This window comes from Telopea speciosissima, chromosome 3 (genome assembly GCF_018873765.1).
Source record: "Telopea speciosissima isolate NSW1024214 ecotype Mountain lineage chromosome 3, Tspe_v1, whole genome shotgun sequence".
Taxonomy (NCBI): Eukaryota; Viridiplantae; Streptophyta; class Magnoliopsida; order Proteales; family Proteaceae; genus Telopea; species Telopea speciosissima.
In genome coordinates this window covers 4167446-4427625 of record NC_057918.1, presented here as the reverse complement: position 1 = coordinate 4427625, position 260180 = coordinate 4167446, and the positions used below count along the sequence as shown (strand labels likewise).

Here is a 260180-nt window from a genome sequence, read left to right as displayed (position 1 = left end):
AGTGGCAGGCCCATGTGCCTGGCACAGCCTGCACTGTGGCATAGAGAACATTCTCTTTTAAAGTTAAACCTAAGTCATGTATAGCTTGAATAATCTTTTGGGGGAGGGTTCTTTATGTGCCATTGTGGGGGAGGATCTCCCATACCACACCAATGGTGATGTAAGAAACAACATCATTCATATGGGGCCCATATGGTCAAAAGAGGAGAGAGAAAATAATAAATTAAACTGATGCAAGAGGTTGCAATTTTTCCCTAATTCTTTTATATTCATTCACGGTAGGGGTGATTTTTTATTTTTTATTATTATTATTTTTTTTGAGTGTGGCAAAATCGAACCAAAACCATTTACTGAAATCAAACCAAACGGTTTACATCGAAACCATAAAACCGTTTAATAAATGGTTCAATTTTGGGTTAAAAAATGAGCCCGTTTAATTAGATGGTCCGGTTTTAAATTGTTAGAACTAATTAAAACTGGTTAAATTTTGATTTATATATTATCTTCCTGAATCTTCAACATCTCCACGTCCCCATCACCACATGAGTGTATGGCCACCTGAACAAAAATTAAATAAAAATGAATTGGACTCTACTAATGAGTGTTTTATTAACAATTTTTATAGTAAAAATAGATACTTCATGTATATCAAGTGTTATCAAGTGGTTGATAAAAAACAAGCATTTTTCTTCTGTTAAGTACATTTCTTATGAGTAGTGGATACATAAAAACATACATTGTTAGCATGATATTTGTTTATAACAACTTATTGTCCTAAGCTCTTCATCATTCATCACACTATTTTTTCAGTTTCCTCTCTCAACCTTGATGTATTGTAAGAATAAGAGAAAATAAGCTTAATGATGAAACTTAAAATGACAAAATTGAGGAAAAATTATTGTGGTAGATTTTTTTTTTTTCTTCTTTCATTCTAATTTTCTGTCATTCTTTCTATAATTTATTCTTGTATGGAATTCATGGGTTGCAAAAGTGTTTGTTTGCAATAATTTACCTAGGTAGCATTATGTTTTTTCCATTTGCTTTGATTTTCCTGTTTTCATTTCTGTCTTCCTTCTGACCTTATGTATGTCTGTACAGGGTAACCATGCAAATCTTTATACTATACTCGCTGGTCGTCTTGGATATGCCCTCTGGCAGGGAAATCTGGTCCATATCAGGGAATTTGCCATTAATCCTTCACAGATAACTGATCTAGTGCCTAAAACACTGGATCTTCAAGTCAATTTGGTCCGTCTTTAAAGAGACAACCGACTGGTTCGATCACGTAATGATTTATTTGGACATTGGAACTTGGCAACTAGTCGTCTTCTTGCGGAAAACAATTCAACAAATTTCATATGAAGATCAGGTCTTCAATGCAATCTATCATAGAAAGTTTACTACCGGACCAACTATCTAGACTTAAATGAGCAGAGGAGGGATGGTATGGAAGCAAAGGGTAGGGTAGGGGAAATAGGGGGTTAATTGGCGTGGGCATGGTGCCATGGAGCATGGTGGGTGGTGACATGGCAGAGTGACTAGGGTAGGGTTACTGGGAAGGGAAGGGAAGCAGGGACTAAAGCCACCAAACACAAGCAAATTTTTTTTCTGCAATCCTGGGCCATTCTCCATGTGAGTTGCAGTCTCAAGATTTTGTCTGTGATTCAGAGGCTGAGACACAAAAGTGGTAGCAGAGAGAGAATGCAGAGGGGTCGGTGGAGGGGAATAATTTAATTCACTTCTCCTTTTTCACAAATACCTCATCGGCTTAGTATTTTCAAATATACCGTAATCCGTCCTATTTTAAGATTCTAATATTGTATATGTTCATTCAACAGAAATTGAAAACTATGTTATGTTGTAATTAGCAAGAGTACGGTAGCTGTGATTGCAGGCAATATTGTCAATTTGCAAATGAAGAATCCGAGCTAGTGGCAAATGGGTAAGTGTGATTATGGGCAAGTATGCAAATTTGCTCACAGCGAGACTGAAATTCGACCTCGACCATCAGGCTTGGGGGTCTTCGATGTATCTTGTATTAAATGTAGTTCTATTATCATAACTTGTAACTTTACTTCGAAAAAAACAAACCCCTTACATATACTACAGAACGTGAGTACATCACTTTCACTTACTTTAATGTTAGTAATACATGTTTTTTCATTTAACCACACATGGTAACTTGTTATCTTTATAAGTTGGATGTATTAAAAATATGATATCTTCTTTTAATTACCTTTTGTTTTATTATAAAAAATTATTAAGATTGGAATATATCAGGTTTTTAAAAACAATTTGAAAGTGTTTGTATTCATTTTTTTAATATAAATATAAAATGACATTATTATCCTCATTAAAAAACCTATATATCATATTAAAAGGATAAAAAAAAAAAAAAAAATTATAAATTATTAGGTCCTTTAAGGGATGTCAATAAGAAAATCCATTTTCAGTTTTACTTTAATCCTTCTTCGTTCTCTAATAGAATCCGATTTCTCACATTTCAACTCTACATTCTCTAGAGTTGGTCTACATTCAAATCCAATATGCTACCTGCTACCTACTACCTAGTTGGGTTTTCCCCTCCTCCAAGATATCCCAAATGTAATATGTATAGAAGAATAGTCGATGAAAGTGGAACAAATAAACAAATGGTAAAAGGAATGGCTCGTAGGTAGGGCAATAGCAGAAAGTGTTGGAAGTTGGAGGAAAATTATCTCTTCCAGTTTCCTGTCCGGCCCAATTTCTCAGTTTCTCTAATAGGGGGTGGTGGACCTTACCTAGGAAGAGTGTTTGGGTAGGGGTAGGGTGGTCATTCTAGCCACCCTGCTAGAGGAGGACCTGGGAACTGACCGGCAGGGAACTAAAATGATAAAGATCCAAAGTTGGAAGGATAGGTTTTCAAAGGAAGATGATCCCACTCGCCTCCAATTCAATATTTTTGAATCTCCACCACACGCTCCTTTCTTCTCATTGTTTCGAAAATTAGAATTGGATCAGAGTTGGTTGTGACTGATTCCGATTTTTGACAGTTTTTATTCAACCAATTCTATGATTTTTCTCATGGAATCGTTGGATTTTCATTTTTGAGAGACATACTTTAGGGTTCTAAAGTCGAATTTGATTGGAATCGGCATTGGCACCAACTAATTTTGATCACTAATTCCAATTTTCATAAGCCTATCCTCTTCCTCTTTACTAGATCATAATTAATAACCTTCTTTCCTTATTTTAAATCATCAAGGCTTTGTTTGATTACAAGGGAAATGGAAAATGACAAACGAAGGAAAGTAAAAAAAAAAATTTGCATTTCCTACAAAATATATTTAACTTCACAAGAAAATATTTGTATTTCTTTTAAAATCAAACACCAATAATAACTTTTCTAGTAAAATACTAAAATATATTTAAATTTTCCCTTCCCCTCAATGTAGGGGGTGTTTACACAAAAAAAAAAATATATATAAAATATATTCCACCTCTTTATAAAATATAAAATGTATTTCTCTTACAACCAAACAGAGCCATAAGTTTCTCACTTCTCACCCTCATTTTCCTTCCCGAAGAAATATTTTAAGAAGTGTGTGTGTGTTTGAGAAGCAAGTAAATAAAAGAAAACAAAAACATAATAAGATAAAGGATAAAGAAAAATGTTCACTGTTGGGGTGGCGTACCCTCCTAGCGCCCCTGTGTTTGTATATTTTCTCTAAGGTAGTGATTTGATTGATTCCATTTTAAAAGAATTTATATGAGAAAAGGTTCCCTGAGTCTTTGATAGCCATCCAAAAAAGCTAATTATCACAAATGTAAATAATAAAATGATTATAAAAAGATGAATTAGAATCTAATAATGAGTGTTTAATAACAAATTTTTAGTTAAAAATAGATACTTCATGTATAACAAATGGTTAATAAAAAGACATACATTTTTCTTCCGGTAAATGCAGTTGTCATGAGCAGTGTATACATAAAAGCATACACTATTAAGCATGATATTTGTATATAACAACTTATTGTCTTAAACTATTCATCATTCATCACACTATTTTTTTTGGTTTCTCTATCTCAACTTGATGTATTGTAAGAATAAGAAAAAAATAAGCATAATGATGAAACTTAAAATGAGACATCAGAGTAAATCAAAATGAAAAATTATTGTTTGCAGCCTTTTCTTAAGGCCCTCTCCCTATAATGACCTCTCTCTTGCTTCCTTAAGCAGCGAAAAAAATGTAGTAAGTTTCTCTGAACTCGACTCTCCTATTTCTTTTGAAATCCACATATAATTTCTTTGGTTGCAACCTGAATACTAAGGAAATCATCCGGAATCAGTCCGATCAAAACATTAAGTACCTTCATTTAACCGTTATATTTTACAATTCTAATACTATATGTGTTCAACCTACAGAAATTGAAGGCAAAAAATATGCCCCGGGGTACATGTGACTACAGCGAAAACTATAAATTTGCACATGGCGAATCTGAGCTGCATGCAAGCCCTTTACAAGACCCGAATTTGCAAGCAGTGGCAAATGGATGTGTGATTATGGTGGTGCATGCAAATTTGCACACGACGACCATGAGCTTCAACCATCGGGGTCGGGGTCTTAGATATATCTTTTTTCTTTCCAAAATTAGTAGAATCTTCTATTCTATAAATGTAATATTTTTATGAATCAACTGTTACTTATCAGAGGTACGTAACGTGGATTTTGATTCGTGATTTCGATTTTTGAAACTGTGGATTTTCTCGGGGTTTTAAATCTTGGAATCGTTAATAATTGCGCAATAATGAATCGCTGATTACCGATTCAAATTGATCGGAATCGATCAGAAGTGGCCGGAAAATTGATAGAAATCGGTGTTAATAGTCCAGATCCATCAGTGCCAAATTCTAATACAAGTTGGTCAATTCAATTCCAAAATTTCAAACCATGTCCGTTTCTAATAAATTTTTGGCCGGAATCTGAATCCAAATCAAAGTAAAAATCGAAATCCGAAAGCCGATTCCGGGCGTTGAAGGTTAAAGTACCAAGTGATGTCAATTTGTGTGGGCTGCACGCATAGATGTCTTGTATCAGGATAAAAAATTTCAATGGGTCCCACCTAAGCAAAGCAATGACGTCGATGCACAGTTTTTCGTCCAAATCAAAGATCCAACGGCTAAAAAACATTATTCAAGCTTGAAAAGGAAAGATGAGAAGAGAGATTAGGGCAAGAAGAGAAGAGGGTTTTAGCGGGAGAAAAACCAAAATTTATAAAAGAGAATTGGGTATCGATAACACACACTCTCGCGCGCGCGCCACATCTCAATTCTCAAGCAAAGAACGACGAGTACTTCTTTCCCTCTCAACTCCACACGTGTCCTTCTCCTTAACCCCTCCCTCGCTCTTCTAATTTTTGGCAATTTCCGTTTTTCTCTCTCTGGCTTCTATCTTATTCGTATTTCTCTTTTTCTGGTTTTTCCATCTCCGTTCTCTCCCTCGCTTCACTCTCTCTCTGTCTCGTCTTCTTTCTCGTCTTCTTTCTCCTATTGTATTCTTATTTCTTGCTTTGTCTTTGTTAGCTTCTGCAATAGACAAGAAGATTTGTGTTGATTGTTATTTGTTTGGATTCGATCGATTGCTTTTAAGATTTCCTTCTCTGAATCGGACAAGTGTGAACTTCGGAGCGCGTGAATTTCGCGCTTACTCTTTTCACCTCTTCTTATCTGTCAATTCTTTGCTTGCTGTGTTCCATTCGTGCGGCTAGGGTTTTGGTGTTCTTCGTCGTCAATATTAGTGCCAATTGATTTCGATTATCGATTGTTTCTCGCGGCGTTTAAAAAAAAAATAAAATTTGCCAGGTTTCTCTTTTATTTTTCTTACTTCTGTTATTTCCTTTTTATCTCTTTACCAATCTATTTTTGGGTTGGATTAGTTGGAAGTTAGAACCCTAGTCCTTATCAGGTTGGAACTTACAAGCTATTTTATTGAAATAAAAATCAGTAAATTGCTTCTTTTCTATTTAATGGTTAAAAAATAATTCTCATTTTCTTTCCTTCCTGTTCTTCGATTGTAGCTGCTATTGTGTCCTCGAAACAAGAAGCTCAGTGAATTTTTTGGTGCTTTATTTTTGTTTGCCATCCAAAATCGAGAGTTTTCTTGTCGGATCATCTAGTCTAGGGTTCATTATTCAGATTTCGTCCTTCCTCAATTTCGTTGTTCCCCTTTATCCTCTTTCATCTTCCTTTCGGTGTTTGGCGTTTCCATCTGGAGTTCGATTGATCTTTTCTTGATTCTTTTGTTTCTAGAGGAGAAGGAAATTCAAACATACTGCTTATAGGATGACAACTTTGAATTTTTCTCATCGCCCCATCTTTCCTGCTAATCCGTCTGAAGATCATTTGGTTTCCTCCATTAGAATTGCCAACGGCTACGTTGTGGAGGGAATCCCCGACAAGAACGGAGATGGTTTTGGCAAGCCGCGGCGTTTCAACTGGGAAATTGAGGATTCCTATGATTGTAGAAGAGACAGAGCCGATAGGGGAGGTCCTCGCGAGCCAATCTCCAATGATATACTTGACATCCTTCCATCGGATCCCTTCGGGATGGATATAAGTGCTACTTTTACAGCCATCACAGGTTGGATCGAGGACATGGAAGCAGATTCTGAGAACTACGTAAGAGATGACACTGTTGGTAAGAAAGGAGATTATCAGTTTGTTGCGGGGTTGAATTTTTTCTGGAACAGGGCCATGAGGTTTCAGACGGAGCCAGTGTCGACTGGAATTGGTGAAAGATCAAACCCAGTTGGTTGGGTTGATGGATGGGTCGAGGAGAAAGATTTTGCAGATGGTTCATGTGACGGTGGCTTCGTATCAGTATGCAATATGGAGGAGTTCTTGAGTTTTGGTGACGATGATTCTTGTGCTGCTATTCGTCCACCCCATCACTCTCATGAAGCTGCTGAAAACTGTCCGTCTGGAGAAGGAGAAGCTCCACATGATGCTTTGCTCTTTGCCCTTCGTTATCTTGGTGTGCAGGATCTCCTTTGTGCTGAAAAGGTGTGCAGAACTATGCGCTCTGCAGTGCAAAACGATCCCCTCCTGTGGACGAATATTCACATAGACCAGCCTTTGAATGAACGTATTACAGACGATGCTCTTATACGGCTAACTAGCCGAGCTCAAGGCAATTTGCAATCTTTGAGTCTAGTGGAGTGTTCAAGGATCGCAGACGATGGTGTGAAACGTGTCCTTCAAACTAATCCGAGATTAAAGAAGGTAAGTACTTCAAGCATTTTTTTGGTACTCACAGGATTCTTTTAAAGTTGGGTATTGATCTTTCTAGATTGTCTTATCTTTCCACATTGTGACAGTTCGTGTCATCATGGATTTTTGGATGCAAATAATGCATGATAGTATCTAGTAGTTGTTCTTTGTGAAATGCTATGCATGAAATGCAACCAAGAAGACTTCAGATTCAATACATTACAAGATTGCAATATGCCTATGGATTGAAAAATGAAGTCCAAAGCTTAATTTGTCAGACCGTTCAGATATGCAAAGTGAAATATATTTATAGAATTTGTAGGCTTTGACAGGGTAGACCCAACTAGATATTAGAAAGCAACTGTGCCCAAGTGTGTTCTCGATAAGAAGCTGAGTAACTATCCAATACTGCAAGGAATTTTTTTGATCCATTGAAATTGTGTCACTCTCTTGTAGCAACTAGCAACTAGACACAAATTTTCAGCCATCCACCTGCTTGATTATGCATGGTACCAGTGCAATATTGGGTTAATTTCTGAAGATCTTAGACAAAAACAAAAATTCTAATGGTTTCTTCTTGACATTTACTTTAACGACTACTTCATGATTTAATCCAGTTTAGTCTTGTTCTACTTATGGGCTCTTCATGTGGATGCTCATGTTTTAGTACTTCTGGGATGTTTTACACTCGTTTCTGGAATTTGCAAAATTAATTGCTTGAACCTTATAATAGTTTCTTCCCTCCCCCTCCCAAAAAAAAAGAAGCCCCCAAATCATTCTTTTCCTAATTAGTAAAAATGTTTTTCAATGCAATATCCTCACTATTATTCTCTTTCCCTATGCAGCTAAGCGTGCCAGGATGTACAAGACTCAGTGTTGCAGGAATTGTGAATAACTTAAAAGCTTTCAAGTCTTCCAGTGCACCTGGAATAAAGCAACTAAGAATTGGTGGGCTCTATGGCGTAACAAATGAGCACTATGAAGAGTTGAAGCTCATAGTGGGTTTAGAAAATTGTCAACAGCCAAAAGCTTATAAAGCACGGTTTTATCACAATGCACACTTGTCTCTCTCTTGTGATGATGATCGTGCTATTGATATTGAGATGTGCCCAGGATGCCAGAATTTGAGGCTAGTCTACGATTGCCCTTCAGAGAGCTGCCAAGCGAAGCAGGGTGCTTCTGACTTATGCAGGGCATGCACACTCTGCATTGCACGGTGCGTCCAATGTGGGCGGTGTATCAATGACAGTGAGTATGTGGAGACATTCTGTCTGGACTTGCTTTGTTCAAGCTGCTGGAAGCAACTGCTGAATTGCCCGGAGAGGCAAGAGGAAAAAGGTGTTCCCTCAAAGCACACCATTTTCCACCAGGAGACAAGGTACCATTTTCGCCTCTATGGCTAGAGGGTTATATCATAGTGTCTCTTTTGGCTGAGGATGTTTCGTGAGAAATTGTCATTGGCAGTCCAGATATGTGACTAAAGATAACATACATGACAAGATGATTCCTTGCCCATCTGGTTGACTTGTGAGTGGGCAGGAATGTTGGTTTAATCTTTTCAATGGACCTTGGCTTGGAAGGGTTGCCATGGTATCAACATTGGGAAAGTTTATTGAAAGAAAAGAAAAGATGTTGAAAAATACTTGTCTGATAAGAATGAAATTTACCCAGGGGGAAAAAACAAAAAAAAAACACAAAAACAAGAAATAGAAAAAAAAAACAAAAAAACAAAAATGAAACAAAGGAGAAAAAGAGAGGTGCTGAGAGGGGAGGCTTTTGAGCTTGTCTGTACTGGATGAACCTGGTCATCATCTCTGTCAGCAATTTTTAAATCTCCTGCTCAGGGTTTTCCTCCTTTAAAGCTAGTAGGATGAGAATGTGATTTATATGCTTGCCTGTTTAAGTTGGGAATGTTGCTGTGATGCTGTCAAAGTGGGCAGACATCCTCCTGTCGCCAAGGTAATGAAGTTGAAGTTCCACTTGAAGTCTGCCTGTTTAAGTTGGGATTGTTGCTGTGATGCTGTCAAAGTTGGCAGTCATCGTCCTGTCGCCAAGGTAATGAAGTTGAAGTTCCACTTGAAGTCCCAATAAAGTGGTAGGAGCCCAGAGAATGAGTGTGTGATATACATCCGTCTCTCAACAGTTGTGGGTGTTGCTTTCTATCTACCTGTTGGAGTCAAATGGGGTAGTATCATCCGAGTGAAGAGCCCAGAAAAGTGTGAAGATTGGCTGAATGAAGTTGTAAGGTGGCTTTGTGACCCGAGCGTTGCCTGCAGGGAAAATGCAGTTCGTGGTGCTGCTGGATCTAATACTTGGATGAACAGAAATTTAGGATTGAATTATAATGTTTGCAGTACATTTCATGTTGTAAGGTAATTTCTGAAGACCTTAGTATCATTTTGATTGACTGGCTCAGGGTCAAGATTAGAGGTGGTTATAATTTTTATATGTAATGTATGTATCTTCATTCATGTCATCTGTGGCTCGTTCTCCATCCCTTTCTGTTAGTGGATGCGGCTGCACAAACATGTAAAACCCAGCTTCCCTGGGATAAATAAATTGTCTCCTGTACTCTTGTTTCTTATAATCCCTTCTGTGGTCTAGAGATTTATGATTTAGTGGAGAGTGGGATATGCTTTACAGTCCCTTTCATGATCTCTTATCTCATCTGCCTAATCCACCTTATGGTGCAAGGTTTAAAAATTCAGAATTGGTTACAGGATTGGTCTTCCATGAATATCTTAGAACCAATGCTTGATGCAGACCTTCGGGGTAGCAAACTAAACATTAAAGGGCATCTCTTGAGGAGATCATATTAACATAATTCTATTTGACTCATCAATTGGAGTCGATAGGTTAATACTCTGAAAATCAGTGATTATACCATGTAAAATTTGAATTTAAACTCACTATTTTCTTATGCTTCTCTGATTTGCATCATTTATATTATACAATCTAAGCAGTGTCCATCCAAATAAAGAAAGAGAAGAACAAAAAGACTGAGTTTCCCTCCACCCACAGTGAATGAGATTGGAAGAGGACGTGAATGGGTATCGGAAGGGTATTTTGAAACATACAAAAGCCCTAGGAGAGGTTTGTGAACCCTAGGATGGTGGGTGAACCGTTCATAAACCTATATACATCATAAAAAACATAGAAGAGCTCCCAAGGTTGAGTTGATTAGCCCCTTCCAATCAAAGAACATATTTTGACAATTAGTACAAACTTCTACTTCTCACATATTTTTTGATGAATTCTACTTCCCCTTTTACATGAATCAAATGTTTCATTTTATTTGGAACCTTTGATCCAATAACGTTCCATTAGCTAGGTACATATTTGATAAATATTGAATATCCAAAAAAGGAAAATATTCTAGCTAGCTATATGGGGAGCATGAATTGTACGAGAATCTTTCATTTCTTTTTTTATCTGAATACATAAGAAAGATTGAGCACTATCACTTCACACACTTGGGCTGTGTTTGATATGCATTCTAGGTTGATTTTGCATTTTTAGGTGATAAAAATCATCCGAAAATGCAAAATCAACTTGAAAGACACTGCCTTGATATACTCATTCATCCCATCCCATTTGAATTACTCAAATAATTGTATGCCCATAGATCAATCCACCACTCAAATGATTAAAAAATAGATTTTTCATTACCGCTGTTAACATTTTACACAACTTATCCATTTAACCTGTTGGGTAAAAGGATTATTAATAAAAATGCTAATTTTTTAGTCATCATGTGGAAAATGGCATGTCAAACAAAATATTCGAATCTTTTTTTCATTCTTAATCTGATTTTTCTTATCTTTTTAATTTTTGGTTTGACCAAGTTTTTCTCTCGACGATGAAAATAGTCTCTTAATCTATGGGGTGTTTGGATGAGACTTCTGAAACAGTATCGAGTATTTCAAACTTTCTACAATATAGTGCATGTTGGATGTTTATACTGGAGGAGTATTAAGTCATGTCCTTGATGGTGACCATAATAAACCTAGCAAACTTTTCTTACTTATAATCGATATATTATGAACGAATAAGCTCTCTAGCTTTTTCATAAAAAATATATATAAAAAAATCTCTCTAGCCTTTACTACCAATCAAAAAAACCAAAAGGGTGGTGGGGTGGGAGAGGAATCAAATGGATTTTCAATTAAAAAATTAGACAACAAAAAATAATATTTCTTTAACCATGACATCTAGCTATAAAAAGGGCTAATTATTCTAATATTCTAAAAGCAAAGATTTGTCAGATCTTGTAAGGCGTGGTTTTGTGAAAGGTAAAGACCATGCATGTAGCAGGAAAATTTTTTCAAGTTACATTGATTTTACATAGCTTTCATCCAAAAGATTAGCTGAGTTTTCTCCTATAATGAACCATCGGCCTTTAAATGAAATACAATCAACTAGAATCCATAAAGCATTCAAGAGCCTGTTCATAGTTACTCTAATAACCTCAATTAAGAAGATAAAGTCTAGCACTAGAGGGAACTGCATAAATCTTATTAATCTTTTCTATTTTACTAAATGTATATATAAGAGGATATTCAAAGAATTGTTATTACAACACGTGGTGGTGGGGGTGGTGATGGTGGTGGTGGTGGTGGTGGTGGTGGTGAGGGGGGTATGAGCAAAGTCTAAAATGCGAAAAAATATCAAAGTATATCAAATCTTGAGGCACCCAAATACACACAAACTGAACTTTGTTTGTTCACACGTCAGGCGCCGAAACTTTCATGCGAAGGCCAAACATATTGACATTCGATATCATTACCTTCGGGAAATATCAACTCCTATAAATGCAGCCATGATCTTATATGCGATACCACCAGACGCACCTTGGTACTTCCATAGAGAGATAGAGAGATAGAGAGAGAGAGAGAGAGAGAGAGAGAGAGAGCGCTAAATGAAATTATGCTTATATAAAAAGGGGAGAACAATAGGGTAACAGGTGGTGGGATTGAAAGCGGGTTGGGACTACAGCAGCGTAAACTACTTATTAGACTTCTTGCGGAGCTCTGAAAACCATTTGAAACTCATTTTCTTCGACTTTTTCTTGCCGGAGTCGTCTTTGCCCTTCTTACCATCGTCATCTCCGGTGGCTGGTGGTGGAGGGTCAGGATGGTTATCCCATTGATCAGCCCATGAAAGCCCACCATCCATCTTTCTTTTTCTTTGTCTCTCTCCGTCTTTGTCTCTCTCTTTTTATCTCTTTCTCCTCCAAAACATGTTGGGATAGGGGCGGCCAGAGTTTTTAGGCATCACAAAAAACTTGTCTTAACAGTTATCCTAACAGAATTGTCTTAATTGGGCTGGCTAATGTTATTCTTAGCTTTATCTTTGTTCTCTTTTTCTGTTCTTCTCAATTGACCTGGTCTTCACTCTCAATCACATTGACTGTTTTTGGTTAGAGAAAGATTTTTCCTGATTCTGGGCAACCATTGGTAAGGGTATCAATAGCTTTGGTTCAAGATACAACATGTAGAAACCAAAACCAAATAGGAACCTGTTTTCCGATCAGAATCGAATCGAATTGCTTTGGGTTCAGTTCATATTCAGTTTTGACCCGATTTGTATTCAGTTTCGATCCTATTTTAGGTGTTTTGAGCAAACTTTTTACATTTTCACCAACATAAAACCCCCTTAATTATTTAGGGTCATAATCTACCAATTTTTTTTTCAAACATTAAAAAGGAATGAAATTTATCATTCACATTGATTGAAACATTTAAACGAATAGATTTTTTTCTGTTCATTCTTCAGTTTTAAAAATGGGTAATTTGGTTCAGTTCAAACTAACAGTTTCAGTCCTGAATTCAAATCGAAACAAGAAAATATTCCAGATTTTGAATCCAAATTGAACCGATTGTTTCAGTTCAGTTTAGTTCAATTTTAAATGGTTTGATTTCAATTCTAAATTGACACCCTTAACCATTGGGCTGCGTTTCTGATGGCTTTTTTTTTTTTTTAAAAGCTTATTGGCACAATAATAGAACACATACATTTGGTAATGTGTGTTCTGTTTACTTATAGAGTGGACATTTGGAACACACAATTTGAGAAATAATTGAAACAAAAATGAAACTGTTTCTCTGTTTCAGAAACTATTGGAAAGAAATTTTTTTTTCTCACCCCATGTCAAGTTTTTTGCCCTGCAGAAATGCGCCCAAAGAATAGAAACAAACGAAATTAGTTCTGATTCACTCTAGAAGAACAGAAACATTGTCAGACAGGCCAACCTGTTCTATATGCTCTGTTGTCATACAGGCCAACTTGTTCATTGATGAGGCCCCCCCCTCCCTCCTCTTTGGTGCTTTATCTTTTGAGTAATCTGGGAATCAAGGAATGATCCCCCCCCCCCTCTCTTCAGGTGTGTAAAATAATCTACAATGAGGAGACTTTCATTCGGATCAAACCCTTGCGTCTAAAACTCACTCACTTGTTGCAGTTGCGGTATCAAAAGCTATCTTAAGATTCTTAACTGAAGCAGATTCAGTCAGTGAAGAGTCGGTGGAGTGTGATGCTTTACACTCAAAACTGTAGCACAGAAACCATTGGTAATTTTTAGGAATTTTGTACCATTCCTGCAACCCTCTTTTTCATTTCCTCATTTTACTCAGTAAAATGTAAAATAGCAAAAAAATCGATGAAACTTATAGCAAGATCCCCAAGTTTATAGAATAAAAAACTATAAAAATTACAAATTTTGAGAAAATATTTGCTTCATCTTCTCGATCCCATGTCCGATTTCTTATACATTAACCTTGAATCATCGTCCTGGATGAAAGTTCCAACCCAAGCATTAGCTTTGAAAACTAATCAACACCAGTGTCCACAGCCATCAAAGATTCGAAATCTTAGGTTTTGTTTCACAGAAATTCAAGTATAACCAGCAGTATGGCAGTCCGGATTAGATGTTTAAATGACAAGGGGGCGGAGGCAATCCAATGCGAACAGTGTGATTACCCAGACTGCCTACATGGCTTCACATGGCAAAAAGTAGCCCTCCACAAGTGTTTCCTTGCTTTAAACTCTCATTCCATTAGCTTTTTGACAAACCATTAAGCAATCTGCCCTGAGAACCTAACCAATTCGCGAATGCGGCGACTAGGATGAGGCAATTCAGAGCATGTTAGAGTTGGGGTGGGGGAAGTGGCATCATTTAGATCAGCAATGAGTCAATCAACTAAGTATTCTTTCAGTTGATAAAAATAAATAAATTAGTAATTTCAAATTACAGAAGGTAAAGAAATGTCTAAACAGATTAAGCAAATTGGATTTTGCATGGGTTAGCTATTCAATGGGTAGGAGTTCAACATAACCAAACCCATTGCTGCTGTTTTTTATTGACCAGAGAAAAAAACAAAGGATTTAGCCAGGAGACACATGAGAACAATCTTTCACCGACAGAAAACTCCACCGCCATCCAGCAAGCAAAGTTCTAAGTTTAAGAAGGCCTGATCGAATTGGAGAGCAGACAGACCCTTCCCAAACTTGTTCACGATTGAATTTGATTATCCACTAAAATTTCATCCCAGAATGAATGGCAACAACTCCACCCACAAGATTTTCATATTCGACCTTCTGAAACCCGGCATCTACAATCATTGAAGCAAACTTCTCCTGCATTTGCAGAAATCATTAAAAAAATAAAATAAAAGCAGAGCAAAGATTAATGTATGATGAAACAATGAAGTATGAAGATACAGGCATTTAAATATAAGAATTCAAACAAGCACTCTACATCACTGCTTAAATAAACCTACGACAACAACAACAATAACAGAAACAACAACTCAGCCCTTATCCCAATTAAATGGGGTCGGCTCAACTTCACTAAAAATAAGTACTCTGGGGAACCTTTGACAATTGCTAGATAAACAGTAACAGGGCATTGGATGGCTGGCAGTCAAAATTAGATCTTGTCAACCTACATGAGCCCACCATCTACAGCCACAACGTAGTGTGGCCAATAAATCCAGGTTCCCATGCATGAGGGGACCTACCGGTTTCTCAGTTAAAGTCAAATCTTTCATATTCTGTTGTCTTCATTTTGCAAGTTCCAGTAAGATGATCTTTGACTGTAATAAAGCATATAAAGCTTCATTTAGAGCTTAATTCAATCATACTTATGGTTGTACACATACACACACACACACACACACACACACACACACACATGTTGGTTGAATGCACCTTTCTTAACTACTTTTAATTGTTTGGGTCGCCAAAACTACTCCATTGTAGGAAGTAACAGACATAAATATAGGGTAAAGTGGTTATTTTAAAAGACGAAAGAAAGGAAATAAGAAAAAGCATAAACAGGAGACACAGAGAGAGAGATTACTAATACAAGCTGGAATCAAAATGGCAGTGTATTGAGAATTTTGAATTTCACCTGGGAGGGAAACCGACGAATGCTCTCAACTAAGTATTGGTAAGATTCCCGATCACCCGCAACGAACTCTCCCACAGCCGGAATGATTGAGAATGAGTAGTAATCATAACTGTGAGAAGTAGAGCAATACCAAGATTAGCTGGAGTAGATGACAAAATAGGGCAAAACATTAACTTCATAAATCACTAATACAATGCAGCTCAGTTGCATGTGGCAGCAATGTTTTATTTCTACATGAATAAATTCAAGGTGATAGGTATTTCAAGCATTTCAGAAGATTCAAAGACCAAAGTTCCATCTGGGTAGGCATAAAAATGATGTAAAGTGAAAAAACCAATAGCATTCCAGATAGTATCAACTTTTTAGATGGCAGATTTCCTTTGACATATATTTCTACAAAAATCTAAGGAATCCACATAAATCTATTCCACAGGAGAATGGACAATAAATTAAGATATCAGAACATTCTCAGAATGCCTTGGTGAAAGTCCAAAGGTCAGGTGAGAGACTCCAATTATTGCAAAGGCAAGCAATGAGTGAGGTGCTCCAAGATACATTCGACATGGTCATTCAGAACATTTAATGTATATGATATATTGTAGACCAACACCTCAACCTTTTAGATGGTCATAGGTGATTGTACAAGGGACTGCATAGGAAACAACACCATCGACTTACCAGATTAGCCTCAGTAACCTATAACCTGTTTTTGGGTCCACAAACACTGGGTTAGCCACCTCCAGTAAAGAGTTGAAGATACTTACAACTGTTTGAAAACAGGAGTTTCCACATGGCTCAGCTCAAGACAAAGGAATCTTCCTCCTCGTTTTAGTACCCTGAGAGAGAACAACTGGCAATACATTAAGAATAGAGAGATGAGCAAAGATAATTTGTTCTCTCAAAGATGTAAAGGAAATAAATTTGATGCATCAAGCCCCACAGATGTTAATGGCTACTGAGAGCTATTCAGCTAATCTAGCCACCCTCATTATTCAAGGTACAATATCCATATCCTTACTCAAGAAGATATTTTTCTAAGTCTTGTAATGTTTTCAACAAGTTGTCCCATGAATATCTAAAAGAAAACCGGGTCCATCCAGTCCAATATTTCATTCACCATATAATACAGACTGCACATTTCCGTTAGTGATGGTGCATCTTGCAGCAGGACCCATCCATTTCAGGACTTACAACATTACCAGCGGGAGCTTAGATAAAAGTGATCCCGTATATATACCTATAGGCTTCGGCAAGAACTTTCTCCATGTGTGTAACATTCCTAATACCAAATGCAATTGTGTAACCATCCATTGAGCCGTCTTGAAAAGTCAAGGCTTCTGCATCCCCTTCAACCCATTTAAGGGAGCAGTCTTCAACCAGCCCTATATTATCAGTAGATGAATTTCAGTTATGTTAGTAGATCAATTCCAGTCCTAGGACAGAACAGCGCATGGATGATGCAAAATACTGATGAAAAAGTTTTAAACAGTTCCTTGTACCTTACCTCTCTGTATGGCACGGTTTTTGCCAACATTTAGCATGTTTGGGTTGATGTCACATACATATATCTTAGTTTCATCCTGTAGTTGTAAGTCATTTTCAGAGTTATCTTGTGTTGCTCTACGACTAATGCTATTGATGGTTTCAATAATCCTAAAAGCAACATCTCCTGCAAAATTGAAGTTTTAAATTGAAGATTGCAAAGAAATAATTAAAAAAACCTAGGATAAAAAAATAAAACACGTACTGTAAAGACAACAAAAAATGGTATGTCCAGGAAAGATGAAGATCTAAGTGATAGCCTAGGTTAAAATGACATTCAAATGAGGGAAGAAGCAAGATCCTCTCAAGTAGGACAATTTTATTAGGTAACCAGGAGTTTAGAGCATCAAGTCCTTAGATTTTCAAAACCCATTCCTTCATCTAATTTCTGCATCTATGTATGTTATCATACAAAGTCATGATATAAATTATAATGTATCCTTACAACCATTCAGTTCCACCCCCCCCCCCCCAAAAAAATAAAAAAAAATAAAATTATCCCCATTTGTTTTTTCTTAGCTTTTTAGTTCATAATTTCTTCACCCTGAATAAATAATTGACCTAACATCATTTAGTAGCATCCAAGAGGACTTTATTTCTACTTTTTCTCAACAAACCAGTCATGCCATGATGATTCAATCTTAGAGCATCAAGTAATGCATACAGAAACCATGGAAATCCAAAATGAGATGATTTCATTCCAGATCTAAATGAAGCTTTGTGAGTTTTCTTTTGTACATCAATAAATTGCGCCAAGCATTTCCACAAGAATTTCTATCAAAGACAGCAATTGATAAGGTGCTAAAGAATTAACTGGTTTGGCCAGCCTCTACTCAGCAATATGGTTTTTCACGTAAGAAATGACGAGAGCCACAATCCTTGTAAATGGCAAAGCCAAAGTCGGTTGTCGAAGGGAAGGGGATGAATGAACCTACTCAAGCTATCCATCTTCAACTGTCAAGCATATGGTTTTAATCTAGCGGACCTCACTCCTAGACACCATAGTGACCATACACTGTACTTCAACAGCACAATAAACCTTGACACTTATTCAGGGGTTATTCAAGATTTCACCTTTTCCTTTCATCATGGAGAAATATATCTTTTTCCTCTTTATTTTGTTGTCTCTCCAGCCCTTACCCAAGCCCCCTAATTTATCCACCAAACATGGTGAACAAATCTCTTACATGTAAAATGATGCATGAAGTAAGCTAACCTGTCCCACCGGCCACATCAAGATGCTTCATTCCAGGAAATGGGTTCAGTTTAGAGACCAACCTGAAATCATTAAAGGAAGAAACATGAAGATACAAGGGGAAACTGTGGGAAATTGCATAACAAAAACACTATTCAGGTATGTCATAGAAGACCTAACCTGTCTTTCCATAATCTATGTAGTCCAGCACTCATCAAATCATTCATAACATCGTAGCTTGAAGCAACACTACTGAATACATTACCGACCATTCTACCTTTTTCTTCTTCAGAAACTTCTTTAAATCCTGTAAATTGTAACTTGGGTTAGATTTATTTTTTCCCCCTCCCCTTTTCTCTTTGTTCCTGAGTTAAATAGTGCATGTATCTTGTGTCAGTCACCATAAAATTTTAAAATTTAAGCAGGCACAGTCCAATAACATATAGAACTCAAGCACACACAAATGAAATTAGTCACTTGCAGTCTTAATGCTCAAAACAGTCAACTAGAAGTCTGAAATATTATTTCCAAGGTAGAAAGGACAACGATAAAAGATTCTGTCCGAAACAATACAGGATGTCTGACACAGCACCTACAGTGAAAATTACATAGGTCATGTGAAAAACAGAAGCAGACATGACCAAAAAATAAAGGGTATCCAGATAAACTATGATCGACACATGTTTCGGGACACTAAACATGCAAACGTCTCTTAACATCCCGGTAGAGCCATACCACATGTGCATTTGGCTTTTTTTAATGGCTCCTAGAGACTACTCCGTACTCCTATGTTCCCAACTTGGTAGGTGAAAATGAAGAAGATAAAAGGAAAGGAGAAAAATAACATCAACAGGGTCAAAATCGGGCATTGGCTGGTGACCAGAGGCCCTGGCACAAGGAACAGGATATCACTTGGCAATTTGGTGGTTCTAAGGAAAAGCAAGAAACATCTCTTTTTCCTATTCGTCAGACTCCCTTCTTGACACAAGGGACAATTATAAAAGGAACATATATAACAGCTTCATAATTAAGAATAACAAACCCTCATATCTATCAAGTACTTTTCTCCCTAGTTGTGTGCATTTTCTCTCAACCACGCAACTGAACACTCACTACATGGATCCAATCAAACAAAGTAGGTAAAAACTGAGAAGTGACAGAGAAGAATGGGAAATGAGATGAGAAGTGAAAAATAAAAAATGACAAATGAACAACGGAAAAATAAAAGAAAAGTGAAAGAGGAAAGAAGCACAGCCAAGCAAGTCAGGAGAATTTCAACTAAATAGGGTCAGCTACATGGATCCTTGCCTTCCAATAGGCTCTATCCGAGGTCATACATGGCATGAGACCTAGACTATGCATATCCTTTCTCACAACTTCTCCTATGGTCATTTTAGGGCTGCTCCCCGATCTTTTAGCTCCTTTTTCGGAATCATATCACTCCTCCTTGCTGGGGCATCCTTAGGCTTCCGTTGAACATGACCAAATCACCTTAGCCGACTCTCTCGGAGCAACTCCCATGTCAGCTCTGATACAATCATTTATTACTTTATCCTTCCTTGCTTTTCCACACATCCATCTTAACATCCTCACAAGATTGTGTAACTAACTCCAAAACATTGCGAATTTGGTTATAGTATTTTGCTTTACTTTGCAATCCAATCGTTTGATTTGAAAAATAAAACAAATATTACATCTGAGAAGTATAATTATCAAATAAGATAAGAGTTTTAAGTAGGTTACAAATTCATGATTACAAACATTCCTTTTTTTCTTTTCAAAACTGAATTTACTTCCCTTCCCTACCCTTTACCTGCATCTAGATGGACCCAAGGGAGAAGGGAAATGAGAGACTATACAGAGCTCCCGTTACCCCCTCCCCCTCAGAAAATATGTAATTGTAATGAAAACCAAAGACATAGAAATGGAATAAAAAGGTCCAAAAGACAAAGTAATGGACATTTTCAGAATTCGATTCCACAACGATAAATCGCTGAATTAAGAGTTTCCATCAAATACAATCAATAGAATCGAAGATTGGTGAAAGTAATTCATATTCATAAGGATCCTAAAAATAAATATCAGAGAGAGAAATAGAGGGCGGGGGGTTTACCGAAGCTGGTGGCATGAGAGTGCAAAAAAGAAGTTCGAGAGAGCATGAATGAGAGCTTCCTTCCTAAATTCCTGGTCGTCGTTCTCAAAGCCATGGCTGTTCGTCGCCGCTGCTACTTGTCTTCTCCTCCGTCAATCGGCTCGATTGTGAGAGCGCGAGGGTGATGGATTTACGATGAAAATATGAAGTTACATGGCATGTCCGTCAAAGATCAGGGAGTAACAACGGGTATTTTACTTAGGTTACAATTTTTCTTTGTCCGCACTCCGTAGAGATTTTCTCGCGGTTTGGAAAATTATACGAGTTTGTATAGGGAGAAAATACCGTATTACCCCCATAAAATAAAAAATCGTTCTCATTAAACCCCACGCATCGGTGCAGACGCTACACGATCAACCGGCCATCTGTTGCCCAAGTGGTAAACAGAAAAGATTTGGGTTTTAGAATGCTTTATAAACCCCTAATCTATTCGGAACTCAATACAAGTTATTTAATTCTGAAACTTGGTAGCTAATCTTTATCACATTCACACTAAATTCCTGTTTTCAGATTTGAGTTTATTCGTTTACCAATAAATTAAAAAAAGGGATTTGAGTTTATTCATCAATAATATTTATGGATCTGAATCACCTTGTTTTCTAACTTTCTTAGTTCCACCCCTAAATTCACCAGCGATTTTTGCGAGACTTCCCCTCATAACCTCAACCAGTGTTTCAAGTCAATCAGTTTAGTCTTCATTTATAATCTCAGTTTAAATAGAAACAATTTTTTTTGGTAATCTTACATAATTTATAAAAGGATGCTTGTTATAAACAGACACGTGAATTAAGAAGTCATGTCCTTATTGTTTTGCCCTCTTATCTTATTTTTAAAAATCAATTAATGTTGATTTTTAAAATGATATAATGATAAATCAGTTTTAATTTATTTTAAAAATTTTTTGTTTTCGTTATTAAAATAACTTTTGAGAATAACACAAGATAAAAAAAAAAAAAGAAAAAAAAAGTCACAGAGCGAGTGGGAAAGTAGGATAAAGGCAACGTTAAAACTCAACGGTTAAATCTCAACCGTTGAATTTTTAACCTGCAACCGGCTCTCCCATGTCTTCTTCTCCAGGTATCGATTTGCATCCCAAACCCATCGATCTGCATCCCAAAACCCATCTACAAGAAACCTGCAACTCAAAAACCCAAATTATAATTGAGTTTAAGAAATTAACCCATCTACAACATTAACCGCGACAGCCTAACCCAAATTAACTCATCGATCTACATCCCAAAACCCATCTACAAGAAACTTGCAACTCAAAAACCCAAATTAACACCTCAGAGCAGAAACACAAAGCAAAAAACCGAAAACCAGATCTGCAACCTAGATCTACAGATGGGAAGCAGCGGAGAACGGAAACTTCTTAATTTGTTCGTTTGAAATCTGCAACCTAGATCTACACGGGTAATGTTTACCCTTTTTTTTTTTTTTAGGTTCTCTCATTTTCTTCTTCGTCTCCCTAGCACACCCAAACCCCCTACAACGTTGCCCCTCTCCTTCTTCTCTTTGGCAAAGAACAGCCCTAGCAAAATCGAATCCAACGGAGAAATCCAAAAAAAGAAATCGAACAAAGACCAGAAAAAGCCCCAATTATAATTTTATTTTTTTAATCTTCTTGAAATTTACATTTCCATGTTCTTCCAGTTGCTTAGGAAACCAGAAAAAAAAGAAAGAAAAAAATCGGAGTTACAGAGAATGAGAGAATGAAGAAAAAGATGGGGTTTTAATTGTTTAGGGTTTCCTCTTCCACCTGTGCTGGTTGTCTTCACAGAAGCTTCAGGTTCAAGGAGATATCAAACAAAGACGACGACGGCTTTCTCCATGAAAGATCCACTCTAACACTGAACCAATTAGGGTTCTATGTCGCCTGAAGCACTCCCCTGCAAAGAAGAAGAATAGGAAAAAGAGGAAACTTGTTGTCACGATTAGCAGGTTACAAGCTTTTTTTATTCAACGGCTACGATTAAAAGGTTTAAAAATAAATGGCTCAGATTAGGCTGTCGCGATTAACGTTGAGTTTAAGAAATAGATCCTTAGCGCCGCGACTACGCACTCAATAAATAAATTATCCTCTAATAAATATAAACTTCATTATTATATTAGGTCTCATGAAAGGTGGTGACAGCTCAATGCAATCATACTTCTTTATTATATAGTCTCTATCCTTTAGAACTTTACGTTTTATTCCAGATCCTTGGTTGTGTTTAAGAATAACATTTGCATTTCAACCAAAAAAAAAGAATAGCATTTGCATCACCCAGGCTTGAGAACATTGATAGGGATATATGCTCATATAAAAGAATATCATATCCTTACAAATCATAACCCAGAGGAACTATAAATACACAATGCCTCTAGGCAGATTGACACATAAATTATTGAATTAACTTGTCATCCTCGTACTGTAGGCCGATCACCTGTAAAACTCTGTGTGGCCAGCAATGTCCCTGCATATCAGCTTTGCCTCGGCAGCCAATTTTATGCTCTTACTAATAACCAACCCTGTCTGCTTGTGCTTGGGAGCTGGCCGGTAGGCCTTCGCATCCTCCTCTTTCCCAAGCAGAAAAGCTTCTCTTGCAGGTATAACATTCTCCCACCAAAATTCCCACAGAATCCCATGAATCAGCTCAAAATATTCATGATCTCGGCAAACACGGAAGATTGTACTCCCATTTGGAGTCCAGCAATACAAATCAACCCATTCCCTATCCATGATCTCCATCTGACCCTGCACCTGAGGTATGTAATAGAAAGGCACAGTTGACCATGGCAGAGCAAGTTCAGGCATCCCTTTGTTATATGGGCACTTCACCTCCAGGACCCCACCCCCAGGACAACATCCTAGAAGCCCATCTGGAGAGGCACCAAGCCATTTGAACTGCTCCTCTGAATGCACTGCAAACCCAAGGGAACTAACCTCACGACCTGTGATGCTTTTGTACTGCTCTATTGCGGCAGACTCATTGAACACACCCCACTCCATGGCAGCTTTTCCAGCAGCAGTAATGGATCCAGCATCCAATGTGAATACCTTTTCATGCCAAAGCTCAGCACGACGGTTGCCCTTCCAAAATCCCAGAGCTGTGCTGAAGGTGCTAGTTGTCAGCTTATCCCTGCGGAGTGCAAACCACTCTTCCGAGCGCTGTGGGGCATTAAAGGGAGTTAGGTGGGTGGCCACAACCACTGGTGCGGAAGGACGAAGGGTGAGTTGGGTCGATGGAGATGTCAACAGTGAGCTAGTGGTAGAGCAGGATCGGGCAATGCCACTAACACACTCTCTTCTGACCGGCAGAGCTGTCACTGCCTTGAGGCGGAGGATGTGGAATTGGGAGACACAAGCATGGCTCATTGCAGACAAAATCAAGCAGTAGATGGTGGTTATCCTCACTTGCAGGATCTGACCACGATCATGTACCGCCTACATAAGTAGAAGAATCGGGACATATGAGTTGAAAAGAAGTTTATAATACACCATTTTAGACTGACTTCAAATATACACCACTTTATATTGACTTCACAGTCTTTAACAACCTTTCACACTTGGGCCTTCCAGGTTTGTATGGTGTTCCAGTCACTGGTATAGCTGATCAATGTAAGGAAGTTTATAACAGTTTCTAGAATATGACAAAGAGTGTGTTCATAAAAAGATAACATGAAGGAAAGATGTTAGCTTCAATTCTTGCTTGTTAGAGTATGTCATCTCTCTGGCAAAGCAACAATGGATTGTAGAGTCAGATTCAAGCCAAAGAAATGAATCAATAACTTCTCCAAAGCATTCTTCAAGCTTTCTTTTATTTCTTTCCCTTTTCCCCCTTTCTTTAATTTCTTATTCTTTTTTTTTTTTTCCATGATGAATGTCAAAGTGCCTAATCTTTTCCTGGAGGTCATATCCCTATCATAGCAAGAGACCAGATGGTTATGATCATTGGGTTAATTGATTAACCAGAAGATCTTGTGAACATGGCTAATAGAATAATGGTCCAAAACCCCATGCATTAATGCTATTTGTTCTCTAAAGTATCAAGAATGTAAATTTCTGCTTAGAACACAAAATTTCACATGCATGCACCATCTCCCACAGACACCAGTACACCACATACACAAACACATGCATTTAGTTAGTCAAAATAGACTTTACTGTTTTTTGTTTTCTGCTGAGATGTCAAAATAGACTTGTCATTAGAATAGAACTGAGGCCAATGTTAACAGTGTCTTTTGGTTCAGAAAATTCTACTCACAAACAGGAGTAGAACCAGTTAGGCATGGGGAACTCAAATTTTAGGGAAAAGGTTAAAAATGAATGACTAAAAAATAATGTTTAATAACGAAAGAGAGGGCGGGCCTCGGCGCAATGGTAAGGTTGCTCCATTGTGACCTAGTAGTTGCGGGTCTCGAGTCGGTAAACAACCTCTCTATGAAGCGAGGGTAAAGCTGCATACATTATGACCCTCCCCAGACCCCGCAGTGGTGGGAGCCTCATGCACTGGGTACACCTTTTTTTTTTTTTAATGAAAGAGAGGATACCCAATTAGTCAGGGATAACTTCTCTGGAGTTCTTTGTCGGCGATTGGTTTCAGGTTTCAAGGGTTTCTTGGCTGGATTCTAGTGAAGCGAAATAATTTCCAGAGATCTGGGAAAGTCTTGTAGACAATTGCAATTCAGAAAAGAACCTAGCAAAGTGAGTAATTTGATTCTTGAAATAAATCAACTTGGTTCGACATTAAAAGAAGAAAAAAAAGCCAGGGACAGAGGGTGTCAAAGTAAGAAATGCCATTATATCATGCAGCAATTATGGCGGAAGCAGAAATATATATTTATTCAGCAGCCAGACACCAAAATGAGAAGCAACAACTGAAGGATTCTCAAAGGCCCCTAAACTGCAAAAAAAGAAAAAAAAGCACAGTAGCATATGGTCCTTTAACAGGTTGTACATGGCTCTAATTTTTATATATTGTCCTGGATGTAGATGAAAACTGGAACATCAAAATTGAGGCCAACAGCCAAAGTTCTGAGACAATACAGAATAGATACCCATTGTTGGATATTAATAAATGCAGGACAAAAAGGAGTAAATCCACTAAAAATAGACTTATCCAGGAGAAAGATGCCATAGTAAATTTCTATGACACGAATTAGTTAAATCACCCCTCAGCAGTTTCCCTGTTGATGAATAAATTGCCAGAAGAACTATATGTCCTCCTTGGCCAAAGCACATACATCTTCAGAATAAAAATGGGGGACGGATGACCCGAAGGGCACAGAATACTCCACAAAGAACAACCTCCTCCCGTGAGGATGCTTTTTTTCCCTGATCAAATTGGCAATTGTACTGAAAACACTATTTCAAGCCTAGCATAATATTATCTTTTCCAAAAAATAAAAATGGGAACTGATTCTTCAAAGAGGGGAGTTGTAGAGAACAAACAAACCAAAAAAAAAACCATCTTGCACAGGCCCAAAGCCCTCACAAATCTAGAGCAATGGAAAAGAAAAATAATAAGGGTGGGGTCAATATAGAAATAAATTTTGAACTGAAGAAAATAGTAAAAGCAGACTGAATCTAAACTTTGAGAAGCACGAAGAGATGGAGAGGCTTTTTTATTTGTACCTGAACCAGGCTTTAACAGGCTGCGGGTGGTGGTTGTGGCGTTACAATTCACTTCAATGTTGCGAAAGAATTAGTAAGAAATAGAAGAAAAAACAACATTTGGCAATTTGTGGGAAGTAGATAAAGCCTAGAGGTTGCTGAATGTAACCACTGGTGGTTCACCGTCGAGCCGAAGAAACCGTATTGGGTCTCATCTTCTGCTTTCATTTCTTACCATTTCTCACCACTACTGCGGTTTTCAAGGGTAGGAAGCTTGAAACACATAGGGAGAGAGAGGGAACGTTCTGTACTTTATAACTATTAAGTCATGACTTCTAACAAACACAAGGTGTGCGTATTCTGACCAGAGTCCAGAATCCAGGGGCCGAGAGAGGGAGAGAGCCGTGGGGTAGTGAGCCTGCCCTCATAAATCGCTATTTCTTATCTGTCATTCTGCCCAGCTTTTTATTATGATTTGTCCAAAATACCCCCACTGAAATGGAGAAATGTCACAGGTCACTCCGTAGGAGAAACTCCGAGTCAGGAAGAACGATCCCGATCGGAATCGGATACCGTGGAGAAACTCGAATTGGGGGTTGAATCGGTCCAGTAGATTTCAATCTGGAACAGAATCAGCCGGAATTGGTCCTAGAGCGATCAAAATTCAAGAGTGATCCATTCTGTAGGCAGTGCACACGAGAGATCCAAGACTTCATAGAAAATGTGAATTCTCTACAACGCCCCCATAAATTGCAAAATTCTTTATTAGATAGTAATGCATTGGTTCTAGCAAGATTCACCCTTAAAAACTAGAGTGGGGATCGTTAATGGATTTGGGTTTGTATGGTTTGCTTCACCAGTTAACCCCCTCGATGGTGCAGTTCTTGATTTGGGTATGAACTTTGGTAGAGTAAGAGATAGGGTGGAGACAAAGGCCATGGAATTACTCCAAGGCCTTAAGGAGCAAGGATGTTAGGGTGTAAATCCTTAGAAGTTTCGATAGACTCTCCGAAGTTAATTCAGTTCTTCTCCAAGTCAAAGGCGAGCAATTAAAGGCATTCTGTGAGAGATTGGGAGATCAACCCCTACCAAGGCCTAGCGAGAGAGAGGGAGAGACGTAGTTGTTAATGTTCTGCTTCTACAAGACAAACAAGAGACAAAAGTGGTCGAAGAGAACCGCCTGGCAGACACAAGAGGAAGATTTACAATAATGGTCGGTGGTTCGGGAGGATTTCCCAGTTCGGGCTTTCTAAAATAATGTTATTTTTCTCTCTAAAGATGAGGATTGAGGAGGTGAAAGGGACCCTTTTTGGGAAAAAAATTGTTGGAACACGTGACCCTTCTGGAATCTAGAGTTCTATTTGATGTTGTCTAATAAGTAACACCGTTTCTGAGGCAGGGAAGTAGGGAACCTCCGCGCAGTCGGTTGAACGTAAAAGGAGGAGATGAACTTTGCTTGCTCTCCCAGTCGTCTTGTTATATATTGAAGTTTGTGGTAAGCTTTGTGGGAGACGAAAGTGAAGTCATGGAGAACGGTTACCATGAAATCCCTGAAAATGCCCCTGAGCGTATGTCTTGTTTTCCTCCTGTATTTCCTTTTTGTTTCGTGGGTTTGCTTTCATTTTCTGCTCACACTTCTGTTTTTGTTGTTTATTCATTTGCAGATTGCCCAGGTACTCAATCAGAATCCGCAGGAAAATCAGATGCATGCCAAGGATGCCCCAATCAAGAAGCTTGTGCAACTGCTCCAAAAGGGCCCGACCCAGGTTTCCTTTCTTTTTCTTCTTCTGTCATTCGAATTTTATTTGGTCATAATGTTTGAGGCTGTTAAAAAATTTCCCCCCCTTTTCTGTTATTGCTCTTATGATTATGAGAGAGCTTTCTTTTGTGGGTGCCATATTCCCACAAATTCTTTTTTTGGGGGTTGTTTTAGTGACAGCAATCAGAACATTAAACATGAAATCTGCGAAATTTGCTGAATGGATGTCTTTGTGTAAAAGTAGGATTCTCTTTTGTGGAATTGTTTCTCTTTCTAATAATTTTAAATTCAAGAAGTATAATTGTCGGTACTATACGGATTCGTGAAGCAATTTGGGAAACTCTCCCATAACTATTTAACTCACTGGTCATGCTTATCTTCTTAGAGAGTATCAAGAACGCATACTGATAAGAGATGAACCGAAAGGAAGAAAAGTAAGGAAGGTCTAAAGCATTTTTTGATTAACCTGAAGTGAAAGTGACTTTGACACGAGTTAGGATTAAGAAACCTCGAACATTTTTTTTAGTTTTTAGTTTTTAGTTTTTTTTTTTTTAGAGAGAGAGAGACCAAACAAGCTTTATTATTATGGGGATTTCCATTGAGGAGCATCAAACAAGCACTTGAGCACGACTCGCGAAAGCGATTGTGCGTTCCATTTTATTTGCTACCAATTGAATAGGGTTATCTGGCCAGCCAATCTTTGGGAGTGTTTTGGAGCCCACGGATTGTAGGCCTTGAGGACAGGACCTACAATATAAGGGGGTATAAGACATCAGGCATCCATTAACATGGACACCTACTGTATGTGAGAATAATATCAGGATGGACTTGCCCCTTTGGTGCAGCTCTGCCTGTCATATATGCCACTTGGCTGGTCAGATAGGGCTAAAATTTTAGTTGCAGGGGGGCTTGCCCTGCCTACTTGTGTGTCAAGTTTGACTGTTTGAGCCTGTCCATTTTTTCCCCCAAATGTAAAAACAAAGCTAAGAGAAAATGGTGAAAAACACATCTTGAACAATTCAAGACAGTCGAAAATAGAAGGGAAAATGGGCAATACAAGGTGGGCTGGCTGTACGACTGAATAAGGGCCCCAACTTGAGCAACTGACTAATACATAGTGTCCTCTATCCATTCAATGGTTCAGATATATCCAGTTGCATGCTATATAGCTGCATTCTGGGTGCAGGAACTGCACTTCTCATCTACTCTGCTGGACCTACATCCTTTGTCCATGTTATTATCGATAATTGTTTGTGCAGGCATGCATCACACTACCAAAAAATGGTTTTTCTTAGATGTTCATACTGATATTTGCAGTCAAAATAAATTTACCAATTGGGCAATGTGAAACCATCTCTAGCCTTGATAACATATTCTAGTACAACATCAATTTCAAGGCTGAGTTGTTGTTGTATGGATGGTTGGTGGATCTTAATTTCAAGGTGGTGGTTGCCCTGTTCCTTTATGTACTTAATGTAAGCTGAATGACCAGCATCGTAGGTTTTTTGTTTCGTCTTGTTAGGGCTTGGAGTTGGACCAAGTCACTGAGAGATTAAATTTACTGAATGTTGATGAAGTGGGTTAGGGGGAGGGGGCTGCTTGTGCTTTCTCAGTGTTACAATGAAATCAGATCTTTGCAGCTCAGATTTTAAACAGTACATCCAATTTCAATATTTTACAATCTCCCAACCATTCCATGTAGGTGACATACAAATCCTTGAAACCCTAAACCAATTGCAATTTTCTTCATAAAGTGTGCTATAAGCCTTAAACAGAGAGAAAACCACCATGGGGTAGGCAACCCTCCTAGAAAAATCATATCTACCCAATTTTTTCCGCCAATTGAATATATAACTAAGTTGATTACTATCTATAATATTGCAATCAATCCTTATAGAGTTCAACTGAAATGTTAACCCTTCTGTAGTATTCCAAAGAAAATCCCATCGCCTTAGGCTTTTTTATGCTGCCTTTTAAAAAAAAAAAAAATCTGACTCACTTCACTATCAAGCTTTGTTCAGGAATCAATTGAAAATACCAAAGAAACCTCAATGAAGTCTTTTGGGTCAACCCTTGGGCAAGGTCAATTGGAGAACTGTACCTTGCCGAACTGGGATCAATTACTGCTACCGCTATCCCATAAAGCTTAGTTAAAAGTATGTAATAAATGTCCTGCACCACTTCCAGTTCACACATGCTTTTAAATGTATCCTTAATCTTCATGGACTTTTTTCCTTTAATAGGTTTAAATCGATCAGTCAAATAGCGGAATAATTTTCATTTGAAGTTAGGTATTTTTAGATATGCTTGAGTGCAAAATTACAATCCCTTATGAAATGGAAGCACAAACAATTGAAAAAAATAATAACTAATGAGGTTTATGAGTAGTGTTCTTTTAGTCAAAGTCTTTCTATTCTGTTTATCTTATAAATTGTGTTTCATTTAGTGCACAACAGCACGTGCCTGTTGTAGAACTTTTTATTTGCTTCCTAATTATGGTTTAAATCGTGGGGATGATGTTGTTTGTATTTCAATAAAGCAGGCACCTCCAAGTCGGAGAATTTGATGCCTGATAAAGACCATTGCTTTGTGGTCCTAGCATCCCAAAGATGCTTGGTCTAGAAGGGCAGGACATTCACCAGAGCAACCTTGGATGGTCTCCTATTTATCTGGAGTCCAACCTTGGGGTCATGTCAATCGGGTTCATGCTCCCCCACCCAGATGAAGCTGTTATATGGAAGGGGGCCCCGCAAGAATGGGTTAATTAAGCAATTTTTGAAGGATGTCTACTGGGGGGAACTTGACTATCTAGTGGTGGATGCCCCTCCTGGGATCTCTGAGGAGCATATCTCAATTGTCCAACTTCTTCAGGTGACGGGCATTGATGGTGCGATCATTGTCACAACTCCACAGGAGGTCTCACTGATTGATGTGCGAAAGGAAGTGAGCTTTTGTAAGAAAGTTGGGGTACCCGTGCTTGGGGTGGTTGAGAACATGAGTGGGTTGCAACAGCCATTGACAGATTTCAGGTTTATGAAGGTTACTGAGATTGGGGAGGAGACAGATGTGACAGAGTGGGCATTACAATACATGAGAGAGAAGGCACCAGAAATGCTAGATTTGGTGGTTAGAGGAGAGGTGTTTGACAGTAGCAAGGGTGGTGCGGCAAAGATGTGCATGGAGATGGATGTACCCTTCCTTGGGATGGTGCCCATGGACCCCCAGTTGTGCAAAGCAGCTGAGGAAGGGCGGTCGTGCTTTGCTGATAAAAAATGTGTGGCCAGTGCACCTGCTCTGAAGAGAATCATACAAAATCTGGTGGCAACCTGGGCAGTTGAAACCTCTGTGGATGATAGTGCATAGGCAAGATCATAGACAAAATGATATTTTGTTTTTTTATTTATAATTTTCCTTTCTTCTACTTTCCATCCTTCCCCTTCCCCCCTCCTTCCTTTATCCTCATTTGGTTGAATATATGGATGGCTGTGTATGAATGTTCTTCCATCTGTCATCTTAGGTCCATAATGTGTGAGGCCTTGGCCCAGAAGTGATTTCAAGCCCCTGTTTAATAAATGGAGGTAGTGAGGCTTGACCTGTCCCAGCCCTTGTGCACCCCTACATGCCATGGATGAGGAGGCATCAATTTTTGTGAGTAGTTGATACTTAATACTTCATTTTATGGGGAGACTCTCAGTTCAGTGCATTCCATCTCAAGTCTTTCATTTGTTTCTCAATTCATTACTGTGTTCAGTGCATTCCATCTCAATTCTTTCATTTGTTTCTCAATTCATTCCTGTCTGCATTGCATTGAACATATGAATTTCATATCAACCTGGAATTGTGGGTTGAAGTTGAACAATGGTAGATCATGTCTTTTTTCTGGTGATACACGAGTTGCAGACAGATGCAGGGGACAATATTTTATGACACTTCTAGATATCTCACAGCCCGGATCTACTGTTAGATCTTGAAGGACCTCAACTAAAAGATTGCCCAATCCAGAGGGGGGTGTCTGGTTCTCTAGAAAGAAATCAAGTTACAAAAAATTAGCATTAATCATCTGTCTACTGCCTATTGTCTATAATTCTATATGAAGGAGGGAGAGCAGGCAATACAAGCAAGCAAAAGAATAGTGGACGAAGCTCCATCTTCCTCACCAGAGAAAACAGCTATACTTTTAACTTTTTTTTATGAGAAAGGGGTGACTATTACAAGGGTCAATGAAATACGAAATGCAAATAATTCAAGAATTTTCTTTGTTTTTCCATCTAGTGAATTGGATACTTCAGCCACTTATAAATCATTTGTCAAGGGATACTTTTTGGTCTTGCTGTTATAATAGTTTTATGGTAAAATGTAGTATACACTGACGAGATGTAATGGAATTTCTATGTTAGCACCTTATTGACTGTTCTGTTGGGTGAAAAACATCTTATCCCTTTGTTGCCACTTGCCACTATCAGTACTGTATCACCCGCAATCCACTGCCATACCGATATCGCTCTCTCCCTCCTTGGTCCCCATCACCATTGCTTCCCCTTTTTCCCCCTTCTCAGAATCTCTCCAGCCACCACTTCTCTCTCCTTGCTGGCCACCGCGACCCACTGGCACTCCCTGCCATCAGGACTCGTACAGCTCATGTTCGATCTGTTTCGTGATCATCAGCCACCTGCCATAACCAGGAAATCCATCAAGGCAGGCAAGAGCTGTAAGAACTGTGAAGGGTACATATCTCTTCTGGTTCAGCCAAGGTTTGCCCCTACAAAGGATTGAGGAACATTGGCGGTATCATTGAGAATTGCTTATACAGTAGGAAGCATGCACAAGATGAAATTGGGAAGAAGAATGAGAATCTTCTGCTATTGCAACAATGTTTTACTAATGAAAATAGCCCGTTCTTGAGGGAATGGGGTATCTGGAACGTGAGGTATTTGTTAGGAAGAAATGCTAATAAACCAGGGGAAATTTGGCAATCAATGAGGTAGTAGCATACAAGATTCAATTATACACCACTAGAGTATAAATCGCTCTCCCTAGTTTCATTTTCTTTTTGGGGTAAATTCCATTACGTTCCTATACATGATCTATCCTTTTGAAAGCGCAAGGACTTCTTTAGTCAACCTAACCATTGCATGGAAATGTCCGACATTGAATTAGCCATGGTATCAAGCTTACCCTTAGTATGATTTTTTTAAGAGTAAAATGTTTCTCAGCCTAAGGCATTTTCTATGCCATCACACATACGATTTTTTTCTGGGTAAAGTACATGTCACCTCCTGGTTTTCAAACGAAACTCATAACACCCCCTGGTTTTTTGAAAAAACTCAAATCATCCCCTCTGCAGTAACAGTGTTAATCTGTTGTTAGTTATTGATGTGAAAGGACTATTTTACCCTTGTACTAAAACATTATAATTAAATTTACAATACTATCCTTCCTTCATCTTCAACATTGGTCAAGGGTAGTTTCAAGATTTAAATTTATTTAACTGCCTGACATCATCACTTAACAACATAAAACTAACAGTAGGGACTAATTTGTCATATTGGGGTCTAAACCAAGGGGTGATTTGAATTTTTTTCAAAAATTAGGGGATGATCTGAGTTGCGTTTGAAAACCAAGGGTGATGTGTAATTTATCCTTTTTTTATTAACTTTTTTCTCTCTTAAAAAAATATATATCACATTGTGAGAAAAAGGTGTAGAAAATGTAACAGGTTCAAAAAATCCATTTTTTTGTGTCCAGTATTTTCCTAGTTGAAACAATATATAGAAACCCGAAAAACATTAATTCTCTCATAATTATAGTTTACCCCTAATAGACAAAACATAAAAAGAGTTTCCCTCCACCCACGGCGAATGGAATGTGTGGGATGAGCAGGAGAGTACATTGCAAGGATATTTTGAAAAAATACTAAAACCCAATAATAATTCTGGGATTAAAGGGTCAGATCTCGTGGCTGAAGAGATTCTCTATCCGCAGTGGATGACATACTCAATCCTTTATCCGTATAGTAGATGTTTGTAGACGTTCAGGGTTGTATACATTTTCTTCTCTAGACGAACCGTGTAGACTCCATATAATAGGTTATTCAATATAATGAAACACGGATTGCAAAACCTATTTTATTTTGACCCAAATCGTAAAAATAAGTTAATAGGTTATCCGATAGATGCGTCTTGCGTGTGGTAGGTTTATCCATTTTGTTCGTCAGATCAGAAGTTTCGAAGCATATCAGGTGACATTGTGCCACGTGTTCATGGAAATTGTTCACTTTACATGATCTTTAGTCCAGGTTAATGGATTGTTTAGTTGACAGATTGGAGCCACACCTGGGATTTCAATCATGGCTGATTCATCTCTTGAGTATATGAGATCTTGATTCACGAAGAGAAAGGTGGAGGACCTAACGTCCTTAAATAAAGGAGCCGCAGTTCAATTTCAACTATCGTTTACTCTTTCTTCTTCTTCTTGAGGAAAGAAAAGAAATCTAGTCTTTCCCTTTACTGCTTTCGCTCACCGTCACGCTTCCTCTCTCAATATCTCACCGTGTATGCTTCAGAATAAGAATCCTCGGAAAATTTCAACCCCTCTTTTTTGGCAAATAATTAATATCTCTCTCAAAGAGGAAATTTCATTGAACGATTGCCCCAATCTCAGAACCAGCGAGACGGGTTTTCCTTGCCTACGGTTCCCACTGCTTCTTCACTGTCTGTGTGAGAGATTGTTCTGTTTTTCTCTTTCCATCGTTGGTGGAGTTAATCTTTGAATCCTAAATATGAGGGATTCCCCTTTCTTTTCGCTGACAAAACCCATATCTACAACAAAACCCGTATCTACATTTCCTTCCGCTGTCATCCTTTTTCGAACTACAGTGGTTTCTTTGCTCCTGCTCCCTCTATTGTTTCATTACTTAGCGACTTTAATCTCCAAATCCAAGGAATGAGTTTCCTTTCTTCACCCCCTTCCCTATTCTAAGTTTCAAACCCAATTGCTATCTTCTTCTGTAACTTTCTGGAACAGCTTCTCTTGTTTTCTATCTCTTTATATTGGCCCATGTACCTGCCTGAGAATCCTCGTCCTATTGACTTCTATAAGGAGGAGGGGAGAGAGATGATGATTGAAGTTGTTGGCAATGGTGGCTTGCAGCCCCAGCAACAACAGCAGCAACAGCAGCAGCAAATGATTCTTGCCGAGAGCAGCGGAGAAGACCACGAGGTGAAGGCGCCCAAAAAACGAGCCGAGACCTGGGTCCAGGAGGAGACCCGAAGTCTCATCAGTTTCCGGCGAGAAATGGACAGTCTTTTCAATACTTCCAAGTCCAACAAGCATCTCTGGGAGCAGATTTCGTCTAAAATGAGGGAGAAGGGTTTCGATCGATCCCCAACCATGTGCACCGATAAATGGAGGAACTTGTTGAAAGAGTTCAAGAAGGCAAAGCACCAAGATAGAGGTAGTGGTTCAGCCAAGATGTCGTACTACAAGGAACTGGAGGAATTGCTCAGGGAGAGAAGTAAAAATGCATCTTACAAGAGTCCTACACCTTCTAAGGTCGATTCATACATTCAATTCCCAGATAAAGGTATATATTAATTTTAATTTCTTGTTTCCTAGTTTGTTATGCTGGTTTTATTCTTTTTGAATGCCATTTGCTCATTTTATCTTCCTGAGGAGGTTGGGATGTGCACAATTTTGAAGTGTCATCGACAAGCCTGTGTGAATTTACAGTTATGACTTATGATGTTCATCGGTGTCTTTAATAGTTTATCTATGGAATTCATGGCAGTAACTAGGGAAGTTTCAAGAACATATATAGTGGCCTCAGTAGGACTCTGCTACTGCACTTGTTTTTCTGCAGTCGTGGCCATTAAATAGTCATTAAAAATGCTTTCATTAAATTTACACCTTTTTCACTAATTGTTGGGCGTTGGCTCTTGTAGGACTTGACACCCAACCCCCCACCACACACACACACACAAAAAAATCACTGCACCTTGAGAAAACGATTACAATGTGAGTCACTATTTTTCTCTTCCTTATGAGAAGTTCTACCATTAGCCTTTTAGAGCTAGAAATAGCCCCATCATCTGTAGAAGCACATTCATAGATGTCCCTCCTTTGTGCATAACTTTTCCTTTTAATCATTCAAAGAAACCAGTGCAGTTTTATCCATTTTTGTTTCCAGCAGTATGTCACAAAGAAACATCTTCGTATTGTTCTCCCTTATAATTGATACTGTTAATTTTATGCTTTGAGTTCCACATATATTTTTTATTAGAAGTTTTGAATGTATGCCCTAGACTATTGGATCAAATTTTCGTCTTTTGTCATTCATTTTTCTTCTCTGATCAGTTAATTCTTATCTGCATATTTCTATAAAACTTTCTTCAATTGGGTCGCCAATTAGAGCACCTTTGACAGTCTAAGTGCTTTGATTTCAGATTGGAGGATTTTGATTTTGCATTGCTAGCTAAGCCTTTGTTTGACGTAAAAACCCTTATTCTAGGTTCTGCTCCATCTTGACGCCATATCCCTTTTCTAATTGGGCCCATTAGAAGTGCTAGTACATTTGACAGTTAACCCACATCAGATGTAGCTGCAGAAAAGGAGAATAACTCGATATAAAGCATTTTGAACCTCACTTTATTTCTTATGTTCTATGAGATAGGTTATCACTTTGTTTCTGCTCCTATATGCATGCTTGTGGATGATGTTTCGTCCATGGAACCTTGTGATTTCAAAGGGACTAGCCTGGTTTAACAAGTAGAGACTCGAAATCAGATCATGAAACTAGGAAAAGATAAGAAAAGGGCACATTATATATCAAAGAAGCTGCTACCAAGGTGGTATAGAGCCATACGGCCAAAAGTGATTGTAGTTCTGCTTCCCTTTGTTGGCCAAATCATAAAATGCCGCTTAACGTCTTCCTCAGCCAACCTCCATCACATATATGTTGTTACTGTATGGCCTTTCAGAATGGCTTCTGAAGCATTGGTTAATAACTAAACAGCTATTGTAAGAAAGGATCAAAATTGAATAATAGAATTTTAAGGCCATGCTTGTCATCGGTTATGGGAGAACATTCCCTGTTCAACAGCTGGGATAGCTGTCAGTGAGAGACCCAGGGCTGAGATAGCCCATTCCCCACCCCCTTCTTCTATCCTCTTCTCCCTTCTTCTTATCCTTTATGTTCTCCATTCATATGTAATAGAAAAACAACAATAAAAAAAGAAGAAGAGTTTTAGTTATTTAATGTGTTCCTTATCGTGTTGATCCTGGTTGCAATCGATCTCTCACTGGTTTCTCCTTGGTTCGAGGTCGACTTTTGCATTACCCTCTTTATAGGAAGAGAAAATCTCCAAAGTCCACATGCCAAATCTTGTACTATCCAAGGACATTGGTTGAATTTCCTTTAGCAAAGGTACTCTTGGTGCATGCTGATGAATGCGTAGACCGTTTGCCAAGGAAAGCAACTCCACTCTAAGGCCTTGTTTGTTTGAAGTTAGTAAAATTAGAACAAAGCAAAACGGAAAATATCACAAGCATTACCAAAAATGATTGTGCAACTAAATAACATACTAAATGTGGAAACTAAAGTATACCTGCCATCAGAAAATTTTCAGTGATTTTTTGAATGAAAGTGAAGTAAATTTAGTATGCTGTTGAGTTAGTTGCACAATTATACTTGATCACATGGCCCCTAGAGAGTTAATCTGGCAAGTACTAGAGAAGAGAAGTGTTTCAAGTAAATATGTGGACATAATTAAAGATATATGATGGTGTGGTGACTAGTTTAAGAACTGTGGGGGGAATAGGCAGACATTGGGAAGGCAGTTTCCCCTTCCTACTAGATTGTCAATAGTAAGAATATAGTCCCTTTGCTGCTGTCCAGAGGAAAACTGTCTTTTAATGGATACCCCATTAAAAGGAGATCCAGGGTGAAGCTTGGAGTACTTGGTTGTTGGTCCTTCTAATTCTTAGAACATAGATTTCACAGAGAAAACCCCTGAGGTAGTTAGGTTCAAGACCCTTATGTGATGATTTGAAAGTTGTATAAAAGGCCTTCTCTAGTTTAAACTCCTACTACAACTATAACTCGGTCACAATTTACATGGCTGGCAAACACAAATCTAGCTGCCACCTAGGTCAATTATTCCTTTAAGGACTAAAATACCCTTAAATATATAACAAAGGTCCCTAAATGAAGGGAAATAAAACCAACTCTGAGAAATATAAAATAAGAAACAAATTAGTGGAGATGTAAAACTAATCTAGCCATACCATGTTACAAACCGTCACCAGGCTATGCAAACTAATGTTTGAATGTTGGACTCCTCAGGTGGAACCTACACTGGAAAAAGAGGTGTCCTTGGTTGTTTGCTGTTGATTCGTCATTGGAGATGCTCTCCTATTGGATAGTTACCATGCTTATTACAGAAAGCTCACGTTCTAGGAAAATTAAATTAAGAACATCTTTTTATACTTTGTGGAATACTTGGTGAAAATTCCTCTGTACTGTTTGAAACTTGAGACAGTGACACATCTTCTCTCTGAGCCTGCTCACTCTAGCTTCTGTTTCTGCAGGCGCAACTAACACTTATATATGAAATTTCAACCTGTTATATGTCCAATACTTTCTATTGCAGTTGCAGAACTATTAAAGGTTTCCTACTTTATGGATAATTATTGTGCATATGAAAATCAATTCTCTGATATATTTGTAAAAGTGCTGACTAGGTAGGTGTGACCTTATTTCTCTGGTGATGCATGATATGCTAGTCAATATAACCCTTCAGCTTTCAACCACTTGTGGTCAAATGGTAGAATGAAGAGCAACTAAGCCTGAAATCATGTGTAAAGGCTTAACTGTTATTGGGTGTGGCTTCGTAACAGAGGAGATCATCTCCATACTAGAGGCTATGTTTGATCATTTTTTTGGTGTCTGATGGAATCCCTAAATTGATTCCTGACTAAGTTTATGACTTTGCCTTGACATGTCAAGGTTCTCATACATTTTACTGTGGAAGGTGTTTCTAGTTGCATTGGTCTATCCAGTGTAAACAAGGTTTAGACTTACTAATGTAGCATTTCACTTTTGACTTGCCATGTTCTCATCAATGCTATGCCACCTCCAACATTTTGTAACCATCTTAACCTTTCTCATGGCGCAAACTATGTTTCTTTGAGTACAAACATGAACAAATCTAAATGTCAATACCCTATGTTGGTACTTGGCATTATACGGAATCATGGACATTGCTACCAAGTTGATCTTATGTGCCAAATGTTGAAATCTAGCTTCATGGAATCTGCTTATTCTTGATAGGGGCATTCGTAGCTGGTAGCTGTTGGCTTTATCTGGCACTTGGTTGAGGCTACAGTTTATGACATGCACCATAAAATATTTGCAAGGCAATGTAGTTCAAACATCAATTGGCATTTTTGGAACACTCCTGAATGATTTGGCTCACATTCACTCTTTATCTCTCATTCTTTGCTTGGTTATGTACTCGTCATTTTACATATTATATTAGTATTGCTCTCTCTCTCTCTCTCTCATAAGCATTCAGATGCATTCAGATCAATATGTTTTTGCAGCAAAATAAAATATGTTAGTATCACTAGGTTTTCTCCTGTATCCTGACATCTGGTTCTTTGTTTTTTCTTAGGTCTTGAGGATGCCAATATTCCATTTGTATCTGTTGAAGGTACGTATTGTTTGCTGAGTCCCAACAAAAAGTTTACTCTTCAATTCAAGATTCTGTTTTACATGACATAGCTTTGCATTTGACTGTGGCAGCTGAGGGTAGTAATTCGATTGGAGATGGGGTCAATTTTATTGCTTGCTCTATTTTACATAAATACATTAAACTTGGTGAAATTTGTAGCTATTGTGAGGTTATTCACCAGGTAAGTTGAAATTTACTCAGCATAGGGTTCAATAGTTCTCAATGTGGAGAAGAAGCAGAATTCACAATTAGACAAGAGTGAGGGTTAAAGAAATTGGATGCTACAGTTAGGTTGGAAGGATTCTACTACCAGTATGGGGATGCACTTGATTATTACTATCTAAATTTGCCTGATAGAATTACTTATGAGGGAGGACGGGAGAGAGCGGGGTGGAGGATGCCCAATGGAATCATTTTCAAATCCCAGAACAATCATTTATTCCTTGAAGTAACGTATCTGTTATCTGATGATCATGTTGTAAAAAACAAAGTAATAGTGGTAGAAGATGAAGTAAAAGTTTAACAATCTTAGCACCCTGCTAAAGTTCAGCAGTAACTGAACACTCAATTTCACACAGATCCACTGTATGAAGAGAGGAAGGTGAGCTGCAACTCAACTCCCAAAATTTTATTAAACTTTTGCGCTACATCAACACCTGGCTCTGCTATTCTTGCTTCTCAACTACTACTGAAAACCTAGACCAATTCCAAGTATTACAACTGTAAAAAAGAAAGGAACTAACTTACCCCATTTAGACTTAAACTCAAATTAGGACTCAGAACCTTGACTCCCAAATAAAATACTTAAAAACAAAAACTTACTAAAGATGGTATAGTCAATACTTACTCTAAATAGTATGTTTGAACTTTCTCAAAAAATATAATTGTTAAAATAGCAAAGAAAACGAATCTAGTAGAAAGCAAATGTCTTATATGGCCTAGCTATGTGCTACATGGAAGATGATTGGATAGATAAGATATGGTCTGGATTGGCCACATGTCAAACTTCAGATCGATACTTAAATCATATACCCTCTTGTATTTGTGTTTTCCTCTAGCAGTTTCTGCCATCCCATTAAAAAAAAGCACAAACTCTTAGAGCTTTTTGTGAGATTTTTAGAAATTATTCGGCCATGTCACCAGCTCAGTTTGGGCTGATATTTGACATGTGGTTAGGGTTCCTTTGGCCGTCTGCCCACAAAAATTGGGCCCCTTCTGAACTGCCGCATGACAACATTCTGGAAGGTATCTGATGCAGTAGCACTCAACTGGTTGGACCAGCATGATCGAGACCCAAACCCAGACGGAACAGGTCCAACCCAGGTTTTTGGTCCAATAAGGGCTGGAAGTAGTTTAATATTTGTGTCTGTATTTTCTTATGTTTGCATTGACTGGTAGGATACGTAGGAATAGGTAGTTTAGTTTTACAGTTGGATTAGGAGATATAGTTTGATTGCAAGTTAGCTTCTTTAGTTTCAGTTTTACATTTCAGAAAAGACTCTTTTGATTTCTGCACAGATTTGAAAATAGAATTTTGTTGGTTCCTCTATGTGAGTGTTTGAATGTGTGATTCTCTCTTTTCCCTGCAACTCTGATCCTATCTCAGAACCACCCCCCACCCACCAATTTGGTATCCGAGCCGAAATGCATCCTTCTCCTTCCTTCTTCTTTCCCTTTTTTATTCACGTTACTGTTCTGCCGTAACGAACAGTTTACCCATCCCCCTTTGCTATCAAACCCTTCCACCCCATCCCTCCCTTTGATTCCCATAGCAACCCCCTCCCGTCGACTCGCACAACAACCCATCCCTCTTGACTCCCACAACAACCCTCCCTCCCAACTCCTGCAGTAACACCCCATCCTTTTGATTCCCATAGTAAACCCCCTCCCTTCGATTCCCAGAGATAACCCTATCCACTGTCCTCCCTTTTCCCCTGCAACCTTGATCGAATCTCCCCCCCCCCCCCCCCGGTTCTAGAGTTCCGCCTGCAAAAAAAAAAAGAGAAGAGTGCAAGAGACATTGAACCAAAAAAAGAAAGATCTCATACCTAGTTTCAAAAGACTGCACCGCTGGTTCGAACTCGACCTCCATCCACCACCGCAGGTTCTCCAAAGGCTTGCCAGAGGTAAATGACAACTCCAATATGTCTTCCACCACTCCCCCATGATGAGTCCCTTTTTTCAACTCCAATTTTCCAATATTGCCCCCCTTTAAACGTCTCATTTTCTTTAACCCTTGTTTGCCTTTTAAGTTTTATTTTCTCAGATTTCCAGTAGTGCCCTTCCCCCCATCTTTATTCCTTTAAATCTTATTTCCTGTCCCAAGAAACCCCTCCCATCATACGTGGTACTCCCCTTGCTGGATTTGTTTTTTGTTGTTAGCTTGCTTTCTATTTTTTACAGTTTTGCCATCCACTTGACTATTGGAATTGTGTATAATCTGAGTGGGCCCATTGTGAACCTGAATAGGTTTCCGAACCCCGGGATTGCCACCAACTTAAAGGTTCTATCCGCATCTTAATCATGGTGGCTAATAGTGAGATTCTCCAACAGCTTAACTCCTATAAAGGTGAAATCAATACAAAAATTGACACCCTCAATGAATGTGTCGATACCCTCACCGCAGCTGTCAGTTTCCTCCATACTATGATGACATCCATGCAAGCTTCTATTGACCGACTGGTGGCTTGTGATGAACGAAACAGTCCCATGCAATCTGGGAATTCTTCCAACTCCATCTCATAGGGTCTGTCTCATGTTACACCACCGCCACCACCACCATCACCACCACCATATGGAATTGGTTGGTATAATGATCCTATTTATGGAGCTGAAAGATGTATGAAGCTGGACATTCTCGATTTTTATGGGGTTAACAACCCAAAGTAGTATCTTGACTGGGTTCACAGTTTGGAGATCTTTTTCAGATGCTACGGGTTGACTGAAGCTAGAAAGATCTTATTTGTAGAGGCTAAAAGCTGAACGGCACAGCTTGAGTCAGGTGGATGAAGCACCAACAACAGAATTAGACTCGAGGCATTGGATTATTTACTACTTGGGCTGAGATGAGTGAAGCCATGAATCGAAGATTCTTACCTACCAACTACAAGCCACACATGCATCTCAGGTTTGCACAATTGAGACAGGAAAGCATGACAGTTGCATATGTATCAAGGTGGGAAGGTGATCATGGCGTTTTAGAGTGTCAAAAATCAAGGCGACACCGACAGACCTCCTATGAAGCCACAGATTGAGCTACAAAGGAGTATAAACACTTTTTTGCTCAGTGTCCTAATCGTCTAGTTCCTTTCACTGATAAGGAAGAATTTATGGCTTCTACTTTGGAAGAGACATAGAGGAACAACCTAGTACTTCTGGAGTTGGAGCACGATCCTGAACCTAGTGAAGCCAATAACAACGATAATGATGGAGAGCCGCAACATTGTTACTTTCTTCGTCCACTTTTGGCTACACTCAAGGTTTCTGATGAGGATAATTGGTATCGAAATTGTATTTTCCAGACCAGAGTGAGATGCAACAATAGTTTGTGTACGTCATCGACGGTGGTAGTTGCACCAATGCCGTCTCTGAAGACACTGTTTGCAAACTAGGTTTATAGACAGCCGCATCCTAACCCCTACAAAGTTGTGTAGGTGAGTGAAAAACATTAATCTTAAGATCAACAATCAATGTTTGCTCATGTAATCTACAATAGCCTGTGTACCGTGGTTATCGATGGTGGTAGTTGCACCAATGTCGTTTCTAAAGACGCTGTTTGCAAACTACGTTTAAAGACAGAGCCACATCCTAACCCCTACAAAGTTGTGTGGGTGAAAAACACTAATCTTAAGATCAACGATCGATGTTTGTTCACATACTCTATTGGTAGGTTGATCAACAAAGTGCAATGTGATAGTGTTGAGATGTGTTACCCGATATTATAAGGGTATTTTGGGTTTTTTATTTATGCTTTATTTATGTACTTTTGAACAAGGGTAGGATTGTAATTTGGGCTGTGACACTGTTCACGTGAACAGTGTCGTGAACAGTGTTTCCCTTTATAATCTCTTTTATTATTATTATTATAAATAGAGAGTTTGACTGATCTCATTGATCATTCAAGCCATTCACGAAATTCCTGTTTTGTTAACATGGCATCAGAGCCAAATACACTCTGATCTAGGTTTTCAAAACCCACCTCCCTCCCTTCGATTTTTTTCTCCTTCCCTCCATCGAGCTTCTTCCCTTCTTCTTTCTTCCTTTCTTTTGGTTCTTCTTCTCCCATTAGGGTAGCACTACTGAGGTGATCGTAATGATCTAGTTGTTGCCCCAATATACCTCCTTTTTTATGCCTCTTTTTTGGATCGAGTGGAGCTGAAGCACTGTCTGCGATTTGAAGATTCTTGTTTTTTTTGGAGATCAGGCCTCTACATCTGTTTCGGCTGCATCTTCTATTGTGGGATCTTTATTTGATATTGTTCTCAGCCCCTATTCACTTCATCGATTGGTTGAAGACCCTGACCCCTTATCGATCTCTCTTCTCGGGTTTTTTCAAAACCCCGACATTAATCGATCTTGGGGTTGGGCTGCTGGTTCTGCTGCATCTGATTGGCACCCTTGCTGCCTTCATTCGACATCATTCCCAGCCTACATATCTGAGATTTTTTGCTCCAATACAGCCCTTTTCTATTGGGGGTCAATTCCATAATTTTTTTGGATATTTTTTGGCTGTTTGCTGCTTCATTGAAGATTGGTTACCTGCTGCAATGACTGGTTCAGATTCTTCTTCAGCCTCTTCTGGCATTGATGGCCAGCCCCGGACTGATTTTCTTCCCCTTGCTGCCCCAATCAAACTTGATGGCTCTAACTACCGAAGTGGTCTCGGTCTACCTATTTGACAAGAGTGGCCGTGGCCTCACCGGCCATCTTCTTGGGACAACAACTAAACCAGTGGAAGAGGGTTCTCAGCTCAACAAGTGGTTATCGAATGATGCGATGGTGATGTCCTACTTGATCCATTCTATGCAAGGGGATATCTCAGACAATTTTCTTCTACTGGACACTGCCCATACTATCTGGAATGGTGCCAAAGAGGCTTATGGTCGCACGGGGAATGATGCACAGGTCTATGAGATTAGAAAGAAGGCTAATGCCACTACCCAACAGGAGCTCTCTGTCTCCAAATACTATGCTGCCCTCAAGAACATGTGGCAGCAATTGGATCATTACTCCAACTATCAGCCCTCTATCGCTCATCGATCCGGCTGCCTATCGCAAACACGTTGACAAAATACGTGTCTATGATTTTTTGGCTAGACTAAATATGGAGTTTGATCCTATTCGGGTGCAAGTACGTGGGCAGTCCCCTTTTCCATCCCTAGAACAGGCCTTTGCCTTGGTTCATAATAAGGAATCTCGTCGGGCTGCTATGTTGCATTCCTCTACTGTTGATCGCTCCGCCTTGCAAGTTGCTTCTAGTACTCCTTCTCTTACCACTATTGATGGTGGTACTGCTGTCCCTAAAGGTCCTGTCAAGTTTGAACACTGCAACAGGCTCTATCATAGTAAGGCTCAATACTGGAAGCTCCATGGGAAGCCTGCTGATTTTGAGGAAAAGAAAGCCCATGGGAAGTTTAAGCCCAAGGCTCATATGGCTGATTCTCCTACTCCTGCTGCTGCTGCCCCTTCATCTGACATTGGGCTTACTCAGGATGAGCTCCTAGCTTTCGTCGCATGCTACGAGCCTCTTCCGCCCCTCCACTACGGCATCTACACCGCTGCCCCTCCTGGTTCTAATTTTGCCTCGTACTCCAGTAGTAGTAGTCTGTGCATCGGCTGTATCCAGTCCTTGGATTATAGATTCGGTGCCACTGACCACATGACCGGCTCCTCCCATGTATTTCATCTTTATTCTCCATCTTCGCAAAGACAGTGTTCGAGTAGCTAATGGTTCCCTTTCTCCTATTAATGGGAAGGGTTCCATACGCTGCTCCCCTACCCTTTCATTAAAATCTGTTTTGCATGTTCCGTCCTTTTCTACCAACCTTCTCTCTATTAGTAGTCTCACTAGAGATCTGAACTGCAAACTGACTTTTTTCCCTTCTCATTGTGTCATACAGGATCTGGAGACGGGGCGTATGATTGGGGGTGGTAAGATGTAGGGTGGTCTCTACTTACTTGACCCGGGTCAGCCTTCTGCTTTGCATTCGGCTTCCTCTACAGCTCATCATTTACAGTCCACCTCATCCCCTGACCTTCATCTCTGGCACTGCCGACTTGGTCATCCATCCCTTAGTACTTTGTCTCTTTTGTTTCCGAGCTTGATTAAGCATTGTAATAGGAATGAGTTTTTATGTGAGGCTTGTGTTTTGGCCAAACAGACTGCTCAGCTTATTCTTCATTAAATAAAAGAAGTGAGTTTCCTTTTGCTTTGGTTCATTCTGATGTGTGGGGCCCTGCCCGTTGTACTTCCCTTTCTGGTCATCGATGGTTTGTCTCGTTTATTGATTGTTATACTCGTGCCACTTGGGTGTACATGATGAGCCATAAAAGTGAGGTCTTCCGCTGTTTTCAGTTATTTCATCGTATGGTTCAGACCCAATTCAATGCCACCTTGCGCATTTTACGCAGTGATAATGGCAGAGAGTACATGGAGGGTCAGTTCCAACTTTATTTGGCTGCACATGGTATTGTCCATCAGACCAGCTGTGTTGACACACCTGCCCAGAATGGGGTTGCTGAAAGGAAAAATAGACATCTCCTTGAGGTCGCCCGGGCCATTATGTTTGCACGGCAGGTTCCTTCTCACTACTGGGGTGATGCCATTCTTACCGCTGCTTATCTCATCAACCATGTGCCTACCCGTGTCCTTGATGGTCGTTCCCCCGTTGATCTCCTCCAGGGTTCCTCCTCCTTTGTGGTTCCCCCCAAAGTTTTTGGTTGTGTTGGCTATGCCCGCAATCATCATCCTCATGGGAAATTTGATCCACGGAGCATTCGGTGTATTTTTCTCCTATAGTGGCTCCTATTCAGGGGGAGCGTAGACCAGTCAGTCAAATCCCTGTTGATAAGGTATATACCCGGGAGCGCACAGGACAAGTTGAGACTACCACCACCACCATACCACCTCCACAATCGTCTGCACTTGATCCAGATCCAGACCCTACTACATCATCTGGTAAGGATCCTTCCCTTGACTTACCTATCGTTGTTCGTAAAGGCGTTAGGTCATGCACCCAACACCCCATCTCCAATGTTGTTTCCTATGATGCTTTATCTCCTTCCTATCGTGCATTTGTTTCTTCTCTTTCCTCTGTTTCTATTCCTCAGAAATAACAGAAGGCGATTGTAGATCCAAAGTGGAAAGCAGCCATGATGGAAGAAATGACGGCCTTACTTAAAAATGAGACATGGGAGCTAGTTGTTCTTCCTTCGGGTAAGAAACCAGTCAGGTGCAAATGGGTATTTGTTGTCAAGCGAGAAGCCGGATGGAACAGTGGATAGATATAAAGCCAGGCTTGTGGCGGAGGCTTCACTCGGACTTATGGGATCGACTACCAGGAGACATTTGCCCCTGTTGCAAAGTTGAACACTGTCCGGGTCTTACTATCTTGTGCTGTCAACTTTGGCTGGGACCTACAGCAGTTGGATGTAAAAAATGCATTTCTTTATGGGGAGTTGGAAGAGGAGGTTTATATGGATGTTCCTCCGGGTTTTTCCTCTGACAAGACCCATGGGAAAGTTTGTAGGCTCAAAAGGGCACTCTATGGGTTGAAGCAATCTCCACGGGCATGGTTTGGTAGGTTTCATAAAGCCATGGTCTCCTGTGGATACAAACAAAGTCATGCTGATCACACTCTGTTCATCAAGCGAAAGGGAGAAAAGGTCACTCTTCTCATAGTTTATGTTGATGACATAGTTGTGATCGTAATGATACTGATGAAGTTTCTCACCGAAGGCTTTCTTGGGACGGGAATTTGACATAAAAGATCTAGGACAGCTAAGATATTTTCTTGGGATTGAAGTTGCCCGTTCTCCAAAAGGCATCTTTCTCTCCTAGAGAAAGTATGTTCTAGATTTACTATCAGAGACTGGTTTGCTTGGTTGTCATCCTTGTGACACTCCCTTGGAAGGTACTACCCGTCTGCAAGAGAAGGATGGTGAACCTGTTGATAAGGGCAGATATCAACGATTGGTGGGCAAGCTAATTTATCTCTCCCACACCAGACCAGATATTGCCATTGCTGTGAGTCTTGTGAGCCAGTTCATGCATGATCCTTATTCCACTCACATGGCTGCTGTTCTTCGTATTCTCCATTACTTGAAGTCAGCTCCAGGAAAGGGGATCCTTTTGTCTCCTCATGACCATCTTCGCATTGAGGCTTACACAGATGCTGACTGGGGTAGTAACCCTGACAGGAAATTTACCTCCGGCTATTGTACTTTTGTTGGAGGAAATCTAGTCACATGGCGGAGTAAAAAGCAAAATGTTGTGGCAAGATCTAGTGCTGAAGCTGAATTCCGTGCTATGGCCCAAGGCATATGTGAGTTACTGTGGCTTCAGAGTTTACTCCTTGATATTCGTGGTTCTGTTCATCTTCCAATGATGTTGTACTGTGACAACAAAGCAGCAATTAGCATTGCCCACAATCCAGTGCAGCATGACCGTACCAAACATGTGGAGATTGACAGACACTTCATCAAGGAGAAGTTAGAGAGTGGGCAGATTTGTATTCCTTTTGTGAAGTCTGGAGATCAACTGGCTGATGTCTTCACCAAAGGGTTGAGTGGGAAGTTGTTTTATCCTAGTCTAGTCAAGTTGGGCATGTGTGATATCTATGCCCCAACTTGAGGGGGAGTGTTGAGATGTGTTACCCGATATTATAAGGGTATTTTGGGTTTTTTATTTATGCTTTATTTATGTACTTTTGAACAAGGGTAGGATTGTAATTTGGGCTGTGATACTGTTCACGTGAACAGTGTCGTGAACAGTGTTTCCCTTTGTAATCTCTTTTATTATTATTATTATAAATAGAGAGTTTGACTGATCTCATTGATCATTCAAGCCATTCACGAAATTCCTGTTTTGTTAACAGATAGCCTACCCTTAAAGGTGTGTCACATCCTCTTGGGGTGTCCGTGGTTGTTTGATAAGAAGGCTCAACATTGTGGTTATGCGAACGTGTACTCCTTCAAACTAGAGGTGTCAACGGGCCGGGCTTGCCCTAAACCCTAGCCCAACCTTAGGGCTCTTAAGGTATCAGCCCAAGCCCAGCCTAACCTTGCCAGGGCCCAACACACCCTCAACCCAGCCCAACCCTGCCATGGTTTATAGCCAACCCGGCTCGGCCCTGATTGACTCTGATAAGCCCGGGCTGGCCCTGATTGACCCTAATTGACCCTAAATAGATGGGCTGGGTTGTAATATATAATAGGCGGGCCTTGTAATATATAATATAAACAGGGCTGGGCTCAGCCCGAGGCCTCAACCTAGGCCCGGCCCTGCTAGGGCCAGGGAAATGGTAAACCCAGCCCGACCCTGTGTTAACCCCAGGCTCGGCCCTGTCCGGCCTCAAGGCGGACTCAGGCTGGCCGGGGTTTTTTGACACCCCTACTTTAAACACGATGGACTTGAAATGAAGTTCCTCTCAGCTAAGGACCTTCCAGCAATCAAGCTTCAGCGGACAACAAGATCATTTCTCCTCCAGCGTGTTAAGTCAGATGGTCTCCTCGGTCCTTATCCAAAAAAGAACGGAGTCATGTTCTTTGCAAAGGAGGATAATCGATGCCGCAGCATTCAACTGGTTGGACCAGCATGACTGGGTTTGGAAATCCAAACCTAGATGGAACTGGCCCAACCTGGGTTTTTGGTCCAATAGGGGCTGGAAGTAGTTTAATTTTTATGTCTTTATTTTCTTATGGTTGCATTGAGTATGATATGTAGGAATCAGCTAGTTTAGTTTTAGAGTTGGATTAAGAGATATAGGTTGATTACAAGTTAGTTTCTTTAGTTTCGGTTTTACATTTAAATCAGGACTTTTTTTATTTCTGCCTACTTATTCATTGTAATACAACGATGGAAGCACAGATTTGAAAACAGAATTTTGTTGGTTGCTCTATGTGAGTCTATGATTCTCTCTTTCCCCTCCAACTCTGAGATCCCATCTCAGACTTCCTCCTCTTTCCTAACCAGCCCTTCACCAGCATCCTTGGACCTTGGGTGGATTCTCCCAGAACCACTGCCCTTTGTAAAAACAGTGAATTAACACACACTGTGTGCATATTATTGTGGTACACTGCACTTAAACAAGCACTTGTATTTGTTTAAAAAATACCATCTCTTGGAGTTGAACATGCTCAACTATCTACTCTCCAATTCATATACTGTTTCCTATATTTTCTAAATTGTTAACAAGAGCTTTAATTGCTTGACACAAAGCTAGTGGAAGATCAACACTCAATCTTGAAAGGCGTTTGGATCATGATGGACACCCTCTTGCCATCACGCCAGCTGATGCAGTTGCAGCCAATGGAGTTCCCCCATGGAATTGGAGAGAGACCCCTGGAAATGGTAAAAAGTTTTGCTAAGTTTAATGCAAGAAAAATTGGGATTTCTTCTTCTTGGTATGTTTAAAAAGGAATTACAGGTTGTAACTGGGCTATATTGTTCTTTGATGAATTATCTGTACTCTGATCTATGCCTCTGAGAAAATTGTTCCCAGTTGATGCATGGAGTCTCCGGCAGGGGATTCCTTCACCACAGACATTTCCGGAGAGTGGGATCTAGAAATATTCTGTGATAAGCGTACAGAAACTCATTAATGACTCAGAGCATATTCATGAGGCTCTACAGGGGACTGCATGAGTTGCCTCTTAATAGGCTAGTTGATACTGGCCTTGGCAATTTAAAACTCAAGTTTCTTGACTGGTAAAAAATGACTGTAAGTCCCAGAGAATTTCGTTTTACTTGGTGACTTTGGTCATGGGACTTTTATAAGTGAAATACAGAATGAGTCGTTCAGAGGCAGTCAAAATATATATACATATATTTTCCTTTTTCATTATTTAGGTATCCTAGATTTTACTCATGAATTGTCGGGTTAAACTTGTGTAGAGAGAATTTTCATGTCTGGACCCCCTAAACCTGTCAATTGATTCAGGAGTTATCAACCTTCGAAAAAACTCCTAGTGGTTTAAAACAGACATGCCTGATGTTGCTTTTTGGCAGGTGGGGAGAGCCACTCTTCCTATGTTGGGAGGGTAATATCAGTAAAGTGGGGGGAATACACTAGGAGGATTGGCATCGATGGTACTGCAGATGCAATAAAGGAGGCAATCAAGTCTGCGTTTGGCTTAAGAACCAAACGGGCATTTTGGTTAGAGGATGAAGACGAAGTTGTTCGGAGCCTTGACAGGGACATGCCATTGGGGATTTACACTCTTCACCTCGACGAGGGTAGGCTTAAATATTAATCTGATTTGAAATTTTGCTTGATCGAAATTCTGGATATCTTCTATAAGTACTAAGTCAATTCCTATTGTTTCAGGATTGATGATAAAAGTGTGTCTCTACGATGAATCTGACCGCATACCCGTCCGTACTGAAGACAAGACACTTTACACCGAAGATGATTTACGTGATTTCCTTAGCCGTCGTGGTTGGATAGGTCTAAGAGAGTTCAACTGCTTTAGAAGCATCGACACTTTAGATGATCTCCGTCCTGGTGCAGTCTACCAGGGTGTTGTGAGATTGCTTGGGGACTGAGGGAGTGTTGCATTGGCATCCTGATGAGCGATGGAATTTCCAGATTAAAGCTTCTGTCCTGTATACATTTTTTTCTTTTTTTTATCCCTTCTGTGCACACTTGCACCTCATGTAGTAATCCTGCCTACTCACACTCTTCAAGTGAACTCGAGGCAAAAGATGAGGCAAACCTCACCAGCATGTGTATAGCAATTTGATGAAATGGTAGGACGAAAGAAAAAAACACATTTTTTGGAGCATTCATATTGATCTTTTAAATTAGTTTTGTTTGGTTTGATTGGTGCATATCCTTGCTGCTTGAAATGGAAAACAAATTGCGTTCCCTCTACCCCCCCCCCCCCAACTCTTGGGGCTTAATCTAAGGGCACTGTAAGGAAACTGATTGTGAACCCCACGAATGACCTTGCTAGGTTTTTTCCCTCATGTGATGGTTGAGTGACCTAGATAGGTCCCTTGTGGGTAACGACTCCCCAATCACTAGTTACTCTTGGCAAATTCCATGTATTGGCATAAATACTCCTCTCCTCTAGATGCCTTTTTACCCTTCTGTGTGTATTGGCATAAATAACTCCTCTAGAGGTCCCTTGTGGGTGACCCTTGGGCCTTGGTAAATTTGAGTGTCAAATGGCCTCCACTTTGTGGTAAGTCTTTGAAAGTTTACTTGTCTGGCTGCTTTGTGATGTCTAGATGTTATTGTCTCTTGTTAATTGTTATAGTGCAATGGGGAGCATTCATTCATTCTATAGTGTAGTGCAGGGGATGCATTCATGTTTGAAAGTTTATTTGGTCTGGCTGCTTCTGTGTTGGTGTTCTGGATGTTATTGTGTCTGCTATAGTGCTTCCCATTCGGCTCAAAATGATGGAAGTCACTGTGCATGCAAAGGACTGTCACGAACCCGGATCACTTACCATGAACGAGTACGGTTTTGTGACACATGTTCCTTTTGATTCTATAAATACCTCTCTAAGCACTCTTAATGGCGGCACAAGGGGCAGCCATTTGTGGAAGAGGAAAAGGACATGTGAAACTGCAATTTGTCACGTACCCGCACAGGTAGGTGATGTGCAACAAAGTTTGCCTGACTATGGCGTCTACAACATTGTATTGGGGCTGCCTTAATCTGTTAATCTTCTTCAAAGCCTTAATGTAACAGACAAAACACTCACACAAAGTATAAACAACAAAGATGGCTAAAAATTTGGGAGCAAAAAGCTCACAGGCTTTTCATTTCCTTCCTTGATACCATACTATTCTGAAAGTCCACAAAAAAGAGTTTCTTCTACTCGGGATAAACTCTCTTCATCCCGATATGTGAATAATGGATTCACACAGAATTCACTAAGACATCACCAAAACAGATTGTTCCAGGCGAAGAATGCTACTACTCGTCCCATTCATCATACTTGTATGAGACAAGTGTATCAACCTTGTGTATCTGCATAAACAATAATGCAGTACAAAAAATTAGCTGGAATTAAGGTTATGGTTATCAATGAAATCCACAACTAAGGAGAGGGCATTAGTTGCAGCACCAGAGAAACCCTTTTTACCTTGGTATCAAAGGAATGCAATTTCACCATTTGTGGGTTGGTGATCAGTTTAGGGTCACTCTCAATCCAGGTAAATGGGACTGCAACATCTTTATTGGTGTAAGCTAAAACGTCAAAAACACCTGCAAATAAATGCAAGGGAAATAAATCAGATCAATTCAATTGGGAAATTACACCAATAAAAAAAAGAAGATGAAATGATCATATTACAGGGTTCATCGAGGCATGGTAAGTAAGTAATGCAGGATGCGATCTGTCTCATGATGGCTTGAATCTCTCTCATAATTTCTTTGTCACTTTTTTCCATGGAAACCCTGTAATTCAAATCAAATAAATAAATCTCATACACCCCTGATTTTCACTGACAGAGATTAAGGATAGAGAGAGAAAATTAGAGAACTCTTTAATTTTGTAGATTTTAGAAAGAAAATGGACTAACCCTTTCTCAACCACCTCCTTGTCAGTCTCTATACTGAAATTCCATCTCTCAAGTACTTCATAAGTAGCCTTTGTCATTATCACCAGAACAACTCTCTGTAACTTCCCTGCTTCTAGCCATTCTTTTACCCCACCCGTACCCAAACCACCCCAGACAGGGAAAAAAGAGAGAACAAAATCAAAGAACGAAATGGTAGCTTTCAGAATCCAGACATTAGAGAAACAAGATCTATATTTCCTTCTTCAATTTCAGAAAGTATACCATTAGCATGTAAAACAATCAGAGAAAGAGAGAATCTTTAACCTGATAGCTGGGCGGTTAGGTTAGAGAGGAAGGATTTGACACCCTCGTCTTGAGTAAGCAACATTGAGAGCCCATATTTCTTGACCTTGACAAAACTTTCTTCTGGATAGACTCCGCGGTTGTATAGAATACTGCGAATGGTTTCCACTTTCCAATCGGATTGGGATCCATAGGATCAATGAATTTGCAAAACCAAAACTTCAAAGAGAAGATTCTTGATTTTACTTACCTGTTTGCAGCATAACCTGTTAGATGAAGTCAAGCAGAGGTTTACAGAGATCAGTCAAGTCAAGGTTTCTCAAAACGAGGGAAACCAGAAAAGGGGGGAAAATGGGATGAGAAAGATACCAAAGAATTCGCTGACTATAGCGGCGGAACCCCTGAGAGTGATGATATCTTTGGCGATGGTTCTTGAAGCCATAGTTATCTTTCTTGTTGGATTCAAGATAATGGGCTGTGTTCAATCAGAGAAGAAAATGGATTGTGGTTTCTGTTATCACAGCAAAGGAGAGACAGGGAAGACCAAATGTTAGAGAAATCAAAGATACCCAAGTAGATGACAAGAAATGAGAAGGGAAGAGATGGGTTAGGATTTGAGGGAGGGAGAGAGAAAAGAGAGAGATTACAAGAGCGGGATAACGGCTAGTTTCTTGTTCAACGGTAGGGTTTTGAAATTTCCATCAACGGCTATCGATTGACGGAAATGAGGAGGGCCGTCGGCTCCACCGCCATCTCTTAATTTTGTGCTCAGTCCGATTACCAAATCACCCTCATGGAATTCCTAGAATACCACCACTATTAGTCCGAGGTGTGATCACTCCACGTGGCATAATAGGGATGGGCCACTTTGATAAACTTCTCACAGTGGGCCATGCGAATGTGTTTTCCCCATATACATGGTACATGTATATAGTATCGTGATACCTATATGAATATGGGCTGGGCCTGATAGCTCAACCCTGATCAGGTTTTTGCCTGACCTTGGGCTGGAACTTTTCAACCTGAACCCAGCCCATGGTCTGGAAATCCCAGCCCAGGGTTATGACAAGTATATATGAAGTGGTTCAAAAATGTGTCAAGCTCCAAAGTTTCATGAAATTGTCACTTTGGATTCACATTTCAGGTACTTACTTCCCTATTAATGTAGGTGTAAAGGGACTATCTAATCAAGATTTAAGGTTTTAATTGATTCTCAGTTCCAAAGTTTTCTTTCACCTAGGGTGAAGAGAGAAAATCTTCATCATGGCGGATATATACAACACACACCACCACTCACACACCCGATGTGGGTGATCTGAAATGCTCTTCGCTAGTTCAATCAGAGATGGAATAGATGAAGAGACTCTTCACTATGGATGAAGTTAAACTGGTCCCCTTTCTTAATGGTAATTCTTAGAACCCAAAACATGATACACAAGACAGGATGTGGGTGGGAGTGGTGGGTGTAGGTGTAGGGGAGGGGGATTCTTGTGTTGTGGCTGTTCCGAATCAGGGTTTAAAAATCTGGAATCGGGATAGGGTTGATTCAGATCTGAATCAGTCAGGATCGATGAGTAATCGGTCAGAATTGACCCAAAAATTCCCAAACCTTAAATTTTGTATAAGGATTGGTCGAGCTGGATTGGCCAATCAAAATTGGCCTCAGCTGATTTCGATCAAAATAGATCAATTCGATCCCGATTTTGAAATCATTGGTCCAAATTGGATAATATTCATGGTCATGAGTCGTGTGCTCATGATTCATCACTTGTTACAAGTTGCTTTATGAGTCAACACTTAAGGGGTTTTCTTTCCTCCAAGAAAGTGGGAGAGAAGTTCATGTGAGGACTTTAACTAATTATGAAATTTAGATATTATTTCTATGAAAGTGATTTTTTTTTTTTTTGGTAAATTATGAAAGTGGATGACATTAAGGAATGAAAAGGAAGACCCAAAAAACTCCGGAACCACCTCTCATTCTATAAATAAATTCTAATGTTAGTATTGGTGGTCTGGTGCACTTGAGGATTGAAGATGACTTGTCATGGGAATGTCCTATCAAGAACATATGTAAGGTGTCGACACAATGTGCTCATCAATATCCTCATTCTTTTACTAACTAAAAGAGTCATTGCCTAGTATTGATCTTTGTTTTCTTTCATTGTTGATCACTGACCTCTACTAACTTCTCTAGTTTATTCACATTATTTTTCTTTTCCCCTCCTAAATTAAATGGGATTGACTTGTCTGTTCGAATGTGTACTAACTTCTCTAGTTTATTCACATCATTTTTCTTTTCCCCTCCTAAATTAAATGGGATTGACTTGTCTGTTCGAATGTGTAGCATATGTTAATGCCTCTCTATGTCCATCTCTCTCTTCTTACAATAGAAAAATATATCATTTTACAGAAGGAAGGAGAGAGATAGACACTTACGCAGTGTTCTTCTCTCTTAAATTTTAGGGAGAATGTTCTCTGTGCCGCAGCGCAGGTTGTGCCCAGGCACATGGGCCTGCCACTTAGGAGGACAGGGTGGTCATTGTGCTCACCCCCATGTGCCTGGACGCAACCTACGCTGCGGCATAGAGAACAACACCCCTAAACTTTATTAGTGATGTTCAACTTTTAATAAATACTTTAGAACCCCAAGAATTTCAATCTTTGGTATAACCAAAGAAAGAAAAATACACACAAAATGAGAGAGAGAGAGAGAGATGTTTCAGTAAAACATGTACCCTTCCTAAGATATCCTTCAACTGTTTAATTTATATTTTTTCCTATGTAAATATTTAATTAATAAATTTTAAAACAGGGGTGAAATGACACATACCATATGGCTGATGTGATAATAATTTTTTTTTTCCTACTTTCACAAGGTCTTCCTATTGACTTCTCAACTTTTGATAGTGGTGGCATTAAATAAAATATACAGCTAGAGAGTTGAGAGCACGCTTTAAAGAAAAACCAAATTGTATTCATAAAAGTCCTTTCCTAATCCACATCCTAGTATAGATGAAGATAAATAAATCTCAAGCTCCCTTACATTTCAAGTCTCATGAGTTGATTTGAAGTTTTTCAAGTGATAAAATAAAGCATTGAAAATTTTAGGATTGATTTTTTTTTTTGTCAAAAAATTTTAGGATTGATGGACATGGTGTACAGAGTACTGAGAGAATGTATGGAGATACATGGGAGGACAAATGCTGAATCTACAATATGATTATGGGAAAGAGAACATCACCCAGTTGTGCAACACATGCCGCCACTGCACCCTAACATTAGGGCTCCAAGCAAGGGCAGAGATTAGGCCGATCTACAACAATTTGAGAGATTCAGGGATGAGAGAGCCTAGGGTTTTGATTGCAAAATGAAGAGAATTGTTTTTTCTGTTTTTGTTAGAGGTGAAATTATAATATTAAAACAATTAAAGAGTATTTGAGGAAATGGAAAGTAATTGAAAACACAAATTACACAACAATTCTAAGGGACAAGGATTTAAATAACAGAAATTATCCATTTTAATGCTTAGTTTTCTTCATGTGGAACTGTTGTGGCTTCCTCATCATGCACAAGTAACAGAGCCATTCTTTGCCATATCATATGCACATACTAGTTTCTTTCTCTAAAAGACCATTTGTATTAAAATAAACAAAAAGAGAAAATGTACGAAGGAATACGATTGGAAAATTCCAGACCCACAAAAACAGTAAACTAAAAGGTGTTCCCCACCTTCGGCATTGTCATCAGTGGGAAGGCACTTGACCGAAACAAAAAAGAATGTCACCTAGGGAACTGAAATCTTGGTCCGCTAAGAACATCAATCACCAACTAGTTTTTCACATGAACTAGGAGGTTCACCATGGAAGAGGACACCCCGTGCCGTACTGCATCTTTAGTTAGAAAATCAGCAATAGCATGGCTTCTCTGAAATAATAGGAGATCTTTCATTCAATAGAAGATAAACAAGATTGAATGAAAATCTAATCTTGCATCGCAAATCAAGAGAAGAGATCCTTTTGGCATAAATTGAAATCCTCACCACCATAGAATTGTATTCTATCCAAAAATTTTGGATCCTTAACTCCCATGCTCTAAGCAATCTATTATATGCACATACATAAACACACAAAGACAAGAAATATAATAGAAAGTGGAAATTTTATTTTTCATTCAAATACTATCATAGTAAACTAATCATCACAAGTGGATAAAAGCTTGGACACACCCCAAAAGTGGAGGAAAACACACACTACGTAATATACAATCAAATTATTCAATAATACATCCCACTTCCATTCCAACTCCCACATCATCAGTGGAGATGAAGTGGAGTGCTTTAGTCTTACAATTTACAAACAAGAATGGGAGATAGAAGATCTCATTCATCTACAATAGAAGTGCTCACACCCATAAACTAACAATCTGTTAGCAAGTAAACGTTAAGTGATGATGTGGCCTTAAACAGGACATATAATGACTATTTTATCCTTAGATACCCACTAACCTAAGGAGTGGGTGAAGAGATTCCTCCTTCTTCCATCTTCCTTCCCAAATTTTTTCAAACAGACCCACAAGATAAGCCTCCGTAGATGTCTCTAAAGCTTTAATTTCTCCTCTTCTTTTCTGAAAAATAAAAAATCTGTGGAAGAGATTGTACAAGGGAAGAGAAAAAAAAAAAAGGAACAAATCAAAGAATGCTGTTAAAACTTGAGTAGATTCCATATATCAGAGTCCATGAGAGCTCAAGTCCGCTGGAGAAAGTAAAACTCTAAGGACGAGAGGAAGAAGACGATTGGCTTTCTGGTTCCATCGGCACCTCTCATCAAAACTTAAGTTGTGTTCTGTTTTGAAACCCTACCCGACTGGTCGGTTTTGGTCTATTGTGGCCAGTCGGCTGTGGTTTGATATGAGAACAAACCAGATTCTCCTCTGATTTGAATTACTTTGAAAATCGTCCATTGGATCGGGATAAGACCACATGTCACGCTCACCGAACTGGGCAGGACTCTTTTTGGCAGTGGAGGATCTGAATTCAAATGGTCAATGTTTTACTTTTCCTTTTTTTTATTTATGAAAATACCAATTTATTGACTAAGGAACCAAGTTCCAATAAAGTCAGCATACAATAAGTGGGAAATAGAGGGAGGGTGGAAGACCAGAAAAAAGCTCCTTGATTGTTAGCAACCATTGATGCAAAGGAATCCGCCACCGCATTAGCTTCTCTAAGGACACGAGAGAATCTGATGTCTTCGAAGAATTGCAACAGATTGAAGCAATCATTCAAAATGGGGACGATTCTCCACGGAACAGCATGTGAGGATCTGTTCAACAAGCGAACAATCAAGAGGTTGTCGCTCTCAATGATGACATTCTTGAAGTTGAGAGATATGGCGATCATCATTGCCAACTTTGTCGCTAGGGCTTCAGCTACAAGAGCATAATTCCATCCAATCCCAGAAGCAAATCCAATCAAGAATGATGAATCCGAGTTGCGACACCCACCTCCGATTCCAGCCAATCCTGGATTCCCTAAGCTGGCGCCATCCACGTTAAACTTTAGATAAGTAGGACTTGGAGGAACCCATCGGACCAATTTGCAAGATCCGTGGGTAGTAAAGTGAAATTGTTTGACCACCTCAGTGGCCACCGTAATAGAACGAAGTCTGATGTTCCATAGGATACTGCAGCAATAAGCCGTAAGAAGAATGTTATCTCTGCTGTAGTTATTTTGCCTTCTGATAAGATTTGTGATGAGTGAAGTGATGGAATGTTGATCCTATATGTGAATAAGTCCTGCTTATTGCCAAATTCGCCTAGTCCAAGTACAAGAAGAAAATAGATGTTCAATAGATTGTGAATAGCTGTGGCAAAGATTGACCCACTACCATTTAGTACACACAAATAGAAATCTTAAAAACTTAGTACACACAAGCTCGAAATTTTAAGGTCAATAAAGTGAAGTGTGGAACACATTAAACACAATAGGTTGAACATGGACCATAGGTGCAGTGGAACTAGACTCTTTTTATCTAAAATCCTTCAGATGCATGGAGATGGAATGAATGGATAAGCTCTCCACCTCCATCTCCATGGACCAGATTCCATAAAGGTGAACTGCACAATACAATTCATATCTATTCTCTACTATGCCAATATCCTACAAAAAAAAAAAACCCATTTGTATTCCCACTTGTTTCTTTTCTTCAAAAGGGTTTAGTTGATGAGTGGGGAACTTGCCAACCCCACCACACATGGTTCTAAGTATCGGTATCATATCATCTATATCGGGCAATACGTATCGATTTTGCTAGTCACCGATATCGATATCGTGTCGATACTATCGATAGTAAAATATAAACAAGGGGTAAAATAATTTTTAAAAAAAACTCATTTTTTAAACAATTTCAGGGTTAATTTTATCTGATACAACCGATCCAGGCCGATATTATATCAATTTTACATATTGCCAATACTCGTTCCGATACCGTGCACTAAAACCCTGCCACCACATCCCATGCTTCTTTCAAATTTTAAAGCTGATCAAGTGTATGGCTATTGCACACACATATATTACATATATTCTCTGTACTACTAAGATCTGTACTCACCAACTCCCACAGTCTATTTTACTCCAAAATGGAACAGAGCAACAACAACACACTTCCATCTCAAAAATGGTGGAAAATGCTTCCTTTCACTGTGCAGTGTGCACACTGCACACGCCTCCCATACCATTTGTCCTCTCTTTGTCCATTCTTATTTCTTAACTTTCTTTCCTTCTTTTTTTTTTGTTTTTTGGATAGAAAACTTTCTTTCCTCCTTTGTGTGCTTTACTTTAGTGTCAATGACAAAGTTGAAGCCCCCCCCCCCCCCTTCTGATAAAGTTGCAATGTGCTTCCTCTCACTGTTCTGCTTGCGTCATCATATATTTCAAGGAGTGACGATTCCAATGATATTGTTTCTTAGGTCATCTTTAATAAAAGCGCAACACACGCCGGAGTGAGTGTAGCTTCTAATGTGCGTCTTTTTATATAATAAGATATGGGGTTCATACTGAGAACCTCTCTTATTTTGAATTTCTGATCCATATGGGTCTTATGTGAATGATATCGTTTTATGCACTACTATTAATGTGGCATATAGATTTTTTTCTACATTGGTATCGTCGGGAATTTTTTTCTAAAAATATATATTTTTAAATCTTGATGGTCCTCACATTTGAGTATTTTTCACTTTTTTGTCACCAACCGGCGATGTGAGGTTTTTTTTTAATATTTGGATTTATTATTTTCTTTTCAGTAAATGGCAGTTCTTTTGATAATACATTTCTTCTCACTCTCTCTTTTCTCTGACACACTCTCTCCTCCCTAAATATGTGAGTTCCACATATAAAAGAATCGTGAAGCACTCCATCTCGTGCATCCATTGACTTGATGTGAGAAATGTCAATACACACGGATGCGTGTAAATACCTACTCCTTTGATTTATTACTCATAGGCTTTGCACAAATTAAAAATGCTGAATACTTTCAAGTGGACAATCTTAACCATGTTGTGTAAAAACTTAACTTAATTAATGACTACCCGAGTGAACCTATAAAATGTAGTATGGGATTATAGTTTCTATTGCTTGGCAATAACTGCCCTAACTGTTTATTTTTTTTTTAGTAAAGAGGTAGAAAATAAAAATATCATTTGTAATGAAAACTCTACAACAAAACAAACAGGGCCTTAAAGAAAAGAAGTCTTTGTTCAAAATATTTGCCTATTGAGTCTGAGTGGAGTAGCCTTAGGGTCTTGATCCTCTCATACCTTATCAAAAGATTTAAGAATTAAAGTTCCATCACTTTTCCGTTTTTGTTACCATAAAAAAAAAATATATGAATTTCCTTGATAGAACAAATGAAATTTCGAAAATGGTTTTTTGTGTCTTGTTTATGGATATATAATGACAACATTCCTTTCTAATTAAGTCATGAATGAGGACATTCTTTAGATAGAATTGATATATTTGATTGGTGTCATCCACAAAAACGATCGTCTAATGGAGGGGTTTTAATGAACAGAAAGAGTGTGAGGTGTATAGTTTCCTGTTCTTGCGTGAATGAGGGAAGACTTATAGTTGTTTTTAACCGGAGTTATTTTTGCCCACTCTCAATAGTTGGATGAAACTTTAGAACAAATTAAGGACATTTCAGGCATTCGTATAAAGTGAATACCTATGAGACTTTCTCATGTCATCTCTCAGTCAAGTGAAAGGAGAGTGGAGAACTTTTCAGAATTCAGATTAAAAAAAAATGGTATAAACTGTTGAGATTCTGGGCAAGAGGATTGGAGTCATTGGTAGAATACAAAGACAAGGGTCCCCTTCTCTTTTTTGGGGGTTATATATATATATAAGTGAATCCATAGAGATAAACAGAAGACAGACATGGTATGCAGAAAGCAAAGATCCCCCTCCTCATCCTTATCATTACATTATTGAGAGCCAGGTGCTTCACTCCATTGAGCTCTCCATACTTTTTGCAAGCTCGTCGCAGGTTTGCTTTGCTTACCACCTCATCAATAATCAGACCTCATCAAGTGGTGAGTTTGCTGACACATATTTGTTGATTCTATGAAAAGAAAAAAAAAAATGTTAAAAATTATTTCATCTGTTGCTCACTCTGTAATTTCTTCTACTATTTTTTCTTTTCACATTTTACCCACATTGCAATACATTTCTTGAATGTTTTTCACAGGTGTTGGGCATTGGTAATTCCAGTTTGTCTAGTTTTCAATATTGAGCTTCATGGAGATGTCGATAAATGTTGTTGTAAGTGTAGCTGGTTTCCTACTGTTACTTGCATGGATTCTGGTAGAACTTTTTATACAGAGACATAGATATGTTGATGGCGATCAGTTAAAACATGGAAGAACAGAGAAGAGAATAACAGTTTTCACCACGATTGTACTTCTGTCCAACATTTTAATCTCTATTTTCCATCTCGGTTATTGCCTTTATAATGTTTGGAAGCTGAAAAGAATCCCAACCCAGTCTGTTTTCTCAGCAACAACCTGGGTTTTGGTAACTACATTTGCATTCTACTCAAACAATAGGAATATTTCTGGAGAGAAGAGGTGGCCTTCAGTCCTTGTCTTCTGGTGGATCTTCTCCTGTATTCTCAGTACTTTCCATGCCTTCATCTGCCTCCTGACCCATTTGAAATCCAGAACACTGCCTGATTTTCTCCCTGAGCCTAATGTTGCTGATCTTGCTTCCTTCCCACTTTCAGTACTCGTCTGTGTCAATGCTTTCTGTTTCAGTTATAATAGAAGAGACACAGAAATGGAGAACCCACTTCTTCACAAAGAAAAAAATGAGGTCCCAGCAGATTTTGATGCTTTCAGCAATGCAGGGATTTGCAGCAAACTCACTTTCAGCTGGCTAAACCCACTATTCCAAAGGGGTCGGAGTCAAAAACTTGAACTGCCCCATATTCCTGCAGTTCCTGAATCTGAAACAGCAGAGAAATCTTCCTCCTTGTTACAAGAATGTCTTTGGAAACATAAAGCTGGAACTTCTTTGCACATAGCTATAGCCCATGCCTTCTGGAGACCTCTACTTATAAATGCTCTTTTTGCAGGTATGATCACTTGATAAGGTTTTTGCATCCATTGCACTTCCTAAAGATGGTTTTAGGGATTGATACAGTGTTTTTTCCAGGTGTAAACACGATTGCTTCTTATATGGGTCCCTTCCTCATCACGAACTTCGTTAATTTTTTATCGCAAAAATGTGATGATTCTGGTCATGGGTATGGACTATGTCTTGCATTAATTTTCTTCTTTGCAAAGACAGTAGAATCTCTGTTACAAAGACAATGGTACTTCGGTGCTAACCGGATCGGTATTCAAGTCCGAGCAGCTCTTGTGGTATTAATCTACAGGAAATCTCTTTTAATCAAGCGTGTTGGGCAAAGCAATGGCAAAGTTGTAAACCTCATCAATGTGGATGCTGAGAGGATTGGGGACTTCTTCTGGTACATTCATGGGATCTGGTTGCTCCCTGTCCAGGTCTTTCTAGCACTAGTCATTCTCTATAGGAACCTGGGCATGGTTCCGGCCATTGCAGGACTCCTCACCACAATTTTGGTGATGGTTAGCAACACCCCATTAGCTAATTTGCAAGAAAAGCTCCATTCCAACATCATGGAAGCAAAGGACTCGAGAATCAAATTTACCTCAGAGATTTTGAAAAGCATGAAGGTATTGAAGATGCATTTTTGGGAAACCTCCTATTTGAGAAAGCTCATGAAACTTAGAGAAAGTGAGAGAAGTTGGTTGAAGCGATATCTGTATATATGCTCGGTTGTTGCCTTTCTCTTCTGGGCTTCACCAACCTTAGTCTCAGTCAGCACCTTTGGTGCTTGCATGCTGGTGGAAGCTCCATTAACATCAGGTACTGTCCTCTCAGCTCTAGCCACTTTTCGAATTCTGCAAGAACCCATCTACAATCTCCCAGAGCTAATCTCAATGATTGCTCAAACAAAGGTCTCAATTGATCGGATCCAAAATTTCATCAGAGAAGAAGATCAAAAGACGCTGGAATGCTGTTCTACTCCAAAAGAAAGTGATGCTGCAATCGAGATTGAGACAGGGGAGTACACTTGGGAAACTGGTGACACAGTTTCGACAAAGCCAACAATCAAAATTTCCCAGAGGATGAAAATCATGAAAGGTGATAAGGTTGCTGTTTGTGGTTCTGTAGGTTCAGGGAAATCAAGCCTATTGTCTAGTATACTAGGAGAGATTCCAAGGATTACAGGGGAGGGAATCCAGGTGCACGGATCAATGGCTTATGTCCCACAAAGTGCTTGGATTCAGACAGGTACCATTAGAGAGAATGTGTTGTTTGGTAAGGAAATGGAGAGAAGTTTCTATGAGAATGTTGTAGAAGGATGTGCCTTAAATAGAGATATTAAAATGTGGAGTGATGGAGATCTGTGTATGGTAGGAGAAAGGGGAGTGAATCTGAGTGGAGGGCAGAAGCAAAGGATTCAGCTGGCCAGGGCCCTCTACAGTGATTCTGACATTTATTTACTAGATGATCCTTTCAGCGCTGTAGATGCACATACAGGAGCACATCTGTTCAAGGTAATACCATTTCAGCTTACTTAAATCTTTATCAAGCCCTAATTGGGAGGACGCAAATATATCATACAGTATTACTTCTTGTTAGTATCTCAGGATATGAAGTTTTCTAAAAGTCTGTAAGCCTTGTGCAGGAATGTCTAATGCGAATCCTGTCTCGGAAGACTGTCATTTATATTACCCATCAATTGGAATTCTTGCATGCTTCAGACCTTGTTCTTGTAAGTTATTAGCATTGGTATTATATCCTCTTTCTCCTTTGTGAAGCACATCTAGATTTAAGATAATTTTAATCTATTATGCCACATTGAATTGATGTGGCTTAAATATACTTTCATGTGTGTTTAAGTGAAGCATGGATGGCATTCCACCGACACTAGTGCCACGATTCTTTGGGAACCAAATGTCCCTGGATAAGACTAGTATTTGGATTGCTGCTTGAGGTTTCCATTTTAAGCATGTTAATATGGGCTATTGAAGTATAGAAATCCAAGGAAACCCTTTAGTCCAAAGGTCCATAACCATCTGATACAGCAGACCTTCATTATTGTTTTATAGGAGGTGTTGGTTATCATTAAAAATCTCAAGTCCCTGTTTTTTTGGCAATACTAGTTTGTAGTGGTAAAGGTCTTTTGTCTACTTGTTTTTAGAACCACCGTGAATGTGAAGACAGTGAAACTATATCTAGACAACACCTATGGCATTTCCCTCCTTTTTTTTTAATTTCTTTTTTGAAACTTAACCATGGTCGTACTAGTTACTGCCACTGAACTAGTATTGCTTTTTGATACACCATTATGCCCTTAAGAGGTTTCACTTTATTTCTAAATATTAAAGTACTTATTGAGTTATTTTCTTTAGAAGTTTTTATCTATTCTGTTGGTTTATATTCTGTATAGGTAATGAAAGATGGAAAGATTGTTCAGTCAGGGAAATATGAAGACCTGATTGCAGATCCTGATGGTGAGCTTGTGAAACAAATGGCTGCCCATAGCAGATCAGTAAGCCAAGTTACCTCACCCCAAGCACAGAGCTTCTTAACTTGCAAATCCCATGATAGGAATCAAATGGAAGTCATAGAGGAAACAAGGGATGAGTCCAACAGCAACAGAAAACTTTCAAATGAAGTTTCTGATGTAGAAACAGAATCTGGGCGAGTGAAATGGAATGTTTACCTAACTTTTGTGACTTGTGCATATAAAGGAGCTCTTGTTCCTGTCATAATTTTTTGCCAAGTTTTATTCCAGGGATTACAAATTGGAAGCAATTACTGGATAGCTTGGGCGACTGAAGCCAGGGTGAGTAACAAGAAATTGATAGGGGTGTACATTTTGATGTCTGGTGGCAGTTCTCTGTTCATCTTGGGTAGGGCAGTTTTGCTATCAACTATTGCCATTGAAACTTCTCAGAAGCTCTTTCTTGGCATGGTTAACTCCATCTTCCGAGCACCAATTTCCTTCTTTGACATCACCCCTTCCAGCCGAATCCTCAATAGGGTGAGTTTCTCAAGTTCTATAATTTTTTGTGCGTCGTTTTGATGATGGACAGTCTGGGTAGTTATCTATTTTCCTGGAAATAATTGCTTTTTTTCTTAATGATTATTGTTACAGTCATCCACAGATCAAAGCACCATCGATACAGATATTCCCTACAGACTTGCAGGACTTGTGTTTGCACTTATTCAGCTGTTGAGTATCATCATCCTTATGTCTCAGGTTGCTTGGCAGATATTCTTTCTCTTCCTTGCCGTCCTTGCCATCTCCATATGGTATCAGGTAAGAGAATTAATCAGTTACAGTCATTCAATAAGGTAGCATGTTGGTCCATGTCACATTCACATATAAGGAATTATAATTTCAATATCTCCTGAACCACTAAATTAGAGCAAATCATCATGCAATTAAAACATGGCATAAATTTAAAGAAATCAAATGGAAAGATCATCGCACCAGATGAACAAGTATTTTTTAACAGGTTGATTTCTGTTTAGAAATCTCTAAAAGAGAGACTAAGCTCCGAATATTCCAATTTACTGCAGGCTTATTACATCGCCACTGCCAGAGAACTAGCCAGGATGGTTGCAACCAGGAAAGCTCCAATCCTCCATCATTTCTCTGAGTCAATTGCTGGGGCAGAAACAATCCGCTGCTTCAAGCAGGAAGATCGCTTCCTTGCCAAGATTCTCAACTTGATTGATGACTACTCCCGCATTGTTTTCCACAATGCTGCAACAATGGAATGGCTCTGTATTCGAATCAACTTCCTATTCAATCTTGTATTCTTTCTTCTTCTACTAATCTTAGTCAGCCTGCCAAGGACAGCCATTGACCCCAGTAAGCTCCTTTCTGTCAATCTGTCCTCTATCAAACTTTCAGCTAGTAAGAGAAAAAGTAATCCACATGGATTGTCTACAAGAGATATTTATGGGTGCAAATCCCATAGGGCTTATTTTTGCCCAATGACAGATCTCCTCTGAGGAGTAATTTATAAAGGGAATCCCTAACAACGTGCATCGATACTGTTTTTCTCGTAGACAACCCCTGTTATTGCCCAACAGAGCTGTCCATTAGGATTCCTCTTTCCAAATCTAGAAATTATGATACTTGATGTAATGTGTACTTAGATAATTAATTGGACTCTTGGAATGTAATTCCAGGCTTGGCAGGACTTGCAGCTACTTATGGTTTGAACCTAAATGTCATACAAGCTTGGGTGATATGGAATCTGTGTAATGTTGAGAACAAGATGATCTCAGTCGAGAGAATTCTTCAATTCGCTAACATACCAAGTGAAGCTCCACTTATAATTGAAGAATGTAGACCAGGACCTGAATGGCCAATCATTGGCACTATCAAGCTAGAAAACCTCAATGTCCGATACAACCCCATGCACCCCATGGTTCTCAAAGGAGTTAATTGCATTTTCCCTGGTCAGGCAAAGATTGGAGTGGTGGGCAGAACAGGCAGCGGCAAGTCTACTCTCATTCAAGCTCTTTTCAGGATGGTGGAGCCCTCAAAAGGGAGAATTCTGATTGATGAAGTAAATATCTGTGAGATAGGTTTGCAGGATTTGAGATCTAGATTAAGTATAATTCCACAAGACCCAATACTTTTTCAAGGAACTATTAGAGCAAATCTTGATCCCCTAGAAGAGCATTCGGAATCAGAAATATGGGAGGTAATAAACTCTCAACTTTGCTTCTTTGAAAGTATTGGCCGTAGTCATATTGTCACTGAAACCATTTGAGGTGCCAGGCTCTGCGTAGGTGTCACCTTACTGAGACAGTGGGGCAAGACCAAAGGCTTCTTGATGCAAAAGGTATGGATTTAACTAAGAAAATAATAAAAGATTACATCAGTAGTATAACTTCTACAATGTAGATTAACATGATATTGTCTGAACTATTATTTTATATGCTGTTTTGTATGAAATGTGGAATTGGTTCAGTTGAAGAAGATGGAGGAAACTGGAGTCTAGGACAGAGGCAGCTGTTTTGCCTGGCAAGGGTTTTGTTGAAGAAAAGAAGGATTCTGGTGCTGGATGAGGCTACAGCATCAGTGGACACTGCCACAGATAATGTGATTCAGAAGACAATAAGAGAAGAAACAAGCAATTGCACTGTCATCACTGTGGCCCATCGAATTCCAACTGTGGTTGACAATGACCTTGTTCTTGTGCTTGATGATGGTATGCCCAACTAAACTACCCCATCACACCCCCCCCCCCCCCCAAAAAAAAAAATGATTGATACAAATTCTCTATTTCTTCAATCATCATCTTCATCACGGAGCCATAACCCCACTATTCAGAATCAGTGACAAAAAACTCTTTGCCTTCTACGACATCAATTATTGAATTTATTCTTTCCTTAGTTTACCTATTCTTCCTCAGTCCATGTGCCTTTTGGCCTTCGCCTTTTTGTTTTACAGCCCTCAACCTGCAACAATACTCCTCACCAATGCAGAATTGGTCCTTAAAATTTCCCAAATGTTTTCTGCAAACCCTGCATGACACACAACCTCCTGATTGTTCTGGCATGGTTAAAATGTTTAATTTCATGGACAAATACATTGATTTGCCCAATTCCTTATGAATCAACCAAGTACTGTATTCTGATTAGTAGGTTCAAGAGTTCATCAACCAATGCAAACATAATACTGTTAACTATACTCACTGTCCATAGTGTTTGGATTAATGCAGGCAAAGTTGTAGAATATGACTCCCCAGCTCAGTTGCTTAGAGATAACACTTCAGCATTTTCAAAGTTGGTGACACATTTAAAGAGATCGTCGAAAAGTGATCACTAGAGATCACGCATGACGCTCATTCATGTTGACTCCACATAAAACACAAGCAGAAAGGTGCTGATTTATGTGTGTCCCATCAAAGAGAAAAGGAATTTGGCAAATCAATGGCAGAAGCAACAACTGACAACAACAACAAAGCACCTGCCCATAGCAATGTTAAAAGACCACCTGCAAATAAGGTAGTGATGCCTCTTGACAAGGAGAAAGCTTTGTGCAGGATTATGAAGTAAATAAAAAGGATAATACAGGTTTATCATCAATATCACAGAAGACAGAGAAGTTGCTTCCTAACCTCCAATAGTTTACATGATATACACTAGGATAACATATTATGATGTATTTATACATTAATTTTCGTCACCAAATCCTTGTCCCACATCCCAGCATTTCATAATGGCAATAAATTTGCTAATGTAATATAGAATGTAAATAGTAATTCCCAATATAGAATTGAAAGTAGTGATTCCTCTAACTTCCTAAACCATTTTTTGTTAGCTTTTAGTTCCTTACTCCAGTTGTTCTTTTTTCTAAGATTTGTCAGTTGGGACTTGACATACAAACACATCCTCTGCCATATTTGTGCACATGATGCTGATGTAGGTCTGGGAATTAATCCATATTCAGTAACATTCTCCACACCAAAAGTTCGCTCGGATGATCCATTCAATCGTAATGTTTTTAGGTGCTGTAGAAGGACAGATACAATTAGGGGAACGGCTAAGAATAGATCAAAGACTTGGTTCACCAAGTCTGAGAAGTCTGGAATGAGTTGATATGGAATGAGTCAGCTGATCCATTTTCTGATCTAACCACTTTGTTCAAACTAAAAGATATACTTTTACCATATATTTAGTGGGCATTTAGGTTCATCATTTCATTGAGCTCAAAAACAGCTAATATTAAGCAATTCAAAAGCCTGAGTCACTAAGTCCTGGGGTTATATGATGAGCTGGGCTGAGTTTTGACATTAGTACTTGGAACCGCCCATGCTCAGTTGAATTTAACCTTCAGGGGCATAGTTTTCCCCAAATGTTGCTCTAGGGAATGTACCATAATTAGTCCGAGGATATGTATCAACAGAACATTAATACGTTTAGAGGCAGGGTCCCATCCAAACAAGGATTTTAAACTTGGAATACTCATGACCTAGCGACACTTTTTTTTGGTAAGAACCTAATGAATCTCTTTTCTAGTCATAATGAGGAAACATAGTTATGACCTAACTCCTCCCAGTTAAGCAAATTCAGCAGCTAAACCAGGGGTGTCCAGCCGTCCAATTCAGTTGGGAGTAGAGAAAATTTTGTTAACGGATAGCATGATCTCAGGGGCTCTGTCAGGGACATGGATCAAGGTATCGATTTCGTATTGTTTGTATCAGTCAATCCACATTGATATCGCCAGTACCCAATACCGATATGGATTGGGAGTATTAGTCAAAAAGTGAAGCATTTTTTGAATGTACGACCCAATCCATGTCGTATCGGTGCTGTGGATAACAAGACCTATAACCTTGGTTGGGGATGAATTTCCTGATGCTATGCTCTGTGTATTTCTCATCTCCTCTTCAACAAAGTTGTCAAGCACTCCTGCTGCTCTGTTCTCTTTAGTGACTTTGATGCAAATTTAAGTTTGAATCTGTCAATGGCAGTGATTGAGGAATGCAAATTTATCACCAAGTGATCTGACAAATGAATGAGATGCTTCTGAGCAGTGTACTAGTGCATCTATAGAGCCATTTTGTGATCTATAGAGTAATTTAGACAAGCATTTACATGCAAACTCTTGTGTTTGAATGCAAATATCAAGTTGAGCTTCAAAACAATACAGCTGCAACTATTATTTCTATGTTAGAAAGAAAGCATACCTCACATCAGGGTTGGTGTAGATGTTCTCACCTAAATGAAAGACCAAACCCAAAAACAATATTAGACGAATTTGTCTCATGAAACTAACTTAGATATTGAGTTCTAGTATGTTCTGGAACCTTGAGCCATACCAATACCGATATAATGATTATATGATTGGAACAGATTGACCTATGCGGTATGGATTAAAAAAATATATTGTTTTGATCTGGAATCGGCCCAATACAGCCCGATACAGCCGAAATGTATCCTTGTTTGCTTGGAGAAGGATTTATTGTTTTGTATATTTTTCTCTGCGAGATCAAATCTGAAAATCTACTGTTGGGTTCGTCAACATTCAAACAATGGTTGAGGACAAACCCATCGTTTGAATGTTGACAAACTCATCTGGAGATTTCCAGATTGGATCTCGCAGAGAGAAAATACAAAACAAGAACCCCTTCTCCAAGTAAACAACGACCTCCTAGGTTTCTTTTTCTTTGTTATTTTTTACACAAAGACTTCCATTTCCTCACGTTATCGAACAGTCTGTTTCCAAGTTTTTAACTTCAACCCCAGAGTCCATTCTCCATTCCCACGAATTAAAAAAAAGGAAGCAAAACCAAAATCAAAAAGTGATCTTTCATCTTAGTAGGAATTAGAAAGACAAAATTTTATTGTTGAACAAAGATTTGGAATTTGAAGTAAGAGAACTTCACACGATGTGGCAAGGTGGAACCACTTATCTATATTTACATCTGTAGTTACACAACCAGTCACCCACACAGATACAGCAAAATAAAACAAAACAAAATGTTTATTTTCACAGGAAAAAGCTTGGTAGTGACGAAAATTTAGAAACAAATCATCTTCCAAGTTCAGAGTTTAGGTATCCTTTCTCTTTAGTTCTCTTTGGGGTCAGAGAAGTAGCTGTTAACGACAGGCATGATCTGAGGAGACCTGTTTCGGACGTGTTTGCGAAGTGCATTCTCTCTGTACTTCTCACCCTCTTCATAGTTCTCACGCACCCCTGATTTTCTTTCCCTTTTGCTTACCCTGTTCATCCATTTTCAGTAAACTTGAAGTTCAAATGAAAGCAAGAAGCACAGATTAATAAGCCATTCAAGGAAGGGAAGGGACAGAAGGTGTGACACCTACATAACATCAGGGTTTTGGCGAAGGTTTCGCACAAGCTGCATTGCCCCAACTGAGATTACCAGACCTAGTGCCCCCAACATTGGATAAACCTGCAACTCATTAACAACACTCATTCAGAGAACTAAAACATAGATTTCATACCATTAAGAAGACAAAATTTTCAATTTATTTTTCTGAACAAACCTCTGGCCTTGACCATCTGTTGTAAGCAGACGACATTTTCGATAAAGTTGGAAACTGCTTGAGTAGGAAATGATAGAAGATAAACCCAGTACAAAAACGACTTTCTCTGCTAATCTCAACCAAATACAAACGACTTCTTTCTCTTTTCTTCCTCCTGCTTATATATATCTCTCTCTTTGAAACCACAAAACATAGTAAATCCCAGAGAATCGGGCGCCAACATAATCACAACCACCTGATAATATCCTATAAATTTGGGTTTTTTTACCCCTTAGAAAATTAATCCTCTCTTTGCCTCTCAATTTGGAATTCTAAGTTACTGATTCAAGAAAAAAAGGAAGTTTTCTTTTCAATTTTTTTCCCTCTCTAGATAATGAAAAGCGCAGAAGGAACTGAGATTTCGAATCTTTTGGACATAACTGATCCGAAATTTGGGTGTAGTTGGTTAGAGATAACTGAAAACGAATTGCTTTCTCTGTTTTCTAGTCACTGTAGCGTAGAACAGAGTCTTTTGAGGGGTTTGTTTTGCAGGAGGTGGTGGTCTGTGTCCGGTCGAACCATCAGGATTGCTGAATCCGTCCCCAATTAGTAACGGGCCGATTCCAGTTCCTTAACGGTCCTGGGCACTCAAAATAAGTTTAAATTCTTAACTATACAAATAGCTTTCAAAATATAGATATAAACTTTTAGTCATATTTTTACCAAAAAAACAATTTTGTTTAGTCATATAAAAAATTAAGAATTTCTTAAGTATATAAACACTCAAATAAGTCCAAATTTTTACACCTCAAAAGCATGTAACATACAAAAAAAAAAAATTCAAATTCCAAATTATTTAGATAAGAATCTTACATATCTGTGTCAACATTCCAAACACCACAATACTTCCAAACTACAAAATCCAAATGGCCAAAAAAGATATCTAATCATACTGATGAACTTGAATCTCATTATCTCAATTATCATAAGTAATAACAATTATTAACATAACTCTTAGTTTTTTATTTGTAATTACAATATAAACTTTGGAAAAAAGAACATTAACTAGTCGTGTGATTCCTTATACCTGAACATAAGAGCTCACAAAAAGACCGTTGAGCCCCCAATGATATCGAAAACCTCATCCAAACCAATGTTTCTATGTGCACTTCATTGACCCCGCATTGATGAAGGAGCTACACAATCGGTTAGTGTTCTCTTGCCCATGATCTTTGTATAAGTTATAACTATTAAATAGAAAAAAAGATTCCTACAAGGTTGTAGGGTGCCTACGCCCTGACATAGAGGGGTCGAAATGATGGCCCCATCTCCATGAAATGTGAAAATCCCACTTTGTTGATGCCCCAACTTGTGCTAGTATAGAAGCTACGCAGCCTGGCGACGACCCCAACCCTATTGAATATGTTGTAAAATATATTTAAGTTGGAATTTCAAAATACCTTTCTCTTTTCAATTTGGCATTTGGTGTTTCATTCTACAAATTTATTTATTTTAAAATTGTCTTTTATTTAAGCTCGCTTTGTGTGTGGGAACTTTAGTCCCACATTGGAAGTGAGAACAGAATAGAAATGGGAAGTACAATGGTAGGGTTCTTTGAAGAGAAATATCTCTCCTCCTGCATGCCGAGTGTTGGTTTGTGTTGCTTTTTCACACAAGCAAGACGGAGTTTTGATGTATAAAGTATTATTATTTAACTCCAAACCATACTTAAATCTTGGATAAGGTATCTTGAGGAGAGTATGTTGCTTTTCACACAAGCGGGCAAGACGGAGCTTATTTGAGTGGGTGGTAGCGGTGCGACGCTAAAATTCGTTAAACTCATCACTAAACGCGACAACTTAAGCTCAATCGTTTATTTTTTGACCTTTTAATCTTATCCATTAAATAAAAAAAACCATAAACCTGCATCTTTCTTCTTTTTCCATTCTTCTTCTCCATTCACAGGTATTTTCTTCGTTTTTCTCCGGCTATTCATCGTCTCCGGAAGTGCAGGTTTCTCCGGCTTCTTCTTTGTCTCCGTTCACAAGTTTCTCGGTTTCCATTTGGAAGATCCGGATGTCGGTTTCCGTTTATTTTGGAACGAAACCCAAAATTATTGGATTTTGATTTTGTTGAAGTTTGGTTTAAAATTAATCTGTTTCGTTTCAATTGTTCCTTTACCCTTCCACTGTAAACCTAGACTGATGATTTTGGAAGATCCGGATCTGAGTTACCCTGTAAAAATTAATGGAATTGAAGACCCTTGAATCTCTGGGATCTTGGAACCGAACAGAAACGTAAAAAACTCCATCTTCCCTTTCATAAAAAAAAAATAAAACTTCATCTTCCCACCCCACCCCACAATACACAGGGAGGGCGGAGGTGGGAGGAGAACCCAGTGACTTCTTCTTCTTCAGTTTTTTTAAAAAATAAAAAATCTCAACGGAGATAATCGAGGAAAAAAGAGGGTTTTGAGAAAAAAAAAACCCTCTTCTTCTCCGTTCACAGTGGCCCCAGCGTTCTTCTCACCTCTGCCCTCTCTGTATTATCGGTGGGAAGATGGAGGGGTTTTTTTTTTTTTTAAATGATTCTATCTGGGTTTGCAGAAAATAGGTTTGCAGGGAAGTGAGAGCTGAGGAAGAAGAACGTGAGATGAGTTTGGGGTTGCAAGGGTGGTTTTTTTTTTTTTTTTTTAATGATTACAATAGGTTTGCAGGGGGAGAGAGAGAGAGACGAAGAGAGAACTGTGAGATGGGAGGTTCGCAGGGGAAGAGAGAGGAAGGAGGAAGAAGACGTGAGACAACCGGTAGTCGGTTGAAAATTGAACGGTTCAGATCAACTGGATAAATCTCAATGGCTGAGATTCAGCCGTTGAGTTTAGTGTTGCGTTTAAGAAACTTTATACGTCGCACTGCGACTTTTTTCCCATATTATTTTTTGCTCCAAGCTATACTTGAATCTAGGTTTCTCCTTGATCGACGTGGATAAGTCTTTACCGGCATCACTGACGCCAGTGAGTGGTGGTTAAGTGTCCCACAGGACACTACATGTCAATGGGTCTCAGAGACCAAACTGACACGCCTTGCTCTTTGGTGCATCCAGTGCTGATCAATGCTAACGTCGGTGACACCTCACTACTGTTGGTCAGTGTGCATCTAGTGCTAGTAACGGCTATCTATTTCTATTTGTGTTTTTTCTGAAGAGACACCTTTTTTGGGATTTCCTTGAACAAGCACATTGTTAGGACTTCTCTCCCCTGTAAATAGTAGATGTTTTGGAACTTCTTATCATATTGTAAGCCTCCTACCTCTTTCTCTCTCTCTTCGATTTTTACTCTATTTACTGTTTTTTGAGTGTCTCCTCTTCCTTGTTCTTTTCGTTGAGTGAGCATGTCCTGAAAGTACCCCAATGTGACCTAATAAATGAGAGTAATAATTACTAGAGAGCATAAAGGGCTATTTCATTTTGGAGATTGATTCATAAGAACCTTTTTGCATCATACAGGGTGAATACAATTGTAAAGATAGTGTTCGGTGGCACGATTCAACCCCACCATCACTTGAAGACCCATTTAAAACAAGTTTTAGTGACAAAGTTGGTGTTCAAGTTTAAGTGTTTTTCTAGTGAAATACTATCATTATTAGTGAGTTTTAGGATTTAAGATTATACTTCGTTCTACTAATCTCTCAAATTACATTTTTGTTGTTCTATTTTACTATAAAATATCAATTAATCCTAAATAAGTAAATATGTATCTTAAATAGGTCTTAGCGGTTTCGGTTACAGTCGATTTCTTATTGAATTCTTACTAATCTTTTGCTTCTAGATTTATTGGGAAACCTATGTCAGAATCGTCTCATCCAATTTAATGAATCCGTTTAAATATAAAAAAACCATAGAAGGATTTTTTTTCTATTTTAAATTATTTTTAAAAAGATCTTAAAAAATGTGGTGTCGTGGTGTAGTTGGTTATCACGTCAGTCTAACACACTGAAGGTCTCCGGTTCAAGTCCGGGCGACGCCATCTTCCCTTTTACTTTTGGTTTGATATTTTTCATCTTTTTCCCTTTATAATTTTTAAAAATTCTGTTGCTTATGAATTAAAAACTTATAAAAATCACAAAACTGTGTCACCCTGTCACTTGATATGGATTTTTCTACCCAAAAATATAAAAAAACAAAAACGATAATTGTAACACTGAAAACAACAGGATGGTTCATTACCAACAGGTGAACATATATCTCAAAGTCAATCACATTTCGATTTTGTTTCCATAAAACCTCCTCCTCCCCCATTTAATTGGGATAAGGTTATGGTTGTTGTTGTTTGAAAAACCCCTTTTTCCCTTGTAAATGACAAAAATTGGACAGATGGTTGGTTTTCACATGTATGTTCACCTATTGGCATGGTTTGAGGTATCGGATCAGATTGGACGATTTTGGTCGGATCGGATTAGTATCGACCGAGATCGATCCGATCCAACTGTACGAACAAGGGTAAAAATGTAAAAAAAAAATAGTTTTTTATAAGAACACACGGACAAAAGTGTCATATTTGTCTGAATTTGGGCAATCATGATCCGATCCGATCCAACTGAGACCAAGATCACGAACCATGCCTGTTGGTACGTGTAGAGGAACGAAACTCTGAAAACAATGGGGTTTTTGATGTTTTAACTACTCCTTAAATTTTGGCTTTTCTTTTTAAGAGAAAAAGATTGCTACATAGCCTTTGTCTTGATTCCGTTATACCTTTTTCACATGATAAAAATAGGATCCACATTGACATTCCTCTTTTCCATTCTAACCATGTGGGCCCCATATAGGTCCATATTAGGGGTGAAACAGGGCCGGATTTTTAAAAACCCTAGCCCAACCCTGAGTCTTCTTAGCTTAACCCAAACCCAACCTAGCCCTAAGTCAGGCTGAGATATCTCAGCTCAAATCCAACCCTGTCATGCTTAGCCCATTCCAGCCCGGACTTGATTGACCCTAATTGGGCAGGACTAGGCCGGGTTGGCCGTGATTGACCCTGATTTTTGCTAGGGCCTAGTTGACCATGACTTGACCTGCTCTTTTGCCATTTACATAGTCCTATGCATTACAAAAATTAGACACATGTGATTGGATATTGATTTGTTTCATACTCAATTGACTATTTGACTTTTCTTTTGATTAAAAAACTTGGTCCAATCTTAAAATTGTAAATATCTTTGTTCAACAGATAAATTAGGTTTTTTTGGGTAAACTAATAGATAATTAGATACTAAAAAAATTACAAAATGTAAACAATAAATTGTAAAGCATAATCTAACACAAGGCAAGGCCGAGCCGGGCTTAGCCCGAGGCCTCAACCTTGGCCCAGCCTAACCTGACCCAGGGCTTGAAAATTTCAACTCTAACCCGCCCTTAGGGTTGAAAAATCCAGTCCAAACCCTGTTCGGGCTCAAGATAGGCTCAGGCCGACATAACCCAACTTATACCCTTAATCCATATGGATGATATCATTTTTCAACCCTTCCTTGGTTGTATCTACATTCCTTGTTCACTATCCTTGTAGAAACCTTCTTTCTTCTTTTAAATAGGAAAATCATCATGAACCGAGGAATTTTTTTTTTTTTAAATGAGGCTTGTAGTTTGCACATAAAAAACCTAATTACTATCTAAGTAGGCGGACCGATCTATTGGATAAATGAGGAATCCCCTGGATATGCCACCTATTTAATATTGTAATTTTCCATCTCTAATTTAAATGGATCCAAATACTTCAAAGAAAATTGTATTTCAAACAAGTTCAAACCATCTGTAGATAATGACATGAACAACATATACCTAAAACAAGAGGAGACAAATTGGCGTTAACTAACGCTATATCACAATCACTGTAGTCAATGATAGATTATTGAGTATTGGATTATACTGAAGGATTTGTCTTCTTTTTCGGTTTAATGGATGTGGCTGGAATAAAAACAAGGGGAGGGGAGTTGAAATTAGGGGCAACAATAGATATGTATAAACTAATAAAAAATCAGAATAGGATAGGTTCCAAGTTTACAACATCCGCCCTCTCATATAATGAGATGTGGGATCCATATTGACATGTACACTTTTCCTTATTCTAACCCATGTGGATCACATGTTGATGATACTATTCTCTGTGCTGTCACTGGGGTAACTGCCAATCCCCCCTCTCCCCCCACCCCTCAAAAAAAAACAAAAGAGACCGATATTTAGGGGAACCCTAGGATGGTGGGTGAACCATCCCTTATGGGTGGAGGAAAACTTTATCTTAAAATTTGAATGAACTTATGTTTTAGAGCTTTTTCTTATGGTAGGTAGCATTATAGGTGGCATGTCAAGGACAATTGTTTTCTTGTTTTTGTAAGAGTTGTTCAAGTCTTGGTTTTCATAATTGATTGTTTTTTACTTCCCCCCCCCAAAAGGCTATTCTTGCTATAGATTGGAGAGGTTGAGCATGTCGAACAAATTTACACGAAGACAGCGAATGGTGAATTTAGATGAATTTTCCCATTTTTTTTCTTTTCTCACAAATCAATTTGTTCTCAAGTTCATAGTTTGAATTGGCTTAAGCTTGATTCATGACTTTGATTTTTGTAGGTTAATGAATGATTTAGTGATTTGACCTAATTCAACATTAATGAGTTGCAGTTTTAACATTGATTCATTAAGTTTTGAGTAACATTTCGCCTTCTCTCATGTAAAATGAGTTGGGTTTGATGTCTTTTATCATCAATGAAAGAGGTAAAATCTTCTAACGTGAATAAAGTCTCAAGAGTATGTAATCTTTCAAGAGAGTAGAAGATGTTCGAATGTTTCCCAAGAGAGTATAGTAGTCTAATAAAATGGAAGAGGTGGAGCCTCAATTCTAAGTGGTGGAGTCTTTCAAGAGTGTATAGTCTCCAAGAGAGAGAAACTTTCCATGGATGGAAAATGAGTCTTATAAGAAAAGAGATTTCTACCATGAGAAGTAATGATGATCTGAGTGAAAGTCTAAGTGGTACAACATAAATGCAATATGTGTACAAGGATTAAATGAGAAGCCAATGTAAAAAAATTAAGATGATATAAAAAGGTGCACCGAGGGTTTAGATTAGGGTATCAAATCGCAAAGATTGTCCTAATAGAATGAGTCTAAGATTTTTTTGTTACAACCATTTCCTTATTGATCTTTTCCTCTAATAGATTCGATTCCAACCATATCCTTTATTGTTTTGATTCTAAATCTTTTAGAAAACTGTCCCATCCTATTGTATTTCTTTTAATACTCGTTCCCAAAATTAAATCTTAGACCTATCCCAAAACAAACGGCGGTAGCAGGTTTAAGTTAACCAGCCGTTTAAACGGTTTTAACACATTGGAATTTGGAAAGGGTTCCTTCAAGCCTCCAATGCTATTTAGGCAAAACCCCCGGAATCGTCTAGAAGAACTTATCGAATGGTCGGTGTGTCACTTGTCAAGCGTCTATTGCCTTAGTTTTTTTTTTCTTCCAAAACTTAACAAAACCATTTTTCCGTCTTATTTTGATTTTTTAAAAATTTCTGGATGGGTGGACTGGTCTGTCTGCTGGAGGGCTCATCCATCCCTTGAAAAGTCCGAAAATTTTCAGAATTGGAATGACTCACCTCGATTTCATCGGTGACGTAGCCACCCACGCATGTGTACGGATTTGGCCCCTGCAAGTGGCAGGAGCTGGAGCGTAAACGATAGTAAAAACGGATTCGATTCCTGTACTGCACATGTGAAATAACCACCCCACCCCTATAGGTGGTTTCTATGGGGGTGGACGCTGCAACTCCGGCCACTGCAGGACAGGAGCCAAACACCTACACGTGCTACACCCACCAGCTTTTCTCTCCAAGACCGCTTATCTCACGAAAACCACTAGTTTTTCTATCTACACCTTTGCTTCCCTTTCTTCACTCTATTGTAACACTCTTCCACCATTTCTTCTTCCTCAAACTACTTCTTTCTACTCCCAACTTCGTCTGCAATATTCTCTGTAACTCTCTTGTTCTTTCTGTAGATCTCTTCCCTTCCTTATCTGATGATCATGGGTAAATCAATCTCTCAAGTCTCAATTGCTTGTTTTTTTTTTTGTTTTTGTTTCATAGATCGATTTTGTATAAATGCTTTTATCATCCTCTTCTAATCTAATTATCTTTTTCTCCTCTCGATTTATTTTTCAGTTTCTGGCAAGATCAAGATCGGAATCAATGGTACTTAGTCTATCACTGTGTGTATCATTTGCTCTCTTTCGTTTCCGTTAACTGCACTTGTTCGATCCTTATTATTATATCTTTTTACTTCTTATGTTTGCAGGATTTGGAAGGATCGGTCGTTTGGTTGCCAGAGTCGCTCTTCAGAGGGACGATATTGAGCTCGTAGCTGTTAACGATCCCTTCGTCACGACTGATTACATGGTAATTAACCCTATCCATATCTTGTTGAATAGTTTCATCTGATCTTATCTGCCGATATTGTTAAAAGTGATCTGAAATACAATCCGTCGGGTTTTTTTTATGGGCCTTACTTGGATAAATCCATGATCGTTATGACTTCTCATGTCACTGTGTCTTTTTTCTAGACTTTATGTTCTTAATTGGTGTTCATAACTATCATCTGAAGTCTGAACTCAACTGATCTGCTCTGCTATGCCTTTGGAGCGAAGTGCCCGATCTGATTAGCAATCCATCCCTGATTCGATTGAAATGCATGATTCCTGTTACCCATCCAATCTAAAGTCGTCTTCCATTACGATGTAAATGAGTGTCGGTCGTTTGATCGGTTGGAGAGTTTAGCGTATACGGTGTTCGACTCCGATAGATTTGGTTTCTCTTACCATAGATTTGTTTCTGTGCTTTATGCAGACCTACATGTTCAAATATGATAGTGTCCACGGCCAATGGAACCATCACGACATCAAGGTCAAGGACTCGAAGACCCTTCTCTTTGGTGAGAAGCCAGTGACGGTTTTCGGTGTCAGGTATTATTTATCATTTGCTTATTCGTTGGTTCTTCCTTCTTTTCACGCTTCAAATAAGGTTTTTTTTTTTTTTTGGGGGGGGGGGGAGTTTACGAGTTCTTATGTGTGTGTGGTTATCGTGAAATTTGCAGGAACCCTGAGGAGATCCCCTGGGGTGAGAGTGGTGCTGAGTTTGTCGTTGAGTCAACCGGAGTGTTCACCGACAAGGACAAGGCTGCTGCCCACTTGAAGGTATGCTGGGATCCTTCTTGTTTTTCTCCCCTCCCCGGCTGATGGTGATCTTGATGGAATTGAAATCAGTACATTAACTCTCACTTGTTTGAATCAATTCGAATAAATTCTGGTGTACTAATTCTTTAATACTGTTGGCTGAACGTGTCCATTAACATGATCCTTATTTGAGAAACCTTAGGCATTTCTATCCTATAATATTTGAATGAAATGCGAGTATTCATCTGCGATAGCATTTCTGTTTGTTGATTAATGTAGTGTGGTAGAACAATTTAACAAGGTTATATTGTTTGATGCAGGGTGGTGCCAAAAAGGTCATCATTTCTGCTCCAAGCAAGGATGCCCCCATGTTTGTTGTGGGAGTCAATGAGAATGAATACAAGTCTGATATCGATATTGTCTCCAATGCTGGCTGCACCACAAACTGTCTTGCTCCCCTTGCCAAGGTTTTGGCTCTATATTATGTTGCCGTCTTTTCACATATTCTTTTATCTTGTGCCATGACTGAGGTATGTTGTTAGCTTAGCTGATGACCTTCTTGACAGGTTATCAATGACCGATTTGGCATTGTTGAGGGTCTCATGACCGTTGTCCACTCTATCACAGGTTTGTTTCGCATCTATCTGGAATTCTATTCGTTTTGCAATTTGAAGAGTAATGTGCTGTGAATTGTTTTGGACTTCAATTCTGACCTAATACAAATGCACTTGATTCAGCCACTCAGAAGACTGTTGATGGGCCATCAAGTAAGGACTGGAGAAGAGGAAGAGCTGCTTCCTTCAACATCATCCCTAGCAGCACTGGAGCTGCCAAGGTATTTAATGCCTCTGTAGTAGTTGTTAGATTTGTATGGAACTATACACTCTTGGTCATTTTCCAGTTGCTAGGTGCCCAGTTTCTTGTGTGGCTTGTATATTTCTTAAACATTTAGATGGCATTTTGAAGCTTGCATGAATTGATCTGTGATCATGAATACTGAATGGTATTTTAGGAGATCTCTTCTCCTAAATGAACCAATAGTACTCTAAACAAAGAAACAAGATTGTTGTAGGCTGTTGGAAAGGTTCTGCCACAATTGAACGGGAAATTGACTGGAATGGCCTTCCGTGTTCCCATTGTTGATGTCTCGGTGGTGGATCTCACAGTGAGGCTCGAGAAGGGTGCAAGCTATGAGAAGATCAAAGCTGCCATCAAGTACGTGCTGAATGTCCTTGATTTAATTTTGCTCTTCTCTTACCATTGAATTAACTGATTAAATTTCGATTGTAAAATGTTCTAACCTTTTTTGTTCTTCTAATTACTTATTTCATCCCATGGTGGCTCAGGGAGGAGTCGGAGGGTAAACTGAAGGGAATCTTAGGATACACCGAAGATGATGTTGTTTCCACTGACTTTATTGGTGATAGCAGGTGATGAGGATATTTTTATTTTAAAAAAAAAAATGGGGAAGAGATTACTAGATTAATTTAAATTGAGATTCATTTTTTCGATTGAAAATGTTTAAAATCTCTTTTCAGGTCGAGCATCTTTGATGCCAAGGCTGGGATTGCTCTGAACGACAACTTCGTGAAGCTGGTCTCTTGGTACGACAATGAGTGGGGTTACAGGTATAAAATTTTAGTTCTCAATAGTTTGTTTAATGGGAAAATGTTCTTTGAGTGGGAAAATATGGTGGCACCCTCTCCGTATCTCCTCGTAACATGAAATAATCACCCTTTCCATGTTTAATATATTGAATTTCTTTTTATGAATGTAAAACCTTAATTGATTTAAATGAACAACGATGTTTTTGGTGGTGATTGTGGTTTTTTCTCTTGATGCAGCTCTCGCGTGGTAGACTTGATCATCCACATGGCCCAGCGTCCCTAACCGTGGTTTGAAGAGAATATCTCTCCACCTACATGCCCAGTGTTGGTTTGGGTTGTTTTTCACACAAGCGAATGAGTGGATTTTTATCTGCTCCAATTACCTCTTAAATGGTTGACACTTGACATATTTAAATTCAATAATAAAAAATAATGATCATTCAAAATCTAACCATGGTTTTCAAACCCAATCCTAATCCTAACCATGGTTTTCAAATCCAACTCTCATCTCTCTCCTCCTCCAACTCTAACCTATTCTCTCCCTCTCTTTGCTATAACTCTCGGAGACGAGGAATGTGATTCTAGATGGGATCCCCCTCTTGAGGAACTCAATCGATGTGGGTTTTCAGGCAGTGAATTGCAACTACCAATCCTCCCAGCAATGCTACAAATCAAATGGAGAAAACCTGCAATAAGAGGGATTGATGGATAGGAACTTGGGTCTGGTGGAAGAAGGAATGTCAGGTCTTGTTTCAAATTAATAGCTCATGATAGAGGAGATAGTTGGGGTTAGGGACCTAGGATCCGAGTCGCCCTAGGGAGAAGACCCAATCCACTGCGGCAGCGATCAATCTCTCTTTTGATCCTCGTAATCCATTTACGCAGCAGGGGTTGAAGTTTTGGAGCTCAGGTTTGGATCCATTGCCTTTATTGAGATGTGTTGGCAGTACAAGATAGGTTTGGAAGCGATGAACTTGTGTTCTGTTCAACTTGTGGACAATTGATGAATAAAGATTTTACGTGTTCTAAGGGGTTTCTCCATTTAGATTTTTCTCTGTTTTCTTTCTCTTTTCTTCTTGTTTTCCAAACTATTTTCCACTTCTTTATAACTTTTAGAACATTTATCTGGAGACATTGAATAAACATTGGTGACCACATCGCTTAGATATATAAAATGAAATCAGATGAGTAGGCCATGATGTTGTATGTAGCTCTTTCTTCTTCTTAGTTTCTCGCATACTTTTTGCTTCAATGTTTTTTGCCATTAGAACCTCGAGTTGACGAAGCAAAAGAAGCAGAGACCTTTGGTCAAACGAAGAAGCGCAAAATGGGGGCTAGCAATTGGCTGACCTTCTTCTTCATTGTTCTTCGTCGAGGGTTTCAGATGGGTAAGGGTGGAGGTGGGAGGAGAGAAGGGGGCGGTGTTGTAGGTGGAGTTGCATAGAGAGAGGAGAGAGAATGGATAATTAACTCAGGTCTAGTTAGGATTGAATAGGTAAATCTCATAACTCAAATCTGATCATTGGATTTAAATATGTCATGTGTGAACCATTTAAAGGGTAAATGGAACGTGTGTCAGTAATGGAACAAATAAAAATCTGTAAAGAAAAGAGTTTTGATATATAAAATATTATTATTTTGTTCTAAATCATACTTGAATCTAGGGTAAGGTTCCTTAAAGAGAAGTATATTGTTTTTCACACAAGCGAGCAAGACGGAGCTTTGATGTATAAATATTATTTTTTCCTCCAAGCTACACTTGAATCTAGGTTTCTACTTGATCGACGTGGATAAGGATTTACCAGTATCAGTGACGCCAGTGAGTGGTGGTTAAGCATCGTACAGAGCACATTACATGTCAATGTGTCTCAGAGATCAAACTGACATGCCTTGCTCTTGGGTGCATCCAGTGCTAATCAATGCCTAATATCGGTGTGACACCTCACCGGTGTCGGTCAGTGTGCATCTAGTGTCGGTGACGGCCATCTGTTTGTGTTTTTTCCTGAAGGGACACCTTTTTTGACATTTCCTTGAATAAGCACATTGTTAAGACTTCTCTCCCCTATAAATAATAGATGTTTTGGGAATTCCTATCATATTTTAAGCCTCCTACCCCCCCCCCTCTCTCTCTCTCTCTCATTTTTGCTCTATGTACTGCTTGTTGAGTGTCTCCTCTTCCTTGTTCTTTTCGTTGAGCTAGCAAGTCCTGAAAATACCCCAATGTGATCGAATAAATGAATGCAACAATTACTAGAGGGCCAAAAGGGCTATTTCATCTTGGGGATTGATTCACAAGTCTTTTTGCACCATAGAGAATGAATTCAATTGGAAAGATAGTGTCTGGTGGCACAATTCAGCCGCACCATCACTTGGAGGAAATACGTTTGAAACAAATTGTAGTGACAAGGTTGGTGGTCTAGTGAAGTACTACCATCATTAGTGAGTTTAGGATTTAAGATTACACCTCGTTATACTAGTCTCTTAAATCACATTTTTGTTGTTCTATTCTACAACAAAATATCAATTAATCCTAAATAATTAAATATACATCTTAAATAGGTCTCAGCGGTTTTGGTTACGGTCAATTTTTTATTGATCTTTTTTTTTTTAACAGGAACTTATATATCTTATTGATCTTTTGTTTCTAGACTTATAGGGAAACCTATCTCAGAATCGTCTCATCCCAATCACCTTTAGAACCATCCTATTTAGTAGTAGAACAGATCGATTTCAGCTTTTAACGGTTCGATTTCAAGACCATTCGCAATTCTGAACTCAAATTGAATACCTTGAATGCGTAAAAGAAACCATAGATGGATTTTTTTAATTTTAAATTATTAAAAAATAGATTTTAAACAGTCTAACACACTGAAGGTCTCCGATTCAAGTCCGGGCGACGCCATCTTTTTCCCTTTTTACTTTTAAGAAATTATGTTGCTTATGAATTAAAAACTTATCAAAATCACAAAAGCGTGTAAATTCTCCAAGTCAATCACATTTAGATTTTATTTCCATAAAATCCCCTCCTCCCCTTGTAAATGGCAAGAGTAGGACAAGTGGTTGGCTCTCACATGTACGTTCACTTGTTGCCTATTGGTACGTATAGAGGAACTAAACTCTGAAAACAATGAGGTTTTTAATGTTTTAACTGCTCCTTAAATTTTGGCTTTTCTTTTTAAAGGAAAAAGATTGCTACACAGCCTTTGTCTAGATTCTGTTATACCTTTTTCACATGATAAAAATATGATCCACACTGAAATTTCTCTTTTCCATTATGACCATGTGGGCCCCATATAGGTCCATAATAGGGGTGAAACAGGGCCGGGTCTTTAAAAACCCTAGCCCAACCCTGAGTCCTCTTAGCTCAACCCAAACCCAACCTAGCCCTAAGTTAGGTTGAGATATCTCAATTCAGGTCCAACCCTGTCGGGCCCAGCCCAGTCTAGCCCGGACTTGATTGACCCTGATCGGGAGGGGCTAGGTCAGGTTGGCCCTGATTGACCTTGCTTTTTGCTACGACCTAGTTGACCCTGACTTGTCCTGCTTTTTTGCCATTTACATCGTCCTATGCATTAAAAAAATTGGACACATGTGATTGGATATTATTTTGTTTCATACTCAATTGACTAATTGACTTTTCTTTTGATTAAAAAACTTTGTCCAATCTTAAAATTGTAAATATCTTCATTCAATAGATAAATTAACTTTTTTTGGGGGTGGTAAACCAATAGATAATTAGATACTAAAAAAAGTACAAAATATAAACAATACATTGTAAAGCATAACCTAACACAAGGCAGGGCCAAGTTGGGCTTTGCCCGAGGCCTCAACCTTAGCCTAGCTTAACCTTGACCCAAGTCTTGAAAATTTCAATCCTAACCCGCCCTTAGGATTGAAAAATCTAACCCAAATCCTGTTCGGGCTCAAGACAGGCTTAGGTTGACAGAGCCAAACATATACCCCTAATCCATATGGATTTTATCATTTTTCAACCCCTCATTGGTTGTAGTATCTACATTCCTTGTTCACTATCCTAGTAGAAACCTTCTTTCTTCTTTTAAATAGGAAAATCTTCATGAACTGAGGAAATTTTTTTTTTTTTTTAAATGAGACTTGTAGATTGCACAACTAAAAAGCCTAATTACTAAGTAGGTGGACCGATGTATTGGATAAATGAGGAATCCCCTGGATCTGCCACCTATTTAATATTGTAGCTTTCCATCTCTAATTTAAATGGTTCCAAATACTTCAAGCAAAATTGTATTTCAAACAAGTTCAAACCATTTGTATGATGCACAATGATGTCAAGTCGAACGAGAAATGCATCGATGAGTAGATAATGACATGAACAACATTTACCTAAAACAAGCGGAAACAAATTGGCATTGACATATGACAATCACTGTAGTCAATGATGGATTATATTGAAGAACTTGTCTTCATTTTTGGTTTAATGGATGTGGCTGACAACAATAGATATGTATAAACTAATAAAAAATCAGGATAGGATAGGTTTCAAGTTTCCAACATACACCCTCTCACATAATGAGATGTGGGACTCATACTAATAAGCACATTTTCTCTTATTCTAAAGAATTCATGTGGATCGCCTGTTGATGATACTATTCTCTGCATTGCCACTGGTGTAACTGCCAATTCCCCTCTCTCTCCCCCACCCCCCCCCCCCGCCTCCGGCAAAAAAAAAAAACTGACATCTAGGGGAACCCTACGATGGTGGGTAAGGGTGGAGGAAAACTTTATCCTAAAATCTAAATAAATTTATGTTTTAGAGCTTTTTCTTATGGTAGGTAGCATTATAGGTGGCATGTCAAGGACGGTTGTTCTCTTTTTTTTGTTATAATTTAGAGTGGTTCAAGTCTTGGTTTTCATAATTGATTGTTTTATACTACCCCCCCCCCCCCCCCCCAAAAGGCTATTCTTGCCATGGATTGGAGAGGTTGAGCATGTTGAACAAATTTACACGAAGACAGGGAATGGTGAATTGAGATGGATTTTCCCACTTTTTTTTTTCTTTCTCACAAATCAATTTGTTCATAGTTCATAGTTTGAATTGGCTTAAGCTTGATTCATGATTTTGATTCTTGTATGTTAATGAATGATTTAGTGATTTGACCTGATTCAACATTAATGTGTTGCAGTTTTTACATTGATTCATTAAATTTTGAGTAACATTTTGCCTTCTCTCATGTAAAATGTGTTGGGTTTGATGTCTTTTATCATAAGTGAAAGAGGTAACGTTTTCTAAGGTGGGTGAAGTTTCCAATAGTGTGTTATCTTTCAAGAGAGTAGAAGAGGTTAGAGTCTTTCTCAAGAGAGTATAATATTCCAATAAAATGGAAGAGGTGGAGCCTTAATTCTAAGTGGTGGAGTCTTTCAAGTGGTTGGAGTCTTTAAGAAAATGGAGCCTCTAAGAGAGAGAGGTCTTCCATGGATGAAAAATGAGTCTTATAAAAGAGAAGTTTCTACCATGAGAACTAGTGATGATCTAAGTGAGAGTCCAAGGGGTATAACATGAGCGCAATATGTGTATAAGAACTAAGTGAGAAACCAATGTAAAGCGAATAAGATGATAGAGAAGGGTGTACCAGGGTTTTGGGTTTGGGTATCAAATCGTATAGTTTGTAAATGATAGGATTAGTCTAAGAATTTTTTTTTCCAACCATTTCCTAATTGATCCTTCCCTCTAATAGATTCGATTCCAATCATTTTTGAGTAATTTACACATACCACCCCTAAGGTTTACAAATTTTACCCCTCAGTTTTGGATAATCCTGCGTGCCCCTGAGGTTTACAAACTTTAACAAATACATTCATTCCGTCAGTTCATAACTAACAGTGTCAAAATCAAGGGATAAAATGACAAAAATACCCCTTCAAGAAAAAAAAGAAAACCTGCAACTTATCTTTCCCAAACCGTTTAGGGTTTGAAAAGGGAGAAGATGAGTTGCTGGTGGAATAAGTGAGATGGTCATGAGTGCAAAGAGATTTCTCTGACCGAAGAAAGAACTAGAGGGTTGTGCCCTTGACAATTGGGTTTCAAAACTGTTGTATTATTATTTTATAGATGCACTTTGGGTCAAAGCACTTTTTCAAGTGTGTGTCAAAGTTTCAAAATTGTGTTTTGTTTCATTCCCTCCTTTTTTTTGTTTCCCTCCTCTATTTTGTTTGAAATTGGTTGTACTCTCTTGTGTGCAAGAGGCTAGAATTGAGCTCAAGAATAGTCCCACATTGGTTGTGGGAGAGTTACTTGAGGGGTATATATATAGGATTGTTTCCTTAAGGTGTGAGCCTTTTGGAGAGGAAGACACCCTACTCTCTAGTGTGTGGGGGGTCCTTGGGGTGCTTTTGAATCGCGCGCGCGCGTCGAGCCGAGCCGGGCCGGGCCGTGGCCGAGGTCGAGGTCGAGGTCGGGGTGTGGGTGTGGGTGTGGACAAAACCTTATAGGAGTTTTAATGTTTTGTTTAAAACTCGATTTGGTTCATCTATACGGTTGAACCACACTTGTCTATTCGTACATATATATGAATAGTTACACCCCCTCCCTGTACGTGGAGGTATACATACGGTCACATTCCCTGTATATAGAAAACAGAGACGTATTGTCCCTGCAACAGTCCGTTCCAGAGACAGATACTGTATTTTCGTTTAAGTAATAAGAGGGTTGTATAGCCGTTTGATATCCCTGGTACTCGTATTAGGTTCTGCAACCTATACGTTTAGGAGTTGTATTTATCTTGGAGGGTAAGGTGCAAGGTCAACCCCGTTGAAGAAGAGGGGGCATCTAAATCCTTAAGGAAAGTATCTTACAGATACGACTCAACTCGATTGTCCGTGCTTCTTCCTTTCTGGTTCGTTTCACTCTGCAACTGGTGTGTGATAACAGGTATTTCTCTATTTCTGTATATCTGCTTTGTCTTACAGTATATGCCTAATATAACAATCTTAAGGATTTAGATCTTATTTGGCTTATTTTTTGTGTAAGACTATGGCTGGGAATAATACTGTGGATACTACTGCTACTGTGGACCTTCCCCCTACTGCTGCCGCTGCCCAAAATACTGCTGCTACCATACAACCAAGTATGGAGAAACTGAGAATAGTCTCAGAGTTTGATAAGATAGCACAGTTCACCGGGCAGAATTTTAAACGGTGGAAGCAGATGATGCTATTTGCATTAACGCAAATAGGGGTGGCGTTTGCATTGATCGATCCCAAGCCTCCGGATAGTGAGGATATTGATCTCGATATGAAGAGGCTTGCTTGGATCGAAGCGATTTTCAATGCAAGAACAGAATTAATGCTCTATCGAATGAATTGTATAATGTTTACAATTCCTTTGATCATGCCTACATGATTTGGAATGCTTTGGTCAACAAATATACTCTGGAAGATGCTGGCTTAAAGAAGTATGTGGTGTCAAATTTTCAACTTCCGGATGATCAAGGTGAAACCATCTCTTCTCAAGTAGACAGATTCCAGGTTATGGTTGGGAATTTGGCTAAAGAGAACATGATTTTACCGATCTGCTTTGTCACGAGTTCTTTAATTGATAAACTACCGACTCTTGGAAGGATTTCAAAACTACAATGAAACACAAGAGGAAGGACTGGTCTTTTGATCGGTGGTAGTTCGCATCAAAATAGAGGAACGGAACCGCATTAAAGACAAAGGTGAAAAGCCCATTGGATACATTCGATCCAATGCCCATCCGTGGAAACAGAGAAGAAACCAAATCTTAAGAGGAAAGGCAATCCTGTTCGAAAAGTTCAAACTCAAAGAGGAAGAAAGGAAATTGCTTCATGTGCGGCAAGCGGGTCACTTCAAGAAAGACTGCAGGAACAAGAAGAAGGTTTTGCCGGATAAGGCAAAAGTCAATCTTCTTGAAGAGGAAGTCTTTGCGGCAATGATAATCAAGTATTTTTGGTTGAAAAACCAAATGACTGGATAATAGACACAAGTGCTACGAGGCACATCCGTGGGGACCGAAACTCTTTTTGAGTTATTCTATTTTAGATGATAAGGTCTATATGGGCAACTCTCGTCAACCAAGGTTATCGGCAAAGGGAAAATTACTTTGAAGCTCTCTTCAGGAAAGACACTTGTTTTGGACAATGTGCTGCATGTGCCAGAAATAAGACGCAATCTTATTTCAGGGCCACTTCTCAACAAGGCAGGAATGAAGTTACTTTTTGAGTCTGACAAGCTTGTAGTTCTGAAAAATGATGTATTTGTGGGCAAGGGGTATCTTAGCGATGGTTTATTTGTACTAAGTGTTTCTGAGATAATAAAAGAAAAGCCTAGTGCTTCTTCTGCTTACTTTATTGATTATTATGATTTATGGCATGGTAGATTAGGTCACTGCAATGCATTCTATATTTCTTATATGCATAAGAAAGGCTTAATAGACAATCATATTAAGCAACCATTGATAAAGTGCCCCACATGTGTGAAGGCAAAAGTCACTAAAAGACCACATAGGTCAATGGAACGACAAAGTGGCCTTCTTGATTTGGTGCATAGTGATCTTTGTGACTATAAGTCACTTGAATCTAGAGGAGGTAAAAAATATGTTGTTACATTCATAGATGACTACTCTAGATTTACCATGGTTTACCTTCTTAAGTCCAAGGATGAAGCAAGTAATGCTTTTATATCCTATAAGGCAGAGGTGGAAAATCAATTAGGGAGGAAAGTGAAAAGGCTTAGAACTGATAGAGGTACTAAATACTCTAATCTTTCTCAGTTTTGTGAGGACCATGGTATTATTCATGAGACCACCGCCCCTTATCAACCTGAGTCTAATGGGGTGGCAGAAAGGAAGAATCGAACATTGAAGGAAATGATGAATTCAATGCTCATAAGCTCAGGGTTACCCCTAGACATGTGGGGGGGTGCCATGTTATCGGCATGTTATATTTTAAATAGAGTTCCGCACAAGAAAACTGGATTGTTACCCTTTGAATTATGGTATGGAAGAAAACCTACCATAAAGCATTTAAGGGTATGGGGTTGTCTAGCCAAAGTGGCTATACCAGAACCAAAGAAAAGGAAACTAGGACCAAAGACATGTGATTGTGTTTTTGTTGGATATGCAGCTCACAGTACTGCATATCGATTTATGGTTATTAAAACCATAGATGATGTGTTTGACGAAAATGATATCATTGAGTCAAGGGATGCAGAATTCTTTGAGAATGTATTTCCTCTTAAGTCTAACCTATTAGAAAGGAAGGTTGATAGTAGTGTATCATCTTTTGGCCAAGAAGTGTCAAAGAATATTGAACCTATATCTAGTGATTCAAGTCAATTACGGAAGAGTAAAAGGCAAAAGAAAGCTACTTTTTCGGATGGTGATTGGGTTGTCTATCTTTTAGACAATGATCCTTTATCGTATAAAGAAGCGGTGACATCTTTAGATGCCGTGTTTTGGAAAGAGGCCATCAAAAGTGAACTAGATTCCATTTTAGCCAATCACACATGGATATTAGTTGACTTACCTAAAGGTTCCAAAGTGTTGGACACTAAGTGGATATTTCGAAAGAAATTGAAACCAAATGGATCACTAGATAAGTTTAAAGCCCGGTTAGTAGTAAAAGGCTTTAGACAAAAGAAGAATATAGATTACTTTGACACATTTGCTCCAGTAGCAAGAATAACTACTATACGAGTAATGATGGCTGTTGCATCTATGTATAATTTGGTTATACACCAAATGGACGTGAAAACAGCGTTTCTAAATGGCGACTTGGTAGAAGAAATATACATTAAGCAACCTGAAGGTTATGGTGTGCCTGGACAAGACCACAAGGTATGTAAGTTGGTTAGATCACTTTATGGACTCAAACAAGCTCCAAAACAGTGGCATGAAAAACTTGATTCGGTACTTGTATCGAATGGTTTTCTCATAAATGATGCTGATAGGTGCTTGTATAGTAAGTTCAATAAAGGCAAAGGTGTGTTCATCGTACTTTATGTAGATGACATGTTGATAATGGGAACGAGTTTAGACATTGTAAAGCAAACTAAAGGTTTCTTAATGTCTAAGTTTGATACAAAGGACATGGGGAGGCTGATGTAATTCTTGGAATTAAGATCATCGAAAAGAAAAAGAGATTATATTATCCCAATCCCATTATGTTGAAACCATACTAAAGAAGTATGGTTATAATGATTTATCATCGGTTAAAACACCTTTGGACATTAATTGTTTTTACAAAAGAATTTGGGGGAACTGTCTCCCAAAAGAAATACTCACAAATCATTGGTTCAGTTACATATCTAATGAACTGCACTGGACTGGATATCGCTTTAGCGTTGGGAAATTGAGTCAATACACTCATAATCCAAGTATAGAGCATTTGGCATGCTATGACAAGATTATTGCGATATTTAAAGGGAACGATAGCCTATGGCCTTCACTACAGTGGAAGACCAGCCGTGTTAGAGGGCTATTGTGATGCTAATTAGATTTCAGATACCAAGGAAACATTAGCAACTAGTGGATATGTTTTCACACTAGGCGGTGGAGCGATTTCGTGGAAATCGGTAAAGCAATCCTGTGGTACAGGATCCACCATGGAAGTGAGTTTATAGCTTTGGAAAAGGCGGAACGGCGAGTGGCTCGAACTTTGATGGCGATATTCCATTGTGGCCAAAACCATTGCCTTCGATATCACTTCATTGTGATAATCAAGCGGCAATAGCTAAAGCTAAGAATAAAATGTACAATGGAAAGAAGCGCCACATCCGCCTAAGACATAATTTTGTACGGCAGTATATTAATGAAGGAACAATAGCTATTGATTTTGTGAAATCTGAAAGCAACTTACGATGTTTTCACAAAACCGTTGCCTACAAAAATAATTCATGATTCATCTAAGGGAATGAGCTTAAGGCCGTGACATAGGTCATGTGATGGACACCCAACCTATGTGAAGAGGTAAATTCCTGAATTAGGTTCAAAGGGTACAAACGAAGTCACTGGATGACCTGTCTAGTACTACTGCATTTTTTGCTCATTCTAGGTAGATAGGAAAAGTAGTACCACCACAAAGGAAGGAGGATGAGTCTTATAGACTCTTAATCTAGTCGGATCTCATGTAATGTGGGGGTGTGTTAACTGTGGTGCACACTATGGATCGACCTAAATAGATGTAGGAGGTGAGGCCGCCACCGATGAGAATTTTATAGGCGAATTCTCTAAACATCTATGAGACCAGGATAGGGGACAAGGCCGCTTAAAAAATGTCCATCTTTATAAAAGGGATAACACAAACGGTCGACTAGTAGGATGTGGTCAGTGAACTAGTCGGCTACACCGATGAGGAAAGGTTCAAGAAGTCGACTTCACTGTACTGCGTGGGGTAGTTCATCAGACCTAGTGTAGGTTCAAGTCCTGAAGACACCTGTAACGATGTGTCCTACTATGTCTAATATACTTATCACTCGATATGTATCACTATTTTGAAACTTGTGGGGGAATTGTTGTATTATTATTTTATAGATGCACTTTGGGTCAAAGCACTTGTTTCAAAAAGCACTTTTTCAAGTGTGTGTCAAAGTTTCAAAATTGTGTTTTGTTTCATTCCCTCCTTTTTTTTGTTTCCCTCCTCTATTTTGTTTGAAATTGGTTGTACTCTCTTGTGTGCAAGAGGCTAGAATTGAGCTCAAGAATAGTCCCACATTGGTTGTGGGAGAGTTACTTGAGGGGTATATATATAGGATTGTTTCCTTAAGGTGTGAGCCTTTTGGAGAGGAAGACACCCTACTCTCTAGTGTGTGGGGGGTCCTTGGGGTGCTTTTGAATCGCGCGCGCGCGTCGAGCCGGGCCGGGCCGTGGGTCGAGGTCGGGGTCGGGGTGTGGGTGTGGACAAAACCTTATAGGAGTTTTAATGTTTTGTTTAAAACTCGATTTGGTTCATCTATACGGTTGAACCACACTTGTCTATTCGTACATATATATGAATAGTTACACCCCCTCCGTGTACGTGGAGGTATACATACGGTCACATTCCCTGTATATAGAAAACAGAGACGTATTGTCCCTGCAACAGTCCGTTCCAGAGACAGATACTGTATTTTCGTTTAAGTAATAAGAGGGTTGTATAGCCGTTTGATATCCCTGGTACTCGTATTAGGTTCTGCAACCTATACGTTTAGGAGTTGTATTTATCTTGGAGGGTAAGGTGCAAGGTCAACCCCGTTGCAGAAGAGGGGGCATCTAAATCCTTAAGACTCAACTCGATTGTCCGTGCTTCTTCCTTTCTGGTTCGTTTCACTCTGCAACTGGTGTGTGATAACAGGTATTTCTCTATTTCTGTATATCTGCTTTGTCTTACAGTATATGCCTAATATAACAAAAACCCTTTCAACCGTTCGTTTAGGGTTTGAAATTGGAGAAAAATCCCAATTCCTCCCCTTTGCGCACCTGCAACCATGGAAGCTCAAACCCGGCTTCAACTCCATCATCAAATTCAAACCATCACCACTCGCCGTCTCAATCTCCCTTGCATTACTAAACCTTCTCCGTTTCCCTCTCCAACTCGGTCTTGCTCTTTCCAAAATCGAATTAAGTTAACAGGTTTGTTAGCGAGATTGAGATTACCTGAATCTGTCTCCGGTGGCATCATCCAAGCGAACAATAGAATCAAGATTGCTAAAAGAAGAAGGAACTGAAGTAGTAGTAGAGGAAGATAGGGAGATGAAAGCAGAGGAATTGATGGAGCTGGGATTTGATGATAATTTGATGATGAGGAAGGGAGAGACGAAAAGCTGTGTGGGGAGAAGAAGGGAATAGTTGCTGAAAGAAACATCAACACAGGTCTATGCTTTCTGGAAAGGGAGCATATTTCCCTCTTAGCCGGTGCCCTCTACAATTAAGGGAAATGAAATTCATTCTTGTGAGATGATTCATAATAAGGAATAAAATGGAATAGAGGAGGAAGGTGAACTGGTGAAGGCAAAAAGAAAGGGGAGAGAGAACGGGTGGGATTAATAAATTCATGAGTCTCAATCTTCCGTTCTTCATGAATGAGATGTTACAAATACTCTCCCCATCGAACTCAACTGTATCTGATGAAGCGACAATAGTAAAGTTAGAGTTGCAGCAAACTCCGTTCACGGACTGAGAGGGACCTCTGCTTCAGCTTTCAATCAATTCGTACAAGAGTTTGATGAAATACACTAACAGGTCTAGCAATCTGGCTGAAGCGTATTGTTCCTTCTTCTCTACTTTTTCTTTTTTTTAAACTATTGTTAATCTGTTTTGGTCAGTAACTGTAACCCTCAGAAACTGAGTCGAAAGTCCTATGAATCTGATCCTCTGAGTTTGAATTTTGGTGGGCTGTTCTTACCTAGGAACTGATTTTAACTAACCGGTTTGGGTTCCAATCGATCTCTTTACTGTGAGATCAAACACAAAGTTTGGATCTGATTTCTGTTCTACTGCCATATCTGAGTTGCAGGGTTTTTCCTTTGATCTTCGACCGCTATTTGGAGTGATGCTTAGTTGGAATCAACAAGTCCTTGAGCTGTTGGTCTCCTTGGAAGTTTCAGGTCAATGAGAGGCCCTACTAGTGGAGCTAAGGTCATTATTCTTCCCTGGTGTTCCCTACAAGGATACCTGCAACTCATCTTCCCCAAATTTGGGGAAGATGGGTTGAAGTTTTTTGTTTTTGTTTTCTTGAAGGGGGTATTTGTGTCATTTTATCCCTTGATTTTAACAATCATGAACTGACAAAATGGGTGTATTTGTTAAAATTTGTAAACCTCAGGAGATACGCAGAATTATCCAAAACTGGAGGATAAAATTATATTTTCGTCAAACCTCAGGGATGATATGTGTAAATTACCCTTTCTTTTATTTTTTGATTAGATCTTTTAGAAAATTGTCTCATCCTATTATATATCTTTGGGCAAATTTCACGGACATCCCCTGTAACTATTTGAAATGATAAGTACACCCTAAATTTTGTCAAAATGGTAACCTTCCCCTTGACGTTAAGCAAGATTACCCCTAAAGATAAAATGACAATTTTACCCTCTTAGTAATTTAAATAAAAATTACTAAGATTCCATCATCTTCCCAAATCGAACTTCCTCATCATCGGCCACCACTATCTCTCCGACTGCCATTGATTTCAGATTTCTACAATTATTATTCCAACGTTGATTGTTGAGAAGATCGATTAGAGCTTAAAAGACTATTTTTCTTCCAAGTTCAATTCTCTCGGTGGAATCCACGGTTGATTTCACGGTGCTTCAGACTCCATCGCTCCCTTCTTCTCTGTGACGGTGAATAGGACTGGAGATTTAAAATGGTGAGAGCCTGACGGTGAATAGGACTGGGGATTTTGGAGCGGTTGCGATGGTTCAGAGCGTCGAAAGAAGAAGACTGGGATTTGTTAAGGTTTCAGTTCAAATCGATTTTGAATCTAACCATTTCAGGTTTTATGTCTGAAAATCAAACAATTTTGGGTTGCAGAACGACGATGGAACAGGTCTTTGAGTTGTAGAGAGGGACTTGGGTTGCAAGTCGATGATGGATTTGAGTTGGAAAAGAGAGGAGAGGAAGAAAACGATGAAATGAAGGAAAAAAGTTGGAATTTTTTCAGATTTCTTTGGGCTCTGGAGAAGCTGAGAAAGATAAAGCTACATCACTACTACTTTTTTCATTTCCCCCCACCCTTTTTTATGTCATTGTGATGTGTTGGTGGGTTCCTCCGTTACAATGATTTTGACTCAAAACCCGTGAACATTTTATGAGTTCTAGATAACTTGGGGTTGGATATTTTTAAGCTTGGGATTTTCCTCAAGGTGGTGTGTGGTTGCGCCTTATGAGACCGATTAATGAATCTTTTCCATTGGATTCACTCTGTTTCTTTAGTGATTTTTTCTTTCGCCTTCGATAAGGGTTTTGTCAAATTTTTTTTAATGGAATCAGCCATGAGTAGTTTTGCCCGTAATAAACTTAAAAGCATGATATAATTAGGAAATTTTCTTTGATCTCTATGAATGCTGCGAGAAAGTTTGCTCCGACCACCGGTGTTGTTGGTTTGTATTTGGGATATGGGGGATTTAACCTTAAGGATATAATAGGAAGTTCACCCTATGATAAGGGTAATTTTGTCATTTAAAAGAGTTAACAGCCACTTAACTGCACAGACCTAACGGAGTGGACTAAGTTGAAATAAAAATATGAAATAAGGGTAGTTTGTGCCATTTTGATAAAATTTAGGATGTATTTGTCTTTTCAAATAATTATAGGGAGTGTCCGTGAAATTTCGTGAAATTTGCCCTATTTCTTTTAATACTCGATCCCTAAATCTTAGACCCATCCCATTTAGTAACGGAGTGATCAATCCTGGTCCCAATTTGATACCCTGGTAGTCTGGTACCACTGTAATATCAAACAAAACCATAAAACATCGTTTCGCAAAACAAACGGCGGTTGCCGGTTTAAGTTAACCAGCCGTTTAAACGGTTTTAATCATTGGAAAGGGTTGCTTCAATGCTTTTTAGGCAAAACCCCAGGAATCGTCTAGAAAAACTTATCGGAAAGTGTAACTTGTCAAGCACTCAAGCGTCCATTGCCGTAGTTTTTTTTTTTAATTCTAAAACCAACAAAACCATTTTTCCGTCTTATTTTGATTTTTAAAAAATTTCTAGATGGGTGGACCGGTCTTTCTGCTGGAGGGCTCATCCATCCATTGAAAAGTCCGAAAAGTTTCAAAATTGGAGGTACTCACCTCGATTTCAACGGTGATGTAGCCACTCATGTGTACACCTACACGGGCTACACCCACCAGCTTTTCTATCCAAGACCGCTTCTCTCTCGAAAACCACTAGTTTTTCTAAAGAAATCCGCCAAAACCCTAGTTTTCTATCTACACCTTTACTTTCCTTTATTCACTCTATATAACACTCTTCCACCATTTCTTGTGTCTCAGTCTACTTCTTTCTACTCCCAACTTCGTCTGTAATTCTCTCTATAATTCTTCTTTCTGTAGATCTGTTCGCTTCCTTATCTGATCATCATGGGTAAATCAATCTCTCAAGTCTCAATTATTTGTTTTTTTTTTTTTTGTTTTTCTTTCATAGATCGACTTTGTATAAATGCTTTTATCATCCGCTTCTAATCTAATTATCTTTTTCTTCTCTCGATTTATTTTTCAGTTTCTGGCAAGATCAAGATCGGAATCAATGGTACTTAGTCTATCACTTTGTGTATCATTTGCTCTCTTTCGTTTCCGTTAACTGTACTTGTTCGATCCTTATTATTATGTCTTTTTACCTCTTATGTTTCCAGGATTTGGAAGGATCGGTCGTTTGGTTGCCAGAGTCGCTCTTCAGAGGGACGATATTGAGCTCGTAGCTGTTAACGATCCCTTCATCACGACTGATTACATGGTAACCCTATCCATATCTTGCTGAATAGGTTCATCTGATCTGCCGATATTGTTAAAAGTGATCTGAAATACAAGCCGTCGGGTTTTTTTATGTGCCTTACTTGGATAAATCCATGATCGTTAGCACTTCTCAAGTCACTCTGTCTTTTTTTCTGAACTTTATGTTCTTGGTGTTCATAACTATCATCTGAACTGAACTGATCTGCTCTGCTATGCCTTTGGAGCGAAGTGCCCGATCTGATTAGCAATCCATCCCTGATTCGATTGAAATGCATGAATCCTGTTATCTATCTAATCTAAAGTCGTCTTCCATTACGATGTAAATGAGTGTCGGTCGTTAGATCGGTTGGAGAGTTTAGCGTATACGGTGTTCGACTCCGATAGATTTGGTTTCTCTTACCATAGATTTGTTGCTGTGCTTTCTGCAGACCTACATGTTCAAATATGATAGTGTCCACGGCCAATGGAAGCATCACGACATCAAGGTCAAGGACTCGAAGACCCTTCTCTTTGGTGAGAAGCCAGTGACGGTTTTCGGTGTCAGGTATTATTTATCATTTGCTTATTCGTTGGTTCTTCCTTCTTTTCACGCTTCAAATGAGAGTTTTTTTTTTTGGGGGGGGGGGGTTGGTTTACCATTTTACGAGTTCTTATGTGTGTCTGGTTATCGTGAAATTTGCAGGAACCCTGAGGAGATCCCCTGGGGTGAGAGTGGTGCTGAGTTTGTCGTTGAGTCAACCGGAGTGTTCACCGACAAGGACAAGGCTGCTGCCCACTTGAAGGTATGCTGGGATCCTTCTTGTTTTTCTCCCCTCCTGATGGTGATCTTAATGGAATTGAAATCAGTACATTAACTCTCACTTGTTTGAATCAATTCGAATAAATTCTGGTGTACTAATTCTTTAATGTTGTTGGCTGAACGTGTCTATTAACATGATCCTTATTTTTTTTTTGAACAACAACATGATCCTTATTTGAGGAACCTTAGGCATTTCTATCCTATAATAAATTTGAATGGAATGCGAGTATTCATCTGCGATAGCATTTCTGTTTGTTGATTAATGTAGTGTGGTAGAACAATTTAACAAGGTTATATTGTTTGATGCAGGGTGGTGCCAAAAAGGTCATCATTTCTGCTCCAAGCAAGGATGCCCCCATGTTTGTTGTGGGAGTCAATGAGAACGAATACAAGTCTGACATCGATATTGTCTCCAATGCTAGCTGCACCACAAACTGTCTTGCTCCCCTTGCCAAGGTTTTGGCTCTATATGATGTTGCCCTCTTTTCATATATTCTTTTATCTTGTGCCATGACTGAAGTATGTTGTTAGCTTAGCTGATGACCTTCTTGACAGGTTATCAATGACCGATTTGGCATTGTTGAGGGTCTCATGACCACTGTCCACTCTATCACAGGTTTGTTTGGCATCTATCTGAATTCTATTCGTTTTGCAATTTGAAGAGTAATGTGTTGTGAATTATTATTGACTTCAAGTCTGATTTAATACGAATGTTCTTGATTCAGCCACTCAGAAGACTGTTGATGGGCCATCAAGTAAGGACTGGAGAGGAGGAAGAGCTGCTTCCTTCAACATCATCCCTAGCAGCACTGGAGCTGCCAAGGTATTTAATGCCTCTGTAGTAGTTGTTAGATTTGTATGTAGGAGACATTGCATATGGAACTATACACTCTTGGTCGTTTGCCAGTTGCTAGATGCCCAGTTTCTGGTTTGGCTTCTATATTTTTAGCGGTATATTTCTTAAACAGTTAGATGGCATTTTGAAGCTTGCATGAATTGATCTGTGCTTATATGAATACTGAATAGTATTTTAGGAGATCTCTTCTCCTGAATGAGCAAATAGTATTCTAAACAAAGAAACAAGATTTATTGAATTGCTTATTGAATATGAACGGGTGTGAGTAACTAAATCTGAATGCTCTGTTGCTGTAGGCTGTTGGAAAGGTTCTGCCACAATTGAACGGGAAATTGACTGGAATGGCCTTCCGTGTTCCCACTGTTGATGTCTCAGTGGTGGATCTCACAGTGAGGCTTGAGAAGGGTGCAAGCTATGAGAAGATCAAAGCTGCCATCAAGTACGTGCTGAATGTCCATGATTTAATTTTGCTCCTCTCTTCCCATTCAATTGACTGATTAAATTTCGATTGTGAAATTTTCTAACCTTTTTTGTTCTTCTAATTACTTATTTCCCATGGTGGCTCAGGGAGGAGTCGGAGGGTAAATTGAAGGGAATCTTGGGATACACCGAAGATGATGTTGTTTCCACTGACTTTATTGGTGATAGCAGGTGATGAGAATATTTTTATTTTGAAAAAAAAAATGGGGAAGAGATTACTAGATTAATTTAAATTGAGATTCATTTTTTCGGTTTAAAATGTTTAAATCTCTTTCCAGGTCGAGCATCTTTGATGCCAAGGCTGGGATTGCCCTGAACGACAACTTCGTGAAGCTGGTCGCTTGGTACGACAACGAGTGGGGTTACAGGTATAAAATTTTATTTCTCAATAGTTAATGTTTAATGGGAAAAAGGTTCTTTGAGTGGGAAAATATGGCGGCACCCTCTCCGTATCTCCTCTTTACATGAAATAATCACCCTTTCCATGTTTAATATATTGAATTTCTATTTTTGAGTGTAAAACCTTTATTGATTTAAATGAACAACGATGTTTTTGGTGGTGATTGTGGTTTTTTCTCTTGATGCAGTTCACGCGTGGTAGACTTGATCGTCCACATGGCCCAAACCAAATGAATTGCAGCGCAGCTTGATGACCCAAATATATTGTGCTGAAGTGAATCCAAGAAAGTCTGGGCTGCAGTGTTTTTGGGGGATGTCTATTATGGTAAAAATAGGTAGATGATGAATTGGAATAAATCAGGACAGGGTTTTGGACTTTTGGGGGAGGGGGGGGGCTTTACATGAAATTTTACTTTGAGTAATGCGAGTGTTTTATTGGAATGTGTGTCTGTCATGGCATTAGGTTAGGTAGCTGCTACTGATGAACTGGAATATGAGACTAATGCGGTTAATATCTCTGTTTTATTATATCTTTTCTGAGTTTGAAATGAGAGGGGGGAGGGGTTTTTCTGACAAAAAAAACAATTGTGGGACAAGGTCGGGCGCCCCGAGATGGGCAGGGTGGTGGGATGTGGCGGCAGGGCGCTGTGAAGTGAGGATCCCGCACTATATTTACCAAAATTCCCAAATTCGTAGTCTGGATTTCTGGTTGAAGAGATGCTCTTCATACAACGACAAACAACATTGGCCGACACTCTTAATCTCGTCAAAGCTCAAATCATCTAATAATGTCGACACTCCCAACTCATCAGAGGAGCAGGTACCATGGTTGAGTTTGTTTTTATTCTTAAAATCTTAACCTATAAAAACTAAAAATGAAGTATATAAACTTCCACCCACCCAAATCCTAATTCGATTGTTCTCCAATCTCCAGTTGTTGGAAGAAATAAAAAGAATTCAGAAAACAATCCTCATTATTTTGGGCCCCATCGTTTAAAATATATATACTAATAGAGTATTATGTTAGTTTGTTATATATTTTAGGATGCGGATCCTCTCGAGTCTGGGGTTGAGCGTGGCTGCCACATGGATTTTATACCAATCCAATGGTTCTTATGGTTTTTATTTATTAATTTTTCTTTTAATCTTAGTACATTTAAAATATTATTTAGAGGCAATACTATTCTTCCCCCCAGAAAAAAGAGAATGGTTTTAAAAACAAGCAGGTATCATGTAAACCCGAAAAAGGGAATAATTTTCTTCATGCCACGGTGGAGGAATTCCTTTAACGATGGTCTTCATGGCTGTAAGATAAGAGGTGCCAGAGAATAGTCATAGGCAAGGGTAGTTCAAGGCGAGGAGGGGATAATTTTCTTCATGCCACGGTGGAGGAATTCCTTCAACGATGGTCTTCATGGCTGTAAGGTAAGAGGTGCCAGAGAATAGTCATAGGCAAGGGTAGTTGTTGTTGAAAAATCCAACACCTACCCACAAAGGCACAACACTCGTGGTGGAAATAGCGCGGGCGTGTCGGGGTCTTTGATGCAGGTCTAAATGGAATTGAAAATGGCCTGTCTAACTTCAGACTGAGACGAAATAGTCTATTCTAATGGACGAAACGGTCCATTTTACCTTTAGACCGAGATAAAACGGCTTGTTTCGACTGACGAAACGGTCTGTTCTGATCGACGAAACGGCTTGTTTCGATTGACGAAACGGCCTGTTCTAAAATAGCTTGTTCAACGAGGTCGAAAATGGCCTGTTTTGATTTCTAATCAGGATGTGAAGGGGATCCTTTCGTGCCTGAGTAGTTCTAAGGTCTTTTGAGTAAAAGCAAATCACGATGTACAAGGCAAAGGAGAAGATTGAAAAGCAAATTGTTGCTTGACAATTACATAGCCATTGAAGACACATACACTTGCCGTCTGCGGACTGTTGAACATGTACAACTTGGTGTTAAACTACGCTAACCACACCAAATCTCTTGTTCCCAGTAGCGTATTCGTTGAAGTTCCCACATCTTGCTTAGCGATGATCTATCGAAGCTTGGAAACTTGATTTTGATGATGGTTGTCTTCTGAAACACAGGCCAAAAGACATGGTTGCTGGAGTTATTCTCCATGCAAGGCCTACATGAATGCCCCTTGAAACACAAGTCAATGAGGCATTGGTGGCTGGAACCCAACTCCAGCAAAAATTACAGAAGGGATGAATGATTACATCCTGAAAGATAAAGATTGGAAATGATAAAAATAAAGATAAAATGCAGATTGTGTTGGATTGATCCGTTGAGTGATGTCCCTCCTTTTGCTTGGCTTTGTCTTTTATAGAAGATAGACTTGGTAACTCCTATAACCAACCATTCCACTTGCTTTCTTGATTGGGGTCACTTTCACTCCAAAAATGATTATCTCTTGTGCCATGTGGCCATGTAGGGTTTGTAACCTCCCACCATCTATGGTCATGGCGGGTCCCACCTTTCTAATTGGTTAAATCAAATTTTAAACTTGTAACTCCTTGGCAGCGTGCAATGCACGGCCTTATGGCACACATAACCGAATCCCAATTTATGAAATTTGAGTGCAAACAATGCCCCTCACAATCCCGTTTGAACGAGGCCACACGAGTTCGAATGGGAGTGGATATATTTTTATCGATCTCCAATTTGGCATGAATAACCGAATCCCAAGTTGAAATTGGGGTGCAAACAGTAGTTCAAGGCGAGGAAGGGGAGAGAGGGGGGGGGGGGATGAAGTAATAATGAACCTAGATTATTGGTTGTTTCCTCTACGAGGGTGAAGGAAAACTTTCTCCTGTTGTAGTGTACCTTGACGAAAAAGATGTCTATTACTATTTTACACAGTAGCATTACCAACCGTTTCCATACAATATGAATGATTTACCTTTCAATATCAGTGTAGAAAATGCCGAATACAAAGAAGGATGGAAGTGAGCTCGTCTTCCCAGGCTCCTAAAAGGTATGTTAATGGAAGATCAGTTATCGAGGAATTCTTTTATCAAACTCTGCTTCTGTTTGAAATCTAAGCCTTTTGAGTTAGCCATGGTCAACAATATTTGTCTGTTTTTTGTATTTAGTTGTTAAGGGTGTCACCACAAATTGTGACATTTCTGAAAGGCACAAGACAAATCTAATATTGATTTTTTCTAAGGGAGAGTTGTGTGTGGGGAGCATGGCCCCTGTGCATGGACAGGGCCAATGGGAATATACGTAGACGCATCAATAAGGCAGGCATTTCTGCCTTTCATTGGGGTGGGACCAGTCATTTCAACCACCTGTGTGTCTGGCCGCTGAGTGCACACTCATCCATAGTTCTTTTCGCCTTTTTTTTTCTTCTATTAAACTATTTATTCCTGCTCAAAGTTGGAAGTTGGGAAAGAACTCAGGAATTACTGCTTTCTCGGTGTATGAAGTTGAAAGAGACACCCTTTGATTTTGCACTTTCCTACTGTAAACGAGAAAATTAATTAGAGAACAAATTTCACAATTCAGCATTTCAGACATCATAGAACATATTTGAGCCTGGGGATAACAATGAGTGAGAGGGATTAAAGCAGCATAAGAGGGTTGATCACACTAACGTATCACCTTGGGTCTTCTTGGTAAGGCAAGAAAAGGAATGATACAAGATTTCTCTCTTCTCTCTCTATTAAGCAGGGTACGCATCAGCAGTAAGGAGATTGTTCCAATCACCTTGCAGCTGTTAAAGGATTTCCACCGTTTGCAACAAGCTTTGTTATCACTGTGGTAGCAGCAGGAAGGGACTCAGAGAGTAAATTAGTTGAGTTTGTTGGAGAGGCATCCCAACTTTCACAATGTTACAGACTGCTACCCTTACGCATGCTTAAGTGTTCTCCAGATGCTTGCCACTGGGTCTAATACCAACCCCATGGTAATACTCTACTTTAGAGGATGGGGAAATTGTAACATTGTCTAGAAACTTTTGTTCTCTCTTGTTCATTGTTATTCCAACAATAAAATTTCAAAGGTCCACTAGAAGCCTGAATTCAAAATGATAAATATTAGAGTTACCTGATCAATCTCAAATAAAATTTCGGGTACTCTTGCCACTAACGAAATTCTAATCTGTAAACATTATCCATCCAAAAGTTCCACAGGGAAATCAATACAAGGATGAAACATGCAAAATAGTAAGCAAGAAAGCTCCCATGGAGTAAGCAAAGCAAAGCATGAAGACGAATCTCAACAATGCTGTGGAGTCATGGTTCGATCAGCTTGGTCATCCTGCAACCAAAGGATGGAAAGAGAACTTCATCAAACTGAAATGACATACAAGTGGGCGGATAAACATTCGGATATAAAATGGATATACAGCTATGCAGTCCCATTTTAGGACTCTTCTTACTGTAGTCAGTAACCATAAACGAACTTCAAAGAATGCTATGGAAAAAATAAACTTGCTCAGGATTAAATTCATACTCTTCTCTTTTCCATCACGGCGTGGGTATATGTTCCCCAATTATGACTTCTAAAACTTAGAATTGTTCAAGATGGTCTGTCCCCTCCACCACCCCAAAATCCCCCCCCCCCCCCTCACAAAAAGAAAAAGGAGGAATTTAACAATAGGGTGAGGGCCTAAGTACAAATGAGTTCCTATTGATACATACCGTAGCCAACTAATCAGCAATACCATCAGCAGACCTCAAATCTCCAAGAAAAGAAAAAATCACTTGTAGAGCACACGGTGCTAATGTTTAATTAGGAATTGTGGTGGTCTAATCCTTATCTCAAAAATTTTAAACTCGTTTCACTACTACACCCTCTTCTCAAATGTCAGAGGCCCTTTAAGGTGCAGAAAGAAAAGAAATTTGCCAATCAAGGAGATGGCACAAAACAGAAGATCTCAAATCAGAAACTACTAATTGTTTCCTTCTTAAAGAAGTAATGCATTTATGTGCTCATACAAATCAACAAGATATCATATTTAAAACAAATCAAATTCTCCAAATTTCCATCTCGACTCTTGAGTAGATCTATTGTTGGTCTTGCGCACAATTGCAATCACAAATGCTACTAATGCCAACCTCTTCTATATGTAAGCAATATTTATGAAACATAGTGTGCAATTCTAACCTCCCTTGGATCTACAGCTTTAATCTATAATTAATTAGTATATGTTAAAGAAACTAGAAAGCATAGAAATGGATTTGTCATACCTCCTCATACAGGAGAGGGGGAGGGGAGAATGATGGGTAAATACCTCACAAAAAAAAAACAAAAAAAACCAAACAAATAAATGAAAACAACAATCAATGAATAACAAAAGATGACCTGCATAAAACTCCCACCATATTTATGGTGTAGAGGCATTTTCATTAAGCCAGGTTTACTGGGCCACCATTATATGGTCTTTTTATCATATGACCGATTTTTTTTTAAAGAGAAAAGGGGGGGGGGGGGGGGGGCTAACCTTAAAATAAGGAATTAGGGCTAAAATTAGGGAAATAGAGCCAGAGCTAGCGCAGAACAGATTAGGGAGAATTTTAATGACTCAACAACCAGCATGAAAATCTGATTTAACCATCTTTAGGAACAGTCCAATCAGTCCCAAAAATATGGCTGAAATCCACCACTGTTCATTCGGCCTTTCAACGGCTGCAGCCAGAACAGAGAAAGTATATAACAGGGGTTAAGAAAAAAAAAAATATATATATATATATATATATATGTATCATAGTTATCAAGGCGGGAAGGAGACCATGGCGTTTTAGAGGGGAAAAAAGCAAGGCGACACCGCCATGGGGGCAAGGCGCCCAAGGCGTCCAAGGTGACCAAGGAGTCTGGGCGCCATGGCAACGCCTTGATAACTATGATATATATGTATATATTCCACTGTGATGATTATGATTGAACTCAACAAGAAACAGTAGCAGAGGTTGTAGGCTAAGTTCCAGAACAAGGAGAGCTCTGTAACAGCAGTTACGAACTAACCAATAGGTCCAAAAATAGCCTAGAAAACAGAGCATTACAGGCAAGGGAAGAGGAGATGTCACCTATCAACCTGATCTGTTCATGGCTGTAATAGAAGTAGAATATAAGGAAACGGCAACAGCAGCAAAAACACAAATTAACCCCAAGAGGGTAGTTAAGTCGGCAAGGACCAACATCTCACAATAAAGAGGTCATGAGTTCAACTCCCCTTGAGGCCTAACTATTCCCCGGCCCCCACCCCCAAAAAACAAACATAAATGAACCAGGCTGTTGACTCTCAGAATTTACCCACAGAACACCACTTAAGGTGGTTATCCGGCAACTATGAATTCTCATTCATTCAACTCATAAAATACTGCATTACAATGCTGATATAAATCCATATTTATAGACTGAACACCCCTATCCTTTTCATCTTAGCAATGACTAGATCCTAGAGAACTTCCTAAATTACTGGACTTGACAATCACAGTTTCTGAAAATAGAAAGTTTCTAGAACCAGATTCAATAGTTCTTTAACAAAAATAGAACTCCTCAAATTAGAAACACAATATAGACTCACAATCTAGACTAAATCCTCTGCATAAATCCAAAATAGAAAAGAAAAGCTAGCACATAATCTAGTATAGAATCAGCTACCACACAATATGGGCCTTTTATAATGTAAACCCATTAATACTCAACCCATGACCCATATAATCCATTCAGGACTCAAAATTAAGCCAATTCAGGGTTGCCTTCATCAATAGCTAATTGCATGCACCCATAAAAAAATGACCCTATTTGACAAAATCTGTCACTAACCTATTCACCAACTTCTATCAGTCGAGATTCAGAGCCTTAGAGGTGAGAACCCCAGAAAAATGCATAATCAAATTCGGTGATTCACTGTAATATGAATTGATACGGAAGCATTTTCTTATAAGCCATATACAAGATGGACTCTAGTTTTTCCTTTCAAGAAAAATCCTTTAGCAGTCTACTCAATGCCAAAGATTTTACAAAGTGAGGCACAAATGGTCATCTCACCAAATACGAGCACTATCCTTGCAGTCCATGGAATATGAACAATGTATCCTTCTCCTCTCTTACCTTATTTATTTATGGGAAAAGAACGCTACCTGGTCACGTGGCCGGCGTTGCTCCTACGCCTAGACACAGAAGTGCGCAAAAATACCGTGCTGCCCCCATGGAAAAGCAGAAATACTACCAAGGTTGATGCTTGTGCGCGGGCGTGCAGACTCTCAAGGCCCAGGTTATTGCTTGCTTTGATCCGTTGGTAAGTTCCAAGAATCTTAAAATATTTATAGTTTAAGGATGGCCTGTTAAAGATCATAGTCTGTTACACAGCATGTCATTCAATCAGACAGCATCTATTTCGTGACATGTTTCAATTTGAATGTAGACAACCATTACCATAAAATACTCTTCAACGGCAAAATCCTCTAAACATCCCAAACCTCAATTGATCCTGCATATTAACCCAAAACATCCAACAATCAATAATACATAAAAGAAACTTTCTTGATTCATGAGCCCCAGCGTCACCGAACACCCCAAACTACTCTACAAACCTTCAAGCTTATCCTCCTAGTCAATTTCACACCCTATCAAGGGTTTCCTGAAACCCTACCTTCAATTAACCCAAAATTCACAAAAGTTACAAACAGAGAACCGTTGGGATTAGCAAATGGTCACTTCTATCCAATTAACATACCATATCCCCAAGACTTGACTGACTGCGCCGTTAATCCAACTTCCATACTCTAGCACTTTAAAGTTTTCTAGTTACCTCATTTGAAGCTTATCTGCATTTCTCATCTTATGGGATACATTCCATTAGTTTCTGCAGCCTTTTTAGGCAACCTGCACTTCTGTGGAGCCATCAGAAACGGCCAACCATGACTAATGACATGTGTGCAAAATCTACAATTAACATTACAACTTGTTCATCGATGGGATCATGATTCTTGAGCATCATTTTATATTGATTGTTACTCTAAACTTCAAGATCAAAGGTGAAGAATTACAAATTGATACATGTTAGTTCATATTGGGTAAACATCCAAGTCATAGTGTCAAGGCATCACCTAGACGTCCAGACACTTTCAAGGTGTCAAGATGATGGCATGCCTTAATCAATGTAGGTAGCGCGACTGCCTTGGCCACCTAGGCATCACATTGGATGCCTTGCTTCGCCTAGGTGGCTGAGTGGGGGCCTTATGCTGTTTTGTGTTTTTTTTCCTCGTTATAAAATATAATATTATTTTCCTAAGCTTTTTATTTGCTGGTGCACAAGATCATAATGCTTGTGATACATGGAATCATTGAATCTCAAACTCTTTTTGCTATACTGATCTAGTTATACCAGTATAGTTTATTGTTAATTATCTGCTAGATTCTGATCCAATGTGACATATCAAATATTATTGAACTGATTAACTGAAATATCTTCTTTGTTCAATTAATAGTCAACTGATGGTTTTACTGCTAGTTTGTTGTGAAAAATCGGTTAGCCTTACAAGTTACAATGGATGTTGTTAATTTATATTTAACTGCTAGTTTCTTTAATTTGTCTGTCAATTTACTGATGATGTTTATGGTGTGTCTATATTAGATATATGGGAAAAGGGGGAAGAAACACTAGAGCGCCTTGTTGCCCCTTCACTGCCTTGGGTCACTTTGGCGCCTTCAAAACTATGATCCAAGAACATATTGTTTTGTCCAAGACTTGGGGTCGAATCCTGTCTTCGACCTTCTTTTTCTAATCCTCCAAACCACACACTTAGCATAAATAAAAAGAACCTTTCACCAACTAGCAACTCATAATCACTACCACCACAAGGTTGATGAATATTAGTACTACATAATGCATCACCCATTTAGAATATTGTGCTATATAACATTGACCTTGATTGAACATGAATGGGTAATAATAGAACATTCAACCTCACTCCTAAAGAAAGGCAAAAGTGGATCATTGTATTTATTTTGGTTGCCCCTAATCTAGGCTTGCTTCCTCTTAACAGTAGCAAGCAAAACAAGAGATGAATCTACAATCTCATGCCTTGAGTGAAATTAGTAGTTTACCCAATTCTTATTTTGCTCCATATGCCAAGAATAGCTTCACAATATAGTAAACTAATTAAAACATCAATTGTTAAACCCATGTTGGCATCGGAAACTTACATACCTACCAGTAGTTATACGGTAGAGAATTCAGCAAACAGAACCTTAACTTAAGCAAGGGGAATCAACTAAAGGTAATTTTCTATACATCTTCTATCCTCTACCAAACCAAAAATGAAAAAGACTCGGACGGCTATTATTTCAACAAAAATGAAATGGGTTGGGGGAGAGGGGGGGGAGAGAGTTGAGGCAATCACCATGATCAACGGCCAGGAGTCATAGAAGGGTTGAGGCCAAGAAGCATGTTATTGCCACCAGGAAGGTAAGCGACGTTCGGGGACTTGGCCAAGGTTGAAGCAACCTCCCTGGAAGCCTCAATTCTCCTCAATTCAATCAGACCCATCCCAGCAGCTGCGGTGGCATCGGAGATCAACTTAGCGGACTCACTCTCTCCCTCGGCTCTAATAATGGCAGCTCTCCTCTCCTGTTCGGCCTTGGCCACAATGAACTTGGACCGCTCCGCCTCCTGCTGGGCCACCTGCTTCTGCTCAACGGCCTTAGAGAATTCGGCGCCGTAGGAGAGGTGAGTGATGGCAACGTCGTCGAGGACGATATTGAAGTCCTTAGCGCGACGAATCAAGCTCTCGCGGACGAGGGCAGAAACATGGGGACGCTCGGTGAGAAGCTGATCAGCGTTGAATTGGGCAACGACTGCCTTGAGGACTTCGTTACCGATAGAAGGGAGGACCTTCTCGTCGTATTCGAGACCGAGGGTCTTGAAGATAGTTGGAAGGCTTGGGACAACAGGGCGAGAGAGGACTCGCAGGGTAAGGTTGACCATCTGGAGGTCTTTGGTGCCGGAGATGGATGAGAAGGTGTGTGGGCGAGTACGGATGTCGAAGATGTAGGGCTTCTGCAACCATGGGACCAAAAAATGGGTGCCCTCTCCCACAGTCTCGTCCAGTACTCCCCTGAATCGATCGAAGAGGACCGCTCGTTGGCCTCCATCGACGGTGAAGAGGGATGAATTCAGAATGGTTACACCTGCGCCCAAACCGAACGCCGCTCTCGCTAGATTGGTCAAGAACGACACCGCCGCTTGACTGCTGCCCATTTTCACCCTCGACGAATGAAGAGTAGTTCCTGTAGATGCGAGTCTCCGAAAGTCCCCTCTCCTACCGGCCTACTTTCCCAATCTTTCTTGTTCTGCAGGTAACCAAAAGGGTCCAAAACCCTAAACCCTACCTGGTGCGGATGGATTTTCCCATAAAAGTAATACTCCGGAGTCTTGGGCCTGTTCCAATGGGTTATGAGTGTTGTGGGCTGGGCCAATTTGGGACGATCTATTAATGGACTGAGTAAACCTTTCGCCCATAGTGAAAGACTAAAGAGAGAACCTCATAGGCCACTACAAGTACATCTTGGCTCTTGGATTTGGCTGGTGAAGGATATTTTGGATATTTTAGACCTAAGACTAAAGTTTAATGATGAAACTCACTATCTAGGAGTCCAATCATAAGATCACATCATGGTGGACGAAGAAATTCTCTCTCCTTTCTGGGTGGACGATGAAAAGCTTTTTACATATAATTTAGAAAAAATATTGGAAAATCAAAGTCGGATACCCCTCTTGTGTCCACAACAAAAAAAAAAAAAAAAAAAAAGAAGGGAAAATCTAGAAAATAAAAAAAACTGAACAAAAATCGTTTTACGCCTCAAAATTAAGGTGTGTATTAGTGGATCGGACTGTTTTACCCCTCAAAATACTAATACCTTAATTTTTTGGACCATTTTTTTCTTTCTCTTGTGCATGTAGCGATACATATCAAATGATACAAACGACCGATACTAATACATTGAACCATGGTCCATACACCCTCTTGGTTATTCCAGATTTAGCCAACCCAGGCTAAAACTTTTTACCCAAAAGAAAAAAAAAATCAGGCTAAAACTAATGTATGGGGAGGGGACATTCGGTTGCGCTAGAGAGATGTATTTTTGCTTTATAAATAGAGGTTGAAGTGTCAAATGACGTAAGAGTCCAATCAAATCGTCACATCGATGGATATAAAATTTTTCTACTGCCACGTTGAAGGAAAACTTAATCCTTATATAAGAAAGGGATTAGTTTTCATGCATGCCACATAAGGTGGGGAGGGATTATGATCCATCAAATAGGGGGCATTTGGTCATTTTGACACCCTATTGTGATAGTGGGCACGACCGTACAACCGTGCAAGGTTGTCCATGGAACTTTTGTCCTATAAGAAAATAGAGAGGTGAGAGTAAAATTTTTTTTGGAAAAAGATCCTTGTCAGGCTGTGTGGACCTTGCGCAGGCAGCAGCATGCTCTCCTTAACCCGCAGTGGACCTCCAAATTTGGTGACCTATGAGCTAAGCCTGGGCCATGGTCCTGTTCAAGCATTGGACTGATATTCATGCCAAGGCCCACCTGATGTTTGGGTTGTTGTCCTTGCAGCATTATTAAGTAAAAGATTTGATCTTTTTGGGCAAAGGTGTTGGATGGCTAACGTATTTTTTTGTTTTTTTGGTAGAAGCCAACAGTTCTAAAACTACCAAAGGGGAAAGGGTGACTTTTTAATTGCACAAGAGAGTCGAACCCATGACCTCCTGGTTGTTGGGTATATTCTATAATTCTAATATATGTTCTAATATAAGTCTATTTGAATAAGGAATCAGGCTGTGATGGGCTTCACTTGATAAAGCTCATCTAACTTAAAACCCTAGTCTTTCCTATAAATACTAGCTGGAGACAGCAATCTGTTTATTCCAAACTTGATATGCAGGGTGTATTGCTTTAAGCAACCTTGTGCTTAAACCCTGTACCCTAATACTAGGTTGGCAAACCTCCAACCGTTAGAGCTAGCGGCTGTTCAAGAATCAAGACAGTTTAGCCCTTAAAGCCTTCTCACATGTTAAATTTCAGCGTTTAATAACCTATTGCTTCTGAGTAACTATTCATTCCCTTGAATATATTTCTGGGTTTCTATAAAGAAGGGTCAGGGTCCCAACATTCTGAAACATTTTTGACAAGGAAATGCCACAAACAGCTGGAGAACCACAGTATTTTTCAATTCATTCAATAATAGAGAAGAGTGCATAACATTAACATCACTTCCCACCAGCAGTTTCATTACTTCATCACTGTGTGTGGGACTGAGATATTGACTAATTTGGTAAACCAGAAGGTGTCATGTTCTAATTATCTTCTTTTAAGCTCAAACTAGATCTAGAAACATCCTCATAAGGTCTGTGAGAGAGAGAGAGAGAGAGGAAAAGTGATAAAAAGTAGAGTGAAGCTGAACATTACATGCAATTGTCAAATGCCAATATGATGGCTGTCTGCATCTCCAACACTCCCCACACCCACTATCTATTTATGTAGTAATCTCCATCTAGTAGTCTCTTTGGGTGCTGTGGCCTCCTGCCTCCATAATAGCAAAACTAAAGTTAAAGCAACTACTCACATGGACATGGCCTACCTTCAAAATAAAGAGTGTTAGACTTTCTAAAGAGAGAAGGAGAATGAGTCTTTCTCTTTGTGCTCTTTAAACATATAAAAATATTCTTCTTTCTGTTGTGTTTGTGTGATGGTAGGTGTGTGTTAATGCCTTACTAGTTCCATTGGCAATATTTTATACAAAAACTTGTTCTCCCATACTTCTTTGACTCCTATTTTTGGGAAGTGATATAATAAACTGTAGCCACTGTGATATCGGTATAGATACCGATATTTTTCGACTGTATCGGGTTTGTATAGGATCAAAACATTAGTTTTTTCAACAAAAAAATGGATGTTTGTATTGTATCGATCGATCCATATTGATCAGATACGAATCAACTAATTCGATCAATTCAATACCAATACCTAAAACCTTGTCTATGCAAACCAAACCATTGAGACTACAAAGAGGCAGGCAAAGGCACTTCTCTTGAGACCCATTAATCCATTATCCCTACTTCATCATCACTAACAAGTTAGTACTACTTAGATGCCAAAATAATCAAGTGGGTTGAGAGTTATAACTGACTACTCATATCCATGGTAAATTAACAAGGTCTCCTTAAAACTTATAAATATTAAAGTTAGTAATAATGAAAGTAAAAGCTTAATTGGTCGAACCCATTAAACTCATGGAAGAGCCCAGCCCTATAAATTACAAACTTACATAGGCTAAAAAGGTCATTACCCAATGCAATCCTGTCCATGCAAAATGGTCGCCCTCAAGACTCAAACCCATACATTTGGCTTGGCAGTGCGAATCTTTTAGTATCATTGCTCTAAGTAATGGTCCCTATAAACTTACATAGGATATTAGGATCTGGCCTTACAAAACCCTCTCTCACACACACACACACACACTGGCCACTGGCCATTTTTTTGCTCATTATCACCAAATCCTCAGTAATCAGAATCTAATCATATTTTGGATGACCCATATGACCTCTCCTTTCTCATAGTTTGGTATATTGTAACCCCCAAATGCTATGGACAAAAGGGAAGTTGATTCTACATCAGGTCAGTAAGAGATTTAGAGACAAGTTTTCTTGAAGTTGATATCAGAAATCTATCTAATCTGTATTGTATTGTGAAGAGAATAAAATTTGGATATCATCACATCAGGGAGATAAAAAAAAAAAAAATTAAGTGTTTAATGTTTGCAGGTTGAGTGGAGTCATTCAACAAACATGTGGTGGGTGGGTGGTGATTACTGATTAGAACCTAAAAAGCTACCAACTTTTTTTATTATGTACAAAGGAAATGGTTTCGAGATATGAAGTGGAAAAGCCATTTTCCAACGTGGTAAGTGGTTAATGGTCACACCTCCCAACTAATCAACTTTCCCCATCTAACTAAATAAAGGCTTTCTTCATTCATATTGGTCGTTGTGCATTAATCCAAAAAATACTCCAATCTCCATGCATGCATCATCATCTACTTATAACTTTGAAATGAAAAGAGGTCTATGGGCTCAACAACTCAAGCAAGAAGGATTAAGACTTCAATTTCTAATCTTTTTCTGTAATTATCTATCAATCCTTTCCTTCCGCTGTACATAATCAAGGAGACAAATAAGACCACTATTAGCAAGTTTTAACTCTTCAAGGGCTTAAAAGCCTGAAAGATCGCCCAAAACTCTCTCTCTCTCTCTCTACTCAAGATCCAACTTCCAAACTCCAAAGGCTTAGCTTAGATGTCAAGTTTATTTAAAAGCTGCAATCCTGAAATCGGCCTCCAAATTAATCGGGTTTAAGATCGGAATCTGATCAGGAACAAGGCGGACTCTAGTAAAGCTATTGGGAGACCGGGTGTTAAATTGTGTGGTTTTGGTTAAACGATTTGGTTCAGTTTAGCAAGTTTGAGGTGAAAATCGAAACTGAAGCATTTATTAAACAGCTTTATTTTTAAATCAAAACCCTTTTATTAAATGGTTCAATTTTGGTTTGATTTTGACACCCTTAAGTTGAATAGAAGCTGATTGTTTGAATTGGGAAAAGGGGTGGGGGGTGGGGCGTGGGAGGGAGATCAAGATCAGTCGTGGCCAAAGAATAAGACATTCCTATATATTAGAGAGTCCAACCCAAAAGCTTAAGCCATTGGTTGAGAGGTTCAACTAGTGTATATGATGGAATTCCAAGAGCCTGAAGCCTTCCAATGTAAGATTATGCCTAACACGTTCCCTCATGTATTGCCCCACCTTTGGGGGGGCACGTGAGGCCCTATTTTTTTTGTAAATATATAGATATTACTTATAAAGGGGACCTAATGGTTTTGATACTAATGTTGAAGTGTCCAACCAAAAGCTTAAGTTATTAAGTAGAGAGACTCGATTAATATAAAAGATTAGAAATATTAATTTTTGTCTGAGAGCGTAGGATAGGACAACTATGTCTATCTCTCTCCTCCCCTTGTGTAATGACCTCCCTGTCTCCTTTTAATTATACCAAGGGGGGTTGTGTGGGTGGGGTATTTCCTGTTGGCATAGCGTACGTTCCCAAACAGAAACACTTTCCCATAAGATTAGAGAGAATGTTTTTGCTTGAAGGCGTAGCCTCCACTAACATCTCATATCTCTTTCTCTCTCATCCTCTCATGAAATGAAATTTTTACCCCCATTGATTGAACCAATAAGAGGCCCTCAATAGGTCTCGCTGCTGGCGTAGCCTTCACTATCGAGCAGGAAACACTTTCTATACATGAATCCTAAAGGCTGTACAAAATTTTCACTCAACCCTTCAAATTTATTTTTTATATTTTTGTTTTAAATTTACATTTTCTTGCATCTTTCCAATCAGAATACATCAAAGAAAAATTCATTTGCAATGCCTTGCAATGCGGGCCTTAAAGTTCGATACATGGAAGATGTAACATCCAACAGTGCCAAGCTAGAGAAGAAAGAAAAAAACTGGGTCAATCGAACTAGTACCATTAGTTGAAGCATCTTTCACATGTCGAGCTCTCATGCCCAAACTGCAAGGCACCATTACAGAGGATTTTAATCCGTAGGGGAATTGGTCTAAAAGTGGATGATAGTAGATTACTATTAAGGTGGGATCATATCTTTTTTTTGGTAGAAGGTGGGATTATATCAATCTATCAATCATCATGCTAATGAGCTAAACCTACCTTCCAATTCCGGTCCAACGAATGAACCAACTCAGTTGACATTTGTTGTCCACCCGGTGAGGTGTTTCCACCTTACTCCATTCATTCATTCGTTCGTTAGGCCACTGAATTGACTGGATCACCTAACCATAAACCATATGTATAAAAAGCTTCCTGTTTTTTTTTAGGTAAATATGTATAAAAAGCTTCACGTATGGGTGGGTGGGTATGACTAGATAACGACATCTTTTTAACTTATGGCCATTAAAAATTTAAGGATAGATAATTATAAAAGCAAAAAAGGACAATAATGGTACATGAAATGTAAATGTAAATGTAATGCAATCTTTAGGAATTAAAGAAGCTTCTTATAACTAAGTGGTGACGGTTAGGTTGTTCTATTGTGGCCAAGTGGTCACAAGTTCGAATTTTAGAAACATGCTCTCTGCAAAAGAGGGGTAAGGTTATGTATATTATGATCCTCCCTAGATTGCACTGGACATCGTTTGTTATAACTAAGGTCCATCCATATATATATACTTGCATATTGAAAAACACGATGAATTAGGTTTGTTGTTGGAAATTGTAGAGGTACATGCTTTGTAGCCATTTCTAATCCTCTATGTTTTTCTAATATTTTAATATGATTCAAGTTCTAGGAGATTGCATTGATAATTTTTTGGTGGAATCCGATAATAAGGAACTAATTGGTATATCTTCATAATCAGAACCTACCAGCCCCTTCCCTGCTGGTACCATTGTTATTATCAGTGATATCAAACAGCTCTCACAACTTTTTTCGGAGATGTAGTTTTTCGTATATTCCAAGGACTATCAACAATGTAGCTGATACCTTGACTCGAAAAACTTTGTCATTGAATTGTGTGACAAGTTGACCTATATCCACTCCATGGCTAGTCCAATTATGTAACTATTACTTCATGTGTAAATTACATTCTCATCAATAAACATTTGATTACCAAGAAAAAAAAAACAATATTGCCAAGAGATGGGAATGATGAATGGTTGTGGGAGTAGTTTTATTTTCTATTGGATGTTTTACATATTTGAAACAATTCCAATCTGTTATACTTTAAAACATTATCTGGCCAACTATGCCAGCCAGGCTAAACAAATTTATTGATCTTGTCACAGAGTATGTTGGACATTATGTTTAGGAGTCAGTTTCCCTCCATCTAAAGAGGACGGTTCACCCACCATCCTAGGGTTCATAAACCCCTATAAGGTTTTAATCAGTATGTTTCCCAAAAAACCCTTCGAATATCCCCTCCCGTCTTCTCCCGCCCTGCAGTGAATGAGAGGGTCTGGTCGGTTTGAATTTTGTATAGATTCCTAAGCTGAACACAACCAATAAAACCAATAAAGCATTTGGTTTGATTATTTTGATTAATTTCAATTGGTCCAACCGGTTCATGCTGATTTTTAACACCCCAACAACCTGTGACAGAATCACCATTGCAAATTACAGGATCAAATCATCCATTGGAGGACTACTGAAACTCCCCAATCCAAAGGCCAAAAGCCAAAACCAAGAAAGTTTTTTTCTTTAACTGTGGATTGTGGAACAACTCCTCCAATACTCTCAACTCTATGGTCTCTATAATTACGCCAAGTTAGTCGCTATCCTCACTGTCTCCATCTTTCTCTTTCTCCCACACAAACCATATCGGATTGTGTAGATAATACTGCTTTAATTAAGCTCACGGGGGCCAGAGGAATCTCATGATCTCAACCTCTTTTGCTTCTTCCTTCTGGGATTTCCTCCTTGTATAATTTCCTTCCTTTTCCATATAGGATAAAGCAAGTCCATGACCATGGCTAACCTCCAAAATCTGCATTTCTCTTCTCCTTTTGACGCTCCCGAATACTACTATTATTTCGTCCTTTACGTTTGAGTTTCCATCTCCTTGTAAAGACTCTTTCTTTCCTCGTGATTTTGATTCCTGGGAGCAATAATTGATGTTGTTTGCCTTTATTTCTCGCCCCTCTTCTTCTTCTTGTTGTCTGTCACTGTGTCACTCTGTTTGGTTTAGTGGGAATTACAGTCACTCCTCTCTCATCTTCGCCTCTGCTATAATGGGTCGTCCTTAGTTTTTTCCATTTCTGTTCTCTGGCTCTTGCTTTTCTTCTCCTTCATTTGCTATTCTCTGAGCTCTGGCTAGTCATGTTTCTGGTTTTTACTCTCCTGTAAATTTATTTTATAGTTTTTCTCTCTTCTTCTCACCGAGCTTTAATTGGTGACTCTTCTGGTTTTCTTCTTTTGTATCCTTTGTTTCTTTGTGGATCTGACCGATCTGTCCTTGCTTTTCTTTCACAATTTTATTTTCAAAATCGTGAATTTTTCATATTTTGTTGTTGCCATCTCGAAAGGCCCCGAGAAGCTATAATTCGCTCCCTGCATTTTCGTCTGCTGAGATCAAATTTCTGTCCTTTGTGAGCTCAAATGCCTCCTTCATACTTCCCTCTGAGGTGGGAGAGCACGGGAGATCAGTGGTGGTACGCTTGCCCAATTGACTGGGCTGCTGCCAACGGCCACTATGACGTAGTCCGGGAGCTCCTCCACCTCGACACCAACCAACTCATCAAGCTCACCTCCCTGAGGCGAATTCGCCGTCTTGAGACTGTCTGGGACGACGAAGCTCAGTTCAAGGACGTCGCCAAGTGTCGTTCCCAGGTTGCTCGGAAGCTGTTCGTTGAATGTCAGAGTAAGAGGGGAAGCAACTCCCTCATACGTGCCGGCTACGGTGGATGGCTTCTATACACTGCTGCCTCCGCTGGGGACTTGGGTTTTGTGAAGGAACTGCTTGACAGAGACCCTCTCTTAGTCTTTGGGGAAGGAGAGTTCGGTGTCACTGATATATTATATGCTGCTGCAAGGAGCAGGAATTCCGGGGTGTTCAGGCTCCTCTTTGATTTCGCAGTGTCACCAAGGTGTTTGATGAACAGTGGCGGAGAAATGGAGGAACAGCCAAATGAGGTTCCTTCGGTTTTTAGGTGGGAGATGGTGAACAGGGCTGTTCATGCTGCAGCTAGAGGAGGTAACTTGGAGATCCTCAGGGAGCTTCTTGCAGATTGCACTGATGGCTTGGCTTATAGGGATATTCAGGGTTCTACTATCCTGCATGCGGCCTCTGGCAGGGGACAAGTTGAGGTAAACCTTCCAGCCCTCGCTTGCTTGCTGCTGCTGCTGCTTCTTTTAAAAATTAATTACCTTAACAGATCCCTCTGTATTCAACCCTGTTCAAGTTTCCTAATCTATTGGTGGCGCGGTTTCTGATTTAGCCTTTTGTGGGATAGAAGTTTAATCTGCAAATTGTGATCTCTGTTTAGGAAGTCATTTGCTGTTATAGCTAATTGGGTTTTTCCGGAAGGAAATAAAGGTGTTTATTTTTGGTGGTGGTGGTGGGGGGGGGGGGGGGAGGAAGGTTTTTTTATGAAAAAGTACTAAAAAAACTGAAACTTCAGAATTCATTTTACGTATAATTACTTTATATGGCCTTTCATCCAAATTTTCATGAATGCTTATGCATAGTGAACGTATATACATAAGAAAAGAAAAAGATTCCTATTTTATTTCATCATGTCCATTCTTGAGTGAGAACCAGAGCGGTGATGGGCAGCTTAATAGTGGACAAATCTGCAGTTAGTGAAGATCTATCCATTGAATTGATAGTAAACATTAATCCATTATATTGATCATTCAGCTGCAGTAACGGACATTGTCAAGGATTAAAATGGCATATGAAGCCCTGATGGTTGTAGGTATCTAGAGAATGCATTATTGGTGAATTTTCTTTTGTTCCTTAAAATTTATCTTATGTTACTCCTACAACACATGCTAAAGGTTTATCCAGTTGGTGCTTAAACTGATACAGAAATGTCAGACAAGATCATTGTCACCTTGATTGAATCAGAGGTATCTTCTTCCTTTTTACTGATCCAAAGATCCAGTAACACAGTAAATCACTCAGCATTAATGTGTTTCTGGATGGGACCTCCGTGCGGAGGATGGATCTTTTTGATAACTACTTTATGTCCCGTTTTCCAGTCTTTCCTTTCTTTTTTTCAGGGAGTGGGTGTCTGTCACGATTTCACTTTGCTTCTTTATCAGTTTTTCTTTATGCTCTGGGGTTTCAACCATTTTATCATTGTTTTAATTAATGCATGAGGGTAGTTTATTAATTATTATACTCTGTTAGTATTTCATATACATTACTAACCTATATTTGAACAGGCTACTATTTTCCCCTATTTCATGGGTTGATCCTTGTTGCTAAGAAACTTATGGTTCCTTTCTCTTTAGGGTCCTGGATCATGACAGTTCCCTACAGATTACATGAAATGGTAAATCTAATGTTGGATTCTAATATGGGGACGGAATCTTCATTCATGTGTTACAAATCCAGGAACTTGGAAGTTGGAACCAGAATTCAGTATGTCCAACTGAGAAATCTCCATCCCCCAAAAGCTTCCCCACCCCCCTTTCTCCAGAAGTCATTCCCCACTTTTTCCAGGAGTCAGAGATTGGACAATTTTATCCTTGCAATCCTTATATTATTTTCTTAACTGCACGATGATAAGGAAAGAAACAAGGAAGTTTTGTTAATGTCTCTATGCCATATATCAGTAGTTATAATCATCCAGTTATGTTGTCCCAATTTTGGAAAACTTGTACATAGCTTCGAAATGATTTTGCATGTATTGCTATTTTTTTTAATAGACTGATAGACTTAGATGATAGCCATAATCTCTCTCTCAGCTATCCAACTCTTATCAACCGTATATACAGTATTGCCATCAAAAATATTTATGCCCATAAATGCATCCCTTGGAGGTAGCTCTTGTCAAAATTTTATTTTATCTCTGAACTTTTTATGCTTGACCACTCAATATTTTTTCTGTTTCCCCCCACCCACATTAATCTGGTCTTTTTATGCAGGTAGTCAAGTATCTAGTGGCATCCTTTGATAACATCACTTCAACTGACAATCAAGGAAACACAGCATTGCATATGGCTGCTTACAGGGGTCACTTAGATGTGTTAGACACTCTAATTCTTGCATCTCCTTCATCCGTCTCTTTGAAAAACAACGGGGGAGATACCTTCCTACATATGGCTGTGGCTGGTTTCCGAACTCCAGGTTTCCGAAGGTTGGACCGACAGATTGAGCTCATGAAGCAGTTGGTCTGTGGAAAGATCATGAATATGCAAGATGTCATTAATATCAGAAACCATGAAGGAAGAACTGCTCTTCATATGGCTGTTCTCGAGAATATTCACTCTAATCTGGTGGAACTCCTAATGAGGATACCTTCAATTGATCTAAATATTCGTGATGTATATAGTATGACACCGTTAGATCTTCTCAGACAACGGCCAAAATCTGCATTGTCTGAATTACTCATCAAACAGTTGATCTCAGCTGGTGGAATCTCCAATTGTCAGGACTATATGGCTAGAAGTGCCATTGTTTCTCACCTAAAGATGCAAGGTATTGGAAGCAGTCCTGGAACTTCCTTTAAAATCTCTGATGCGGAGATATTCTTGCACACGGGCATTGGTAATATGCTGGAAGCTGGTGGTGATCTGGGAAGTGCAACATGCTCTAGTGAACAGAGTAACTTTGACTCTGTTGATGGGAGCCACAGCTCTTTTGATAATAAAAGGCCTCATTCTGTAAACTATGCAGCAAGGCGTCTAAAGATTCTCCTTCGCTGGCCAAGGCGAAAAGAAAAGAAACCTGAAGCTTTGAAGAAGTTGGGAGATGATAATTCAGTTGGATCATGTAAGAAATGGAGTGATATGGAGGAGACTCCAACTCCACTCAGACAGAGATTCTCAAAGCCCTCATCGCTTCCCAACAACAAAAGGGCTCTTTCTGTCAGGAGTAGTCTTCCAAGTCCATCAAGCAAGAAGAAGTTTGCTGCAGGACTAATGCAAGGTGTTATTCAGGCCATGCCGCATCTAGTTGTTCCCGCCCGATCACCTACCAGTTCTTTCTCAGTATCACCAATTCCGTCACCTACCTCCTCAGATAAACAAAAGGGCATGCATACTGGAAATGAAATTGTAGATCCCTCCTGCTCTAATCAATCTCTAATTGATGGAGCAGCGGACATGAACCAAAAACAAACCTCAATTAACCGGAGGTTGATGAACCAGTATTTTTGTTTTGGTACACAGAGCTTGGGTGTAGAAGATCCTATCAGGGGGGCACCGTCAAACCAGGGATACTAGCGTTCACTTCTATCAGTGGCTTGATTGAGTTGATCTGAACAGATGGTGCACTGATACAGAGCATCTAATCAGGTTTACTTCATGCTTTTATGTGTAAATCACTTAGCAGTCATGTGTAGTGTGAACCTTCTTTTGTTATTTTCTAGTCTGAAGTTTGGAATCTGAAAATGTTTATACTGTAGTATTAGACGGCGAGAAGTTGAGTTAATCACAAGTAAGAATGATGTGATTTTTAATTCTACCACAATATATTCTGGCTCAGTTTTGTGATTCCTCTGGATGGCCCATGCAGTGAACTGGACTGGGCTCCTTCTTCTTCCCCTGTCTAATCCATATTTCTTACTGTCAATTCCATCCAGAATAGGCTGTTTAATTACTAATCACCATTCTGAAGGGAGTAACTTTCCCATCAAATTAATGGTTCTCTGGATTTTGCATCCTTGAGGATTTGGATTCCACAGCTTTGAATACAAACCAAGAACAAAAAGATTTGCAGGTCCATTGGAGCATTCAGCCCTTGTGGATTTCGCAAGCAAAGCTTCGAGGAAGAGTGCAAAAGATTGAGAGAGTGGCTTATGCTGGCAGATTCTTTTTCTTCTTCTTTTTAAATGTAACTGGATTATCATTTAGTACTAGTGATTCTCTCTTCCCCTAGGTCTTCTTTGAATCTCTGCTAACATGGCTTTGGCATCCTCACCATCTTTGCATTTTAGCATACATTAAACCTATGAATCAATCATGTCTTCTATATTAGGGTGTTTACCGGTTCGGTTTTGCCTAAACCATTTGGTTTCAGCTCAGTACATTTGGTTTTATTTTGGTTATCTAGTTTGAATTTGGTTTGTTTATACGATTTGATTTTGGTTCCATAAATTCTATAATGGCATTGAGGAAGATGAAATTTATAAAATCATTGGAATGTCTTAAAGGCTTAAACTACAATACCATATTCAACACCTTATGCATTCTCGGAATAGATTTTGGATCTAGAACGCATTCTAAAGCGAGGAAATAAAGAAAAACAGGTTTCAGAATGCGATCTAAACCTAAAATCTATTCCGAGAATGCATACCAATCACAGCCTTAGGTTTGATACTTAGATTATAAAAGGGGCGTTGGAATTCAACCCCCTTTATAATCAATTGGTGGTCTGGGTAAAACCCAACAAAGGAAGTTATAGAAGGGAAGACTTACAATTTTTAACTTTTAAGTATATTTTCTAGAGAGAAATTTTGGATTCTTTTGTCTGAGTTGTGGATGAGAAAATTCAGAAAAGCAAAGAAAAAGTAGAAAATTCAAAGAGGTTGGCTCTCTCACACACTGAACCCACTTTATTTTGGATTCTTTTTTCTGAGTTGTGAGAGAGGAGATTCAGAGAAGCAAAGAATAATGAGAAGATTCAAAAGAGGTTGGCTTTCATCCACTGACCCACTTTATATGTATTGAACACATTCTATGTACAATCAAATTCTCATTGGCAAAGCTTACATGATAATTAATCTTTTTTACATTATCGGCCGGCCAATCTTTTACATTAGCAAAGCTTACATAATAACTACGCTGTCGGCCACCCCATCTTTTTTAGAGTTGGTCGATATGGGATTAATGAATCTGATATTCTGATACCATGTTGAAGAGTCTGCATTAGCTCCTTACATGGGGACGGGTGGGGATAGATTTGAACTCTCCATGGAACATGGGTCTCACACCCCCATGGAGGTTTCAGATCTGTTTCCACCCGTCTCCATGTGAGGAGTTGATATGAACTCCATGTTGAACTGTCCAACCTAAAAGCTTCAAATGGAGAGTCCAACTAGTACATGTAGTCATGCATCTAAGTTCCCAGAGTGTAGACGATGTAGGCTTAATGAGTCTTGTGTTTTCATAGTATGTTGAAGTGTCCAACCCAAAAGCTTAAATTATTAAGTGACGATACCCAACTAATATACGTAATCATGTAAAATCCCATATTAGTTGATATTGGATTATTCCTAACAAAAAGCACCAAGAAAGAGAGAAAGGGAGAAAGAGAGACAGAGGGAAAGAGATTTGTGTGGCCAATGAACCTTGAATTCACAAATTTCTGGGAGTGTCTCCGATACTCTCTTGAGGCAGCCACCTTCATAAACAATTCATAGTATGTGACAAACCTTATGATTGATCTAATCTTTTCTTTTTGACACTGTGAGAAGTTATCATTTAGACATTAAAAAGAACAGATTCATATGGTATTGTTTGTCATAATTTGATTTGAGTTTAATGTTCTAAGTCTATTACTTATGATGCCATCATATTCTTAATTAATGTCATGGAATTAGGTTGAAATTAGCTGAAAGCTTTAAACTAACTCATTAAAATTTTGGGTTTTTTACAAATGCCTCCCTGAAAATGCCCATTTGTCTAAATGCCCCTACAATTTTTCTAATTGCAAACTTCCTTCTACTTTCAAAACAGTGTAGCACTTTGGTCCAGTTCGTTAATTTGGAACGTTAGACGTTAGTTTCAGGAAATCTAATGATCAAAATACCTCTATGATAAAAATCCATCAAAATTAAAGAATAAAATGACTAAATTGCCCTCATCTTCCCCAAATCATTAAGGATTTGAAACTAAAATTTTTTTTCCACAAATCGGTTAGGGCTTGAATCCATTTGAACAAATGGGCATTTTCAAGAGGGCATTTGTAAAAAACCCTAAAATTTTTATGTTAAAATGAATTTTCATTTTTAGTATTTTAAAAGAATTGTATGAACGCGTGTAGATGCTATATACATTACATTGGATAGACTGGGATCACAAGGACATTTACATCAGCCACATAAGTCGTTGGAATTTATTACTTGAATCTGAATCTGATGGTTCAGAACTCAAAGGCATTGTACCTGCAACTGTCTTAAACCAAACCCTCGAGTTTATTCATAATATAGACCAAATGAAGCTCAATAGAAAATGATAAAAATTTGTTTAATCCCAACCCAACCAAATATTAGGTTTTAGATTACAAAGCAATCACTATTGAATCTGATCATGATGAGCAGCCATTAGGTTCAAATGAGTCATTAATGAACCCAAATTAAAGTAGAACATCCTTCTTTGCTTCTATAATAATGAATAGTTATAGGTTTCACACTATGTCAGAATGGAGTTTTGGACCAATATGGGGAAGGATGACCGTCCAATAAAGGGCATTTATTGAGGAGAGAAGTTGTGAGGTCCATGGTGGGATATGAGAAAGGCACATGCAAGAATTGAACACTGTTGTTGTGCCTTCCTTTGTCCTTTTAGCAATCATGAATCAAAAGTATTCAGAAGTGGATGATTTTGGGTCTTTATTTTATATTTTTGGACATAAAAATCGGGTGTTGCACCTTTTTTTCATTCTTTATCTTACGTCCAAGGGGGTAGGAGGTGGGGGGGGGGGGGGGGGGGAGTCGTGGTCTTTCACTATGGACATTAATAGTGGTGAAATAAGGAAAATAAATATAAGGGTAATTAAGGTTTCATCCTATAGGAGAGGAGTATTTACGATTGTCAAATGGTAGGACTGTAAATGGATAATTGAAAATTTGAATTTGATCCACATTCGTATCTATTTAGAGGCATTCGTATTCAATTAGAGATATTTGAAAAAAAATCCGAATACTCCGCTAAAAATTCAAATTCAAATATTTAATTATAAAAAATTAAGTAAATAACGATCTTGAGGGTTTTTTAAGATTCAACAGGTTCTAGAATATGAGGAGAAGAGAATCATGATCTAAAACTATAGATTGAGAGTGAATTGTATCCACTAGGGGGAGGAAGGTTCGGGTTACACAAGGCAGAGGTGTAAACGGATGGTCGAAAATCCGAATTCGATCCACATCCGAATCCGTTTAGAGGTATCCGTATTCGACCAGAAAATCCGAGCCGAATCCGATCCGTTTATAGGCCTATCAAATGGTGAAGGAAAACTTTCTCCAATGTTAAATAAGTCGTATGCTTTTGTGAAATATGAACATTAATCTCTCACTTAAAAAAAGAATTAGCTAGTCAATCCCAAAATGAGCAAGTGTTAAGGACAGCAACATTTACTTGACCTCCAATCTGGGGGTGGTTATTGTGATATAAGAGTGAAAAGGGTAAGATAAAAGGTTGAAGGGTAGAGAAGGGAAAGACGGAAAGGAGGAGAGTCAGACACATTGATTCAGTTGGAGCCTTAATTGAAGAAGTGATTTTAATTCTTACCATTTTTTTGTATGACTCAAATTATTCAATTCGTTACTCTTCTATACGAATTCACATGGTGAAGAATATCCACCACTCACTGTCCTTCCCTTCTCAGAAAAAAAAATATAAATAAATAAGGACAAAGTTTTCTTCCATCCATAGAAGACGATGGTTCACCCACCATCCTAGGGTTTACAAACCCCTCTTTAAGGTTTTAGTATGTTTCAAAACAGTATTAGGATCGTCTCTAGGGAGCCCAGCGCCCAGGGGACATCCAACGGTTGAGCTGTGCCGCCCACATCTCGATGCACACCTAGGGATGTGTGGCACAGCCCAACGATTGGATGCCCCCAACCCATGCTGGGCTCCCTGGAGACGAGCTAAATTCGTCAAAATACCTTCTTGATAGCCATTCCCACCTTTTGTCACCAATTCCATTTATCGTGGATGGAGGAAAACTCGATCCAATAATTAATTGGGAGTATCATAGTAAACAAATAATTAGGCTGTGTTTGTTCATTCGTTACTGTTTTCAATTTTTCAAAAATTACAAAATAAAGGAACAATTACCAAAGTAATGAAAAAATTACATAAATTGTGAGTAGGAAATCTGTGTCTTAATATTTTTAGGGGACAGTTTTCATTCAAGCTGGGTGTTTGAGATCCGATGATGATGATGCGTCAAATAGATGGGGGTTGGTCATTTCGATCCTTTGTTTATTCCCATCCGACGCCTAAGAGCATGACTCTGTCATACCCTTCCTACTTCCGTCCACATGTACGGTGCTTCAGAGGAAGCGTTTTAAAGTCGAAATTGGGGGTTGATTCCAATCCGATCTGATCTGATCTGATCCCGGGGTCAAATTAATCCCTGTTGATTCCAATTGGGATCAAATCAGAATAAGCCAGAATTGATCGGACTGGATCCCAAAAAAAACCCTAGAATCGATTCCTCAGATCTGAAAACCCAATTATTTGAACCCAAACCCCCCCCCCCCCCAATCAGTCGATTAAGAACATCCAAGAATCGGGATCTGTAAACCATTCGGTCATCGTATCAATACTTGTGGAGGGCATACCAGTAAACCAATGAGTGTGACGAGGGGGGTGAATGTTCAGCGTATTTATATGCCTCACAGCCATTCAGATGGAATATTCCAATAAAATGGATTCCATCTGAATGGCTGTGAGTCGTTCACGTACGAGAACATTCCCTGCACACGTGTGGAATTTTTTTCCTCTCTTGTTTGTTGCCCGAACAGGAACGTGCTGTCCCCTCACATGGGGGTGTGAAATGACGACCTAACCTCGCTTGGGCAATTTTTTTGGGCAGGGGGTTAGGTCGTCATTTTGCACCCCCATGTGAGGGGATAGCACGGTCCTATCCGGACAATGGACAGGAGAGGATAACAATTCCACAAGTGTGACCACTCCCACGCTAAACATGTGGAAGAAATACACGTCGAGTTCAGATCTACTATCCACACGGGAACGGGTGAAGACAGATCGAACCCTCCATGGGGGTGTGGGACCCACGCCCCATGGAGGGTCATATCTGTCCCCACCCATCCCCATGTGGGTAGTTGATCCGGATTCGTATGCCTCCATTAAAGCATCACCCATGTGAGGGGATAGCACGGTCCTATCCGGATAACGGACAGGAGAGGATAACAATTCCACAAGTGTGACCACTCCCACGCTAAACATGTGGAAGAAATACGCGTCGAGTTCAGGTCTACTATCCACACGGGAACGGGTGAAGACAAATCGAACCCTCCATGGGGGTGTGGATGGAGGGTGTGGGACCCACGCCCCATGGAGGGTCATATCTGTCCCCACCCATCCCCATGTGGGTAGCTGTTCCGGATTCGTATGCCTCCATTAAAGCATCAACCCTACTTTTTTTTAAGTGAAAGTTGAAGGTAGGTCTACAACATCGTTTTCCACTTTACCAAAATGGGAAAACGTGTTCATCAGTTTCTGGTTTTGGCCTCATCAGTTTCAGTTTCAGTTTCAGTTTCTTCCCCTACTAGCTACTTACTACTGCTTCCTTCCTGGGGAACTCTCCCCTGCAAATGGAATGGAAAGGAAGGAAAGGGAAGGGTCGACAAAGGAAGACGCGTAACCATTAAATGTTCTCTACCATTAAAATGTCCCATTATACGAGACTCTGCGGAGGGAGAGAGAGGTAGAATACCAAAAAAAGTTACAAATTGGAATTCAAAATAGAGTCCTCTCTAAGAGATAAATTAGGGTTTCAAAGACTCACTTTTTTGGTAACTTCTAATAACTATCCACTTAAATTCTAATAACTATCCACTTTTAATCTTATTAGCCGTGATATTTTATCTCATATTTCGTTTATTATTATTATTACATGTGATTAGATGCAGCACCCTATTAGGACTCTAATTTCTATTTCTATTAGGACTCTAATTTCCTCCTTCGTATCTTCATAGTTGTGATATTTAAACAGGACTCTCTCATTGTAATCTTTCAAGTTAATGCAATCAATTCATTCCAAACCTAACAAATCTAATTGGTGTCTTCTCTCAACGATTTTCTTTCTTTTTGTTCTTCTCCCCCCATATAAACCCAATTCATTAACAACTTCCTTCTATCTTCTCTCCCTACTTCTCTATTCTCATCTCCTCTCTTCTCTTCTCTTCTCTTCTCTCAGTTCTCTCTGGTTTGAATGATCGTAGCTCACGGTAGCCATGGGAACCGAATCTCCACCTTATGAACTCAATTCTTTTAGCTCTGTCCAGGTATGATTACTTTCAATAACTCTTCTAAAAGAGAGAGAGAAAAAAAAAAAAAAAAAAAAAAAGGGGAGGTGAGGGAGAAGGCTTGACTGAGTTAGAATGTGCAGGTGTGAAACTTAAAAAACTCAACCTGACTCGGCCATCTACTCTGCAATTTCCCTCTGTTCTCTCTGAGACTCTGACCTCTTCCTCCTTTTTTTTCTTCTTTCAATCTTCTCTGTTTAATGATACACTGCAGTTTGGGTATTAACTATGTTCTGTTTTGTTTCATTCTTTTCTTCTGTGTTTATGTTTGAACTCTGTATTGCCAGACAAATCTGTGCATATATAGTTTTGGTCTGCAACTTAAATCAAATTCCATTTCTTTTGGGAATTTAGATTTTTTTACAAATATTCATATGGGACTCAATCTGATCCTCTACTTCCATGCGCCCCACACACAGCAAGGTGGAAAAGACTGCCTTATCCCTCTCGGACAAGGCGTTCGAACAGGGATAAGGTGGTCTTTTTACCGCCTTGGTGTGTTTGGGGCGCACACTACAGTACAGGCAGCTCGACAATAGAAGAGCCCGACGCATCTCTCCACCCACTCTGTCATGCCGATATCTGAAGATTCTGAACAAGTCACATGAAGATGACAAAAATAGGGTCAAGCCTGACCCTGCCCTGAGAGAGCCCAACATGGTTGGGTCTAAACCTAAGTCCAGGACTGGTTGGATCTATGGGGGCATGACGGTCATTTTATGCAATTCACGCAGGGGTTGGAAATGGGCCACACACGGGTATTGTATACGCCTTCGAAAAATATCTTGTGCATTTGGGCAGCCAGGCTGCATGTGCAGCGCCAGGCTCAAGGCAGTGCGCTTTGACCGCCTTACCCCTACTCGGGCAAGGTGCTTGGGCAGGGGTAAGGTGGTGAAAGCGTGCTGCCTTGAGTTTGACACTGCACATGCAGCCCGACTGCCCAGATGCCCAGGAGTCAGGTCCGTACGCCTTAGGCTCGGGAGCCTTTTCCCAATTTAGCACTTTAATGCAGGAGATAATTTTGGTAAAGTTTTGGTGGATCGGAGGTTTACTGATTTTAGGGAACAGAAATGGTAGGTGTAAATCACAGATTCAGAATCTCCAGATCCCAACTGTCATCCCAATTCCCAACTGTCCATCTCCAAACATAAATCTCTTTTAAAGACTCTCAATATTCCTCTCTTCCATTCCATATCAGATAAATCACAAAACAAGCCTCAATAGATGGACAACCTCGTCCCTTGGATTGGAATCTATTCATCATGGTGTTGCCAATTCATTCCAATTTCCAAAAAAAAACATGGAAAGAGATTCCTATGATCATGGTCCACCACAGATTCCATCTTAATTTTCCATTTACCAAAAAAGCCCCTCCATTTGTTCCAAAAAGCTAGGGGTGTCAATACCCAACCCGAACCGATGAAACCGGCCCGAACTAGCCCGGACCACACCGGACCAAACTCTTAATGGTTCGGGTTCGATTTGTGGATCTAGAGAAGCAAACGATTTGGTTTGGTTTGGGCTAGCCCGACGGTGCACCGGTAGCCCAAACCGTTAGGCCCGAACCCAAACCGAACCAACCTAACCCGATAAATAAGTAAATCAATAAATGCCTAATGCCCCATTGCCCCCTAAATGTGTTGTGATAGTTTCTCACTTTATCTCATATCCTTTGTCAGTGATTATCCAACCAATTGTATCCATAGGCCATAAGACATAGGATACAAAGATGCATTGCATTTGAAATATTTTATGTACTTAAAAGAGAAAGAGAAGAAAAATTAGCACTAACCGGACCTTACTAGTTATATAAAATCGGTACCAAACCGAATCCAAACCGATATCAACCCGTTATCATAAACCGAAACCGACACGAAACCAAACCGCACCGAAATCGAAACTGCAACGAAACCGAACATTTCTTAATGGTTTGGTTTCGGTTTCTATAAAAGTCACACCGAAACCTAAAAAACCCGAACCGAAACAGGCCCGAACCGGCCCATTGACACCCCTACAAAAAGCCATCAAAAACTCAACCAAAGTGAGTCTTTTTTGTAATTTCACAATTACAAGGTCATGTAACGCCATTTTGATTCTATGAATCACAGTGAATCACTACTGTCCAAATTTGGAGATTCTCCCACAACGGACAACTGTCCCTGTGTGTGTGTGTGTGTGTGTGTGGTTAATCCAACTTTCTTCTCCTGATTCTTCGCCTGATTCATCTCTCCTTCATTTTTTATTTTTTTTTTTGTAGAAATTGATCTCTCCTATTGTACCATATATATAGACATGACCACGTTCCCTCTGGTTCCTACTTAATCCCTGCAAAGGCCAAGCTCTCTCTGTGTCTCTCCCTCTCTCTGTTTCTCTCCCTCTCTCTAGGTTTTGTCACCTTTGAAAAGATTCAAAGGTGACAAACCTTATAATTATTAGGAATATATCAGATTCTTATTAGTAGTTTGTAATTTGTATTGATCTGATTTTTATTGTTCTCTGTAAAAAACAATTACTCAATGGCGGAACAGAACCATGGGGAATCTGCAAAAGATAAGGCCGTCGATGACTGGCTTCCCATCACTTCTTCAAGGAATGCGAAATGGTGGTATTCTGCCTTCCACAATGTCACTGCCATGGTTGGTGCTGGTGTTCTCGGCCTTCCTTATGCCATGGCCGAGCTTGGATGGTTCGTAACTTTCCTTTCTTACCCGTTACATGTTTTACATTTCTTATAAAGGCTACTGTTTGGGGATTTTCTTGTATTCCATGAATGAATATATATATATATATATGGCTAATTTTTAATGGGTTTTGGAATTTAAATCTTTTTCTCCATGGATTGAAACTCTTATCAATGTTGATTATAGGGGTCCTGGTATGGCTGTGCTTGTAATATCATGGGTCGTCACCTTTTACACCTTATGGCAAATGGTTGAGATGCATGAAATGGTTCCAGGGAAACGATTTGACAGGTACCATGAATTGGGTCAGCATGCTTTTGGTGAGAAGCTTGGCCTTTGGATTGTGGTTCCACAGCAATTGATCGTGGAGATTGGTGTGAACATAGTCTATATGGTCACAGGAGGGAAATCACTGAAGAAGGTCCATGACCTTGTGAGCCCTAACGCCCCTGAAATCAGGCTCACTTACTTTATCATGATTTTCGCCTCTTGTCATTTTGTTCTCTCCTTCCTTCCCAATTTCAACTCCATCTCTGCAGTCTCCTTGTCCGCAGCTGTAATGTCCCTTAGGTAAATCTCTTTCTCTCTCTCTCTCTCTCTCTCTCTCTGAGGTGACATTTCTATTAGTCCTAATGACTTATAATGCTTTTCTTGCATAGCTATTCTACAATTGCTTGGACAGCTTCTGTAGCCAAGGGGGTTCAACCAACTGTGGAGTATACCTACGCAGGCAAAACCAGAACAGATGTTGTTTTTAACTTCTTGAGCGCCCTTGGTGATGTAGCCTTTGCCTATGCTGGGCACAATGTGGTGCTAGAGATCCAGGCAACAATTCCTTCTACACCTGAAAAGCCTTCAAAGAAGCCCATGTGGAGGGGTGTGGTTGTCGCCTATATCGTTGTTGCCATATGTTACTTCCCTGTTGCAATTATTGGGTACTGGATATTTGGCAATAGTGTGGAAGACAACATTCTTATATCATTGGAGAAACCCAAGTGGTTGATTGCTATGGCTAACATGTTTGTTGTCGTCCATGTTATTGGAAGTTATCAGGTGCAGTTCTCAATTCTCATTCTTTAGTAACACTCTGTTTACACAGTTTTAATTCTTCTTGACAGTGTTTTGACATAAAAAATCTGATCTTGTTTCTTCCTGTCATTTTGTTGCTTGTAGATCTATGCAATGCCAGTGTTTGACATGATTGAAACCTTCTTGGTGAAGAAGATGCATTTCACTCCTTGTTTTAGACTTCGTTTCATTGCAAGAACAACATATGTTGGTAAGTAAATAATCTCTCTATCTTCATTTAGTGGGTCTAAAATCTGCCTTTAGCAATATTGATTGATAGGGCTCTAACTCTTCCACTCATCTTCTCTTTTCACTTTGATTGCAGCACTTACTATGTTCCTTGCTATGACATTCCCATTCTTTGGTGGGCTTCTTGGGTTTTTCGGAGGCTTTGTTCTTGCACCTACTACATACTTTGTAAGCCGAAATTTTCTTCTTCTTACTTTTCTGAAACAGATCTAACACGGTTTTTCAATCCCATATTAACTTTTGCTCTCCTTTGTGAATTGTTCAGCTCCCTTGCATCATGTGGCTCGTCATCTACAAGCCAAGAAAATTCAGCTTGTCTTGGTTCACAAATTGGGTATGTATAGAAGGAAATTTAGTCCTTTTTTTTGTCTGTTTTGTTTTGTCTCTGATTCACAGCTAATAATCAAAGTTGGGTTGATGGTTTTTGCAGATCTGCATCATACTGGGAGTTTTATTGTTGATTCTAGCACCCATTGGTGCACTTAGGCAGATTATCCTTTCGGCCAGTCAGTACAAGTTTTACTCGTAGATCATCTTGGCACAATAAGGGAAGGTAGTTTATAGAGGAACTTAATGTAGATGATGATGTTGCCAGTGAAGTCCATGCCCTCACCTTGCTGAGTAAAGTTTATCTTTTAAGTCAAATAAACATCTTTGGACAGGTTGTGGGTGTTTGGTATATACATTAGCCGAAGTGAATGGTAGGAATCCTTTGTTGGGTCTTCTTCCATTTTCTGTTTCAGTTTCTGCATCATTTGAATGTCTGGTTCGAAAAAAAAAAAGAATGTCTGGTTATATACCATAGGTTTTATCTTATTTATCTGTGGGTCTTAATGGTTCTATATGCCAAAATGCCGTTGTAAATGATGGTTCTAATCTTAAATCAGAGAAACAATGTAAATCATAGTAGTTCTATGCAATAGGTGTCATCTTATTTATTTGTGGGTTTGATTTGTTCCTCTTACACCGCTTGTCCTTTATTAGTTTCAAACAAGAATTTTAAGGGCTTCTAATCATTTGGGTTCGGATTTGTCGATCCCTTCCGATCTGGATCTATCAAGAATATACTGATTCTAGGGCAAATCTATGCCAATTTCAAAACATGTCAGATATATGGGTAGGAATCCAACCCCTTCAATTGGAGGGATACTTGGAACATTATAGGCTCTGAGACATCCCAGCCTGATGTTTGGTCAGACCCTGGCCCAGCCCAACCCCGTTGCAACCCGCACAGGCTTGTACCGTATTAGAAAGAAAGAGAGAGATTGAGAGCCCAAGCCTAACCGAGGGGCTATGGGTTGAGCCACAACAATGCTCGGGCCTTGAGTAGGGCTGGAACTGAATATTAATTTTGGGAGAGGATTTCCTCTGACAACCATATGCATTTTTGCGCCAATGGATGTCATGAGTTTTGAACTGTCAAATAGGGGATTTTTAATGCAGGAGAGAGAATGCGAGGTCCACAGTGTTAAGAAGGATTGCAAGGGATCCACACGAGGGCATCGTGGCTTATTTTCTTAAGGATATCCTTTGAATTTGAACCCAATTATCATCAGATCATAGAAGGGTGAAGCTACCAAGTATATTTTGTGCTCGTTGATGAGAGTCCCAGTCTTACTGAATTGTCTCTCAAATACCACTTCCAATGCATTCAAACCCAGATCAACCTCAACCAAACTTACCCAGGAATGGGAAACAATCCTTTAGTTTAGTCGCTTATCATCATCTCTTTTTTCACCCTTTTTGAGTACGTATTTTCCTACTTCAATTTCAGTACAATAGGAACTCGGCATTACCAGAACCGCCAAGAAAAAGGGTGAGATTGGAGGGAGGGGGGGGGGGGGGGGTGAGGGAATTGAAGAGACGAAAGGAAAATGGTCTATGCCACTTCAGTATTAAATCAGCATGGTTCTCCTGTCTCTACTGGCATCAATAGCCAAATGCCCCCGGTTCTAGCACCGTATTTCTCCCTCTCCCAATTAAATGTGGTCAATTACATTACATGAATTTTGTTTCGCCGTTCAATCTATGTATATCAGAGCTAACATAACATTGTTTCTAATATGGAACCCCAAAAGAGATGTTGATTCCCCAGCTTTTGTGATTTCACACACACAAGCTGCTAATTCTCAAACATCCCTTCATCTGACAATCTAGACGATTCAGTGCCATTAACAAGAGGTTGTTCTGATGAATCCTCACTAGACTCCGCAAGAATGCTGTAAAGAAAGTCATCTTCATCCTCATCCTCATCCTCATCATTACAATCATCATCATCATCAACACTATTTTGGTCTTCCTTTGTTTCTTGTTTGTCAGCCTCTTTCTCCTTTAACCCCTTAGAATGTTCCCCGTGCTTCTGCTGCTTTATGGCATCTTCATAGGACATCTCATACCACACAGTGCCCTTACCTATAATAGATTTGTTGTGAGCATCAGTTAGCCGCTCTTGCTTGCTCTTCTCCGAGTTCTTGGGTTCTCCCCAGTAGTCAAAACGATATAGAGCGCTTGAAGGGTCATAACGATCTGTCCCAAAATAACTGTCATCTACATATCTTCCTGGCTCCTCTAATGGGAGCCCAAGAGCTTGACGGCTGCTAAGACACAGGGTGTCAGAAAGAGAAGCAGAAAACAGCTTTATATAAAATCCTAAAACTTAGGTGGTACATGAGTTAGAAGGAAACACTAGCGAATCTAACAGAAGTTAACAGGCAAAAAAAAAATCCAGAGCAGTAATGCAAAGGGTCATATACCCAAAAGTTTGTCTCTCCACTTTGCTCTGTTTTTAAAAGCTGGTCTACTGGATAAACCAATTATACGAAGTCCTAAGCCTTGACTCAGCTAGTACTTCTCAACCAACAAAATTTAGTATGCAATGCAGAGGGTCATATACCCAACAGTTTCAAACAGTTGAAAACTTGAAAATTTGGATGGAAACGACGACGGGCCCTTCGGCAGCTGCAGCACTAGGACTAATGCACACATTATAACCCCATCCCAAGTTGTACAGCATTTAGGCCAGATGGTTGAGTCACTCTAGTAAAGTAACGGGTTATTGACAAATCCAACATGGCTGGACAATTTCAGCACCTAAGTGGTAAAAACATTTTTATCTGTTTGCAAATACTTTACAGAACCAAAGGAAAGTAAAGTGAATTACCAGGTTCCAGAAATTTTCCCTGCAACCCGGGACGAACATTACAGTATCATGGTTATATAGCTAAATCACACTGGAGTAATGATTTCTTTTCATTCAAATGTAAAATGAATTTCAGCAGAGTTGTCTCGCGTTAAATTAAAAATCAATTCAAAAGATAAGAATAAAAACAGCAACAGATCCACACTGCATTTTCTGCCAAAGTTTCGTGACAGAAAAAAGCATTCTGAAAGACACTTGGTATATAAACTGGTAAATAAGCATATTATGAACATACCAACTAATATCTCTGATGAGAGCTTCTCTTTCTTCTAAGGAACGGCGCCAATGGATTAAATCATACTCATCCATTTCAATATTCCGTCTCATTTTGGTTACTTTATATTCTTCTCCTCTCTCTTTTGCTTCCCGCTTAAGTTTGTTATTCAACTGCATCAATAAAAAAAAATGATAAGGAATAATATACTGGGGAAAGTTACCCACAGTCAGAATATGTATATTACATGCATCCACTTATTCAATTTCAAAAAGCAATAGGTAGATACAGCCGAACTTAACACGCATTTGGATAAAGAAACAGAAATTTGGGAGTAGAATCAACTTAGTTTTAACCTAATCACTGGAGACGCCAAGGTTCAAGGATCAATGGATTCTTATCCAAGTCACTTGATGTGGATCAGGATCAGCTGGAACCAATCAAAATTGCATCATACTGTGGATCATCCAATCACCTGGTAGGATAAAATTGATCCACAGTGATAGTTAGATCCAGCCAATGGATTAGCTGATCCAATTCCAGCCTGGATTGGATCAGGAATAGCAGGGATTTGCTACAATCCTATCCTCATCTCTCCCTCCTAGGTCTGCATCATTCCATCAGGTTACAACTTTTGGCCCCGATGATCTACATGGCACCATGAATGGTGTGATAAAGCTTGGTTTAAGGCACAAATAGGGACAGAATGCAATCATAGATTGGCATGAAGTAACCCTCATTTGATAAGGTGAGGAAACCATATTTCTGAATAAAATTAAAATAATTCAGGAAAACGACCAAAAAAATGACTGAGATAAGCAACTCACTTCACGCTCAGCACGAGCAGCATCCAAATCAAGTTCTTTAACATTTGTTTTCTGCAAAAGTAACAGAGGGGAAGTGGGGAAGGTAACCAAAACTTTATTAGAAGTGTGCCCTAAGATCTATCCACAATCAGGGAAATGCAAATCACAAGGGAAGTTTCACTCACCAGAATCATTTTTGGTAGTAAAGTCTTCTTGTAATAAGCTTGGGTATATTCAATGCTATCTTCTTCATTGAATTCAGAATCCAGAGTTGATTCTGTGAACTTCCCATCTTTATATTTATAAGGGTTAGCTTCCTCATCATCCAGAATCATTTGCTCAGCAACATGTAGCTGCCACAACTGAATGGCCAACAGAATAAAAGGACATGGTGATCAGTTCTAGTTGAATTAAATTGCTCCTCTAGATCATCATTTTCATCATCCAAGTCCACTAACAGCTGCAGGGGATGAGCACGCACCTATTCCTCATTTCACTCGCTAAAAGTAGCCAGGCTTTTCAATGGAAAACATTAAGAGAAAGGGAGGGAGGGATGTGTGCCTCTGTGAGTGTAGATCTTATAACATCAAGAGAAAGGGAAGGAGGGATGTGAGCCTGTGTGTGTATGGATCTTAACATTTCAGGAAAACGTTAAAGACTTAAGTGGATATTTCAAAACATCAAATAGGATAATGAGTTGGTCAAGTCCTTTGATGCCATATACATGCATGCGGGTGAAGGAATAAAGTACATAATTCCTACATGGACACATACCAATATTGTCATTACAGATGTTCTATCAATGTCAGAAATAGATACAAATTTGGCACAGTTGGATATACCCACACAAGCATCTGCCAACTTATTTGACACCATTACAAGATATCATATTTTTTGGCCAGTATATTACAAGAAATATACTGGGCATGGCCGTGTTCAATGGAGGCCTTTGGATGCTCTAGTACGGAGGAGTGATTTAATTCAGATTGAAGGAACTAAAAGAGCCAGGGGCAGACCTAAAATAACCTTAGGAAAAATGGTGAGAAAAGACATGCATAGCTTAGGCCTTGTATCAAGTATGACCTTGAATAGAGCTGATTGGAGGGCAAGGATCCATGTAGCCGGCCCCATTTAGTTGGGATAAGGCTGAGTTATTGTTGTTGTTGTATATTACAAGAAATATACCTCATCAATTATATTTAATGGTTACTTCCAATTTTAATTCAAATATATAGAATATTATAAGCTTTTATACGGTAAGTCACAGAAAGTGCAAAAATGGTGGATCAATACATTCAGAAAAATGAAATCCTTTCATTACAAAAGAAAAATACCTTATCAACATAAGGATGGTTCGACAACAATGGCTCTTCCGCAATTTTGGTTTGTTTTCTTTTCATAGGAATTGGGGGTCTTCCACAATCCCGCTGTAAAGACAAGCCATGATAAAACAAAAAAGGCTCACATTAGTGAAAGGATGTGCATCAAATGAGTTTGTATACAAAAATGAAGTTGATGTTAGCAGATAGTTACGACAACATGGCATCAAATATCAAGAGCTCATGTTATGCCTTTAAGGTGGGTCTTTTAAAGGAAATGTTTTAAATTCAGATATTTGAATCTTGAGCAGAATAGGATGTAAAGGCAGAAATATAAATTCATATTTATGAAAATTGAAAAATCTACATACCCAAAAACTGCATGTAATTAATGTGGATGGAATATTTTAGATTCAAAATCCCAGAGTAACCATGTAAAAGGAAAGATATACCTACATATACAAGCCCTAACACAAAAATCTTAAAGAAATTAGTGAACTAGGAAGTAACCATTAGACTCTTCGTACTCAATTTATTACATTCACAAAATTTGTTAAGAAAAATGAGACAGAACCTGGTTGACTCAAGACATAGTGATCCTGCATACGTACGCGATAGTGTGAGGACTTACGATATTTATCACCAGGAGACCTCCCACAAAGTTCACAATATATGCGCATGCACACACACAAACACAAATGCAGATGGAATGATTATCATCAGATTTGACATGGAAGATCTCCAAGTGACCCTATATGTTATTGATTTGCCAACACATCTACTATGCATATGCAACTTACTGGACCACATTTTATAGTTTATATGATGCCTTGCATCAAGAGCAAGAAAATAACACTAACACAGCAAAAATAAAGTCTGAAATGATAGTTGTAATTATCAGATCAGGCTGGTTTGGAACCAAGGAGATCTTCTATGAGTTGTCCACTGAATGTTAGGACCAACACTCATCGGAGACCACTGCTCATGCAGAAGAGGAGCTGAAGCATGCTTCCGGTTCCATCTTATAATGATGTAAGTACTACTATATGCAAAGCTTAAATTATATAGCACGAGGAATGAGATTTGGAAATAAAAAATAGGCATCAAATGCATGACACTTCCCTATAAAGGAAAAGAGACATACCCGCAGCTCATCAGGATTAGTATCTTCATCGCGATGAAATATTGGTGGAAACTCAAATCTGTTAAAGCTGGAAAGCCAGGCCAAATGCATGAAATTAAGAACTGAAAACAGCATCACACATCTAAGCAAAAAAGCTTAGAAAAATGGCAATAACAACAGAAAAAAAAAATTTTGAAAATATCTAGATGGATTTAGAGAAGAACACAAAGAATTAAATTACATACATAAGGTGATCTATATTAGGATTGACGAAACGCATTTCAATAGGAAAACGAAACCGGTAAGGATCTCGCTTCGCCTGCAAAACAGAATAAAAATTTAATACACTCAATAACAAACAAAAAGTAAAAAACTCATAAATTCCAGAAAACAACCCCATGGCAGAGAAAGAGAGAGAGGATAAAATTAAATATATAATATACGGACATTTTCAAAAAAAATAATAATAACTTGCCAACTTTCACCATGAAGCAACTCTAACATTACATCATCTACAAAGGAAGTTGAAGCTGAGACAGACAAATTTGACCAATCTTTCTACATTCTTTGCAGGGGCAATATAGTTCCCATCTCTGATCTTCTTGTATTAATAAAAGTTATGCAATAATTAAACAGCAACTTAATGGGGTCGGCTACATGGATCCAAACAAAACAAAAAAGAGAAAACAGTTATACTAAAAAAAGGTGAAGAAAAGATGGGAGAAGAGGGATGGGGAAAGATATGAGAAATGACAAAAGAAAAAGGACAAATGGAAGATTGGGAAATAAATAGAAAGATGAAGGATATTAAGAGGAAAAAGGCACAGCCCAACGACAGGGTAAACTCAGCTAATTATTCAATAATTAACTACATCCATATTTCGTTATTAAAAAGCACAGAATGCATAATATAAGAAACTATTGTAAAACCAGCAAGGAACATTGCCAATGTCAGTAACCAGGATGCCTAGATGACAAGGCAAATCCGACCTAAGCAACCTGAAACTAGATAGCCACCTGCTGTTATAGGCAGTTGCCTAGGCAGCAATGTGCTGGCACCAAAAATTATACATACTTGTGTATATGGATATTTCTGCACATGATCTATATACATGCTTCCTACATCAATCTTCTAGGAAAATATCAAATACGTGCCCTGCTTTCAAAGATGAACTTCATGTACGAGTTCTCCACTCTTGGTGGCATACCAGGACTAGCCACTACAACATTTTTGTTTTAGAATGCATGCCCACAAAGTAACCTATAAATAGTTTAACTGAAAGTATCCCTTAATTCAAAACTCCCTCAGTGAATAGAATATGTGCAGGTCAAAGAAAGCCTTGCATATATTGAAAAAATTCCCATATGCTGAAGTTGCAGTACTTTTTGGTGTTCAACTCATTAATTCAATTAAGGGTATTTCTGTCTCTCAAATGCATGGGTGTTTGATTTGTTAGAAGGGATAGGGATTCAACTAATACTCTTATAAAGCTAAATCACAACTTGGCAGACAGTGGAGTTGGCCCTACTGGTGTTAAGAGAAATTAAAGACTAGTTGGAAAATTAATCTACCTATCACTTACTTGCCTTGAAATTGCATGCCTAGGTAGTGTGATAAGAAGGCATGTACATGCTTGGACAACATGTTATAAAAAAGTGGAACACAGAATTCTATGACATCTTAAATCAGCTCCAGTGAAGGGTCTTTTTATGCAAAACATTGGCAAAAGCCGACATGGATCTTGGCTTATCTATGGCATCAACCCAGAAACATTACTATTGCAAATAGCCCTATCGAAGATGATTGAACCAAGAACATGGATGTGAATTAATGAAAATAATGGGCTCCCTTTTTCTTAAGACATCTACCACAATGCATAAGTTTTAGTCTTTAAAAACTAGCAAACTCTAAAAACTAGTTTCTTAATCTCCCAGTTTTAGATACTGTTTCATTTCCCTTCAGATGAATCCTCCTAGATAATAGTTCTTTCCCAACTAATATCTTTCCAATTAGACTTCCTCGGCATGAAAATGTTACTCTTCTTACGAAATCTTTCGCTCTTGCCTTAAAAGGCCAAATGAAGAATGAACGCATCCATCACATTGTCACTGAAAGTATAGATATAATTGGTAGATAAAGCTATGATGGATCCATACAATGTTGCAAGGGGGAAAGATTCACGCATTGCATTGTCAATTTCTGGCATATCATTTCTTTTCAAATTAGTTGTGCTGTTGTGGCGTTCCAATGAAGGGTATTAAGGAAATGATAAATCTTCAAATTGTCATATGAACATGAAATGTTACCACTCACCAGAATTTCAACAATGACATGCATACCAACTTTTATGTGGTGACGGATCCAATACCAATCATTGCCTTTTATTGGTACCCACCTGATAAGCATAACAGGCATATATATAAATATTATGAAAACATGAGGCAACTACTAGAAGTTGGTTTCTCTCAAAAGGAAAATGTGGTGGTGGAGAAGGGAGGCAGAAATGCTCCAGGGAGGAGATGGTTTTTCACTTCATGGTCTCACAAGTTTATAATTTTAACCACCTATAGTCCACTGGTTTAGGGTTTCTTAACCGTTGCTGTGACTCAATTAAAGAAAAAAGATCTACTCCAAATAGGTTACTCTATGTCTATAACCTGAGTACCTGTAGAGAAAAGATGATACTACATAAAGAAACAGTATCGGGATGATCAAAACATAAGGGGGCAACATAGAGAGGAGGTGTTCAATTGGGTTAAAACCATCTAAGCGAGCATTTAGCAGGGCCATCTGAACAATGTAAGAAAAAGAAACCACTTGGAAACGAAATATATAGTTGATGAAGGTTACAACGCATAACTCCATGATTGGATATATTATTTAGTCTGGAGACCTCTCAAGTTTTCCTTCAGGGACCATAGTATGGTCAGTTCCAAGAGAATGAACAAATTCAATTTATTTCTTTATCATAAATGATTTTACATTTACTCTTATAGCGGCAAGAGAGTGGTGAAAAATACTACATGTATGCACAGAAGACAAAGAGTTACCCATCATATACACCTCCAATATCAACAAATGCTCCTTGATAAAGATGCAGAGTGGTCACTTTTCCAGCACAAATCTGTAAGGAGATTTCTCCCAATCATTAGTTGGCATATATGAAGCTCAAGCGGCATTATATGATAGCGAATGAATTTAATAATTGGTATCTTTATGGAAATATTGGTTGGTCAACCTCCATTATTGGGCCTATAGCCAGCTTCCATCCAAAACTGTTAATGAGTGACCTCAAAATAATTGATCAATGGAATGGCTCCAAGATTTGGTTAATACACCACAGATTGTATGGTTAGGAGAAATCGAATTGGATTGATTTATATTGTATCCAATGAAGTTGGAACATGCATATGGTATGGCTACCAAGGCTACCATGACTTTGCCTCTTATGCGGACAAATTACTCTTTCCTATATAATTCCTACATATTGTCAGAGGGAAGCATTCCAACATAAGAATTTTTTTGTAATTCATATTTTTGAGGTAGCATAGGATGAACTGTTTTAAACAAACATTTGCGAATCAAATATTCACAAACACAATCAGTACACTAAAATGTCATTGCACGAAAGGAGTAACTCAATGACTTACCTGTCCTGGATAAAAGAATGGAAGCTCCAGCTGCAGAAAGAACCAAATTTGGTAAGAAAATGGCAGTTTTTGTGAGGTCCAGAACGACAGATCCACTTGAAGGATGTTTCAAATTTTCAAGAAAAAAAGAAATACATCCCTCGTAAGCCATACCATATCCTCTTTATAATCCTTCCCTCGTTTCCTCCTACCAGGGTGGTAGTCTTGGTCAAACTGTATTTATATATAAACATTCGGGCATTAATCTTCCAAATAAGGAAAAGTCAATTCTCAACTTGATAAAACGAGTCTAGATTCTAGACCCAAAGAAGGGTAGTTAACAATATCCAAACTAGAAATGAGGCAACAAAATAAGGAGCCGAGTTCCTTCCTTAAAATTCAGACCTTGTAAGAGTCTTCTTCCAATCTGTCCTTATTCGCTGCAACCCACTCCTTGTACTGCTTCAGGAACACCTTATACCTCTCCAAACACAAGTCATCGGTATTCTTCCTCGGCGATTCCAATTCATCCAAATTAACTCTCTCCGCCTGCAGCTTATGCGCTTCACGAATGAACTCAAGCTCCTTCTCATCAACCTTCCAACCCCTCGGAGGCCAATCCCTCGGCGGTACATGTCGGAAAACCAAGGGACCAGCCCAAGTGGTCTGCAAGGGTTCGGGAATCTCTCCCTTAATCTCGAACTGCTTCGCCAGGTACTCATCTTCCGTGAGGCCGCTCTCCTCCATTAACTTCTTCCTGTACTTAGGAGTCAACATCTTGAAAGCTTCGATGGCTTCGGGGGACTGAAGCGGCACTTCTTCGCCTTCGTTCAAGCTCTTACGAGCGAAGTCAGCTTCAGGAGAGAGTATTTCCTCCCAAGGAGCCCAACCTCGTTCTATCCAGTTACGTCGACGAGCTTCGTCTTCGCTTTCTTTCTCTTTGGGGCCATAGTTCTCAAGGAAGGTGTCGTCCACAGGGAATTCGTCGGAACTGAATGACTTGACGGTGAAGCTGCTGAGGAACGGCCGGGTTACAGTGAGGAATCGGAGGCGCCATGAGAGGTCAAATGCACAGTTGGGGCTATCAAGCTTGTAGGGCTTTACTAGGGTTTTGGTGGGTTTCTGAGAAGGGAAGAGGAGAAAACCATGAGTGGTCCTAAGAGTCTGCATTTGCTCTAAATTTAGCTTAAAGCCTTACAGAGAGAGAGAGAGAGAGAGCGGGAAGAAAGATGGACTCATGGAGATTACAGAAAGGCATGTAACAGAGCAAACAAGTCGACCGGATAGAATAGAGTTCGTTGGAATGTTTACCATTATCTATATACAGAGGTGTCAGTGGGCCGGGTTTTTTAAAACCCCAGCCCAACTATAGGTCGGGTTGAGCCCGGGGCTGGGATGTCTTAGCCCAACCCAGCTCAACGCTAATTAGGCTGGGTTGGCCTTGATTGGTCCTATTAACCCCTAATTTTTACCATTTTAGGGTCGGGCTGATCTTGGTTCACCCTGGTTGTCCCTATATTTTTGTCATTTTGTGTCCTTATATACACTAAAAAAAAAGGTTGAAAATGAAATATCACCAACACCAATCATTATTAAAATAAAAATGTTAAACTTGTTAGGGCGAATTTCACGGACACCCCCTATAACTATTCGAAAAGGTAAGTACACCCTAAATTTTGTCAAAATGTCAACCTTCCCCCTGACGTTAAGCAAGGTTACCCCCAAAATTAAAATGTCGATTTTACCCTCTTAGTAATTTTTATTTAAATTACAAAGATTCCATCATCTTCCCAAATCGAACTGTGAAACCCATTTCCCCTTCTTCTCCTTCTATTGTTTCTTCCACCGCCGCCACCCCGTCCAGCCCTCCTTCTCTTGCTTCCCTGCAACCCCGCCACCACCGTCTCCAGTCTCCTCCACCTTTTTCCTTTGTTTCGTTCTCTGCAACTATTTTTTCAAATATGCACTCTCTTCAAACATCTACACCCAGTTTTAAATAGATAACAAAACAACGGATAATTAAACCCTTATGTGAATAGAGTTAGGGTTCATATTATGATGACGACGACCAGGAAAGTGTACACATCCAGGGACACAGATTGAATAAAAGAGGAAGTTGTTTTCCATTTGACTGTAAAATGAACCAAAAGCACAGAATAATTTTAAATGACTTACCAAAAATCGATGGAGAAAAAAGAAGAGGAAAGAGGAAAGGAGAGTTCATCCTAAACGCCAAAAAAAAATAAATAAAACCTTCTAGGAAAGGAGAGAGGAAATACCTCGCCACAAACATCTTCACATGTATCATCTGTCTTCTTAGAACTATAATAACCTCCTTCAGGCATCATGAACACCCAATTGAAGAGAAAACACAAAGTTCTGTGAATCAATACACACTTAATCAAAGACCAATCTGCCTCTCTATTCTCCTCTCTCTCTCTCTCTCCTCTCGCAAACCGAGAAGGTTGAAACCAGATCAAAGTTGAAATCTCGCAAAAAGTCGAGAACCAACACCTTTAATGATGATGAAATTGACTCAAGAATTGCTGCCGAAGCCGTGGAAACTCTCGCAACCTACTATAGAACTCGATCTACGGGCTTTACTCACTGTTTTACGGTTCCCCTTTACTTCTGTTGAATCGATTCCTTGTAGTTCTTTGGTATTGAGAAGAAGATAAAGAAGTGATAAAGATTCGAAACGAATCGATCTTTTGTAGTTCTTGAATTCAAAAGCTTTTGGTATAGGATTGTTAGGGTTAGAGAGGGCGGGCGAGGTTAGGGGCGGTGCTACGCTCACCGCCGCAACGCTCTCGGTTTGTATTTGGGATATTGGGGATTTAACCTTAAGGGTATAATAGGAAGTTCACCTTATGGTAAGGGTAATTTCGCCATTATAAAAGAGTTAACAGCCACTTAACTGCAGAGACCTAACGGAGTGGATTAAGTTGAAATAAAAATATAAAATAAGGGTAGTCTGTGATATTTTTGCAAAATTTAGGGTGTACTTGCCTTTTCGAATAGTTATAGGGGGTGTCCATGAAATTTACCCAACTTGTTATAATAAATCAAGAAAACATAGACCCATAAAAAGTGTGAGTGATGTGGGGAAAAAAACATTACATGGGCGCATGCAGTGCGTTGCCCCTGCGCCCAGACACAAGGGCACGCATAATGATCATTATGCTCCCATGAAAAGGTGGAAATTCTCGAGGATACAAAGGTCATTCTATGCACCCTTGTGTTTGGGCGCAGGGTCAGCGTACCACATGTGCCCAAAAAGCATTCTCTTTCGCAAGCTTTATGCCCTGAACTTAGACACCCATTGGTGATCTAGATTGACAAACTTAGCCAATTCAATTCTGATTCCTTGAACCATGGTCATACAAGTAATTAACTACCCCTAATTATCTTTTCCTTGCAATATATCTATCATGCTTGTGCACTATAGCTACAAAATCAAATTGTCATCAAGTCACAACTTACATTTCCATCTCTAAGAAAGGGGGACGGATTTCCCTTCACCCAGGGTGAATATCTCAAACCACCACATTTGACCTTTGGATTGGATTATGGAATTCGTTTGTACTATGTACAATAGAGAGAGAGAGAGAGAGAGAGAGAGAGAGTTTAAAGATGGACTCACCGTCCAAAAGTCCAATCATCGGGTGTCAGATCATCTTGGACGATTGGATCCTAGGTGGTAAAAAAATCTATTGAAAATAATATCTCTATTTAAGTTGGATTAGGTTTTCTTCACCGGTAGAGAAGAGAGAATCTTCTTATCACTAGTGATATGACTTCGTTATTGGACTCCTTGATTATCATTAACTGTCATCCTACATCCGTACATCGTACAATGTCTAAAATAATACCCTTCCATATACTAATCAAAGCAATTGAATACCCATATTGAGGAGATTCTCTATTCACTAGAAATCGGGCCCATTTAACTTGCACAAAAATTAAATGTAAAAGGTTCTTTGAGCTGCCGGGGAGGATATTCTCATGAAATTACCTTATTGCCCTTTTTATACGAATCCATTTTGTTGTACTTTGTTGATGTGTTCCTCTATACCATTTACTCAAAGAATCCTGTCTTAAGAAAAATGTTCTCTGTGCCATCAAGGGAAGGTACACTAGCAACTCTCTCTTTTCCTTGCCCAAATAACCATCTTCCTTTTCTATCAAAAAAAAAAAAAACCATCTCCCTTCAAATATTCAAATTACAAGTGATTGTAATCAGTTTAGTATGACCAGGAGAATAAAGAATCTAACAAATGCTTTCCTGAATGATTTGGCATTAAGTATTTCAGAATAAAATACTGACAAATTTCAATAAATATATGTATTTTATGGCCCACAGTATTTATAATGCAAGGAAGAAGTATACATTTGCAAGTATAAGGTTGTCTTCTGCTTGAACATTAGATTTACGGAATGAGAAAAACAACGCTAAACAATGGTGTGGTTCCTATGTTAGACACACGATCGTGCAAAATTATTGTTGTAACTCCCATTAAACTAAAAATCTCATTCACTTAAATGCTTCTGCACTTGTTCTTATTGGCCCTTGTGCTAGTGTAATCACTACACGACTAACTAGCGTTCTCTTGCCCAAAGGGTATTTAATAGTGTTAATACTGTTTGTTATGCTTTCAAAACTCAAAAGTCACAAGGTAGATCTGAGTCATTTATTTTCATAATTTTTTTCATCTAAATTGCGGATTCCTGTTCAAAGTTGAAGAAGTACACAAAATTGATTGCAATCAATGCACATGCATGGACATAGATAGAATGCCTGTCATTACACATAGGTTATTTGATTGAAGGGAAAAAAGAACTTTGTTTGGCCACGTGCATCTTGCGCCTAGACACAGGATAACACAAAACAATTGCCCCACCCCGCATCGCCCATGAAACAAAAAACTTCATCCATGTTGATACCCTTGTACACACTTTCATTGGCCCCCACTTTGGTGAAAGGGTCATGCGACATGCGACTAGTCAGGAGTCTCTAGCCCCTTGATTGAATTAGAATCTGAATTTTGATATGTTGCTAATCTAGACTATGTCATCTCTATCCATCAATTAAATGGGCACATCATTTGTTCGCGTAACAGAATAGATATCTTACGAGGTTTGGAAAAGTAATATACACTTATTTGTCATGTGGTATTGCAATTGGATGAACTCAAATCAATAGTATAAGGGTAGGTTCCATGTATTGGTCATGTCTCAAATTTTATTTCATAACTAAATTAAGTAGTTCAAAATTATTAAAGATGTGTATTTATGCATTATTCTTCTTTTTTTTTTAATATTTGTTAGAACTTACAATAGATGGAAACAAAACACATAATTTGGGTGAGTCATACCTGCCCATTAGCTAAAACTTGAGCCTCATAAATGGTAGGTGGTGTGGTTAGAGCTGCACCAACTGCAAAAAAGGTTCAATTATAAGTAGAACCGTTTTGAAAAAAAATGGGATCAGCCTCAGATTCCAAATATCGGTCCGGAATCAGGCTCAGCCATGGATTTTAAATTTGGAATCGGGGGTTGCACCTGTCATTTCGATCAGTCCTCCAAATCTAAAAATCTAATGATCCGATCCCAAAAACCCTAGAATCAACCACTTTAGAAAGATTTCTAGAATCAAGATCGATTACGATTAATTCCAAATTTTGAAATAATGCCTAACCCTCTCTAAACCCTTTTTTGAATTGATCGTTTCATAAAATTCTGATCCATGGATCTAGGAGTTATGTTCAACTTTATCCATGTGTAATTCACGTTGATCTTAATAAAATTTCTCAATATTTCTATCAAAAAAAAAATAGAATTAACCGTTTCATATAGATAGGAATCAAGATCAGGCTCGACCAATTTGAATGATCCAATTCCATTTTTTTTAAATGGGAAATAATATCTATTATATTGAGGCCATGGTTTGAGGTATAAAGTGTTGGATCCACTTCGGTATTAACCGGATATCAATTTGATACCCTTTTTTATCAATTATTATTATTTAGTCTTTATACCACGTGTCATTATCCTATTGGCTGTACAATTAGTCATTAAAATAAGTGATTAATGTATATCGTCTAAGAATACTTAGCACGTTCTAATATATATTACGTGACGCATCTACGTATTCCGCCGCACACTTCACTTATTATCCAAGGCTCCAAGCATTCTTCCATCTCATAATCTTATCTTAAAGAGAATTAAAGATTCTAATCGAACGGATAAAAAAAATAGTATCTACAGATCCAGTATTAAAAAAAACCACCTATTGTGATTGGATGCGACTTAGACGAGGTCATAGGATCGAATCTCCATAGATCGGGTTGGGGAGTTGAGGTTAAGAGATGTATAATTTATATTATTTCTTTTCTTATTAAAAAAAAACAAAACCAAATAATTCACTATATATATTGTCCTCCCACCCTTCCTATCTATTTGTCTCTTTCAACGATCACACGAAAACACAGACGCAAAGAGACTCTCTCTCTGGCTGGTGGTTGCGTGTTCTCTCGAGCTCTCCGATCTGAGAGTTCTTTGTTTGGTATCTTTCTTTTCTCTGTCTCTCTGCTTTGAGGTTTGACGGTTTCTGGTTTTCCGACGACCTCAGAGCTTCGATTTCTCGTCAGTACATCGTCCTGCAAGCGATTGGTGTGGTGGTTGACCAACTATCTGCGTAATTGCGAAAGTTTAAGCAAAGCTTTCATCTGGAGCGCTAACTACGGGGTAGGGAACGATTTCTGTTTTCTTTTCCCTTTCTTGTCAAGCTATTCTGCTTCATTTATTGAAACCCTAGACGGATACCTCATTCTGCATTTCAAAAAAAAAGCCCAGGCCTCTGGGCACTTAGCGGGTATCTCTCTCGTTTATCCCGCTGTCCCTGCCAATTGTTTTCCCTGTTTGTTTGTACGTGAGCTGGTGATCGTGTGCCATTGGAGTATTTGAAAACTACAAAATTTGGGTTTCTCCGTGATATTAAATTCATTTCTTGATTGAAACCGTAGTTTTGTGACTGAAATCTTCGAATAAATTCGAAGATCTCTCTCTTCTTTCTGTTCTTGATTCTAGCATTCTCACCATCAATCCCTCAGAAGTGAGGCCACATTATCAGATATTTTCACGTAATTGGTCCACTCAAACTATTTCTTGATTCGTTGGGTCTCCATGGAAACCCTAAGTTCCACAGTCCCTGCCCTCCCTTTGTTCTTCTTGATGTTTCTCTTCATTTACCTCGTCGCTTTATTCGGCGTCTTCCGCAACTGGAACCCTAAACTCCGCCCGGAAGCCTCGAGCTGCTCAATCTCTTTAGCCCATGGCACACCCGCGGTTTTCTTGGCTGCTTTTGCAATCCTGAAGGTAGATCAATCTCAAAGGGGCTTCGCCTCCCCAAACACTAGTTTCCAGAACACGGTGCTTGATTTCAGCATTGCTTATTTCCTGATGGATCTCCTTCACTTTCTCATCTTCTTCCCTAGCGATTTGCTTTTCATTGGCCATCATCTAGCGACCCTGTTCGTGTTTTTGACCTGTCGGTACATGGTCTTCCATGGTGCCTTCGCCATTCTTGTGCTTCTAATCCTTGCGGAGATCACCAGCGGTTGTCAGAACATTTGGACCCTCGCCAATGCCCGCAGAGCTGACTTACCCGCTGCTGCCAGGCTATACGAGCTTTTGTCTCCTCCCTTCTATGCCTTCTACTCTGTGGTTAGAGGGCTTGCGGGACCTTCTTTCGTCTACAAGATGGGGGTCTTCTATGCAAGTGGTGCAGCTGACAATGTGATCCCAAGGTGGGTTTCACTCTCCTGGTTGGTTGTGGTTGTAATGGCGATCTCCGTGAGCATATTATGGGTATCGCATCTTTGGCTGGATTTGTACAGAGAAAGAAGCAGCAAGAAACTCGAGAAGAAGAAAACAACTTAGGAAGGGTGGTGCATCGAGTTCTTAATCGATTGAGTCAATTCATGGCTTTGTTTCATCAATTGTAAACTCAAAAAGAGTTTGGATTTGTTTCAGAGTCTGTTTAATAATTTGCTGATGACAGTGTCAGTAAAAAGATCGATTTGCATCTGGGCTCAATTTCTTCTGCAATATTAACAGAAGATTCCAACGTCTGTTCGCTGACCAACATATTTTCTCAATTAGTTTGTATTACTTGTACAGGAAATTTTAGTTTCTTATTTTTGGTTGGCTTTAAGTCTGGCTTTTCAAATGCTGCAATGGAACTCTCTTCTCTCTCTCTATCTGTTACTATTATTTTTGTTATTGTGTATACGGGTCTACTTCAGAGTCCAGAGAAATTTGATTTCTCAAGCCTCTGCATTTACTGTGGTTTGTGGGCCTGTTGTGGCTGCTCTTCCGTCTTCAGGAATTTTTAGAGTTGGAAATTAATGTTTGTTGGATTTAAGCCTGCAAGTACAGCCTTACAAGGTATCTGGAAATACCAACCAGATGCTTCATTGAACTGAATTGGCTGGAAAAGCCAAAAAAATGGATGGGGAGAGTAGGGCATTTAGATTTCTTCATGCCTCAAATCCTTGGATTTTTTCTTCAATTTTTTTATTGTAAATCAAATTAGAAGAGGGTAAGTTGCTTCATCTTTCTGCTGCATAGTTTCAAAGCAAGTGAAAGAACAAGGGAAGACATTTAGAGGTTGGATATTGATAGAAGATGTAAAAGCAGTTAAAACAAACTACTGTCACCATTAAAGGGTGAGTAAGTTTACTCCAAGAACAATGCCTAACACATGGCTCTACTCTGGCTGAGATGATATGTTGTTGGCTATAGTTTTTGGGAGATGTCTTAAGAGATCCACGGCACAGCAACCTACCCTAACCTGAAGCTCAAAACTTTAATGCCAAATACTCTCAAGATATACATTGACTGTCTAGAGATGACAGAAGTTAATCCTCTAAAATAACAATATTTTTTTGATCCAAAGTCTAATGATGTCTGACATTCATAAAATGCATTTTCCCAGGGATAGCTATTGACTAGGTTAAATTACTATTTATTGCAAAACCCTGGCTAAGTCACTTATAAACTACCCAGGTCAATTCTCAATGATTTTGTTTACATGGTAGGTACCTTTGAAATGAATGAGATAATTTAAAGAAGCAAATCCATTGTATGTGATGGCAATAACTTTGTACTCACATGGATTTTTTTTTTTCTTCTAACAGAACCTATGGATGACATCCTTTGCAAGAAAATGTCCATGGTTGTGAAACTTCTATGTTGTGACGATTACATTAGACCATTAGAGAGGGAGAGTGCGGAGGAGGTATTATCTGTTGTTGTGAATCAAATTAACATAACCTTCTTATCTATCCAAAAAAAAAAACCATTTTAAATCTATGACATCACAGGAAAGAACTCACCTTCTTAAATGAATACATAGAAGTATGATTGATTCGTGATTATAGGTAGGATCGTGACGATCAGCTCCATTTGATTGCAAGGGAAATTGAAGGGACTTGGAGGTTTCAATTTGAAGGGAAAACTTATGTAATTACTACCCAAAGTGATTGTATAAATTACTTAAATTTCTGAACACATTTAGTAATGATAACTTTAGATGCAATATTTATCTTACTTCTCAAATCAAAAGAATTTGGATTCCAAATAAAATGAAATTTAGTAATATAATCAAATCCATTACTTTTAATTGCTTTTGCAACCAAACGAGAGCCGATGATGTTAAAACTATGTAAGCAGAGAGCCAGAGAATCAAAGAAGACATAGTGGAAGAGTGAGTCAGTAGTACTAAACACTGCTTCAGTTATGTTCAAAAAAACAAAATCAGCATAAACCAAGTCATAGTCTACTCATTTTTTTTTAAATTATTTCTAACGTGAAGATCCCCTCCCTCGTGTGCCATGCAGATTCCCCACCCTCTCCCACACAGGTGTTATTGATAACCCTCTCCTTATAATTTTATTCTATCAAACCCCCCCCACAGGTCACAAGAAGTTACAATAGCCTCTACCTCCACCAGTAAGGGAAAGATCCACAAAGCCTTAGATTGGTATTTGATTGCCCATTTAGCACGAAATGACATCTTAGGATCAAATCCCCACTCCAAAAAGAAAAGGAAAGATTAAAAAAATAAATATTCATGCTCCCCACATGCAATCACATTTTAAAATGCTCAGACCCACATTTGATTTGGTCTCACCAAGACAGCACACCAATACGATAAAAAGGACCGAGTTTTCCTCGAGCCATGGTGAAGGAGAATCCCTTGACCATGGCTTTCGAAGGGGTGGGAGAGAGAGAATCATGCCACAGGGAGAGGGTATTATTTCTTTTTCTTAAAAATAATGTGAATAATACAAACAATATAGGGCACGCACCAATGAGAAATGACAACAATTTCATGCATACGGGGCAGAGGTAATTTCATGTGAGGGGAGAGAGAGAAAGAGGTACGCGATTGCTCAAAGAACCTTTCCCTAAAATCGAATAACTCCTTGTTATATCTTTCAACCAAAAAAAAAAAATCCTGGTTATATCTTGCTATTTTGGATAATCCAATTTTACCCAACAAAACCAACGAAAAAAAGAATCCAAATGAATGGGAAAAATGAACAACCTTTAAATCATTCTGTCATGCCAACTCTTTCTTCCACAAGATCTCTTTATAGACAGCAACCATGTATCAGTAGGGTCCTAAAGCTCATCGAATGGAACACATGCACTGTTATGAGCACTATGGCCCTGCAGAACAACCTGGAAATCTAGACTTTAAGATCTCATTGAGAATCTGAAATTGTACTGAAGCAGGAGATCTAACAGCATTCTTGACATGTTTGAAAAGTGCTTTCTACATAATATTCCCCAATTTTACAATCTTGCCTTTTTCTGTGGAACAAATTGTGGCAGAAGAAAGCATCCGACCAGGGCATCCATGTAAATTTAAGGTTAGCTAAAGTTTTCTTTTGGGGTTTGGGGTTTGGGGTTGGGGTTGGGGTTGGGGTTGGGGGTCAAGTACACCTAATTTATACTCCTGAAATAGTTTATGTGGACGCAAGTTTACAACTACAATAAAACAAATAAATAAATTGACCACCAAAAATTTTCACCACCCCTTTGTTCGAGTTCATATGACCAGCCTGCACAGAGACGAACCAAGTTAAACAGACTCAGCAATCACCACTACCATCATCGGCACCAAGATCTCTCAACCCTGTACACACATCACCTCCATTTTCACTTCCATTTTGAACCAAAAACAGAGAATAAAAAGGACTGATGAAGAAAAGGCCCACTCGGTTGACAACTTATCTCGGACCTTTTGTTCTCATTTTTTTCTTTTACAATTTGGGAGCATAGTCCCTCCTATAATATAGACAGCCATCTAAATTAATCAATGAGGTGGCTCCTCCACCCTTTAAAGATCTCATAGCCCCTCAAAATGCAAGCCATTTACCATGACCCATGGATTCTCTATTAAACACGAGGCAAATCCATGATATATAGGTATGGGAAGATCTGCTTCAACGGCAAAACCGTCTCTTAAGGAAAAACTCATTCCAAACTCAGAGCAATTGTTAAAGCTTCTGATAGTCTAAATGCAATCAGTTCCCAATGATTTGCTTGAAGCAGCAAGGGATGGGGGTCACATAATCTCTTGCCCATTCAAGGAGATTTACCATGTGACTGGCCGACAGTCTTCTGAGCCGAATGTTCTGATTCAAGCTCCTTGCCGTTGCAGGACTGTGACGGCAGAAGAACCAAACCCCGGTCAGTCAATTTCTCCTTCCTCAACATCATTTACCATATTGGTGTTGATGTCAGGGTTGGGGTTGGGGTCGGGGTCTGGAACACTCTCTGGCTCACCTTCCTCTTCATCATCATCATCCATTTTCATGTATAATCCTAGTTGCTCCAACGGATTACTACTTCCCCGCAGCTTGAAACTGCCTATAACATCTTGAGAGTGATCTGGGCTTGTTTCATCTACAGAGCTCGGTAAATGCTCAGTAGGGGCAACCCTTAGCATTTCTAAGTCCTCCAAAAAGTGGCAATTCTCATTAATTTCAACAGTCTTTTCCATCTGTACAATTGCCAGAAGATTTTGATCAAACAGGAGAGCAAAACAAGAAATTATAAGTGGTTCCTAACATCAAACACACACATTTATGTTTACCTTCTGCAACGCTTGACGTGCCGCTTCTCTCTCAAGTTCCCTCCTCCGCTTGGCTTCAGCTGCAGCTTCGGCTTCTGCTTGCCTTCGAGCGTCTTCAGCAGCCTTGGCTTCTGCTTGCAACCGAGCTTTTTCTGGTTACAGCATCAAGTAGAAAACAGCAACACTTTTAAGACTTAAAATGCTTTTTGTTTCTTAGAACATACAGGAATACATTTTTATAAGATTGGATTCAGTTATCCTATAATTCAACCAGAGAGCCATCCACTGGTCAAAAACGAGCACTCATTTGAAGGAATAAATTGTATACCTTCCCTTTGCTGCCTTTCAAGTTCCTCCCTCTCGCGCCGCAATTTCTCAGGATCACCCTTTTCAACCTGATCTCAGCAGTTCAACCCATACCCGGTCACATCCGAAGTAGAATACACTTGGAAAATGGACAAGCACAAATAGATTAACTTTACAATGACTATCAAACTAGTAACCAACCTGATCAAGTGCCTTTTCTCGAGCTTTGAGGATGGTATCAGCAAAACGACTTCTCAATAAAGCTGCACGATAAAGCTTTTCGGGGGAGACCTGCCTCTCAGATGGAGCACTCTCCCCTAAAAATGTTATTGGAGAAATGGTAAGATGACAGACCAAAACTGATAACCCCGATTCCGATCAGACTCTCATACAGAGCATTCATGCTTACCCTCTTGAGGACAATCTGCATCTAGGGAAACTGGCCTGGTTTGAGGATTCTGCTCAACCTGGTCCAACCCACTAACAGATTCTGTACAGCCAGGGAATAACAAGTTTTAAACACCATGTCAAACAGTCTTCCATAAATTAATTGCCACAGGCCATATCAATGGGATTTTACTTAAGAGCACAATGTGAGGAATAAACAGAACCCAAGAACTCACGATTTCCATCATGTGGATCAACCAACTCACTTCTCCTTTTGTCTATATCTGCCCCACAATCTAAATTCTCCTGTAAATAAGAGAATCAAAGAATAACAAGTATTATTGGTTGACAAAGATTGAGAAAACAGCTATAAGGAGATCAATTCCGATGGTCAATTGAGCAAAAACAGTAAATAATGCACACCCTCTCTCTATCAGCACTTTACAAAACAAATAATATCTTATATCTAATTTTTCATACTAAATTCAGGAAAGAAAAATAATAATAATGTATCCTCTCATATACAGGCATACCCTCCCATTGATGCCCATGCATCCCCCACTGTAGTCCTATGCACCCTCTTGGTAGTCCCAGAATTTTTCAATTTCATAGTTCGAGACTTGGAAAATGCAGATTAGTCTGAAATTTGACATGTGAGCATGGAACTTGGGTCCACCTGTCAACAACGTTTCAGCGCGACCAGAACTGCCATTGGAATTCATGAGGAAAAATCCTGTGCATTTTAAGTTATAAGAGGGATAATGTGTTTGTAATTCCTGCATTAACCACCCTCCATATCCTTTTCACGCCCTTCTACGCAAAAAAGGGAAAATTACATAAACTGTTACTTAAATTTTGATGCTGCCCCAAACCAATCTGCATATACTGAAATAATCTTCCTGTTATCATCAATCTTCACTGCTCCAAACAAATCTCTAGACGGGAGACATATGTCTCTTCCTAGTATTTTCCATCTTCACAGCTTCAAACCAATCCACATTTGTTACCGTCCAATGTCAAATAACACCTCCACCCCCCCCCCCCCCACACCACCTTTTTTTTTTTGGGGGGGGGGGGGAGGGGGGGAGGGGTTAAGCACCATCATTCTTCAATACAAGAAATGTGATTTCAGGTCATATGCCTAGTAACCGAAAATCCAAACATATGATAACACTGTTAGTTTACGAAGGAAAGTTAGGCTGCTACACCATTGTGTTGTTTTTTTCCCTTGGGGGGGGGGCTGTGGAGGAGCTAGCTTTATGGTAATGTTTTTTTGATAGACAAAGGCTCTCTTTGGCATAGTTTATAATTATATTTATGACCTATTTATGAATAATCAATTATTATAATAGGTTATGGGCTATAAACAATAATCATTTGGTAACTATTAGAAATAACAGATTATGTAATGAAAAATAGGTTTGGTATGCTTAAGTGAAGAATATATTATGTATTATGGTGGGGGGGGCGAGTGGGGTTGGAGAGATAGGGGGACAAAAGAGAGGCTTTGTTCTAATTTTCATTAAATTTACCAATTTACCCCCATTAAAATAGCAATTCTGCACATGTACATTTATGGTACCCACATAAACAAACATTAACAGTTTATGGTCATAAATCATAAACAACTCTCGAGCTATTTATGAATTTATGCTTATATTGATTTATTTTAATGAGAAATAGGGATCACAAATCATACCAAACACATCTATTTATGTTTATGTGTCGGATAAACATACATTTAAACTATACCAAAGAGGGCCTAAGTTAGCAGACCATTTGTTTAATAGGTTTTAATATCTTTCTTTCAATGTTATTTTTCTTTCTGAGTTAGCACAACCAAATAACGGAAGTTATTAAGAAAATTGAATTTCCATACTCACCCCCTACAAAAAAAACACAATAGGTGACTGTTACTTAAATTTGCTTTAACAAATCTTCTGTCTACTTATTTAGAACTAATCTCTCTCCAACCATGACAATTCGTTACAAGAGACCTATTTAATTCTTTTATTTTATGGGCCTTTCTAATCAATATTTAATAGAAAAAAAAAAAAAAAAAAAAAACCAGAGGCAACCATACTCCCAGATTAATAACAATCAGAGTATCAGACTACAGAAAATTTCATCATATCATGAATGTACCTTTGTCGCATTCACTGGAGATGAAGCTTTAGCACCCTCAGATTCACTGCCAGAAGAACTGCCGGAGTCTGAATCTGCAAATAAAAGAATGTAAAAATCTTAAATGCAGCATGCAGGAAAGAATTTAAGCCAGAAAAATGGAACCTAAACAGTGAACTTCTCAAATGGAACAACAGAAACAGAATATCAATGCTCAGAACAACTCATTATGATTTTTTTGGTTTTCTGGAAGTTTCTGCTTTCTGTTCCAAATAGCTAAGCTATATGGACAAATAGTTACTAAGAACATTACAGAAAAAGAGAGTGAAATTCAGTGAAATTTGAGATTAGCCCAAGACTAAATATGCCAAAACATATATAAGACAGCAATAAACAAAGCCCACACATAAAATCAACCATTAACAGTGGAAGCAGGAAGGAAGCTCTGAGAAACCATGAATACAAGAGCTTAAAATATATTTGACATTATATAAGAACTTTAAGTTATGAGGCTATGAATACAAGAGAATTATATTCGTTTTTTTAATATTCCACAGACCAAGAAACTTTTGCAACAAATCAATATACTTGAATTAATAACAGATTATGATTACCAGTTTACCACTGAAGTAAGTCTCGACACTCCCAAATAAATCCACAAGACTCTTTTGCCATGGGCAAAGGGACATAAAAAAGGTTACATAACGACTAATAAAGTAACAGTATGATACACACAGCTCTATGCCATTTCCAGAAAGCATCAGGAGCCTCAAACTAAATAACTAAGCACATGTGCACCGACTCTTCCACCTAAAAAACAAGGCATATTCCACAATATTCTTTAAGAAAAATTCCATTAGAACTCCACTACAAAAGGGCCACTGAATGATTCTTAGGTCTCTACCAAAAGCTCAACATTGCACTTGCTGCTAGCCACAGTAATTACATTAACCATTCCAAGTTGATGGAGAACCATTCAGACACCCACAGTGCTTTCATCTCCCACTCTGAAATAGGAAATGTCCACGGAGGAGAAGAAAACAACATTTTGGAGTTCCATCATGAAGTAGTGGTTGAAGAGACTTCGAGCCTGGCCGGCTGGCCCATTAAGCCAGCCAACCTAGGCCTTTGGGCCAGCTATTGCTCCACCTTTGTGGGCCAGATTGCGGCCCACAACTGTGCAAGTTGGTCCATGTGTGGGAGACTTCTATTAGCTTTATTCAGTTTCTATATTGATATAGATTTCTTTTATGTAGTAGTAGTTATTAATTTAAGGACCGTTTCTATTGTTTTAAGTAGCAAGAAACTAGATTCAATTTTTTACTTAGCTTATAATCAGAGAGTTAACATATTGTATGCAGTTCTCCTTTCTCCAGTTTCTGTTTATCAATAAAAGAACAGCAGCCAATACACACCCCAAGATTTTTAGTATTGAAAAAGAGATTGGCTCTGCGTTGCGGTGAGATTCAGTTATGGTGAGAGACTGACCAAGGCCATAGGTGAGAGGCTTTGGTCATATCCCCCCTTCTTCCCTCTGCCCCCTTCACTTGTATCCTTTCGTCTTCTTCCCTTCTATTTTATTGTTGTTCGTCTCGTACATTCTCTGCCCAGTTGTGCTACTGCAGAGTATTGATTAAAAAAGGGGAGACTGATTGGGGGACTCAACCTTGTTGACAGGACCCTGCAGCTGGCTGCTGAAAATGGGAGTTTCTCTTGCTGCGACTTTTCTCCTTCTGAGCTACTGTTCATTCGATATGAGTTGCATCCTCATCCAAAGTCCAGGTCAGCAGTAGCAGCATATTTACTTCCAATCGGTTGTCAAGAAGAGGCAGCTGTTGGGGAAGTCTTCTTACGAATTTCAGAGTCCTTGTGGTTTTTATTATCTAACAAATTACCTGTTGAAGATGGCTATCGATTAAAGAATCCAAGAGGGGTTTGTTTGGCTCACTCTCTGTATCAGAATAAGAGTTCTAGCTTACCTAATCCTCTGCTATCCTGGACAGAACCAACTATATATTAGATGTTCAGTCAAGGACACTGACCACCTGAAGTTATTCACCATTTCATCAAAGTTAATCTTCCTACGGATAAACACCCCCCCTTTTTGGGAGGGGGGGATGGTGGTGGTGGTTTATTTACCAGACTTGAGCACTGTCAGATTACGGCATCCAATCATTGAATCCCTGTGATATTTGTGGATCGGATTCCTCTCATTACTAGTCACCTTTGACAAGAAATCCAGATTGATCGAAAGTGCTGGTCTGAAGATTTGTGAAATCTGCTAAAAAAAAATAGGATCTAGACTTACTATTTTCTGATTTAACTCGTAAGTTCAATATCCCACAGTTGGATTCCATTGAATTTTGGAGCTTTTGTTTATCTTATCAACGGGCCTACCGATCAGAAAATTATCATGATCAAAGTTGTGGACTGGATTGTGTGATATTAATTTTCTCTTTAATCTGGTCTGTCTTTGTGATCTGTGATCCTGCCTGTTGGACAGCATCTAAAACCTATCATTAGGTTTAAACAGATTGCACCACATCCATTCATGATTCGTGAGTTCCCTATTCGTAAGATCCCCATACCCAACTGTTCAATCTAGCCTGATGTTGTATATAAAGGACCGTCCGGCCATGGTTCAATCTTTGGTAAGATCCACACGCGTTGTTCCAATCTAGCCTGATGTTGTATATAAGAAGGGATGTTCTTCTACATGACATTGGTTGCCCTATCCTCCCATTCGCCTAAATCAATAACCATTGTCTAACAGGGGAGTGGGGACCACTAGGGGGGATCCCCCTATTAGGATGTTTGCCATGCCTTCTTTCAAAACCTCCAAAGTTGGGCTTTCTCTTACAGTGGTCCCTACAGCAGAAAGTACCTCCGTTCCCGATACACCATTCGCCCTCGAACTTTCATCCCAAGTACCAGTATAAAGAGAAGTGAGGTATGGGGTGACAGCCTCGAGTAGGACACGAAATAGTTCCATTTTTTTCGTTAGTTAACCAAAGGCCCCCTTTATCTGAAAGTCCTTGTAGTAATTTTGTGGCAGTCTCCTTCATCGCAACGATTCTTCCCATTCAACAAGAACTCTTTTCATAATCGAATTACGAAATAGATATATAAACTATACAGGATCATTCGCCGGAATGGGATAAATGATTCTTTTATTGGATCTTAATGGGATATTTGAATCCGCTGAAGATGCAATAGGTAATTGTAATCGATCAGCTTCAAGTATGACCGAGGACTTTCTACCTGCATCTATAATAACTACACAGTCTAGTTGTTGGTTCACTCCAAAATTGATAGTTTCTCAAACGGAGAAACAACGGGTCAAAAACCCCTTATCCTCCATAGAGAATTATTGATACAGCCGATTATCATCACCATTTGTTCTATTATCTCATTGAATAATAGAATTGGTATTTACAAAGAAGGAACGGCCTTTTTGACGAATGGGAGATCTATAAATGACCAGCGTTTTATAAACAAATAAGTGTCTTCTACGAATTGAGAATAGCAATTCCATTTCTAGAACCACTACTATTGGCTTCGAAATGGTGAGCAGCTACCCGACAGCCTAGATGTGCGTTTGTACTCAATAATTTTTTAATAACAGAATGTTTTCGCTTTTGTTTCCGTTTCTCAAGTAGGCTCAGATGTTGGTTTAGTAGAGAAGAGGATAGGTTTGTCAAGCCAATTAGACAGGGAGCACAGGTAAGAACAACTCTGTTTTAGATCTTAGTGCAAGCAGAAGTAGGAGTTTCTAGAAAAACACAACATGAAGAGTATATGTACCAATTACCATAGAAGGATCGACAAAAACCAATAAAGGAACAAGAACATTAATTTTTGAGTACAAATTCTGTGTTGTGCCCAACATTCAGCTCTATACAGCTTTCCTCATAACATAGACATCCTACAGAATCTACAATTTAGTCTCAAGTGTATACATCATCATTGCACAGTGCACACCACTTCCAAGCACCAAGGATGAAGTGTCAGGGGCTTAGTCACAAACATGTCTCATGTCCATCAATATTAACCACACTGCTTAATATATTTTAACTTAAACTAATAAACATTTTTTCCTAAAGCATTTCTCAATGATATTAACTTGGCATATATCCCCTTGAATGATCACATCAAAACACAATCAAGGCCCACATTAACCGGAAGATGTAATACAACCCAGGGTTTCCAAACACCCTAATTAGATCGCTATGGGCCTATCAAAGTGATTAAAATCCAAATATTATGAAAAAATGGTAATTTAGTAATTTTCTGGAGAAGTTTAGGACCCTTTAAAAGATGTAAACAGAATTTGGGAATAGACAGGAAGGTGTAACCAATGATATGGACTGACAAACTAAAAAATAATAAAAGAAACCAAGAGGAATGCTATCAGAAGTTAACCATGAAGTTTTGGATTAAAATAATTGGTAGCAGATAACAGTTCAAAGCAAGCTGAAACTAGTTAAGAAAACAGGGGTACTGCCAATAGCAGGAAGAGAACAAATGAGAAGAGAGAAGAACAATCAATAAGGAAGGGAGAGTATTGAAAGAACACACCTGATAAGGAGAACTAAGGATTGAGAAAGCAAGTAGATGAAGGAGATGATCACCAAACCAGAACTCAACAAGCTCAAATGCTTAACAGCAGCTTAAAAAGCATAATTCTATTCAATCTAATCTCAGTCACCAATGGGGGGTTACAACTTACAAATATACTGCTTCTAAGAAGACCCTACCAGACAATGCAGAACCAGAAAGACTCAATGCTCGGTCAACCTAAGAAGTCCGACCTCACCTAATATGGCTTTGAGTTTTTATAATACGCCAATTCCAGTTCCGGTTTGAATGGATAGGAATCTGCCTGAACATCCTAGAATCAACCTGAACCGGGTTTAAATGGGCCAGAATTAGGATCAGTTTCCAATTCGACTTATCCGCTACTGATTCCTTGGACCATGCTTGCAAGTTACTGATAGAACTAAAAACGGAAAATAAAATTGGAAAAAAAACACTAATAAATCAAACAAGCAATTAGAAATTATTTAACCACGCCACAACCCTAGGAATACCAACTAGAAAATCCACCTCTGACTCCCCAATTCAAAAGCATAAGCACAAGACCAAATCCACTAACTCAACATTGAAAATAAGTTCTCAGGTATTCTCCCATCACATCACATCCATCAAAATATTGCTATATATAACAAATGCATGACAGGATGCATCATATCAGATATAAGAGAAACCTTCTTACTAAATGCAACATGTTGGATACCGACTACTATTTCCCTCACGCAATTTTTTACAAGTTCTACGAAATCCTCCCAATTATTTGGTTTTATGTGATCTTCTAGAACACAAAACAAGATATTGGTATCTGGGTCTATGCTGGAAAACCCAGCTAATATCATGAGTAACGAAAGGCGGAACACTATTCCCTGCCAATCCAAAGTTCATACATACAGCAGTGAAAGTGTGGTTGCAAATAATAATAGATGACCAGCCTACCTCACATGTATAATTCAAAAAATTTCCATCACAGATAATGGTAGTGCAATCAGGCCTGATGAGATTAAAGATATCAATAGGTGGAAATGGGAGATGGAGTGGGAAAATCTAAACAGCAATTCGTCAAGAATCCATGCAGGAGATTGATTGGAATCAGTTGTTTGCGGCTATACAAGTGGACTACATAAAATGGATAAAACTTTATCTACAAAAAAATAAATTGATTCAACATAAATCAATTATAAACATTAAAGATGAAATTCCACACAGAAAACACATTAAAGTGGTGTGTGGGGAAGAATGGAGCAGTATCAGATACGTACCACTAGAAGAAGAGCCAGATTCACTACTGGAGCTACTTGAACTACTGCATTTACTGTTTTTATGAGCCGTATCTTTTTCTATCTCTACTGGAGGGTAGCTTGAAACAGGAGGATCATTTCCACCAATATCTACATCCTCGTCGACGGGTTCATTGCCTGTGCATGTACAATAAACTATAAATTAAAAAAAAATATATCAAAGAAGAAAAAAGAACGAAAATATACTAAAGTGAAATGCTAAATAAAATCCAATTTCCAGCAATTAAACATGGCAGAATAAAAAAAATAACCTTTGCAAGGCATTGATGAATTGCTAAGTCCTGACTCATTCAGAATCTGCAAAGAAAATAGTAGGCCAAAAGTATAACCAGGTAAGTAATGGGATTTAAGAACGACTAGAAATATCAGACTTACAGAATTAAAGAAAATAAAAAAGATACCTCCATTTCACAAGGCTCAGCTTTTGCCTGATTCATTTGTTTCTCCTGCAAATAATCATCAAGAAGCTTTCGCAGTGTGAACAATGTATCATGACTGAGAGCATCAATATCAACCTCTATCTCATCCTCCCCAGTTTGGCCTCCATTGAAACTATGCCCTCTCAGGAAATCAACAATGTGCTCCGGCATTTCTCCTAGCAAAGACTCCAATTCTCTACTCAGTTTATGTTTTTCTTCATCTGTCATGATCCTCTTAACAGGCTCTGTCTTGACATTATGGCTTGTCGTAGAGATCTTCCTCTTCTTCGAAGGTAGCATTGGCTTAGCAGGTTCAATTTCTCTAGGAACACTAGATTTCACAGGTGCTGTCTGTAAATCAGTAGAAGAAAATTTCTTCTCAATAGGTTCCCATCTCTTCTCAAAAAAATTTCTCAGTGTATCAGCCATGATATGGAAATCATTTTTGGGCGGATTGTAGGTCATTGCATTTGAGAAAGTGAGCCTCACATCAGCCACAAAATCCAATGGACTTGAGTATGCACCAGAAGCTATCTTCCTCTTTATTGTCCCCAAGTCCATTGGGTGCTTGATAACTTGAAAATAATCTGGAATGTTTAACTTATCAGCGTCCACAGGAGTGTTGAAGACCCAACTAAATTGGTGTGACATCAAACGTTTCAACAATGTCTCACACTGTTTCATCAACATAACATTTGACGTGCTAGGAGGAGCACCCCTGTTCACAGATTCAAACCTGCCTGAAATACCCCGTTTCAAGTGGGGACCATTGACGGCTGGAGGAACCCGTTTCTTGCCCTGCCCAGAAAACTCAGAAGATCTTGGAAGATTCTCAAGCGGAGGCCTTCTTTGACCATCGCTGCAACTACGGATATCACTGGAAGATGACAGGGCAACACCATTTGTACACCGCAAGGCAATTCTTTTCTGAAGCACCCTAACCTGCTCAAGATCTGCTCTGAGCCTCATTCCTAAATCCTTTCTCTCCGAATGAGACATCTTTGACACAGAAAGCACCTGTAAGGGAACACCAAAGCCATCACACCTATCAACGTTCAAACTAATACACTTCCTTTTGGGGGCGCAAGAATCATCTGAAGCAGTCATCTCTGTGTCTACTCGACCAGAGCTACCGAAATCGGATTCTCCCATGGTTTCAACAGCATGACGATAGTCCGATACAAATCCAGAAGAATAGCCTTTTGAGAACTTCTGCGTTTTACCCGTCATTGCTACCAAGACTTTCTGTGCGTACTTCTTTGATTCCTTCATTCCAGTGTACTCTACAAGAACTGTCGGTGCCATAAGGTTAATCCCCTAAATCTGCACATATCAACTGCGGGAGTAAGATTTATCCCGCAAGGCCAGTCCCAGAAAAACCAGTTTGCGTTATTCCCGGTAAAACAATAGAGTGAGATATTGAGCCAAAACATGCCTTCTTTTTTGTTCCAGAATAGGACTAAATTCAATAATACCACCAAATCAAGTTCATTAAGTACGTTATTCTTCCTATCATAAATCAAGAACTATAATCACCCCACCCACGGCAATTATTTTCTCGCCGATGGAAAAATTAAAAGGTAGAACTCGAAGTGGATATTATAATTAGTTTAAAATCAAGATGTATTCTCCTCCAATAATATCAACTTCTAAGCTTAAAGTTACAAATCTCCGATTCTAATATACGAATACAAAATTAAAAAAAAAACCTAATCTCGATGTAGTCAATGGACTCTGAAGAAAAAAGAGAAATTGGATAAAGACAACAAAGTAGAACCCACCCTAAATCAGGATTACCATCAAAACCCACGATTCTCCTTTCGTTCAACAGCTTCGACAATTTTCGCACTCGTCACAAATCACGAACTCTTCACCAAAAATGGTATAAGTTGGGACACTGATTTACCCAATAAAATTTGCAGAAAAATGATTTACGCCCGAAAGTTTAGAAGAGGATGGTTCGCAGCCCGTGATACTCCAGCATAAATTCCAGAAGGAAACCCGCTAGATCAAAGAAAGAGAACAAACTGAAGTTCGGTAGAAGCTCAGAGAGATAGAAAATAATGTGCTCTAAGAATGCTTCGTGAATCCAATACGAAACCTGGATCACGAGCAGAGCCGCCCAATGGGAGAGAAAACCCTAGAACCTCTTCTTCGTGATTCTCTTCCAAAAAGGGACGTGGAACACCAAACAACCGAAGGGAACAAAGAAAATCCGCGATCTCTCGACTAGTTGGCTCCTCTACTTAAAGGCCTCAGCCTCCTCTCCCCGCCGCTGATCAGGAAATCTTGACCGTTAAAATCTTACTATGTCTAATCCGACGGGTCTCTTTCCATTGCCCTCCGATCTAGATCTGAGGGCTAAAGTGTTTCCAACGATTACGCGGTAAATACCTTTTTCTTGTTCTCCTTTTCTTTAAAGTATTTATTACCGACTTCCGTCTTCTAGATGGTATATATGTTAATGAACGATTGACCCATATGAAACATAATGCAGACGCAGCTACTTTTACCGTGTGTAAACATGATGTTGTAATTTCCACCGTTAGATACTTAAGAAATGAGTTTGATTAGCCACTTGTTTAATTTCAGATTCAAATTTAATCGTTAACACATCCATGTATTACTTACTCAGTATTAGTATCTACCTACATTGTATAATGTTGTATTATGTCATATGGTCCACTCTATTTGGGTTAAATCTTTGGATTCAGTTATCTTTCTACTAGGAAAAAAATCCCACCATATTTGAAAGGAAATTTTTGAGGTCTATCTATCTATAAAATTATAATCTTAATCGATTTGCCATTTGGTAGAAATAAATATTCAATTATTTTCAACATGGACGTCCCCATCAAGTCATGTGGTTCAAGGCTCAGTCATAAGACTATGTAAATTTATTGTTCAATCCTACTAAAATTAAAAATCTCATTCCAACAGATTCTCCTATGCATTCTCTCATTGGCCTCGTGAGATGCTCACGATCAAACATTGATTTCTTGCCCTTAACAAAAATTTATTAATGCACGCACTCTTACTCTCTCTGCTCTTGACCATGTAGATCTCTTGTATGCAAACTATAATGTACTTTTTCCTATATATTCATTGACTTGATGTACGAGATGTCTATATTTTAATAATTTGTATCGTGTAATGGCCAATCTGTAATGGAATCGACGGGCCCGATATTGATGTAGATTGATGAATCAAGTAAAAAAGTAATTCAATTTTAAAATTACATGCAATATCATACAATATGGGCATGATTCCAATCGATCCTTATTGGTATCGTATCGATGTCAGCTAAGACCTGTCTAGACATCTACATCAATAACTTTGATGCCAAGGTCTTGATGAATTTTTATCACCTGCGGTCCCTGTCCGGTACGGTTCCCTAATGCCTCTAATAAAATGGGGTGGACTCCACTCAGGCAATGTGTTCGGTCAAGGGGTGGAATGATCATTTCAACCCCCCTTATGAGAGAAACCGCACAACCGTACCGATCAACAAACCTCAGGGGATAAAGGTCCAAGCCTTGATAGAGATTGAATAAACTTGGCAAAAAGTAGTTCAGTTTTGAAATTTCGCTCTATATAAACCCAATTTCTGTAGATCCATATAATCAGTATCATAATGGTATCAATCAAGACCGATCCAGAAACCTATACCAATAATTTTTATGCCAAGACCCCCATACGGATTAGATGAATGGGGCAAAAAGTAGTTCAGTATTGAAATTATGCTCATTATTCAACTAGGGATAAAGAACATTAATCGTTCGTGTGCAAGACGTTCTTTCTAAGCTTATAGGGGGTTGGGCGGTAATTTCACGCCTACCTCCAGAAAGAAAGCCTTGCACACGATCGAATGGCGTTCTTTAACCCATTATCTGATACGGATTGATCCATGTTGGTATAGTAGTTAAATCAGTCGATGGATTCCTACATCAAAACCGATAACTTTGATTCCAAAGCACCGCCAGCTAGGGATGTAAATGACTAGCCAAAATCCGTTTCAGAATTTGTGTCCGTATCCATTTAGCACTATCCGAATCCATCCAAAAGCTAAACGAATACGGATACGGATAGACTATAGCTATCCGAAAAGCTATATTTACATGTAAACGGATAAAATATCCAATCCATATCAATGTCCGTATTTGTTTAGCACTATCCGAATCCGTCCGAAAGCTAATCGGATGCGGATGCGAATATAGCACTATCCGAGCTGAATCCAATCCGTTTACATCCCTACCGCCAACCCCTCCAAATAAAAAAGAAAAAGCCCGGGAAGATTTTAAACTCAAGTGCTAAATTGTTCAACGGCTAATCCAGTGAATAGTCCAATGGTGAGACAAGACAGGGACAGACTTTCAATCTTCTAACGGACCCTGGATCCATAGGACTTCGGCCAAGGTTGTCATCAATTTGTCGAACTCAGGACGGGCCACCCACATGATCCAATCCAAGTCCAATCAAAAGAAGGCCCGATTTAGTAATCCGACAAATCATTAACATGGTTCTCTAAAGATGAAATATCTATGTGATGTGACTCGTAGGCGGTGGCCTAGAGTCCTTAGTAGATAAACACTTGCTTGTGGTGATAAGATCTTTGATGTTTGAGTCCGTCAGGGTGACATGACTCGTAGGCGGTGGCCTAGAGTCCTTGGGACGGTGGATGTCTTACTGATGGCCGCGGTAGTGGCTTAGTCTTAGATCAGGGTCTGACGTCTGGGTTCGCTCTGCATCCAAGGTCTGTGTCCGTAGGCCATTCCTGTGAGGCCGCACCTGATGGTTAATGTCTGAGCTGGTTCTCCGTCAGGCCTGGGACGGCCTACCTCCTCGGGCCAGGACATGTGGCGGTTCCCGATTGGCTGGTGTGATTTTGGGTTTATCAGCACGCATGTGGTGATAAGATCTTTGGTGTTTGAGTCCGTCAGGGTGACCTGACTCGTAGGCGGTGGCCTAGAGTCCTTGGGGCTGTGGATGTCTTGTTGATGGCCGCGGTAGTGGCTTAGTCTTATATCAGGGTCTAACGTCTGGGTCCGCTCTACACCCGAGGTCCGTGTCTGTAGGCCATGCCTGTGAGGCCGCGCCTGATGGTTCATGTCTGAGCTGGTTCTCCGCCAAGCCTGGGACGGCCCACCTTCTTGGGCCGGGACACGTGGCAGGTCCCGATTGACTGGTGTGATTTTGGGTTTATCAGCACGCATGGTCTCTACACGCGTTTGGGCCAATGGGTGAGTACGCCTGGATATCTACCAATTTATTGGTTGATTTCAGGTTTTATTTATGCGATCTTCTTGCATATTTTTTGGATGATTTTCAATTTCAAACCTTAAACGATTTGCAGAAGATGAGGGTAAATTGGTCACTTTACTCTTTAATTTTGTGGGTTTTTATCACAAAGGCATTTTTGTAATTAGATTACCTAAAACTAATGTCTAACGTCCCAAACTAATGGACTGGACTAAAGTGTTACAAAGTTTGGAAAGTAAGGGGAGTTTGGAATTAGTAAAGTTTTAGGGGTGCATTTATACACATGGGCAATTTGAGGGGGTATTTGGAAAAAACCCATAAAATTCCATTACATGACTAACATCAAACAGCAACAAAAAGATCAGAAGAAGCGACTGAAGGCAAAGAAAAGAAATGAGACAGCGTGAGGTGCATGGACGGTTTGGAATTACTTACGTTTACCTTTCTTTTCCCAGAGTAGAGAAAAGAAATGAAACTGGCAATCGAGAAGCTTCAAATACTTTCGTCGCCGGCGAGAGCAGAGAGGAAGCGATGGTGGTGGATTGGTGATGGAAGAAGACATAGAAGAAGAAGAAGAAAGATCTTTGATGTTCGAGTCCGTCAGGGTGATGTGACTCGTAGGCGGTGACCTAGAGTCCTTAATAGATAAACACTTGCGTGTGGTGATAAGATCTTTGATGTTTGAGTCCGTCAGGGTGACGTGACTCGTAGGCGGTGGCCTAGAGTCCTTAGTAGATAAACACTTACACATGGGCAATTTGAGGGGGTATTTGGGAAAAACCCATAAAATTTCATTACATTACTAACATCAAACAGCAACAAAAAGATTAGAAGAAGCGACCAAATGCAAAGAAAATAAATGAAACAGCATGAGGTGCATGGACGGTTCGGAATTACTTACGAGTAAAGAAAAGAAATGAAACTGGCAATCGAGAAGCTTCAAGTACTTTCGTCGCTGGCGAGAGAGGAGAGGAAGCAATGGTGGTGGATTGGTGATGGAAGAAGACATAGCACAAGAAGAAGAAGAAAGACGACGACCACTTTTATAATATCCAAATTGCAGAAGAGTCCTCAGTGGGACCCAAGATGGAATGGTTTACTTCAGTACGGACCAAGGGTAAAGAGGTAAAACAATTTAATTTTTTAAGAAAATACATGGGCAAATCCGTCTGATACGGGCCGAACCGGATAGTTATCGGACCAATTTCGATCCGAAAAATGGTAATAAAAACTATAGTTTTGGCAGTCAAATTCAAAATTGTCCATTGATCCTGGCCAACCCGCCAATAATAAATGGTTCCATCTATGAACTGTTCTCTTATTTACAAGTGGGGCGCACTCAGTTAGGGCTTAATTAATATTTGGCCCACTCATTCAGCTAAGGAGGGTTTCTTATCACCTCCAATTTCCATCCCCCAGTTATTTACCCAGTTCCAGTCTAAAAAGATGACACGTGTCATATGGAAATCCAACCGTCCATTTTGAATTTTGGAAGTTAACCTTGGTTAACCCTAACCAAGGCCAAACCGAGAATGAGTTTATGGTGTTTCCCACCGCTGACTCACGTTACTCATCCTCTCTCATTGATCCCCTCTCATGAATCCTCATGATGATCGGCATCGACGACAAAGGAGACGACAACTATAAGGGCTATCTTCTCCCTACCGCTCTCACAGACCATACGATTTTAGAAAACCTGGTCAAGGTTAATGAAGGCTAATGAACGCTTAAATTTCAAGAGTGGCATGTGTGTTGAGAGCTTGATCTCTTCTCACATGGACTCATCCATGTGATGTTACATGGTAACATTCACTAGCCTTCAGGAATCTTAGGTTTACCCTGTGGAATTATATCAAATCATAATTTCTGACCCCAAGACCAACACCAAACGCACAACTAGTGGCAGGGTTTATTCTTCTGTAGGCTCAAGTTGGTTGAGAAAATTTACAACATTATTCAAGACACGTATCTGGGTTTCTCCTCCCAGAGTTCGGTTTGTGTAATAGTAATAGCAAAAGAGAAAAGTTGAACATGTTTGGTTGAAGAAAATGATACCTTATCAAACCATGAGATGTAAAGCCACACGCTCTACAAGAAAAACTCAAACCATTTTTTTCTACAGGGGGCAGAGGAGATGGTATTTTTAATGAACAGAAGCAATAAATGATGGAAGAAAAACAAAACGAAACTTAGCTATTGGAGAAAACTGTTAGAACAGGGCCACGACGGTGTTTCCTTTCGCAACCGATTAGAACAGAGTCACAGAGGAGTGAGAGAGGCATCAGAAGTCTCTCTTCACTTCATTTGTTGTCGTCGTTCGATGGGTATCTCCGATTTCACTGTCGCAGGGTCTCACAGAGCAGGAATGGATAGAAATAACTTCCTTTGCAACCGTCGCCGTGAACAGATCCTGTCTCCTTCGTTGCCCTACGCCAGTCACTGTGGAGATTCGTGAGAGGGGATCATGAGTAACCCGAGACAGAGGCGGGAAACACTTCTTTTTTTTTTTTGGTAGAACAGGAGTCCCTTCTCTCACCATCACATGGTCTGTGAGAGCGGTAGGGAGAAGATAACCCTAATAGTTGCCGTCGCTGACGTCGTGAGAACATACCCTGTCTCCTTTGTCGCCGACGCCGGTCTGAGGATTCGTGAGAGTCAAGGGCTGGAAACACCATAACCTCATTCTCGGTTTGGCCTTGGTTAGGGTTACCCAAGGTTAACTTCCAAAATTCAAAATGGACGGTTGGATTTTCACATGACACAGTGTCATCTTTTGAGACTGGAACTAGGGGATAGAAAGTGGAGGTGATAAGAATCCGCTAAGGAGTAACTCAGACTACAATACAAAGAGTGGGCTTGGGCCAAAACGTGGCATACAGTCAGGCTCGCCCCTTCTTTTTTGGAAACTTTTTTAAGTCTAATCCAAACATGGTTAAGTTTAATTTAGCACGGTCTTTTCACGCCAGGCTGTGTTTGGGTACAGGTACACAGTTAGGCACAACACCAGTTAGCTTTCTTTTTCCTTAAAATAAAACAAAATTTTTCACTCTCTAGACTTATACTTGGGCTTAATATTTGAGCCCATTACAGTAAAACTTATAAAATAAAAAGCCCAATTCATACAAGACCCAACCAAGACTTGCATAAGATTAACAAAACATTTTTATTGCATTACTCAAACACCATATCTTGACTGGATGATCTTAATGGAGTGATAAGTAAAAGTTCCAATGTAACTTTCCTCGAGAAAAGAAAACACATTAACAAGGAAGTCATGATCATCTCATCAAAATTGTCTTTTTGAACTTAAAGTTTTTGGTAGGAAAACCCTTATACCAAAAAAAAAAGGATATAGTACACGTATCCCCTATAATGCACTCAATATTTCTTGTACCCCTGAGCTTCTGATAAGTTCACGTACAATTCTTCAATATTCCACGTACCACCCCTGCATCCCCTAATACCATTTAAGTCCACACCAAGTATTAAATGCTATAAAATGATCAAACTACCCTTTCTTCTATCTTTTCTAAAATTTGAAAAGACCTAATTACCCTAACCTATTTGCTAAAATTTAAAAAGACTAAAATGCCCTCATCTTCCCCAAATCAACATCTTCTTTTACATACCCACCACCACCACCAGCCCTGGACGGAGCTCGAACCGCAATGGACGAAGCTCTAAAGAATACCAACAGTCTTCGGCAAATGCAGATGATAATCATACGATTTTACCAAGGTGAAATTTATGGCATTTTGTCGCATGCTAGATCATCTCAGGGAAGCTCAGATCACCAAGGTAACACCTGATCTACAGTTCAAAAGTTGTAATAAAAAAACCTAATCATCAAACCAACCACACCATTTGTGAAAGTTCTATTAAGGATTCATCTTGCATGTTAACCCTATTTCGATCGAAAGAGGAATCCATTTTCAGAATTGAAAATTTCTGGATCGAAAGTGGAATGCATTTTCAAGCCTTTTTCCTTGGTAGATATATACGCGAGAACCGAATTTGATGAAACCCTTTTGAAATCAGAAAATGGGCCAATGACAAAGTCGAAATTTCCATTCCATTTAACAAAAGAAAGACATTTTTGGTAGATTACACAGCCTAATATCTACGATGTTAGTGAAAAGCTTTGTAAATCCTTTCAAGCAGCAGTTTTCTTTGGAGATTTGGATTGAGAAGCATTGTCGCTCTTCTCCGTCTACTTAGGCAACAAAACAGCGTGGATGTTAGGGAGAACACCACCGCTAGCAATGGTGACACCATCAAACAATCTTCCCAACTCATCATCGTTCCTCACTGCCAACTGCATATGCCTTGGTATGATTCTTGACTTCTTGTTATCTCTCGCTGCATTCCCAGCCAATTCCAGAACCTATTCATCCATAAACAAAAATTAGTACAATAAGAATAAAATGAAGGAAAAAAACGATGGATTGAATGTACCTCAACGGCGACATACTTAAGAACTGTTGCGAGATAGATAGGAGCACCAGTCCCAAGTCGGTGAGCGTAACGACCTTTCTTCAAGAAACGAGCAACCCGACCCACCGAAAATTGCAGACCTGCCTTAATAGACTTCGTTACTGCCTTCTTTCTCTCACCGCCTCTTCTGCCTCCGGCTCCCTTTGTCTTTCCGCCCTCCATTTCTTGATCTACTACTGCTTCTGAAACTTGAGAAAAAAGAAAAAAACTTCTCTTGGATTGAATAGAGAGTTTGGTTTCGATTTTTTATTCCTGATTCGAATAATGTTTTTGCGGATCGGAGTTTACCGCTTTATTTATAGTTACAGGGCACCGAATGAACTCGATCCGCGAGAGTAAAAGAATAGTGGCGGTGAGTATGTAAAAGAAGCCGATGATTTGGAAGATGAAGGTATTTTAGTCTTTTAAAATTTTAGCAAATGATCAGGACAATTAAGTCTTTTTAAATTTTAGAAAAGATAGAAGAAAGGATAGTGTGATCATTTTATAGCATTTAATACCTAATGTGGACTTAAATGGCATTAGGGGGTAAAGCAGGTGTAGTATGTGGAATATTGAGGGGCTGTACATAGACTTATCAGAAGCTTAGGGGGTACGAGGAATATTGGGTGCATTATAAGGGATATATGTACTTTACCAAAAAAAAAAAAAAAAAAAATAGAAAAACCCCATAAAGAGCCCTACAGTATCTTGAGGTTTTAATTCTGGTAGGATATGTTATGAAGGATGACATTAAATTACAATATTTCATATGTAATTAATACGCATGGTGCATATCATTTTAGAACTTAGCCTGGGTAGGCAGGCTATCCATCCAAAACATAGAGAATGTCATTAGACTCTCATAGCGGTTATAGGACAATAAAGAGGATTCAGATCTTCTACGGTCTGTCCTATAGCGGCCATCTTCCGGCCCTAACTCATGAGCGTGACATGTGACATGTGACATGTGTCAAGTGTGAGATCCAACGGTAGCTTTAGAAAACTTTAAAAAACTTTGAGTTAAAGTGGTTTAAGTCTATGACAAACCAATCCGGACCGGTCTAGGTTTATCAAGCCGGACCAATCTACAACTACAACAAAAGAAATGACTTGGACCCATCGTCCCATTTTCAAATCTCAAAACCCTAAGCTTTCTCTTCGTTCGAACCCATCCCCATCATCTTCCTTCTAGGGATGTGTCAATGGGTCGGGTTGGGCTGGGCCTGCCCTAAACACTAACCCAACCCTAGGGGCTTTAGCCTAAACCCTAACCCAACCCAACCCTGGTAGGGCCTAAGAAACCCTCAACCTGGTCCGACCCTGCCAGGGTTTTCCCTTACCCGACCCGGCCCTGATTGGGTCGGGTAGGGTCAGGTTGGTTCTGATTGACCCTACCGTTAAACATTAGAAATTTGCGAGAAAATCAATGTCTTCGCTAGAAAAATGCAGATTCACAGTAAAACCAGTTCAAAAGCTCTCAACTATCAAATAAAGAAAACGGTTGAAGAAAGAAAAACAAAAAAGGCAATTCAACTTCAGAGAAACAAAATTTCTCAAATTAAAGTGGAAATTGGAAAATAATCGAATACCAAAATCTTTCGATCCCTCCTTGCTCTCCTCCTTCACTGCCGACGATGATTCCTTTGCATTCAAACCCAATAATTCTCTCTTCATCTCAGATTTTCAAACTTAAAAAATTTTCCATACTTTTGAAGATCTAACGAAGCAGAGCTCTTCTCCTCTTCAAGTTCTCTTCCTCAAAGACAAACCCTAAAACTGATCTCTCCCTCTGTGTATCTCTCGATGGATAACACCGAAATGCTGCAGACCCGTAACTCCCATTGATAAATTTTTTCCTCTACTTTCAGGAATCACAGATATCAACGAATCTCAGCTTGAAGGAAACCTCATACCTTTGGAAGGAAGAACGATAGACGCAGGTGAGGCTAGGACTTAGGAGCTTCCACTTCCGATGACGTTCTCCTCCAAACGAGAAATCGAGAACAATAGATGAGGCTAGGGCTCGGGAGAGGAAATGTTAAGAAATTTTAGGGTTTCTCTTTTCTAAACCTAAGTAACTAACAATTTAAATGCAGTCCAATTCAATCCTACGGTCCAAAATAAATCCCCAAAACCTCACCTATATTATAAATAAGTATAATTATTAATACAGGGTCGGGTTGGACTGAGCCCGGGGCGTAAACCTGATCTCGATCCGACCCTGCCAGAGCCAGGGGATTAATAAACCCAAACCTGCCCGGGCTCAGGGCAAGTTAAGGCGGGTTAGGGTCGACCGGGCATTTTTGACAGCCCTACTTCCTCCTCTTCCACTTTCTTACCTCCTCTAGTCTGGCGAAGGTCGAAGTCGTGTACGTCTCTTCCTCGTCTTCCACTTTGTGAAGAAACCCTTCTGGCGAACCTCGAATTCAAAAACCTAGATCTGGATCTGGAAAAGAAGAAGAAATAGGGGAGCTCTGTACTGTGTGAGAGACCCAGCTTCACTCTCTCTGTTTGTGTGTGTAGACGAAAATGTAAGTCTCTCTCTCTCTATCTCTCTGTTATCTCTCTCACATACTCGATCTGCCCTGGGTTTATCGCCCAATAACAAGGACTGGGTTAGAAGATCTGGTCTGGGTCGTTTGGTTAATAAAGTGAAGGGAAACTCTTCTCTGTAAGAAGTAAAGTGTGTAAGCGGTTAGTTCAGATGATGGAGATGTAGATTGGTTCACTTTTTAGAGGTCAGGGTAAGAGGGAGTTCCAACGGTAGGAATGTGGGGCTGGGCTTGGTGGCTGGGTTTGGATTGATTTGCTTGGGCTTTCTATTACAGTGATGAGAGGGAGAGAAAACAGAGAGATAGAATTTTTTCTATTACAGTGATGAGAGGGAGAGATGCAGATTGGTTCACTTTTTAGTACTTGTGCTTCTTGTCCCCATTGTTTATGTTAATTTTTTTGTTCTTTTCATTGATATCTTGATTGATTGTTGTTTGTCGATTGTAATTGATATGAATTGCACAGTGAATGGTACCCACGATTAAGTATCTTGTTTGGAATTGATATTGGATATAATCAGGGTGAGAGGGACATAGGTGGTTGACTGGGGGACAAAAATTTCTGTAAGTTAAACTACAATTTTCCCTTTTGTTATATGATTATTATCTATTATAGATCATGAGCTGCCAACCATTGACATGTTGCTGCTGCTGTTCCTAATTCTTGTAGTCTAAGATCATGAGATGACCACATTAAAGGATTCTTGCTACTACAGCTATATGGACTGGGCCTCTTTTTCCCAAGACTGATGCTATCATTGACAGTCATGAATCCTTCAAGAGATGATGATCTGTCCATATGCGGCTGCATATGATCAACTTGCTCTCCATATATGTGCAAGTCTTGAAGTGAAGGGAAATTCATTGAAGAACCAAAATCCTTCACAAAACCCATGTCCACAATTCCTTGATTATTGATACTCTTGTAACTTCCTGAGGTCATGGTTTCACCAGCTAGTGTTTGACAAGCTTTCTCCAGTATAGACTGCATATACTTCCCTCGTGCTTCAGTTCTCAACTGGAGGTGTCTCTGTACCTGCAATTTGAAGAGATCCATTACGATGATAACAGCACTAATGATGTGGGTTTTTAGATATTCTTTCTATATATGTGCTCACCTCCAATTGTTCATGCAATCGTCTTTGTACTTCCATTTGCATCCTAAGTACATCAGTAATCTGTACATTCCTGCTAAATAAGTATCAAATAACCAACCTAGAAAAGTATCAGTGTTGTACTTGTTGGGTCTTTAGCTCAAATTGGTAGAGCAGTTGGGACATGAGCATGTTCCAAGGGGATGGTGGTTCGAATGCAGCGAAATCCTATTATTCAACTGTTCATAGCATAGTCAGTTAAGGCAATCATGAGCATTATACAGTGTCTGTTGCTTCTCCCTTTGCCCTAGGCTCAATAGCTATTTTTTATGTTTAATGGTAATCAAAGCTTCAAAGGTCCCAAGTTACAGTTGCAGATGATACTTTTATAGCAGAAAGCATATGAAGGAAAGAAGTTCATAGCAGTATCCCAAGTTACAGTTGCAGATCATTTAGAAAAACTGAAACAATCCACAAAGCAAGAGCCTGAAATGAGGCAAAACATGTACAGAAAACACCAGTACTAACATGGTTGTAATTGTTGTGTTCCTTTCAGAGTTATATATATATATATATATATTTTATTATATATATATTTATTTTATCAAGCTTGGGTGATGGCCTTTTTCCAAGTTTTAGAAACCCTCCTTTGCTGATAATGTAAGTTATCTTGTTGTTTTGTTTTCTGTGGCTGTCTATTTAACTCCATATTGTGTTCAAACTTGTGCTTAGTGTATATACTTACATATCCTATCATTGACTTCTTGTTAAGTTTATTACCTCTTGTTGTTAAGAGACCTGTGACCTTGTTATTGAATTTCAGGGGTAGCCGCATCATATTGTTTGTGACCATGTTCATGGATTTCAGGGGTAGTCGAATCTTTGTAAAGATCATAGCATAAGTGTTGGCAAGGGAAACCTTGTAGACCACCTAGACTGTCTTACTAACTCATACCAAGACCAAATTTGAAAGAAAATTCATTAATTAGTCAATATGAGAGTCTCGATGGAGTCGAACCATCATCTCCTGGTAAAAAACCAATTGCTCTACCTTTTTGAGCTACAAACTCACCTAAATCAATTACAACCATGTTAGGTTAAGATAAGTAAAGGTAGAAAGATAAACCACATAAGAATGGAACACTTGAGAAGTTAGCAGAAACCAAGTATACTGATTTGCTAATGAACCACCATATGACCTCCTTCCTTCTGGAAATATGTAATTTCATATTCTAAGTTCCAGTACCATAAACAAGGATGATAGTGGAGCAAATCCCAGACTGGTTTGAGCAATAGTGTTGTTCAATACATTAAACTCAAAAGACTGGTTTGAGCCATAGTGTTGTTCTATACATTAAACACAAATGACTGGTTTGACCCATAGTGTTGTCCAATACCTTGTTTTGGCTTTCCTGTGTCTCATCCTCACCTTTGCGAACTCTGAGATGGTCCCCAAAGATAGGTACAAAAAACATTGACTATCCAAGCGTTGTGCCACCACTCACTGAGTGGATTTGTTGCTATGTAATATACCTATGACAAGGAAGCATATCTGTTATGTCAAAATCATGAGTGGTGGACAAACCCAGTACGAAAGATATTTTCATGAAAATTGCATTGTGAGAGAGAGAGAAAATTTTACATAAACCCATTTAAATCAAATTCCTAAACAACCAAAATTGAAGGCTATCAACATAAACAGAAACCAAATAGCTGCATTTGAGCTGAAATCCGTTTCAGAATTAAGAGATTCCACCGCATTAAAGTCTCAAACATAAAACCCCATGAAAAGAATAAAATTCTGTAACAGCATGTTCATTATCCTTTGGTCTCTTCCATTAATATCTCAAATAGAAAACCGCCCAAATCTTCCAAAACCCCAATCAGATATCCATTTGGAAAGAGAGAGAGAGAGAGAGAGAGAGAGAGAGACTTACCTTCGAATAACCAGAACCAGATGAGGCTTGTGGCTTACCAAAGATTTAAACAATTGAGTGGTGAATCTGCAGAAGAAGATTATCAATTGCAGAAATCAAACTAAAAAATTAGGAACAGCAGCAGCAACAGCATATCAATGGTTGGCAGTTCACGATCTATATTAGATATAATCACATAAACAAATGGAAAATTGTAGTTTAACTTATAGAAATTCTCTATCTCAACCGACAAACAAAAATCAATCAAGATATCAATGAAAGAAAGAAAAAAAAAAATAACATAAACAATGGGGACAAGAAGCACAAGTACTAATAATCTCTCTGTTATCTCTCCCTCTCATCACTGTAATAGAAAGCTCAAGCAAATCAATCCCAACCGTCAAGCCCAGCCCCACTGATGCAGATTCATCACCCAAATGGTCTTATTTTATTAAGAATAAGTCTAGGGTTGGGTTATATGCATGTTGGGCCTTTGATCCCAAGGGTTTTCTATGTAATAGGTCATTTTAATAGTCCTAAACTAGGGGTACATAGGTTGCATACGGGATTAGCCCAATACTTAATTTATTTTCATGTTTTTAATGTTTTAAGTTGACCAGGTCCAAAGCTAGTTTGAACCAATGGTTCATTCTAAGTGATTTTATTAATTTTCTTTTAAGTATTTAAGTTGGGCTGGATTAGGACCCTATTCTGAGTCTATGTCAGTTTTCTAGTCAATCTAAGTTACTTAATAGGTTAAGGATTGGGTTAGACCTTTCTTTTTTAGTTAGGAGTCTAATTTTGAGTCTTTTATATAAGGTTGTAAGGGGGCAAAGCCTTGAACACAAATTTGTTTAATGAAAAGGCTTTTGTTTGCTGCCATAGCTGCTCCTTTGCTCCTTGTGAGTGTGCATCTTTGTGGTTCTATCAAGGTGGAAAGGGATTGGTGGATCTCCAATCGATTCATTGCATCGTGAAGGTCGGGAGGGCTGCTACTTATCTCCTTGCATTGTAATGACCCCATTGTTCATCTTCAAAACTGCTGCCATTGAAGATCAGTGTTCAAGTACTTTACAGTTACAACAATCACCCTTCGTCTCCTAATCCTCTAAATCCAGCCCCCATCAATCCCCATTGCCAATACTCAATCATTACTACTTACCTTATACACCATTAATATCATAGATCCATTAGAATCCTAAAACTTGCAACTATTCTTCTTCCCTTATAGAAGACCACATGCAAGGTGATTCTCGTGAGAATTTTGCCCAGCCAAATCTGACCGTTAGAACCTGCTAAAAATTTGATTGAATCTTCTTCAAACCCTAAGAGAGACTTGATTCAAATTTCAGCGCCATCCACCTCATCGATTGTCTGAAATTATAATTTTACCCCTCTCCTACTTCTACTAGGAAACCTCCATAACTCTAGATTTAACCATCTGATTTAGTTGTAATTTTCACCATACATCCCTTACATCATTATTGACACTCGATCCAAGTTTCATCAGACCCCACCACCCTAAACCCTAGAATTCCCTTCTCCTACATCCATTAGGAATTGTCTCAAATAACCTTATCTTGCTGCCCAACTCACCTAACCTACGTCCGTTCACTTAAACATCATAAAACCTATACCATTAGACTCTCTTAGACCTGCCTATTAATACCATATGAGATTTAACCCCATTCTCATAAACCTAACCCTAATTTTGCCCTAAACTACCCAATTCTGCCCATTCGAACCAGCAACTCCTATTGATCTTGTTGCTTGGCCTCTAATAGGATCCCTCTCCTATCTAGAGCGACATTAAGTGGTATCAGAGCCATAGATGAACATGGCAACCCTGTTGTGGACTCCGCACTACCACTCCCACCTGATCCCATGGTTGCAATCATGGATATGGTCCATAAGCTATATGTATATCAGTCAATTTTTTTCTTTACTATAGCGAATTCGATAGCGCTAACTTCCTCAATCTCACCAAATATATATAACTAAGGCAGTAATGTTTTTATTCCTCTACTAACCATGTTATTTTCCTTTCATGCAAGTACTTATATTAATTTGGCATTGGTCATCATCATATATCTGTTATTTAGATCATTAGCCAAGCGGCTCCCGATCCGACCTTCTTATAATGCCTTAAACCAGTGAATTCATGGTGGAACCTATAAACCAAGTTTATATTATCGAATCTATAAATCACCCACCAACACATGTTTGTACATGACACCTTTGAACCAAGGTGTTGTTTCAAATATTTACATAACCAAATCTAAACACATCTATTAGATTCAATTTCCAAGTAGAAATTAATCATTCTACTTGGCTTTATTTTTCTTAAGAAGAGACTCAATATGTAAATATATATGCATTCTCATAATAACCCCCACATTTTGGGTTTATCATATTCAAAGATATAAACCAATACAATATGAGAGTGCCCTTGTGAGAGAATTGAAACCGCCACACTTTCATAATAATTTACCCATGCAACTTTACTTGCATATCAAATATAGCATGACATTCAAATAAATTCATGTTCCCATGCAATTTTATATATAAATAATTACATGCACAAATACTTGATAGATTAAACATTCGACCAAGGTGCATTATACAATGCCACTTGTCTTAATAGACAATCAATTAAGCTAGCCAATTTAGTATATGACTTTATTAGCCAATACTTGAATTTACCATAATCCAATCCAATAATAATATAAACTTGGCCACTATCAAATATAAGAACCAAGCCCTCAACTTATTCATGCAATTACTACGACATATGATGCGACATATTGAGGTATTAAATAAATCAATTTCCGACTTATAAATACAATTTCGCTGTCCGTTAGGCCCATAAGTGAAAGTTCCATGATCCCTCTCAAAATTGCATCTCTCGAAAATAACAAACGATTATTTACCACACAAAAAAAAAAGGGTTTTTTACAATTACCACCCCAAAATATTTGATATTTACTATTATCCCCCTAAAAACTTTCAAACAACTACTACCCTCATCTGTTGCATTCTAATAACTAACTGGCTCCCACAGTTACATTTTCGTAACGGAGTGGGTTAGTCGTGAGAGTGTGCCGTTGTCACGGATTTTCTAGGACCAAAATGCCCTTTTGGGGTGGTAATTGTAAAAAACCCCCCACCCCATCACCACCCCTTCTCCGCCTCCTTCTTCTTCTCCTTCTTCTCCTTCTTCTTCTTCCATGGCGTCGGTTGCAGAGAAGATGGTGTAGACTAGGACGAAGGTACCAACGATCTCAGCACCAAGACCCTCACCCTTTGTGTAGCCATGGTTGACTTCGTTGGCTCCACCACCCAACATCTGGTATTAAGTCTTTTGGAAGCCTTTCACAACACTGGCACCACAGATGGCTCCAAGGCATTGCATCACCATGTAGAACAGTGCCCTGGTCAAAGATAGCTTCCTTGCAAGGAACAAACCGAAGGTCACAGCTGGGTTGATGTGTCCTCCTGCACCCCCCACATCCATCAAACTCTAATATTTCAGGAACAAATCAAGAACATAACAAACCCTAAAAGAAACTGTATAAATCAAGAACAAAACAAACCCATAAAAGAAATCAACCGAAACTGAAAAATTAATGAGTACAACAGCAAACGCTTACACCGGATTGCATAAACAGACGGTCACATGATGTGAATGAAAGAAAATCATGAGAGCAAAAACAGAAATTTTCTTATTCAAATGTTTCATAATCTTGCAAAACATAAAAATCTGAAAAAATAGCAGATTTAACAATGAAAGTAGTAGAACAAGTGTAAGGGAAAAAAATCCGAAAGAGATAAACATCGAAGCACATCATCAAGTATTGCACAATAAAAGGCAAAACAGGAGCGCAATTTGATAAGAAACAAACCGAGAAGAAAACCCAAGAATTGAAAGAGTTCGTGAATAGTTTTACTAACCTAAGATACCAGCAGTGCAATAGACAAGGGCAAAGATCATACCCCCAAAGGCCCAAGTGATCCCTTGAATACCTACAGAGGCACACATGTTGGGAGCTCTTTTAACACCCATGACAGTCAAAATAGTGATGTAAAGGAAGAGGAAAGTAGCCATGAACTCTGTAATTCCTGCTTTCCAGAAGGACCACGATTGCAGCTCTCCAGCCTCAAATAGAGGAGCTGGGGGTGGCTCCTTGTAGTCCTTATCAGTCTGTGCAGTAGTCCCTATGGGCTGCCTCTCAGAGAACTTGTTAGCTCCAAGTTTAACATCTTCTTCCTGGCCCTCCATTTCTTATCTCTTACTCTAGACCTTCTCTTCCTCTGGAGCTCTGAACACAACAACAAAAGGCACTGAAGCAGTAGACTCTAGGAGTTTAGGACCTCAAGTGGAGAAAACAAGGTTTGGGGTTGCAGAGGAGGAAGAAGAAGAAGAAGGAGAAGAAGGAGGAGGAGAAGGGACGGTGATGGGGTGGGGGGTATTTTACAATTATCACCCCAATAGGGCATTTTGGTCGTAGAAAATCCGTGACAATGGCACATTCTCATGACTAACCCTCTCAGTTACGGGAATATAACGGTGAGAGCCAGTTAGTTATTAGTATGCAACAGGAGAGGGTAGTAGTTGTTTGAAAGTTTTTAGGGGATAATAATAGATATCAAAGTTTTTGGGGTGGTAATTGTAAAAAACCCAAAAAAAAAATAAATAATAACAAACGATTGAATAATCATGCAACAAAATCATCTGGAATCATGATAACTGAATAACAAACCCAAATACATTCTGCCACAATAACCGCAATCAAAAGGTGTCAACCAAAAACCCAAATAGAATGAAACAAGCCCAACTAAAACGGTAACAATCCCAAAGGATATGAGCCATGTTAAGATTTGTTACGGAACAAGCAAAAAATTTAGGATTTGTTATATAGTTGTTATATGAGGTAATTGGTGAGGAATTTCACTTGGGAAAAACTCTTAAAATAGATGAAAAGGGGTTGAGGGAAACGTTACCACCGGATAGATATTAGGAGCTGATAGAAATTAGGATTTGTTATATGGTTGTTATATATCGGGTAATTGTCGAGTAATTTCATTTTGGGAAAAAGTCTTAAAACAGATGAAAAAGGATTGAGGGAGACGTTACTTCCATATCAGGATTAGGATAGATATTCTAGGAGGAGGGAAGGAGAGATTTTAGGAGCTGGTAGAGGAAGTGAGAGATATGATAGGATGGATAGTGCCAAACATAAGTTTATTTTATTACCATAAAATAGGATAATTGGGTTGGGAAGGAAAGATTTTAGGAGCCCAGAGGATAGTGGAGAGAGAGAAAATATGATTAGATTAATTAGGAAACTAACGATTTACTTGTTAATAAAGATTTAATTAAGATAGAAAATCTATAGTTTAAGATATTTGATAAAGTAATACGTCTTGATTAAATTAAGTCGTAAGGAAAGATAGCGGAATATTAAAACTTTAAAAGTAGATTTTTTTATTTTTGGGGTGAAAAACTTTACAAGTAGATAAAGGAAAAGATAAATTACAGATCACTTCTTGATTTTTTGAAAAAACTCAAATAATGTCTCCCTCTATACTAATGGTGTTAGTCTATGTTAGTTATTGGTGTGAAAAGATTATTTTACCCTTGTCCTAAAACATTAGAATCAAATTTATCATACTACCCTTCCTTCATCTTCATCCTAAACTATCCCGCCCCTTCTTTCCTGTAACTCCGCTAGCAGCATCGCCACCGTCGTTGCCATCGACGCAACTTTGTGGGGAAACGGTGAAGATTCGAAGAAACTTGCAACTCTTCTCCTTTTTCTTCTCTCCGGTGAACTCCCCAGTCTGTTCTTTCTCCCCAAACCAGAATCCTACTAATTGCTTAGCTCAAGCTGAAGAGAGAAGGGAGAGAGAAAGAGGCAATGGTATCGGTGAACATTGTGACTTACGGAATTGGGGAACTGGGTACTCTGTCCAAGTTGCTATTGAGACATTGCGGACAAAACTGAAAACCCTAAAGGACACTTCCCTCTTATCTAATACGATAGATTCCCCAATCTCCAAGGCCAAGAGCCTCTTTTTCGAATCTGTGTTATTTCCACCGTAAAACTGAAAACCTAAACCCAGAAAACCGCCCCTGGGTTTCTAATTTCCCTTCTCATTCATTAATAAAACAACCTATAAATATATCCAATCATCCAAATCTTTACTCCCATTTCACAAACCACAACCATAAATTCTCAGATTCCCCCGCTAAAACGATCCCTCCGATTTCAAAGAAATTAATCATCCAAACCCTCTCAAAGCCATTTCTCGCTTGACTCTCTCAAATACCCATCTCGTCCATCTTCATTAATTTTTATTCTCTGGTAACCATCTTCTTTGATCTACTTTCTCCTTGTTTTCATCATTGAGTAGATCTTAGTTGATCATCAATGGAAACCAAGATTGTTACTATTGATTCATACAAGCCCGCCTGCAACGACGTGGGCACTGCCCCTTCCTCTGGCGTTTCCATCGTCCAAAACTCGGTGGTGCCGTCTTTGGTGACTTCTTCTGCCGCAGCCATCGCTTGCTGGCTGTGGAGCTTCTTCACGGCGACGATGTGCCCGTCGGAGAGCTGGCCGATGGAAAAGGGGTTTGTTTAAGAAGACGGTTGAAGATGAAGGCGATGTTTGGGTTGCAGGTCATGTGGGGAAAAGGATTGATTTTGGGGTTTTTAAATTAAGGGTAAAATAGTAACTCTACATTGATCAAGGGTAGTTTAAGAATTTTAATTTATTTAAGTGGCTGACATCATCATTTAACAGCATAAAGCTAACGTTAAGGACTAATGGTTTGAGTTTTTTTAAAAACTAAGGAATGATCTAAGTTTCGATTGAAAACTAGGGAGTGGTGTAAATTACCCTAAGGAAAAAGAAGTAATGGAAAAGGAAAAGGAGAGATAGGCGATGAACGAGAGAGAGAAATAACTTGAGGGGAAATAGTGGTAGTATGGGTTTCAATTTACTAGAACAGATATTGAGAGAGACGTTACTACCATACAAGATAGGTATTCTAAAGAGAAGGGAAGGAGAGATTTTAGGGCCATAGCCCATAGATATAGGATAATAAGATAATTGGGTTGGGAAGGAAAGATTTTAGGAGTCGATCCGGATTCGAGAGAGAGAGAGAGAGAGATCGGCGAGAGATCTGTGAGCATGGTTAGTAAAAGTTGATTTGTCTCTTTTCCACCGGTCATGATGCCCCCTTGCTTTATATTCAATGTATTTGATGATTTGATGAATATTGATTGAAAATACACTTTGAGCATTTGGAGTCATATATATCTGGAAGAGCTCGATCAAACATTTTTTTATTTTAGTATATTTCGAGAATATTGTCTGTCTTTAGTTTGCAGTTTTTGATTTGGATGATCAATCTTTGACTTCCAGATCTGTTGATGAGGTTTCAGAGGAAAGTGACAGAAGATCTGTTTACAGAGTTGTCGACTCTGAAGAAGGTCCGCCCACCGACTCACTCCACCTGCAACACCGTACTGCAGCTGACTTAACAACATGCGTAGCAACAGCAGTAGTATTGAAGACGACGATGTCTCCGCGGCAGACGAATTGGGACGTTGCAGTGATGACATTCTCATAGAGATTCTAATTCGCTTACCACTCAAATTAATCTTTAGATCCAAGTGTGTATCAAAGAGGTGGCACCGCCTTATCTCAGACCCTTCTTTCCGTAAAACAATAAGAAGCATCAGGAGGAGCAGCAATATCGGCAGTGGTGGCCTCTTGGGCTTCTTCCGATGCCAGACTCCTATATTTGAAAACCCTATTTGGACATTCTTGGCAACATGTTCTACAACTAATTCTAGTTGTCCTAAATTTGAAGAAGAAGAAAGAGCAGATATGATCAACAGCTTGGAATCATCATCTCACAAAAACTTTATTAAAAAGTTTTGTCATTACTACTTCATCGTTTATTCCAATGGTATTTTCCTATGCGGTCGTGACTTCTTTAATACAACAACATGTTACATCTTGATGAATCCTCTCTCCATGGAATGGTACCAACTCCCTCCTTCTCCTAAGCAGCAACAACATCAATCGCTCAGTCAACCGCCATCGCCATCGCCATCGCAACCGTGCGTGGGTCTCATCGTCGCCACTGATTCCTATTATGATAGATACAAAGTAGTGCGTGTCGAGGCCGTATCTCATCCTCTTCAATCCAATAAGAAGAAGAAGAAGAAGAAGAAGAAGAAGAAGAAGCAGAATATTATTGAGATTGAGACTTTCTCCTCTGAGACGGGAGGATGGGGGTTAACCACTGTAAGTGTCACGCTTGACACGTATAACAACTTCTTACAGTTAAACCGAGCGAGGAATCACCAGATCGCTGTGATAAGAGGAGTCATTTACTGGATGAGTTGTTCTAATGTCATGGTGTATGATACGGAAAATAATATAATAGAGATGATTAAACCTCCTCCCTGCTGGAACTGCCCCTCCTTTTATGACTACTCTTGCCCCATCGCCATGGGGGAGTCTAAGGACGGTCTATTCCAGATAACATTTATTAAGCAGCACCACATTGAGGTATGGGTTTTCGATTCAAACCACGGTTGTCAATCTCAATGGTCATTGAGACATCGCCTACAGCTGCCATATCTTGAACGTGGAATAACTCTAGTGGACTTCCATCCTCGTAATCCAGACTTTGTGTTTATCAAGATCGGTGATTTCATTTTCCTTTATTACCTCAACACCATTCTTCCAATGAAACTAGTACTAGTAGTTCCCTACCTACTATTTTTTTCTCGCCTACAACCATACTTCCTCCCACTTTGGCCTATCTCCCCTCTCCCATTACCACTACTTCTAGCAAAAAGATATACATAGCTACCTAGACGACGAGAAGACCGGGCTACGCTACAAATTTTTTTCTTTTTGAGATAAACTTAGATTTGATTTATCATGTTTGGTTTCTTTTCCCTCTGTACTCCGTGCTACAATAGATAGACTTGGGCATCTCTAGCTAATTGATGTTTGCTGCTTTATTTACTGATTTGTTTGTTTTCATTCTTCTCCCTATTCCCAGGTAGTAGTTCTCACTCTAAATTAGGCCCATCGCTCAGGATATGAGGTGTTTGATTACCCATTTCCATTAATTTTGAATCATATTAACATAGTTAAGGAGATCAGATGCAATTGGTTTGATAACAGTTGGGTGATCGATATTGTGATCACATCACAATAGGTTCACCGTACCAATGGTTGTATTGGGAGCATTTCCCCCCCCCTCCCCCTTCACTGGTTATGAATGTGTATGCAGAGAAGAAGATCCTAGCTAGAGTGTATGTTATTATTCAGTATTAATTTTTGTTTTGAATGAAACAAGACAGTAGAAGATCTTAAATTAGAACAAGAGAGGGAGTGTCAGAATCAAAAGGTTCCTTATTATGACTAAAACATATTATGAAGTGCAATTGTGTAAAAAACAAAAGAACCAAAAAAAAAAAAAAACAAGAAAGAGGAGTGTGTAAAAGAGTGGTGATTAGAATTAGTGACCCAGCTTGTGATACTCCGAAGTAACTACAGTTTTTATCGTAGCGAAAAAAGATTAACTGCGAGGAGTTGCTCTGGTGGGGAGTTTCTGATGTAAATCACAGGTTCTAGACTTCTAGCACACGTGTAGGTTCTAGCAGCACGTGTATCCACAGGAACAAGGCCTAAAAAACATTCCAGAATCGCTATGAGATTCAGCTGCTCTGGGAGCCAGCCTAGTCTGATGTGGCCTGGTTCTTGGTTGGTTTGATGGAGCACGTTCCAGCAGATCAGGTTTGGAATTAGCGAGAATATCGTCCAACATATTTTGTGGAAGATTATATTCAAATTTAAATAGATTTCGAGCTTATACTAGTATGTTTTTTGGTAAAAGATTTTGAGCTTATACCAATTCAGGGGGTTGATACCTATCAAAGTTGTGTTGGAAGTTTTATTCATTTTTTGTAAGGTAAAAAGGCAAAAAGTTTTATACACGGTCGTGTATAAGAGAAATCTTTTACATTGAATTTTAGTAATTGTTAGATTCAAGGATTTTAATCTGAACCGTTCAAGAATAAAGTAGGGCATATACTCCTCTTGCACAGTTATATTTCAAATATGTATTAAAGACTGCCTTTTGTATTTATCAATAATAATAATAATAAATAAAAAAAACGAAACAACTTCCATTTTTTTTCTCTGCAACTCCCTTTTCTCATGCCAAACATAATAAATCCATGTTTTTTTCGTTCTCTACAACTTCCTTTTCTCTTGCAAAAAATAAAAAAAAACCTAAACTTTTTCTCTCTTCCTCAAAACACCTGTGTCTTCACCTCAATCTCAACAATTTTTTTTGGAAAGAACCTTAATCTCAACTTTCAATCGACCATAAACTTCTCACCCTTTTTTCTGTCATCTTACTGTCGGACAAAAGCTATTTCGATCCATTGCTTAGGGCTTTCTCACGGTACAGGTAAGATATCATTCTCCATTCCCTATTGCTCTTTGATCTTTCATCTAGGGCTGGGTCTCCCTCCTTCATCTTTTTTCTTTTTTTGGGAATCTTTTTTTTGCTATTTGTTATCAAATTTCTTTGAGAAATTAAGTGATGGGTTTCTGTTTAAAAGGGTTATAGATGTGATTTTCTATTTGGGTTTTGTTTGATTTCTATTTTTCATAATCTTTTTACAGTTTTAGGTTGCAGTAGTTTCTGCTTCGATTATAGAAACAACATGGAACCAGAACCAGGGAAGTGCAGAAGAACGGATGGAAAGAAATGGAGGTCCACCAAGGAAGTGGTTCTCAAACCCCAATCTCTCTATTTCAGTCCCAATAACAACAACAATTTTTCTCCAAAAAGTATTCTTCTGAGTGGTATATGTAAGACAGAATCATCTTTGTAATATGTGATGTGTTTCGCTTAGCATACTTTAAAGATGGGTTTGGTTTTTCTGAGGTCAGTTTAATTTGAAAAATTGTCTCAAACGAAGGAGAGAGTCTTCTACAGAAGTGAGAGCGTTCTACGGAAGAGAAGAGAAAAGGTTTAGCTGAGTCGTTGAGTTACAAGAATCCTGGAATTTTATTCGTTTATAGACTTTTACACGTATTTGAAAATGTAACTGCATAGAAGGACGGAAAATTATCACCTCCAGTTTGCTGACCGGCCTAGTTCCCCAGTTCCTCTAATAGGGGGATGGTGGGCCCCACCCAGGCAGGGTGTTTGGGCATGGGTAGAGAGGTCATTTCAACCCCCTTTTGTTAGAGGAACTGGGGAACTGGGCCGGTCAGCAAACTGGAGGTGATAAAGATCCATAGAAGGAGTATCTACATACTTTTTCTTTGGACGATTCAGATTAAAACCCTTGAATCTAACGGTTACTAAAAACCAGTGTAAAAGATTCCTCTTATACACGACCGTGCATGAAAACCAAGTCCTTTTTGTAACACTTACTTTTTTTTTTGGTGAGTTGTAAGACTACTTCATCCGCGTGTACTTTTTTTTTCTTTTTTTTGGTAAGAGCACTTCATTAATGGGGGAACAAAGTTCCCGAAGCATCAACAAACAACAGAGGGGACCTTTATCCGCTGCTGTAACTGGAGCGCTGCTGTGCGCATCGTGTGGTGCAGCAGCGGCGATGTGTGCACAGTTGGGCCCGTTGTGCACATATGACCGCTGCTGTGCCGCACGATGCGCACAACAGCGCTCCAGTTACAACAGCGGATAAAAAGGGAGATAAAAGGGGACGGGTTGGGTGCCAACACATGGAGTGCTGGGAGCCTACAGCTGTAGAGGCAAGCAGATCAGCAACGCCATTGGCCTCACGGAACATATGGACAAACTGAATAACATCCAGGAAAGAAAAAAGGGAATGGCAGTTTGAGATTATAGCCGATATCCTCGAAGGCACCTCCCTGATATGCCCATTAAGAAGATTGATAAGAAGGAGATTATCGCTCTAAAAAATAACGTGTTTCAACTCGAGATGGAGTGCCAGTAACATCGCTCTTCCAGCCGTTAAAGCTTCTACCGCCAATGCTGAATTCCATCCGATCCCCTCCGAAAAGGCACAAATAAACTGTACTAGTCATGTTTTTTTAAACGAAAATTTTTTTAATATGAAAGACAATGACAACTTTTGATCATGACATAGTAATAAGGGTATTGGTCACACTCATAGTTAGCAAAAAGGAGAACAGCAAAAAAATGGAATCTTACAGTATGGGTTTTAAACGGTAAAAAATTGCAAACGAATGGCTAAAAAAACAGAGAATGGTAACCAAGGTTTTAAAACTCGGGTTTCGACCAGCCAGAAATTGAGTTCGTCTCGGTTGAAACCTGGGATTTTTTCCCATTGATGGGAAACGAAGGTTTTGACCCTAAAATAAGGTTTTTAAGGCCTGATTTCTTGCAGGATGCCTATTTTTCACTTTTTAAACACAATTTATGAATTACATTGACAAAAAAATCACTGAAAAATAGTACTTGTGGTTTTTGACCCAAGTTTACTAACATATGCGTTGATACGATCATGGAATCAAAACTCGGTCGAAACCTGTCGAAACCGCCGAGACAACTTGATTTCAACAGGTTCCGAGACAAGTTGGACCTAAACTTTGAAAAATCCATTAATTCGGTAGGTTTCGACAGTTTCGTACTGGTTTCGGTCGAAACCAGTGCAAAACCTGTCGAAACCAAGGCTATGATGATGGGTTCATACAGCTTTGGGTGAGGGATTGGATTTCTAGGCGAAGAAACTGTCGTGTCTGACCATCTTTCTTAGAAAAGAATAAAGACAAAGGAGACTGAAATCACAGCGTGTAAGTAATATATCTCAAATCTCAATGACGTGTGATACTATCACACGTGTTTGACGGCTTTAAATCCATTACACCCACCTTATTTAATTAGCAGAAAGAAAGAGTATTATTTAATTATAGATTAATTAGATAAATCAAGTATTCAATTCAGGTTAACTTGGGGATTTAATTAAGTAATTAATCAAGAAGTTTTAAATGGAAAAAGACATTATAGAAATCCACATAATGGGGACTAACACGCGCCGCCGCTACATAAACAAAGAGAAACGTGTGTTGGAGAGGTGGTCACCTTAGTGTGGACTCTCGGAGAGACAGAGAAAGAGAGAGTGTGAGTTATGGTGTGGGAGAGTCCTAAACATGGAATCCAGCAAAGTACATCATTTCTTACCTGAAAAATAGAACTATTGCAGATCTACTTTTCCGCTTTGAAAGATGCATATTTTCTAGCTTGCCTTTACGTATTGAAGCTCCAAGGCTATGTCATTTACTTTTTCAATGGGTTTTGAAGATAGAACATGATAATAGTACACAGAGTCACAAGAGTGTTTTTGCAGATCATGTCTTTTCTTCTTTTTGCTTTCAAAACAATGTATTATTTAGGATTCAGGTACTTTATAATTATATGAACTAATTATAAATTTATAATACCATTGTAGTGTCTATATCGTATTAGCGCGTACGTTAATATACTTAGGTGAATAACCACAAGTACTATTTTCAATGAATTTTTTGTCAATGTAATTCATGGATTGTGTTTAAAGTGTGAAAAATAGGCAATCTACAAACATCAAGCCTAAAAAACCTTGTTTTAGGGTCGAAACCTTGGTTTCCCCATCAATGGAAAAAAATCCCAGGTTTTGACCGAGATATGGTCGAAACTGAGATGAACTCAATTTCTGGCTGATCGAAACCTTGTCGAAACCCGAGTTTTAGAACCTTGGATACGATACAGACACTACAGTGGTATTATACATTTATAATTAGTTCACATAATTATAAAATACTTGAACCCTGAATAATACATTGAATCCAAATGAAACATTAAAATGCCCCTCTTCAATTCCATGCAGAGTTTCTTGGTGGGTCTAATCCATGAGCAGCGTACCACTGAAGATTGCAAAGTCGTTCCTCCGAATACACAACATACGTATCCCATGACAATAATATTAAATGCTCTCAAAAGAACAACAATTAATCAAGAACAAAACAACTCGTGCCAGCAAAACTCATCAAAATCTAACAGGAAGCCAGCACATATGGGAATACAAAGCCATTCAGGAAACCACCGTTGTCATAATAATTTAGACCAAAACCCCCATGAGATGGAAATTTTGAAAATAAAAAGAGAAAGGTACCTGGGCAGTGATTGGCATTGAAAGCCGCAACAGTGAAAGGTCCATCAGGGTCGTTGATAACAACCGACTTGCCAACCTCAATTCCGTCAAACAATGAATCCTCTACCTGCAAAGAAACATAGAAATGAAATGGGTATCTCTACTGAAGCGGGAACGAAAGAGGAGAATGCGAGAAAAAAGAGGGGAGGGGCGAACTGAAAGGAAACCAAAACCTGCGGGAATAATTGAAGGATCAGTGTTTTTGTAAGGTGGGTAGCGTAAATATGGTATGAAGAGTAGAGAGAAATTCCAGTGCAGTGGTCTTTATGGGTGTGAGTGAGGAAATGGTATCTCTTCCTTCTTGAAGAAGGGCTCCAAGCATTGAAAAAAGTAATTGACAGCCTTGGTACTATTATTCTTCAAAAACCATTGAAAAACTAACTAACAGCCTTGGTTTCGACGGTTTTGTACTGGTTTCGGTCGAAACTAGTGCGAAACCATCGAAACCGGGGATTTTTAAAAGTTCAGGTCCAACTCGTCTCGAAACCTATCGAAATCGAGTTGTCTCGGCGGTTTCGACAAGTGTCGACCGAGTTTTGATTCCATGATGGTAACAAAATGAAAAACGGATGGTACCGGTGTTAAACATTTATATTTAAAAAAAAAGGGGCATATTTCTCATATAAGTTGAGGAATTTTTATTTGAAATACATGTTTGTAACTTCGGTATCACCTTAAGTTGAAGGTGATATCATTCGAATCATCTTTACATTGGTGAAAAAATCAAGTCAATCAGAGTTTGGGAGAGAGAGAGAGAGAGAGAGAGAGAGAGAGAGAGAGAGAGTAACTTAATTCAAGCTCTTAAAAAATGTCAAAAAAATGGGAATGTGTTTTAAACGCGTTTAAAACCGAAATGCTTGTCATTTGCCTTTTTTTGTCATATGTTTGGGAAACACACGACAAAATGTGTTTAAAACGGTTAAAAACGGGATTGCATTTAAAGCGGTTCCATTTTAAATGCATTTTGTTAACAGAAGTCACACCCCAATGCATGTACCATCGAGATGCATGACAAGAGCGTACACCTATGCTCCACTGCCCACCAGGATCACTGATGCAGTAATTAAAGGCTAATTCATTCGCACGACAGTTCAATAGATCAAAAGAAAACTAATATAATATTAGTAATATCAGAGTTACGGAAGCTACACTGTAATGTATACAATAATTGTTTAGCATTATCCGATCCAAAAGGTTATATTCATTACCCTCAGGAGTTATGTATTATGTATTATCATATAATACATCTCTCATGAAAGGAATAAAAACGAATACTAAATTGTATCAAAAGGTGTTATACCCGCACCTAAAATACACCCTAATTCTCTAGACCAAGTTGGACTTTCATTGGTATATGTTGCGACGGTGCCAGCGGTCAACACCTATGATCTTGGGCCGTGGTAGTCAAGGGGATAATTGAAATAAAAAGGTGAAATTTCGATTTGATGAGCGATGTGACCGTATGAAGGTGAGCTTTTAATTCTTAAATATCATGTGTACATTCTCCCTTCGTAACTATCTTGAAAAGATCATGGTTAGGTTTCTTTGGTTTGGACAATCTGATTGGGGCTCGCACAAGGTGGCCTGGCATATGATTTGTCTACCGGGGCTAGGTCTTTGCCGCCTGGCTAATTGGAACCATGCTTCCTTGATGAGGCATGTTTGGAGCATCGTATCTGCTAAAGATTCTTGCTAGGTTGATTTTGTCTCGACACGATGGTTATGTCATCACTCCATTTGGTCTCTTCCCCTTCCCTCGAGGTGTTCGGCTACTTGGAAGGCCATTTTAGACTGCGTGCAATCTATTGGATCTCTGTGATTGTATAGCCTTAATACTCTACTGGAGACTACCATGACCGGATCCCCTTCTTGATATACTTCTTTCATGCTATTGAGATTACAGCTGTGTGACCGATCCTTTATAATCTTTGTATTTTTTGTTATGAAAACCCTATTTTATTTCTAGATGCATGCTCCTACGGTTTTTTATTCTTAAATGTATCTCTGTGACCTATACTTTAATTCTTTCTCTGTGATCAGCAATAGATATAAGAATGTATTGAAATTACTCTCAGTGAATGACTTAGATATGCCATTGTTAGTCTCTGTGAATGATGTCAAATGCAAGATTGCATATCTCCTTAACTTGCACTTCAGTTCGGTTTCTGAGCGGCCTCAGATCTGAAAATGCATCTCTCTTGATCAGCTTCTGTGTTTAGTGCTTTTAAATCTTTGAATGCATGTTCTCTATGATCTGTGTCTTGATCAGTTCCTTGATTAGCTTTAGACTTGGGATTGCATGTATGAGTGGTGTTCTTGACTAATTCTTTAGATCTAAAAAAGAAATGCACAACTGCTGTTTACTTCTCATAATCTCTGTGAATGTCCATCCTTAGTCTCCTGTTCTTACATCTTTGTGAATAATGAACATGATCTTGATTCTGTGGATGATGAGCATAGATCTTCATTTTAAGAAACCTATTCTATCAAAGTCTAAATGGATCCCCTATGCTATGTTTCATGGAATAAAATCTTTTTTTTTTTTTTTTTCCCTTTTAATTGGGTGGATCTTGCATGCCTTTGTTGCATGAGTTATAATCTGCTTGGATATTTACATTTTATTTGGCTCATGAATCAGAAAACATTTCTGTAAAATCCGATTGGGTATAGTATGCTCTATGTTCTTTGATTTCTGAATTTTATCATGTTCTCATTTGATTTGTATAATGAGTTGAATGGGATTGATCCTTATTGGTCCTTACCTTTTGATCTGTATTTTCTAAGCCCATAAAGCCATATATGATTCTAGAATCTCGGATTTATATTATTAGGGCCAATAATAGATTGGGGAAGCCGATCTATAGGTTCTAATACATTTTATTTGGGTTTATCTGAACTCAATAATCTTCATACGTTAAATATACAGGCCCATTTCCATTTAAATCAAATGGGTTCCATATGATAATTGGTTAGGCCCATTATGAGTCATTATAATTCCCACCTCATTTTATCAAGTCCAGTTGAGGTCTAGTCAGGCCCATGGCAGATTTAGGGATTATCCGTTAGATCCATTCTTATTTCGGTCAAGGCCTAGTCTGGCCCATTTTAACAGAATAAAACTTTATTGCTTATGATTTTCTTGTTGTTTTCTTTTATCTTTCCTTTTGTTTTCTAAAACCATTTTTTACTTTTGATTTCAAAATGATTTTTAATTGCCATAGACTAGTGGCTTAGATCCAATCATGATCTTTGACCTAAGTCATTTGGCATACATCAACCGGCCCTAGGAAATTACTTTTAACCGACTGCATCTTGAGTCAAGCTCATGAGACCTTGGGATATCATATCCCTAAGACATGCATACAGGTTTCAATCAAAACCCATCGTCAGTAAATCATCTGAGCCCCTACCCAATCATTTGGCTTTCAAACAAGCCTATCAAACAATAGGGTTTGAATCTGAATCCAATTAGGTCCTTATTTTCTACATGCCTTCCCTTTAAAGCATATCATTTGGTGTCGGTCTATGTGATGAGCTACATTATGGTTGAGTCATTTTCTATGTCCGAAATGCTCTATATTGGCTAGTCTAGTATATGGGTACCCCTAGGGCCGTACATTCACTTTTCGAATATATTTATCCAAGGTCCATTTTTTTTTAGTCTCATCTTTGCTCTTTAGATCCAATCTAAGATAAACTAAATCACAACCATCTAAGATAGGACCTCGGGCGTTAATTCATAATCCAATATCAAGAATCGTAATAGGATACGATCACAAAAATTTAGGCATAAGACACTTTTCAATCAATTTCTCCGAACCAATAAAATTGGATCTTTTGACCGATACGTCCCGCCCGTGCTCTCGTATCTCAATTATTTAGTCCTTTTCATTTACTTATCATTATTTGATTATTTGATTCATATATCTTTGAGTTCTTGTGTGTGAATTATCTATTATCATTTGATTCATACTTCATTCTAATTCATTTGATTTAATCTATCATTACTATCAGGATAGCAAACATAGTAATCTGGCTTAGGACAACACATGCCATAGGATATACCTAGCATAGGAAAAGTGTCCATTATAGAGAGTTGTTTAGGGTCTAGTGTAACAGGGAGACCGATCTTTTGGTCGGGTAGATTGGGTGCCTAACAACTTCCCAATCTGTAAATTGACACCTACTCAGAATTCTGGGAATAGTCCGATGCCTTATCCAATGATTGAAGTCTTAAACATTCTCTCATTTGAAGGAGGAGGAATACTTTTGGGTCCTAGGCCCATTCACCTAGGTGGCGACTTCCCCTTTTTGGTTTGATGAGTCCTCTTATGGCATCAGTGTGACTCATTACCTAGGCCATCCCATTTATACACCGCATATGATCATGCGGTTCGGTTTTGGTCCATCCATCCCGGACCCGAGAGACCCCTGTTGTCTCTACACCCCTCCAGGCTCTCTTCATGCCGGCCCGATCTCTCTCTAGTCCAATTCAAGCTCCAGTTCGACCCTCTCTACCCAGCTTTTGCCGCCGATGAGAAGCGTCTCTCCGAAGAGCTATCCTCTCTCTCCCTCACTGAGGAAAGCTTTCTTTGCCAGAAATCTTGTTCCAAGTGGTTGGAACTCGGTGATTCGAACTCTGTCTATTTCCACCGCTCTCTTAAAGCTAAGCAGAACTCGAATTCCATCACCCTCCTTGTCACTTTTGATGGGACCTCTCTCTCCACTCCCACTGAAATCAAAGAGGCTGCCTCTTCCTTCTCCACCCTATTCAATCCCTCCCTCCCCCCTCCCCTATTCCCCCTGCGCTCATTCATAAGTTTATTCCCCCCTCCCTCTTCAACTCCCTCATCGCCATCCCCTCTGATGATGAAATTTCTCAGGCAATCCTTTCCCATAAGGCCAATAAGGCTCTGGGCCTTGATGGCTTCAGTATGGGCTTCTTCCTCAACTGCTGGGACTCCTTTAAAGGAGAGGTTTTCAAAGCCATCCGTAGTTTCTTTTTCAAGCTTGGTCAGCTAGCTCAGATTAACCAAACCTTCATCTGCCTCGTCCCTAAAAAGGACGGGGCTACTTCTCTGACTGAATTTCAGCTCATCTCCCTTTGTAATCTCATCTATAAGTTCATTGCCAAGATTCTTGCCAACCAAATCAAGGCGGTCATTCCCTCCCTTGTCAATCCCAACCAGTCGGCCTTCATCTCTGGTTGGAGCATTGTGGACAACATCATCCGCTCCTCTGAGATCGTCAGAGGCTTCGACCTCAATCACATTCCCCGGCGGCTCTCTTAAAAATCGATCTCCACAAAGCATTTGACTCCATCCATTGAGATTTCATCTATGAGGTGCACTCCCTCATGCGTTTCCCTCTTGTCTTCATTCGCTGGATTTACGTCTGTGTTTCCTCCCCCTCCTTCTCTGTCTTGGTCAATGGCTCCCCCGCTGGCTTTTTTTGTTCCAAAGTTGGAATCCGCCAAGGCTGCCCCCTCTCCCCTTTCCTCTTCTCCCTTGCCCTGGAAGTCCTCTCCAGGAGCCTTCAAACCAAAACTGATCTCCACCACATCTCCCCTCTTCTAAAATGCAAGCACATCAACCTCTCCCATCTGGCCTTTGCTGATGACCTGATGATCTTCTCCAAGGAGTCCCACTCCTCTATCTATGCCATCATGGACTCGCTCCATCTCTTTGAGTCTCTCTCAGGTCTCCGAGTCAATCTCCTTAAATCCAAAATTTTTCTCTCTGGTATCTCGGACTCTACTAAAGAATCCTTCCGTCTCTTAACAGGTTTCTCCATCCGTTCTCTTCCAGTCATCTACCTTGGTCTTCACCTGATTCCTATCAAACTCTCGAGCCACCACTACACTCCTATGCTACACAACATCCGTAAGCGTCTCCAGCTCTGGAAAGGTAAGCTTCTTTTTTATGCTGGTAGACTCAAATGTATCCTCTCGGTTCTCCAAGCTACCTACATCTACTGGATTGATATCTTCTGCATTCCTAACTCCACCATCAAGGCCACTGAGCGCATCTTCTGTGCCTTCCTTTGGAAGGGTAGTGACACCCCTAGATTTCTCCACCCAGTCAACTAGAAATCTATCTGCCTCCCTAAATTTGAGGGTGGTCTGGGTCTTTGCCGCATCCATGACTTCAACACGGTGGGCATCCTTAAGCTCCTCTGGAGAATCTCTTCCTGACAGGATTCTATCTGGGTTTCCTGGGTCCATTCTCATCTCCTTAAATCTGACTTCATCTGGACCATCTCCATCCATGCTGACTCCTCTTGGATTTGGCATAAGATCCTCTCCCTTCGCCCCTGGCGCTCCGTGGTATCTCCTCCTTCACTGCTGATGGCAACTCCACCTCTCTTTGGCTCGATCCTTGGCACTCCGTAGGAATCCTCTATAATCTTCTGGGCCCCAGAGCCATCTATTCCTCTGGCCTCCCCAAGGCTGTCCATGTCTCCTCCCTCATCTCCTCTGGTTCTTAGACCCCTCACCCCTCCCTCAACCCAGACATCATCTCTCAGATCTGGGCAACCCTTCTCCTGTTGTTGCAAAACTCCTCCCCTCGCGCGTATAAGGTCATCTGGCTCCCCTCCCCCAATGATATCTTCTCCTCCTTTTCTGCCTAGAACCTCTCTAGAGATCCTAGTCCCTCTGTCCCCTGGCACAATTTAGTCTGGTTCAAAGGCCACATACCCCATCATAGCCTAACTGTTTGGAGAGCCCTCAGACTTTGCCTTCCTACCCAAGCCTTCCTAATTCACCGCACTATTCCAGCCCCCTCTTGCAACCTTTGCTGGATCGGCCATGAATATATCCCTCATCTCTTCTTTGACTGCCCCTTTACCTCCACCATTTGAAAAAATGCCTTATCCTCCATCTGGCCATGTAGCAGAAGGACAAGGAGTTTTGACCTTGAATGGCTTTGGTTCCTCAAAACCTTTTCTGGGAACTCCATTTGTGACACTATCGGGAAGCTAGTCTTTAGCGCCGTTATTCACCATATTTGGATGGAAAGGAACCCCAGGAGATGGACTTCCAACTCGAGATCGTTTGATGTGACTTGGAAAGCCATCTCTTTTGATGTGTCTCCCATGCTCAGTTGTATTCATCAGAGGCCCTCCATGGACATCCCTAAGAACAAGCATATTTTGACTTTTTGGGGCCTTGATAATGCCCTTTTGCGGTCCTCCTCCTCTGCGTAGGCTGGTTGATCGCCCCCCCCCCCTTTTGTGTTATTTCTCTCTCCCTCTCCCTCTCCCTCTTATTTCTTCTTTTTCCTCTTATATATTGATTCTTTGGTTCTCTCTTCCTTGCCCTCTCTTGGGGTTCGATAATATACTTATTTACCCAAAAAAAAAAAAATAGACACTTCTCAAAGCAAGCGGGAAGGCTGTGTACATTATGAACCTCCCTAGACTTGATAGTAGTGGGAGCCTCGTGCACTGAATACATTATATTTAGAAAATTATATGTACTAATTGAAACGGGTTGCAAGCAAGTTGGCTTGAGACTTGGGGCAATGCAAACTTCGTAAGGGTGAGGTTTGGCTAAATCCAGTGAAGAGAGATTCTACTAGAAATTAAAATTGATAATAGAGTGACTCGTAGCAGCGCTACCATCATTTTCCTTAAGCGCAACACTAAACTCAATGGTTTAATCTGAGTCATTTATTTTTTTATCTTTTAATCGTAACAGTTGAATAAAAAAAATCATCAACCTGCTCACCATCACAGCAGGTTTCTTTTTTTTCCTATTCTTCTTAGTTGCAGGGGAGTGCATGTGCTTCTGAGCTCTCTGTGAGAGCTTTCGCCGGAGCGGCGGCCATTGCCTCCCTATTCTCAATGTCCTCTTACCACTTCCTCCAACTTACTGAATCCCCAAATCATCAACCCCCACCACCTCCTCCAACGTACTGGATCCCCAAATCATCACATCCTCCACCACCACCACCTCCAACTTATTGTAACGGGACCCCTGAAGCATCTCCCTTACCACCACCTCCACCGTCTCCTCCAACTTCTCCTTCCCCATCCCCATCCCTGTCCCCGGACCCCTCCTATTCCTTCTAACTTCCTGCAAATTCAACCCATCAATTTTATTTTTTACTCACCCTATTATTCCTCTGTATTACCGGAGTCCGCCCCAACTCCTCTGTTGCTAAGAAGACGATGAAGAAACACAGATGTAGAAATTTTTTCTCAAGTGAAGCTCCATCGTGACCTTTGGGATAGAGAAGGGAAAAATTGCTGGAAAATACACCACTAGAAGACATGGCACCAACCCACCCAACTAGGAAAAAAACACTTTAGAACTAACCCACTTTGGAAGACATGGAACCAGAAGGAATCAGCAGCACCACCACCAACAACCCATTAAGGAAAAAGGAAAAAAAAAAACAAGAAAAGCTATTGAGAACAGTATGAAGGCAGAAGCATAACTTATTAAAATCCACAACTAATATACCAAAATACACGAGTGAATCGGCAAACTTACAATAAAAATGATCTTGTGAGCTGGATCAAGTCTCTTACTGACTACCTTTTCTAAGAAGAGATTACAAGAACCAGCAAAAACAGAGCCAAACAAAGAAAAAGATCAAAGGAAGCAAAGCTAAAGTATTCCAACCCTTTGCAGATGGGCAGAAGAAATCCATCATTCATACCCGCTGAAGAAGATTTTGAGTTTCTATGGAGGAAATGCTTCAAAGACATAGGGTTAATATTCTTTGAAGAAGTGAAAGACGAAGCAGACTTCTGCAAATACTGCTTAGCGTGACTGCTCTACAGCTTCTTCAACCCTAGAATCTCTCTCCATCTACTCGAACACCTTTGCACCTTAGGGGAGAGCAAGTACGGATCTATCCTGGCCACCTCAGCTCTTCAGTGCGATTTCACAGCCTCAGGTGACCTTATCTCCTCCGAAGTAGACATCGTCGTGGTTGAAGCAACAGAAGGATGAAACTTTGTAAGCTGTAAAGGCATTAGCTTCCCATCGGAGAATAACTCATCAGCCGGTGTCACCGGATCTTTGAGCCTGAAGGCCCTAAACGAGAAACCTCCGACATCGTTCATCGCGATCGTGTTTCTAATGCGATTTTTGTTCAACCGTTTACGACGGTCTTCGCATTCGATTCTTCGTCGGGCAAATCAAATTTTTTTGTTTGGGTAATCGTCAGGAAAATCACGACTTACAGGAGAAGAGAGATTTACAGGGGATTGCTTCAAGATGGGTTTTGGGGTTCCTTGGTTGTGTTGCAGGTGGTGATTCCTTCTGGAGATGGGTTTTAGGTTGCAGGTCGGTAGCTGAAGAAGAAGACGTGGGAGAACTTGTTGCTGGTTAAAAAATCAACGGTTAAGATAGATCGGTTAAACCGTTGCGTTTATCTACTTTAATCGATCACGTTGCGACTTTTTTCCCTATTGTAATTTATTAAGAGTTGACTGGTCGTAGCGCGACCCTTATTTTTATTATACGCAGCAGTAAACGCAACGGATTAATGTAAGCCGTTAGATATTTTTTAAATCAATCCTATCTTTTTAATATAATAAACTTATCTTTAACGTTAACAGACTGTTACATCCCATAGCCGGTTACTACCCTGAAGTCCGTCTACGGTCATCTGGTTGCTCACTGGACTCTCTGCTGTCTCCGGCGAAAAACCTCCTGGAGACGGAGAAGGAGATGGAGAAGAAGTGGGCACCTTCGACGGGGCTGCAGATGGCATCCGAGCGCTCTCTTTCTCTGTTTCTCTTTCCCTCTCTTTTTATCTCTGCCTCTCTCTCTCCAAAGCCGCTGCAACCTTCCCCGTTACCCCCGCCCAGTGTTCAATCCCTCTCTCCTACAGACTGCAAACCCGCTCCACCTCCTCTGTTTTCCCGCAACCCGCCACCGCTGCTATTTTTCCCACAACCCCAACCCCCACCTTCGACACCCCCTGACCTCTGTTTTTCCCTGGAACCCCAACCCCACCCATTAGAGCTTCTGCAGCACTTGAAGAGAAGAAGACCATTAGCTTTTTCAATAGGTTTTTTTTTTTATAAAAATAAATAAATTGTAAGAGCCTTTATCAATAAAACACAAATGCAGTATTCCGTTTGTGACGGTGACAGTGAGGGTGATGAAGTGAAAATGAATTTGAAACAGATAAAACGATCGAAGCGAAGGCTACTTTTTTAAATAAATATTTTCAGCTAGCTAGCGATGAGTTCCTCTTGGAAGAAGAAAGCATCTCTTCCTGATACTGGAGTAGTTGTGTACGACTTTGCACCCTTAGCTGCTCATAAAACTTTCTGATGAATTCTTCAGCTTCATCGTCGACTCGGCTGTTGGGTTTGTTATCATTTTCATCGTCGGAGTAGTTGGAGATTCTAACAGAAAATGGGGAGAGGAGTGGGCTCATTGCCTCTCCACCGGCGAGGTCAGAGGTGGGTGCTGTGTCGAATGGGAAGCAGGGTAGTAGTGCTCTCTCGTTATGGGGTACGCCGGAAAAAGGCTTTCCCCCAACGAAGAAGACCCATTCGCTTTTTCAGAAGTTTTTTGTTTTTTTGTTTTTATATCTGCTCCATTAACCAGTTAACGAAAACTCTTAACCGGTTATAGGGTCAGCATCCTGAACGGTTAGGATCTTATAATACTTAATCATCGGTTCATATTAATCCGTTGCGTGTATCGTTGCGTTTGATCTTTTTCTCATTCATTAATACCCCAGAGGTATTCTAGAAATCTTAACAGAGACTAGAGGTCACATCATAGGTAGTAGTTATACAGTAATTAAGAGTTTGTTAGACTGGAGATGCTGATGTGGTAGATTACACTGTACAGCTGGCCATGTGCCTAGGTGAGAGCAGATGGTGATCGTGAGCTTATTTCAGGATGATTCGGCAACATGCAAGAAGTAAACTGTACGTCCGTCAGGTGCTGAATTAATTTTACCAAATTAAAGCAGATCTCTCTTCGGAGGCGGGCATTCTAGCTGGAAGTTCTCATACAGGCCGGCCCAGCCCGCCCGACCCGACCCGACCCGACCCCTACTGCCTTTTTGCACCTCCTCTTGGGGTCTCCCCATCTAAATGGTTTTATTCAAACTAAACTTCAATGGGATCTCTCTCAACAATCCTGGCCCCTCTATCTATAAGGTTTTTTGGTTTTTTTTTATGGAACTCTCTAGAAGGTTTGGTCACAACAAGGGTAGAAGCCTCATGGAAATTTATCTGGTCCATTTCTTGCCTAGTCCATTTCTCCAAGTTCTTATAATAAAGGGGGTGGTGGATCCCATCAAGACAGTATGTTTGGGCACGGGTAGAGTGATAATTTCCCCCCCATTAGTGGAACTTGGAGAAATGGACATGCCCATAAAATGGAGTAGATAAAGGTCCAAAGGCCCATGCGTGAAAACAGTTCGCATGTTATATCTGTATGTACCAGATGTAAATCCCTAAATTTTTTTTTAAATATGACATTTTGGGGGGGGGGGGGGAGGGGAAGAAAATGAATTTTTATCACCTTCTATTCGTTGCTCTCTCCAATTCCCTCCAATCCCTCACATAGGAGCAGAAATGACCACCCTATCCCACCTTGGGCAATGTGTTCGGGCAGGGGATAAGGTGGTCATTTCCGCTCCTAAGTGAGGAATTGGAGGTGATAACAATTCGAAGAAAATGCCTCATCTAGCTGTATTATTTCATATTTTAAAATTTATTTAAATATTGCAGAATTTTCATTACCATTTTCTCATGACAATACCAAATTATAACTGATCGAACTTATCCAGCACTGTTCTTTTCCCGTCCTATACTTTTCCATGGGTGAGAATTACTATTCCTTAGACCCAACTTGTTGGATTTGGCTCCAATGGCGGGAGCTGGAGCGTCCAGCCCAACAAAACCACCCAAAAATAGGGGGTGGGGTGGTCATTTCACATGTGGGGTCTAGATGGGACCTTTAGGTGAAATGACCACCCCACCCCTATTTTTGCTGTGATCTAGCTCCCGCCACGACAAGACAGGAGCCCGCAGGTTGTTTAGAATGGAAGTATATGTAGTTATTAAAAATAAAAAGAAGTGTACGTGGTGAAATGAAGTACAATTGAAATAAAAACAAGAAAGTTCTATATGCATGACCAAGTATATATATAAGGGAAATTTTCATCGCCACCCCCTCAAATGGATCAATATTTTAATGCCATTCACAAAGGGCTAATATATCACTTTAAGCCCAAAAACTAACGGAAAATTTTTTTTAACTGTTAATTAGTGATGTCAGCATGTCAGTTTTTTTTAAAGACTATTTTGCCCTTCCCCTTAAAACAACTAAACCTAATCTAGTCGTCTTCTTCCTCAGTCGACTTCCCATCTCTGCAACCGGCACCGCTGTCCATCTCTCACATCTGCACCCTTGCACACACTCACTTGGGGTGGATCTTCCAAGTCCCAACTTGCGAACCAGATCTACAATTTCTTTGTCCGCCTGAATCAATTTCAGAAATCTATTGTTAAATAAATTCTTATTTGCTGAAGTTTCCTTCGCCGAGATTCAATAAAGTTGGGGGTTAGTAACCTTCGCTTGAAGTTTCAAAATCACTAGCGTTGAATCGAGAGAACTCCTTCATTAGAGCTCTATTTCTTCTGTTTTCCGTTTTATGCTGCGATATGGGTAATATTTGCTGTGATAAGGTTTGAATCCCCATTTCCTTCATCTCTCTCTTTCCTTTGATTTTCCATTCTTCCATTTCTCTTTACCCCATTCCAAGTGTTTTTTTATTCTTAGTTTGTCTCTTCTGTCCGTGGATTATGCAACCCCATTTGGCTGTTGTTTTTGCTCAAATCCCAAACCCCTTATTCGTCTCTCTCTCTCTCTCTCGCATGTTGTTTTGTTCAAAAAATCTTCGTTGGAAGCCAAGATTTTGGTGCTTAGTGGGTTGCCCATCTACTCTTAAGGACGGTTTAAGACTTGCAACTAATCCTGGCAATAATCACAGGTTCAGATCTGATTTTCCTATGGACCTCAAAAACCAGGTGGTATTTCAGCCCTAGATTCAACAGCCTGAATTGTCCAGGGGTGAATGACTACTACACTAATTCTCAAATTGAAAGATAAAAAGTATAAGAGAGATCGATGAAAAAACCTAGCTCCTCTTACAAACTCCTCCTGCAAGCGAGCGAAGAGGTCGCGGATTAAAAAACCTAGCTCCTCTTTGCCGGAATCGGAACAGTGTTGAGAGAGAACGATGGCATTCGATTGGCGGAGGACACCGGATTTGAGGAGCAAGTCGAGGTCGTGGAGGATGGAAGAGAGGGAGGCAGAGGCCATATCAAGGTCGCTTTGCGGAGGAGCTTGCTGCCAGTTTATGAGGAAGGGGCATGGCAGAGGTCGGAGAGGGAGTTTTTGGGCAGATTTGGAGGGGAGAGGGATGGAGCCGGAATCGGAGCCGGCGAGGGAAGGGAGAGGGAGACGGGTGCCATGGTAGGCAGAGACGGAGAAGAAAAGGAGAGGGAAACAGAGAAGGTTGGGTTTTTTTTCAATGCATAAAGGGTAATTTAGTCATTTAATTTCCATCCAGTTAACTCTCAGTTATTTTTGTTAGTTTTTGGGCCCAAAGTGATATATTGGTCCTTAATGCGTTGACGTTAAAATATTGGTCCATTTGAGGGGGTGGCGCTGAAAATTTCCCTATATAATTGTACAATTAACTCAACAGCATACTAAATTTACTTCATTTTCATTCAAAAAATCTCTGAAAATTCTCTGATGGTTTGGTATAAGTTACTTTCGATATTTAGTTGCACAATCATTCTTGCATGCTTGTGATATTTTCCGTTTTGCTTTGTTCTAATTTTACTAACTTCAAACAAACAAGGCCTTAGAGAGTGGAGTTGCTTTTGACAAACGGTATTCTACGCATTCGATCATCTGCATGCACCATGAGTACCTTTGTTAAACGAAATTCAACCAATGTCTTTGGATAGAACAAGATTTGGCATGTGGACCTTGGAGATTTTCTCCGACTCTGGATCAAATTTTTTTTCCAGTTTTGTTTCCTGCCCGGTGCAGTGGTCCAGTTCCTCTCATAGGGAGGCAAAAATGACCACTTAATCTCCCTCGGGCAATGTATTTAAGCAAGGGGTTAGGTAGTCATTTTTGCCTCCCAATTAGAGGAACTGGACTACTGTACCGGACAAGGAACAGGAGACGATAATGATCCCTCTGGATCACGTCCTTGACTCCTTGTACAAGGACATGAACTGACGTCCTTTGTATGTTAGCTGATGACGCGTGGCACACTCTATAATGGTTACCTTCCCTTCCCTTTTTTATTATTATTTTTACAAATTCCACAAATAAGTAGGACCCACATTCTTTATTAATTTTATTGTCTCTTCGTCCTTTTTTATTTCTTCTTCTTCTACATAAGGCAGTAAACATATCGGATTTGGCTCGGATAGTGTTATGTCCGCATCCACATCCGATTAGCTTTCGAACGGATTCAGATAGTGCTAAATAGATACGGATACGGATACGGAATGGATATTTTATCTATTTACATGTAAATATAGCTTTTCGGATACCTATAGCCTATCTGTATCCGCATCCGTTTAGCTTTTGGACGGATTCAGATAGTGCTAAACAGATACGGACACGGATACGAAACGAATATTTATCCGTTCACATGTAAATATAGCTTTTCAGATAGCCATAGCCTATCTATATCCGCATCCTTTTAGCTTTCAGACGGATTCAGATAGTGCTAAACAGATACGGATACAGAAACGATTTTCGACTATTCATTTACACCCTTACTTCTACGTTGATAAACACCGCCTGGCATCCCTCCCCTTCCTCTACTAAACCAACCAGCTCACTCCCTTGGTTTAAATCCACTTCATTTTTTGTCCTTTCCAAAATAACCCCCTTGCTCCCCCCATGCTCCAATGCAGGTTTCAAAACCTGAAAAGCCAACTCAGCACTCTTACACTCCCTCCCTCCCTCTAGGAGAATCCAAAATGCCAACATAGGGAGGGAGAGAAGACGATGACAAAGTAGAAGGGGATAATAATTCAGTTTATCCTCTGCCTCGTTAGTCCTTTGTCAGATCTTAAAACGATCTTTTTTAGTTTTAATGGCTGCTTGGACCTCATCATTCTAGGGCCTAGAAGCATACCCTTAGAGATCCCAAGGACTTCCTTAGCAAACTTCTTAATACAAATTGTCATATTAATCCACATCTTGTTGGTATCTCCATCAAAATCCCACCTCCCTTGTAGGGCCATTTTATCGGTAAATGATTGTAGGAGAGCCTCTTGTAGTCAACCCCATCTTATCTTAGGACAAAGCTGTTTTGCCTTTCTACAATGCCTCGTACCAAAATACATATCCAAGACCACCAGTCTATGTTGGATGGTTAAGCTCTCTCTGGGTATAACCTTACAATCCTTACGTAATAATCTGTTGAACTTTTTGGTTAGGAAGAAATCTATTTGGCTTGCATGTTGTCCACTCTTGTAGGTAATTAAATGTTCATCTCTCTTTAAAAAAAAAAGATATTTGCAATGAACAGATCAAATGCTATCACAAAGTCTAGCACTGTCGCCCCTCTTCATTCCTCTCCCTAACTCCATATCCTCCATGAACCTCTTCATAGCCTCTACGGTCTCTGCCCACATGTCCGTTAAGGTCACCTCCAATAATAATTTTCTCTCCCCGATCAAAACCTTCAACTAAACCATACATCCATGTGTTCCCAAAAAATTAATTTAACATTCTCATCTAATCCTGTCTACGGTGCATACGTGCTAACTATGTTGATGACCTCGTTGTCTAGCACCAGCTTGATAGATAAGATCCTATCTCCAAATCTTTTACGTCCACTACTTCATTTTTAAGATCTTTGTCCACAACTATGCTCACTCTACCTCTCCCGCTTTTGTCTTACAAGTATCATAGTTTAAAGTCATCTAACGCATTGGTTTTGTAATCATTCCATCTTATTTCTTTAATACATGCAACATTAATCCTTCTTGAACCAGAGCCTTGTTGATTTTCGGGCCTCTTGCCATCCATTTGATTCACCGGATAGTTCTGGTGTGGTCGTTGGGAGATGTTACGGGCAGTTTTGATCAGAATGGCCGAAAATCTGACAGGTCTTGCAACAAGTTGGTTTCCAATCGTATTCTAAGGGTTGGGTTATGCGCAAATCATCATCCTCAATGAGAATAGATTTGGGCCGACCATTTGCAGCTGGGGGAATCTTGCTTGGGGTGTAGGGACTAGGGAAAGCTCTCACCAATCACCACTGGAGGAACCCTCACAGAACAGTTGGATTGGAATAAGTACCCGTATTGTCATCCAACCATTCCATAGTTTACAAATTACACGGTGGGAGAGTTCCTGAATCCCGTGAGAGCATTTTGCGATTTACAGACTCGAATCTTAGAGCAAAAGGGACTAGGGAGGGGGAGAGAGAGAGAGAGAGAGACAGAGAGAGTGAAAGAGGGACAATGGAAGCTCTAGCGGTCTTTGGAGGAAGTCCTTGTGTTTCAACTTCATCTCTTCAGTCAGCTTCAGCTACGACTAAAAGGAGTGGGAGCTTATCTTGCACCCACAATCTGACTCTGCGCACTCGCCATCTTTCTGCATTCCATGGGTCTCCTTCCCTTTTCTTGTGTTCCCCAACTCTTTCCCATGCTAAAAGGCGAGCCAGGAAGATCAGACCCAATATCTTCCTTCCTCACTTGATTGATTCCATGGTGAGTTCTTTCTATGCCTTTAAATTTACCATAAAATGAGTGAACTGTGAACCCATTTCAACTTGTTTCCTTCTCCTTCTTCTTCTTTTTTTTTTTTTTTTGTATCTTTTGTTTCCCCAGGAAGATGTTGAAGAGACAACATACATAACGGTGAAGCCCGATGGCGTCCAACGTGGCCTGGTAAGCTTCTTGGGGATTTCCTGAAATTTGGAACGTTCTCGGTGATTGAATACTGTTTAAACTGTATCACAAGTGAGCTATATGATTTTTGGTTGGAGAGATAATTTCTCGGTTTGAGAAGAAGGGGTCTAAATTGACTGGCTTGAAACCTTTCCAATGTCCCAAGGAATTGGCCGAGGTTCGTGATCCAAACCTACGACTTCATTCACTCCTTCCCCACCCCCCAATTTAACCTAATTGATGGGTAATTTTGTTGTGCATTGGATGGTTAATTGATCATATGAAAACCCTTTTCTCACCTTTTTCCTTTTTCTTTTTTCTTTTTTTAATGAAAATATAATCATACAAATCACACACCAATCCCAAAACGTGAACCCTTTTCTTTAATCGTTGTAGGAGCATTATAAGGATCTTCAGGCCAAGCCATTTTTTCCTAAGCTTATCCAATGCATCACTTCTGACCCAGTTGTGTGCATGGTACGGATATCAGTTTCTCAAAATCTTTGTATTTATCCTTGATGAAGGACATAAAAACAGGGTAGATCATCGAACTCAAGTCTTCATGAAAACTTAATTGTGTTTTTCTGTTGGCAAAGGCTTGGGAGGGTGTTGGTGTTGTTGGTTCTGCACGTAAACTTATCGGGGCAACAAATCCTCTTCAAGCTGAACCAGGCACCATTAGATAGTGCTATATTCGTAACGGCATCCGATTAGCTTTCAAACGGATTCGAATAGTGCTAAACGGATACGGAAAGGATATTGTATCCGTTTACTTGTAAATATAGCTTTTCGGATATCTATAGCCTAACCGTATCTGCATCTGTTTAGCTTTTGGACGGATTCGGATAGTGCTAAACAGATACGAATACGGATATGAAAATGGATTTCAGCTATTCATTTACATCCCTACTGTAGAGGGGACGGATGAGTGAGTATCATTCCATTTTCAAGGGGTGTTTCGTAAATTATCCTATTTTTTTTTATATAGATTTTCTCTAAAATTTTGAATTGTTATTCCCTCCAATTCCTCTAATTCCTCACATGAGGGTGGAAATGACCACCCTATCTCCTGTACAAAAACACTAGCCAAGGTAGGGTCCACTCCCCCTATTAGAGGAATTAGAGAAATTGAAAGTGCCCGCAAATTGAAGGTGATAATTATTCTAAAATTTTCTCTTCGATGATTTTTTTGGGTGAATAGAGTTTTCTTATGAGGTGGATAATAGCCATGTTTGAACCACTAGGAATATTTATTTTGTCAAGGATTGATATTTATGCTTAGTATTTGCAGTTCGGAGCATGACGGTATTGAATCGGGCATATCAGCTAATTAGTATCGGCCATGCTCGATATGGATATCTGTCTAGTCTTGTATTAGTGGAATGGTTTTTATTTGGGGCAAATCTATTCAAAAAATAAATTTTCTAATTGAAATTAAGAGTAAAATTGTCCGATTCAACCCAATACAACCGATCAATATATATCTGTATCGATATTGGTATTGAGAGATCAATACTGTAACCGTGGCGTGACGGTTAGAAGAAATTTCATCAAAATTGTGATTAACAAAAATTTAAGGTTTTTCATATAATCGGTAGAATACCTCTAGTGTTTGTCGATAGGAATTCCATGTCGTCACTCGTCACTCGTCAGTAAAATATTCGTGTATTTACTTGGAATTTCATGCCATTTATTTTTTATTTTAATTGATAAGAGGAGGAAATTTTTAGTAGGAATTTCCTTGTAAAAACATGTCGTGTACAACAGTCCCACATTGGTCCTGTAAGAGATTGGATGTGGGCATGCATTTATAATATTGGGTTCTCTCTCCTTGTATGCCAGTTTATGAGGGTGAGTTCTTTCAAGTGTGAGTCGCTAGGAAATGGCTATTTACTGTCGGGCAGAATCCTGGAGCAGGGTGGAGCCGCCTAGAAAAGGCTACCAGATCCGGAGTGAGCTGACGCCCTCGTCGCCAGTTTAAGGGTGGGGTAATGTTATGTACAATAGTCCTACATTGCCCTCGTAAGGGATTGGATGTGGGCATATATAATATTGGGTTCCCTCCTCTTGTATCGTATCAAAACACCAAGTGATACGTAGGATATTTTAATACTCCAACCATATGATAACATAATGATATGCGATTAATGGGATTGAGTTTTCTATCCGGCTATATAGCGTATGCTTGCATCTCCTTGTGTCTATCTCTCTCTCTCCTCTCACAATAAGGAGTAGATATGTCTTTTCATAGAAGGGAAGAGGGAGAGAGAAAAGGAGATGATAGCGTACGCTATGCAACCCCAGGTTCCCATTGTCATACGTTCTATGGGATCTTTACATACCAGGCAGAGTCCTTTTTTTTTGTCTGTTTTGTTTTGTCTCTGATTCACAGCTGATAATCAAAGTTGGTTTGATGGTTTTTGCAAATCTGCATCATACTGGGAGTTTTGTTGTTGATTCTAGAACCCATTGGTGCACTTAGACAGATTATCCTTTCGGCCAGTCAGTACAAGTTTTACTCATAGATCATCTTGGCACAATAAAGGGAAGGTTGTTTATAGAGGAACTCAATGGAGATGATGATGTTGCCGGTGAAGTCCATGCCCTCACCTTGCTGAGCAAAGTTTATCTTTTAAGTCAAATAAACATCTTTGGACAGGTTGTGGGTGTTTGGGTATATACATTAGCCGAAGTGAATGGTAGGAATCCTCTGGCTGGGTCTTATTCCATTTTCTGATTCAGTTACTGCATCATTTGAATGTCTGGTTCAAAAAAAACAAAAGAAATGTCTGATTCTATACCATAGGTTTTATCTTATTTATCTGTGGGTCTCAATGGTTCTGTATGCCAAAATGCTGTTGTAAATGATGGTTCTAATCTTAAATCAGAGAAACAATGTAAATCATAGTAGTTCTATGCAATAGGTGTCTTATCTTATTTAATTGTGGGTTTGATTTGTTCCTCTTATACCGCTTGTCCTTTATTAGTTTCAAACAAGAATTTTAAGGGCTTCTGATCATTTGGGTTCGGATTTGTCGATCCCTTCCGATCTGGATCGTCTTATCAAGAATATACTTATTCTAGGGCAAATCGATGCCAATATCAATAACATGTCAGATATGTGGGTAGGAATCTAACCCCTTCAATTGGAGGGATACTCGGAACATTATAGGCTCTGAGACAACCCAGCCTGATGTTTGGTCAGACCCAGGCCCAGCCCAACCCAGTTGCAACCTGCACAGGCTTGTACCGTATTAGAGAGAGAGAGAGAGAGAGAGAGAGAGAGAGATTGAGAGCCCAAGCCCAACCGAAGGGATATGGGTTGGGCCACAACAATGCTCGGGCCTTGAGTAGGGCTGGAACTGAATATTAATTTTGGGAGAGGATTTCCCCTGACAACCATATTCATTTTTGAACCAATGGATGTCATGAGTTTCGATCATAGAAGGGTGAAGCGACCAAGCATATTTTGTGCTCGTTGATGAGAGTCCAAGTCTTACTGAATTGTCTCTCTCAAATTCCACTTCCACTGCATTCAAACCAAGATCAACCTCAACCAAACTTTTCCAAGAATGGGAAACAATCCATATATAAAAACTTACCCAGGAATGGGTAACAATCCATATATAAGTATATCTATGATCATAGTACGTCACAATGTCCATATATAAGTATATCTATGATCACAGTACGTCACAATGTGGAAAGAGAACAAAATGTAGAAAACACCCCTTCCCCCCCCCCCCCCCAACAATTCACCATCCCGAACCCGAACCCGATCCCCCCGACCTGAAACCCGGAGCACCGTCGTGTCTAAATATGCAGAGATTGCCATACTTGCACTCACCTTTCTGAAATTGTGGGCAGAGTTTGTTTTTGAATAGAAGGGCAGTATGTGATATGCTATGCGCGAAGTGGCAACGGTCGCCGTAATGGCATGACCTAGACGCATCCCACCGCCTGCATATGTATTTCTTCTGCCTAGGAGCAGGAGCAGGAGCAGGAGCAGGCTCGGCGCCAGCCATCAGGGCAGGGTCAGGGTTAGTGGAAGGGGTAATAGCATTTTGGAGTTCATCTATACGGTCCCATAGGACAACGATGCGAATTTCCATCCGCTCATACTCACACTTGCAAAGTTTGAAGATGGAGAAAAGTTTCTCTCCATACCGCGTAACCCCATACTTCTCCAAGAACTTACTGCTACGCAACATCACACTATCATGCAATTGTATTGTTTCCCTAAAATTGGAGATGGTTAGACTACTACCATCTCCTGCAGCAGCACCACCACCATCACCACCACCACCACCACCACCACCTTCTCCTGCAGCAGCAGCAACGGCACCACCATCACCTTCACCACCATCACCACCACCACCACCACCTCCTCCAGCAGCAGCAGCAGCAACAGCACCACCATCACCACCATCACCATCGCCATATAGGTGGAGCATTTCCATGGGGTTCAATAAAATATCGTTAGGTAATCGAGTTGAAATGGAGCATTCCTCAAGCATGGTTTGGAGTCGATAAATACAATAGCGTAGGCAATTCATGCTATTTTCCAACCTATCATACTCCTCCTTGCAATTCAGGAACAGCTGAGCACACCGGTTTTCTGGTGAACGATCACTGAACCGGGTCATCACCTGCTGGAACAAGGTAAATGTCGTCTCAAAATTTTGAGAGATACTATTTGAGTTGTCCATTTCTCTGAAAAAAAGAAAAAATAAGATAAGGCAAGATAAGACGAAAGAAAATTGAAAGTGAATGCATGGCGGAAAAGATAAAACCGTTTTCCTCAGCACACTAAAGACAGAATCCCCTCAAAAATGTGGAAAGAAGAATAAGAAAAGACATGAAAGATAATCACGTACTAATGGGGGAAGAAGAAAAAGAAAAGAAAGCAGCAGAATCAACGTCAGAAAACGGACCAGTTGAAAACCATCGATCGAGTGACAAGGAAAATGTATCTAATATCACCGGTATCAGTTACAACAAAAAGTACCAGAAAATTCATATTTCAAGATATTAAATTGAATCTCTGCAAAATATATATTAGCTAAGTAAGTTAAAAAAGATAAAGAATATAAGAAACACACCTCTCGCGGGCATTTAAGAAGTTAACTACATACAAATTTCAAACACTACCAAAAAGATCAAGAAATAAAAAGAAATAAAAGGTACGGCAAGTGAGCGATGGCGGTGGGGTGCGGTTGCAGGGTAGGGTGAGGATGGAAGAGGTTGCGGAGGACTTTGTGAAGTGGCGGCAGGTGATGGAGGAGGGTATCGGGTTTACAGTATGGAGGCTTTGCGTGCGAAAGAACCTAAATCTTCGCCCTTGAAGATCGCGGAGGAAAGTAGTACTTCGAAACCCAAACCGGTGGTGGTGGAAGTACACAGACGGCAGATAGATATATACAAGAAAAGGAAAGGGAGAGCTGAAAAATAAAAGATTCACCTGGAGGTCTGATCGGAGGAGGAGAGAGCTCCAAGTTGTTGCGAGACACCAAGCAGAAAAGCAAGAACCGGCACTGAGAGCGAGAGAAAATAACGAGGGAGAACCAACCAATGCCGTCGTATACTAAAACCATACCGACCAAAAAAAAGGCCTCAAATAGATGGTTCCATACTTCCATCTATTGTTCTCTTATTTACAAGCGGGGCTCACTCAGTTAGGGCTTCATTTTTGGCCCACTTCAGTCTCCAATCATCAAGCCCATTCAGTCAAGGATTAACTCAGACTACAACAATACATGGTGTGGGCTTGGTTGGGCCACAATGTGGCTTAAAATCAAGCTCGGAGATTCTTTTTTGAAATGTTTAAAGTGAGGGATTGAAGCGAATTGGAGGGTGTCATAATTGGAGGAGATAAAAATTCGGATATCTTTTGGTCTTCCAAATGGGGCTGCCAGCTGCCGATCGGTAAAAAACCTCAATTTTTTAATAAAATCAGGGGTATATCCGTCCGATACGAGTTGATCCAGATCGTATCGAATTGGTATCGGCTGAGACCGATAATCACTTGATTGCCCATCAAATTGAAGGATAATAGTCCATAACTATAAAATTCCATTACCTCACTCTAAATTTGTATGGGTATACAATAGGGGTGTCAACGGGCCGGTTTTGGTTCGGGCTTTTCGGTTTCGGTGTGACTTTTATAGAAACCGAAACCAAACCATTAAGAAATATTCGGTTTCAGTGCGGTTTCGGTTTCGGTGCGGTTTGGTTTCGTGTCGGTTTCGGTTTATGATAACGGGTTGATATCGGTTTGGATTCGATTTGGTACCGGTTTTATATAACTAGTAAGGTCCGGTTAGTGCTAATTTTTCTTCTCTTTCTCTTTTAAGTACATAAAATATTTCAAATACAATGCATCTTGTATCCTATGTCCTATGGCCTATGGATACAATTGGTTGGGTAATCACTAACAAAGGATATGAGATAAAGCGAGAAACTATCACAACACATTTAGGGGGCAATGGGGCATTAGGCATTTACTGATTTACTCATTTATCGGGTTAGGTCGGTTCGGTTTGGGTTCGGGCCTAACGGTTCGGGCTACCGGTGCACCGTCGGGCTAGCCCAAACCAAACCGTTTGCCTTTATGGATCCACAAACCAAACCGAACCATTAAGAGTTCCGTCCGGTGTGGTCCGGGCTCGTTCGGGCTGGTTCGGGCCGGTTTCACCGGTTCGGATTGGGTATTGACACCCCTAGTATACAACAACCCTATTTATAAAGACTAAGGCTGTGTTTGGTATGCATACTTATTCTGAGAATGTGCATTCCCATTCTCAAACCGCAGATTGCATTATTAACTAACTAAGAATGTGAACATTGTTTGGATACAAGTTAGGTTAGAAGGTATTCTTTATTTCGGAATGCTTAAGCATTTTTTCGAACACCTCATGGGTTATTTTAAAAGACTGAAAAATCTTGTATGATTTTTATAACAAAATGCCTCTTTTTGCAATTTTTATCCTTTATAAAATGGGTCCTTGTAGGCATCACTATGCTTAGTGAAGTATAACACTTCACTATTTACCAGTTGGTAGTACATGGGTTAGTCCACGTGACTGAAAACCCCACATACATCTCAATTAGTCCAAAATAAGCAAAGAAAGTTGCTCAAACTCTGATTCAAAAATTTTTTTTTTTTTTTTTTTTTTGACTGAAATCAAAGAAATATATTAACTAAAAAAATTGGTAGAACACCGATTGTTTCTCTTGCGCTCGGGACGCAAGGTTTTTAGAGCTATAACTAAACATAAGTCATCTTTAAACATAGAGAAGGTAGTAAAGTTACCAAAATACCATCAAATGGATAGTGCATATAATTAAATGTAAAATGGCATATTTTATATTTTTAGTTATTTCTTCAACTCATTTTAAGTTGAAATTGCCTAATGATATGCTTGCCTCGACTAACCCATATATTGCCATATGACAAATAGAGAAACGTTATACTTCAATAAGCATAATGATGGGAAGAAAACCCATTTAAAATTATAATTAATTTTCTTTCTAAAATCTGTATAGTACATTAGTACTCGCCAATACATTAAATTAAGGAATCCTTATACATACTTGAAAATTTTATCCCTAAAGCTACACTTGTCATTATTCTCTGTCTATTGTAGGAACAAAAAGAATCTATTACCAAGAATTTGGATCCTCTACTGCCGAACTAAACCCCCCCCCCCTCCCCCACCCCTCCCCAGAAAAAAGAAAAAAAAAATCTTATAGGGCAAGTTCTATGTAAAGCTCAAGGTTTCATTGCTTTCTACAGGTTCTAAAGTAATATCTGTATAGATCTTTCCACTTTCTCAACCTTACAACCAGGGTTTTAAAATCAGAAATCGGTGACGGAATCTTACCGATTCAGATGAGATTAGAATTGGCCAGAATCGATCTTAAGAACCCTAGATTTGATCAGGACAATATAAAATTGGGGAATCTTCACTTGAATATTTCGATTCAAAACAATAGAAAACGGAATCAGTCACAACTGATTCACCGATTTTTTTAAACCCTGGTCACAACCGCTGAACCACCTTGACCCACTCTTACACTCCTTAATCATTTCCAACGTGGAGAGGTTTCAACCATTACAAGATGGAGTTGCACCTACTAATTAAGGAGGCCTATAATGGCTTTAAATCTCTTTTATTTTCTTCTTCTTCTTCTTCTCAGTAGAATTTAAATGTCAAAATCTTGATTTCATTGTCAAGCTAATAATTTGCAAACGCTCTAAACAATAGAATATTTATGCATCATCAATCAATTTGTATTGATTTTGCCTACCTTCCAAAACCCATTGTTGTGTGGAAATGCAAATGTGGAATTGATGAGAAAACTGTAAATGATGAGCTAACGCAAGAAATAACAGGTGGTTCACTTTTAATTGGACTACGATCAGGTGGTTCACATTGATCTGCACAGCACTTCTAACAAGATAGTTGCTAAGATGTAGAAATAACTTGACCATCTGTTACAATGGACACTCATTAGAAAAGTGTTATTGAACCAGATCAAAACAAAAAATTTCACTCACTAGAGTGATACTTGGGCTTTATATTTGAGCCCATTACAACAAATAAAAAGCCCAATTCATACATGACCCAAAAAACCAAGACTGCTTGCAAAAGCTTAACAAAACATTTTTATTGCATTTGGCAAACACCATCATATCTTGACTGGATGATCTTAATGGAGTGATAAGTTAAAGTTCCAATGTAAGAAAACACATTAACAAGGAAGTCATGATCATTCCAATTCAAAATGACAGAAATCGAAATCAATAACAACCGATTCACTGATTTTTTAAACCCTGGTCACCTACTAATTAAGGAGGCCGGTTTGTTTTGTATGCTTCCATTATTTGAATTCCTCAATAAATATTTCACCAACCTTCAACTTTATAATGACTTGAAATTTCTTTTTCTTTTTTTACTTCTTCTCTTTAGAAGTTAAACGTCAAAATCTTGATTTCATTGTCAAGTAAACAATAGATTATTTATGCACCATCAATCAATTTATATTGATTTTGCCTATCTTCTAAAACCCATTGTTGTGTAGAAATGCAAATGTGGATTTGATGAGAAAACTATAAATGATGAGCGAACGAAAGAAATAACAGGTGGCTCAGTTTTAATTGGACCATAATCAAGGGTGAATAAGCAAAAGATAATTCGACGAACCCCATATAAAATAAAATAGGGGAAAAGATTGCTACCTGGTCGCGTGGCCCTCTTGATTCTGCCTAAATATAGAAGCATGCAAATGGACCACATTACCTCCATACAAAGACAGAAATCCTGCCCAGAGCAATGCTTATGTGCGAATACTCATTGGACAGTCCATAATGAAGAGAGAATATCTTAATCTATAGGATTTGACCCTATGATTCGATTAAGAAAAAGTATTTCAGGCATTTGATAATAAAAAGCTTGGTTCAAATAAATAAAATCAACAACCGAGTTAACCTCCATAAATTCCGATTCTGATTCAATATACAAAAAAATAAGTACAGTTGAAACGGCGTGAGCGATCTGATTTAAATTCCTCAAGGCATGGACAAAAGTTATGGATGAAGCTTACAACTTCATGAGTCTAATCATAGTATCAAATCATGGTGGATTAAAAAAAAAAAAAGGATTCCTTCTATTTATACTTTTCCAGTTTTGGGTGTTTTTATTGTGGGTTTATGTCTCCCATAATTTGGGAAAAAGATGAAGGGTGTTTTTGGTACGATAAAATAATTCTCTCTCTTCTCGGATACAAATCCTCGTCGTTTCTTCTCATCAGTCGATGACGTCAATGATCTAGTCCAAGATCCTTGTCGCCATCCGACCGTCCACGTGGTTCTATTCAACCCCCCTACTACTACTACTAATGAAAAACCCGGTACGTTAGCCTCTTTTTTATCCAATCTCGATTCTCCCACGTGTCCTCCTTCCAGAACCTCTACTCTTAGAAAAACAAAAGAAAAAAACTGTTCCTTTTTTGTTTTTTTTTTTAATTCTTCCCACTCCCCTCCGAAAACCTTACACGGCGCCCGAAACGGCCCTACGTGCCCCTTCTTTTGTTGCCAGACACCTGCCATTTTGCGGTCTCCCATTGGGCCTCAAGTGGGACCCATCACAACCTCCCTATTCGCTAATCCGCGCCAATCCACGTGGGTCCCACCCTGCATTACGACACGTCTCACTTTCAACCAATCGCCTTGCTGCGCTTTACGCACCTTGCTCCCACACGTGTTAGCCTTTCACACGTGTCGACTATACAGTTGCTATAAGTACCGGCCATGGCCGTTTCTGCGTTTAGTGCGTGAATCAGGGATAGGGGAGGTGGAGGGGTGAACCGGGGAAGGGACTTAGGGAGACTAGAGAGAGAGAGAGAGAGAGAGAGAGAAAAAGAAGCCATGGATGGTAGGGGAGGTTGCTGCATCGCACAGTACGCAGGGGGTGCATACGATACGTCGAAAGTCGATCGTATAATGCTGAGATTTCGGCCGATCGCGCCTAAACCGGTTGCCGGAGGGGCTGTTTCCGGAAGCTCTAAACTGGAGAAAAACGTCGATAGTGTGTATAAGGCGGGGAGATCGAAGAGGAGGTACGTGAGAGAGAACAACAAAAGATGTAATAGGAAGAGAAGGGTATTATCGGAAGAGAAGAAGGATGAGGATGGTGGTTCGGAGGAAACTAGCGTTGTAACGCTGTTACCTCTTCTACCCGAGATGCCGGACCGGAAGGAGACACCCGTAAGGAACAACTACTACTCATACTCAGCACCGTCTGATCTCGATCTGAAGGCAGCGGCACCAACATCAGCCATATCAAGTCCGGTCCAACAAAATCCACCACCGATCTGGCTGAATTTCAACAACGGTCCAACAAAAAGGTCTGACCGGGAGGATGGATATGGTAGGATGGTGGTGATGCCACAGCCTGTAAGGCCGGTGGGGTCGTTGGTGACGGTGGAGAGGGTGACGGAAGGGTATGTGGATGGGGAAGAAGGTTTGGGGTATACAGATGAGGAGAGAAGGAAGAATCTGGAGAGGGACACGTGTCCAGGGTTCATATCAGATGGTGTGAATAGGGTGGAGTGGACGAACGAGGCGTACAGGAAAATGATCGGAGAAGGGGATGAGAGGGAGATGAGAGAGGGTGATCTTCATCAGATAGTGTGGCTGGTGATGAAAGAGAGGTTGCCTTTGATGTATACGGCATTTGCATGTCGGGTGAGACTGCAGTATACGTGTAGGAAGGAGAGGCACTCTCTGACGGTGCCTTGTGATGTGTGGAGAATGGACGGTGGAGGCTTTGCATGGAGGTTGGACGTCAAGGCTGCTCTGTGTTTGGGTCGGTAAACCGGCTAAAAGATGAAGAAGACGAAGATGAAAGGAAACAAAGCAAAAGCACCGAGATCCCATATGAATGATGATATGATATGAACCTCTCTCTTTAGAGAGACAAAACTGTGAATAGTTTTCTTCCACTTCTGCGTCTATGTTCTCTTTCTTTTTTTTAAAAAATTTTCAAGTGTAGCTTCCTAAGCTTATTATCGAGTTTTTTTTTTTTTTTTTTTTTTTGGGGGAAGAGGGGTGGGTCGTCCTCTTCCTCCTCCTAATGTGAAAAAAATTTCTCTTGAGCTTGGTTTTAGTGTATTTGATAAAAATCGGAAGTAAATAGCATGTATTTTTTTCCTGCCATTGAAGGCCGTGGTCGAGCTTTGTGTCTCCTTGCCTGTGTGTATCTGTTTGAGAGAGAGAGAGTGGTTTGGTTTGTAGTGAGAAGGAGAGTAGTCGCTTTTGCGTTGGCTGGGGACCTAGAGTACACAGAGAGAGAGAGAGAGAGAGAGAGAGAGTGAGAGAGGGCAATGGCATGCAAAGGGACAGATGGAGGTTTTGAGTTGGGTGTGTTATCATATCTCAGCCCATGTGTCAGTTACTTTGCTATCTTCTCTTTCCATGTTTGAGCCTGCGACCGATTTCACCTCTCTCTCTCTCTCTCTCTCTCTCTCTCTCTCTCTCTGCTAATGCTGTTGCCACTGGTTTTTTCGGTTTCTTGCTTGCCACTGGTTTCTTCGGTTTCTTTTAGCTTTCATTGGTTTTATCTCCTCCAAGTTCAACTTCTGGTCGGTTGGCACGTGAAAAAGAGAGATTTGATAATCTAAAGTGCTGTTGGCACGTGTACCCCTCCTGAAACATCGATTCTAAGAAATAGATTAGCTAGCTAGTAGGTTATGTGGCTATTGGATAGTAGAGATCATGATAATGTATATATATAGATTATAGGGTCTAGCCACGTTCAGATATACATTGCAGGGCACAGTTGCTCACACAAGAAAAATAGAGAGAGAGAGAGAGAGAGTTTGCCATTTCGAGTGATGAGTTATCTTGACCAACCTAATTACACGTGGCAGCAGAAGGCATTACATGCAGGCAGGTCACCATGTAGCGCGTTGAAGTGAAGTTCGATCATGTTGCCACGTGGCAAATATGATGGCTTTATTTTTTAAAATTTATATATATATATATTGCGTATTTTGTATTAAAGCTGCAAAAGATTATGTACGTACATATCTCTTAGATCGAGAATTTTATCTAAAAATTCTTACGACGACCTTATCTTAATACTTTAACATTGTACGTAACACGTACGTGAACACTGAGTCACCGACCAATCCAAAGGCTTTCCACCATATAAAAAGATTAAATTTGAAATAAATCAAAATAAAAAGGGGTTTAGGGGACTTCGAGCCCGATGGATGGGCGGGCAGGGTGGCGGACCAGGACCACAGGAGAAGGACAAGCAGGTCACACCTGACAAATGATTCATAGAAGGGATTGTGGAGACGTCGTGAATTTTAATTGGTTCTTTATAATTTAGTACCTCACTAAATAACATTTGTATAGGTCTCCCCAGTCCCCACTTTTGTTTTTTTTATTTTCTTAAATTATTTTTGCGATCCAATTTCTATTCACCAAGGTTGATGTTGGGAATCTCCTCGCCGTCAAGATATCAACTCTTTGGTTGGTTTGGGAAAATATATTTTTGATTCCATATAAAAGGGGATGGGAGTTTTTTTTTTTTTTTTTTTTGGGTAAACAGGGGATGGGAGTTAATGGTACGATATGGGAGATAGTCCAATCACAAGGTCTCATAACTTATGGTCGTGAGAATATTCTCTCTTCTCTTGTACAATTGAAGGAATTTAAATCTTTTAGGGCATTTCTGTAGTGGGCTCAATGAGTGCACTTTGGGTGCCGGTTAAAATTGGAATTTTTTTTTCATTGGGTTTGAACAGTACTTTTATGCAATCCTGTGTCAAGACTCAAGAACTAAGTGATCATTTAACATTTTTTTTCTTTATTCTTTATTTTTATTTTCAAAAAAGACCAGGCACATTGTTGTGCATGTGTCATCCTCTCTCCTTTCTTTCTAGAAAAGATCCTTTTGCCCTTCTACGTCCAACATGGTGATTGGTGTATGTTGTTAGTTTACTGAAACCTTTTATTATTATTATTATTTTATTAATTTATAGGTGTTTCCCACATAGAATGATGTCATTATAGGAAGAATCTCTCACATTACACCAATGATAACGTGAAAAATGATACCATCCACACGAGATCTATATGATTAGAATAAGAAAGATTCCAAATAGCATCGTGGGAATTTTTTTCCCCTTCTTCTCTAAGCTTTCATCTGTCGGAATTCTCCTTGTTCATTGGAAATTTATAATAGCACCTTAGAATCGGACTTGGTCAATCAGGATCCGGGTCCGGATCTGATTCTAAATATTTTAAAACCCTTGCTGGAGACCAGGGCAGCCAGGCGAGTTAGCATTGGCTAACCAGTCCTTCTCAGTTTCTCCAAATTGACAGAAATCTTTGCATCTTTTCTTCCTTCATTGAAATTTGAAAGCATTTAATTTGCTCATTGAGATTCAAAGTCCAAAAAAAAAAGTAAAGGATTGATATGAACCAATAGCATTTCTCCACCTACATCATTACCACCACCCTGCACATATCACAACCAAACTTTCCACAAAAAAAAATTTTGGTTTCAGATTTCCTTGCCATGTGTCTCCTTCAGCTTTCCTTTAGACAGCGAAATGAACTAGAAACCAAACTTTTAAATTTATTTTTAATTTTTATTTTTAAAAAGTGTGTATTTGACTTTGTCTTCTTGTGGAGTCCCCCCATCCTCTTAAGCTTGGAGACGGGAACATCGAATTTTTATCCGTTGCTATAACTGCAGTGTTGCTATGTATATCGTGCGGTGCAGCAACAACCATGTATGCACAGTAGATCCCACTGTACACACATGGTTACTGATGCACCGCACGATGCACATAGCAGCGGATAAAGGTCCAAAGAACACCTCACCTCGCTGCTTCCTCCTTTGAGGAAACAGAAGTGAAAGAGTTCAAAAGACCAAAGGCAATTCCAACCGTTGGATCAAACCCGGCCCCATCCTGATTGTTGAGATTTTCATAACCATTCAAATTAAAAGCATATTTGAGTCTACATGTAGCTTTTGCCTCACAATTCGAATATGTTGAGGTTTCACGTGGAAGATGAAAAAAATAGTTTCATATCGGATATTTGAATAGAAAATGTGGGGGTTTATAGTTACTTGAACACCTTCTCCTTAATGACTAGCTTTTGACGATGAATTCTACCCAAGTTCTTAATAGAATTTCGATATTTGAGTCATTAAATCGCTATAATAATAAGCTATTCAAATCGAACAACATACAATAATTCGGTGGGACTGAAGTAGGCAAGCTTGATAGTGATTTAGTAGGTACTTAGTGGGTGAAATGGTTTATGAACCTCTAACCTGAGTCACCATCCCTGACAAAGGCATAAATCTACTTAATTAAAAATTGAAATGAAGTTACCCGGCTAGCTTGCTCAGATTTTGAACTCAACTATATATCCTTCAAAGCAATCACTTCTAACCACCAACCCCACTTAAATATAGTTGTTATGCTTCTACACACAAGAGGCTCTCCTCATATCTATCTATATAGGCAAGGTGAAAATACTTTTTTTTTGTGTAGGAGAATAACCTAGCAAATTAATGGATGTGAAGGAAAGATATGGTTAAGGGTAAAGATAAACTAACTCATGAAAGATTGAGAAAGATAATCCATGAATTATTGTCTAACTACAAAATTATTTCCAAATAATCTTTTCTAGAGAAGTCGATAGGACATGAGTGAGTTACTATAATATAAAATATGTACCAATTAAGTCATTACATAGCTACTCAATGATGATACTTGACATATTAAACCAATAAATATAATCTTAGGTTTCTCATTTACTTAGAATATTTTGTTAAATTGATTAAAAAATATAATAATTTTTTATGAACACTCAAAACTATTATTGGATGTATGAATTTTTTTTAGGGGGGTTAGAAAGTATAAGAGGTTATTTGTTCATTAATTGGTTAGGCGTGACCATCGTTAATGCAAGATTTAAGACGATGAAAAGGTCAACCAAGTCAACCAATTGATGAAATTTATTTTTAAAAAAAATTTCAATTAACTATATAGGTTTAATAAATAATTCTCTAATAGTTTTGGAGCCAAGGATGATGGTCGTTCATTTATATATTTATAGGATAAACCAAAACCGACCTTAATAGACATAAATATTATTTTTGATAATGTTGATGACAATGGGAACCTCTAGTTTCCCTTAATAGTCCAAAGGCAATCGGAGAGTCATACCAAGGGAGAGTCATACAAGATATTTTTGTAACATATATGGCTTTGTTTATTTTGGCGTAAAATTTTACCCGGAACATTTTACTTGAAATTTGCACTTGAAAATTTTTGACATATAAAATTTTACGCATTAGAAAACTTTTCAATATGTAAAATTTATTGTGTAAAAATTTTCAAGTAAGATTGTATGCCGAAACAAATAGAGCCATAGAAAAATTATATTATCCTTTTTCAATTTATTTTGGTTGCAAAATTATATAAAAAATTTCTACCAAAAAAATTTATATAAGAACTTGAGCATTTTTAACCACACAAAAAATATTACTGACCTCTCTCAAAATTCAATATGAACACATCACAGGGATCATGACTTGGCATTAGGAACCTGTCTAATCCAAAGCAGCCCTGGAATTTGGCCCAATAAAACATCAACACATATATCTCAGAAATTATAGTCCTTAAAAGAAAACGAGGGAACCAAAAAGAAGTAAAGAAGAACTGAAGAAGGAAGAAGAACAAAGAAGAAGAAGTTGTTCCAATTACTTCTCTTGAAGTCCATGTCTTCATTAATTTGGTCTAACAAAAGCTTGATAAAATTAAGCTAATGGCCAAAGGCTGGTAAGGGTGTCTCCTCTACTTTTAAACTAAATTTTATATGTCATTGCTTCTAATGAAGTGTTTTTTTTTTTTTCTCTCTCTCTCTCAACTGGGTTAGCTAGGTTTTTTTTTAAGTCATAACGAATAGTTACCCAAATTGGGAAGGAATGAGAGAGTACATTGGTATTAGCCCCTTTGAGGAGTTTGAAAGTGAGGATGTAACACCCCACAAAAGATCTTTCCAAACAAAAAAAATGGAAAAAAACACACCACAAGATCGAGAGAGAGAGAGAGAAATGTGGACCCCAGAAAGAAGATTATTGTAGTCAAGCTTTGTAGTAGACCAAACTTTATGAAGCGATACAGCACAAAGCTCACTTAGCTCTAAAAAAATTGAAATCTCATGCAATCCATATAGGGATTCTTATGACTTAAGAGATGATTTTTGTTGAAGGGTTCAATCTAAAACCTTAAGACATTAAGTGAAAAAAACTCCTGAAGTATATGAAAGCATACATAAAGAACCTAAACAAATCGATGTGGGACTATAGTTTTATAACTTCCAATATTTTAACACTTCTTCTCACATGTAGTTTCGATATACGTGATTCTATTCATGAAGAGACAACTTAGGAAGGATGGTAAATGTACATGGACTTTAATACCACGTTGAAGGGTCCAACACATGCAAGGCCGTGCCTGAAAACTTTTGCCCTATTTTTTTATTAACATTTTTACCTAAATTTACCTAGCTAGTTTGGTTAACATAAACTAACTAAGCATTATCTTTGTATTGAGAACAGCCCCATATATAGTCTTAATCATTTAACAGCCAAAGAGAATTCCAAAAAAAAAAAAAAAAAAAAAAAAAAAAAAAAAAAGAGAATTCCAAATCCTAACTTGGAAAATAATATAAGAGTCCTGACGTGTAGATAAGAATGAATGATTTTTTAAGCAGATTCGCTTGATCCACAGATGGAAGAACACAAGTCCAAGTAGTTGATTCCGCAGCTACATGCAATTGTGAGCTACAAGACAACTCGACATGATATATATAAATATTATTAGAGAGAGAGAGAGAGAGAGAGAGAGAGAGTTTAAATGGAAGTGTTAGGTTTATCATGATTTGGTGGACATCAAACAGCTCTCCCTTATCGTTTATCATGTAAGTTTGCTTATGTTCCTAGAGAGGCTAATATTGTTGCAAACCTTCTAGCTAGGAACGCCTTGTCTATGCAGTGTAAGATAGTTTGACCAAACTTCATTCTGTGGCTTAAAGAAAATTGTAATCCTTTAGCCTCGAACCCTTCCCTTGCAATGGAATAAATTTGTTTCTTTCCAAAAAAAAAAAAAAAAAAAAATCAAATGATCGATTATTTCAAGTAGTATAATTTAAGAGATGGGTATGGACAATCAGTATATATGGGCCCAACCTCCAACCAAACTGGAAGGCATCGATCTCTCTCTCTCTCTCTCTCTCTCTTTTTCTTCTACTGGTAATTTTTAAGTATTCAAAATTCTAAAGAAACACCAAAATATAAGTTGGTTTTCTCTGTAACCAAAGAAGCGTGAGGATAAGCAATTGTAACCCTATTCTCCGTTGATAGTAAAACAGATCTCATCTCATCATGGACGTTGACAATCTTGTTCTATCGCGTTAATCTTTGTGTTTACATTATGTGATTGATTGTTTCGATTTTCATTCTTTTCTACATCATTTTAGGTTCTCGTTTTTTTCTACAATTGCATCATACATTCGTTGATGCTTCTTGTGAAAATGAACTGCGGGAACAGCTTTCATATATGTTTTTCTAAGTGAGATTATGCAAAAGAGAAGGATCGAGACGGAAGTAGAATTATTAATCAGAATCTTATGCTGTGTTTGATATGATTTCTCGGAATAATAAATTATGAACCTAGAACATATATATTCTGAAGAAAATAAAAATAATCATAAAGCAGGAGAAACCGACAAACAAAGAAGGAACAACTTAGGCATTGATAATAAATGATGATGGTGATGTAGAAGCACCTGAAGAAGAAGTAAAGGGGACAAAAGAACGTGTTCTGTTATTATATTAATCTTTTTCTTAATTATTATTACTTGTAATTGCTTGCTTTCTAAGTATGGCTTAAGAAAGAAAGAAAGACCGACCTTCCCTTGGTTCCCTTTCATTAATTATATTTGAATTACTATATATATATATATCCAATCCAATCAAATTTTGACAACTCCAAACAATCATAGAACACAACCCAACTAACCTTTGGAACCTCTAGGTTATAAAAAATTAGGGAAATGAAACAGTTCCATTCCCTTCCTCTAATGCTTTGTGATCATTCGGTCTAAACTTAAGATAGAGATATTATTAATGCCCATCTCTATTCTATATAGAATAATAGGATATTCTCTCTCTCTCTCTTTCTCTCTTTCTCTCTTTCTCTCTTTCTCTCTTTCTCTCTCTTTCTCTCTCTTTACTTATATATAGAGAGAGAGAGAGAGAGATTGCTTGGACCATATATATATAAAAGATTCATTATTAGATTTGGAGGGTAGCTAGCTTTTTAGGTTAAGCTAGCAACCCCTAACTAAGAGAAGAAAGAACTGTGTCGTCATGTGCAAGTAGAATAGGGACTAGGGATGCTTTCAATGATGCAACATCCTTATTTAAGAAAGTTAAATAATAAAGAGAAATGATAATCAAAAGGAGCAATTACAGCACACTCTAGTCTTTCTTTCTTTTCCTTTTGGTTTTTTTAACTAACATATTCAATTTTTTGTGGATAGGTAGATCTAGAGGTTTACTGCTTCAACACAGATCTTCTACGGTGTGCTGTCATGTCCTCATAGTGCTACACAGATATAAGGTGGTACACATTGACTGCTTTACCCATGTTCGGACAAGACGCTCGAACAAGGGTAAGGCGGTCAATGTGCACCGCCTTATGTTTGCGTAGCACAGCAGGACGGGCAGCCTGCATCATAGAAGATTTGGATCCTTCCTGCCTATGGGTCGAATTTTAACCTAAATAGCATTTGCCAAAGAGATATATAAAAACTTTGAAAACCTAGGGACTACGAGAGGTTGGAATGTGCTCAGAGAGCTAAAAAAAAAATTAATACAAGAAACACATGGATATACATGGACGGGTAAATGAAATTTGACATATAACTAATTCATAAGATGAATATCTAAAGGCTCTTAAAGGTGAACTATCATGAGAAGCTCAACAAGATAAATTGTGTAAATGAATTTTTTGCACCCGGCCCCACCCTTTTTTTTTCTTTTTCTTTTTTTTTGGTAAAATAGCCTTTTCTTCCAACCAAGGATGGAGCAAAGATTTTTTTTTTTTTTTTTTTGGTAGAAGATGGAGCAAGGATTTTACTCGAGAAACAAAGATCCTCTAGCTATAGGCAAAGCCTCGAGAACAAAAATCTTGACACCTTCCTTGTTACCATATGTTTCACCGTTTAATTTGGCACAAGATAAATAAATTTTCAAAAGTTAAATTAGATATTAGATTAATTTAGCATGACAATTTGAATTCAAGTTAAATATGGTATGAAAAATGGCATCAACATTACAAAAAATATTAATAATAAATAAGAGAGAGAATAGCAACTTAAAAAATGGTATAAAGACTATAGCCAATCAAGTTCCAACATGCCTATATCTAGAATTCAATCCATCACGACTATATTAATGGTTAAATGATAGTTCAATACGAGTCTAAATTTGGTGAACAAGTTACCTACATATTTATTTAAAAGGAAAAGACTGGACACGCCGCTAGGGTGCTTAGCATGTGTCATCCTCTCTTCTCCTTTTTGAAAAAAGACCCTCTTGCCCTTCTCTATCTAGCCCTATGATTGGTGTATACCATTAACTTAACAAAAATTGGCGGTATGCCCAACCCTCTCCCTTATTTAAAATTACTCAAAATTTCATCGAATCTTATATCCTTCTAAATGTCATTATAAAATTGAAAAAAATGTGAAAAATCTGAGAAGTGGTTTAAAAAGGTGAAAACCAACATAAGGTAAACATACATTTGATATAGGCCACAAAATTTCACAAATAGAAAATCAAAGAGAATCTATCCACCGGTCAACCTAACAAATTATTGATCCACGTGGCAGGCATGAGAGAAGAAACTCCTAGTATCAAGGTGGAACCTTGTTTCATAAAGATTATATGATCCTTAACTTTTATAACTTATGATTTGGGAAAGTTTTTAGGGAGCAAGCAATATAGGGGAGCACACACAATGAGGCATGACACTATGCGAGGAGGAAAAAGATAGACACAGGGGTGTCATTGCTAATTCAATATGGGTGTTTCTGTGGGCTTGAGTTAGCCCATCTACTACACCTAACCCATCCAAGGGATGAAATGAAATAGCAGGTTGCGCTACAATTGGACATTAATAGTTATCTAAAGCCCAAAACCTCACAATCTGAACCTAATTAAGAATGGCAATCTGAGTCAGTGGTCCATTTGTCCAACCATCCAATTCAAACTTCTTCTTTGGCTGGACATCCAAGTTCAGATCTTTGTACAAAAATGGGAAGAGAAGTAGAGGAATCGTAATCCCCTCCAATTCGCTGCCCCCTCGAATTCCTTCAATTCCTCACATAGGGGTAAAAATAACTATCTAACCCCCTGCCCAAAAACACTGTCTAAGGTGAAGTCCACTCCCCCCTATTAGAGGAATTGGAGGAATTAGAAGTGTCCACGAATTAGAGGTGATAATTATTCGAAGTAGAGAGAGACGGTAAAATTGGGGAAAGTGTTCTAAAAATCGAGATTGGATCGGCCCAATGAACCGCGGCCAAACTGAAATGGGTTTTATAGGGTTTTTTGTCCGATTTTTGGTATTTTTTGACTGATCCAGACCGATTCATCTATATGATTATATCCGGATTGAAAATGAAAAGATAAAGGAAAAAGAGGAAAAGGTCTTGCTAACCAATTATAGAAGTGGCTTCACAGAACCACATCACATTTCACAAAAAGGGTTTCTGGGCAATCGGAAGCTTTTTAAAATAGTTGATTGGACAGGTTGCTTCATATATCTGTGAGACACTTATTGGTTTCTTTGGTTCCCACAAAATAAAATATCATTTCTAAGAACAATAAGATAGGAGAAAGAGAGGGGCTGGCTACAATTAAGAATTGATGCTTAGGGTTTTCCAAGCTTTTTGGCAAAAAAAACAAGGCTTTCAAGACCAACATGTCTAGATCACTTGATGGCAAGTTCTTAGTTTTAGATCCTTTATTCAAGGTTACCAGCCACTGTTCTCCTTAGCTGCTTAGCACCCAAAAGGGGAGGGGAAAGACAAAAAATAAAAAGTTCTTCTATTCTCTATTCTCTATTCTCTCATCTTAGATCTTTTAAAATTTTCCTTCACAGACCATGACTTGATTAACAAAATCTAGGTATTGACCATAAATTATAATTGAATTTTATCTAAGCAAACTACACTGGTGGTATGATGATCAGTCTAACTCTAAAAACTAGGGTTACTGTTGGATATCGAATCTAGTATTAGTGTATATCACTATCTCCTTTGTTCCTTTCTTTTTCCTGTGATGTGAAGTGGGGCTCCACAAAAAAAGAAAAAAAGGCCTATCCTCTGGACCCCTTTTATCTTCATTTGGGGATCTAGCAATGGTGCCAATTTTCATTTGGGCACCTAACTCATGGGGAACATTCACCAACCGGGTTTAACAACATGGAATCAGATCGAACCAGGTTGGTGAAAAATCGATTGGAATCGATCAACCGTATCAGAAGGAATTGGAATTGGCCTTGATCCGACCGATCCTACCCTAATTCTTGAAACCCGGCTCATGGATTGCAGTCATATTCATACCTATCTTTTTTTTGGGTGGGGGGGTGGAATAGGGAGAGGGAAGGTACTAGTCAGGAGACTCGAACTCAAGACCTCCTGGTAAGCATGGGCATTAAGCGCACAACAGCTCATCAACTACATTAGACAGATGTTGATCATACTCATACCCACCTCATTTTCTGAAAGAAGTAAAAATTCCTGATAAGCTTTCTGTGAATTTTTTTCAATTTGAAGAGGAGGTGCGAGTGGGAGTGGAAGTGGAAGATTATTCTCCATTTTGGGTACTAAAAAGTGGGTGGGGGGAAGAAGATAGATGCAAATCTATCATACCTATTATATCTCTGGGCAGGTAAGGGCAGGTAAGGGAGTCACAAGTTAGTATCCATTCTTTGATTCTCCCCCACTACTGACTACTCTTTTAAGTATGAGAAAAGCCAGGCCACTCCTTTAGCAAAGTAGATGTCACAGTCGATGTTCAAAAATGCTAAAAGAAGGTTGTGGCTGAGGCGTTGAGCCTGAAGATGGGAAGGAAGTGAAGGGAAGACACAAAACTGTTACCAAAAAGTTTGGACCAAAGAGAACGAGGCACGACAACGACGTGTGCCACACAAATGTTGTGATCAACTCACAACCAGAGTTTAAAAAATCGGTGATTCGGATCAAAAATCGGCCAACTCGTATTGGAATCGGAAGGGATCGATTTCAATTTTTGTCGTTCTGAATTACAATATTCTCCCAAGATTCTCCCGGCTTCTGCCCTTCTAGAATTGGTCGGGAGGGCTTACAGCTGATGGATCAAACAGAGTGGTTCACATTCAGCCATTATCATCAGAGGCTAGGCTAAGGCCAAAGGGCGAAGCCCATTCAAAGAAATCGGAGGCAAAGTCGATACAGAACAAAATACGAGGAGCCCCCTTGTTTCTTTTCTTCTTTTAGCAATAAATTTTGTATTCATAAAAACAAAAACTAGTTAAGAAACACCCAGGCTAGCAAATAGTATTTTATACATATATAGGTACAACATAGTTGTCAAGGCGATGCTTAGGCGTCCAGACGGATTTTTTAGGGTTTAAACAACCATCGTCTTAGTGGGGTATCAAACGTCTTAATGGTATCAAACCATGTTTGACCCTTTCTTTAATTAAGATGGTATTCATAAATAAGCAAATATCCCGCTATTTGAATTCAATAAAAATAGTTAAAATTTTAAATTTTAAAAAGAAAATAAAAATCAACTTTCTAATTATGGGTGTTTTCTCAAATCTAAAAATTTCATAAATCTTAATATGGTAAAATAATGTTAAAAAAAATACAATAAAATATTCATTGTTTTGATATCTAAACAAAAATAATTTTATTCAAATCGATGTTAACAACATTCACATACACCAAATAAGATTTAATCAAAACACAACTCCTTCAATATAAATCAGATTTAATCAATCTTGGGTTTATTGAAAAATTGATTTCATGCTCTATTTAATACAAAAAATCTCATGTAAAAATACAATCATTTGATCAGTCAAACTTTCTTAGAAAACAAGAACATTTCACTAAATCAAGAGCAATTTAATTACTTATAGATATGATCATGTTTTCGTATAACAAGACAATGACCAATTCCAAGAATAGTATAGGGTGTACACAATGCACGAGACTCTTGCCACTCCAGGGTTTGGGGAAGATCATAATGTATGCATCTTTACCCCTGCTTTCACAAAGATATTGTTTTTAGACTTGAACCTATGACTACTTGGTAACAATGGAGCAACTTTACTATTGCACTGCTGTTCACAGCCTAACCCTTGCTTCTTCTTTTTTTTAATTTATTTTTGAAAAGAGTTGTATTAATTCCAAGAACAATATAACCCAAATGTATATTTTGATTGTTTCAAACTTCCAATAGCTTGCCTCTTCAATTCTCTCGTCATCTAGTTCTATGTTGATTTTGGATGACTCAATGTGGCTTAATATTGATTTTTTATGATTTGATACGACTTATTGTTGATTTTTGAAGACTTGTGGCTTAATTTTGATTTTTGATGACTTGATGTGGGATAATATTGCAGGACACTTAATAATGTTAGAAAAGAGGTGAAATAAAAAATAACACTTGGGTGTCTTGTCGCCCAAGCGCTAGGCACCCTCCACCACCTTGAGTCGCCTTGCCTCCTTGCCAACAACTATGAACAACAAGCACCACATAATCCCAAATAGCAGCAAATTCAAAGGCAAATTTCAATAGAACATTACAAAATTATGTCAAAGTAAACATTTATCTACTTAAGATTACAAGGAAAATGTTAAGCCTCACCACATTGCCAGAAGAGGTGATGAAGGCAACACACATTAAGAAACACTGCTCTACCGAGGGATTAGTAGCAGCATCTTCCGCATTGCGTTTCAACAGAACTCTACAAAAGCATTACTTGAGATTATAAGATAGTGCTCTTCACTGTATGCATAGAAATGTTGGTTTTTAAGCTGTGTCAAGCACTTTTTTGCGCTGGTTTCTTTGAGTTATTCTTGGGACGAGTCTTCACGAAGGCCTTTTCCAAATCCTGATAGAAGAAAACAGGAATTTAGTAGCCGGAGAAATTGCTCAAATAGTAAAAGCATAATATAATAACTGATTAAATGGGTGCTAGTCAACATTTCTGAAAGCAAGCTATGGGCTTCCTGTAATTCCCAAAAAGTAGGACCAAGGTTGTATCCTGACGATTTGTCTCCAAGGACTGGGTTGAAGTCTCAACTAACCCTAGGTTTTGATGAAATAAGAAAGATAAAACTTGCTGTTTTAGCTATTGAAAGTGTAAGCAACAAAAAAAAAATTAGGTCTAGGGTGAAACTAGGGCTGATGAAAGGTGAAGATGAGATGTGGTTTGATAGAAGGAAGTTACAACAGTGACATAGGGAGAATTTAATGTAGGCCAATAGAGAAACCAAACTGTTCCAGAGGTTTAAAAACTTGCTGTAACAGATAGGAATAGAGAGAAAAAGAGGAAGTAGAAGAAGCAACAAGGATAACTAACCTAGGAATCCACCTTAGCATGTAGAGAAAACCATTTCCACCACCATGAATGATGCATCCATATGGTATAAGCAAAAAGCTAGAGAGACTATTCATTATGTTCTATTCTAATGTAAAACATCATGTATATGGTGCAAGTCACTTAGGTCCAAGTAACTAGTTAGTTTCGTCAGTAAGTAGTTATCCTTCTACTAATGATACTGAACCAGAAACTTCCTCCACCACAAAATGTTATCTAGAATATTTAATTAAATGTGCCTCAAAAGAAGACAACTTAAAAAAACTCCTAACCCTTACAACCACTCATATTACTTAGTAAACACTACTAAAATATACATCAATAAAATATAAAAAAATAAAATCTGGCCTAAAACTCCACTTTGTCCTGCATCAATCTTTTAAGTAGTTGTCTTGAACATGGGTTATTACCTCCTTTATTTTCCCCATAGAGAGAGTATCCCCCCCCCCACCCTCTTTATTGGTGTTTTAGGGGGGTGTTGGTTGTAGAAGGGGTTACAGGCACCTATCATGTCCCACATTGGATAGATTGGGAAAGGCAATCCCTCCTGACCCTACACCATTGGCAAGATTGGTAAGCTATACACAGCAGCCCACAAAATTCAGGAAGGGGACAGATTTGTTTTTTATGGATGGTACCATATAATCGACAACCTAAAGAATAGAATAGTCCAAGTTCTGCTCCAACGTGAATGGCATCTGAACTTTGGGACAACTATAAACTTAGATTATGAGAAAGTTCATTTGTGCCTTCTTGTCTCCCGTGTAGTAGGTGCTATACAAAGCAAGAGGTTATAGCTACTTGGTAGTAGGTGCTACCTAAACTGTGGGTGGGTGCTCCCAACTATCAAGCACCAACTTGATACCTAAACTGGGGGCGGGTGCTCCCAACTATGAAGCACCCACTTGATAGCCACTGATACAAATAGTGGGCTTGTATGAAATGCCCCAATCACTAGTAAATGGACTTATAACAATGTCCCAAATTAAGCTCAAACTAGGCTATACACTACCACAAGTGTATGGGAATACAAGTAAAGGTTAACTCCAACCAATATCGATGCCCTCTCGTGCAGCTCACTCTTGTCGAGACTTCTTCCCCATCGGAGCTTCACCCAAGTCGTCACTTGGGATGCTTGAAGGTTCTCAAAGAACCATAAACCCTAGGTTATCTTCTTCTTCTTCTTCTTTGCCTCTCTCCACAACTCAATCCAACAACACTTGGATGCCTTCTCCAATGCTCTTCACCATTACTCTACTTAAGAGCTTGATGCCATTAATGGAGCTTGAGCAAACCACTCCTTCATTGAACCTTCCTCATAAACCCTTCAATGTGTTCTTGAAAACACTTCAACAAACTTGCAAAATGGAGCTTAAAGCTTGAGGATGATAGGGTTTAACCTCTTGGGAGCGTCCTCTTCTTCCTACTCCTCTCTTCTTCACTCTCTCTATTTCTCATCTCCCTATTTTTTTTCTTCTTCAAGTAGGTTCTTAGTCTTTTTTTTTTTTTGAACAATCCCGTGCTGAAGAAGCCAAAAACAAGCTTTATTTCCGATATCCGCGCAGTTCAACCACTTTCTGCACACTGAAAAAAAATATAGCCATATCTCACTCATCCAATGTCGGATCTACTAGATTCCAGCAGCATTGGAAAGAAGACTTGAAGCTCTACAATTTTCATGTTTTGAGTTTCAACTTTCAACCCAAGTAGTCAGGAAGACTCGAAAAACACGCCTCAAATTGCTGTATGTAAAAACAGAGTATTCTGATCACACTGCACTGCATTCACATTCGAGATCATACCTTCTTTGATCGATCTCGGATTGAGCTGATTCTTGAGGCATATGAAAGTAGACTTGAAGCTTTCCGACTCACATGTTTTGAGCTTCAAATCAAGAAGTGAGGAAGACCTCGAAAAATGGGCAAAAGACCACAAGCTCTCCACTTCATCTTATGTCCAACATAGGTTTAATGGTAAATAAAGCAAAGGACCTATCTTCTTCCTCACAATAGGAGGAAAAGACCAGCAGTAATCTTCGCAACTGAAGGAGCTGTAGCTGCTCAAGGGAAGATCAAATGGAGGTGCAACTTCACGTATGTAATCACCTATTCCAAACAACTAGTCCAAATCCAGCCAATATCTAAATAATGACTTAAAAAGGATTTTAAATAATAGAACATATCACTTGCAGTGCAACCAGAAAACAACGCAGGTCTGATCTCATGGGACTATCTCAGCTTTCTAACAAGTTTTCAAAACCTAGTTTCACAGGTAGGGTCGCCCATGGGATGCATATCAGCATACGAAGTAAGGAAGTATCATAAGAACAGAGTATTGTAAGGAAGAAAAATAATAAAAGAGCAAGAGGAACAAGGAAGTACAAGAAGAAGATGAAGAACAAAGGAAAGGAAGGAAGAGAACTCACCAAATAGGGGAATCTCGGATCTATAAAATTTCAATTCCATTCAATTCTAGATTGCAGCAACTCTACAACCATATATATAAAAGTAAAGTCTCCCTATAAAACAGAAATCGACTCCCACAAGGAAACATAAAAATTGGAAATAACATCAAACAAGGAAAATGAAATAAGACTCCAACGTATCTAACTCTATCTAAGACTCCCATAAAAGATAATTAGAATTACAAAGAATCCCATTCGCATGTTTGGCCTGGTTTGGGTAGAAATTGGTTCAATAAGGAACCAGACCCTTTTCCTCTTCTACAATCTACATCAATAAATTTATACCACGGCATATTGGTAACTTTTAGGGAGTAATAATTTTCAGATTAATCTGTATGGACCAAAAATATACATCGAAATACCTATATTTTTTTTGGGGGGGGAGGAGGGGAGTGGTGGGTGGGGGACCAAACTGGAATGGCCACCAAAATGAAATTTACAACCTAGGTTGAGACTTGAGATAGAAAGAGAGAATAAAAATGACTTAAAAAGAAGGTGAAAAGTTGGTCTAATCAACCAAATGGCTGTGGGAATAGGATTTTAGAAACAAAATCCAAGGTTTTGAGTAATCAAATGAGATTCAAGAAGAGGCTATTAAAAAACAGGATCAATCAGTTATCTCTGAAACACACTCCAAAGTTTTGGAGCTTCCTAACTTGGCACTCTAACAATTCAATTCTGCTGCACAATCTTGCTACATGCCCAGAACCATCCTGTAGTTTGACATTTTTCATTATCATTCTAGGAAAGCCCTCCCTGACTGGGTGAAGAAAGAGAGATCTTAGGATCTGCTGATGCTTATATATATATATATATATATATATATATATCCATTATCCTGGACAACAAGACACTAGTTAAAGCTTCACACAGTTTTTATCAAATCTCCATGTTGTATATTTGAATCCATTATCTTGTTATACTCTAATAGGATATATAAAATACTTTAAAGCCACATGCAGCTTGATTTGGAATCTTATTCAACATCAGATGCCAAACAAAGTAAGAAATCTAAGGTCAAAGATCAAAGCTCTCAAACATGCATGGTAAATGTCGAGCACTTCTCAAACTCACCTGGTTAGGTCCAGAGGGAGACATTTCCGTGGTCCACAGGCTTTCCAAATTGTAGTAAGCTCTCGCTTTCTCGTCAAGGGCGTGAACAATCACCGTACCTAAACAATTGGTTCATGAGCAACAGAAGACCCCCAAAAAATTTGAAGGCAACTCAACACAGAACCGCTTGGGCATAAGCACAAAAGAGCGATTCAAACTTCAGTACATGGAACACGTACCAGAATCGACCACAATCCATTTCCCTCCTTCATGCCCTTGAACGCTGGGTAACAACAACCGCTGAGCCCCTTTCTGCTTCTGCTTCACCTATTGATGAAGAAACAACAGGGATACCAAATTAGCGAGGGACACTAGATAAATAACGAAAATCTAATGATAATAATATATGTAAACGAACCTGCCTTATAAACGAGGGCTTCAGCGATGTTCCTGACGTGCCAGGTCGATCTACCGGTGGCGATCACCATGAAATCAGTCCATTCGCACTGGTTTCGAACGGGAATGATCTTAATGTCGTCTGCCTTCACGTCGATGAGAACTTTCTCGACCTCTTGGAGGTCTAAAGACCCTAGATGGTTCCCCGATGAGGACGACAACAAGGAGCGGTGGAACCCTGAAAAGCCCAGCTTCCATGATGACAGGAAAGGAGAAAAAGAAAGAGCTCGACATCTTAGGGTTGCTAGCATTATCAAATATCACAGGCCTCAAATCTAAGATGACCGATATCTCTTTCCTTCGATTCTACGGTTCCACTGGTCTGGTAACTAGAAATTGCTCACGCCTCGCCCGTGTGTAGTGGTGATTTTCAATAAGCAGGCATGCAAGACCAGGTTAATGGTAATACTAATAATGTGAAAAGATGAAATTCAGATAAATTTGTGTAAATTGTGTCTGGACCAAGGTTCTTAATCCCGGGATAAGTCTAGGCCGAAACCGATCTGGATCGGTCAAAATCATTATGGATCGGTCTAAAATAAAAAAATATCTCGATTTTATTGGATAGGTCCTAAAATTGATTAGTATTAGTCAGAAAAAATATATATAAAAAAGCGGTAATCACATTTGTGGGGGGATTAACCTTTGTCCACTGCCACCATTATCGCAAACTTACACCCTAATCCCTATTTCTTTGTCTAACTTATCTTGATTTGCTTCCTCAACCTCACCCACTACCACCATTGTCATCATCTTATTCCTATTTAGGTTATGTTTTTATGGAATTAAATCCTACTTTAATCGATTACCCAATCTAAAAGGATAACATCCTCTTTTTTTCTCCTAGATTTGAGACGCCCAAATCTCCAAATCGTAAGTCTAGATTTTAAAACCCTAACCACCTAATGTAATGAAATTTCCAAAGGATGAAATCAATGTTTACTTTGGATAAAATTTTCCTTAATCGATTCCCCAGTAAAAAAAATGGTAAGATCCCCTTAATTTTCCATGGATTTGAAGCTCCCAAATCTAGGAATCTTTGCTTCAAAGATCCGAGACGAAGAACAAGGAAACGTGTTTAACTGTTTTAGTCATATGTATCAGATCGAATCGGCCGATCCCAACGAGTTACCCGATCCAACCATCGTTCTATGAAACCTGGATAGGATCGGCCATATCTCGGGATCGTTCATGACCGATACTGATCCAATACAGTCGATATCGGCCGATCCGATTCGAGATTACGAACCATGATCTGGACTTTGGACCATTGATTCTAAGTATTGGTTATGGGTATCGTATTTCCGTTTCAACGGTACAACCATCTTGGAATTACAATGCCAAGACTTTCCACCAGGGTCTAAGAGGTCATTATGTACCCATCTTTACCCCTGTTTCGAGAATTAAAGTGGGATGGATGAAGTGGAGAAGTACGTTGGAGTGTTGTGTGTCCAGAGTTCTATAGAAATGTTGTACAACCGATTATGATGTATGGGGTCAAATGTTGGGCAGTTAAGAAGTGTCACATTGAGAAGCTATGTGTAGCAAAGATGAGTATATTAAGATGGATGTGCAGAAAAACAAGGAATGATAAAGTAAGGAATGATCGTATCATAGTTGACTTGGGAGGTGCTCCGATCAATGATAAATTCTAAGAAAGTCTTTTGAGATGATATGGTCAAATTCAACAGAGGCCTAGGGATGCCACAGTAAGAAGGAGTGATATGATCTTGATTGAAAGGGCTAAAAGAACTAGGCCTGAGATTCTCAAAACTTGTTGAGTGCTTCTTCTTTCTTTCATTTATTTTGTTTTTCGTTGTTCATTTGTCACTTTCCATTTTTCGCTTCACATCTCATTTCTCATCTCTGCATTCCTTTATTTTGTTTAGACTTCAGTTTTACCTACTTTGTTTGATTGGATCTTATGTAACCGACCCCATTAAATTGGGATAACGCTGAGTTTATTGTTATTGTTTAGCCCTACTTTAAGAAGAGGTTATTTCCCAACTTGAAGCTGTGACGACTAGGTTGCAATAAATCAACCTTATTGATACGAGATCAATTGTATGGACCAAAAAATAATTCATTTCTTAAATTTATGCCCGATACTGACTTGGTATGGCTCAATCTATATCAGTATCAGCCGAGACCACAGTATCGGCCAATTCATATCTGTAATTAAACACGATTAAAATTGCACCTTTCTTCTCTTAGGCTAAAACAAAGAGCTACAAACAAGCAAGAAATTGGTAAAGGGAGCATACACAAACCTCTCTAATGGCTCTCGTGATAACACCCCAAAAAAAAATACAAAAAACAAAAAACTTTACAAGTTATGTCACCGACACTATGTGGTGTATAACAAATAAATCGGAACGAACCGAAACTGACTGTGTCACTCTTATGAATTGCCCATAGAACATAAAAATCTGTAAAATACAAACACTCAACATCCATGGATATGCCGAAGCAGAAAGGGGGGCATGAAGGGTTTGCACAGTGGCCCTCAAAAATTTTTGCTCTGGCTGCATAAGATCTTACATTATTATGCAATTACACTTTGACTCCAATTTCAGAGGCCTTGAACTGTCAACCTTGTGTGGAGCTTCAGTATCATGTACCAATGACTCATCGGTCTTGACATCAATCTCAGTCTTGGTTGATGGAGTCTTCACATCTGCTTCCACCCGTCTCTGTCGGGCCTTTTGGGATTTCAGGGTGCGTTTATTTCCAGATCTACCACGGGGTTCCTTCCTCTCAGAACTTGGTTTCCCCAACAAAGTAACCGTTGGACGGCAACCCTCTAGCTCTGGGTGAACTGAACTCTCCTTTTCCATCCCAATGGTAGCGGCCTGGTAAGCCAAATTATGAATGATAGAGCTACAGAAGAGTATAGTATCAGTTGCTTCTTCCAATGTCAGGCTTCTTGCTTGCTGCCCACCTTGGCCCTCCATTGTTACAGTTGATTCCTCTGTCAAAAGTGGAAAATATAGCAGAAGAGAACAATGAGTTCATTACCCCGTTTCAGACATGTCCAAGTAAACAAAACTATTGCAGTTGGAAAAAACATTTGAAGGTTTTCAATAACAAAAATGATGGCATCACTATGGAGTGAAACCCCCCACAAATTGGAATTCACCACCAAGAAGCCAAACTGTCAATTGAAAATTTAAAAGTAAAAATAAAAAGTCGCTTACAAATAAGGATGGACAAACCATAGCCTGCTGATGATCTAACCAAAATTATCAGTAATGAAATATGTTACAATGTGAGTTCTGCAACAATTATGGGAGTTCTAGTCAGACAAACTAAAGGTTGGATATATTCAGGGCCTCTTGAGGAAAGAAAAAAGATATATTTAGGGCCCCATAGACATCTCCACTAATCTTTCCCGATTTTTTTTGTAAGTACCCACAAAAAAATTACCATGGTTACAAGATTATTTATTAAGCCTCCCTCGCTGCAGTTTCACAAGGTTCATTCAATTTGTTTCAAATGGGAAATATTCAGGAAAAATCTTAAAAGCAAAACAAAATTGTACAATAATTTAAAGAAAAAAAAAAACATTCTGAGGCTTTGTTTCCTCTGTGAACCACATAGAAAGCCTTCCTAGGTGGCCCAAATACCTGCCACATGGCAGTTCAGTCAGAGCCCAAATTTTGAAGACAGCTAAGACCCCAAGGTCCCTTGCTCACACTGAATTTCAGTCTAAACGGAGTTTTCCAACTGGCAAACAAAGCTTTGAAAAATCAGGAGTATGGGAGACTACAAGCTCTGAATTTTGAGATGAGGCTAGTCCAAACCATGTCCTCTCTATCAAACAATCAGAATCATTAGTCCACGTACCACAATGAGGGTGGCCCTCGCAGGAAAACCTACCTACGCTGTAGGGTCATTATGCCTTAAACTCAACTCTACTTATCCCAACTAAATGGATCTTTTTTTTTCTTCTTCCATTCAGCTCTATTCAAAACCATTCTTGTTACTAGTCCTAAGCTGTGCATGTCTTTCCTCAACACTTCTCTCAGAGTCAATTTAGGTCTACCCCTAACTCTTTTGGCTCCAATCTGAATCAAATCACCCCTTCGTACTGAAGCATTAAAAGGCCTCCATTGCACATATCTATGCCACCTCAAATAACTTTCTCGCAACTTATCATGTATCGGAGCTACTCCTAAATTAGCGCTAATTTGTTCATTCCTTATTTTATTTTTTTTCTAGTTTTATCACTTATCCATCTCAACATCCTCGTTTTAGCTACACTAAGTTCATTCATATGTTGTTTCTTCACCGCCCAACACTCAGCATCATACATCATTGTTCGTCACATAAATGCCATATAAAATTTTCCTTCATGTTTTGAAGGAATACGTCAATCACACAACACTATGGACACACCCCTCCACTTCATCCACCCTATTCCAATTCTTTGTACAGCATCATCCTCTATTTCTCTTTCTATATTTATGATTGAACCTAGGTAACTACTAAAATTTTCACATTGCGGTATCTCCCTATTATCAATTTCCACCTCACTTTCAGTCCTATTGTTAATAAAGTTGCAGATCATATACTCTACTTCTGTTCTACTTATTTTAAAACCTTTTGATTCAAGGTTGATCTCCATTATTCCAACTTTGTAAGAGCCGTACCCAGTGCACAAGGCTCCCACGATTCGCAGGGTCTAGGAGAGGTAGATGGTAGGCAGCCTCACCCCCTTCACGGAGAGGCTGATTCCCAGGACTTGAACCCGCACTACTGCTTTGGCGGTAACGATACCTTGTCATCGCACCAAGCAACAACCCTTTATTATTCCAACTTTGTATTTATCTCTAATATTGTTTCATCCACCAAAATAATATCATCAGCAAAAAGCATATGCCAAGGGATCTGATCTTGATGTCTCTACTTAGCTCGTTTATGATATGTGCAAATAATTGTGGACTTAAAACTGATCCTTGACATAATTCAATCGTAATTGGGAATTCACTACCCCCACCCACCCACCCACCCACACACACACGCAAAAAAAAAATAGTTTTTACACTAGTCACCACACTATTATACATATCTTTAACTATGTTCACATATTTACTTGAAACACTTTTCTTTTCTAATACTTGCCAAATTAACTCTCTAGAGACTATTATAAGTTTTTTCAAAGTCAATAAAGATCATGTGTAGAAGAAAAAAAATCTAACCAAAGTTGAGAGGTCAATGGGGTGGATTGATGGGAGAGAAGAGGGTGGTCGAAAGGAACAGTGGAGAAGAAAAAATAGGGAAGTTAAATCTGATGGGAGGGAGAAAAAAAGGAAGGAAAAGAAGAAATAAATCTGATGTGCTGTCCAAAGATTGGAGAGAAATTAGAGAAAGAACGAGAAAATCCCCATCCGTGGGGGATGATAGAGGAGAGAATATAGTTAAGAGAAAAGAGAAAGAATCCCCTTACCCAAATGGAAAAGAAAGAGAAAAGCTAGCCTTTATCTTTGGTAACAAACCAAAAGAATCATGGTGGTTAGTCCCTCCCCCCCCCTCTCCTGTCTCCCTCTTGTACTTCCCGCTGGAAAATTTTCCAGGGTTGCCTTGAGCATAAATCATGGTAGCGTTCTGTTCAAAAAAAGAAAAAAGAAAAAACCAGAGAATACAAAATTTCCATTCAGCCAATTCATCCTTGATTGGGAAATGTTGTTACATATTTATAGAAATAAAGAAAACAAATTTCTATTCATTAGGGACTCTAGACAGCTAACAACCTTTTCTAATAAGGTAAGGATTCTAGCTTATTGCAACCTTGGTTGCAGATTCAAAACTTGGAAGTTGGAATCAGCCTCACTGGCGAAGCAGGGGGTAAGGCTGCGTACATTTGCCCCTCCCAGACCTTGCAGTAGTGAGAGCCTCGTTCACTGGGACGTTCTTTTTCTATTCTAGCTTCCTAATAAAAAGCAACTCAAACTCCAATCAAATATAATATACAACAACAAACTCAGCCTTATCCCAACTTAATGGGGTCAGCTACATGGATCCAAATAAAACAAGGTAGGGATGGGAGAAGAGTTCTAAAAAAATAAGATGACAAATGAAAAATTACAAATGAAATATGGAAAATAAAAAGAAAAATGAAAGATGAGAGGTGAAGGTCAGAGGAAAGTGGCAAAGCCCAGCAAGTCAGGAGAATCTCAGCTAAGTGGGGGTGCTACATGGATCCTTGCCCTCCAATAGGCTCTATCCGAGGTCATACATGGAACAAGACCTAGACTATGCATGTCCTTCCTCACAACTTCTCCTATGGTCATTCTAGGCCTGCCCCTAGTTCTTTTAGCTCCTTCAATCGGGATCATATCACTCCTCCTTACTGAGGTGTCCCTAGGCCTCCGTTGGACATGACCATACCACCTCAAACAACTCTCTCAGAGCTTAGAAATATAATATATTAAACTTAAAAATGATGATTTTCCTAGATCTACTAGAAAATGCAATTTTTTTACAACAACTTTCTTCTTACAACAACATCAAGGCCTCATCCCAACTAAATGGGTCAGCTACATGGATCCTTGCTTTCCAATCAACTCTATTTGAAGTCATAGAAGATACGAGGCTTAAGCTATGCATGTCTTTCCTCACCACTTCACTTGGAGTTATTTTAGGCCTGCTCCTGTCTCTTTTAGTTCCTTCAATTTGGATCAAATCACTCCTCCGAACTGAAGCATCCAAAGGCCTCTGTTGAACGTGGCCATGCCACCTCAAACGACTCTCTCGTAGCTTATCATATATCGGGGGCTACTCCCAACTGATCTCTAATATGATCATTCTTTACTTTATCCTTCCTAGTTTTGCCACACATCCATCTCAACGTCCTCATCTTCGCTACACTTAGTTTATCTATATGACGCTTCTTAATTAGTTTATCTATATGGCGCTTCTTAACTGCCCAACATTCCGCACCATACATCATAGTCGGTCGTATGACAATCCTATAAAATCTTCTTTTAAGCTTTAAAGGAATACACCGATCACACAGCACTCCAGAAGCACCTCTCCACTTCATCCATCCTATTTAATCCTGCGGGCAACATCATCCTTTATATCGCCGTCTTTATTTACGATAGAGCCAAGATATCTAAAATAATCGCTTTGAGGAATCTCCCTCTCATCAATATTCACCACCTCCTTAACCGTCCTAGTGTGGCTAAAGTTATACACCATATACTTCGTTTTTGTTCTACTTATCTTAAGACCTTTTGATTCCAAGATTGACATCCATAACTCCAAATTGACGTTAATCCCTGCTTTTGTCTCATCCACCAACACAATATCATCAGCTCAAAGCATACACCAAGGTACCTCATCTTGTAGGTCTCTAGTTAAATCATCCATGATAAGCGTAAACAAATAAGGGCATACGGATGATCCTTGATGTAGCCCAATTGTAATTGGGAACTCACTACCTTGATCCCCAACAGTTCTTAGGCTAGTCATCATACCATCATACATATCTATAATTATGTCCACATATTTACATGACACCCCTCTCTTCTCTAGTATATGGCAAATTTATTTTTAATACTAAAACTATTAACCAACTTTAGTTAATTATGATGAGAAAATTTTAGTTTAATTGTTGTGAAGAAGACGAGTTTTGAGAGTTTCTACAACAACAACAACTCAACCTTATACCAACTAAATGGGGTTGGCTACATGGATCCTTTCAAAATAAATTAGGGGAAAACTGAGGTCCTCATGAAGGGAAATGAAGGTAAGAGATATGAAGAAAAGGGATAACAAAAGTGATAAATGGAAAATGAAAGTAAGAGGAAAGAGGATGGCTAAAGAAATCAGGAAAATCTCAGCTACATGGTGTCGACAACATGGATCCTTGCCCTCCAATAGGCTCTATTTGAGGTCATACTTGGCATAAGGCCCAAACAATGCATATCATTCTTCACAACCTCTCTTATGGTTATTTTAGGCTTGCCCCTAGCTCTTTTAGCTCCTTCAATTGGGATCCGATCACTCCTCCTTACTGGTGCGTCCCAAGGCCTCCGTTGAACATGGCCATACCACCTCAGGTGACTCGGAGCTTGTCGTTGATCCGGGCAACTCCCACATCGGCTCTAATACGTTCATTCCTCACTTTATCCTTCCTAGTTTGGCCACATATCCATCTTAACAACCTCATCTTTGCAACACAGTTTCGCTATATGACACTTCTTAACTGCCCAACATTCCTCCCCATGCATCATAGCTAGACAGACAACAGTCCTGTAGAACTTTCCTTTAAGCTTTAAAGGAATATGTCGGTCACACAGTACTCCGGTCGCACCTCTCCACTTCATCCATCCCACTTTAATTCTCTATGACACATCATCATCAGTCACCTTCTTTGTTTATGGTAGACCCCAAATATCTAAAATAATCACTTGGCGGTAGCTCTCGTTCTCCAATTTCCACCATGTCATTATCCATCATAGTATGACTAAAGTTACACATCATACACTCCATCTTTGATCTACTAATCTTAAAGCCTCTTGTTTCCAAGGTTGATCTCCACATCTCTAACTTAACGTTAATCCCTGCTTTTGTCTCATCCACCAAAACGATATCATCGGCAAAGAGCATATACCATGGGACCTCGTCTTGGATGTTATTGGTTACTTCATCCATGATAAGCGCAAATAAATAAGGGCTTAGGGCTGATCCACACCTATATATTAACTTGACACCCCTCTCTTCGTAAGAACATTCATGATTAAATCTCTAGGGACTTTGTCATAAGTTTTCTCCGAGTCAATAAAGACCTTATGGAGATCCTTCTTGCAAGCTCTACAACTTTTCACGAGCCTCCTCAGTAGGTAGATAGCTTCTGTCGTGGATCTACCTGGCATAAAACCAAATTGATTCTTCGGGATATGAGTATCTCTTCTTAGACGGGCTTCAATAACCTTCTCCCAAAGTTTCATGGTATGACTCATTAGTTTTATGCTTCTATAGTTATTGCAGCTCTAAATATCACCCTTATTTTTGTAGATCGGAACTACAATGCTTTTCCTCCATTCATCTGGCATTTTCCTTGTGTTCATAATCTTGTTAAATAGCTTGGTTAACCAATATACCCCACATACTCCTAGGGCCTTCCACACTTCTATTAGGATCTCATCTAGGCCTGGTGTCTTGCCTACTTGCATCTTTCTTAAGGCTTCTTTAACTTTCGCCACACCAACCTTTCGTATATATCTATGATAAGTGGTGTCTTGATGAATAAAGCAATCATCCGGTTCAATCAAACTCGTACATATCTATGATGAGTGGTGTCTTGATGAGTTTTGAAAGTTTCTAAGTAATATAATTTGATTTCAAGAATATGTTTGCATGTGGTAGCAATATTTTCAGAGATTCATTGCTAGACAGTCATTGTGGTCAAATCATTTGGACCGACAACCTTAAGAGGGAAAATTATCTTTCCTATGTCAACACCTTTGAAGGGTGAAGGGTGAAGGGTGAAGGGTGAAAATGAAGAATGACCATGGACCATCCAGTTCCAAAAGTTGGATTATTTGGATGATTCGAACTGGACAGCCAGACTATCAGTTGAAAATTTCACTCTAAGGAGGTCTGTCCCTGAAGCACAAGGCTGAGCTGGGACTGGGAGCATTAAGTGTTATACATTATGAATAGCCCAACTGGGAATAATAATAAGGACGTACCCAGTGCACGAGGCTCCCGCCACTGTGGGGTCTGGGGAGGATCATAATGTATGCAGCCGTACCCTTGCATTCACAAAGAGGCTGTTTCCAGACTCAAACCCGTGACCACTTGGTCACAATGGCGCAACCTTTACCGTTGCACCAAAGCCCACCCTAACAATAGCCCAACTGGGAACTCATGTAAGAATTCATGCTGTAAGTACAAGCACTTGTGATGTAGAGCTAAGGATATACCAGTGTAGGCCCCAATTTGAGGCCTATTGGTTTAAGTTATAACCAGCAAACTTAGGCCCATATTCTGGTTATAACTTGAGCCCGTCATAGGCCATCAATTGCACTACATTGAGGCCCATAATTTGTCTTCTAATGGGTCATTAATATCTTGTGGTCCCATCAACTTTTAAAGTTTCTATTTTAATGTTATTCTTTTCTTCTTTGGTTTAAGTTATTAGATTTCCTAGGAAGCTTCTATTTTTTTATTGTAGGCTACTTGCTAGCCAAGGGTTTTATTTTATTTGATTGTAGGCTTCTTGGTAGCCAAGGTTTCTATTTTTGTATTACATCTATTCAAGATAATAAATAAGACAGTAGCTACTATGGTGAAGTAGCAGCAACCAAGGTTGTGGATGGTAAAGCCCTACCTACGTCTTGGTGATGAAACCAGACCATATCCCCTCTCTTTCTTTTCCTTCTCTCGTTCCTATTCTTCTTCCCTTGTTCTGTTGATTCCCTACATAAGACCTGCTGTTGGGGGAGTCCTCCACTGTTATAAGGACTGGAGTCTGAAGTTTGAAGAGTTATGCAGCTTGCGGCATAGTATTCTTCAGGTTTTAATCCCTTTTTTGGGTTGTGTTCCAGCAGCCATCAGTTCCTTGGTTGGGTTTGGTTTTTCACTCTTAATTCCCCTCCATTCCCTTCTGTTCTACTTGATTATTCTGTCACTATCTAATCACTGTTTTGCAGGTGTTCATCTCAGTCTAGTGTTACTGTACTACCCATTCCGGTAACAGGATTTTGTGTCTTCAGTCCAGCCAATTCAGCCATCGGATTGGCCTGTTTTTCTGCTATTATTTGCTTCTCTGCCCCTCCTACCTTCGACCAGAATTGGAGGGTCATCTGACTGACGGATTGTGAGATATTATTGGTCTTAGAAGTTACTAAATCCTGTTTTATTAGATTTTCTACATTCTGTTATCCACAGTTCCAGCAGATAGTGGATCAGCTTGATATTTCAAGCACTTGAACAACCTATTTAGACCCTAATTCCAGCCCCATCTGTCCGTTAGATTCCGAGATATCATAATTTTCTATATTCTGCCCTTTTGTTTCTTAACTTGGCCCACTGTGTTCCTGTCCTGCGGTTACTAGTGTTCTCTAAATCTTGTCTAGATTATCTTGAACACATCAACTTGCCCTGAACCATGGCAAGAGTTGGGAGTATAACTTTTGGTGACACATCCTCGTGGAGAATGGTCAGTTCTCTCATTAATCTTTGTATCTAAAAGTCGAGGAGTTTCACCCTGCAAAGATTGCTTTTCGCTTGCAACTACAAACAAGGGCCAGCTATCCGTCCTTTCTTTGGTACAGCTTAGGACTGGGTATAGGAGCCATATTTGGGTCCTATAAGCAAGGTGATGTAGCCACGGAGTTGAAGATCCTCACTGCAGGCCTCAAAAGGGCTCTAGATCTCTGTATTCAACATTTGCTTGTAGAGGCAGATTCAGTGATGATTAGATGAGTGTCAGCAGATACAGGTCTGTGGAGACCATCTCTTCAAATTAGGCAAGCCTGTTCTTCGGCTAACTATCTGAATATCTTGTTCTTGTGAATGCTGCCAAGGTTGGGCCATTGCAGAGACAGAGACAAATGAGTTACCTAACGTAAGGGTGCTCATGGATTCTATGTATGAGGGGAATTTTATTGTTGTATGGCTATTTATACTATGGGATTCTCATAATCAGTCTTCTTTGTACTATATTATCATGTTTGCCTCATAAATCTATCATTGATTAAATAATGATGTCTGAGAAACCATGAATGACAAAACCGAACAAGAGAGATAGATATACAACTCTTCATGGATAACTGCCTCTACAATAAACAGTTAAAATGGGCCTACAAGTCTAAGCTGATGGTCATTCTAATATACAGTTGACATTGGCAAAATTTCACAATAGAAAAATAAATTGAAACCTCAAATGGATCTAGGGAGTGAGGGAGCATAAATATTAAAACATGGTTCCATTCGCGAAGAAACACAAAATAGTTCAGATGGACATTTCAAGTCAATATATGAACAATAGGTGAAAACAAATTCCTGAGCAAGACAAGTCATACCAGGGATGCCATTGGCATGATTCAAGATATCAGATTCTGACGAAGGAATGTCTAAGTCCTTCTCTGATGTTGCAGGAACTGCTGGTTCTAGGGATTCATCCACGGCGGAATTTGGTGAAATTACACTTTCAACATGTGAACCAGGTATACTATCACCACCATTTTCTAGTTCACCTGATATCATTGCTGAAGAGTTATAAGCAGGAGCCTCAACAATCTCAATTGCACAGTCACTGTTCAAAGTGGCATTATCTTCTATTGAAAGGGGCTCTGGGGTTGTAGTTGATATTTCTATATCTGAAGTACCCCCGGTACAATTTGGGAACTCCTCAGCAATGCTTGATGAAACACAATCCTCATCATTTGAAACTGCTGCCACTGAAGCATCTTCCAACTGAATGCAATTTGTATGGCTTGATAATTCCAAGCCTGAAGCATCCACCACCCTACAACTCTCAGAGAAGTCAAGTTTATCTGCTTCATTGACAGCAGCTCTCACAAAAGAGGAATCAGATTCACATGATTTTTCATTGCTTAAATATGTATCTTGCTCATCACTAAGTAGTCGTGTTTCCTCTACAGTCTCATGGTCCATACTTCCAACAGAAGCATCAAATTTTTCTTCACTTGTACCCTTGGTAAGCAACAAGGCCTGGTACGCAGGATTTGAGATTCCCGAGGAAGAGGATCCAGTTCTTTGAAGTTTTGTGCTTGAATCATGCCTGAAATTATCCAAGTCAAGTTTCTTGCCACTTAATTGCCTTTGAACCCGAACATCTGTTTGTCTGGAAGAGCTCCAATCAACGGATGATGATGCTGAGGCACTACCAAGCCCACCGGAGCTTCTCATGCTGTTTATGCTGTCCCTTGCATAAGATGGATCATCACAATTTATATTGGTCGCAGCAAAAGTCCTCCCTTGAACAACAGGCCACTTGCTACTACTTGATCTTTTCAGCAATAAAGAAATACCAGCACCTTCTGAAACATCAACCTTTAAACTTGGATGAAACTGTTGATCAACGTCGACATAATTGGATTGAATGGAACCAACAGTTGGCTGAACAAAATGTTGCTCACCTCCATCTAACATTATTTGTGCAGAGGAACTGCCATGCAAGTAGCTCTGGGCTTCCTCGATGTTGCAACTGTGGTCTTGCTTAACATTCTCATCATGTTGAACAAGCACTGTTTCATTTCTACTAGTGATCCCTTGCACTTCGGCCACTTCTGCTTCGTGCTCTAGTGCACTGAAGGATTTATTTTCTCGCAAAGCTACTTCTGTGTTAACTGAAGTGTTGTGACTGTGAACTACAGGGTGTTCCCAAGCAGCTGGAGTCAAAGATCCACTTTTCACACTGCAATCAGGACAAAGACCCTCATTCCCTTCCATGGGCTCAATTACATGAAACTTGCTCCCACAAATAGAACAGTATGTGATTCTTCCATGACCATCAAGTTCTTCAAAATCATTCTCAACATTTACATTTTCAGAAGCAGCTGACTCAACTACTGTAGCAGACATAAGACCACTGAATTTTTCGGATTCACCTACTTCAGTTGTGGTGGTTCTATCAATATCAGCATACCCAGTATTCTTTCCATCATTGACTTCATTATTAACATCTCCATTCATCTCATCCACTTTATCAAATACAAATATTTCATCTTGAGCATCAGGATGTGGTGCTTTTCCCCAGTCACCACCCATATCATCCTGGTCATGGTCACTAACCTCAGTATCAAGTGCAACACTTGCACCTAGTTCTGAGCTTGCGTTGCTGCTAGTTGTGACTGAGGAGTTCATAGAGACCGTGGGACGATGTGTAGAGCTTGTTTTCCCGACATAGAAAGTAGTACTAGGTACACTTGATAAAAGTGGCCTGAACATATTCTGAGGACTCTTTCGATTATCCTACAAAACATGTAAAGACCATAATCTGTAAAATCCAGACATAACACCTTACTACTTTAATAATTCTCTTAAGAAGCCTTTTACATACAAACAAATCCGGGTGTCCCAAAAAAAAATATTAAAATTAAGATGATGATGAAACAGACATCAAGTTCCCTTCCCTACCATATAACGTGCAGGAGAGAAATTTGGTTTAAATAAATCATTATGTCAACAGTTTGTCTACAAGCATCAATGACAAAGTGAGCCTCCCAGTACTTGTTTAAAAAAATAATAAAAAGCGATACCTAGATCTTTAAATAACTAATCACAGAAGAATCTACTTCAAATTGATTACAGAAATGGATCAAACTTCTAAAGAACAATGCAGAAGGAATAGAGATTAAAAGAAAATATTATTCTAAACAGTAAAGTTAGCATGATCCCTTTACTTTGTTGTTTCTTCTCATGAGACAGCCTAATTCTAATAATTTCCTCCAGAAAATTGAATTAAAAAATGGAGATCATCACCAAAATTAAGTTAAATCAAGAATAAACAGAAAGAAAATGCCACCTTTTATTATTTCAATGTAGATATTAAAAGGTTTATCATGAGCTTCGATAAATCACTACTAGCATACAAATTAACTAGTTAAGTTTCCTAGTCAGACACGTGCTGCACCAGAATTCAACCAATCAAACCAAACTTCTAATGTAGTTTGCTATATTAAGCATAGGTTTAATTACAAGGGAACATTTACAATAATCACAACTAATTATACAATCAGAAACATACCATTTGTCGAAGGACCGTATCAAAAGATCTTTTTGGAGCAGAGCTTGAGGATGGTGTTTTGGATGGCTTCCTTGAGAATGACGGGGTTCTGCTATTTGGAAATGCTCCAGCTCTCCTTACAGCTGAATGATCTGAGATACTCACTGGCAGAGATTGCAGAGAATCTACATCATCATCACCAGATGACGCTACAGAACCCTTACTCCGTGAGCTGAATCGGTCTCGATCATTACCAAAGGATGAACTGCCACTTCGAGAAGCAGTTGGTGACATTGATTGCCTTCTGAAGTTTGAGGATGTATCCTTCCCATTCCTGGATGCTGGTGACGAGCCCCTTACATATGATGCCGGCCGATCCGCTAGAGAAGTACGAAGATTAGGGGGTGCATCTGAAGAGAAGCCTGGGATAGTCGACTGCCATGCTCGTATTTTCGGTGAAGCAGAGTTGCCGCGACTTGTCTTTATAGGTGAGGTTCCCCTTCTTGACGAGGCTACGATACCACTTGATCCCGTGCTCACCCTCCGGGTAGTGGGAGTAGGAGATCTATGAGTAGGTGTTGATGGTTTAGTTGGGGGCGTAGAAGGTCTCTGCGATGGGGACGCAGGACGTTGAATGGGAGATGGACTAGTATGAGGAGCTGAAGACGGCCTTCCTCTTGATTGAAATGTATTACTTCCGGACCGAGGTGATGGGCTTAACCGATGTGGGCTCGCACTACTTCTACTGGTCCTGTAACTCTTCTCCATCTGCACTCAGACATGCATTACAAGCATTACCAGAAAGAATACAGAACTTGAATTTCTAAGAAATATGCTTGGCTCATATAAGCAAATAAAGTATGAGTACACTTCCAAAACAACCAACAAATATCATACTGCGGATGATCTTGGGATGGAAATGGGCTGGGTTTGAGGTCTGCCCCTAGAAGCAAGACTAGCTGATGGGGTCTCATCATCCAACGAAGGGAAAAGAGGAGTTTCCGGAGGAGTCAACAACCTTCAATCCAAAAGCACCATAAAATCAGTACCACAAAGTGGAATTTGCTAGTTTTAGTAGAATAAAATTACATGGTATAAAGAATGTTAAAAATATAACATATCTATGTGTTAGCACATGAACTGCGTAAATTCCCCTACCTCTGTCTGATAATTTTAGCAAAATATAATGGAGAAAGACAACATCAAGTAAAATGCATTAAAAGAGTAAGAACATAACCCACCAGTCGTAGTCATTTTTTTCACTATCTGCATTAAGCAGCTCACTGCTCTCTCCACGAACTGGAATGGAGATGCCAAGCTTAATATCTGAAAAGCATTTCAATTTTGTTGCTGCAAGATTTGAAATGACTTTAAAAATAAACATAAGTCATGTATTATCTTCAGCCACAGGACAAGAAAAATGTGAAATTAACCAAAAAAAAAACAGACACAAAACACATTCATAGGTAATCCAAGCACTGAAACAAAGATGGAGTGTGGGTTTGGGAATTACACAGGGAGTCGTCAAGATCATCAGACTTATCAAGCAAAAAATTGTCTCTTTCTCTGTTCTGCATCTCGTTGAACAAAGCAAGATCATCATCTTTCTCTCGGAGGGGTAATGCACTCTCAAGACTGCGTCCCCGCCTGTGATTCTCCGATCTGACTTCCCTTCCGGGGGAGCATCTTAATGCTGGAGAAGGAGGCATTTTCACAACACCAGTTCCCAACACAGATATCTCACACTGATCTCTGCCACCCACCCAAAATCAAACCCCAGTGCTTCCCATAATTCATTGTGCAGTTCGTGCTAAGTGCTCACCAATCAGAAATAAGTTTACACTAATGTTCCCTCTCCTTCAATGACTAAAAGCAAAACAAAATTGTCTTCAAATCAACGTAAATTACCAAACTGGAATACTAATTCCTTAAGGCCTCAGCAACATCCAAATGCAGAAAACCAGATTTAAAAAAGTCAAATCCGCAAAAACTGGCAACGAAGATTTGTGGCTTCTCGTCAAGCATAGATGTGGTAATGAATCTAATCTCCAATTAGCGTACAGTTACATCAGTGTAAATGAAACCAAAGTCCCCGCATCTAAAAGCACTGACACTGAAAAACCTGTGGAGTTTACGTTATGAAGGCAGAAGAGCAATCCCGAACAAAAAGGTGCTCACTATAAGAGAGAGGTATGAAAGAGATCCTCAAATTCCTTAATAACTCCGCAATTACATAACCCTAGAATTTCACCAACAGAGATCCCTGGAGTGTCCTTTGAGAAGAGAATATAAGAACCAACCCAAAAGCATTCGAATTGAGAAGACCAGAATCGTCAAATATCCATCCGGGACAGTAAAAAAGACAACAGAACGATGTTCTTGCTTGTGGTTTCAAATCCTCAATACTCCACAAGCCCAAACACATAAGCACGCATACAGTATCTTCGAACTCTTCTCAGGACAAATAAAACCGATATACCAACCTCTCAGGCATATCTACCAATATCTCAAAAAAATTGAACTTCTCTAAAAAAACATTCACAGTCTGCAACTTACAGTTACCGAAGCCAAAGAGATCTTACAGAATAGCCTGAAGCTCGTCTCCTGTACGATTAAGATCTCCAGTTACGACAACATTTCAAGCACAAACAAGCTCAACAGTCAATTCCAACGTGGCAAGTACAAATTCATAAACTCTAATCTGCAGCATTTCGTGGACTCTTGTTGAATAAAAGTTGCAGATCAGACCAAGGTAGCCACATCGAGTTGCAGAAACCCTAACTCATTCGAACAATTCCCTTCCATGGATTGAAGAGTACGAAAGAGAGATCCAACTAGTGATAGGAATAACTTAATTAGTTTGGGTTCTCTGGTTTCCTCTACAGCAAGCTTTCGTTCTTTCTCTACTTCTCTGCTGTGCGGGTAGTGTTTTTTCTTCTCTTTTTTCTTTTATTTTTCGATTTCTAGTTATTTTTTATTTCAATTTTTTTTGTTTGTTCAAGTTTCTCTTTCTCTCTGAATACAAAAATGGAAATAAAAATAATAAGAGATTGGAAGTAAATACTAATTGAGATTATGTTCTGTAATAAGGAAATTATTATAAAATATGTCCATTAACGGAAATATCTGTATAATTATCTGTGTTTTTGCTATTGGTGGGTAGCAG

At 39.2% G+C, this 260180-nt stretch overlaps 21 protein-coding genes, 2 long non-coding RNA genes, 1 other non-coding gene and 1 pseudogene across 36 annotated transcripts; 14 read left to right on the top strand and 11 right to left on the bottom strand.

The window, feature by feature from the left end:
* The first annotated feature begins 6225 nt into the window (after positions 1-6225).
* Positions 6226-8867, top strand: LOC122656664 (F-box protein SKIP14-like). 3 transcript variants are annotated; one of them, XM_043851276.1, is made up of 3 exons: positions 6226-6284; positions 6316-7261; positions 8095-8867. In XM_043851276.1, exons 2-3 carry the CDS (start codon positions 6323-6325, stop codon positions 8650-8652), a joined length of 1497 nt encoding a protein of 498 aa, XP_043707211.1. In that variant the 5' UTR covers positions 6226-6284; positions 6316-6322; the 3' UTR covers positions 8653-8867. The 3 variants fall into 3 exon arrangements, with proteins under 3 accessions (XP_043707211.1, XP_043707212.1, XP_043707210.1); XM_043851277.1 differs by having other exon boundaries at positions 6244-7267; positions 8101-8867; XM_043851275.1 differs by having other exon boundaries at positions 6245-7261.
* A 5654-nt stretch (positions 8868-14521) lies between these two features.
* Positions 14522-20637, bottom strand: LOC122656816 (2-methoxy-6-polyprenyl-1,4-benzoquinol methylase, mitochondrial). Its single transcript, XM_043851478.1, has 8 exons — positions 20510-20637; positions 18577-18703; positions 18418-18479; positions 17164-17328; positions 16897-17041; positions 16424-16495; positions 15660-15768; positions 14522-14884 (listed from the first exon to the last, which is right to left on the bottom strand). Exons 1-8 carry the CDS (start codon positions 20601-20603, stop codon positions 14783-14785), a joined length of 876 nt encoding a protein of 291 aa, XP_043707413.1. The 5' UTR covers positions 20604-20637; the 3' UTR covers positions 14522-14782.
* A 2183-nt stretch (positions 20638-22820) lies between these two features.
* On the bottom strand, positions 22821-26472 carry LOC122653856. 2 transcript variants are annotated; one of them, XM_043847809.1, is made up of 2 exons: positions 26166-26472; positions 22821-23974 (listed from the first exon to the last, which is right to left on the bottom strand). In XM_043847809.1, the coding sequence occupies exon 2, from the start codon at positions 23904-23906 to the stop codon at positions 22971-22973; it is 936 nt and encodes a 311-aa protein (XP_043703744.1). In that variant the 5' UTR covers positions 23907-23974; positions 26166-26472; the 3' UTR covers positions 22821-22970. The 2 variants fall into 2 exon arrangements, with proteins under 2 accessions (XP_043703744.1, XP_043703743.1); XM_043847808.1 differs by having other exon boundaries at positions 22821-23954.
* A 1100-nt stretch (positions 26473-27572) lies between these two features.
* On the top strand, positions 27573-31818 carry LOC122653858. Its single transcript, XR_006331856.1, has 3 exons — positions 27573-27712; positions 27809-27910; positions 31804-31818. It is a non-coding gene; the product is annotated as an uncharacterized LOC122653858 (long non-coding RNA).
* Positions 30498-31281, top strand: LOC122653857 (cytosolic Fe-S cluster assembly factor NBP35-like). The gene has a single exon (XM_043847810.1). The coding sequence runs from the start codon at positions 30625-30627 to the stop codon at positions 31264-31266; it is 642 nt and encodes a 213-aa protein (XP_043703745.1). The 5' UTR covers positions 30498-30624; the 3' UTR covers positions 31267-31281.
* Positions 31819-34730: 2912 nt separating the features above from the next.
* Positions 34731-51632, top strand: LOC122653855 (trihelix transcription factor GT-1-like). 3 transcript variants are annotated; one of them, XM_043847806.1, is made up of 5 exons: positions 34734-35485; positions 39573-39615; positions 50075-50202; positions 50860-51087; positions 51179-51632. In XM_043847806.1, exons 1-5 carry the CDS (start codon positions 34960-34962, stop codon positions 51394-51396), a joined length of 1143 nt encoding a protein of 380 aa, XP_043703741.1. In that variant the 5' UTR covers positions 34734-34959; the 3' UTR covers positions 51397-51632. The 3 variants fall into 3 exon arrangements, with proteins under 3 accessions (XP_043703742.1, XP_043703741.1, XP_043703740.1); XM_043847805.1 differs by having other exon boundaries at positions 34736-35485; positions 39573-39611; positions 50071-50202; XM_043847807.1 differs by lacking the exon at positions 50860-51087 and having other exon boundaries at positions 34731-35485; positions 39573-39611; positions 50071-50202.
* Positions 51633-52698: 1066 nt separating this feature from the next.
* LOC122656305 (mitotic spindle checkpoint protein MAD2-like) lies at positions 52699-54168 on the bottom strand. Its single transcript, XM_043850787.1, has 7 exons — positions 54038-54168; positions 53919-53934; positions 53690-53820; positions 53387-53507; positions 53158-53261; positions 52948-53069; positions 52699-52832 (listed from the first exon to the last, which is right to left on the bottom strand). The coding sequence occupies exons 1-7, from the start codon at positions 54108-54110 to the stop codon at positions 52779-52781; spliced, it is 621 nt and encodes a 206-aa protein (XP_043706722.1). The 5' UTR covers positions 54111-54168; the 3' UTR covers positions 52699-52778.
* A 9203-nt stretch (positions 54169-63371) lies between these two features.
* LOC122655685 (ABC transporter C family member 3-like) lies at positions 63372-83103 on the top strand. Its single transcript, XM_043849954.1, has 13 exons — positions 63372-64804; positions 64936-65022; positions 65701-66166; positions 80480-80509; positions 80613-80713; positions 81161-81276; positions 81408-81507; positions 81807-81953; positions 82053-82113; positions 82224-82321; positions 82559-82701; positions 82833-82920; positions 83029-83103. Exons 1-12 carry the CDS (start codon positions 63398-63400, stop codon positions 82918-82920), a joined length of 2844 nt encoding a protein of 947 aa, XP_043705889.1. The 5' UTR covers positions 63372-63397; the 3' UTR covers positions 83029-83103.
* On the top strand, positions 67349-69145 carry LOC122655688 (putative ABC transporter C family member 15). The gene is made up of 4 exons (XM_043849959.1): positions 67349-67978; positions 68056-68119; positions 68249-68488; positions 69002-69145. Exons 1-4 carry the CDS (start codon positions 67547-67549, stop codon positions 69106-69108), a joined length of 843 nt encoding a protein of 280 aa, XP_043705894.1. The 5' UTR covers positions 67349-67546; the 3' UTR covers positions 69109-69145.
* Positions 76223-76296, top strand: TRNAV-AAC. Its single transcript has one exon. It is a non-coding gene; the product is annotated as a tRNA-Val (tRNA).
* A 15958-nt stretch (positions 83104-99061) lies between the features above and the next one.
* On the top strand, positions 99062-102296 carry LOC122655686 (glyceraldehyde-3-phosphate dehydrogenase, cytosolic). The gene is made up of 12 exons (XM_043849955.1): positions 99062-99152; positions 99288-99317; positions 99421-99521; positions 99949-100064; positions 100203-100302; positions 100629-100775; positions 100875-100935; positions 101045-101142; positions 101472-101614; positions 101743-101826; positions 101934-102023; positions 102243-102296. Exons 1-12 carry the CDS (start codon positions 99149-99151, stop codon positions 102286-102288), a joined length of 1020 nt encoding a protein of 339 aa, XP_043705890.1. The 5' UTR covers positions 99062-99148; the 3' UTR covers positions 102289-102296.
* LOC122655687 (prohibitin-3, mitochondrial) lies at positions 99789-112293 on the bottom strand. 3 transcript variants are annotated; one of them, XM_043849956.1, is made up of 3 exons: positions 111406-112293; positions 111083-111091; positions 106021-106305 (listed from the first exon to the last, which is right to left on the bottom strand). In XM_043849956.1, exon 1 carries the CDS (start codon positions 112266-112268, stop codon positions 111417-111419), a length of 852 nt encoding a protein of 283 aa, XP_043705891.1. In that variant the 5' UTR covers positions 112269-112293; the 3' UTR covers positions 106021-106305; positions 111083-111091; positions 111406-111416. The 3 variants fall into 3 exon arrangements, with proteins under 3 accessions (XP_043705893.1, XP_043705891.1, XP_043705892.1); XM_043849958.1 differs by lacking the exons at positions 106021-106305; positions 111083-111091 and adding an exon at positions 99789-99800 and having other exon boundaries at positions 111412-112293; XM_043849957.1 differs by lacking the exon at positions 111083-111091 and having other exon boundaries at positions 106021-106318; positions 111412-112293.
* A 7766-nt stretch (positions 112294-120059) lies between these two features.
* LOC122655914 (espin-like) lies at positions 120060-124354 on the top strand. Its single transcript, XM_043850298.1, has 3 exons — positions 120060-120954; positions 122743-124124; positions 124161-124354. The coding sequence occupies exons 1-2, from the start codon at positions 120247-120249 to the stop codon at positions 124039-124041; spliced, it is 2007 nt and encodes a 668-aa protein (XP_043706233.1). The 5' UTR covers positions 120060-120246; the 3' UTR covers positions 124042-124124; positions 124161-124354.
* A 6528-nt stretch (positions 124355-130882) lies between these two features.
* Positions 130883-215772, top strand: LOC122654118 (lysine histidine transporter 2-like). 2 transcript variants are annotated; one of them, XM_043848098.1, is made up of 8 exons: positions 130883-131018; positions 133568-133725; positions 133907-134290; positions 134380-134773; positions 134894-134999; positions 135114-135205; positions 135303-135371; positions 215501-215772. In XM_043848098.1, the coding sequence occupies exons 1-8, from the start codon at positions 130968-130970 to the stop codon at positions 215597-215599; spliced, it is 1353 nt and encodes a 450-aa protein (XP_043704033.1). In that variant the 5' UTR covers positions 130883-130967; the 3' UTR covers positions 215600-215772. The 2 variants fall into 2 exon arrangements, with proteins under 2 accessions (XP_043704033.1, XP_043704032.1); XM_043848097.1 differs by lacking the exon at positions 215501-215772 and adding an exon at positions 135468-135620.
* On the bottom strand, positions 137082-146529 carry LOC122654117 (protein PLASTID TRANSCRIPTIONALLY ACTIVE 10). The gene is made up of 12 exons (XM_043848096.1): positions 145734-146529; positions 145503-145562; positions 145350-145379; positions 144750-144823; positions 144013-144094; positions 141944-142017; positions 141720-141786; positions 140591-140683; positions 139442-139618; positions 139278-139328; positions 138472-138623; positions 137082-137631 (listed from the first exon to the last, which is right to left on the bottom strand). The coding sequence occupies exons 1-12, from the start codon at positions 146496-146498 to the stop codon at positions 137160-137162; spliced, it is 2097 nt and encodes a 698-aa protein (XP_043704031.1). The 5' UTR covers positions 146499-146529; the 3' UTR covers positions 137082-137159.
* On the top strand, positions 152383-153566 carry LOC122654120 (TLC domain-containing protein At5g14285). The gene is made up of 2 exons (XM_043848101.1): positions 152383-152456; positions 152491-153566. The coding sequence occupies exon 2, from the start codon at positions 152514-152516 to the stop codon at positions 153267-153269; it is 756 nt and encodes a 251-aa protein (XP_043704036.1). The 5' UTR covers positions 152383-152456; positions 152491-152513; the 3' UTR covers positions 153270-153566.
* On the bottom strand, positions 156751-168789 carry LOC122654116 (transcription factor GTE10-like). 4 transcript variants are annotated; one of them, XM_043848093.1, is made up of 11 exons: positions 168385-168789; positions 166586-167926; positions 166436-166481; positions 166146-166301; positions 160315-160388; positions 158406-158475; positions 158192-158272; positions 157980-158099; positions 157805-157876; positions 157498-157628; positions 156751-157404 (listed from the first exon to the last, which is right to left on the bottom strand). In XM_043848093.1, the coding sequence occupies exons 2-11, from the start codon at positions 167906-167908 to the stop codon at positions 157093-157095; spliced, it is 2385 nt and encodes a 794-aa protein (XP_043704028.1). In that variant the 5' UTR covers positions 167909-167926; positions 168385-168789; the 3' UTR covers positions 156751-157092. The 4 variants fall into 4 exon arrangements, with proteins under 4 accessions (XP_043704028.1, XP_043704029.1, XP_043704027.1 ...); XM_043848094.1 differs by having other exon boundaries at positions 168401-168789; XM_043848092.1 differs by having other exon boundaries at positions 166586-168789.
* On the bottom strand, positions 175993-176550 carry LOC122654122 (annotated as a pseudogene).
* On the bottom strand, positions 179501-180095 carry LOC122653749 (myb family transcription factor IPN2-like). The gene is made up of 2 exons (XM_043847685.1): positions 180009-180095; positions 179501-179926 (listed from the first exon to the last, which is right to left on the bottom strand). Exons 1-2 carry the CDS (start codon positions 180048-180050, stop codon positions 179501-179503), a joined length of 468 nt encoding a protein of 155 aa, XP_043703620.1. The 5' UTR covers positions 180051-180095.
* On the top strand, positions 180102-192728 carry LOC122654124. The gene is made up of 3 exons (XR_006331876.1): positions 180102-180113; positions 186291-186297; positions 192641-192728. It is a non-coding gene; the product is annotated as an uncharacterized LOC122654124 (long non-coding RNA).
* LOC122654123 (aquaporin PIP1-2-like) lies at positions 185103-186211 on the bottom strand. The gene is made up of 2 exons (XM_043848103.1): positions 185852-186211; positions 185103-185395 (listed from the first exon to the last, which is right to left on the bottom strand). The coding sequence occupies exons 1-2, from the start codon at positions 186177-186179 to the stop codon at positions 185253-185255; spliced, it is 471 nt and encodes a 156-aa protein (XP_043704038.1). The 5' UTR covers positions 186180-186211; the 3' UTR covers positions 185103-185252.
* LOC122653746 (nucleoside diphosphate kinase 2, chloroplastic-like) lies at positions 196898-213760 on the top strand. The gene is made up of 6 exons (XM_043847682.1): positions 196898-196931; positions 212621-212894; positions 213015-213074; positions 213166-213252; positions 213471-213551; positions 213671-213760. The coding sequence occupies exons 2-6, from the start codon at positions 212646-212648 to the stop codon at positions 213758-213760; spliced, it is 567 nt and encodes a 188-aa protein (XP_043703617.1). The 5' UTR covers positions 196898-196931; positions 212621-212645.
* A 7657-nt stretch (positions 215773-223429) lies between the features above and the next one.
* Positions 223430-240595, top strand: LOC122654119. 2 transcript variants are annotated; one of them, XM_043848099.1, is made up of 3 exons: positions 223430-224447; positions 238149-238161; positions 240584-240595. In XM_043848099.1, the coding sequence occupies exons 1-2, from the start codon at positions 223504-223506 to the stop codon at positions 238150-238152; spliced, it is 948 nt and encodes a 315-aa protein (XP_043704034.1). In that variant the 5' UTR covers positions 223430-223503; the 3' UTR covers positions 238153-238161; positions 240584-240595. The 2 variants fall into 2 exon arrangements, with proteins under 2 accessions (XP_043704034.1, XP_043704035.1); XM_043848100.1 differs by lacking the exons at positions 238149-238161; positions 240584-240595 and having other exon boundaries at positions 223430-224502.
* On the bottom strand, positions 237489-242610 carry LOC122654121 (protein Iojap-related, mitochondrial). Its single transcript, XM_043848102.1, has 4 exons — positions 242274-242610; positions 242091-242178; positions 241873-241970; positions 237489-237845 (listed from the first exon to the last, which is right to left on the bottom strand). The coding sequence occupies exons 1-4, from the start codon at positions 242556-242558 to the stop codon at positions 237774-237776; spliced, it is 543 nt and encodes a 180-aa protein (XP_043704037.1). The 5' UTR covers positions 242559-242610; the 3' UTR covers positions 237489-237773.
* Positions 242611-244553: 1943 nt separating this feature from the next.
* On the bottom strand, positions 244554-259969 carry LOC122654564 (mucin-12-like). Its single transcript, XM_043848699.1, has 7 exons — positions 259571-259969; positions 258528-258880; positions 258256-258364; positions 257912-258032; positions 257036-257782; positions 254346-256260; positions 244554-245278 (listed from the first exon to the last, which is right to left on the bottom strand). The coding sequence occupies exons 2-7, from the start codon at positions 258721-258723 to the stop codon at positions 244845-244847; spliced, it is 3522 nt and encodes a 1173-aa protein (XP_043704634.1). The 5' UTR covers positions 258724-258880; positions 259571-259969; the 3' UTR covers positions 244554-244844.
* Positions 259970-260180: the final 211 nt, after the last annotated feature.

Coding starts and splice junctions, on each gene's coding strand:
- LOC122656664 (XM_043851276.1), top strand. CDS start 6,323: ATGACAACTTTGAATTTTTCTCATCGCCCCATCTTTCCTGCTAATCCG. Junction 7,262..8,094: donor CTAATCCGAGATTAAAGAAG/GTAAGTACTTCA, acceptor TTCCCTATGCAG/CTAAGCGTGCCAGGATGTAC.
- LOC122656816 (XM_043851478.1), bottom strand. CDS start 20,603: ATGGCTTTGAGAACGACGACCAGGAATTTAGGAAGGAAGCTCTCATTC. Junction 18,480..18,576: donor CATAGATTATGGAAAGACAG/GTTAGGTCTTCT, acceptor TAATGATTTCAG/GTTGGTCTCTAAACTGAACC. Junction 17,329..18,417: donor TGATGTGGCCGGTGGGACAG/GTTAGCTTACTT, acceptor TCAATTTTGCAG/GAGATGTTGCTTTTAGGATT.
- LOC122653856 (XM_043847809.1), bottom strand. CDS start 23,906: ATGAGCCATGCTTGTGTCTCCCAATTCCACATCCTCCGCCTCAAGGCA.
- LOC122653857 (XM_043847810.1), top strand. CDS start 30,625: ATGAAGCTGTTATATGGAAGGGGGCCCCGCAAGAATGGGTTAATTAAG.
- LOC122653855 (XM_043847806.1), top strand. CDS start 34,960: ATGTACCTGCCTGAGAATCCTCGTCCTATTGACTTCTATAAGGAGGAG. Junction 39,616..50,074: donor TTTGTATCTGTTGAAGGTAC/GTATTGTTTGCT, acceptor ACACAAAGCTAG/TGGAAGATCAACACTCAATC. Junction 51,088..51,178: donor CACTCTTCACCTCGACGAGG/GTAGGCTTAAAT, acceptor CTATTGTTTCAG/GATTGATGATAAAAGTGTGT.
- LOC122656305 (XM_043850787.1), bottom strand. CDS start 54,110: ATGGCTTCAAGAACCATCGCCAAAGATATCATCACTCTCAGGGGTTCC. Junction 53,262..53,386: donor AAGGAGGTGGTTGAGAAAGG/GTTAGTCCATTT, acceptor TTTGAATTACAG/GGTTTCCATGGAAAAAAGTG. Junction 52,833..52,947: donor TGCATTCCTTTGATACCAAG/GTAAAAAGGGTT, acceptor TTGTTTATGCAG/ATACACAAGGTTGATACACT.
- LOC122655685 (XM_043849954.1), top strand. CDS start 63,398: ATGGGTCCCTTCCTCATCACGAACTTCGTTAATTTTTTATCGCAAAAA. Junction 65,023..65,700: donor ATGCTTCAGACCTTGTTCTT/GTAAGTTATTAG, acceptor TATTCTGTATAG/GTAATGAAAGATGGAAAGAT. Junction 82,114..82,223: donor CGTTGTCCACTCTATCACAG/GTTTGTTTCGCA, acceptor CACTTGATTCAG/CCACTCAGAAGACTGTTGAT.
- LOC122655688 (XM_043849959.1), top strand. CDS start 67,547: ATGATCTCAGTCGAGAGAATTCTTCAATTCGCTAACATACCAAGTGAA. Junction 67,979..68,055: donor CGGAATCAGAAATATGGGAG/GTAATAAACTCT, acceptor TTGAGGTGCCAG/GCTCTGCGTAGGTGTCACCT. Junction 68,489..69,001: donor TGTTCTTGTGCTTGATGATG/GTATGCCCAACT, acceptor GGATTAATGCAG/GCAAAGTTGTAGAATATGAC.
- LOC122655686 (XM_043849955.1), top strand. Junction 101,143..101,471: donor GCAGCACTGGAGCTGCCAAG/GTATTTAATGCC, acceptor CTGTTGCTGTAG/GCTGTTGGAAAGGTTCTGCC. Junction 102,024..102,242: donor GACAACGAGTGGGGTTACAG/GTATAAAATTTT, acceptor CTCTTGATGCAG/TTCACGCGTGGTAGACTTGA.
- LOC122655687 (XM_043849958.1), bottom strand. CDS start 112,268: ATGGGCAGCAGTCAAGCGGCGGTGTCGTTCTTGACCAATCTAGCGAGA.
- LOC122655914 (XM_043850298.1), top strand. CDS start 120,247: ATGCCTCCTTCATACTTCCCTCTGAGGTGGGAGAGCACGGGAGATCAG. Junction 120,955..122,742: donor CTGGCAGGGGACAAGTTGAG/GTAAACCTTCCA, acceptor CTTTTTATGCAG/GTAGTCAAGTATCTAGTGGC.
- LOC122654118 (XM_043848098.1), top strand. CDS start 130,968: ATGGGAACCGAATCTCCACCTTATGAACTCAATTCTTTTAGCTCTGTC. Junction 133,726..133,906: donor GCCATGGCCGAGCTTGGATG/GTTCGTAACTTT, acceptor TGTTGATTATAG/GGGTCCTGGTATGGCTGTGC. Junction 134,291..134,379: donor GCAGCTGTAATGTCCCTTAG/GTAAATCTCTTT, acceptor TTTCTTGCATAG/CTATTCTACAATTGCTTGGA.
- LOC122654117 (XM_043848096.1), bottom strand. CDS start 146,498: ATGCAGACTCTTAGGACCACTCATGGTTTTCTCCTCTTCCCTTCTCAG. Junction 144,095..144,749: donor ATTGGAGGTGTATATGATGG/GTAACTCTTTGT, acceptor TATGCTTATCAG/GTGGGTACCAATAAAAGGCA. Junction 142,018..144,012: donor ATGTCATTGTTGAAATTCTG/GTGAGTGGTAAC, acceptor TCTGTTTTGCAG/GCGAAGCGAGATCCTTACCG.
- LOC122654120 (XM_043848101.1), top strand. CDS start 152,514: ATGGAAACCCTAAGTTCCACAGTCCCTGCCCTCCCTTTGTTCTTCTTG.
- LOC122654116 (XM_043848092.1), bottom strand. CDS start 167,908: ATGGCACCGACAGTTCTTGTAGAGTACACTGGAATGAAGGAATCAAAG. Junction 166,482..166,585: donor CTGAGCCTTGTGAAATGGAG/GTATCTTTTTTA, acceptor TTTTCTTTGCAG/ATTCTGAATGAGTCAGGACT. Junction 158,273..158,405: donor TGATCCACATGATGGAAATC/GTGAGTTCTTGG, acceptor CTGGCTGTACAG/AATCTGTTAGTGGGTTGGAC.
- LOC122653749 (XM_043847685.1), bottom strand. CDS start 180,050: ATGCAAATGGAAGTACAAAGACGATTGCATGAACAATTGGAG. Junction 179,927..180,008: donor GATTGCATGAACAATTGGAG/GTGAGCACATAT, acceptor TTCAAATTGCAG/GTACAGAGACACCTCCAGTT.
- LOC122654123 (XM_043848103.1), bottom strand. CDS start 186,179: ATGGAGGGCCAGGAAGAAGATGTTAAACTTGGAGCTAACAAGTTCTCT. Junction 185,396..185,851: donor TTGCACTGCTGGTATCTTAG/GTTAGTAAAACT, acceptor TGGGGGGTGCAG/GAGGACACATCAACCCAGCT.
- LOC122653746 (XM_043847682.1), top strand. CDS start 212,646: ATGGAAGCTCTAGCGGTCTTTGGAGGAAGTCCTTGTGTTTCAACTTCA. Junction 212,895..213,014: donor CTCACTTGATTGATTCCATG/GTGAGTTCTTTC, acceptor TTGTTTCCCCAG/GAAGATGTTGAAGAGACAAC. Junction 213,552..213,670: donor CTGACCCAGTTGTGTGCATG/GTACGGATATCA, acceptor CTGTTGGCAAAG/GCTTGGGAGGGTGTTGGTGT.
- LOC122654119 (XM_043848099.1), top strand. CDS start 223,504: ATGGATGGTAGGGGAGGTTGCTGCATCGCACAGTACGCAGGGGGTGCA.
- LOC122654121 (XM_043848102.1), bottom strand. CDS start 242,558: ATGCTAGCAACCCTAAGATGTCGAGCTCTTTCTTTTTCTCCTTTCCTG. Junction 242,179..242,273: donor CTGAAGCCCTCGTTTATAAG/GCAGGTTCGTTT, acceptor CTTCATCAATAG/GTGAAGCAGAAGCAGAAAGG. Junction 237,846..241,872: donor CTCCCTCTGGACCTAACCAG/GTGAGTTTGAGA, acceptor TTCTTCTATCAG/GATTTGGAAAAGGCCTTCGT.
- LOC122654564 (XM_043848699.1), bottom strand. CDS start 258,723: ATGCCTCCTTCTCCAGCATTAAGATGCTCCCCCGGAAGGGAAGTCAGA. Junction 258,365..258,527: donor TGATCTTGACGACTCCCTGT/GTAATTCCCAAA, acceptor CAAATCTTGCAG/CAACAAAATTGAAATGCTTT. Junction 257,783..257,911: donor CCATCCCAAGATCATCCGCA/GTATGATATTTG, acceptor GTCTGAGTGCAG/ATGGAGAAGAGTTACAGGAC.